The 288,358-nt window shown below is 45.1% G+C and overlaps 1 long non-coding RNA gene across 1 annotated transcript; it reads left to right on the top strand.

The window, feature by feature from the left end:
• The first annotated feature begins 68,980 nt into the window (after positions 1 to 68,980).
• On the top strand, positions 68,981 to 237,806 carry LOC138503353 (uncharacterized). Its single transcript, XR_011279625.1, has 2 exons — positions 68,981 to 69,096; positions 234,418 to 237,806. It is a non-coding gene; the product is annotated as an uncharacterized lncRNA (long non-coding RNA).
• Positions 237,807 to 288,358: the final 50,552 nt, after the last annotated feature.

A 288,358-nucleotide genomic window follows, 5' to 3' on the forward strand; every position in this document is an offset into this window, starting at 1 on the left:
TCTGGATTGCGTGGGCCATGCCCTAGCTACATCGACAGTGCTGGGCAGGTCAGCATACATGAGGAGCTCTAGGTTTTCCCCGAAAGTCCAGTCGAAGATGCTAGACCTGACCTTTGATGGGGAGCATCTGTTTGGCACCAAAGCCGATGAGTCCCTTGAAAAGTTTATAGACTCGAAATTGACAGCAATGTCATTGCAGCAGCAGCCTCCAAGGCAGAAATTCGCCTTTGGTTCGAGAGGACCAGGATATAGCTGGTACTCCACCTTACGAAGGAGGATGCAGCTCCCCCAGGCCAGCAGGGACAGCATAGATTGCCACTGCCAGGGGGAGGCAGAGGAAAATTAAGGCAGATTACTTCTGCTATGTCGATGGGACCCGTGCCTCAGAAACCTTTTTACAGTCTCCCCTATAGATCTCTGGTTTGTATTCCCATACAAGGATGATTGGCTGCTGGTCGGGGCTCCGAACCCTTGCTCGCTGCTGCACGACTAAGGTTTCTCCCTGAACTTAAGGAAATCACAGATCTCACCAATGTAGAGGCTCCAATTCATCGGAGCAGTCTTCGATACCCAGAAAAGTAAGGTTCCCACCCGTCCCTCTTCTTGTTATGCTCACCTGGTCTCTGCGGGGACATTAGGGCACGGTTGGAGCCCTCCCTCGACTTGACTCCCTTGGATAGACTCTCTCCCGCAGCTGCTGCTGAGCCTGCTGTTCTGGATGCTGGTATTGCCCCTGAGAGAAGATGAGAGGCAATGAGAATGGCGTGGTGGTGTCGTGAAATCCCTCGACCGTCTCGTGCCAAAATGAAGTGCGCAAGCGTTTTCCCATGCAAGCTCACCTTTGGTTTTGTAACGCTGAGCTCTCCGTCCTGCTTTGTGTAGCAGGGGCACGTAGAGTGGACCTAGTTGCTTCACTAGTCCGTGGACGTGGTGATCCAGACCGGCTGCGACCAATCCACTTAGAAGGTAAGTCTTTTGGTTATGATTAATGTTCGTTTTCTTTATAATGTCTTTTGCCTTGATTATTAATAGTAATTCTTGCAATGTCTTATCTCTTTCCCAATAGGTGTGAAGATGGCCAATCAGAGTCGTGGAGTGAGTCCGGGGATTCCCTTGAGGATGATGGAGCTCCTGAATTAGCTGGTAAATTGGCCTTTGTTATGGAACTCTAGAATCAGGTATGGCGCAGCCAAGCGTTCATTATTTATATGGTTTCTTACCTGTTGTGTTCTTTTTCCCTTGCAGGAGAAGACTGGCTACGTGGAGCAGAGTTTGGAGGCTCAAGAGCAGCTCTGTGGCTGCAGGATGAAGGTACCACAAGATGAAGAAAGCAAGTGGAGCTCCGCGCTGCTGGAAGCCCGTATCGGGTGAGGAAAGGCTCCAACTCCGATAGCGATGGGATGCAGGTAAGATGCAAGACGCCCAGCGATGGAGCGTCAGAAATCGGGTAACGAGTGCCTTCAGTGATGGAGTAGCTGGAATCCGGTAAGATACGCCTTCAGCAATGGTGTAGCTGGATTCAGATGCGCCTTCAGCGATGGAGCAGCTGTAATAAAGTGGATGCACGACAAGATGAAGGACAGGTAAGGACAGCGGTAAGCATTACGCTGCTGAAAGCAGAATAACGCGAAGCGGAGGCATGTGGGTGGGTTGGCCTTAAATAGGCTGGCCCTGGCCCCTCCTTTGGCCCAACCTTGTGGCTCCACCTTGCCACTCCCAGGGACTCTTGCAGTGACTTCCAATTATAGTCTATGGCCACGCCCGGCCCTGATGCACGTGCCCTAGGCACAGAGTGTGCAAAGCACATGTTTCCATGAGCCTGGCGCAAGAGGCGCCAGGACTGGGTCCATTTGGGCCCTGGGGGTGATGAAGGCCTGGACCCTTGTCCAATGGCCATGACACTTCTCCCTGATGAGAGTCACTAATGTGGGGAAGATGGTCAGTCTTTTCCAGAATTCCAGCCATCTACCTACTTCCACTTTCCTGCGCCTCATGGCATCCTGTATCTTCCTGGTGTTGCCACCCAGAATCCGGATGAGATCCTTGCAGTGGCTTCTCAGGAGCCAGTGGTAGCAGTATTTCAGGTGTCAAGGTCTGTTGCCAACAACCTAACTTGGTGGAGCGACAGAACAAACATGTTGGATGGATAACCTTTCTGGGCACCATGGCCTGAGGCACAGGTAGTCATGCATGCCTCTCTGAACCTGTAAACTCTCAGCCTGCATGCTTGGCTCTTGAGAGGCTGAGGTACAGGGACTGGGACTTTGGCCGGGAGGTGCTAGAAGTGTTGGCTGCACACAGACCTCCCACTAGGTCCCTGAACTCATGCAGATGGAGAACGTTTGTGGCATGGTGTAGGGCGAAGGGAGTGGACCCGATGTTGGTTCCCCCCGGATCAACCCACTTTTTCCCCACCCCTTTTTATTCCTTTCCACTTTGATTTCACCCACACACACACCGCGACTCATCCACCTTACTTCCTTTTTTTAACCACAAAAGACATCGAGAAAATATACAAAAATAATTGACTATAATGCAGGCCCTTTCCTTATGCCGAGTCCCTACTTTATTTTCCCAATGTATCCTTGTAATATCACCTTTCCAGCTTTTTTAATATGCTGAGGATCCCATTGCTTTTAGGTTCATAAAACAATAATGCGTGATACTACCTTCTCAACCTATTATGGCTGAGGACCCCTTTATATGCTGAGGCTCCCTTTCCTCTCAGTCTTTATACGCTGAGGCTCCCTTTTTCCATTATAAAAAGTAGAAAAACAGAACCTGAATGGATTAGTTAATTCTTCCCCACCTTTTCCTTTTGTGGTCCCGAATTGGGATTTGAAAGTAACATGGCCGCCAAGAAACCCCTTTACAGTACCCACTTGTAGGCCTGATAAAGCTAAGGTCAATAAACTCCATCGCTCCTTGAACATGGTTCTAATCTTTCAAATGGCGGCTCCGTTTGCTCCCTTACATTCTACTTCTATCAGACTTCTCACATTGAAGACTGCCTTTTTTGGTGGCTATCTCGTCCGCAAGATGTGTCCGTGAGTTGCAAGCACTATCTTGTAAGCCCCTTTTCCTGAGGTGGATCAAGGAGAAGGTATCCCTGAAGGTCTGCCCTAAGTGTTTACCACAGGTGGTGTCTGAAATCCACTTGGGCCAGAGTATAGATCTCCCATCTTTTTACCCTCCGCCCCATCCATCTATGGATGAGGAGATACTACACAGGTTGGATCCCAAGAGCGCATTGAGCGTTTATCTGGCCTGAACGGGTTCTTTAAGGAAGGATGACCAACTGTGTATTGCATTCTCACAAGCCTGTTTGGGGCGAGCTGTTACCAGACTTTCTCGCTGGATAGTGCTGTGCATTTTGGAGTCCTATTGGAACGCTGGTAAGGAGGTACCATCTGGGATTAGGGCCCACTCAACTAAAGGGGTCTCAGCTTCCTTGGCCCTCCAGAGGGGACTGTCATACAGGGAGATTTGTCAAGCTGTGACATGGTCGTCTTTACACACGCTTGCCAAACATTACGGCTTAGATGTTTCCCCGGGAGCCGATGCTTGTTTTGGTAGTGTGGTCCTCTAAAGTTTCCTGGTGTGACTTCTAACCCTCCACCAGAGTGCACACTGCTTTTGGAGTCTCTCAAGAATAGGGTATGTGGGAGAATGCAATCCATTGAAGGAGAAATTACTTACCAGTTATTTTCTTTCTATGAATCCTTCTCCCACAGATTCCTCAGTGCCCTCCCAACCTTCCCCACTTGGAAGTTTGTGGGGCTTATTTGCGTTCTTTCGACGCGCTTCTGTGTGCATATGACATGAGGAAGAGATTTATCTACTGGTAAAACAACAATTTGTTAGCCAAATTAACTTTTTTCCCTCTGGTTTTGTTAAAAAAAGAATAAAAGACCAAGCAACAAGTTGGTTGCTATTGTTGATTGTTTATGGTTAAATTGCCTTTCCCCATTGGTGCATGTTCCCTCTAGCAGTCTAGGCTGAGGGGAAAAAAGTGGGGAACTGAGGTGAGGGGGAGCAGTTAATTCCTTTAGTACTGTGATTGACGTCACGTCCATTGTCGAGGAGTGGCATGGTTGAATACGAGGGAGTTGAGAGACACTACATCCCCTGTCAAGAATATCATCTAGCAGCTAAAGCTGGATGAATATCTTTCAAGATGAGGAATCTGTGGAAGAAGAATCCATAGAAAGAACATTACTGGTAAGTAGTTATTCCATTTATGGGTTACTAAACGTGTGTCACATGAAGCTGCCAATGATCTGTGATGGAGCTGACCCCGAAGCCCCACACTGCCACCTGGTGGTGGTTGGAAACCTTTTCAGATCAACTCTATCGGAGGGAGATTTCAGAAAAGGAGGAATATGTGGAAGGAATTTATATATCCATCCGAAATAAGATTACTAAAGCTGAGTAATATGTGCTTCTCTTGCTACGTACTGTGACGGATCAGAATGAGGAGTCAGACACCGTAAGGACATCATGAATTCTATTAAATGAAATTGAAAGAAAATGCCTAACTTTCCTTATTGCTAAAGTGGTCACCCTTCCTATATGAAGAAGCTAAGGGTGCTTGTCTGTCATCAGGAAGTCCCAAAGTGAAAATGTCCTTGGTCCAAACCTAACTCTACCGCTAGTTTAACCAACTTAAATTCAGCCAAGAGAAGGACTTTCTTCTCTTGGGCTTCCAGTAGTTTCTGATAGTCTCTGTATGGAAATGTCTCTCTCTTAAACTTGTATTTCTTAATAAAATCTTCTTTGGTAAGCTCTGGATGTCTCCTTTATGAGCTCTTGTAAAACACATCTGGGCTTGGTGCTTACAGCTTGTTTTGAGATAGCCTCTCACGCTTTTGTTTTGACTTGTGACCCTTTCACAGTCTCTCAAGTCATCCTTGGCTACTTTGCATTGGACTTTATCCGCTCTTAGATTCCCCAGCTCCTGGGTTCTCTCTTTATTACTCTTCTATTATCTCGCTCTCTTGTTAGTCTTATACCATATTTCTCAGAAGCCGTGCTTGGGCTTTGTTTTATGCACTCTTTGTCCATAAGACCTTTTCCCTTCTTCCCAGGTTAATTGTCTTCAGTCCCTCTTTATTCTATTCACAGGGTTACTTCTTACTGGCTTTGAGCCTTTAACATTGGCAATCAAAAAACTGTATTCCTCATATCTCGTGTTTATGACTGGGATGAGTTGCACTCTTCATGTTTTCTTGCCCCGGTGGTCTACCGCTTTACCCACTCTCCCCATAGAGGAACATTGCAGGGCTTGGGTCTCACTCGGGTATTCTCTGTGTTCATTTTTCCTGTTCTGAATTCTCTGCAGCGTCTCGTTCTCGGCTTCCCCTCAGGCTGAAGCCCTAGATGGATATGGGTGACATTGAGCTTCTCGCACTCCCAGCTGTGATTGTTTAGGCAGCGTCCAGCAGATGTCTCACCCACCACAAGGCATTCGTAGACCTACCACGACCAGCTTGTGGATACTTCTCTCTTCTCGGGCAGCAGTTACCCCGTCGCTGTTCTCGTCGGCTTCCCTGCATCTCACTGTGCCGTTCTTCGCGAATTTGAAAGTCACAGGCTCTGCAGCCTGGCTCTGCTCTGCCCTTCCAATGTGCAATCCCATCAGGGGGCTTCCTCTGCGTACCATACTCTCCCTCCTCCTTCCTCCACTCATCTCAGTTAAATGCATGTCTCGTCTTAAAGAGACATCCTCTTTTACTTTTTCTGATGGATTAGCCAAATATTAAGATGTTATATTCTTCTTCCCGCAGATATTTCCATATATGCATATATGTTGGGCAGTCTAGGGATTTCCTCATAGGAACGGGGGTCCTTGTCCCCAAAGGGGTAGTCACACCCAGAGAGGTCCCACTTGCCCATACCCCTAGGGAGGGTATCGCAGAGCGAACTCACCTCCCTAGCTTCAAAGGGAGTGGCTCCATCTTGGTGAGAAGGGGTATATACCTCTGATTTGTCACAGCACCCTTTGATGATTCCAGTGAAATTATCACTAAAACCTTGGTATGGTCCTCCTCTCATGTGGCCAGGGGAAGGCAGCCGCTGCCTGACCCTGAGGGCGGTATTACATCACTAAAACTCAGGACATCCTGTCCACCTTCTCTTCCTCTTCTTCCCCCATCTTCACTCCTGGCCTATCTGTGGCCATCTCACCTCCTCCCACCTTCTCTTCCTTTTCCTTTGTTCATGTTACGCTCACCTGACTCCCACGGAGGCGCTGGCCTGGTTCGCGCTGCTGTGACCTCTTCTAAGGTGATGCGCAGGGTTCGGAAGACGGACTGGACCGGGCACCCAAATCTGGCTTGTCTGGCTCGCAGAAGTATCCTTCTGTAGGCGAAAATAGGGGATTAACTGTCTGCAGGGTAATGCAATCGGCCTCCCACTTTCCCCTCTCACCCTCCTTGAAACCCTTCTGTGATTTCTCGTAGCGTCTCACCTTAGGGTCTGGAAGGACGAGCTCTCCATCCTGCTTCTGATGCAGGGGCGCGTTGGTGTCCAGTTACTTCACTGGATTTTCGGATTGGTGAGAACCAAACTTGCTTGGCTTCCAGGTAAGTTTTTTGATAAGAGGTTCCCCTTGTGTCCATGCATTAATGTACTAATGCTAGTGTCTTTTTCCCCATAGGGGCCGGGGTACGGAATGCCGGGGAACAGGCACCGACCCGAGATGAGAGGTGAAATCCTTGTAGAAATCAGGTAAGTCTTTAATGAGCGTTTTTTGGTAATGTCTTTTCATTCGCTCATTAACACTGATGTCTCTTTTTCCCCTTAGGGGCTGGGGTCCGGAAATGCCAGGGTGCGGCGCGGACCCGAAATGAAGAGGGAATGAATCAACAGGTAAGTCTTAACATGGAGATTTAGCTTTCCTTATTCCCTTCCCTCTCTCACCTTTTGTTATGGTCTTTTTCTCCCTAGGCGCTGGGGCGTGACTGCGAATCCGGATGATCGCTGCTGAACATGGAGGCGCTCTGTAAAGGTGAGTGGAATGCGGCTCTGCAGCGATCGACGCGATGAGCTTTTAAATTAAAGTCTTCCCTTTCAGGATTGTCGGCGAGATGTCTCCGGGATGCAGATTTAGCAGGTAAGGACTTTTCCTTCTTCTGTTCTCTTCTTCTCTTCCTTTGCAGGTGATCCAGGATGCTGGCAGTCGTGGCAGAAGTCAGGATGCAGGAGCAGACACGGTGAGCGTCCAGCTGCTAGATGCAGAACAACGCGAAGCACGTGTGGCTGTTCGGGTGGGGTTTAAATAGCCTTGGAAGAAGTTCCAGGTATGTATCCTTCCCCGACCACGCCTGGATGGTAAATTAGTCCCACAGGTAAAGTAGATCCTTTCAGACCTCAAGGAGGCCGGGATCCTGCAGCATGGTCTGCATCAGGTAAGTGCACCCAGACATTCCCATAATGAGCCTGGCGCCTATGGCGCCAGGACTGATGTCTTTTATGAGCCTGACGCTATAGGCGCCAGGACACTGTCCAAAGGGCCCCTATATGGGGTTGCTGGGTCCTTCCTTGGGGACTGGATGTCCGCTTTCGGGGACGCCGGGCTTGAACCGGCTCCCCGGGAGCGGGCATCATGACAGCACGCCCCCCCCCCCCCCCAAAAGGCCCCTCCCAAGGTTGTTCCCGCCGGGGGTTTTGGTTTGTCTGGGAAGAGTCGGTGGAATTTCCTGACTAATCGAGGTGCATGCACATGGTCGCTGGGTTCCCACGACCTCTCCTGAGGTCCGTACCCCTTCCAATCAATTAGGTAGAACAGTTTTGACCTAAACATTTTTGAGTCTAAAATGTTCTTCACTTCGAATTCGGGCTCCCCATCTATTAGAATAGGTTCTGGAGGTTTGAGTAGTCGGGTTCCGGGTACCACTGGTTTCAGAAGTGACACATGAAAAACAGGGTGAATTTGCATACTAGCTGGTAAATCAAGTTTAACAGCCACTGGGTTAATTATTGCCGTAATAGAATAAGGTCCCAGATATTTTGGGTTAAAAGTTTGAGGCCCTTTGAGTGGTAAATGTCTGGTAGCTAACCACACTTGATCCCCAATCTGATACGGAGGTGCTTCACTCCGATGTAGATCAGCATTCTCCTTGTACTTTCTCTTGGCTTGTTGTAAATGCGTAGTTGCCTCTTTGAAGGCTTGGGTAATTGTAGAATGCAGATGTTCTACTGCAGGCATTCTGAGGTTCTGAGGGGAGTCAAGGTTTGAGGGTGATGCCCAAACAAAGTATAAAAAGTACTGTGGCCAGTTCCAGAGTGTACCGAATTATTATATGCGTATTCGGCTATCCAAAGAATGTCTTTCCAGTTGCTTTCCGATTGCTGTAACATACACCGTAAGTACTGTTCAAGGGTCTGATTTGTCTTCTCGGTCTGACCATCGGTCTGAGGGTGCTGACTGGTCGATAATCTTACGTCGATCTGCGCCATTTGACAACATTTGTGCCAGAAGTGGGAAATTAATTGGCTTCCCCGGTCAGAGATTAGTATAGATGGGAATCCATGTAGCCGAACAATATTTTCGAGGAATTCTTTGGCTAGGACAGAAGCTGAAGGTAAACCTTTCAAAGGAATAAAGTGGGCCATTTTGGAAAACAAATCCACAATTACCAGAATAGTATTGTACCCCGAACAAGGAGGCAGGTCCGTAATAAAATCCATTGATAGGGTGTGCCAGGGTGCTGGTGGTATGTCTAGAGGTTGAAGGAGACTGGCTGGTCTTTTCTTTTGACTTTTATTTTGGGCGCAAACACCACAGGGCATCACAAAAGATTTAACATCTTTTCGCCAAGAGGGCCACCAAAATTGTCGTTTCACCTTTTCCTCTGTCTTGGCAATACCGGGGTGTCCCTCTATTAATGTATCATGATAACCGGAAATAACTAGTTCGTGTAATTCTTTATGTGGCAGGAATAAGCGTCCTTGGAAATAAGGTAAACCTTTATCTATGGTAAAGTCTGATCCCTTTTTTATCCATTCCTGTAAGGTTGTAGGGTCCAGGAGTTGTTTCACTCTGGCTTGAATGTCTTCAAGCGTCTGTAACGAAGTCATGCCTAGAATCCTCTGTTCGGGAATTATTGGTACTGGTTCTGAGCTTGTATCAGATTCTCCCATTCCATTTCGGGATAAGGCGTCTGCTTTGCCATTCTTGCAGCCAGGTCGATAGGTAATCACGAAATCAAATTCAGCGAAAAACAAAGCCCATCGGAGCTGCCGTGATGACTGAGCCTTGGCGGTTTTCAAATACTGTAAATTCCGGTGATCAGTGATCACTGTGATGGTATGTCGAGCGCCAAGCAGATAATGCCGCCAGGCTTTAAAAGCAGACTTAATGGCTAACGGTTCTTTGTCCGTGATTGCATAATTAACCTCGGGTGCCGAGAATTTTCTGGACCAAAATGCTACGGGATGCAGTTGGTTGGTTTCGGGATCTCTTTGGGACAGGACAGCTCCCATGGCTAGGCTGGATGCGTCAGTCTCGACGACATAAGGGATATCTGGACGCGGGTGTTTCAATATAGGTGCAGAGGTAAACTTAGCTTTTAAATCCTAAAAGGCCTGCTCGGCTTCTTCAGACCATTCAAAACGTTTATTTTTCCTCAAGAGTGCAGTAATGGGTTGTACCACGCATGAAAACTCCGGGATAAACCTGCGATAGAAATTGGCAAAGCCGAGCATGCTTTGAACCCCTTTTACAGAGCTAGATGATGGCCATTTGAGGATGGCATCCACTTTTCTTGAGTCCATTCGGACTCCTTTGGTTGTCAGGATGAAACCTAGAAACTCGACTTCTGTGGTATGGAAAACACATTTGTCCAATTTAGCAAATAGTTTGTGTTGGCGCAGTTTTTCAAGTACTGCCCTGACGTGTTTTCTGTGATCAGATTCCGAAGAGGACTACACCAGAATGTCATTGATATATACGACAACACAAACATTGATGAGTTCCCGAAGGACATCATTCATGAAGTATTGGAAGGCAGCCGGCGCGTTACACAATCCGAAAGGCATCACCTGGTACTCGAATAATCCGTATTTAGTACGGAAGGCAGTTTTCCATTCGTCGCCTTCTTTAACTCGTACCAGATAAGCCCCCCGGAGATCTAACTTGGTGTATATGCAAGCGTCCTTCACCTGGTCAAGGAGTTCAGAGATCAGAGGCTAATGGTTTTTAACCGTTATCTGGTTCAATGCGCGGTAATCGATACAAGTTCTAAGGTCGCCTTCTTTTTTGGGCACGAAGAACAAAGCCGAGGATGCCGGGGACTTTGACGGGCGAATAAAACCATTAGCTAGGTATTGATCCAAATATTGTCTCAAATGCAGATTCTCAGGTTCGGTAAGGGCATAAATCCTGCTACAAGGGGGTTGTGCACCGGGCACCAGATCGATTTGGCAATCGTACGATCTGTGAGGAGGTAACGTGTTGGCCTGTTCCTTTTGAAAGACGTCCTGAAAGTCTTGGTATTCCGGAGGTAGTTGCATGGAGGCAGAGGTTACAGATGCTAGATTAATCTTCAGGTTTTCTGGGTAGCAGGTTTGTGTACAATCCGGGAAGTTTATTCTCTTAGCTCGCCAATCAATTCGAGGATTATGTGTCTCTAACCAAGAGATTCCAAGAATAACCTGAAACTGTGGAGCCTTGATTACATCAAATACAACACCCTCCCGATGGCCGTCGGGACCAATAAGAGTCACCTCAGTAGTGGAATGTGTTACCGGTCCAGAGGCAATTTCAGTTCCATCGACTGTGGTGATGACATCTTTGCTGGTTTTAGGACGGAGAGGGAGCTTAATCCTAGAGACCAATTCACGATCCACATAGTTTCCAATAGCCCCACTATCGATGTATGCCTTTATTGCATGCAACCGCTTAGGCTGTTCTGGATCTACGAGAACCATTGGCACAATGAAATGCGAGGTCTGAGAGTTAGTTTTCAAGCTCGGCAAGCGGACCCCTACACTTGTCGGGCGGAGTCGTTTCCCGAAACAGTCTTCATGGTTTTTATCAGCGGCTCCTACCGCCTTTCGGGGCGGTTTTGCCGGGCAATCTCGTAGAAAGTGTCCAGAATTCCCACAATAAAGACATAATTTTAACTGCCGCCTCCTTTCACGTTCCTTTTGAGTTAAGGGTCCTTTAACCCCTCCACTTTGCATAGGCTCAGAGACATCAACTCCCTTGGGACTAGCATGGGTCTTGACCAACACCCGAGTCTCAAACCTGGACCGATCTGCTTTTCTGTTTTGAAGTCTGTGATCCAATTGGACCACTAAGTCTATATACTCTGTGCATTCTTGGGGCGGATTTACAACTTGGGCCAAGACATCTTTAAGTTCTCCGCGAAGGCCTCGATAAAACAACGTGACTCTTTTATCCTCTGGCCATCCCGTTTCCACAATTAGTCTATTAAAGGTTGCAATATAGGAAAGGAGGTCCTGATTGCCCTGTCGCAGGGATAGAAGTTTGTCATCCATAGCCTGCCCCTGAGAGTGTCGAGCAAATAACCTTTCCATGCTTGCTTGAAACCTTTGAAAATCACAGAGAATCGGGTCATCTTGAGTAACCAGTGGAACTGACCAATCGGCAGCGCAGACGCTGAGATATGACAATACAAAGGCTACCTTGGTCTGATCATTAAGGATGGCCCCAGGTCTGCATAGGAAGTGCAAAAGACACTGATTCATGAATACGGCGAATCGTTTGGGGTCCCCAGCAAAGTGTTCCGGTGGGGCCAGCGGCAAGTTTCCAGGTAGATTAATCTGCACAGGGCTACTGGAAACCACAGGAGCGGGGTTCCCTTCGGAACCGGGTAGAGGAGTTTGCCCAGCTTGACCTTGCAAAAGCTGTCTGGCCAGGTCATCAGTTCTCTCCTTTGATATTATTAATTCCCTCCTGAGGGCATTAGTCTCTTGACGAGCGGCATGTACTTCGGCCCGTAATTTCCCCAGTAATTGGGCCAACTGATCAGTCTCAGAACTTTCCATAGCGCCTGGGTGAGAATTTGTAGGAAGGCTTCGCGTTCTGTTACGCTCACCTGACTCCCACGGAGGCGCTGGCCTGGTTCGCGCTGCTGTGACCTCTTCTAAGGTGATGCGCAGGGTTCGGAAGACGGACTGGACCGGGCACCCAAATCTGGCTTGTCTGGCTCGCAGAAGTATCCTTCTGTAGGCGAAAATAGGGGATTAACTGTCTGCAGGGTAATGCAATCGGCCTCCCACTTTCCCCTCTCACCCTCCTTGAAACCCTTCTGTGATTTCTCGTAGCGTCTCACCTTAGGGTCTGGAAGGACGAGCTCTCCATCCTGCTTCTGATGCAGGGCGCGTTGGTGTCCAGTTACTTCACTGGATTTTCAGAATGGTAAGAACCAAACTTGCTTGTCTTCCAGGTAAGTTTTTTGATAAGAGGTTCCCCTTGTGTCCATGCATTAATGTACTAATGCTAGTGTCTTTTTCCCCATAGGGGCCGGGGTACGGAATGCCGGGGAACAGGCACCGACCCGAGATGAGAGGTGAAATCCTTGTAGAAATCAGGTAAGTCTTTAAAGAGCGTTTTTTGGTAATGTCTTTTCATTCGCTCATTAACGCTGATGTCTCTTTTTCCCCTTAGGGGCCGGGGTCCGGAAATGCCAGGATGCGGCGCGGACCCGAAATGAAGAGGGAATGAATCAACAGGTAAGTCTTAACATGGAGATTTAGCTTTCCTTATTCCCTTCCCTCTCTCACCTTTTGTTATGGTCTTTTTCTCCCTGGGCGTTGGGGCGTGACTGCGAATCCGGATGATCGTTGCTGAACATGGAGGCGCTCTGTAAAGATGAGTGGAATGCGACGCTGCAGCGATCGACGCGATGAGCTTTTAAATTAAAGTCTTCCTTTTCAGGATTGTCGGCGAGATGTCTCCGAGATGTGGATTTAGCAGGTAAGGACTTTTCCTTCTTCTGTTCTCTTCTTCTCTTCCTTTGCAGGTGATCCAGGATGCTGGCAGGCGTGGCAGAAGTCAGGATGCAGGAGCAGACACGGTGAGCGTCCAGCTGCTAGATGCAGAACAACGCAAAGCACGTGTGGCTGTTCGGGTGGGGTTTAAATAGCCTTGGAAGAAGTTTCAGGTATGTATCCTTCCTCCAATCAGGTATGTATCCTTCCCCGACCACGCCCGGATGGTAAATTAGTCCCACAGGTAAAGTAGTTCCTTTCAGGCCTCAAGGAGCCCGGGATCCTGCAGCATGGTCTGCATCAGGTAAGTGCACCCAAGCATTCCCATAATGAGCCTGGCGCCTATGGCGCCAGGACTGATGTCTTTTATGAGCCTGACGCCATAGGCGCCAGGACACTGTCCAAAGGGCACCTATATGGGGTTGCTGGGTCCTTCCTTGGGGACTGGATGTCCGCTTTTGGGGACGCCGGGCTTGAACCGGCTCCCCGGGAGCAGGCATCATGACAGTTCACCCCTGACAACGGTTCTAGACAAGTCAGATCTATGAAAGTCTCGTCAAAACAGGTTCTTCCCTGTTCTTCCAGAACCATTAAGGACCACATTGACACTCTTGCTCCAGCCTTGGCTGATTTCTGCAACCACTCTTTTGCCACTGGAACCTTCTGCTCATCCCTGAAGCACTCCCTAGTAAGAAACCCTCTGCCGATCCTTCCTCTCCAGCTAACCATCACCCCATCTCTATCACTCCTTTCCTGGGCAAACGGTTGGAAAAGATGGCCATCTCCCAGCTTAACCTTCAAACTGAATCTGTGTTGTCTCTGTGACATCAGTCTGGCTTCAGAATGGCCAGAAGCATGGAAACTGCTCTCCTGAACATCCGTGACGACCTGCTCTCTAACCTTGATTCTAACCTTCCTTCTGTCTTCATTCTCCGCGATCTTTCCTCTGCTTTTGACAGGGTCAACCATGCCATCCTGCTCAAACGCCTTCATGATAACCTGAGTATCACCGATCAGGCCCTGGCCTGGCTGACCTCCTTTCTCACTGACCGGCCCTCTCATGTTCAACTGGGGTACTTCCTCTCTGCTATCTCTCTGACTTCCTGTGGTGTTCCCCAGGAGTCTAACCTCTCTCCCTGGCTGTTCAACCAATACCTGGAACCTCTTGCTCACAGCATCGCTGCTCTCTGCTCCAACTTTCAGTGTTATGTGGGTGACACCCAGCTCTCTTTCAGGCTCCCCTCTGCCGCCTCTTCACCTCCTCTCATTCTTGACCGTCAGTGTCTGCTATTCAGGAGTGGTGTGCTTCCAATGATCTCTGCCTTAATGCCAGTAAGACGGAGATCCTCATCGTAACACCAGCTCGCTCCTTTGCTCTCGCTCTCTGGCCGCCCACTCTGTGTCCTCTTCTTGCTCCTACCTGTGAGGCTAAGAGCCTTGGGGTCATCTTCGACTCCACCCTCTCCTTCACTTCTAACATCTCTGACGTCTCTAAGAATTCAAACTATCAGCTGCACCTCCTCAGAGGTATTCTTCCTTTCCTCACTTTCCCCCAGAAGCTCACTGTCTCCAGAGCTCTGGTCCTCTCAAGACTGCACTACTGCAACAGCCTCTTTCTAAATCTTCGTGCCTCTACTCTTTCCTCTACAACTAATCCAGAACAGGACTGCAAGACTTGTCCTCAAGCCTAGGGATCGGATCTCTCCAGCTCTGAAATCTCTTCATTGGCTCCCAGTGGCAGCAAGGATCAAGTTCAAGTATCTCCCATCTCGAGCTCTCCGCTCATCCACCTCCAACTCTCTGATGGTCAGTCGCTTTTCCAAGCAGAGAGTTGGGGCAGATCTCTTTCTTTGGCTGGGGCCTCCCTCTGGAACAGCCTCCCTGCTTCTCTCAAACTTTAGCAGAACCATCTCTGGTTCCTGAAGCAGCTCAAGACCTTCCTCTTTGCTTCTGCTTTCTCTCTTCCTCTCCCCTGCTGATGACCCGTCTGTTTCACGCACTGGTCACCTGACCACCCTCTGACCTTGAGCCCAGGTCCCTGCCTGTCCAGTTGCACCTCACACTTCCTTTTGCCTCCCCCAGCACCTGTGGTCTGTAGCTGTAACCCCACAGGCCCCTCTCTCTGCACTTATGAGCCACCCGCTGGCTGCACTTCCTGAATTCCTCCACTTAGCCACCAGCAGGCTGCACTTTTCATTTTCTGCACTTCTCCACCCCCACTTTTTTAAACCTCTCCCCTTACCGTCCCCTGTGCAATCTGAATGACACAAGGCCTAGTAAGATTGTTGTTTTGTCCTTGCTTTGTTCCCCCGTCTTGTCAGGCCTAGAAACACTTGTGTACAGGCGTGTTATAAATGCCATATCATATTATGAGGGAGGATTGCATGGAAGAAGACTCATATCAGGAGGAAATGGTAACTTCTTTGACTCATGATTCCTCCATTCTCCCTGAAACATTGATGGCATATTGTAAAGGAGAGCCAGGTAATGTAACTGCCATTGTGATTACTTGCAGTTCAAAAATGAATCCACAATTTAAAAAAACCCTATGGACTGCAAGATCCATAATACCTATGGTACTGGGACGAAGAAGAGGACAAAGAGTTAATGATGATCAATGGTGCCATTAAGAAGACTGTACAGCCTAGTTGTTTCGCTTCAAATAATCTATGCAGGACTTTTAAATGTGGAAAGCATCCACAGGTGATGGAAGGAGTGGCAGAGGCACAAGCAGTCCGGAGCAAGGCCAAAGCGGTTGGAGCTGAAGCAGCAGTAAGAGGCACCAGCAGAAGCCGACTTGGGAAGAGAAGGTTTGCAATTTTGCAGAATACGTCCAGCAGGAAGCAGAGTCGTGGAAGGCAGCGAGAAGAGAAGCCCAGCTGTTCGGGAAATGTGCTCTTAGCCTGAGTCGCTCAGGTGTGCTGGAGGACTTGGAGACCCGACGGAGCCTGTGTTGCTCCATAGAAAGAACGTGCAGACTGCAGCAGTCACAAGAGGGCTGGCAGCGAACATGCCGGACTGCAGATGGTCTAACAAAGCCTCCTGGAGTGAGGCAGAGACACTGAAGGAAGCCAGTGAGTTGGCCTAATAAGAGAGGTAACCCTGGGGTGCTCTCTGAGCAGAACAATTAACCCTAAAAGACCATTTTGAATACTGAATAAGTAGAATAAAAGGGAAATATGGGCTCAATTCTTCTTTTATGAGATATCAGCTTTGTGAAACGTGTAACCCACATTGTCAACAGTCAAGAGATTATAGAGACAGGCACATTGTGTAAACCTCCTCACAAGGGATACTGGTGCGGAAAACCTTGGAACAAATATTGCCACTAGGAGAAGAGACTATAGAGTTGTAAGAGTTTTTCCTCCTGCCAGTTGAGTAAACCAGGAAAGAGAGAAGTTTTATTTATTCCTGGCAGACGAGTGGACCAGGAAAGAAACAGTGGCTTTGGAGAAATGTGGTTGTGGTAAAAAGTATTGTGGAAAGAAACAATCAACTTTATTATCCTGACAAACTGCTGTACAACAAAAGACGTTTGTGATGCTGTCCTGACAGAAGTATTTAATCGGAAGAATAATTGTGATTGTGCAAGAAACCGATGATTGTTTTTTTTTTAACTAGTGTTTTGTGAAAGTGACATTTACTTTACCAAGTTGAAGGACGTATTGGGTGGAAAAAACATTGTTCATTGAACTGAATAGAAGTTTGCTAAACCAGAACTTTTTTCAAAGGTCTTCCTGAATTGATCCAGGGGAAGGGAACCAAACCCTGGTCACAAGAAGTACTTTGGGAGAATTATAAGTTTGAACTTTTTCACAGTTTTGTTTAGCTGATACTAGATACATATACCTTATGCATTTGGGATATATATATATATATATTAAAAATAAATATATATATATATATATATAATATATGTTTGTGTGAGGGTCAGATACATTTGGACACAAGGTCATCTTTCTTTAGTTTAGTTTGCTATGTAGGAACATTCTCATTAGGATGGGGGCAGATAGGTGCTTATCTCACCCCTCTTTACTTGTAATACATATGGCAAACATTAAGAAAGCTACAACTTTGTGTCCGTCTCTCATTTCGGACCCCTCACAACCAATAACATCATTCTAGTGCACATCAGGACGGCTCAATTTTTCCCTCTTGCATTTCAGGGGGGAAATAAAGATGATACTCTTCAAAGTACGTATTGACATCTGCTTATCACTGGAGTCTGGTAAAACCCTTTTTACCCCATTCCTGCTCTATTATACTCCCGCCCCACCACAACCACCTCTTCTTCCTTTGTACAGCACTCCATTGCTTCACATCTAGGTTTGTGCTGTAAGAATTCACTTTATTGGGTACATTTACATAGTAGTAACCTACTTACCATCAATGCAAATCCTCTCTGCAGAGATTTTGTAAGGTACCCAAACACTATGTGCACAGAACTAACAGCCATTTAAACTTTTCTTTGTTTATGTAGTGTAAGGGTGTCGAAGAAGGGAGCTGACACAAAGGTGGCATGGTTTTGGTTGTGGACATAACTTGCCTTAAAAAACTATTACTAAAGAGTCTGAGAGTGTCTGCTGCTGACTTTCTGATCCACGGATACTGATCCACGGATATTATTGTCATGGTGCCCGCTCCCGGGGAGCCGGTTCAAGCCCTGCGTCCCCGAAAGCGGACATCCAGTCCCCAAGGAAGGACCCAGCAACCCCATATATAGGGGCCCTTTGGACAGTGTCCTGGCGCCTATGGCGCCAGGCTCATAAAAGACATCAGTCCTGGCGCCATAGGCGCCAGGCTCATTATGGGAGTGCTTGGGTGCACTTACCTGATGCAGACCATGCTGCAGGATCCCGGCCTCCTTGAGGCCTGAAAGGAACTACTTTACCTGTGGGACTAATTTACCATTCGAGAGTGGTCGGGGAAGGATACATACCTGATTGGAGGAAGGATACATACCTGGAACTTCTTCCAAAGCTATTTAAACCCCACCCGAACAGCCACACGTGCTTCGCGTTGTTCTGCATCTAGCAGCTGGACGCTCACCGTGTCTGCACCTGCATCCTGACTTCTGCCACGCCTGCCAGCATCCTGGATCACTTGCAAAGGAAGAGAAGAAGAGAACAGAAGAAGGAAAAGTCCTTATCTGCTAAATCCGCATCCCGGAGACATCTCGCCAACAATCCTGAAAAGGAATACTTTAATTTAAAAGCTCATCACGTCGATCGCTGCAGCGCCGCATTCCACTGACCTTTACAGGGCGCCTCCATGTTCAGCAGCGATCATCCGGATTCGCAGTCACGCCCCAGCGCCTAGGGAGAAAAAGACCAGAACAAAAGGTGAGAGAGAGAAGGGAATAAGGACTTACCTGTTGATTCATTCCCTCTTCATTTCGGGTCCGCGCCGCATCCTGGCATTTCCGGACCCCGGCCCCTAAGGGGAAAAAAAGACATCAGCGTTAATGAGCGAATGGAAAGACATTACTGAAAAACGCTCATTAAAGACTTACCTGATTTCTACAAGGATTTCACCTCTCATCTCGGGTCGGTGCCTGTTCCCCGGCATTCCGTACCCCGGCCCCTATGGGGAAAAAGACACTAGCATTAGTACATTAATGCATGGACACAAAGGGAACCTCTTATCAAAAAACTTACCTGGAAGCCAAGCAAGTTTGGTTCTCACCAATCCGAAAATCCAGTGAAGTAACTGGATACCAACACGCCCCTGCATCAGAAGCAGGATGGAGAGCTCGTCCTTCCAGACCCTAAGGTGAGACGCTACGAGAAATCACAGAAGGGTTTTGAGGAGGGTGAGAGGGGAAAGTGGGAGGCCGATTGCATTACCCCGCAGACAGTTAATCCCCTATTTTCGCCCACAGAAGGATACTTCTGCGAGCCAGACAAGCCAGATTTGGGGGCCCAGTCCAGTCCGTCTTCCGAACCCTGTGCATCACCTTAGAAGAGGTCACAGCAGCGCGAACCAGGCCAGCGCCTCCGTGGGAGTCAGGTGAGCGTAACAATTATTTCATTCAACCGTTTCCATTCAGCAAAATCTGGACATTTCTGTGGTAACTTAGGCTCTGCCTACTTACCTGGACCTCATAAAAGCTGGTACCCTTGCGCAAGGCACGCATCCTGAGAGTGCACATGCGAGTGTTGGTTCGTGCTAAGACTCTCTGCTGCTGACTTTCTGATCCACGGATACTGATCCACGGTTATTATTTCATTCAACCGTTTCCATTCAGCAAAATCTGGACATTTCTGGTGGGCCTTTTACTTACTAACTGTGAAAGCAACCTTGTAGAGTTACACTAAAACACAGTTTCCAAGAATATCCTTTTTTGCAGCGGTAATTTAGGCTCTGCCTACTTTCCCCCGACCTCTTAAAAGCTGGTACCCGCGCGCAACGCGAGACTGCATGTGCGACGGCTGTTCGTGCTATTCAGATGCTCAGCTGACCAACCGACTCGCTCACCAGCGCTCTTGGACCTAACTCCTCTTTTCTACAGCTAACTTAGCTCTACTAAGCACTGATATAACCTCTCATGCCCATATATACGTTAAAATCTAACGCAATTTTGATTTTTACAAAACAAATCATCTCCCCAGGAAATCAGCGATCGAATTATGTAACTTGTCTCCAAAGAAAAATGGCAAAAAGCCTTTGGATAAAGCAAAGCATTCCAAATCAATTACTATAGACATACAGAACTTTTGCTTACCCAAAATAATTGATAGAAACATCTCAGCACCATGAGATCATACCAATGGTACATAAGGCGCTATATAAATGCAAAATAACATAACATAACAAATAGAACCCTCAAAGGTTCCGGTTTGTTGCCAGTCTGCGCCCCCCACGAGGCAAATAAATCAAATCCCGGACGTAGAGCTCTTAGCCCAGCCACCACAAATTGGTGCCCCAATAACAACGGAAATAATACTTCAACTCATGAAGCAGCCAGTTTTTCCACCTTACGATCATCTTCAATCTTGCAAAACACCAGTAAATAACTGTGCCAGTATGAATTTCCCTTTCCTCTACTCGCAGGTGGTCCAGAACTCGGCAAAATTAATCTTGGCTGTGGGACAATCCTCGCAGTTGGAAGCAGCAAACAAACCATTTAATGTACATTTGAAGCATTTTCAAAATCAGCAAAACATCGAAACAAGTCCAAATAGACTACATGAATTTGTCCCAGAAACCCAGCATGAAGAACAAAATGAACAAGGCTTGGCAAACCTGTCAAATTCCCCGATACTTTACCCAGACTCCCCAAATCCATCCTCAGCCTTATCGGCTACTTCTCGGGTCTCCTTTGCTAAACCAACCCCTAGACCTTCTTTTGGTTTTAACCAACATCCTTTTTAATCATTGGAATGCATGCTGACTGCCATTAATAACAGGCTATGTGCTCGAACAAAAGTCTACGAGTCGCTGAACTATAAAACCAACACCAATATAAAAATGCTTGGATCACTAACAAAAAAAACGGATTGGATTTCCGACGCAATTAAATTCTATAACTCTGCCGTCAAGCATAAAAAAAATCTATATGTTATCTCAGAGAATCCTATAAACTCTCATCAAAGTATCAAAGATCCAAATGTTATTATTGAAATAGACCTGACTCCAAAAGAAACTGGAACAACTGCCCAAATAGTGGAAGAGGAATTAGTAGACGCAGGTGGAACACAAGAGCAAGTTTTCAAGGTCTTTAAAACCACAAGACAAAAGAGAAAAAAAATCCAAACGGGCATTAAACCAAACCAATATGAAAAAAGCAAAAAAACCAAACAAGTAGAATGAACTACACCGTAAACGACCCTCCAAAAAACACTTGATGATCAACCGAGTACAAGTGCCCCAAACGGATCCAACATTATAATAATACAAGAACCCCAAGGCAGTCATATTCAAACTAATAAAGATCAGTACGATGACGATGAAATCCTTGCAAATCTCTCAACTTACTCAATCTCCTCATTATCAACGGACCAACCAGACCATGACCAACCACTCTCAAAACTATTTATTTATTCGGATTTATTTAAAGCGCACGTCAGCCCGGGGGCATCGTGGCGCTGTTCCATGAATACATACAAAGTCTGGTTACAATGGAAGGAAGATGGTTACAAAGCAATTTTCATTACAGGAGCAATTTTCATTACTACCAAAATGACGAGAATAATTTCTCAACAATGCAACAAAAAAGAGCGAATCAGGATTGCCGTGCCAAAATACAAGCTAAATCGTCTGACCTTAAAAAATCTAATGTGCATTTTGATGTAGACATGGAAAGAACCAACAAAAAAGAAGTAAGAACTTAAGCCCATCTCTTTAACTCCCAGCAACTCGAAAAACCTTGACTGATAAAGCTTACATCACGGTTAACCCGCCTGAAATGAATTGGCCAAAATCATGAAATTCAAGAAACTAAACCAAGAAAAAGATCGCCTCTGCTATGATGACATGATCATTATAACAATGCTTGAAAGGCAAAGATATTATCCTTACCCTTACCCTAACCGGAAGACGCTGTTCACTATCATGTTACAGATTCCATAACTAAAGCGAATCGACTCACAGGACATTCAATGTGTTCACCTTCAGAGAACCGCAACTGGTGAAAGAAATAATATGGCCAGAAAAAACAGTCTTCTCACATTCGGGCCTTATTCTTACAGTTACCAGAAATACAGCAATTCCAAGGAAAAAACAATGGTCTTCCGAGATAACTGATCAAGAACAACATCTTTCAAACCTCAATAAAAAAGGTAAACTTCAACAGGGAGTCTGGAGCCTTTAATTATAAACTGCAAGGGAGTAAGAGGATACTTAACAAGTGTGGTATACTTTGATAAGCCCACCTCTCAAACGTGTAAGACATCATAGAATTGGCTAACGGAAGCAATAAAACAAACCACCCATAATGTAGATTATTAACGCTTGATGAGCAGTATCCCATCTTCACTCAACATAGCGATATGGAATACCAGAGGGTTCTCCCATCTCTGTGACACCGTTACAAATTAACATCTGAGAGCCTACGATGTGAATATTTTCCAGGAGACATGGATAATCAGCAATCCAGTCCGGACTACCTTTAATATAATAACAATTCCTGCAATCAAACAATCCAAAGGACGGTCAATGGTAGGTCTATTAATCAGCGTCAAATTGAGTCTGAACATAAGATTAGTCCCACAGGAAACACCACATCCATGTATACAACTTGCTAAAACTGATCATGCTTGTCTCTTCGGACCTCGCAACCTCCCATATAGCTATACTAAACCTATACTGAACTGAAACGCCACCCTAATTGAAAATGATCAATTTTCCGATCATTTAACCAGTCTACTATATATGATTGCAACCACACTCTTACCTTATATAGTTCTATTAGTAGGTGATCTGAACAACTTGTGTTTTAAGAAAAAAGGAACCCCGATCCAACACAAAAGCCAATAGATGGCTAGACCTAATGAGCGAAAGAAACCGGAGCATCTTAAATGGAACGTTCGAGAAAGATTGTCCGCCAAACCCTACGTGGAAAAGAAATCACTCAACAGCAATTATTGATTATGCCTTCATCTCAACTAATGCGAAAAACACTGATAAATTGTCCCAACAACTTACAGTGATCACAACATTATAAACATTAATTGGCAATTTTTGACGTTAGTCTTGAAACAGTATTATACACCATTATGCAACTTTACGGAGAAACGGAATAAAATTAAGTGGTCAATATCGAAACTAAATAATCTACTGGATATCATAACGCATACAAATAACCAACGATCAGATGATCCTGACCAACCATATACACAAGCTCTCATGTTTTTCAAAGAGTCTACCCTCTGCGGCTCACGCCCTATCTTCAGACTTAAACACGTCTTCGATCCTACTGTAAAAAATGCCGGGGCAAAAATGATATTTGAGCTAAAATCAATAAAACATTCTAATGCGAGAAATATAAATGAGAAATCTTCAAATATCTGCACTAAGTACATACATTTCATAAAAAATCATAAAGCGCTGAAACAACAAAGAGATAATGAGCAAATTATATCAGCCCTATCATCAAAATCTAGCGCAAGTATATGGAAGCTACTAAATGAGGCTGCAAACACTGGAACATCAATAGCATTGTTAAATATAATACACATGGAGGACCCATATCTCAAACCCGATTGCAGACCTCTTCCCTGACAAACCCAACATCATAATGGAACAGGTTGCCCACAACTTACTTCAATTTGACTATTTGGACATTCTGATTCAAATAAAAAAAATTAAGTTCATCTTGTGCCCCAGGCCCTGATAGCCTCTCAAATGTAACTCTAAATAAACATCCTGAGGAATGGGCTGCTATCCTCTATGAAATTTTCAGTCAAGTACAAAAAACAGGTAAAATCCCAGCAACGTGGAAACATTCCATACTAATTCCAATTTTTAAAAAGGGCAATCGCAATCTACCAATCCACTATAGACCAATTGCATTACCAGCCGCACCCGGGAAAATCTACACAGGATTATTATTAAAACATCTAAATGCCTGGATAAACACCAAAAAACTGGCAGACCCCTATAAATCGGGCTTTGTAGCCGGGCTCGGCACAGCAATTAATGTCTTATTATATCAGCCCTAAAAAAAACAAGTATGGACTTCCAACCAACCATTGTGTATGGCATTCATTGACTTTCAGTTAGCATTCAATTCAATATCTAGAGAAGCATTATGGAAAAAAACTTGCTGACAAAGGATGCCCGAACTACATCCTCCAATAAATTCATCAATTATATACGAATACTACTCTTCAAGTGAAACTAACCCAAGATGGCCAACTAACAAAAAATATACCAACAGCAAGAGGATTAAAACAAGCATGTGTTTTGGCAGCAACCCTCTTCAATTATTAACAGAAGAGTCCTGGTTACCTTGCAATGAGAATAGGCTTAGTTGACCCTTTGAAGAAAGGATCTCACGCTTATTGCTGTGTTTTCAAAGTGTATACTTGGCGGTGGGTAAGTGTGTTCATACAGAGGCTAGGGCTGTGAGGCTAAGGTAAATGCACAGTGTCCCATTGGTCCTGCCATTGAGGTGAGAAGACGTTTAAGACCGTATATGGGCAAAACCGGATCTATATGCTTGGAGAAAAGTGAAGCATCGAAAACAGCCTCGTGTACGTTTGGGTATGTGTTAGTTTGAAACGTTAAGAGATGCGACCGCCATGCTGTAAGAAGTGAATTAGCGGCGTGTGGGGTGTAGCATTGAGAGTACCCCAGACTTGATATTATCTCATGGTGCTGGGGTCCGGTACAGTGATCGTAAGGGTAGCTGCAAAGTACAGCATGTCATAAGTTCCCACCGCGTTCTACTTTCATGAAGTAAGTATCCCTAAGTTACAGATATTAGAGTGGAAAGCCCAACTATGCGGGTGCTCTAAAGTTCAAGAGTGCCATGTCTGATTCTTACCTGCTGCTTTCTTTTCCGTGCTCTGCAATGACTAGGTAAAACCTCTAATGGCCATGGGTGATTCTATTGTTGTTGCGCATACTAATAATATATTTCGGCGCATGCTCGAGGTCAGGAAAGAAGTGTCACATCCGATACTGATTGTCGTGCATGCGCATGTTTCTGTGGTCCCTAGTCTCTGTTTCAACTATTATTCCCAAGCGCTAAATTAGCGCACTTTGTGTCATACGTAGAAAATGAGTTTGGGTGCAATTACCGATTATTGTAACGGTGTGAACTGAAGTAATCAAGGGTTACTATATGGAAATTGTTGATGCAGCGATCACAGCTAATGCGGTGTGAAGCAGTGCAGGGCAGTACACAAAGCTCACAAACAATTAAGGGGATGTTGCTGCATATGTGCGTGGGTCCTGCGGAATAAATGTCACTAATCTAACAATTACTGGACCTCCTTTCCAACTATCCCTGTGTTGAACATAGAATTGCCATAAAGACAATAAACCCACTTTTATAGCTGGATTTACTTTATAACTTACTTATAAAATTGTACAGGCTTCCTTTCCCAAGTGTGCATTCCTTATGCCCTAATATTAATTCCCTCGTATTTAGCACTTGCTAACCAACCAATCCCCCATGCTTGGTTGATTCCTCTTGGCTCTTATGTATTCTCCTTTGGGTATGTTGTAGATTACAGTGGAGATCAAAAACAACCAGATCACCACAAGAACCTTTTGTAAACCAACAGAAGTTAACTCAATCCTACACGCCAAGAGCTGTCACAAGAAGACTGGAATCAACAACATACCCAAAGGAGAATACATAAGAGCCAAGAGGCACTGCGATACAAAAGAAAGCGTTGAAGAAGAATGCACACTTATTGACGACTGTTTTGCATCAAGAGGCTACAAGGCACAGACCATCACCGAAGCTAAAACCAAAACACAAGCATTGCCCAAAGCAGCATTGCTAACCCCAAAGGTTAGAACCAGAAATACCAAAAATGATACGATCAGAGTCATAACAAGGTACAACACTGACAGCCATAAGATACAACGGATCCTGCAAAAACACTGGTCACTCTTACTTTTGGATCCAGACATCAACCCTATCTTGAAACGCTATCCAAGCATGTCATACAGTAGAGCACCGACTATACGAACCCTACTGAGCCCTTCCTATATGCCAGAGCAGAAGAGTTCTGAAACGAACTGGCTAACCAAAAGGACACCACTCGGTTTCACCAAATGCGGTACATGCTCGGTGTACATATGCAGAAAAAAGGCCAATCACTAAATTCCGTAACTGCCAAGAATACAAAATATTGGATCACATAAATTGCAGATCAAAGTTCTCAATATATGCCATTGTATGCGTATGCAATAAGATCTATATCGGTAGCACGATCAGGGAACTACGTGTCAGAATAAGAGAACACATATATAACATTGATTCACAAGACCCGAAACTGCCCTTGGTAAATCACTGGCAGAAACAGCACCAAATGGACGACAAAAGACAGATCCACCTCATTGGACTATGCACAGTCAAATGTGGACTAAGAGGCGGTGATAGAGAACGCAAACTACGCCACGAAGAGGCAAAACTGATCTGTCACTTCAGATGTACTAAAAATGGCATCAATTCTGACCATGATTTCAATGTCTTTTGATGAAAATATCTGTAATGCAATTCTGCCCTCTTCACCTTCGATTGATGTTGTGACACTTGCACTTGCAAAACACAAAAACAATGACTGTCACTAATCTAACAATTACTGTACCTCCTTTCCAACTATTCCTCCGTTGAACATAGCATTGCCATAAAGACAATAAAGACACTTTTATAGCTGGATTTACTTTATAACTTACTTGCAAAATTGTACAGGCTTCCGCCCCCAAGAGTGCATTCCTTATTCCCTAATCTTAATTCCCTTGTATTTAGCACTTGCTAACCAACTGTCATGATGCCTGCCACCGGAGCACCAGGCCAGGCCCAGCACCCCCGGAAGCAGGCATCATGCCCTCGGGTAAAAGTCCAGCGGCCCCTTATAGGGGCTCTTTGGACTCGCGCCAGGCTCATGTTGGACATCAGTCCTGGCACCATAGGCGCCAGGCTCATAAAGGGAGGTGTTTTGTGCACTTACCTGATGCAGACCATGCTGCACGCTTCAGGCCTCCCTGAGACCTAAAAGGGACTATTTTTTCATAGGGACTATTTTTTCACTCGGGCGTGGCCAGGGAAGGATACATACCTAGTTGGGGAAGGATACATACCTAGGACTTCTTTGGAGGCTATTTAAGCCACGCCCAGACAGCAGCTCATGCTTCGCGTTGTTCTGCTTCCTGCAGCTTAACGCTCACCGTGTCTGCTCCTGCTCCTGGACTCCAGCCACGCCCGCCTAGAACCTGGAAGACCTGCAAGGAAGGAAGAGAAGAGAAAGGTGAAAACCAAGGACTATTTCAAACTTCTTACCTGCATCCGGAATCTTCTCGCCAGCATCCCTGAAGAAAGACTTCCATTTAAAAGCATCGCGTTGCTCGCTGCAGCGCCACGCTTCACTCACCTGTCCTCGAGACATCTCCCGGCTCCATCGCGGCTGTCAGCATCGGACGCCACATCTCTGCACCTAGGGGAGAGAGGAAGAAACAAAAGGTGAGCAGAAGGAACACAGAAGGAAAGCTTGATTAACAGCCATAATACTTACCGGCTTTTCTTCCACATTTCGGGTCGGCGCCGCCCCGTTGCCAGGTACCGTACCCCGGCCTCTATGGGGAAAGGACAAGAGACATTTCTGGGGAATGATAAGGACATTTAGAGGGATCGCCCTCATCACTACTCAACTCGGCAGTTTAACCCCTTGATGCATCGCCTTCATTCTGCACCTGAAATAAAGGACAGATCACAGGTTAGAAAGACAACATAAAGGGGGCCTCACTTGAACTTTGAACTTTCATACTTACGGTGCATCACTCATGAAAGTCAAGTGGATTTTGCCAGCGCCATTCTGAAAACCAGTGAAGTAACTGGACGAACACGCGCCCCTGCACCAGAAGCAGGATGGAGAGTTCATCCTTCCAAAGCATAAGGTGAGCTTAAACCGGGGTTTGGAGGAAGTTAGAGAGGAACGAAGGGGGAAAGGGGGGAGCTAGCACACTATTCTGCAGACTGTTAATCCCCTTTCTCATCTGCAGAAGGATATTCCTACGGGCCAAGCAAGCACGATTTGGAGGTCCTGTCCAATCGGTGTTCCGGGTCCTGCGCATCACGCTAGAAGAGGCCACAGCAGTCCAGACTAGACCAGCGCCCCCGTGGGAACCAGGTGAGCATTACACCAACCAATCCCTCGTGCTTAGATTGGTTATTCCGCAGGACCCACCACATATGCAGCAACATTCCCTTAATTGTTTGTGATCTTTGTGTGCTCCCCTGCACTGCTTCCCACCCCATTAGCTGTGATCTCTGCATCAACAATTTCCATATAGTAACCCTTGATTACTTCGGTTTACACTGTTACAATAATTGGTAATTGCACCCAAACTCATTTTCTACGTATGACACAATGTGCGCTAATTTAGCACTCAGGAATAATGATTGAAACAGACAGACGAGGGACCACAGAAACATGCGCATGCACAACAATCAGTCGCTCGGGACGAGACACTTCTTTCCTGTCATTGCGCATGCTCCCAAATGTAGACGTGTTATTAGTACGCGCACGTGCAACAACAATAGAATCACCCACGGCCATTAGAGGTTTTACTGAGTCATTGCAGAGCACGGAAAAAGAAAGCAGCAGGTCAGAATCAGACACGGCACTCTTGAACTTTAGAGCACCTGCATAGTTGGGCTTTCCACTCTTAATATCTGTAATTTAGGGATACTTTCCTTCATTAAAGTAGAACGCTGTGGGAACATATGACATGCTGCATTTTGCAGCTACCCTTACAATCACTGCACCGGACCCGGACACCATGAGAGAATATTAAGTCTGGGGTACTCTCAACACTACAACCCACATGCCGCTAATTCACTTCTTACTGCACGGCAGTCGCATCTCTTAACGTTTCGAACTAACATAGACCCGAACGTACACAAGGCTGTTTTCATTTTCTATGCTACACTTTTCTCTAAGCATATAGATCCGGTTTTGCCCGTATACGGTCTTAAAATTCTTCTCACCTCAATGCCAGAACCCAATGGGACACTGTGCATTTACCTTAGCCTCACAGCCCTGGCCTCTGTATGAACACACTTACCCATCCGGCAACTGAGACTTACCAGGACATTATAATCCACATAACTCAACCGGTAAGAACTGTCAGAATCAGGCCACATTAGAGAATTCCTTCGATATTCCATTAGACACTCAAATAATTAGCCATTTTCTTTTCTTTTCTCCCTGCCTAATTTTTCCTCCCCCTCTTTCTCTCTCTCTTTTTCTCTCCAGCATCATGCTTAAGCTTCAACCATGTAAAACATTGTAAATGTAACACCAATGCTGTCTAATATTGTATCTTCCATCTTTACCTTCACTTATTCACATACACATGTCACCTTACCACTATTCCTCACAAATGTTCTGCAATATTATCAATATCCACATGTAACAAAACTGCATGAATGTGACCGCTATTGACTACAAATGGAAAACTAGCCTTGAGAAAGACCCTCCAGGATTGAAACAAGTGTCGGCTGACCACCCTCTCTAGACACTGTGTCTACACTATGACAAATAAAAACACACTTTGAAAACACAGCAATAAGCATGAGATTTCTTTCTTCAAAGGGTCAACTAAGCATATTCTCATTGCAAGGTAACCAGGACTCTTCTGCACATTTTCTACAAGAGGTATTGGGTTTACCTCTTCCTACCTGTGACCCTGCAGAGATCAACTTCATTCAACACAAAATCTTATACTGAGCTTAGCACTGGAGTGTTCAATTTCTAGAACCCACCCTCTACTCCTAATTCTCTTCAATTATTACATTAGAGAAATAAACGCATCCTTTCGATTAGAGCATTTCCACCAAAGCTCGGTCCACACCCAATTCCACATCTGGTATATGCTGATGATTTGGTACTCTTTGACCAAACTCCAATAGGACTTTAAAGGCAATTAGAAGGCTTAAGACAATATGCACAACATAACAACTTGTCTACCAACATAACCAAATAAAACATCCTAAGACTGCTACCTAATTGCCACCCAAATAAGTCCCTCCTATTCACTTAGTTCATCAGAGAAAAAAAAGTTGAAATAGTCAATGAGTATAAATATTTGGGCATTAATGTAAACAACAATAAAAGAGACCTTCCATACAAAAACACTGTAAAATATAAGATTCAGTCATTATGCTCACAAGTGTAACTTATTCATAAAAAGTATGGATCCTGTTCCTTCCTTCTGCTAATTAAATACTACAAAGAAAAAGGCATCCCACCTATGGTGCCCACACAAAATCACTAGAAAATCACCCGAATTGGAATTACATTGAAGGTCTCTTTTGGAAATCCATTTTACCAATCCAGCAAGCTTCCCGATCCAAATAGAATGTTACAAATTGGGCTTCCTATCAATGAAGGCGATTCTTGCATAGAATGCAATAATGCTTCTCAACAAATGTACTAACAAAGATACATTTCATGACACCATGATTCCATGTTTCGCCAACTGGTTAGAATCTAATCACCCATCACCGTTTTCAACATGGAAGGAATTCTGTTTACTACACATGGAAAAAGGAGATATCGATCAATCCCTAGTCTCCACAAATCCAGAACGAGCGAAGGAAAAAAGCTGGCTCGCGGAATGAAACTCAAACTGGGAAGAATGCAACACATTCAAAAGCTTCACCTCTGGCCGTTTCATTCTAAAAAGAGAAATCAAATGCCCACATATCTGACCAAATTCCCAGATCAAGAATACTGAGCAGAAATCATGCGGCTACGTTTCCATCTATGGGCTACACATGCAGTACTAGCGCTGAGATCCAAAGATAAAACCCAAAATATATGTTGCTTCTGCAAGCTGTCGAATGTACCTGAGACATTAAAACATGTTATTGTAGAATGTGAAAAGCTATCTGTCTTAAGGAAAGAATACTTTTTCAAGTTCTTCATGGACAAACGCCTTCTATCACCACAACGAATTCGGGCCCTGATTTCTACTGCAGAGAACATATCATTAAATCTTGCAATAATTAGATATCTAACCAGATTAAAGATCGACCCAAACAACAACCAATAAATTGAGCGACCTCTCTGTTGAACTAATGAACTTTTGCCATCGCACCATCAAAAACCCATAAGGAACCTGTGCTCTTCTGGTTTACTCTGTCCAACATCTGTACTGTGTATAAATTATCATGGACTCTGGTGTAGAACTCTACTGTTCATGTCCTTAAATCATCCGCAAAGTCATGTACTAGTCTTTTGTATTTTCGATGATTGTATATGGTTTGGCCTTTAGCGTTCTTGTCTTATTTTAAATATGTAAAGTATCCATCCTTTTCTCTTTCATTTCTTTTTTATTTTGTTTTTATCCTGATTAATTCTTACGTTGTCTCATTTTGTATAAAGTTGCAAATCAACTAAACAAAATCAAAATACTAAAGGGTCCTGTCAGAATGTTCGTCAAAGTAATTTCCACTGTCCTTTGTCACAACCTACTTCTATCCCGCACACTATAACTAAAAGGTAAAGTTCCTTCTTTATAGCTCCCTTCTTCTACTTGTTTGATAGTGTGCAAAAAGAATGTTCTCTTAGAACAAACAAATACCAAGGGTAATGACTCCGTTCCCCAGGCTTGCAGGTTTCAGTCAGTCGTTACAACATGTCACGCCCAGCAGAACGATTACCTTCTCCTAGTATGGATCTGTACAACCTCCAGTAAAACCAATAAAACCATTGTGTCTGTTTTCAGACCAAGAGAATGCCCCCCTTCTTTTGCTATTACTTTCCAGAGTTCACAACAAGGCCAGGGGGAATGGCTTCCTTCCCCTGGTGTCTCTATTTTTATCAAACATTCTGATTTGGTACCAAGAGAAGAACTCCCTTCTCCTTGTATTGCTGGATGCCGTTCTTTCTACTGCTTTCAGTTTTGATGCACACTTTGCCACTCAGATCTATTGTTGGAAAAGTCTCAAGTCTTGTTGGGGTTCCAGACCCTTCTCTGGTGTCAGTGGTTTTCTCTTTCCTAGTGCGACAAGGAAGATTTCCTCTGATGCCTTCAGTATCTACTCTTGGGTCCCAGACCCTTCTCTGGTTTGTGGTATGGTCCCTGGCCCTTCCCTGGTGGCCAGTGGGTCTCTGTCTGCCACTGACACAAAGAAGATGGTGCTGGAGGAACAGCTGACACTGGCTAGGCCCAATAACTGCTTCGGTCCCACTGGGCTGACTGAAAAATGCTGGAGCATTCTCCCACTGCTGTCCCTTCTGGGTCTCCCGTACCTCCAATTACCAACTCTGGGCTCTAGGTACATCACCGGGGCTTCCTGAGAATGTTAATAGGATATAGAAGTGCAACTTGTTGACAATCTCAAAGCGAGCTCATAGGTGGAATCCTGTTTGTAAAGTGAAATAACTGTGGCTGCATGGTAATACTGCATTGAGGTTGCCCAGTGCTGAAAGATGAGAGACAGTGTTGAGTGTATTACCTTGGAGTTGCGCCTATAGTTATCAAGAAATAGTATTGATTATTTGGTTAGTATTGTGATAATAAGGCAGAGACACAATAAAGTTAAGAATTCTTGTTTATTCAAATGTAGTTCCTGAGAATGGGATCGGCTTTGTCGGTTCTTCAGGCTTCTCTCCGTGTTGGGATCTGCAACGTGGCATCTCCCTCCCAGCCCCGCTTTCTTTCGTCCATCTGTTAGTGAGCTTGGGTCTGCACTGACAGACCCAACAGAGAATTCCTACAGCTGCTCACCAGCATTCTTCACATCCCTCTCCTGCTGGACTGCCAGCAGGATTAGATTCTCCTGCGCTGGAGATTGCCTGCACCTGCGTCCTCTCACCGCTGCGCTTGACTCTGTGGCCCGGCTTCTTCTCTGATCGTCCTTTTTTGCTCTTTCTACTTTGTATCTAGTTCCTCCCATGCGGTTTACAAGAGTCCTTTAACTCTGTTGATTGCATCTTCCTGCCTGGGCCAACTCGTATCAATATAAATACAGTCAATGATCTTTGTCTCCCGTGTTCTTCCTCATCCTAGTAACTTTGGTGTTATTTTCTAGGTCACAGTAATGGATAGGTTTGCCTTCAACATAGTGGCTCTGAACACTGGGGAGGGCTAGGGAATGGCGGGGAGTAACAATATTCAGTGGGCTGTACCCCAGGTGATCATCCTTGTCCCTAGTGGGGGTAGTCCCGCCTCATGAGGTCCTCCCACATTAAAGCACCCCTAAGGGACTATTGGAAAGAGAGCGCACCTCCCTAGCTGCATGGGAAAGGGCTCCCCCTTTGAGACTAGTGACGACACCTTGTGAATCTTCACAGTAGTGATCGCAGTGGCCAAGCAGTGTAGGTACACTATCGGGGGGGGGTGAGTGTGAAGGTGCGAATTTAGAGTAACAGTTTCTCCTTAAATACGCAAATGACCACACAGAAGTTATTATGAAAATAAAATAAGCTCTACAGCTCAAAAAACATAAGAACATTTCTTGATGCAAATTATATGTAATAAATGCATTACGGTAAGGTCTCTACAGGCAATACATAGTCCTTGACCCTACTTGTTGGGGTCAAACACGAAGTGTAAATTCAATCTGGACCTTCGGTTACATTGGGGTACCTGTGCACTTGTCTATTCTCCACTGATATTAAGTCTTCCCTATGAAACAATTGTGATGAGGAACCAGCTGCTGATTGACTGAGCGGGATGTTGGTCCTGATGAGAGGTGCCCAATTGAATACCCAATATTGGAACTAAGGCCCAGCATTAAAGATAGAAGGACTTCACGTTGGGATTACTATGCTGCTTTATTGAAGGCAAGCCAAATGTTTGCAATCGCATGTTCGGGATGCTTCATCTAATTCCTACTGCTGATATACAACATTCTGGTCCTCAATAGGTGTGAGCGCAGGGTGTTTCGTAATCTTATGAAGCAAGTGGAAGAACATTTTCTAGCAAGGAGAAATGCTTTTGTAGAGATCGGGTACAGTAAAGCTGTCCAGTTTGCTGAAGGCATACCTCTGGGGCCAGGTGAAGAAAAATATATCCTGCACAAGCATTTCAGGTAAGGGAAGTACCCATCAGAGTTCCAGTGTTACTTTTAGACCTCGCGTCTTTGTTGTACTGTTCTTTGTTCCTCTGTTTGGCTGAGAGCAGCGAGTCTTGAGAGCATTTTGCTCAGCTTTACCTACCGATTCAAGGTGACGGATCCTTGGTTCCTTCTGATGGCTTGAAGTCTGCTGTCTGCATATACCCAATGGAGCTTTTCCGTCAGAGCAGGCCTTGAAAGAGTGCAGGAAACAGCAGAGCTCCCTCATGACACCTCTTTAGGTTGACATCTTCATTGCATTGAGACCTGACCCTATGTTCGACAAAGAAGCTATGAATACCCCCCCAATTAAATCGGAAATTTGGGACTGTGCAGTTCTGTTTCGCAAACTTCCAACCACAGAGTTTTATGCCATAAGACATTTGACAACCACCCAAATAATGAGGGCTTCCACATTCACTATTACTGACTTGTAACTGGGCGTTTTCTCCTGTTGTGTATTCCATGCTTAAATCTAAACCCATTTTACATATTGGGTTCTGAGAACGGCAACCTTTGCTCTCTGATACAGTCCGTTGCTATGATCCTATTTGGCAATATATGTATACCACTAATGATCATTAAAACGTCCAGCACTTGTCACCAAAGACATTCCTTCTAATGGATTGTGTCCTCCCACGAATTGCTCATCCTTGATATATCCATATTCTGCTTTGTAGTCTCAGGAAATGTTTCAACAGCAGAGAGTGCTCTGCAGCATCAGGTCAATGTCCCTCGACTCTTATTCCGGTATCCGGATGTGACATTGATGACAGTGGAAATAGCATGCACTGCGCCCGTTGTCTCAGTTCTGTTTTTCTGCATATACAGCACACTCTTGTAATGGTTTGCCTCACCTCAGCGATTCTACATCGTAAGATGTCTATGCCGAAAACAGGCTTTAAGAGATGGAACTGTGACTTTGTCTCTGTTTCCTCAGCAAAGCACACTATGTAACCAAGAGCGCCACCTGTCAGTCGATGACCAGTAAGGTCTTACAAGAGAGAAAGTCGAAACTGACCCTAGGTCAGCCAGTTTCAAAATCTCTATCTTCGAAGGGATTGTGTCCTCCGACGTATTCCTTATCTTAGATATCTCTTTCCAGCTTTGCTGGCCTCGGAAATGTTTTCTCTCTAGAGGGCGCTGCGCGTCGACGTCCGCCGAGTCGATGTCCCTCGACAGCCGCCGTATCGACGTCAACGTCATCCTGACTATAAAGGCCGCGCGCAGCGTCCGTTGCTCAGTTCCATTTTTCCGCGCTTACTCAGTGCCTCAGAATATCGTTGCTCAGTTTCGTAGAGAATTATTCCATTTTCCTCGAGATATTCAATCCATACTCGATGGCTTCCTCGTCTGAACCGACAACCCCTCGGTCCGGCTTTAAAAAATGCCGAGACTGTGGAAAAAAGATGTCGCTGACGGACCCTCACAGGGTCTGTCTGTGGTGTTTGGGAGTTGAACACCATTGTTCGGAGTGCGAGGACTGTATGTCCATGACAGCTAAGGTCCTGAAGGAGCATAGGGGGAAGCTGGAAAAAAGTAAGACTTCTAAAGCTTCTTCTTCCTCGACGAAGTCGAGACATTCATCTCCTCGTCACCATTCGCGCTCCAGGTGTCGAAGCGGGTCCCATCACTCCTCGAGATCGAAGCACTCGAAAAGGAGACGCCGAAGATCCCCTTCTTCGTCCTCTTCATCTGTTTCACCTAAGAGAATCCCTTGCCCCACGAAACATAGTTCCTGGGCTGAATGGGAGGAATTCTGAAAAAATATGATGAGCGTCTTCGAGAAAGCGGCCCCGACCCCCTCGAAGACTGCCGAGAGCGATGCTCTGGTCGAAAGACCCGAAGGTCCAAAACGCAGCAAGTCGCAGCACCCGGCGAAGGAAGCTTCTCGAGCGTGTCATGAACCCTCGAGTAAAGCAAAGACCTCGAATCCTTCTTCGAAGGTTCCGTCGACGCCGTCGACGAGGGTTCCGTCGACGCCGAGGTCGGTGTCTTCGACGCCGTTGTCGAAGGGACCTTTGACACACGGGCCTGTCGACTCGACGGCATCCTCAACACCGGTGTTGACGCCTAAGAGAATCCCTTGCCCCACGAAACATAGTTCCTGGGCTGAATGGGAGGAATTCTGAAAAAATATGATGAGCGTCTTCGAGAAAGCGGCCCCGACCCCCTCGAAGACTGCCGAGAGCGATGCTCTGGTCGAAAGACCCGAAGGTCCAAAACGCAGCAAGTCGCAGCACCCGGCGAAGGAAGCTTCTCGAGCGTGTCACGAACCCTCGAGTAAAGCAAAGACCTCGAATCCTTCTTCGAAGGTTCCGTTGACGCCGTCGACGAGGGTTCTGTCGACGCCGAGGTCGGTGTCTTCGACGCCGTTGTCGAAGGGACCTTTGACACACGGGCCTGTCGACTCGACGGCATCCTCAACACCGGTGTCGACGCCAAGGAAAGTCATGGTAGCGGCGCACCCAGTGGCTATTCCCAGGTCTTCGATGACGATGTCGTCGAGATTGTCGACATCCTCAAGCAGAATTCCGATTCTATCGAGAACCTCGAGGTCTCCGCCTTTGTTTTCGACGCCACGTTCGAAGCCTTCGACGTCGGCGTCGACAACATCGACGTTTTCGAGGCCGATTACAACAAGTTTGGCACCCTCTGCCTTGGAGATGGGTTTCACACCCTTTGTGAGTTCAGACCAATTGAGAACAATGTCCTCAATCATGGAAGAGGGAGAACTGTCTGACCAAGAAGAGACATTTGAGTTGCAGGGATGTGCAACCCCAGTTCAAGGGGAGTTATCCTCAGAGGAACGCAGATTAAAGGAACTCCATGATTCCTTACATGAGGCAAGTGGTTTAGACACTTCCCCAGAGGTGGAGTTCGCTAGGCCAGACCCGGGGGAGCATGCTGAAACCCCTTATAGAGCCTTAATGGCCAGGATCACAGAATTTATGGGGTGGTCAACACCTTCACAGGCTTTCCAACAGGATGATCTCACGGATATTCTTGATAAAGGTCCACAGGAGGATCCTGTAGTACCTTTTCATAAAGCTCTTCAAAGAAAAATCATGACGAACTAAGAAAAACCCGGATGTCGTCCCGGCAGTAAATAAAAAACTGTCTACTAAATACAGGGTATCTTCTGCAGACCCAGAGTTTTTGTCCAAACACCCATCCCCAGAAAGTCTGGTGGTACAGGCAGCATCTTCTACTGACATCAAGACTGCTTACCCTACCGTCCCACAGGACAGGGACGATAAAAAATACGATGCTATGGCTAAGAAAGTCTTTTCGGCATGTAGCATGGCGTTAAAATCTATTAATGCTACTTGCACCCTTGCTAGATTCAGCCATACACTTTGGGAGTGTGCTTCTACAGCTGCTAACTGCATCCCGGAGGGAGAAGAAAGGGAGGCGTTCCTAAATATCATAAAGGACGGTAAAGACGTTATGTGCGAATCCCTCCAGACGGGCATTGATTCGGCTGACAGAATCAGCAGAGCAATGGCGGCAAGTACACCAACCAGGAGATTTGCTTGGTTGAGAAAGTCTGGTTTTGCCCCAGATGTGCAAGCCAGGCTCTTGAACATGCCATTTGATGGCTCTTCTTTGTTTGGGAAAAAGGCGGATGACAGTTTAGAAAAACTGCAAAATCAAAGGCAGCAGCAAAATCCCTAGGCGCTGCAATCCGTCAGACACCTTTTCGTCCCACAGGAACCTCTGCGAGAGGCAAGTCCTTTCGCTTGTACTCCACATTCGGAAGAGGCAGAGGACGACCGGCTCAAAGTGGACAAAGAAGAACTACCCGAGGTGGACGGGGTAGATATTCAAAAGCCTCAGCAACAGCAGGTGCCTCTTTACCATCGGCATCTGCATCAGCCGCCCCAAAATCACTCTGAGGACTTCCCTCACAAGACACCTGTAGGAGGCAGGTTAACTCAACATCTGGCGGAATGGCAGGCTATCACGTCAGATGCTTGGGCATTGGAGACAGTTGCACAAGGTTACTGCCTGCCTCTCCTACGCATACCTCAGAGTCATCCACTGGGGACCAGCTCTCAAAAAGCTCCAGATCCGCTCCTCTTGCAGGAAATTTTAGACCTGCTAGAGAAAGGTGCCATAGAACCGGTACCTGTAGCGGAGAGGAACAAGGGCTGGTACTCCCCTTACTTTCTCATACCAAAGAAAGACAGAGGACTGAGACCCATCTTGGACTTGCGAGAATTGAATACATTCCTCAGGAAAGACAAATTCAAGATGGTAACTCTTTCTCAGATCCTTCAGGCCCTTCAGTTCCAGGACTGGTTGGTATCTCTGGACCTTCAGGACGCTTATTTCCATGTGACAATCCATCTCAAACACAGGAAATACCTGAGGTTCGCAATTGGCAACTCTCATTATCAATTTCGAGTGCTGCCATTTGGGCTGACCTCCGCCCCGAGGGTCTTCACCAAGTTAATGTCGGTAGTGGCTGCAAGTCTAAGGAGGGAAGGGATTCACGTCTACCCCTACCTGGACGATTGGTTGATCAGAGCTGTATCTTCAGAACAAGCTCAGATCCAGCTAGATCATGTTTGCCACTCCCTTCACAGACTGGGCTTCTCCCTCAATTTAAAGAAGTCACAAATGATACCATCGCAGAGACTCCAGTTCATCGGAGCGATCCTCGAGACTTCCCTGGGAAAAGCCTCGCCACCAGAGGTGAGGGCTCAAGATATTCTACAGATGGTCACCAAGTTTCAAAATGCCCAACGTCTCCCAGCCTTCGACTTTTTGAGGTTGCTAGGCCTCATGGCATCCTGCATTTTCCCAGTGCCAGAGGCTCGCCTGAGAATGAGATCTCTCCAGTGGGCACTGAGAACTCAGTGGTCACAATTCTCAGGGAGAATGACAGATCTTCTTCAGGTTCCCGACAGCGTGGCTCGAGACCTTCAGTGGTGGGCCTGTCAGGAGAACATTCTGAAAGGAGAGCAGTTTTGGCAACCCTGGCCGGAGATAACAGTAGTCACAGATGCCTCACTCACGAGGTGGGGAGCCCACGCCAACGACTTGACCATCAGCGGTCGTTGGTCTCCATCGGAGTCCAGACTACATATCAACCTGTTAGAGCTGAGGGCCATCAGACTTGCGCTGAAGGCTTTTTTGCCATCTGTACAAGGAAAGAATGTCCTGATAATGACGGACAACACAGTGGCCATGCATTACCTCAACAAAAGAGGAGGCGTAGGATCACTACCTCTGTGCAGAGAGCCGATGCAGCTCTGGTTTTGGGCAATCCAAGAAGGAATCTCTCTATCGGCAGTTCACCTAGCCCGAGAGAAGAACTTGACAGCGGACGCTCTGAGCAGGCAGAGCACAGTCTCTCACGAGTGGGAACTAGCTCAGGAAGTCCTTCAAGAGATCTTCGCCCTTTGGGGAACCCCTCAGGTGGATCTGTTCGCCACCAGTGTCAACAGGAAGTGCGATCTGTTCTGTTCAAGGGAATTTTCCCCGAGAGGAACTCTGGGAGACGCGTTCATAGTGGACTGGGAGTTTCCACTCTTGTACGCGTTTCCACCGGTCCCTGTCATTCCTCAAATGATCAGGAGGTTGAGAAGATTCCGGAAAACCATGATCCTAATTGCCCCGGGTGGGCCAGGAGAACATGGTACCCGGACCTTCTAGATTTGTCCATCTGCCCTCCAATTCGACTTCCACTCAGAGAGAATCTGCTCTCACAGAAGGGAGGTCAGGTTCTCCATCCAGACATCAAAACCCTCAACCTTCACTCTTGGCTTCTGAAAGGCTGAGGTACAAGGATTGGGACCTCCCTGATGACGTTATGGAGGTGTTGCTTTCGGCAAGAAGGCCAGCAACAAAATCTTTATACCGCTGCCGTTGGAACAGATTTTGCAGCTGGTGTAGGGAAAAGAATATCGATCCCTTTTCATGTGGTACACCAATGGTTTTGTCCTTCCTACTTTATTTAGCTAATTCAGGCCTTCAAGTTGGCACCATCAAGGGCTATCTCGCAGCGCTATCCATCTTTAAGCGCACTGCGGAAGAACCATCCTATTTCAAGTTACCCTTGGCAATACAGTTTCTAAAGGGGTTAACTAACGTTTATCCCCCAAGACCATTCCAGGTTCCCCTATGGGATTTAAATTTAGTCCTAACTTTCCTGATGGGCACACCTTTTGAACCACTCTACTCTTGTTCTTTAAGATTTCTTACCCTTAAGACTGTTTTATTAGTAGCACTTACATCTGCTAGAAGGGTGAGCGAGTTACAAGCTCTTTCTTGTAAACCCCCTCATACAATCTTTCACAAAGACAAAGTTGTTCTGCAAGTGAAGCCTATTTTCCTCCCAAAGGTGGTTTCTGAATTTCATATCACACAGAAGATTACCCTTCCATCTTTCTATCCTCCTCCCCATCCGGGGAAATAGGAAGAGAGGTTACACAGGCTGGACCCAAGAAGGGCTTTAAGTTTTTACATTAGTAGACTGGCTAGGATAAGACAAGCAGACCAGCTGTTTGTAGGCTACGCAGGTCACAAGCTGGGGCTACCGATAACTAAGCAGACCATTTCCAGATGGATCATTTTAGCCATTTTGGAATGTTATAAACTGGCAGGAAAAGAGCCCCCTCAAAATCTTAGGGCTCATTCGACCAGAGGTATCGCAGCTTCATTGGCCCTCAAAAGAGGAGTGCCGGTTGGAGACATATGTGCGGCTGCCACATGGTCGTCCGTCCATACCTTTACACGGTTTTACAACTTGGATTCCTCCTCCAGTCAGGAAACTAGGTTTGGAAGGGCAGTATTGCACTCTATTCATCAATAAGAGGAAGCATGAAGTCAGTACTCCCACCTCCAATAACAGAATACTGCTATGGGAGCCTATCTAAGATAAGGAATACGTCGGAGGACACAATCCCTTCGAAGAACAAGTTACTTCTTACCTTGTTATGTTCTTTCGATGTGATGTTCCTCCGACGTATTCCTTATCGACCCTCCCATCCATCCGGCAGTACTACTTCCCTTGTTGTTGCAGTTTACGCTCCTTTAGGGTGATTAGTCTAGTCCAGAAAGAATTATTGTGGGCTACAAAACGGAACTGAGCAACGGACTCTGCGCGCGGCCTTTATAGGCAGGATGACGTTGACGTCGATACGGCGGCTGTCGAGGGACATCGACTCAGCTGACGTCGACGCGCAGCGCCCTCTAGAGAGAGAAAATTTCCAAGGCCAGCAAAGCTGGAAAGAGATATCTAAAATTAGGAATACGTCGGAGGAACATCCCATCGAAAGAACGTTACAAGGTAAGAAGAAACTTGTGCTTCTCCTTTGAAGAGAAAATCTTCTGAAGGGATTATTTCTACCGGAGAAAAGTCTCCAGAAAGGCCAAAAAAATGCTCTAATCATTCTAAAGGTTGGAGATCCAGGAGTGATTTCTGTCACTCTTCTTCATTGTTATGAAAGAAGTTAAAGTAATAATGCCATCGCTCCTTGTCTTCCGACTGCTCGGGCAGGTTTTCCTGATAGACCGCCTCAGCAGCCAAATGGGTACAGTTCAGTCAAAGAATGTATGCATTCTCGAAGGCAGCCCCTCCTGGTCCCTCAAAAGAGCCAAAGAAGATCCCACTGCATCTTCTAAGAACGTCACAGAATCGAGTAAGACTTTGACTCGTTTGCCCAAAAACCTGAGTTAGAAGGCCTCTGGGATGTAGTTTTGTGTAGCGTCGATAAGGTTTACCACAGAGCCAACATCGAGGCCAAAGGCTCCTGTGGTCTCCTTGTCAAAGTAGTCGAAATCAAAGGGCCCTTCGATGTTGACCGCAGATCCAACTTCAAGTTTCAAACCTCAGTCGAAGAAAGATTTCTTGAAATCTTTTGGGTCTATTTTTGAGGAAGACGAGGAGGAAGACGGCATTATACCTATCGAGTATGAACATTTTGGAACACCTAATTTTCCAGAAGAGTTTATCTCCAATCAATCTCATTTAGAGGACCTAGCAACTAGCCTGAAAGAAGCCAGTGGTCTTGATACCTCCCCTGAGATAGAATTCGACACTCCACATGTGAATGCACACCCTAATGCCCCCTATAGAATGGTCATGAACAGGTTAATTGAATATTTGGGTTAGGGGAATATTGCAAAGGACATAACTCAGGATGACCTTACAGATATTCTGGATAGAGTTCCCCCTACGGAGCCTGTTTTGCCCTTTCATTCAGCTTTAAAGAAAAAGCATTCTAGAGAACTGCCAAAAGCCTCAAACCACTCCTGCTGTAAACAAGGAGTTGGTGAAGAAATACAGACCTTTTTCTCTGGACCCTGACTTTCTTTCAAGGCACCCTACACCAGAGAGTTTGGTGGTGAAGGCAGCTACTTTCACTTCGAAGGCTGTGGCTCATCCGACTACCCCTGGATAGGGACGATAAAAAGTAACCCCCTGGCAAAAAGAGTATTCTCTGCTGGGAACATGGCTTTAAAAGCCATTAATAAATCTTGTGCTCTGGAAAACTAGTCATATACCTTGTGGAATACTATTGAACAGGCTGCAGATAACCTCCCTGAAGATGAGTTGAGAGATGGATTCTATAATCTCATCAACAATGGTAAAGAGGCCTCTTGCCAGTCCCTTCAGTCGTGCCTAGATGTATCAGAGAGCACAGGCAGAGGCGTTTTTATACATAGATTATAACATTTTTTCTTGGTCGTCTTCACTTATACTTTTATCATTCAGGTATTGTCTGAATCCCCCCCAGATGTCTTTCGGGCGGCTTGTCATAGGTAGTAGGCTAGAGTATACCTCCTCATTATCATTTGCCCAAGTCATATCACTCACTCATTTGTCCACTCCAGGAGGGTCCCTGCTCTTCCAGCGTAGTAGTATCACGCGCTTCACTAAAAGTAGGCCAATGTTTAAAAGTCTGCGCTGGACTGGGTTCATTTTGCTCACAAAGCCCAATGCACATGACCCTGGATCCCAGTATATAGATTGGTCCAACATTTCTTCCATGCTTGGCGAGCACTCTGCAAGACCATAACATGTGAAGTATGCCCGCCTCCTCGCTCCCACATCGGAGGCATTTCTCCGTCACTGTAGCATACATATTTTTGAGATCGGCTGGGGTGAAATGCACTCTGTTCATTATTTAGAAATGGATCTATCGGTATCTGGAGTTACATGAGCTATGTTTCGTTGATCTACCTAAATGTGTCCAGTGCGTGTCTGTGAGAGAAATGCCCAGGTCTTTTTCCCACTCCCCTTTAATGTCTGGCGACAGAATCTTCTTAGTGGACTGCTTGATTTTGTACAGCACTGAGGCCGACTTCTTCGCTGTGGTGGAAGGGAGTACATACCCCAAGCTCGGGTGCGAGGGAGGCTCATCGGCGAAACTATCCCACATGGTTGCTTTTGTAGATCGTAGTCTGAGATACTGTAGTTTCTGCAGCGAGGTATCGCCAATAATAATTTACGTCATCCCAGCTAATTAATTGGTTCTCGCAGTATAAATCTCTGAAGTTAAGCATGCCTCTGTCTCGCTAGTGCATGACCAAATTTGCATCTTGTGTTGGGGGTTGGTATGACGCGCCCCATATAGACATGCCTGGATTGTACACCAGTGTTACTGGGATGGTCAATTAACCTGTTCCATGCTCGGCACGCGACCAGGACAGGGTCCATTTGATTATCGCTCTTTGTCTTCCCTTCAGCTAGCTCATGCAGGAGACACACTGGATTTTTCCCTTGTGTTTCCAGTGCCACAGGGGATGCAGCGGTACCTCTCTCCAGCCAGTACACCGCGTAGTAGGCCTGCGCGTTTCGATAGTATAGTTTGAAGTCGGGGCCGCCAGGCCCCCTTGCTCATAAGGCATTGTTAGCCATTTCAGCTCGCTCGTGCCTGCCCCTTCCATATAAACGTTGAGCATGCCCCTTGTATCCTTGAAAGGAGAGATCTCTCCGGCCACACTGGGACTGTGCTAAACATGTAAAACAGTTTAGGGAGTATAATCATTTTAATTAATACTAGTCGGCCCATAAGTGAGATCGGGAGGTGATTCCAGCGTTCGAGTTTAGCACACAGTACCTCCACCAGTTCACCATAATTGAGGGTGCGCACTAGTTGTGCTGTGCACGCTATTTCTATACCCAGGTATTTTACCTGATGGGGTGCCCGTTTGAGTCCGTGCGGCTCTGCAGGTTTTTCGGTCGCATCTGTCAATGGGAATATCTCAGATTTAGTAGTGTTCAATCTGAGGGCTGAATAATCCCCATATTCTCGTACAGCTTTTAATACTCTTTGCAGGTGTTTCTCGGGTTCCCTCAAATACAGCATGATATAGTCCGCGAATAGGGTTATCCGCTCCACTCTCCCAGTTATTGTTATCCCCGCCTGGCTGTGCCCCGCTCTCAGGAGATCAGCCAGGGGCTCTATCACTAATGTGAATAGCAGTGGGGACAGCCGACCGTCTTGTCTCGTACCCTCTGCTAATTCCAGAATCGGCGATAGCATTCCGTGATCACTCACCCCACATATGGGTGTGTGTAAAGTGTACAGACCCATTTAATGAAATTTGGACCGAACCCATAGTTGCTTAGAACTCTAAATAAAAAGGGCCAGTACACAGTGTAAAAGCTTTTTGCATATCTAAGGTGATTGCGGCCCCTTTGGATTTTTTCGGGATCTTTGCTAATATGTTATTGCACCTCTGTATGTTTGACACCGTGGATCTGCCTTATACGAATCCCATTTGGTTCTCTTGCACCATATACAGCATCAGGGGGTTCAGTCGGGTAGCTAGTATCTTTGCGAATATCTTCGCATCAGTATTTATGAGGGACAACGGGCGATACGATCCACAGTCCTTGGGCAGTTTCCCTGGCTTCAATAGCAGGGTTATGGCCGCCTCGCCCGTTGTGTCCGGCAACATGCCGGTTTCGAGCGCTTTAGTCCACAGTGAGTGGAGACGGGGGCCAGCACATCCATAAACTCCCTATAAAATTCCGCACCCAGACCTTCTGCGCCAGGAGCTTTCCCTCCCAGAAGGGTCTTTATAGCTTCCTTTATCTCATGTAATGTTAAAGGTGTGTCTAAAGCATCTCGAATTACCCCTGAAAGGAGTGTAGTTCGTATCTTAGCTGGTTCCCAGTCAATTGGTCGAAAAAATTTGGTCGACAGGACAATTGGTCGACACCATTTGGTCGAATGCCAAATGGTCGAATTTTTTTTTTTTTTTTTTTACACTTTTTTTTTTTTTTTTTGGGGGGGGTCCCCCCCCAACCCCCTTTTTTTTCTATTTTTTTTTTTTTCGACACACGAAAACCCACAAAACACATATATATATAAAAAAAAAAAATTCGACCATTTGGCATTCGACCAAATGGTGTCGACCAAATGTCCTGTCGACCAGTTTGCTGTCGACCAATTGACTGGACACCATCTTAGCTCAGTAACTAACGATTTCACTGTCTGTGGCTGCACTTTGAGGGGAATATAGTTTAGCAAAAAGGTCGTAGAACACCTTGCTGATTTCCTCTTGTTTCATGACCACCACCCCGTCACTCCTGGTTCTGCACGGGATATTCGTACTTCCCTTCCGCGTAACATATGTGTCAACAGCTTACCTGGCCTTTCTTTCTCCCCGTATCTTTGTGCGGCAACTGGCCTATCGAAATAGTGCAGTACCCTGTGTGCCGCTGGCCGGAGTTCATCCAGCTGCCTTTTAATATCAGCGGTGACCTGCACTGTCGGAGTGGTCACGTATTGTAACTGTAGGTTAGTTATTGCCTCCTCCGTCCTCCCTAGTTCCCTTCGTATATCTCGCAGTACTCCCAGCTCTGTGGACATGAGGATACCCCTGATGTATGCTTTAAATGCTTGCCATAGTACTGCCTGTCTGGTGACAGACCCTTCATTATTCTCGAAAAATTCTGTGACATGTTGTAATAAGCTAGTTCTGAATACTGGGTCTGTCAACGCGGGAGCCTTGAACTGCCATGGTGTCTTCAGTGGGGCACCCTCAGGGATATCCATTAGCAGTGACACCGGTGAATGGTCTGATAGTGTCCTGGCCAGTATTATAGTCTGTCGTCCAGCTCAAGGCCCTCTGCGATACCAGCCATAGGTCTATCCTGGAGTGCATGTCATGGACCGATGAGTAAAAAGTGTAGGCCCTTTGTGACCCATGTAATGAGCGCCAAGCGTCCCTCAAACCCAGATCAGTGATATGTGTATGTATTGTGCGCGCTGCTCCAGTTAGGTATCTGGGGGTGGTCGATCCGTCTAGGTCTACATCTAATATGGTGTTGAAGTCCCCTCCACATATGTCTAGTCGGGTATTTAGCACATTTCTGAAAGACCTCTGTATAATACTCGGGGTCGTTGATGTTGGGACCATATATATTGATCAGTAGTACTTCGGCGCTGCCCAATTTACCATGCACAACTACATACCTAGCACCTGGGTCACTCTCACATAATGGTTGAATGAGAGCGATCTATGTGCCATGATCATAACTCCATGGGCTCTAGTGGAGTAGGAGGTGTAAAATCGGTGTTCTCCCCAATCTGGGGCGAGTTTGCTTGCTTGATCTTCCAGTAAATGTGTTTCCTGCAGTAATAGTATCCGTGCTCCTTGTCTGTTCACATATGCCATTACTTTCCTCATTTTCACAGGCATGCCAAGGCCCCTCACATTCCAGCTAAGTAGCTTTATCCCTGCCACCCCCTAATCAGCCATCATCTCTCGTACGTGCTCTTTCTGCCTTCACACTCCAAAATCTTCTGTCAAAATTACAATAACTTATTGCTATTCGTCTGTGCATTTTCTTAACTTTAACCCCCCCCCAACTGCCCCCTTCTATGCCCTACCCCTCCCTCATGGTTCCCCGAACTTCAACTATGCATAGCCCTTTACTCTCCCCCCACACCCCCTCCTCCCAGGCCCACTTCACTAAACTATGCACTTGCATGGGGGCGTCCACTGCAGTGGAGGCCAGGGTCCCGGGGCTAACATCAATGTCGTGCCATTAATAGTTTCTGTTCTTATAGTAACATTACAAATAAACATAATGAAGTACGTTGTCGGGGGGAAATTCTGCCGGGGTCGGCCGGGCCGTCCGCGGACCTCCAGGCAGGGAGGCCCCAACTCCTCCCGTATATCCCAGTTGAGACAGAGTACGAGACACACACAAGGAGCAAGGTGACTCTGCTGTTTATTAGACAAAAACGGCAGGGATGGGTCAAGGAGCGTACGCGTCCGTCCTGACACACACACAATCGTGGGGCTCGCAGGCCCTTTTTACTGCATTATGACGCGCTATTTGCGTCACTTCAGAAAGTTAACAAAAAACCTATCGCCACTCTTAATTGGTTGCTCGAGTGGTAGGGTTAGTATAGCACACATATAGAGGACAATGTTAGTGGACAAAGGGTAGTCAGGTGATATATCTGGGTTGTCCCTACAATTAGATACATGAAAATTGTTAAATGAAGACTCCTGAGGATTGGTTAATAATACTGACGTCAGAGATAAGAGCCCCATGTTCTGATTGGTGCACCCGTGAGCTTCCCAGCCTGGGACCACCGTTGTTCCCAGCTCTCGGTGTACCTGCGATAGCAACAATGTTTCACTATGGGTACGTGCAGACAATGTGAGGATTTATTCATAGTTGGAAGGCTGACCGCTCCCACTGTCGCAGATGTCCATTGAGCCTTTCAAGTGTATCTGCCTGTGTCTCGTAGCGAGGGATCCAGACGCCTTTTTTCTCTTGGGTTTGGCATCTCGTCAGGTTCGGCTTGGTCACATGGGGAGGGACCGTGTTTGAGGCAGAATTCTGCACAATTAATATTGCTTTTCCACTGTGTGTCTGGTTTAATTTGCAGGTGTGACCTTAACGTTGGTGCGCGGAGTGCGAGGTTGCAACATCGTGCCTTTGATGCTTTGTTCTTGGAATGTGGGTTTGCAACATCGCGACCTTGGCTGGTTGTTTCACCGGGCCCCTTCTGCAGGATCAGCAACCAGACTCTTGCTTTGTTAATGTCCACGGGAGCTCTTGTTAGAGGCCTACTTGGGCCTGGTGCATAAGTGGTCCGTTTGGTGCATAGGTGCTTTAAGTTATAGTAGCATATAGTTCCATGACCAGTATCGTGTCTTCATTATATTTCTTATGGTGGTAACTGGTTTCAGGAGAAGCGTGAGCAAGCTTTGTAGATGAGTTCATGACGCGTCTTGCGTTTCTGCATTCTGAAAGCCTATGTAAAAATAATAAAGATGCACGTCCGTGAATATGCCTGTCGCCTACGTCATAGCACTGAGTATATTCTTCGTGTAGATCGGTGTGGGAATGTCCAATGTGTATATTTGTACAGATGTGCTTCCCGTTGTCTAGGTCGTCATGGCATCTCTAACGACGTGTAGATTTTAGTCTAGTTGGTCCGTGCCGCAGGTGTCGGCATGGCCAGTGCGGGCTGTTGGGCAGGCAGATGGACACATCCGTATGTTCCTATACCAGGGTATTTGGTCATCTGGTAAATGGACAAACTCTTCTCGTGGCGGGTGTCTGGGTCGTGACCCTCTAGGCCAAGCGCGAGAGGTGAAGGACGGGAGCCTGGTCTTCCATTCTCCCACTTCAGTCGCCCCTCTGGTCGACTTGTCGACCACAAACATATCCTTCTCGTTATCTCCTCTTACTCGCCATATCTTAGTTATTCCTCCTAGATGTCCATAATGGTTCACATGATCTTCAAATGACCAATACATATATTCACAGGTTCCTCCAGGAGTACAGTATACCCATTTCCCTATGTAACTCCTGGGGTTTCTTGGGTTCTCGATCTTCACTGATGGTGGGTCTAGATGGTTGGTGATGATTTGGGTGCGCAGCTTCTCCCTCTCCTGTATTTTCACACCTGTATGTTGGCCGTCATCTGCTGGCATCAGGGGGTGCATTCCCACCATTTCGAGCAACTCGTCAGTGGTGCGTGCCTTCCGGGCCTTCCAAAATCTAATTATGATCAGCGTAGCTCCAGCCAAAATAGTACAACCCACTATTATTTTCAGTCCATCTGACAGCCAGGATGGCATCCATGACCATAATATTGAGAACCAGCTCTTATCCTTGTTTACACCGTTACTTTCATCCATCATTTTGGAGTGCATCTGGGCCAATTGTGAAACTGCTTCAGTCAGTGTACCATTATCAGCATCGTTGGCAGGTGTGAACGTGCAGCATGATTGTCCTATCTTTGCACAAACTCCTCCTTCCATTGCTGTGAGAAGGTCCAATACATATCTGTTCTGGAGTGCTACCATTCTTATAGCTCGCAGCTCCTCTTTTATTGCGTTAAACCCATTTACTGTAGAATTGATGGTCATCATTAGTTCCCATCTAGTTATTTGGAGCCATTTCGCGTTTGCGTAAGCCTGCAGTCCCGGGTGTATTATTGAGGAGAAGAACATTGCTGCTCTGCTGAATAGTCTGTGTTCTGGCGGTATGGAGGTTAGTTCCGTTTCCGACCTTCCCCACAGGTAATTTCCTGTCAGTGGCTCTCCTTGTCTTTTTCTTCTATTTAGGACAGTATCATTGTTGTTGGTCCTGTTCCCTTGCTCCTCCTGAAGTGGTGCAGATCTCTTTTTTCTCTTGTCCCCTTCATCCATTTTGGGAAAGTTCGCCACATTAACATGCTTCTTAGGTACCACTAGTGATGGTACATTGACGTGCACCATTGTGCACACACCATTCCACAGGGGGGGCATTGTATGGTATGCCTTTTCTCCACAGGCCCAATAATGGTCCATTATTACTGCTGTTCCTGCTCCCCCCTCAGGTAACTCCGTCACACTTGCACAATTGGTGTTATATCCTACGTCCACCTCTCCTTTATGCTGGTAGCATACCTTGGGCGCAGTCAGCGGTAGTATTGTTATTGGGTCTTCATCTGTTTCTACCCACATGAGCATTGGTACATACTTGATCCACGTCGTCCAACATCGGTGATTGTGGGCCTCGATAGTTGAGATAGTTTCTTTTGTTACCATGTTGCTGCCAATCACTCCTATCTCCCAGCTGTTGTCCAGATACACCTTTCCTGTTATCGTCACCAGCGGCCTCTCCCAACATCCTTGTTTACCCGGAACTTCGGTGGCGTACCAATCACATGGTAGATACTGCAGTGTTACTTTCTTTGTTTCTCCTTTTGCAGGGCCACTTGTTATGTATCTGAATGCTTCTGCATGTAAACTGCTCTTGTGGTAACTCAAATAGGTCTTGAGGAAGTTGTTTTCATATGGATATGAGTCTCGTGTTTTCCATGTCATGTGCACTACCGTCCCTTGAAATCTTCCTTTCGTTTGGAACAGTGCCAAGTATATTATGCATTGTGCTGTCTTTTCATCAATTTCTGTGGCAACAAATGTTCGTGAAGCACTCATGGCGTATGGTATTAATGAGCAAACGTAGCAGCTGTCCTCAGTTGTTTGTTTACCAATGCGGGTCATGTGTTGGTACCATATGTTGTTTGTGACGTGTGCTGAATCTTGTATAAAATTATCAATACCTTTATTGTCTGAGTATGTGCTGCGTTTAACTCTATTTTGTTTGGGTGCAAGGTTACTACTATCACCTGACGTAACACCTGTTGCAGCAGGGGACGGGGGTATATTAGGTTTAGGTGCAGCAATAAAATTAATAGCATAGCTGTACTGCCATACAGAAGCAGCCAAGAACCCGGTGATCATCAAAATCCCTATTACCTTTATTACATATGCTAGTCTCACCGGCATTTTGCTCTTACCTTGCTGCAGTCCTGGCAGCGTATTCTTGCGACGTTAAAGTTGCCCGCCTGAAAATTCTCAAAATGCTTGTTATTAAATGTTAGTGTTTTGTTTCCTTTAAGCTCTCCCTATCAAATAGTCATTCAGTGCCCAGGCGAAGAGCTGTTCCCACGCTACTCTAAGTGATCTGTCTCTTAGGATCGGCAAGTATGGGCGGAGGTGGGGCATGGAATATTCAATGGCCAAGAGGAATGCTGTGTAGTAGACACGCACCCTTCTCCTTTTTAGGTACGTTGGCCTTTTTATTTCGTATACAAATTGGTGTGACAATTCTTCTGGGTAGTTATCGTCTGGGAGTACCATCTACACCTGGGCAGTGAACTTGTTAGTAAGCTATTTTCTTAACAAAACAATAATACGCAGTTCCTGTATGTGCGAGAGAGAAAGAGAACATTCACGTGTTTACATGTGTATTTGTGAGGCAATGTCTTTCAGGTCAGTTATAACTATACTTGGGGGTCAATGGGCAGGGGGTTTGGGCTCAGATGGCGGAAGTATTTTTACTCCTTGAGCGTGTGACCATGGGGTGGGCAGTATGGGGATCACCCCTTTCTTCGTCAGTTATTGTCTCCGGGGAAGTTGGGTAGTGACACGGAAAGGGAACAATTGGGTCGTTGTCTGTGGTAGAACTTCCTTCCTCTGTCGGGGATGTTGTTGCTGCTCTTCCACTGGACCTGTCGTTGGCGCTGGGGCGGGTCTGTAGTTTGTAGATCTTTACATCATGTAAGTGGTTCCAGGCACGCTTGTCTTTTAGTTTTACTGCTCTTGTTGATATGTCCTCTACCAGATGGGGGCCAGTGAACCTCTTATCGTTCCACTTTCTATTGAAATTGCGAAGTAGCACGTGGTCACCTTTGGCAAGATGGCACAAGTTCTCCTTTTCCAATTCGGTACTGGCGCCTTCTTCTTGATTGCTCGTAGACCCGCCCCGTGTGCGCTCGAGCTGCTGAGACACAAACACAACACTAGTAATCAAAGAAGACACATATTGATACATTTCATCACCTAACACACTTGCTGAACTTTCGTGGTCAGTGAATGCCCTTGACGTTGGCGTTAGGGGGAAGGCGCATTTGACGTCCAGTAACCACCTCGTGAGGGGTGAGGTGGTGGTCGGACCCTGGCCTATTCCTCAATTCAAATAGGGCTAATGGAAGGCAATACAACCAGCTTTTCTTTGTTGTTTGTTGTATTTTTGCAATTGCCTCCTTCAATAGGCCATTCAGGCGTTCACATACACCGTTAGCCTGTGGGTGGTATGCACATGCAAATTTATGTTTTATGCTCAGCAAGGATGTGATATGCTGGAACATTTCGTTTGCGAAATGTGGGCCGTTGTCTGACTTTAACACCTCGCACACTCCCCACCTGGGGAAGACCTCCCTTACTAGGAATTTGGCTGCTCTAAATGCATCTGGGTGTGAACAGGGCCCTGCTTCAATCCATCTAGAGAATGGACACACTACTACAATCATATACCTATTACCTTGACATATGTTGATCATATCAACATAGTCAATGTGAAGGTGCCGAAAAGGTCCCTCTGGCCGGGGTATGGTACCTCTTATTACCTTTAGGGTATGACCGGCCGTAAACTGCTGACATGTGAGACAATTGCTGATAAAATTTGACACATGAGAATTTAACTCGGGACAGAACCAATCTTCTCTAATTCGTGCTGCAATTATTTCCTTGCCTGTATGGGCTGGGTGATGTAATTGGCTCAGGGCGGTGTTTAAAAGTGCCAACGGTATTACAACTTTCCCAGTGCCACCCTGGCGCCATAATGCGTCGGTTGGTGACATTGTACATCCTCTTTTTACCCATATTTCTTTTTCGGCCATTGGTGCAGCCGCTTGTAGCTCCATAATCTGTGTGGCTGGAAGATGGGTGCACCCTTCTCTTATCAACATCTCCCTAGCCATTCCCCTCCCTCTCCCTCTCTGTGAGTCTGTGGGGTTCCATATCTCACCAAAGTATGCAGCATATTTCGCATGTGCGTCTGCTGCTGCATTCCCTTTTGAGACGTGATCTTCACCATTGGTGTGTGCAGTGCATTTTACTAGGGCTAGTTCTTGGGGGTCGTTTATTACTTCAATTAGTTCAGCCAATAAGAGGGCATGTTGCACTGGAGTGCCATCAGCTCTCCTAAACCCTCTTCTTCTCCATTTTGATAGCCCTGAGTGGACAGTGGATGTAACATATGCACTGTCGGAATATATGGTTACTCGTTTGTCAAAACTTTCCTTCAATGCCAATATTAGTGCAACCAGTTCCGCGGCTTGAGCAGAATAATGCTGTGGTAATTGTACACATTTCATAGCCACACACACCGGCGCCTCCATCATTTTAACCACTGCTGCCCCAGTCCTCCTTATCCCATCTCCTTGATCAATAGTTGATGACCCATCAATAAACAAAAGCTCACCTCCCTCTAGTGCGTTTTCTTCAACTTTTCTAGTACCCGAGTACATTTCAGTTATTTGGGTGCAGTCATGGGCATAATCTCCCTCCTCAATTACTTCTGCTAGGAACCTTGCAGGGTTAACCGTGCTACATCTAACAATTGCTAGTTCAGCTCTAGACAAGATGATCTCATAACCTGATGCCCTTTGCGTTGTTAGTGTGGACTTAGGTTTATTCAATATTGCAAATAGTGCATGTTCCACAAACAGTGTAGTCGGACACCCCATGGTTATTGCTGATGCTTTTTCCACTGCAAAAGCAGCTGCAGCGAGACCTTGTTCGCAAGGGAAGTGGCCTAACATCACAGGGTCTAAGTGACCGCTGTAAAATGCTACTGGTTTATAGCCCATGCTCGTTTTTTGGGCCAATACTGCCTTCATCACTGCTGAGTCGCAATGTGAAAATATAAAGAATCGTCGCTCATAGTCTGGGGATGCCAGTACCGGAGCAGTTGAAATTGCGTCTTTCAATTCATCAAAGGCCTCCCTCATTTCCATAGTCCACCTCAACTTTTTCTCCCCTTTATTTGCTTCTCTCAAACCCTCAAGCAGGGGTCCTATGTATGAACTGTAATCAAATACCCATGCTCTACAGTAGTTGCACAGCCCCAGAAATTGCTGCAGTTCTCTCACAGTCTGTGGCATTGGAGTGCTTGAAATGGCCTGTGCTCTTTGTGGTGCAATCTTTCTTCCATGTTGGGATATCAGTTGGCCAATGTAAAGTACCTGTTCCTGACAGTATTGTATCTTATTCATGTCTACCTTGTACCCTTTTTCAGCCAATATCGTCAACATTTTTAAGGAGTCCTCTCTACATTTACTTTCGTTTGTACTGCAAATTATTATGTCATCCACATAATGTAACACTGTGCTTTCCATTTCAACGTTACTCAAATCCATCTGTATTACTCTATTGAAAATTGAGGGTGATTCACAATACCCCTGTGGCAATCTGGTATGTTTCCACTTTGTATTTCGGTAAGTGAAGCTTGTCAAATCTTGAGTCTGGGTGTAATGGTATTGAGAAAAAAGCATTTTTAAGGTCAATCACTGTAAACCGTGATGCTTCTGCTGGAATGCCACACAATATTGTGGCCGGGTTTGCTGTTACTGGATACTCTGCTTCTACTATGTTATTCAAGGGCCTGAGGTCCTGTATGAAGCGCCAAGACCCCCCTTTAGCCTTGCGCACTGGGTACACAGCCGTGTTACAGGGTGACTCTGAGGGGACCAATATGCCATTGTTTATAAGGGCCGTTATGGTTTCATATATGCCCTCATCTGCCTCTCTTGACAGTGGGTACTGTTTCACTCTTGGTAGTATTGCACCTTTTTTCAATTTTATCCTTACACCCCCTATGCTTTTTATGCATCCCACGTCATAAGGGCTAGTAGTCCATAATGATTTGGGCACCCTTGACATATCCTCCTCAAAGAAGGGGACTGGGGTGCATGCGGGTGCCTCAAGTGCCATTGCAATTTTCTGTGCTACTTGTTTGTGAGCCACTCTTAGCCATATTCCTACACTCATCATGAACACCATTTCACCTTCCTCCTTTTCTTCTGAGAACAGCTCCTCATCTGACACCTGGGTCAGCCTACATCCTTCTGCTAGTGCTATCACTGCCCTCCATGCTCTCCCTTCTTTATCTTGGGCATGTACAGCAATATAATCAGCTGTTGCAATAATGCTCTCAATATCCATTACAAACACCTTTCCTTCTGGTTCATTAACAGGTGTTTCTGGTCGGAACAGATAGGCTGCTGGCCTCCTCCATATCTTCCCTTCTATCCCTGGCATCCATGCAACCGCCATGTCTGTTCCATACTGGAATAGCTCGCCATCTACTGGCTCCGCCCTAATCGCTGTCTGTCCACAGTATGCTTGCATAATCTGTCGTGCTGCGAGCATGTTAATCCCTGGAGTAGAGCAAATTATGCCATCCTCTGTAAAGGAGATCGTCATATTCAACCTGTTCATTATGTCCCTCCCCAGTATATTCACTGGTGAGGCACTATAATATAAAAGTGGAACCGACAGATCATAATCTCCAATAGATAAGGGAACGTTATCAGTAAAGGGAACCAACCCTTTAGCCCCAGAAAATCCTTGGGTGTTCATGGCTTCGCCTCACATCTTAAATTTACCTTCCCTTATGCAAGACCGGGTTGCCCCGGTGTCAACAAGGAATGATAATTTTTTGTCACCTATCGTTACCTCCATGCGTGGCTCCTCCGCACTATTAGGTGTTACTGACAGGATGGGACACACCAAGGCCGTCTGTGGGCTGTCCTATTGTGGGTACAATGATTGTGTCCCTGTGTAAGGGTTGTGTCCCAAGACCGTTACCCTACCCAATTGCGTTTGTTGAGTTTGGGGTTGCTGTGTTAACGCTACTTGTTGTTGTGGTATTTGTTGTTGTTGTGGGTCACTTCCTTGTTGTAACGTCTGCTGTTGTTGTATGCCCTGCTGTTCTTGTGAGGTCCTAGGTTGTGCTTGTTCATTCCATGCTGGTGTTCCTGGCCTGACCCTACACGTATGTGACATGTGTCCTAATAACCCACAACTCCAACACACGGGTGGTTCCCTGCTTTGCCATGGGAAGCTCCCTGTGTTGTCCTGGTATACTGGTTGCCCTGTGGGGTAGGAATTTCTAAGTCCTCCCACCTCTGTTGGGCATTATATCCGTATCCTCTCCCTCTCATAAATCCTCCTCTCCCCCTATTATAACTATAATACCCAGCTCCTTGCATTGGGTACCCTCCTCCCATGTTTGGTGCGTGTAATTGCAGTGGCGGGACTTGTTGTGTTATAGTCTGTGGAGGTGCTATTTGAGCAGGATCTTGTGCAGCCACTACTTGTATGGGGCTTTGGGCCATTGGTGTGGGCGTAGTTATTAGTGCCCCTTCCATTGTGTATTTAGTAAGTTTTTTCTGTACTAGTTTAGCCTCTTCTGTTTTCCTGTCCTCTTCTTTTTGTTTCATTTTTCCTTGCCATGTCCTGCAGTGATGTACTATAGTCAGTTGTATTTCTGGCCATGGTTTTGCTTCCATTCCCACTACTTTCTTTAGTTGTTTCTGAACTCCTTCTGGGAGCCCTTGTACTAGTATATGATAAAATATGGCTGGTGTTTTGTCCCATTGTTCTCTAGTTTCCATGCGCCACTTCTCTTGGATATCCTGGATATAATCAACAGGATCCTCATTCTCACGCATCTTACGGGAAGTAATTGCTCCTATGTCTGATGTGTCTGGGTACTGTACTCTCAGTGCCTGCCATAGCGCATGTCTGCAGTTTGCAAATGGTGCCCCATCATGCGATGTGTTTGTTATTGTTACCCCATGGAATCCCGCTCTCTTCCAAATGTCATCCGCTCTATCCCCTAATATTGATATTAACAGGCCCTTTACATCTCCTACTGCTAGTTTCTGTCCTGCGGTGTGTTTTTCCATTTCATATATCCACTTACCTGCACCTCCACTTAGTGATGGGAGCCTACATTTTATATTTTCCTTATCCGTATGCTTCCAAGGGACGTACTGTGGTCTAACCCCTCCTCTCTCCAACAGTGGCATTAAGTTGTGTCTTGTGTCACCCTTTATGTTCCACAATATCGAGTCTTCACACCCCTCCTCTTCTTCCGGTTCCTTTACCTCTTCAATTCCGTCCTTATTACCCCTGCTCCTAACTCCTTCTCCATCCTTTCCCCTTTCGTCAATTCCTGTAGTTAATGTGGGCGTGTTTATTTGTCTGTCTTGCCTGCGACTAGGGAGGTCTCTAAGCCGACATGCATAGGGTGTCAGTTCGTCCATGAAGGGCGCAAGCTTTATTCTGTGCAGCGAGCGTGCGGTGGTTGAGCATGTAGGGTGCGATGGGGGAGGGCGTGATGGAGATGGGGATGGTGTGTTTTCATGGGTTTGTCTTTCCACTAGTCCTTTCACTCCCTCCTCACTTCTCTCCAAATCCTCCCTTCTCCTACTGATCCATGGCGAGTCTATGTTTGTTCGAGTGAGGTATAGCTTATCTAAGCTTTCCCTGTCACTCTTTCTTCCTTCTCTCTCCACTCCTTCTTCCTCCTCACTGCAAAAATCATTCATAAATGGCACCCCCCACTCTGCCTTTTTCCCTTTTATTGTTACTGTCTCTAAGTCTATTAGGTCTATTTCTCCTTTTCTTTTGCTATCAACCGCTTCCCCTAGTGCTGATGTTGTTGCTACTTCTCTACTTCTATATACATCCCCCCATCTTTCACTCTCCCTACTCCTCCCTTCTCTTTCTTCTTCACTTTTCTCCTCCATCTCCCTACTATTTTCCTCCCTCTTCCTTTTCAATTCCTCCATCACTTCGTTGCTCATCTGTTCCAATATTCTTTCATCCTCTTTCTTCCTTTCCCATTTCACTCTTTCTCTCTCTACTATACTTTCTATTATTTTCCCCTCTTCATATTTCTTAGCTGTCTCTGATAGTACCCTCCTCTTCCATATTGCCATTTCCTTTTCTCTTTCTTCTTCTTACTTCTTCTTCTCTCTCAACACTACTCTTGATACCCTGTCTGCTGCTGCTTTTACCCTTTCAGCTTCTCTCCTTTGCTCCTCATTTTGTTCCCTTAATTTTTCCAATTCGTTCTTACCTTCTTTCCTTTTCCTCACTCTCTCTTTTTCCTCCCTCTCAAGCTGTTTGATCAGTTCATTCTGCTCATCCCTTATCTTCGCTAATCTTTCCTCTAAAATCTCGTCCTTTTGTCGTAATAGCTCCTCCCCCCTCATTTCACTCTCTCTTGCACTATCCTCGTCTGTTCTCTTTACTACCTCCCTCTCTTCTCCAGTTAGTGAACCTCGTAATTTTAATAATATCTGTGCAGCTACCCACTCATCATGTCCTATCTCTACAGTCTGCTCCTCTCCCATCTTCCCCTCTCCCACTGCCATTTTCCTATGAGCCACATATGGTGGAGGGCTGTATGCCGGGTTCGAGTATCCTTCAGCCGCCCTTAACTGTCCTTCTATTTCTCCTAATTCTCTTAAAGGGTACAACCCTCCTCCCTCCGTTTTCACTCCCGGTGTTATGGGTATCTCGTTGTTCGGTTCCTTTTTTATGTCGTCTGATTTAACACTCTTTTCTCCTCCCTCTCCTCCGTTCCCCGTATTCTTTGTGCTTTCACGCCCCTGTTTCCCATCCTCTCCTTCTTTCTTAATCTCCTTTTCTTCCGGTGTTTCCCCCATAGTGAACATTCCATTTGGTCCCGGTCGGGACCCCTGGAACATCCTCCATAAGTTAAACACCTCCACATGGTTTGCCAACTTCTTCCCCTTGTACGTATTGTGCAGATGGTTTAGCAGTGAATGTTGGGCATATGGATCGAAGCTCCCATTAGGCGGCCATGGTGTTAACATTTTATTATCCGTCCCCTGGGTCCACTCTATACTGTACTTAATTAATTTCTCCGTATGGGGTGGCAGTGTGGTGCATATGTGTTGTAATGGTGTAGTGAGGGTGTTCCCCCACCCTCCCGACCCTGTCCCGTATGACATAGTGATGCTCCACTTGTTATCGTTCCCTTCACTAGTAGTTTACAATATACAACCTTATATTGTTTACCTGGCCCCGTAAGTATGGGGACTTACGACAATCCATTATGTATAGTTTTACATTTGTCGATTCCCTTCTGTTACTACACCCTTACGGCCCCCTGCGGCCGAAGCGCACCCAGCCCCCTGCGGCTGCGTACCCTTTACGACGCTCTTATACAGTCGTCCTGTTTCCCCGTTCTCCTCCCCCTGTTACACTTGCCGTGGCCGGCGTTCTCCGTGCGCAGCCACGCCCCTTTCCCCTTCTCCTTTTCCCGATCCACTCGTTTATCGTTTATCTCCGCGCCCGCTCCCTTATCACATTTCTCTTCCCCACCACTCCCAAAACCAAACTTCCTTGTGTTCGCGCTATCCTATTAAATCCCTACTGGTGACGTCACCGATCTCTTCGAGCTACTGGTACATTCTTATTATGTTCTTTTAAGTTCAAAATACACTTGCAACCTACCCCCGCTAGCCCTACAGCTGTCTTCCTGTCACTCCTGGAACAAGGTAATCAAATCAATAATAATATAATCGGACTGCGCACGCTGCGTCGCCTCGCGTGTGATACGCCCCTCAACAGGAGGGCTTAACCAGCCAATTATCTTCCGTATTGGGCAACTTAGTTAACTAGCCACCGCCTACAGGGAATCGCCATCTACCTATCGAGTTTCTTGCTCGAACAATACGGATCCTCGTCTACTCATTGATCAATAAATGCCAAATCGTAGGAAACCACACACACCCCCACCCTTACACGTAGTCACGACTTAGGCCAATCAGTGCCTTACGAGCGGCCGCACGTGATGTTTTCGTGCTCCGCCCTCCCTCTTCCGCGTAACGTAGCCGACTGCTCTCGCACTCGTTTCGCTACCATTCATTCCATTGGCAACACTAAGTTGTTAGACCTTCGCCGCGCATCTGTACAACATTCACTTCCTCCCCCCTCCCTCACAATTTCGCATTGCTTGTTGTGCGTGTCATGCTCACCAAGTTCTCTCGATGCAGGGCCGCTCGACTGCGTGCACCCCTCCAAGCGGCTCGCCACCTCCCCTCGTCTGGACCACGTCTGGACACTCACCAACCGCGGGCGGGATACTTCTCAACCGGCTCCCGAGGGCCAATATCCGGATTGCGCTGTCCGGTCTTCTCGCAGCTCCGCGATGGTCCTGTAGTCCTCAGAAAGGGGCAACGGCAGAGGGGGCCGCGCCGCCGGGCCTCCTCGCAACGGGAGTGCCTGGAAAAATTAAAAATAGAAGGTCGAAGTAAAAAATAAAAAGTTGATCTTAAATAGATCTCAGCAGTGCCTCCAACTTGTCGGGGGGAAATTCTGCCGGGGTCGGCCGGGCCGTCCGCGGACCTCCAGGCAGGGAGGCCCCCAACTCCTCCCGTATAACCCAGTTGAGACAGAGTACGAGACACACACAAGGAGCAAGGTGACTCTGCTGTTTATTAGACAAAAACGGCAGGGATGGGTCAAGGAGCGTACGCGTCCGTCCTGACACACACACAATCGTGGGGCTCGCAGGCCCTTTTTACTGCATTATGACGCGCTATTTGCGTCACTTCAGAAAGTTAACAAAAAACCTATCGCCACTCTTAATTGGTTGCTCGAGTGGTAGGGTTAGTATAGCACACATATAGAGGACAATGTTAGTGGACAAAGGGTAGTCAGGTGATATATCTGGGTTGTCCCTACAATTAGATACATGAAAATTGTTACATGAAGACTCCTGAAGATTGGTTAATAATACTGACGTCAGAGATAAGAGCCCCATGTTCTGATTGGTGCACCTGTGAGCTTCCCAGCCTGGGACCACCGTTGTTCCCAGCTCTCGGTGTACCTGCGATAGCAACAATGTTTCACTATGGGTACGTGCAGACAATGTGAGGATTTATTCATAGTTGGAAGGCTGACCGCTCCCACTGTCGCAGATGTCCATTGAGCCTTTCAAGTGTATCTGCCTGTGTCTCGTAGCGAGGGATCCAGACGCCTTTTCTCTCTTGGGTTTGGCATCTCGTCAGGTTCGGCTTGGTCACGTGGGGAGGGACCGTGTTTGAGGCAGAATTCTGCACAATTAATATTGCTTTTCCACTGTGTGTCTGGTTTAATTTGCAGGTGTGACCTTAACGTTGGTGCGCGGAGTGCGAGGTTGCAACATCGTGCCTTTGATGCTTTGTTCTTGGAATGTGGGTTTGCAACATCACGACCTTGGCTGGTTGTTTCACCGGGCCCCTTCTGCAGGATCAACAACCAGACTCTTGCTTTGTTAATGTCCACGGGAGCTCTTGTTTGAGGCCTACTTGGGCCTGGTGCATAAGTGGTCCGTTTGGTGCATAGGTGCTTTAAGTTATAGTAGCATATAGTTCCATGACCAGTATCGTGTCTTCATTATATTTCTTATGGTGGTAACTGGTTTCAGGAGAAGCGTGAGCAAGCTTTGTAGATGAGTTCATGACGCGTCTTGCGTTTCTGCATTCTGAAAGCCTATGTAAAAATAATAAAGATGCACGTCCGTGAATATGCCTGCCGCCTACGTCATAGCACTGAGTATATTCTTCGTGTAGATCGGTGTGGGAATGTCCAATGTGTATATTTGTACAGATGTGCTTCCCGTTGTCTAGGTCGTCATGGCATCTCTAACGACGTGTAGATTTTAGGCTAGTTGGTCCGTGCCGCAGGTGTCGGCATGGCCAGTGCGGGCTGTTGGGCAGGCAGATGGACACATCCGTATGTTCCTATACCAGGGTATTTGGTCATCTGGTAAATGGACAAACTCTTCTCGTGGCGGGTGTCTGGGTCGTGACCCTCTAGGCCAAGCGCGAGAGGTGAAGGACGGGAGCCTGGTCTTCCATTCTCCCACTTCAACGTCGATCCGCAAGGTGCTGGCAGTCCGACACAGGATCTTAAACCAGCTTGCGGCAGTGTCCGCTGAATGCCTCCTGTTTTCACAGGTCAGGATCCAGTCTCTAGTTTAGTTTAGAGCAGCCGGTTCCCCCTTCAAAATGGTATCCACTACTCATTCCAATCATCTACCCCTGGCGGTTGCTTATCGGGGAGTGGAATGTTCGCTTCTACAAAGGGAACTGCTTCTTCCAGAAATGTAAAAAATAGGTTTTATTTTTGTATTGCATACACAACCTGGCCGGATACAGCATCGCGTAGGGTATCATGCGCTCTCTCAACAACATCTTCACTCCAGTGAATGTTCGTCTTTCTTGCTGGACTGCCAGGGTGTAATCGGGGAATATACGGATCACACTGGACCCTACCTTCAGTTCTTGCTCATCCCTAGCGGCTCTTGATACCAGGTCTCTGTCCCTGTAGTCCATAAGCCTTGCTATTATCGGCCTCGGGTAGGCACCTGGCTTAGGCTGCGGGGCTAGTGATCTATCTGTGCGTTCCACCATGAACATCATCGACCATCCTGGGTCACCCAGCAGTTCTTTTAGTAGTTCTTCGACCGCCAGTTCCATCGGGCCCTTTAGTGTATCCTCGGGTGCCCCAACAATACGTACGTTATTGTCGTGGGACCTCGCCTCCAAGTCTTCGCACTTTTATTTAACAGTACCCAAATCCTTTGCCATGCTGGTCACAGTGTTCTGTAATGCTTCTAGCATATCTTCTGCGGTGCTGATTCGCGCTTCTGCCTCAGTGATACGTTGTGTGGCTTTCTCCAGCTGGTGGCTGTTAGGGAGCATTCTCATTCTATGGCTAATTTCCCTTACCTATAGAGTCCCCCAGCAGCTTTGCTGGATTTGAAGGGTTTGTTTTTTTCTCCTGCTAAGAGTGTGACCCTTTTTTCCCACTCTAAGGCATGTTTGCTATGTGTGTTTTAGGCTATTGTTTTGTGTTTAATGTCTATGGGGTTTATCTCACCCTCATAGGAACCATCTTTATACACATATTACACAGCACCCTCAGTGCAGTGACACAGGGGTGTGTGTCATAGCGACCCCCAAACATAGACTCCATAGCCTGGGACTGACTATTGTCTCCCAGGGCATATAAAGTCCCCATTGACTTTACTAGTCAATTTTTATGAACTAAACCAGTACAACCCATCTTACTATGGAGGTACTGGAAAGGGTTAATAGTTTTTCCCTGGTGTTCATTTTTCGAGAGGGTACCGTACAGTCCCTCTCCCAACAGTTTCTGGCTGGTGGCAGTGATTACTACCAAAAATAGTCAACCGCAAATATTTCTCTATGGGATTTTCCCATTGTTCGAGGTTACCACATTTCCTGACAGCCTCTAACATACCGCCGGTTTATTCTTATATTAACTTTACTCTGGTAGGTTTTATTTGCCAGAACTTTAATATAAATTCTGTCTTGTGTCTTTCTCTAAACTCCTAAAACAGGTCGGGGATCTTTTGTTCGTCCTTTTGGCAGGCTTCTGGCAAGAAGCCCTCCTTTCGGCGCCACTGAATCTGGGGTGGGTCTGTTGTGTGGGAGGGGGAATAGGTCTCCCGCCAAGATGACCACTCCACTGTGTGAGTGACAGCTAGGCTGTATGAATGGGGATCTTTTTGCATAAAAGCAGGGTCCTGAGGACTGGAAGAGCAAGATGTCGCCACTGGAACTAAGAAGCCGAAGAGCAGAGAAGCCAAAGACGCCTGCAACAACTAAACCACCGGTGAAGCCCTGCTGCAGCGTCTCACCACTTTTCTCCACACGACGAGAGGAGATCTTCATCTGCAAGAGCCTTCTTCCCTTGAGCTGGTGGGGCCAACCAGTTTGCCAATCGCCTTCAAGGACCTGCCTTCGTCGAATCGCCAGTGCCCTGCACTTGGAGGCTGGATAGCCAGGCAGCCATCCACCAGGACCGCGATTTAAAGGAGCGGCTGGTTTCATCCCTGGGTAGTGCAGTAACTCGAACCTTCCTCCACGACGAGAGCCTCTCTTCCTCTGCTGGATCCCCCGAACTGCAGGAACTACCAGGAACAACCGCCACCGGAGGAGCCTCTTCTTCATTTTAAGGTACTTTGTTCCGCCAGGCCTCCCTTTTCGCGTGGTGGTGCTAAAGGTGTTTTAAATCCTTTACCTACCTGTTGGGTTGGCCGCCCCTATCGTCTAACATTGTCTTTCACCTTCTGCATCCACCTTTTCGAATCGTTAATCAAAGACTTGACTGCAGCTACAAGAACATTTTGCTCCTGGGCTCTTTGCCCTGTACCACTGACTCTGGCACAGGCTATTGACTCTGGCTGAATTTGTTAGAACTGCCTTCTCTAGATTTCTTCTCAACTAGAACTGTGTTGGTGCACCTAATTCTTATAACCACCCTTTCCTTCCCACTTTTAAAACTTGTTAAGTGCCATTTTGGTTGGTTTTCATTTAAGTATTCAATATGCTAAAGTACTGCCTTGCCTAACTTAATCACAAACTTATTGGGAAGTGTTGCTAGGGTGCCTAAGAATCTATTCCTGTATAACTTGTGCTTTCCCTCCCTTGTGAGAAATGTCTAAATTGCCATTTGTGTTTGGTTTTCACTGTGCCGTTTTGCTCAGTTTTCACTCTTGCTCAAACTTGTCTACAGTTTAACTAGGGAGTTGTGTATACTTTTCTTGACTGATTTTAACTTGCTTTATTTACTGTGATTAATGTGTTGAACTAGAAGTGTGTAAAATAAATATATATATTCTTTTTAATACAAAGCTTTGGTCAGTGTTTCCTTGTGCCATAGTGCTGTAACCCTATTGTGTGAACCCTGAATACTGCTCATCTCCCTCTTGAGATAAGTGTGACTGCTTAGCCACAGCTACCAACTAAATCTTTGTGGTAGAGACTGATACCAAAAGGGATTTATTGCTCATACCTGTAGTCTTAATCTTCTTTAGTGCTCTCTGAGGGCACTGCACAGGATTCTGCCTAACAGTTGCGGATTGTTGTGATGTTAATATTAATGCCATCAAGTTTGTCATTAATAGCCACAAAGCCTTGTTGCATAGATGTAAAGACGCTCTGCAGATCCATGACAGCTGGTGTCATCGGTGGTGGGGATGGCACTGAGCAGCTTGAACCACTATCTTCCGTGGTATTCCCCTTGGGGGTATGTTTGGCGAACCTATCCATAGCTCCACGTTTCTTGAAGGCAGCACCTTTAGGCATTTTACTGGCTCTAGGCACACATTACGTATGTCACTGAAATTTCGCAATGATGCGTAATCTTCTGAGGTGACCATTGTTGGTGTATCTCTTCTGTGATAATCAGCGACCAGTGCTATTGCAGTTTTCGCGGGTTTCTCACGTGTCGAATGCCAATTGATCACCACAGTTTATTCCCAGCTTGTCCTACTCGATGTATCATGTTGGGTCAGTCTATATTGCTGTCTCTCTTCCTGTGGCTTTCCCTCAAAGCGTAACTAAAGCGCTGCTGCGCGTGGCTTAAATGCAGCGAGGTTCTGAGTGTTCACCTGAGCTTGTGTACCCTCCGCCTCCAATGTCTGGTAGCTTGCCACCAGCGTTCGCCGTGAAGTGTCACGTGAGCTGGGAATCTGTCAGTGCTCTCACTGGGGAGATCCAGTGCAGGTGATCGTTGGACAATATCAACGGGGGGAACGGAGGGGATACATGGTGCTATCCCCTCAGTCTGCTACAGTTCTTGTTATGCTCCTGCTCAACACCTAGGTTTGGAATATGTCTAATGATGCCCCCGGTTCGCTCTCGTGTCCCTATATATTTAAACCTGCACGCGTGGCGAGTGCACCTTGTGCGGATTATGTACCCTCCGTCTTCAATGTATGGTAGCTCGCCACATGCGCATGTTGTAAAGTGTCTCCTGAGCTGTGACTCTTGCAGCGCTCTCAATGGGGAGATCCAGTGCTTGTGATAGTTGTAGAATGTCCACGGGGGATGGGAGGGAAGTAGTGATGCTATCCGCTGAGCCTGCTACAGATCATGTTATGCTCCTGCTCAGCACAAGGGTTTGCAATATGTCTGATGGTGCGGGTGGTCGGCTCTTGTGTCCCTATATATTTAAGCCTGCACCATGGTGGGAGCTCAATGTGCTGATTGCCGCCAGTACCCCCGCTCAGTTAATGCTGAGATAAGGCTCGCTCATTGGGTATGGGGTTGGGGGTACCCTTTGTCCAGATGCCTCAAGAACAGAGAGTATTGCCGGTGCTCATACAACCACACACGGGAGGCGTGGATTGCCTCTGCCCACCGTCCCGGCTTACCATTTCTTCGGTTTCCGCCGACGCTACGAGGGGCGTTCGTCTATGAAGGAGGACCGGTGGTGCGACACAGCCCTCAGTGGCGTTACGGCCTCGCCGTTCTTGGATTTTGGACCAGTCCGACTCTGTCACATACAGCGATGTTCAATACGCCGGGAGAGCTCGGTGGGCCTCATAAGTGCTCCGTGACTCAGCTGCGGTTTGTGGCTGTTGTCTTTCGCCACGCGGGAGGCCGGGGTAGCTTTCTTGTCGCCACCGCCTGGCGTCAGCTATTGTAGCAGTCGCCTCGCCAGATCGGGGTGAATGGGTCGTCCAGTTGCTGGGTGTCAGGCTCAGGCCTTGGATATCTCAGACTCTGCCCGGGTGGTTACCTCGCTCCCCAGCAGGAGGAGTCTGCGAGGGCGCAGTGCTTCTCGCTCAGAAGGCCATCGGGGCCCACTCCAGAGGCCGGTCATATCTTCGGTTGTGCCAGAACAATCTTTTAGATTTTTTTTTTGGATGAGAGTGCATGGGTCCCTCATAAGCCTTCTTGTGTAGTATGATCAGAAACCGGGCCTAATTCAGCTAGTATTTCGCCCAGGACCCAGGCTCGCCACCGGAGCTCACACACAAGGCTGCTTCCAGCTACGTGCGCAATAGCGCCCCCTTCATGTGCCAGATTGACGGCAGTGGTGGCAGCGAATCTAATGAGGGTAGGAATTCACATAGACGATTGGATGATCAGAGCTTGTTCTGCTGAACAGGCTGTGGAACATCTCAACAGCACCTGCCACTGTCTCCACAAACTGTGCTTCTTCCTCAATTTCAAGAAGTCCAGGTGACGACACCTCAGAAGCTGCAATTCATGGGAGCGGTCCTGGACTCTTCCTCTGGGAAGGCTTCACCTCCTGAGTCGAGGGTTCAGCATATACTGCAGATGTTAACGAGATTTCAGAACGCCCAATATCTGCAGCCATTCGACATTATGAAGTTGCTGGGCATCATGGCATCCTGTATTTTCCTGGTGCCACAAACCTGACTAAGGATGAAGTCCCTCCAGTGGGTTCTCAGATTCCAGTGGTCACAATTCTGGATGACGGACCTTCTTCAGGTCCCGAGCAAGGCTGCACAGGATCTCCTGTGGTGTGCCTGCAAATAGAATGTGATGGGGAAACTTTCTCGCAAAGAGATAACTGTATCCCTAGCCAGAGATGACTGTAGTCACGGATACTTGCCCCACAGGATGGGGTGCTCACATGACCGATCTCACCATCAGCTGACTTTGGTTCCTATCAGAATCAAGACTATACATAAACCTATTCGAGCTGAGGGCGATCAGACTGACACTTGTGGCACTTTTGCCCTCCATCCAGGGGAAGAATGTCCTGATAATGAGGGACAACACAGTGGCCATGCATTACCTCACCAAAAGAGCAGGTGTAGGGTTAGTGCCACTTTGCAGGGATGCATTGGAGCTCTGATTTTGGGTACTACAAAACAGGATCTCTGTCAGCTCTGAGTAAGCAGAGCACGATCTCCCACGAGTGGAAGTTGGCTCAGGAAGTCCTTCTAGAGATCTTTGCCCTTTGGGGAACCCCTCAAGTAGATCGGTTATCGTCCAGTATCAACAGGGAATGTAACGACTTCTGCTCCAAGGAATTTCCTAAGAGAGGAGCTTGAGGGGGGGGGCATGTTCGTAGTGAACTGAGAAGTTCCACTGCTGTACGCATTCTCACCTGTCTCCATCATTCCTCTTGTAATCAGCAGGTTGAGGACGTCTGGTAAGTCCATGATCCTGATTGCTCCGGATGAGTCAGGAGGACGTGGTTCTAGACATGTCCATCTGCCCTCTGTTTCGTCTTCCCCATAAAGTGGACCTACTGTCATGCCTTGGGCTAGAGGATGGTCTGTTTTGGACAGATGGAAGCGCTTGGGTGTGCGCTTTTGCTTTTCCTTTAACTTGGCGGCGCAAACTCAGTGTACTGTTGAATTCTTCACTGCAAGGCCTGTGGATTCGGTTCCTCCCCCTGCGTGGGTGGAAGTTTATCAGCAGCCTCTGCTAGAGCCAAGTTGCGTTGCTACTCTTTATACAGATACACTGTGTAAATCTGTTTTAGGTTACTCTATCAGCGCGGCCCGATTTACTTACAACTATTGCTATTTATTATACTCCTTCACTCTCTCTCCAGATTCTCTTTCCTTGCCCTGCGACTCAGTCTGTGGTTTCCCAAAGACTGAGCCCCGTTATGGAACTTCGGAGACTCTGCCCCTGTTGGTACGAAAGTTGTCATCCCTTCCCGGTTCCCAGTTTCAGTCCATCCCTCATACCTAATTCTGTCACTCACTGTGTATCTCTATCCTTCTTTTAACAAAGAGCTGGTTTCTGCCCTTCCAGTGCTTCTCCACCCCTCCAGGTATTCTCGGACTCCCTGCGAGCCCTCATCCAGGCAACAACTGCCATGTGTCAGAGGTTTCCTTCATCCTTCCCCGGTGGGTGTAGATTCTCCCCTTTCATTCCATAGCTCTCTTTTGTGCTCTCTCTCACACCGTATCTTATTCCAGCAGAGAGACAAGACTACGATCTGGAACACTGCAAAAGACCTGGGCCTCTCTTATTGAATCTTTGAGCTCCAGGTACTCTCCCGCTCACCAGAGGGAAACAGACCTTTCCTTGACAGTCTCCTTAATATCTCTCCTTTATTTTTCGCAGCTCCTACAATCCACTTCTGAGCATTTCATCAAGTGCCACTTCCCTTCACCTCATCAGGAGACGTGAATCCATCCACAACACAGGGTTTTCTCCCCAGAGGGTTTCCCTGGAAACTCACCCCTCCCCTGGCTTTGTCACATCCTCTTCCACAAACCCAGCCTAGGAGCAGGAGCTCCAGGGCCAGGATCCGCCTCTGCTGGAGCAGCGGGCCCCCCTCCACAAAGTCCATGCCACCCATGCAGCATTTAGGTAAGCGCTGCCCTCGGATGCGCTTTCATGAAAAAAACGATATTTTTCACTGCATTATTATTATCTGCTCAGGTGCTGCGAGCTGAATGCAGAACTGCCTGTTCTGCTGAGATGTATACTGGGAAATACTGCCACAGCACCTTCAACGCCAGCAAGGTACATGAGGTACCCAGTTGCTCCAAGATGGCCGCCCGCTTTCCATTGTGTGCTTCTAGTGCCTAACCTGACCTAGGCACTGTGTCCTGATAGGCTTCTGTGCCTACTTACTACCTGATTGGGCGCCGGCAGGCGTAGCCAGCCCACCTCCTACAAGGCCAACAGAAACAAAGCTAGAGCTTGTTTATGCCTGTTATGTGCCTGTGTCTGCCATCTGCCAGACCCCCTGTTCGTCACGATCTGCCCTCATACAAGGTAACATACACACTGCCTTATCACCACTACTAAATGTGCTCTTGCACATATTTACAGAGACTATACGCGCATTTATAATTATGGAAAAACTCTCTTTACACATTGAATGCTGATTTCTAATACTACTGTACAGCGTATTACTGTTTGCACAGCGTAACTTACTGATGACAGCTAAACGCTTGTGCATAGCCATCCATTACTGTACACAGATTTACTCAAATGATCGCCTCTTTTTGCAGTATGATCTAACCTCTCGTGAGCACCTTACGTGCTACTACAGCCGTCGGATTACCTCGTGGGAAGGAAGCCTCCACCTTGCCTACGAGCGTTGGATCCATATTAATTCACCCTCCTTATTGCTGCACAGTCGGTTCACAGTGCATTTCACTTGTTGATAATCGCTCAGTTCCATTATTTACTGCTTGAACATTTGTCTGGTCATAATCGATAACAGCATTAATGTATCTACCTGAAGCTTGCCCAACCCTGTCCATATTTGTGAACAGTATCTAGACCTCATCTGTTCTGATGCATACTGCCTGATACCTGCCTCACGTTGCCATAACAGTATTAGCGTACTCAAATTGCCCAAAACTCGCCTGACTCGACTCCCCTAGTGACTTGCATCTAGACTGCCCAAAATCTGCCTTATTTTGACTATTACAGTGAACTGCATTTAGATTGCCTAAAATATGTTTTATTTTTGACTACTCTTGCAAATTGCATCTAAACTATATTTGCACTACTGTATGTATACTGCCTGATACTAGCCATATTTGTCCACAAGAGTACCAGCGCATTTAGATTGCTTGAAACTTGCTTTTGCCTGATACTAGCCATATTTGTCCACAAGAGTACCAGCGCATTTAGATTGCTTGAAACTTGCTTTTGCCTGATACCAGCCATATTTGTCCACAAGAGTACCAGCGCATTTAGATTGCTTGAAACTTGCTTTTGCCTGATACCAGCCATATTTGTCCACAAGAGTACCAGCGCATTTAGATTGCTTGAAACTTGCTTTTGCCTGATACCAGCCATATTTGTCCACAAGAGTACTATCCCATTTAGATTGCTTGAAACTTGCTTTTACTCGGACCATTCCAGTAATTGCATTTAGATTGCCGAAACCTGTTGTCACATCGGCTATAAAAGTACAGTCTCATTTAGTTTGCCTAAGACTCCCCCTTATCCATGACCACATCAGTAAACGATATTGATTGCCTGACTACTCTTGCAAATTGCATCTAGCCTGCCTGAAATCAGTTGATTACTGGCTACAATAGTAAAGTTACATTTAGTTTGCCTAAGAACCTGCTATACCTTAATAATATTAGCAATTGCTTCCAGATTGCCTGACTCCCTTGGTATACCGCACATAGATCGCCTGAAAACTTGCATGCTCCTCGCCTATATTAGCCAACCGCCTAAAAGTTTTGATATATCTCCATCGCTGTGCCTTCGCATAATGTTAAGACTAGGCAGCATCCTTTGCATAATAGCCATGTCTATACTCACCAACAACCAGGACAGCCACAGGAGAATCCCCCCATGCGAGTCAGTACCTATCCTACCTAACATGCTAGACTCAATCAACAATGTAGACCTCATCAGTCCGCATTACTATGCTGTACCAAGACCAGCAGCCTATGCCTCCTTGCCCAGCTCAACTAATGATAGAAAAAGTAAATTATGTGCTAGACTTAACAAACTTCATGAGTTGCCCAGAAGATTTCTCCCCGGCATTAAACGTGTCATGAAACACCAAAATAATAGGGATTGCAACACTACTAACCTCCCTCCTGCCCCATCAGCCACAACAAACTCCCAAACCTTCAACACCAAGCATAAGACCAGTACCAGAAGCTTACCTAATTCAGCACAAAATAAAGGGGAAGCTGAAGCTCTCTCCTACAAAGGAGCGCTCCTTAATGTTAGATCACTAGTTGCCCACGCCATTGATATAGCTGACCTAATCACTGAAGCCAACCTGGACTTCATCGCTATAACCGAGACCTGGCTACACAATCCGGCAGGGCCGTCACTCATGCTAGCCATCCCCGACGGATACACTATCTCCAGGCAAGACCGAGAGGGCTCCCGCGGAGGAGGTATTGCCATCATATCTAAAATAAACTTAGCACTAAGATTAGTCCCGACCCAAACTCTGCAATCTTGTGAAACCCTCACCGCTAAACTCCACATAAATAATACCCAATCATTAACCATTCACCTTATCTACAGACCACCGGGCCCACTTGGGACCTTTGAGGAGGATCTACACAGCCTACTAACCAATAATGTCAAAACCACTTCACAATTGCTGGTAGTAGGGGACTTTAACCTAGGATTTAATGACCAAGCTGACGCGCACGCCCTGACCATCACTAATACTCTCAACTCCCTAGGATTAACCCATAAAGTTAACAATCCTATCCCTCTGAAGGGTAGAATACTAGATTGGGTTGCCTATTCCAATTGCACAGCTGCCATCTCTTCCATCTCGCTTTTATCATGGACCGACCACTCTCTGGTATCCTTCGACCTCCTAACCACCCGCCCTTCTATCTCAGCCATACACACGGCACCACCTTGCCCAACCAGAAATAAAAAGAATATGACGGTGGACACTATCATTCCTGCCATCCTCCCAACTCTAAATGCACTGCCGGACAACCTATATCCTATTGAATACAATAAAATCATGCTAGACACAATGGACAAAATTGCCCCACTCAAAATGCGTTCGAGTAAACCTAAGGCCCACCTAAACAAATGATTCATGCCTGAACTCAAGGCCCTATGCTTAACAAAAGAGAATGTGAATCGACCTGGAAACTATGCCCAACCGATGAGAATAAGGCTAACCTCACCTCTATCTCTCGCCATTATAAAAACGAAGTCTGTTTGGCAAAACAAAACTCCTACAATGACCGCATTGCTAACTCTAACTCAAGTATGAAAGAACTTTTCTCCATACTAAAAGAACTTGAGTCACCAATTGCCACCCCAGACATCTGCATTAAGGATCAGACTTGGTGTGCAGATATCGAATACACTTTAGCAAATAAAATAAACACCCTCCAAAACAAAATCCAACTAAAAAAAGACTTGTTAAACTTGCCCAATCAGCCACAGCTACCGTCCAGTGCCATCCCCAACAGCCACAACAAATTCTCCTTCACTAAAACTTCCACCATAGAGGTAGAGAAAGTCATCCTCTCCCTTAAACCCTCTAATTGTAAAGGTCATATCTGCCCAGCTCAGCTAATAAAAGATGCGGCCAGAGAGTTATCACCCTTCATCTCCAAACTTATCAATGCTTCCTTCTCCACAGCCAATATCCCTGCCAACCTAAAACAATCCTGGGTGCTCCCGCTCCTCAAGAAACAGTCACTAGACCCCCTTATCCCCACGGATTACCGACCGATTACCATGGTACCATTTCTATTGAAGATACGGGAAAAGGTGGCTTACACACAAATTCAAAAATACCTTGAACTACATAAACTACTGGGAGCCAGACAATCTGGTTTCCGTCCATTACATGGTACCGAAACAGCCCTCATTGACTTAAAGACCCAAATAGATGAACTGAGAGATCAAGGAAAGACGGCACTCCTTCTCTTACTTGACCTCTCAGCTGCATTCGATCTCGTGGACCACAAGGTCCTCTGCAGACACTTGGACTCTGCTGCTCATTTCTCCACCCTGGCTATCAAATGGATAGAATCCTTTCTGAGTGAGAGTACCATGAGAGTTTATTCACCCTCAGCAGCAGCAGACCCCACACCTATCAAATGTTGAGTCCCCCAGGGCTCCTGTGTCTCCCCAACTCTATACAACATATTTACCAAACCCCTTTTCGATGATTTGGCCCGTCTAGGCATCACCTACACTAACTATGCAGATGATACACAGATTCTCCTCCCACTTTCCGGGGATCATAATAGAGGGATTTGGTAAATAGGGTGTATCTTATCATTCAGGCATGGATGGCATCCCACGGCCTCTGCCTGAATGATGATAAGACAGAGTTAATCATCTTGGGCTCACAGGCAAAAATCAACAAATTAGGCCCTGACTACTCAGCATTCAGCATCAACGGCAACGTCATTAAAGTCTCGAGGGAAGTAAAAACTCTCGGTTTCTACCTTGACTCTGCCATGACATTTACTAAACAGGTTAACTCCTTAGAATCAACTACAGCCTATACCTGTAAATTAATAAGAGCAGGTAAACCCTTCTTATCTAATGACAGCTGTATGATCCTGGTAAGAGCCCTAATACTCTCACGACTAGACTACTGTAATGCACTCTACAGCGGTACCAATAAATCCATCACCCAAAGGCTCCAAATCCTTCAAAATAATGCCCTTAGAGCATTACTTGGGATAAATAAAAGAGAACATATCTCCTCCCTCAGACGCCGGTACAAATGGCTCTCGACTGCTAATAAAATCCACCTAAAAATGATCTCTTTGACCCACAAAGCTCTAAATAATGCAGGACCCAGTTACCTGATGGAAAAAATTAAGAGAAACATTTCTAATAGACTGACAAGAACTGTCAATTAAAACTGTCTGTTAATAGCCAGATGTAAACTTGCCAAAATTGGCAGCATTAGCTTCCCAGTAACAGTGGCCCATCTATGGAATGCATTGCCACACAACTTGAGAGCTGACCAACCGTTCCTACACTTCAGAATAAATGTCATTAAACATATCAATTCTAATAACCTGTAGACACAACATTAGCCCACTGCGAGTGTGTATATATATATATATGTATGTATTTTTAGAAGTCTATCAACTAATGCCTAACTTGAATACAGCACGCTAACCTTGTATGTTAATTACCTGCAAACACCTGCCTATACTCTCACTTGCAAGTATATATACCGTACATCCCTGTACCATTGTAAATGTATGCACTATTGTAAATTTGATGTATCCTTGTAAAGTTTGTAACATTGTAATTTCGAGATTCCTGTAACTTTGTAAGGCTTGGATATTGGTCTTTGCTGAGCCCGGTTACCTCTGGGTCTGGTGCGCATTATAAGTCAATAAACAAACAAACAATCAGGTGAGGGGAGAGTGACTAGGTGGATTCTCACTGCAGCTTACCGGCAGCATCTGATTCAGGTTGGTGATTCTTATTGTATACCATGTGTATTTACCAGAGGCGTGTCACATTTGTCACAGTTAGCAACACACAGGTTTTACCAACATGGAGCAGATGCAGCAGCTGGGTGCAGCTGTGCAATCTTTAACAACAGAGGTTCAAAACCTCAAACATGAAAACGCTGTTTTACGGAAGCAAATGGGTCGCTCACCACAAAGCTCAGAAATGCCCCTTGGTCCTCTTCCCTGAGGTAGATACGATGGAAACCCCCACAGGCTAAAAGAGTTTCTAGAATCATGCACTGTGCAATTCGCCTTCAAAGCAGCATTTTTCCCTACCGATAGAGACAGAGTGGGGCATATGATTTCCAATTTGACCAGTGCAGCTTTAGCATGGGTAACTCCATTGGTTACCATGAATAACCCTATCCTAGACTCCTACCATGCCTTTTGTAACAGTTTGAAGGCTATGTTTGGGAGGCAGGAGATCACTGTTGCCTCTCAGGAGCACCTTCTGAACTTTAAACAAGGAAGTCAGGATTTACTTAATTTCATAACCCAGTTTCAACAGATGGCGGCTGATACCGCCTGGCCTGACTATGCACTCATAACTTTATTTCGTCAGGCTCTAACCGAAGAACTAAAGGACGAGGTTTCTTGGGTACCTAGATCAGGAAATCTGGCGTAAATGATATCCCTTACCATGCAGCTGGATTACAGGCTACAAGAAAGACATTCCGATAAGAGAAGGAACCACCCTTCTCGGACTCTACCTGATCTTCCTCCTCTACCCGGCAAAGCCGCAACATCCGAGGAAACTAGGCAATTAGGGATAGCACGAGGACCCCTGTCCCCGGAGGAACGCGGTCGTAGCAGGAACCTCAAGTCCTGCATGTATTGTGGTTCTAAGATTAAGAAGCATGTGGTGCAGGAATGTCCCATTGCTCCCCCTGGAAATCGGGAAACGCCCCCGTCCGACCGTAACAGGAACCATGGGTCGTAAAGAATACAATGGTTCCCCAACTTCATACATCGCCTCTCATAGTTCTGATCCTACGGACACTCCCATGATGTTCCTCCAACTGAGTTTTACCTTGAGAAACTCGCAGATCATCAACATCCCAGCTCTAGTCGATATTGGAGCTGCGGGCAATTTCATTGATGATACTTGGGCTGCTCAGCATAGCATTCCCCGTTCCTCTAAGACCGTATCCATCCCAGTTGAGAGTGTGGATGGGAGTCCTCTCACGTCAGGACCCATAGTGGAACAAACTGCTTCGCTCCCTATGAATATCTCTTCCCATCAAGAAGAGACTGTTTTTGACATTATAAAAACCGCCCACTATCCAGTAATCTTGGGGTTGCCGTGGTTGAGGGTCCACAATCCCTTTTTGAATTGGACTGCTGGAATCTTCTTTTTGGGTTCAGAATTCTGTCTTGCTCATTGTCTGTCACGAGGGGCTGTAGGACTGCATACGCCCTAGGCTTCCCACTCCGGCACATCCCATCCTGCTGTGCTCAACCATATCCAGGGGCTCCCAGAGTGTTACCATCAGTACCAGGAAGTCTTTACTAAGACGGAATACTCTGAATTACCAACCCATCGGAGAGATGACTGCGAGATCAATCTTATCCCTGGCCATCCGTTGCCCTTTGGGCGCATGTATATCTTGTCAGCACGAGAGAAGGAAGTATTGAAGGACTACCCCCAGATCAATCTCCAAAATGGTCTAATTGCTGAGTCAACTTCCCCCGCAGGGGCATCTCTATTCTTTATGCCTAAGAAAGATTCTCAAAGGTTACGGCCCTGTATAGATTTTTGCGGTCTGAATAAATAACCATACCAGATCGGTATCCCATGCCGCTCATACCGGAAATTCTGGAGGCGGTACAGGGGGCCACAATTTGCACCAAGCTACCATCTTATTAGAATAAAGCAAGGGGACAAATGGAAAACGGCCTTTCGAACACCATTTTGGCACTACGAGTACAGAGTGATGCTCTTTGGGTTGTCCAATGCCCCGGCTGTATTTCAGCGCTTTATGGATCATCTGTTTTCGGATATCCTTCTCCACTATATAACTGTCTATCTGGACGGTATTCTGGTGTTTTCCTCTTCTCCCTCAGTACATGAATGTCACTTTCAGGAAGTTCTACGACGACTACAAAAGAACCACCTTCTTTGTAAAATTGAAAAATGTGAATTCCATAGGTGTGAGGTGGCCTTTTGGGTTATATCCTTTCCTCGGGAGGAATCACTATGGATCCCCGGAAGGTAGCTGCAATGCTGAACTGGCCCCCCTCTTCCTCGGTCAAGGAGATCCAGCGTTTCATAGGATTTGCCAATTTTTACAGGCATTTCATCCCAACATTTTCGGCCTGTATCTGACCTTTGATGTCCCTTCTGAAGAAACACACACCTTTTCAATGGACGGCAGACGCTCAGCAAGCCTTTCACGATCTCAAAGCCCAATTCTCTTCCGCTCCAATATTAATGTTTCCAGACCAAAGCAAGAAATTCATACTGGAGTCGGACGCTTACCATCATGCCATTGGGCCAGTACTGCTACAGGTTGATGAGCAAGGAGATGAAAGACCTGTTGCTTATTTGTCCAAGACCCTGACACCTTCTGAGACAAACTACATTGTATTGGAAAAGGACCTTCCAGCGATCAAGCGATCAATCGTGGAATGGAGAGACCTGTTGCTTGGAGCTCAACACCCTATTGAAGTCTGTACTGACCATCATAACCTTCGGGACCTCCAATACGCCCAAACCCGCCACAGTAGGCAAACATCTTCCTTCTCGAGCTCTTCACTCATCCGCCTCCAACTACCTCGGGGTCAGTCGCTTCTCCAAGCAACGAGTTGGTGGTAGATCTTTCTTCGGCTGGGGCCTCCCTCTGGAACAGACTCCCTGTCTCTCTGAAATTTGTGGAGAACCATCTCTGGCTCCAGAAGCACCTCAAGACCTTCCTATTTGCTTCTGCTTTCTCTCCTCCTCTCCCTTGCTGAACTCCTGGCTGAATCTGAAACTGTACTGGTCACCTGCCTACTCTCTATTCTCACTTGGGTGTGTGCACTTGCTTTTCCTCTAACATGGCGGCGCAAACTTAGTGTACCGTTGCAGTCTTTGCCGCGAACCCTGTGTGTTCGACTCCTCCTCCTACGTGGGCGGAAGTTTATTAACAGCCTCCGCCAGAGCCAAGTCAAAATGCTACTCTTTATGCAGCTACGCTCTGTAAGTCTGTCGTAGGTTACTGCATCAGCGCGTCCCGATTTGCTTACAACTATTGCTACTTCTCATACTCATTCACTCTCTCTCCAGATTCTCTTTCCTTGCCCCGCCACTTACTCTGCAGTTCCCCAAAGACGAGCCCCGTTTTGGAACTTCTGAGACTCCACCCCTGTTGGTACGATAGTTGTCATCCCTTCCCAGTTTCAGTCCATCCCTCATTCCTAATACTGTTACTCATTGTGTCTCTCTTTCCTTCTTTTAACGAAGAGCAGGTTTCCGCTCTTCCAGTGCTTCTCAGACCCTCCAGGTATTCTCGGACTCCCGGCGAGCCCGCATCCAGCCAACAGCTGCCGCGTGTCAGCTGTGTCCTTCAACCTTCCCCGGTGGGTGTAGATTCTCCCCTTTCATTCCGTAGCTATCTTTTGTGCTCTCTCTCACACTTTACCGTATTCCGGCAGAGAGACAAGACTACGTTCTGGAACACTGCAAAAGACCCCGGCCTCTCTTATTGAATCTTTGAGCTCCATGTACCATCACGCTCACCATTGGGAAACATTAGACCTTTCCTTGACAGTCTCCCTGATATCTCTCCTTTATTTTTCTCAACTCCTACGATCCACTTCTAAGAATTTCATCAAGGGCCACTTCCCTTCGCTGCATCAGGGGACATGAATCCATCCACAGCACAACACAGGGTTATCTCCCCCAGAGGGTTTCCCTGGAAACTCACCCCTCCCCTGGCTTTGTCACAGGTGAGGGGAGAGTGACTAGGTGGATTCTCACTGTAGCTTACCGGCGGCATCTGATTCAGGTTGGTGATTCTTATTGTATACCACGTGTATTTACCAGAGGCTTGTCACATTTGTCACACATACTCTCACAAGAGGGAGGCCGTCGACTTCACCGAAAACTCTGAACCTTCAAGATGTTAAGATACAAAGATTGGGACCTGCAGGAAGACGTCATGGAGGTGTTGCTTTCGGCCAGAAGACCAGCAACAAAAGCAATATACCACTGTCATTGGAAAAAGTATTGCAGCTGGTGTAGAGCTAAAGATATTGATCCTTTCACTTGGAATATACCTGGAGTGCTTTCTTTTTTGCTGCACCTAGCCCATCAGGGACTGCAGGGTGGCTACTATCAAGGGTTACCTGGCTGCGTTATCCATTTTTAAATTCATGCCAGAGCAAGCCTCTTAGTTTAAGATGCCAATTGTCATTCAATTACTCTGGTTTTCATCCTGATATTTGAACCTGGTTTTAACCTTTTTTATGGGCACTCTATTTGAATTGCTCCATTCTTGTCCACGTATGTTATTAACATTGAAAAAAAAATGTTTGGTAGCCATCACTACATTATTTTCCAAGGAGAAGGACAGTTTGAGGATTTGTCTCTCCTTCCTTCCCAAGGTTGTGCCTGAATTCCATCTTAACACAGAAAATAACTTTACCAGCTTTTTATCTACCACCTCACCCTTCTAAGGATGAAGATAGGTTGCACTTGCTTGACTCAAAAAGGGTTCTTAGCTTCTACATTTCTAGGATAGCTAATGTGAGGCAAGATGACCAACTATTTATTCGTTATACCGGCTACAGCCGTGACCAAACATGGTTGTATCATGTTGGATCATCCTCTGCATTTCAGAGTGCTACTCCATTGCAGGAAAACATGCACCTGAAAACCTACGAGTCCATTCCACCAGAGGAGTGGCAACCAATTTGGCGCTCCAAAGAGGTGTACCAGTGCAGGAGATTTGCAATGCTGCAACTTGGTCCTCAGTACACACTTTCTGAAAGCATTACTGTTTGGACAATCTGTTTTTTCCAGGACACTCGCTTTCGAAGAGCAGTTCTGCACTATATTATGTGTTAATTAGAATTCTCCCAAAAACCCACTTCTCCCACCTCCATCTCCAAAACCGCTATGGGGGTCTATCAAAGATGAGGGATCTGATTGAGTACACAATCCAATAGAAGAACAAATTACTTACCCCTGGCAATGTTCTTTCTACTGGATGTTCCTCCCACAGATTCCTCATCGCCCTCCCAGCCTACCCCTCTGACTGTGGGTGCATTTTTTAAGATATTTTTCTCTTTCAACATCCATGCAGGTTATTTAATCCTCAAGTCTGCTGTGCAGAAAGAGGGAAAAACTAAGAACTGATGCCACGGGCGCAGTGCATGCTATTTATACTGTCATTGATGTAACGTTAGGATGCGGGAATGGTAACCGTCGAAGGACAATGACTCGATGCCGCACAGTGCCCTCTGCTGTTGAAAAATGTGTAGAGACTGCAAAGCAGAATATGACTATGTCAAGGATGAGGAATCCATGGGAGGAACATCCAGTAGAAAGAACATTACCAGGGGTAAGTCATTTGTTCTTTTTGCTTCTTGTTCAGCCTCATTCTGAGGTTGAAAGTATATCTGCTGACACTATGATTTTTCCAGAAAATATGTTTGGGTTTGTTAATTGTGGTACTTTAACCCCACTTGCCCTTTTTTCTTTTTATCGCTCATATTCTTGGGACAGTAATGGTAAGTCTTTAAGGCTAATAGTACAGCGCAACACTATCCTCCAACGTTCCCTTTTTGTGTAGCACTACTACACCTCTTCAAAGTAGTAGTTCAGGGAAACATGGTTTCCACCATTGTCTTTTACTGTAAGTGGCTTTCCCACTCATACAGAGTGCTACAAAAGAAAGCAGGTGGCAGTGTAACCTGATTTTGATATTTTTCATGGTGCTCTTGTGCATCATTATTTTTATTGTAAGGTTGCAATTTGGGCTTTTTGCATGGCTAAAATGACTTTCTCTTAGTTTATGCCCTGTCTCTGCAAACTACTGCGTTTTGGGGCCATCTTCCCACTCTTCAAGGTAGGAAATGGCCCTCTGCGGTCCTGCCTCTTTGCAGGCTCAGACCACAGTCCTAGAAAGGCAGCAGAGTGGTTGATACTGTTGAGGACTGATTAAGAGGGCAGAAACTCTAACCCACTTCACCTTGACTGACATCACGAATGTTTGATCCATCCGGGATTGGGTAACCCCTCAGAGTTTGATTCGTGGACAGACTTTGAGGTGACTTGGGGTCACTTTTGGAGCCATTCCTAAGTTGACCACTGGATCCTGGGGAACAAAGCACTATTGGCTACCGTAGGGACACAGGAAACTGCTGCTGAAGCACATACTGCCAACACCAACTCCAGCAAGACAAACTGCCTTCATTGAACCAGGGGAGGAATTCAACCATGTTTCCCCTACACCTTGTTGGACATCATCTATGAAGCTTGTGCAAGCAGTGGTTTCTACTGGTAGCTGGTCTGCATCATATGGACTAGGGTCTTCTCTGTGCCTGGACATCATACAGCCTTCTGTACTGTGCAACTTGCTTGGGGACTTCTTCAAGGAACACTGACTTTGTGACGCTACCACTGCTTTTCATCAGATAGATGGGCATTGCTGGGGATTAAGTCTTTTGTTTGTGTTCATTGTTACCTTTTAGGGTGTCGAATGCTGCTGCTTCTGGCTGCTACAAAGTCATGACCCTTCCTCATCTTGGGTGCTGAAGCAGAGGACCTTCATCCTTGGAAAACCTGAAGTCCATGTTATCCAGAACTGTGGGGTCATGAACAGAGACCGGAAACAGTGACTCGCCAGACCCAGCTGTCAATTTAAACCACAGCTGCACTCACCATCAATAGATCCAATACCACAAACAACTGTGAGGCCATGATCCACAATGCCATATGCCTAGCTCAAGTCATTCTCCCGGTTCTTGGTTTGAGGGTCTGAATTGCATATCTGTTTTGTGTCCCCGCAATGCCCATTCGCCCGTTAAATCCTATTGCACGTACTCCTCTTTAGGAGCCACTCTTTCCTTTGGTGGTAGCGCCTGGATATAGAAATCTCATCTGAGTTACCACTGGACTCTTGGGACTGTTGACTGTCCTCTTTACCTCGAGAAAACCTGTGAGTGCCAATTCGAGTGTGACACCTTAACTGTGTTCAGAATTGACTTTGCCCGTTATAGCCTATGGGAGAAAATGTGTAATCATGAACATCTTGTATAACTAAGTGATATTTACTACGTTACTTTGATATTTGTCTGTGACATTGATTGAGCTCTGGCCCAAGGACTAGGGATGAATTTCTGAACTCATTTATGGACTTGTTAGATTGTCTTGGGTCATCTAACACTTGTAATATTGTTACTAACTCCCATTTCCCTCCCCTTATTCCAATTAGAATCTATTGTGTAACAATTGTAATACTGTTTGAGATATAAAGTGCGTGTTGTGTTCATCTTGAACACTTATTTCCTTATGAATATATGCGTATAGTTCTTAAGTTTTAGTTCATCTTATTTTATGGTGGAGCATATATGTGAAATACCTATGACAACCTGCAGATGGCCAGTGGGGTGGACACCTCACCTGAGCTAGAGTTTGGAAGGCCAGAGGCAGGGGAGCATGCTCATGTGTCATGCAGATGTCCAAGGTAGTGGACCACATGGGGTAGAGTAGGCCTCCGTTACCATTCAGACAGGATCTGACAGATATCCTACATAAGGGTCCTCAGTCAGATCCTAGATTACCTTTTCATATTGCTCTGCAATAAAGAGTGGCAGTGAATTGGGAAACACCAGAAACCAATCCGGCTGTAAATAAAAACTTGACCAAAAAGTATCACCCTTCAAGTAGTGACCCTGACTACCTGTCAAAACATCCGCCTCCAGAGAGTCTGGTGGTACAGGCAGCCAGAGCAACTTCTAAGTTGCAGCTTACCCTACCATCCCTCCAGATAGGGACAACAAGAGAGCAGATGGATGGGCAATGAAAGTATTTTCTGCAAGGAGTATGATGATTAAATCAGCCAACTCATGTCCCCTTGCAAAATTTACATTCACTCTGAGACTGCATTTCCATGGTGGCAAAGCACATTCCTAAGGGGGATGAAAGAAACTGATTCTTAGCCATAATTAGAGACGGCAAATAAGCCATGTGTGAGTCTCTTCAGTCAGGTCTGGATTCTGCTGACAGCATCAGCAGACCCATGGCTACTAGCACCGTTATACACAGATTTACGTGGTTGAGGAAGTCGGCTGTGCACCAGATGTGCAATCCAGACTCCCAAACAGGCCCTTTGACGGGTTTCACCTTTTTGTCAACAAGGCTGACAAGAGCCTTGAGAAGTTGCAGACCTCAAAGATGGTAGCCAAATCTTTAGGTGCCCCTATTAGACAACCTTAGCCTTTTGGACCTAGAGCACAACCTTGGAGGGGTAGATCTTTTTGCTACTACTCTCAGCTGTAAGAGCGAGGGGAATGGCTGGTCAAAGAGGCCAAAGAAAGTTCCCTCATGATGGACCAGGGAGAGGTGCGAAGCCAGCTCAAGCAGGGGCATCTTTACCATCTGCTACTGCATCAGCCACCTCAAAACCTCTTTGAGGTCTTAGAGTCACAACTCACCAGTAGAGTGGCAGACTCAGCATCTAGAAGAATGGCTAGTCATTACTTCAGATGCTTGGTCATTGGAAACCATAACCCATAGGTACTGCCTTCCTTTCATACAGAGACCTCAGAGCAATCCACCAGGGAGCCTCTTTGATGATTGCAGATCCGCTCCTTGTGCAGGAAATGTTAACCCTGCTAGAGAAAGGCGGTATAGAACTAGTGCCTGTAGCCGAGGGGAACAAGGGATGGTATTCCCCTTATTTCCTAATACCCAAGAAAGAGGGAGAACTGAGACCCATCTTGTACTTGAGATACCTGAACAAGTTCCTCAGGAAGGACAAGTTCAAGATGGTTATACTTTCTCAGATCCTTCAGGCCCTCCAACCCCAAGACTGGTTGGTGTTATTGGACTTCAGGATTCAAATTTTCATGTGCCATTCCATCTCAAGCCCAGAAAATACCTGAGGTTCACAGTTGGCAGTTATGATCAATATCGAGTTCTGCCATTCATGCTGACCTCCGCCTGAGGGTTTTCACCAAACTGGTGGTGGTGGTGGCAGTGAGTCTCTGGAGGGGAGGGATTCACGTCTACAACTACCTGGATGATTGGCTGATCGGGGCGTGTTCTGCCAAACAAGTCCTGGATCATCTCAACGTCACCTGCCACTCTCTTCAAAGACTGGGCTTCTCCCTCAATTACAGGAAGTCCCATATGACACCTTCTCTAAAGCTCCAATTTATCAGAGCCGTACTGGGTACATCCTTGGGAAAGTGCTCGCCACTCAAGGTGAGGGCTCAAGACATTCTACAGATGGTCACCAAGTTTCGGAGTGCCCAGCGTCTCCCGGCCTTCAATTTTTTGAGGTTGCTCGGCCTCATAGCTTCCTGTATTTATTTGGTGCCAGAGGCCTGCCTGAGAATTAGATCCCTTCAATGGACTCTCAGAACTCAATGGTCCCAGTTCTCAGGAAAGGTGTCAGGCCTACTTCAGGTTCCAAACGGGGTCACACAGGAACTTCTGTGGTGGGCCTGCGAGGACATCATTCTGAAGGGAGAACCTTTATGGCAACCATGGCCAGAGATAACAGTAGTTGGGGATGCCTCACTCGGGGTGGGAAGTACACACCAACAATCTGACAGTCAGTGGTCATTGCTCTACATCGGAGTCCAAACTACATATCAATCTTTTGGAGCTGAGGGCAATCAACTAGCGCTGAAGGCCTTGCTGCCCTCTGTATAGGGAAAGAATGTCCTGATAATATGATATGATATGATAGGTTATTTATAACGTGCTTAATACCCAGAGGTTGCTAAGCGTGGACCCGGGGATCGAACCTGTGTTGCTCTGTGTCGTCTTGTTGCAAGCACTTTGCCACTGAGCTATCCTCCCGAGATATAATGACGGACAACACCGTGGCCATGTACCACCTCAACAAGAGAGGAGGCATAGGGTCACTACCACTGTGCAGAGAGGCAATGCAGCTCTAGTACTGGGCAATTCAAGAGGGTATCTCCTTATCGGTAGTTCACCTAGCTGGAGAGGAGAACACTGCGGAGAATGCTCTGAGCAGGAAGAGCACAGTCTCCCACAAGTGGGAACTAGCTCAGGAAGTCCTTCAAGAGATCTTCACCCTTTGGGGAACGCCTCAAGTGGATCTATTTACGACTGGTGTCAACCGGAAGTGCAAACTGTGCCCCGAGAGGAGGTCTTAGAGATGCGTTCGGGGTGGACTGGGAGTTTCCACTCCTGTATGCGTTTCCTCCATACCTCACGTGACCACAAGGTTGAGTTTGTTTGGGAAAAACATGATCTTACTTGCCCCGGATTGGGCCAGGGGGACGTGGTACCCGGACCTTCTAGACATGTCCTTCTTTCCTCCAATGCATCTTGCACAAAGAAATGACCTCTCGCGAGAGGAGGGTCGGGTTCTCCATCCTGAGGTCAAGGCACTCAACTTTCGTGCTTGGTTTCTGAAAGGCTGAGATACAAGGATTGGGACCTCCAGGATGACGTAATGGAGATTTTGCTTTCGGCCAGAAGACCAGCAACAAAGTCTTTGTACCGTTGCCGTTGGAACAAATTCTGTAACTGGTGCAAAGACAAGAATGTAGATCCTTTTCTGTGTAAAACACCGGATGGCTTATTTACTTTCTATTATCTTTAGCCAATCTGGGGCTCCAGATTGGTATTATAAAAGCTATTTGGCTGCGCTGTCCATCTTTAAACGCTTGTCAGAGGAATGTTCCTATTTCAAAATTCACTGGTGAAACAATTTCTAAAGGGGCTCACCAATGTGTTCCCCCCATCTCCGTTCCAGGTTCCAACTTGGGACCTTAATCTGACATTACAATTTCTTATATGTACACCCTTTGAAACTTTACACTCATGTTGTTTAAGGTTATTAACCTTTAAAACCATTCTCTCGGTAGCCCTAATTTCAGCCCGTAGAGTGAGTGAGTGAGTTGCAGGCACTTTCATCTAAGCCACCCTTTACTATTTTCCATAAGGATAGGGTTGTTCTGAGGGTTTAGCCTTCATTCTTACCCAAGATCATTTCTGACTTTCATGTTGGACAGAAAATTATTTTACCTTCTTTCTATCCCCCACCTAATCCTGGCACGGAGGTGTGGAGAGATTACACAGGTTGGACCCTTGCAGAGCTTTGAGCTTTTCTATATCTAGTCTGTCAAAAATTTACATTGATGATCAGCTTTTCGTTGGATATACGGGCCACAAACTGGGTCAGACTGTTACGAAACAGACCTTATGCAGGTGGCTCATTCTGGCTGTTTTGAAGTGTTACAGACTGGCAGGCAAGGATCCTCCTGAAGGGCTTAGAGCCCATTCCACCAGGGGCATGGCTACCTCTAGAGGCCTGCAAAGGGGTGTACAGATAAAGTATTTGTGAGGCAGCAACGTGGTCTATGATTCACACGTTCACAAAACATTACTGCCTAGAGTCTTTCGCCGGTCACGATGGGAGCTTTGGAAAAACCAATAAGAAACCGAAATTCTTACTCCCTCCACCAAATCCAACACTGCTTTGGGAGTCTATCAAAGATGAGGAATGGGTGGGAGGACACAATCCATAAGAAGAACAAGTTACTTACCCCTGGTAATGTTCTTTCGACTGGATGTTACTCCCACATATTCCTCATCGCCCCCCCAACTTACCGAACAGTAGAATTTCCTCTGCTATTACTGCTTTCGTTCCTTCAAGGCTGAGTATGGTCATTCCCGTGGTTATGCAGGCCTTTCTACTGTAGGAAAAAACAGAGCTGAAGCCAAAAGGTGCTGCGCATGCTATATATACCTTTGATGACATCAACCTCGAGACGGAGGCCCTTGAGAGACATTGAGTAGACGCCCTTAACGCACAGCGCTGTCTGCCTAAAATGTTTTTCCGAAGCAGCTACAACTGGATAGCGAATATCAAAGATGAGGAATACATGGGAGGAACATCCCGTCGAAAGAACGTTACCATGGGTAAGTAACTTGTTCTTTTGTGGGACAAGATTGACTATGAATCTGTCCGTGTATATACTTTTTCTAAAAAATTTGATTCACTCGGGCAACAGGTTAAAAACAACAGTACATTCACCATAACTTCAGTGGAAGGGACGTCAGCTTCAGAATCTGATGCTTCATCCAGCGATAATGAGGTACTTCCAACAAAGACAATTGTTTAGAGAAGAAGCTGCTCCTTTGCAAGGATGTGAATGCCCAAAAGGGAGCAGAGGGCTGCCCCAGAGGGAGAGGCAAAGGATGGAATCGGGCATCAAGAAATGGAAAACTTGGAGAGGGCGATGTGGCAGGAGGATCAGGAAACCGCAATATAGAAAGGCTTTTACGAGCTGGAAACTGGAGCAAAAAATAAATAGGGGAACATCTATGCGAGTGGTCAACTTGTCCAAACATATTTTGGCCCTGGAACATACTGAACTCTTACAGATGGGCCTGAATTTCTGTCCCACTACCAACTTTGATTATACCCAAACTAGATTGGATTTTGATCAATTCATTCGTAAATTGAAATTGACAAAATTCTTTCTCACTAATCCTAGAAAAGAGATGTCTAGACCCAGTCGTCAAGGGAGAACTGATTTAGCCATTACTGATTTGTCTGTCCTCATGAATATGGGTGAGTTGGCAGACATGACTGTGGATAATACCAATCCAGATCTGTCTGAATTCGGGATTAATACAGATTGGTTTAAGGGTAGCAAGATCTGACCTGAATCAAGATTTAATCCACCCATGCCTGCTGGATGTTTGGAAACATTTCAAGATCTAGTCGTGGCGGATTATAAGCAATTGAAACATACCAATTCCAACTTGTCGTATAATTTGACCCTCAAACAGAATACTATTTTGTTAGAACTACAGAATCTTTTGGACATAGTCATCAAGCCCTCAGATAAGGGCTCTAATATTGTCATCATGGATCGCAATGATTACATCCGTGAGGCCAAAAGACAACTCAGGGATCAGAGCTTTTAAATCAAATTTGGACCATGACCCCGTTCCTAAAGACTGCTAATGATCTTGCAATTTTGTTACAAAATGATTGGATCTTGGTATACTGGACATGGAGACAGCACAATTTCTGTTATTACCTAATGCCCCCGTCATTCCTACCATCTACTTTCTCCCAAAATGGCAGAAGTGACTTCACAGGCCACCCGGGAGACCAATTGTTTACACTCACTGGCTCCATCTTAGAAAATATGGCTGAGATTATTGATGAGACAGTAACATGATTGGTCTCCACTCTGCCTTCTGTCCCATGTGAATGGCATACTGTGGGAAGAGGGTATGCTTTTGGCTACCCTTGACGTGGTATCATTATACAGGTCCATTGACCATCACATTGGATTAGCAGCATTTAAATCTTTCAACACAAGGTCTCTCAATTATCTCAGGCATACTGAGATGATTATTGTAATGATGGATTTCTGCTTGAATCATAATGATTTTCTTTTCAATGCCTTCTGCTATCACCAGGCCAGGGGCACCACAATGGTGGCTATTTTTGCTCCCTCGTATGCCAAACTGACCATGGGGTGATAGAAACATAATATACATTGTGCAACCCAGCCAATGAGGTGTTCACTGAAAAGAGTTCTTGTTGGTTACGCTATATAGATGACCTGTTTATTTTGTGGAAGGGGAATGAGGCAGAAGGGTTGGACTATGTCAAGTTCCTCAATAGTAATGACCTTAACTTACATTTTACCGAAACACACAGTAACACAGAGTTGTTTTTTCTTGATGTGAAGGTAATGAAAAGGATTAATGGCCTGGGCACCACAATATTCTGTAAGCCTACCAGTTCCAATCTCCCCCTGTTGGCAGCGAGCAATCATTCCAGGTCCTGTATCAATAGCATTCCATGTGGTTAATTTGTTCGCTTTTGCAGTAATTGTTCAGAATTATTCCGATTTTGATACCTAGAGTGCCTATGTCGCTTTATGTTTTGTCTGCAGGGGTTACTCCAAGAAAATGGTGGAATGTGCTTCTCTTAAAGCACGTAGACTCAATCGAAACTCCCTGCTGACCACATCAAGAATATCAGACTCATTCCTACTTACAGTCCAGCTGCCAATAGGATTTGTGATCTTTAAACATTTTTATGTGATTCGGGCTGATAAGGATCTTGGCATGTTCCTCCCTGCCCACCCTTGTCTCACCTATCGCAGATCAGAGTCCTTGAAAGACAAACTAGTGCCTAGTTTTCTTGCTCCCCCCAAACCACCTACTTGGTTAGCACAAAACACATTTCAAACATCCTGTTTCAGGTACCCTCTTTGTACTTCATAGCAACATAAATTTCAATACTGATTTTGCTGTTTATGTTCTCAGCTGCTCCTGTTTAAAATTGTACATTCGTAGTACTACAAACAAGTGGAAACTCAGGATTTTACATGTCTGGCCAATTATGAACAAGGATTTTTCGTATACCATTGCCAAACACTTTCATGAGTTTCATAATGGATAGTTGAATGGCTTTCAGTTTTTTGGAATGGCACACATCAAGAAGCATCCCTGTGGAGGTGACGTGACTTTGAAACTTACACAGCTTGAAACAAAATTAATTATTGATGTTCAAACCAAATTTCCATCAAGACACAATGTGGATGAGGAATTCTACACATTCATTGGTGTTTAGGACAGCATGTAATTCTTTGTTTCCTTATTTCATTTGTGTATTTGCTTCTCTATCTGTTTTTGAAAGTCGATATTGATGTTCAATATAATACGTATACTAGTACTATAGGTACAGTAGTGATCACTCCCATTGGGATGGAATTCGTTTTTATGTTGGGGTTTTGGTGTTTGAATAATAGTTTTTTCCTCCAATGTCTTGTATTATTTTCAGTGTTTACTTGGTATCCTCGTGGTAAGTGCATGTCGCATGTTTCTGCCTACTGCCTTAATTTATAGCGCACTATGCACTTTACAAGTTTGCTCATTGCTCTGGGCCGTTTAAAGCTACATAGGAAATATATTCAGAGCAATTTTGTATTGATTTCTGTAAATTGTTACCATACTTATGCATCCGGCTTGCACTTTATGCATTTTGCACTTAAAGGATGCACCTTGAACTTTCAATTTGCTCAGTGTTTGCATTTAGAATGTGTTATTATTTTTTACTGTTGTTCCTTGTTGTGATGCACTATGCACCTATGAGTTTTGCCTGTATTTAGACCCTGCCATTCATGTAGGGCACTATACGTATTTATGCACTATATGGCATGTGCATGTTAATCGTGTTCCACAGTAATTATTATTTTAAATTCGTGGCACTGTGATTATATTGGTATTTGCATTAGGAGTTGCGTTTCAGATTATTTCTCATTGTGCAATTGCATTTGCAATGTATAGCACATTAGTGGGTGATATTTAAAATCCTAAGTATTGCTTATGTATTGTTCTTGTGATGGAAGGCCAGCATCTATTTACAGATGCAATCAAAGTCTTACATAATACAAAACAATTGAGTGTACTAATAACTGGTGAGTAACCTATTCTAACATGGCTGACCTGAGAGATCTATGTTACTCGTGGAGGTGACTACTATAGAGTTGCACTCAAGTGTTTTAAACTGTTGTGGGTATGTTGTATGCACTGTTGTATGCACAGTCTGAACAAGTGACTAGAGTGGCATGCAACGCATCATTGTGCTTGCTTTTTTCTCATGTGGACAACTGTCCAAATAAAATAATTTTATAACAGACACACTTTTCGTCTGTGCTGTGCTGCCATGTTGTTAGTGTGACCCAGGCACCTTCTGTTGTCAGTTCTCGATATATATATATATATATATATATATATATATATAATTACAGGGCCCGTGGTAGCGGCCGTGTAGTTATAGTTAAGTTGCTAAACCTATAGGAAGACCACTTTTTGGGCAGCTGATAACTCTGCTGTCCCTGGACGAATCCTCACCAAACTTTGCAAAAAAAAGTATATGGCCCACGCTGAATTGTTCTGCAATGTTTTAGGTGAGGATTCGTGCAGGGGGGGCAAAGTTATAGGGAGGGTCCAAATATTTTTTTTTCTCCATAGACTGAATGGAGAAAAACTTCGCTCACGCCTACAGCCCAAACCGCTAGACGGATTATCACCAAAATTGTGGCAGGAGCGGCGGCTTGGTCCCGAAAGCGTACTTTTGTAATTTTGGTGGAAATCCATCCAGTAGTTTTTTTAAAACGATCAAAAAGTAGGTGAAATAAAATTAGTGATATCTGGGTCCGGTCCGCGGACTCACTTCCCTGTTCACTCCGCATACAGGACTCCGATTGGCTAGGAAGGCATTGTCATGTCCGTGAACAGATAACGGGTTCGCTGATTGGCTGGAGTGAAGCATGAGGTGCGTCACATTTTCTTGATGCGGCCGCCATGTTGGATCCACGGATATCCGCAGACAGCGCGACGTGGAACATAGCAGGAATCTAATTTTGGGGAGTGTGTTGGTGTGGATGACTGGCTGGAGAGGGTTGGGGAGTGAAAGATGGGTCAAATGTTGTATTTGTTTAGGTGGAAGAAGGCCGTGATGTAATCGCGGTCCCCGTGGAAGAGTGCAGACATAATAAACATTGGCCAGACTGTTGGGTATTTTACTATGCTATGATGTATTGGTTTTGGGTAGTTAGTAGAGTATTGGGTGAACAGGGCATGTATTGAAGAGTTTGTGCATTGGCTGCAATAACTGTTTTAGTATGTTAAGTGAAGTAGATGGGTCTTGAGGTGGTTGTATTATGATTTTGGGTTGTGGTCAGTGGGTAGGTGTTTGCTTGCATGGGTGTGTTATGCTGCAGGGGTTGCGGCCAGGGCCTAGAGTCTTGGGTGTATGGCCGAAGGCAACATGCATGGCCGCAAGCATACATTTTGACAGTGGTATATGGGCTGCATAGGGGGTATGTTTTCAAAAGTTTGTCTACTGGTTGCCAGTAGTGTAATAGTATTTATAGGACTAGTGGGCATGGTGTGTGGTAGTTGGGTTGTTGGACTGTGTTCAGAATGTTGGGTGTATGGTAATGTATGTCTGGCTACAACTATTGTAGTATTATACAGGTATGCACTGAATGTTGTGACTCCAATCATTGTTTACTTACTGTTTGCATTGTTGAGGCTGTATGCAATTTTTTTAGCATGGTATGGGAAAATGTAGCAGACATTGTTTTTTTATTCTCTGTGATAAAAGAAAAGATCACATGTTAGGGTAGGTAGTTTGTAATGTGTTACTGCATTGCATAGCAGGCATTTCTGTACTTTGTGGACCCTCATAGTTAGTACTTTACAGGTACTATGCTTCAAACCAGTGTACTGTGCAATGTTCTCCGTTCCTGTGTTTGTTCTTATAATCATTGGGTCTGCGGGGAAAGAAAATCCATGCAGGATTAAATAAAAACTTGATTTTAGTAGGAGGAATTGAATAGTTGTATGGTTTTTGGTTTGGAAGTGGTGGTACTATTGTTGCTGTTAGATACCAGCTGGCGTATTCTAATTGTTTTTCTTGTTACATTTTAGCAGTATTCATTTATCTGTTTGGTTGTTGCAGAATTTTGGGGCTGTTAGAAACCTGTTGGCGTTTTGAAGTTGTTGAGGGTCTTTTTATACGTAATAAGTGTTGCAGGGTTTCCTCAGAAAAATATGTGTTGCAGTATTCTGGTTGTAGTTAGATACCAGTTGGCGTATTCTAACCGTTTACAGTTTTTCACTTCTGAAGCGTCTGTTTTCAGGTATGTTTTCTCTTGTTGATGGATGTATACTTTCACTATTAGATAGCTGTGGCATTATTCTATTAGTTTGTGGATTTAAAGGTTATTGAGGACATTTTGTAGATGCTCATACTCAGATTAGTGAATACATTTTGGTTTTAAGAATATTAAGTGAGCATTTACAAGATTTGCTGGTAATCTCTGTTTTAGAGTGATTGAAGTATCATTACATTCGAACCATCCACATTTCTTTTTGATGTATGCAGTATAGTGACCTGCCTGTTGTTGTTGCTCCTGCGCGGTATATTATGCCTACTGTTGCGAAGGTTTTCTTGCCAAGTGATACTTGTCCATGTTTGAATCCAGTCAGTTTGCAGTTGTTTTTGGTACCATCTGCATTGTAACGCAAAAGCATTACTATTACGTATTCACTATGTGACTGTATGTTTAAGGTGGAACGATTATCGGAATTGCAAGTAGCACATAATATGCCATGGTTTGCCTTTTGTACAAGCTGCTGAAATTGAATAGATTCACAGTTAGGTATGGATACATACTCAAAGCGTTCATTAGGGACTTGCTCCTGTGCCACATGGCTGTAGAGATTGCATGTATGTTTCTGGAAGATTTAACTTATAGTTATGTTTTTGTTTTCCAGTACTTGTAGTAAGTACATTAGAAATTCTTGTGGATCTTTGTGTGTTTATAGTGAATCTGACCATTCCAGCACAGTAGTCCAATTCCTGCCTTATTCCAGAAACACTGTAGGTGTTGTCAGGATTGTTTGTTGCATTTCTGTGAAGGACTAACATTTGCAAACATAATTGGTCTGTCCCGTTTAAGTAAATGTTTTCAACAATTGGTGGCAATTGGAATAGAATATTGATTGCTACATTTGCATAGACATTTACACCAGTTGTATTGGAAAATTTGAATGGACCAGACAGTTCTGCGCTGGGTCAATTGATGGAAGTGCACATTTTTTCTTTGAGGGGGGAATTGCTTTTGTTAGTGCAGTAGATCCTTCTTTGGTTGTGGTAATTGATGAAGTACCAGCTGCTTTTAATTTCTTTGGAGGTATTGTTGTGAGATCCCGTATAAATTGAGTCTGCACTAGTTTTCTTTTACAAAGTTTTACTTTTTTGAGAAACAGGGTAGGTTTTGAGATGGGGTGCGTAGAGTGCATGTAGTCTATTGTATTCTACAATGCAAGGACTATCAGCGTTTACTTCACTTGCATCAAAATTGGCTAGAAATAGTCCTTCAAGTGTACTTGGGCATGACAGTGCTACATAGCTCATGCCTTCTTTAAACACTGTGTTGCCAATATCTATCAATGCTTGATCTAGGGTAAGACCTTGTGATTTATGAATGGTGACTGCGTATGCTAGAGATAGAGAAAATTGTTCTCTGTGTACATACATGTCTTTGAAAAGAAGGAATCGGGCTGTTGAGCATCTTATCCTTTTAACTTCTGACAGTTTGTCAAAGTGAATATTGACAAACTGAATGTTGTTGTCACGTGGGTATGTTTGAAAACCAACAACTGTACCAATTGCTCCATTAACTAATCCTTGCTCCACATCAAGGTTACGTTTCAGCATTACTCTACAGTTTAAAGACAATGTTAATATTTTCTCTAAACCAGCTGTGTTAGACATATAGGGCTTCATTACAGGTCGGACGGTCCGGAATTAACAGTGTCGGTAAACCCGCCTCCACTGTTAATTCCAGACCGCCTGATCCCGAGTCCTGCAGGCGGGAGGTGGTCTTCCCGCCAGGTCTGACCTGGCGGGTTGAACACCTCCCGCCTGCAGGCGGACGTGGAAACACCAGCACCATCACGAGATGGTGCTGGTGTTTCCACTTCCCCATTCCCATTGAGTCCTATGGGACTCAATGGGAATGGGGATTTACACCATTCCGCCTCCGGGATTCCCAGGACACCAGGGTCGTAATGCCCTGGTATTTCCCGGAGTCAGGGAGGCGGAATGGTAATACGAGTCCGGCGGTAACCAGGCGGTTTTACCGCTGCGGTTACCGCCGGACCCGTAATGAGGCCCACAGTTTTCGAACGTATGTAGTCATGCTGTGGCTTGTTCACACATGGGTAGTGTCATACCGTGCATGTCCAGTTTGTCTGTGGAGTAAATTTGAACTATTGGTTGCATTTCTGTTTTCAACATTGTTTCATTGAATTGTGCACATTTCGCAAGAGTTGGCATCAAGGACATACAGTTTACATTTTTGTGTGCTAGTTGTTCCATGACATCAGTAGCACATGAGTTATGACCGTAGAGTGCATGGATGTGTCAGGTATTTAATATAGATTGTGCTTCTTTAGATAGTACACCAACTCTAATACTTTACAAAATGTTGGCGTAGGTGAGGTCTACAGACTGATGCATGTTTTCAGTTAATTCTTTGTATTGCAAATGTTGCTAAAGATTTACATTTCATATGCTTCCAAGAGTTTGACGGCATAGTTTTACAAATAGGTTCATCTTTCACTGGTGTTAATTGAAGAAGATCTGTTTTCCTCCAAAGAGTTCTTTGTAGACTGTTTTGAGGACCTTCTGTAATCTGAGGTGAATCAAAGCCAACATTATGTTGGAGACCATGCTCACCTCATCTATTAGGAGCATTTTAATTTGTTTCAAAACTCTGCATAGTTCCATTGCAGCTTCTGGTGAAAGTTTGTAGAAGTCTAATTTGTTTTGGTGTTCTGCTGGAAGGAGTAACAATCGGTGGAAAATGATACCGCCTATGTTGTAGGCAGCTAAACCTGTGGGGGCAGTTACAACAGCTGACAGTTTTTGTTTGTCAATTGTTGGAGGAACTTGCTGATGATTTTTATTAAGAATGTTTTCCCTGAACCAGCTGGATATATAGCAGTATAGGTTTGTACTCTTGACAGGTACAAGTTTTAGTTTTGTGCTGCATACCATGTTCAGTTTGTTTAGTTAGTTCTAGGAAAATGATTCGCTGTTCATTTTTTAATTGTAATTTGAGTATAGCAAAGTCTTCTGTAGACCCTTCATACGGTACATGGTGTTTTCTACTTCAGTCATGGCTAATTCTGCCTCACTTGCTATGGGTGACTGTCCAAATGGTTCTTGGCTTCCTGTTGGCGAAGGTTGACTGCTGTCAGGAGTGTCTATATTTAGTTGTGCCTGGAGTTATTCTTCTTCTTCTTCTTGGTGTTCATTGTCTAAAATGGTGTTGTACTGCGTAAAATGTATTTCTGTTGTAGTGCTTTCGTTTGCTTTGAAAGCATCTTCTTGGAGACATGGGTATCTAATAAATCTTCTTCTTTTCTCCAAGGTTTTAAAAGTTGTAGTTAGACCATCTATGATTAATTAGTCTGCGTTTGGTAAGTTTCACCAGGCTGCCTTCAAAGTTTTCGACTCTGTATCTACCTTTCTTCTCATCTGGTTTAATATTATTTTTGTATGTGACGTTTTGGGCTTTGTGGTATAGACACTTGGTTTCCAAAGCGGTACTCCTGTTTGGTTAGTATGTGTCTTGTAAATTGTTTTTCAAAATGTCTTGGCTGTTGGGATCATTTTTGGTTATTGTTTCTACGTCTTTATATGATTTGAGAACTCTTTTTCTGGATTTAGCAGGACCAAGGCTTAGCCATACTATGTTTTCAGATTTCCCATACAAGGCAGTGCCAGTTAAACGGTCTGCGGCTTCATAGTAGCCACATTCTCTATGGGAGAGCATTTTTATGCCAAAGCTGTACAATTTTTGTGACAGTGTTTTGTCCGATGATATGTCATCCCAGAGGTCTTTCCGCTCTGTTTTCTCTGTTTTGGTTAAGTAGGCTGTGAAATATCGTGCAACTGCAGTGGAATTGTCTGCAATGTACTGCACATCTATATTTGCATTCCATAGGAGGGCAATGATTGCATTGTAATCATTGATGTACTTTGATCCTTCTGTTCTTTTTATGCAGTATGTGTTCTTAGGTGATTTGCCTTTAACACTGTGGGCCTCATTATGACCCTGCCGGTCTCCGGACCAGCAGATTAAGAGTTCTGCAGGTGGGTGGTATCAATCCCGCCAGGTATGACCTGGCGGGAGTAACGCCACCTGCCTGCAGACAGAAATTCAAATACTGGCTCCCTCATAGACCATAGTCTTATGGGACTCCATGGGAATGGGATTTACGGAATTCCGCCTACGGAATTACCGGGTCACCGGGATTGTAATTCCCCAGTGATTCCAGCAATCACGGAGGTGGTAATTCATTCCAGGTCCAGCAGCAACCTGCCGGTTTTTCCGGCTCGGTTACCGCCGGACTTGGAATGAGGCCCTATATCTAACTGAAGACATGAAGTTGTTCACTTGTCTTGTTGTTGAAGCTGGTCTAGGGAAACCAAAGTGGCATTTGGTGTAGTATTTCACGCCGACAATACTTGCCACACTTGTGTCTTTGAAATTGTAAAATTTGTGCATGTACGACGCTAGTTTGTGAAGGGATTTCACAAGTGACATATTTCTGAATGAACTGAAAAATTGTGGCATCAGTGTCCTGACGAAATTTAGGAGCATCTTTAATCAAGCATGTGGATGTGTGGTGCTCCTCTGGCTAGGTATTCTTTTCTCCAAAAGAAGTGTTGCACTTCTCTGAGGGGAGAAACTGTTTTATTACAAATGAAGTGTAGCATGGCAATAAAGCGATGATGGAAGTATCTTGATACACCTACAGGATCAAGAGAGCAGAGTTCACCTAGTGTGTTTATGTCTATATTTGTTTTATTTTTGTTTGCTATGCGTCGGAAATCATGCAAATCTCCCCATGCATACTCTGCACAACTTAATGTCACAAACCATGTGGGTGGGCCAATGTTTCCTATCATACAGCGTACTTCTGCATGTCGTTGGAACCAGTATTCTTTTGTACCACGCATGTTTGCTAAAAGATTTGTAATACTCGACTGTAAAACTTCATCTTTTTCTTGCACGTTTTGTATAAATTGAATAGCAGACATATTTTGAAAATGGGTACTTGATTTCAATGTGTGTGCAACTCCGTATCATAGAGTTGGTAGATCATTTTCAAAGAGAAGGTTGAATATGTATTCAACGTTTTGTTTGAATCTGTGGTCTTCAGAATACATTCGTAAAGAGCAGTAGTCTGATGCTGTTATTTGTGTGGGTCTTTCATTGTACCTTCCTCCTTTTTCAGTAGGAAAGAGTAGAAAAAGGGCTTGTGCTTCTACACTTTTTTCCCATAAGCTGATTAGAGATCCTTTGGCTTGCCGCATTTGGTAAGTTTCCAGTGCATCATCTATGGTGTCTTTGGAGTGCAGTGGGTGAATTGTATAATGGTCTAAAATATTGGATGCTCTAGTAGGATCTAGAAGTTGAAATTGGCCAGTTCCTGATGAGTCTTGAATTATTTCTGTGGTTTCCCTCCGGTTTTCTTCAATGTTTATTTCTTTGTATTATTCATTGTTGTCTTTTAGATATTGCAGATTGATTTTTTTGTAATGATTACAGGCCAGGTGAGTGGAAGCTCTTGGGACCAGCTTTGGGCCCTTTTACATAACTATTTGGCCCCAGCTGCCCGCGAGCAGCGTTGTTCCCTCTCCCCCTCCCGACCAGCCTCCCGTATTGTTTCCCGCCTCCCAACCCGCCCCCAACCCCCGTGATTGGCTACTTCCCACGGAGCGAGTGCAGCCCAGCCACCGGCTGCCTCGCTACCTCGCCATCTGTAATGATTGCAGGCCAGGTGAGTGGAAGCTCTTGGGAACAGCTTTGGGCCCTTTTACATAACTATTTGGCCCCAGCTGCCCGCGAGCAGCGTTGTTCCCTCTCCCCCTCCCGACCAGCCTCCCGTGTTGTTTCCCGCCTCCCAACCCGCCCCCAACCCCCGTGATTGGCTACTGCCCACGGAGCGAGTGCAGCCCAGCCACCGGCTGCCTCGCTACCTCGCCATCTGTAATGATTGCAGGCCAGGTGAGTGTAAGCTCTTGGGACCAGCTTTGGGCCCTTTTACATAACTATTTGGCCCCAGCTGCCCGCGAGCAGCGTTGTTCCCTCTCCCCCTCCCGACCAGCCTCCCGTGTTGTTTCCCACCTCCTCCCGCCTCCCAACCCGTCCCCAACCCCTGTGATTGGCCACCTGACAGACAAGTCTGGAACCCCCAGGGCAGCCCTCTGCTCGGCAGCCCTTCGGCTAAGGGCCCCAAGGCCAAGGGCGGCTCCGACTTCAGCGGCTCCAAGATGTGTCTGTAGGTGTCCGCAGGGGACGCCAAGGAAGCCAGCAGCCAACAGACACCAACAAAACCGTGAGTGTGGTACGGGTGGGGAATAGAGCAATCACTCTACTCCAGAAAACCCCCGCCACTCTATCTTACCTACCAAGAACATAGACTGCCATAATACTTACATGTCCACTCTTTATAGAATTGTGATTGTTAACACATCCACTCTTTATAGAACTTTAAATGTTAGCATGTCCACTCTTAGATAGAAGCGCCAAAATGTGATTGTTAGCATGTGCCACACTTGCATGGAATCCTCAAGCTTAGCCTGCGTCACATCTAGATATAAATACGATGGTTAGCATATGCCACACTTAGATGGAATTTCTCAAGTTTGGTCTGTGCCAAATCTAGGCAGAAATATGACTGTTAGCATATGCCACACTTAGATGGAATTTCAGAAATGTGATTGGTAGCATATGCCACACTTAGATGGGATTTCAGAAATGTGACTGTTAGCATATACCACACCTAGATGGAATTCGCATGCTTAGTTTGCGCCAAATCTAGGCAGTAACATGATTGTTGGCATGTGCCACACTTAGACGGAATTCTCAAACTTAGCCCGCGTTGCATCTGAATAGAAATATGATTGTTAGCAAATACCACACGTAGATAGAATTTCAGAAATGTGACTATTAGCATATGTGACTCTTAGCATGCACCACACTTAGAACTATGAACCTAGCCTGCGCGGCATCTAGATAGAAATGTGACTGTTAGCATGTACCGGACCTAGATGGAATCCCACAATTGCAAGGACAGCAATGCCAACTAACCAACCAACTGACAATTCCATCCCTCTGCATACACCTCTCAAACTATAACCAAATACAACCACAAGCCTTAAACGCAGCAATCCGCACAAACTTCACAACAATGCAACAACAAAACAAACCACACATAGACCTGCACAACAGCACACGACTACTACGGACCATAAAACACCCCAAGCCCAGCCGACGGACCCACCGGGCTGAGACTGCCAACAGCACATCACTGCTCTCTTGCACTTTTCCAGCCTATTCCTACTAACCCACCCCCGCTCCTCCCGTTTTCAGAGCCGCCACAGCGCCAGGGGACCACTTTGGTGGTGATAGTGCGCGGTACAAATGACCTTTAACATTAACATTAATGTTAACATCTATTGGCCGTTGCATTCTCAGAGTGACTACATTTTCTTTGAGATCTAATGGCAAATAAACTATTTTGCCACAAATGCCTTTCAGTAATTCAGAGGGAGGTCGTTTTGCTTTTTTTGGTTGAAGGCATATTATTACTTGAAATGGGTGCACTGTTTGAATTATAATGCTCTCATACAAGTTAAGTTGTTGGAGTGATTTTGGCAGTGGGAATATTTCCAAGTTATTAGTTATAGTACGTGAAGGTATTTGGTTGTTGTCAAGTTTGTAATTTCGTATTTGTTTCTGCTATTAGATAGAGAGCTAATTTGAACCACTTGGATTCTTCACTGTCTTCTATTTTGTACATTATGTCTACAGTTGTGTGCTATTTTTATAAAAAGCTCTGTGGCAACACACACACACATGGTTCGGTACTTCAGCAGATGTGCTTTTAAACTTTAGTATTTCTTTTTTGTATGTGTGCAGTAGAAGGTTGCCATACGTAAAGTTGTTGCTACTCTGTTCTAAAGATATTGAATTTTGTAAGTGGGTTTCATTATTTTGAGTAGTTCTCTGGCTGTACCATGTAGAAGAAGGTTATTTAAATTGTCCAGTACTAAAGCAGGACGTTTTGCATAGTACAGTTTATGAACGGGATTTCCTACAGTTGAATGGTGTGTTGCTAACATTTTAATATGATGGAAGGTGCTTCTGCAAGTGGGTCCAGAAATGCAGGCTAATGAAAGTAGTCCTGTGTATTTGCGCACTGGACTGGAGTCCATAGTTTGTAATAGTTTTATTTTTAATTTGTCTTTGCCTTTCACATACTGATTGAGGAACTGGTGTAAAGATGTGAAAGATTTTTTGCGTACGTTACACATTGATGTGCACAGCCATTTGTAGACTGTACATATTGGTTCGGTGGAATGGAGAGTTGATGCTAAGTTTGCTGGGGATATTTTTGTGAGCAGCGTTTCTTCTCCCATGATGGTATTGTTAACCTTTTTATACCCTCGTCCACTGCTATGTATGGCAAATGGGTTTGTTTGCTTTTGTTTGTATGCTTCGTCATTGAAATATGGTTCTGTGCTAGTGGTATGACACCATTCACCTGCACAGCTGTTTGCAAAGCTATCTTTGTTGATATTCCTTTTGTTGAGAAGTCCTTGTTGTAGTTTAGTAATTAGTTTTGTTGGTGGTTTCATTCTGTTTACGACTAATATAAATAATTTCCTTTTGAAAAGGATTGCACTGTCTATGAGAGCTTCCAGGATTAGTTTTCTGCGGTATGTTTTAAGGGTTGAGCATGATTTGTCTCCTGTTTCTATAAGGTTCTGAAGGACTCTGTGGCGGAACATTCTTTGTAAAATAATTTTTTGGTATGCTTACTTGTGGCTACATCAAGATTTTATCATGATGCCTACCCCCGGGGACCCAGACCAAGTCCAGCAACCCCGGAAGCAGGCATCAAGTTATCCTAAGCAAGCCCAACAACCCCTGCTAAGGGGCTATTTGGGTCCAGTCCTGGCGCCAGGCTCATATGGAGAGTCAGTCCTGGCGCCATAGGCGCCAGTCTCATAGATTAAAACTTACCTGATGCAGACCATGCTGCAAACTTAACTGATGCAGACCATGCTGCAAGAGCTCCAAGCCAAAAGAGGCTTGGAAGGGACTACTTTACTTAGGGACTATTTTTTTACTCGGGCGGGGCTGGGTAGGAATACTTACCTGGGACTACTTTGGAGGCTATTTAAACCACGCCCGAAGAGCAGCACACGCTTTGCGTTATTCTGCATCCAGCAGCGTAACGCTCACCGTGCCTGCAAGTCTGCATCCAGCCTTCTGCCACGCCCGCCTCGAGTTTGGAGCTCCTAGAAAAAGGGAGAAAGAAGGAGAAAAGGTTAGAACAAGAGCAATACCTTTGATCCTTACCTGAATTCCTGATCCATCGCGCCTTTGAGCTGGAAGAAAGAAGTTATTTTATGCGCGTCGCCTCGCCTGCTGCAGCGTCACGCTAAACTCACCGGCCTTCGCAGCATCTTCACATTCCATCGCATCCTCCTGCACGCTCCCGCCACACTCCGGCACCTAAGGAGAAGACAAGAACAGCAAGGTGAGCCAAGGGAATACACAGAGGAATATTAGTTAACCCCCCATAGACTTACCTGATTTTACCACCGGGGGTACTATTCCACTTCACGGGTCGGCAGAGCTTCCACTGCATCTTCGCCGAACCCCGGCCCCTAAGGGGAAACAAAAGGACAGCAAGGTGAAACAAAGGGACTAACAAGGGGAACCCTCCTCACCACAATAGACTTACCTGATTTTACCGCCGGAGGTATTATTCCCCGAGACTTCATACTTTCTCTCAGCGCCTGAATAAGGGAGAAAGCAACAGGTTACATATTGACATTATTTTATGGAACTGTGTTGGAAAATACAAATCCTTACCAGAATACTACCGGTTGCCACGAGGAACTCTTCATTAGGGTCAAGCGGCAACCTGCAAGGAATCGGACAAGAGTGAAAGTCAGGCATTTGAACTCTTACGAACTTTATACTTACAGCGTCTTGCCGGGAATCTCAAAGTCAATATTGTTCTGGAACTCACCAATTCCTTCGAGCCAGTGAAGCAACTGGTTATCAACACGCCCCTGCGCTCAATGTAGGATGGAGAGCTCATCTTTTCAAACCATCAGGTGAGACTATAAGAGGGGACATCAAAGGTGATCTGTGGGGAGAACAGCGGGAGTGGGGGGATTTACGCTCAACTCCACGGGTGGTTAATTCCCTTTCTCCATTTGCAGAAGAATATTCCTACGGGCCAAGCAAACGAAGCTAGGTGGGCCAATCCAGTCCGTCATCTCGGCCCTACATGTCACATTGGTGGAGACCGCAGCTGTCCAGTTCCGATCGATGCCTCTGTGGGAGCCAGGTGAGCGTAACAGATTTATAGGTGCAGTGTTAGCACTAGTGGTAGCTGCAGTCTTCTTAATACCTTTCGGTTTAGGTTTACATTTTGAAAGAGGAGTTCGTTTCTTTCCTGCAAGCTGCTTTAGTTTCGGTTGGTGACAGTATTAGCTGTTTTGTTTGAACTTTTTGTATGAATTTTGCTAGAGGCGGATGCCTATTTATGAGATGTAGAGTTCTTGGATGTGATTGGTGGATGGTTGTGTGACTGCTTATGTGTAGCCAATGAGGGAGTGGTGCAGAGAGTGATGTGGAAAGGGAAAAAGGGCTGCCCCCATTTTACTGTGGACAGTGTGTGCCACATCAGGGGCTTCTCAGCATGTCTAGCATGGAAAGGGGACTGTGGGGATTAGCCAATCAGGTGCTAAAGTTATTCTTTGTAGGAAAAGAGGCTCTGTGTAGTGAAGATGGCAGAGGTGAAGACAGTGAGGCTGTTGGTAGTTGGAGATCTGTTTGTAAATGTTTTAGAGAGGTATGCTAAGTCTAAAGATATCGCTGTCAATTTTGGTTTGGTTTTGCGCCACAGCTTTGCAGACATACGGACAGGTTACGTTTTCTACGGACACCTCCATTTTGATTGTGGACAGTACGAACAGGTTAAGTGTCCGTAGGACACCCCCATTTTGGTTAATTGTGGACATTCCAGAAAGTCGCGATGTCCGCAAACTGGCTTTTTAAAAAAGAAAAGGTAGACACACACAGCAACAGTATACATTTCAATTTATATACACAAATATAGAAGTTATGAAAGATAGGGGGAAGCAGAAATGGAGACATATACTGGGGAATTAAGGTTTTCTAGAGGTAGGATGTTAGGGGAGGAAGCGATTGAGGTCTCATCATAACTTTTTTGGTGATGGGGAATTTTTGGTGATGGTTGACTGGGACAGGGCGAAGGGGTACAGGTTCACGTTGGGCAGTGATATTTAATTTTCTCCATGATATTCTCCATGATATGTCTCTGTACAAAGTCTTTCAAATCAAGGAAATTGGTCAATAATTGATCAAATATTTCTTCTAAGTGCACTAGATGATTTTCCACAGTGTCTGTCTGTTGATCCATATGTTGTTGGAGTACTACATGATGTACCGTTTTTGGAGGATTGTTGTTATTTTCTGTATGTACTGTTAAAGAAAAAAAATGTTAGGTACATGTGAAATAATATGTATTACTTGGCTTACTTTGGAACTTGCAGTGTGTACCAGTAGTATCACTGTCTTCACTCATTTCATCCCGGGGAAACTTTTCTTCAAGCCACTCCAGGGTGCTAGACATTTCTGTGTAAAAAAAGATGCATTATTTTTTAGTGTATCCTACTAAAGAAAGTGTATAACTATAGGAATTAATGTGGTGTACTTACCAGTTTGTTTTTCAGTTTTGCTGTTAGTGTTTTGTAGGCGTGCTGTTGATATTTGCTGTGCAGTTTCTGTATAAAGCAGCAGTGAGGTAATTCCGCTGGAGGCAGAGGTTATTTTTGTTTTTGGTATGATCCACTATAATGTACATCCTATATAACTGCATTGTTGGTTTCTTAAGTATACACTTTGTACTTCTAGTTTATTTCTGTTTGTAATTCATTTATGTGCGTGCTGCTCTTTGAACATGGTCAGTGTGTTTGTTGTATGCTACAAGAATGTAAGGTACCCCCTGAGCTTTTGGACAGTGTGATTGTTGCCCAGGTCTGCAGACAGTCGCAAAGTCTGCAGACCCTATGGCTATTAGCTTGGGCTAGGGGGTTCAGTATGTGGTATGGTATATGTACGTAAGGGTATACTGGTAAAAACCTATGAAATTCAGTGTAAAAACGTTGTTACAGGGACGTTCTGGTTAAGTTGCGCTACTAAAACCTATGAAATTCAGTGAAAAAACGTTGTTAAAGGGACATTATGGTTAAGTTGAACTACTAAATACCGATCAAATTCAGTGAAAAAACATTGTTAAAGGGATGTTATGGTTACAAGTAAAACCGAAAACCCCCTGAAATTTACCAGTTATGGTAAGCTAAGCAACCATAACTCGTGCCACCAACGTGCGCTGTTAAGACTAATACCCATGACATCAAAGATGACATCACAAATGTCATTCGTGACATCACTGATGACATCACCTGTGCATTTAGTTTTTATGCATAGCCTCTACAAGGTATTGTCATTATAATGTTGGCAGAAAAATGTCAGAAAATCATCGGAAGAACTATCATGTGCAACATAGTTCATTAGGTGATGCATTGCTATAAACACCATTGTGTTACTGACTTCATTCCAGTACATGAACAAACCCCTATACAAATGTAGGCGTTCTCTGCATCATGCGCCATAGAGCTGCAATATTCAAAACCTTACTATGTTTGTGTCAAGATTTTATGGTAGGATAAAGATAACTCTCTTTTAGATTTCAAACATTAACTTAATTTGAACAACTGCCTCAAAAGGATACGAGTTGTTGGTTTCCCTTCTGTCAAGCGGCTTAGTTTTCCTTGCTGGTGTTAACACAGGTTGCAGTTCAGTGATACTACTGTCTCGTGCTTTACTGTGAACAGGCACTGTTAAAGAACCACATCTCTCTACCTTGCATACTAACAAGGTTATCTTCAAGTTACTAGCAAGACCAGGCCATCTCTTTACTTCCCTGTAGTATCTTCTGGTAGTCTACGAGGCGAGCAGTTTCCTTATCCTGGTGGTGAATTATAAACCAATTACACTCTTGTTACCAGTGTTCTCCTCAAATAGGCTTAGTGTGTTTATTTCAAGTGCTACCGGTGCATCTCTTGACTTGTTTAAACTTGTATTCTCATTTCATACGTGCCTTTTTGTTACTTATAAAGGACTTTCTCCTCACAGTGAGGTGTATCCGAATCTCTCGCTCTCTTACTTTAACTTGCTGCCGATCACAGTCAGGGCTCTTCAGCTTCGCTCCTGGATCTCGACTTCAGACTGCGGCAGTAGGTGTCTGCTGATAGAGGCGGCGTATTGGGCTCAGTAGCCGGCTGTTGAGACACGCACCCTCCGCTGATCCGTTATGCGCCGCGGCCGCACAGCTAATCAGGTCGCGGCCTCTCAGAAAGAAGTCACTCCCCTACAGGGTGAATCATCAGCCGATGTGACACAGCCTTCTCAGCTACTCCGCTCCGGTGTCACAAAGCTGATCGGGCCACGGCCGCCCAGGAAGCAGTCAGGTTGTTCCCAGCGCATTGGGTTTTCCCACATCTTTAGCTGGCCAGACACTTTGGCACAGCAGCATACAGTCTTTTGGCAATATTAACAGCCCTCAACAACGCTATTCCAACATTAAAGAGCCCGTAGGCTAACTGCTAACTTCTTCTCCCTGGGCTTATTTCAATGCACCCATTCGTAACGGACATCATCCGCATCTCCAGCTGTTCCCTCTCAACAACGGAAGAAAAAAAACATCTGAGTATAGCACCCTTGCACCCAGTAACACATGTTCCATTGGATTGATGCCTTGTCCATCAGAACTCTAAGCTCCTCCCACTTATCGTCACCCCTTCAGCCTTTCACTGCCTGGAAGCCTGTTGTTGCTGGACACCTCCTTCTTGGGTTTCACCCCTTCACAGTTGGATAGTAAAATGATGAATCCTTTCGTTTCAGAGTTTTGTGCACTGTGACACATGTAATAAACACAAAGAGACCACAATGCATACAAATAAGAGCATATACAGGGAAAGTAAAGTAAGTAAAAAACCAGCAGCATTACCAGAAAGTGTTCACAACCTTACTACTTCAGTTCATGCACAGACATGTTTTCTGTGATTCAAGGCTGCTTCTTCCCTTATGTATATGTATTGTATGATGTGAATGGATTGCAAGAAAAGTAGTGTAAGTACATATGAGAAGAGTAAGGTCTACAAACATAGTACCTTTTGAATTTTGTCACTGAAGAAAACCACCTGGCCTAGATATGTTAGTGAACAACAACAAAGAAAGGGTAGCCAGACATGTGATGTCATCAGTGATGTCATCTTTGATGTCATGGGTATAAGCCTTAGCAGTGCACTGTGGTGGCGCGAGTTATGTTTGCTTAGCTTACCATAACTGGCGAATTTCAAGGGTTTTTCGGTTTTACTTGTAACCATAACGTCCCTTTAACAACGCTTTTTCACTGAATATATATAGCTTGTGCGGACTATCTTTTACGTTGTCTCCATTGTGAGCCATCTACACCATATACCAGTGTTTCCCCCATCCTAATAGTTGAAGCCCTGCGTGTCAGTCACCTATAGCAGTGATAGCTTTGTCAAACTTGGTCGAAATCTGCATGATCCACTATAGGTTGTTCTCCATACACCCCACACATTTGGTGGTATGTAAGAAGTCCTAGGTCCATTTCAGGATTTATTTACAGAGGGGTTCCATTTAGAGATACCCCAGTATACTGCAGCCTGTACTCCAATGTACTCATTCACAAAGGCTTCCACCAACCAGTAAAGCCCTCTCAGCTCTGGCACGGCTGGGATGCATTTGCATCCCAGATGAGGCCTAATAATGGAAAAGGTTCAGCAAACCAGTCAGGAAAAAGCAAAGAATGCATGATTTACACAGTTAAGGTCTCCCAACCTCATAGACATGAATGTAGATATGTCTACAGTAGTATACTACTAGACACTAGAGTAGCCGATCACACAGTCTATTAGTGTAATTCAAGTGCATGATAGTACACTATTTACAGACACAGCCCCATTATCCAGGCTATGACATGCAAGGGGATGTCTGAATACAGCAGTGAATATCATAGCCCAACCTACTGCAGTTGTATGCAGATGTTTGATCTTGTACACATCATTAAACTGAAAACCATCATTGGCACACATCCAGTGTGTTAAATTTGTATGCAGAGTACTGAACACCTTAGCAAACTTGTCACCACTATTGACCAATGACTGACTCTTGTGTTTGATTTTGTGCTTATTACAGGGTCAGACTGGTGCACAAGATTCTCGGGCACCAATGAAAAAGTGGGCCACAGTTGCAAATGGCAATTCATTCCCTTTGTGACAGACCGTTTGAGTAATACTCAAGCTGGAGTTTTTTAATATAAAATGTGATACAGATTATTAATTTTAAAGAATATTTATTCAGTAACAATGGTCAAAACTACTAGCCACATGGTGAAGTAACTTCTCAAACTGGCCCACATTGGCCAAAAAAGTGGCCCATTATGACTAATAAATCTGGCTCACCCTAACATTGTACATTTTTGGTTCGGGCATTGCCCTATTTCCCTATAGGCCATTCCAAGCCTGGTTTAAGAGTAAGCTACTTGCCATCTTTTGCCCAGCCCACTCCAGGCACATGTGGCACTCTATAGCGAGTTACTCAAAACCATTCACCCAGAGACCAACCCATTGCATAACCTATTTTAAACATAGTGAACTGATTGAAATGGTTTGGATATGCGGCAAAAATGGCAGACATGTATAGAATTCTGTATAAAACTTTTGACAAGTGAGTGCAGTGAATATGCACAGGCTCTTATTCTTCTGCTGGTTGCAGCTAGATGTTTCTTGCTCGGTGTACAGGACTGTGACAGAAGATGCATACAGACAGACCCAGGTGTGCTGTTATTTTCTCACAAGCTAGACTCAAGAAAAAGTTCTAAACCCTTGCTTCTCCTACGTACATTGCCTTTACTCCATAGTTGTGGATGGTTGTCCTCGTAAGACAACGACAAGGACATGGTGCATGGCAACATCTTTCGAGATAAAACATTGTGTGTGACCGCACACATATGTGTGAGTCATGTTCAAATCAATGTTGAATGAACGACGCTAATCCTCCACTTTCCTTCTGCAGTGCATATGGCCCAGAAATTAACCAAGGCCAGCCTTTTAGCTACACTGGGATAAGGGTTGATAATACTGGAGTGTTGTATCCCTGCTTCTTGCAGAAACACGTACTGATAAAACAGACTGCAATACTGGCACTCTATTTTGCTCAAGTGGATTGCTCAGTTCCTCAAACCCCTGGTTTGTCAGCTTACCCTGTGTAGAGTTGTTTGAGGCGTGGCTCCAACAGGTCCCATAAACTAGGGGCGCAGTGAGTGTCCTACGAAATGCTGCCAGAGGCCTTCAGCAGAAGGGGATACAGACGTTTACTATCTTGGAGAAAAATGTTACTTATATAAACCTGCAGGGTGCGGGAAGGGATGATCGAACAAAAGAAATTCCTAGGAGGGTCTTTGTTACCCAGAGGGAACAGTGTGCATGTGTGCACCTAGGTGAAGAACAGGACAGCATGGCTGAGGCTACAGAGAAAAGAGTTCAGAGTGTGCAGGGAGGTTTAGTAGACATGCAGCAGAAGGGAAATATCATAATTCTGGAACATGGCAAAGGTAGAGAACAGGAAGGAGTCAGAGTCCTGAGTAATGAAGAGGAGAAAGATTCAGAGAAAGCTTCGATAATGCTGGTACAAAGAAGATAGTTTCCAAGCATGATTCTGCTTTTCCTGCCGGCTTATGAATGTAAAATGGCTGCCGTGAACCAGAAGAACTTCCAACTTCCTGTGTCTAATTGTCACCAGTGGCCACTTTCTTGGAATGGAGGTACCCTCCATAGCTTACTTTAATTTATCAGTGTTTCCTTGTATCATTTCCTCATAGATTCTACAGGTTTTCCTAGATTGCTTTGTTAGACCAGAAAAGTAACCCTATAATTGAATGATATGTATAGTATGTTGGCCTGAAACCAATCACATCATGCGACAAACATTGCGACAAAAGAATTGTCAACGTAACCAAAGAGCATCCATTTTGTATAATGTCGGCCATTTGTTTTTTTCCTTTCTGTCAAAACGCTTTGCAAATATATTCTATACAATACTAACACAGACAGGACTGTCAAAATGTGCAGAAATACATAGTTTTTCTCTCTCACTAAGTCCTTGAAGGCGAGCAGAAGCCGCATCTAATCAGCAGACCAGGTGCCGGGTTGTCTTGCAAACGCTGTAATAAAAGGCAGTTAAAACATGAATGATATTCTTCTAGCGGTGCTCCTTCACAGAGAACGGTATTTTCTGCTTCAGAACTATCTGACCCTTAGCTCAAGACCCAAGTCATACAGATAACGTAGTAAGGAATGTTTCCCTGCTAAGAACACAATATCCTTGCTCAACCAGAGCTCCATGCTTCCCATAAGAGAAAGCTGTCTCTGCTGCCTTTGCTAGAATAACTATGTTTAAGCTGAATGAAGACTTGCCATAACGTGTCATAATTGTCATAATTGTCAATCACTGAACCCTAGCCTGTACGACATGTATGTGGACGGATCGAATTACCTTCACAAAGATTATGTCTAATGTATATATATATTGCTGCTTGAGCGCTGCTTGCTCTCTCTCGCATGTTTGGGAACACATGTTGTGAGATGGTGGGACCCGGTCGGCCGACTGAGAATGCTTTGAAATAAACCAGACTTGTTTGGAAAACAAACCTTGTGTCTGATGTGTCACTTTACTGTATGGTTATTGTGCCTTAGTTTCCATATGCAGTCTTTATGGCCTAGCAAATATGGCGCACGAACAGGGACCCTCCCACTAATGCTCCATCGTATACGTTAACATTGAAGAAGGCAAAACCGAGTCGAGGACGAAGCCGTCGAGTTGGATTGGAAGGTGTTCAGGGCGCCCCTGTAGAAGTGATGAGAGACTCCTCTGCAGATCTGTACACAGCCGATCCCTGATCGACGAGCAGTGCCCAGAGAGCATCAAGGAGAGGGTCCTGGAACGAGGCAGATTGAGCCAGACACGCAGTCACGACGATTCTTGGTTGCGTCTGTATATGGGCGAATTGCGTCCTGAGTGACGAATTGGTTGATCAGGTGAGTCGTGCCCCGATTCTTAAAAGTCCTGATATTGGTTGAGTGTTGCTCTTGCAAGATCAAATGCCCAGGGTCAGAAAAGGGTAAGAATTAACCATGCCTATGGAAATTGTCTTCCTGTTAGTGAGTTTTTTTCACTGTGGTAGACAATCTTTGGAAACTGGCCAGGTCGCGCCACCCGAAGGGTCGCCGGCACATGAAATGTACATAAAGTATGGTATAGGGGCAATAGTGTTTAATGTGATTTGGAATAGGCAGACCAGACGTGTATCAGACCTTCAGTGGCCTAATAATGGGAGCTTTGAATTAGCACGTATAGAACACCTAGAATCAGTATTGCTACGCAAGAAGGCCCGACCAGCAGCGTTCGACGTTGTTAGAGACTGGAGGAAGGAAGCTAATCTCTGATTGAGAAGTAGGGAGAAACACGTGTGCAGGGATAAAACAAATGTAGAGAAAGCGCTAGAGCATGACCAACATCAGCAGACAGACGCCATTAGGAACATGGACAGGGCTTTCCAATTAGATCTACAGAAAATATATCCTCAGCAAGACTGCATACATCAGACGAACTAATAAACAAAATATTAAATGAGCGAAGAAATGAACATCAAAGTACTGACCCAGTTGCACCTCCTCCTTATGTACCTCCCATTCTCGTTATTCCATCTGCACCTGCAGTAAGCAGTTACTCTCCTCCTGCGCATGTGGCATCATTTCCTCCACCGCCTTCAGAGCGTGAGTTAGCCGCATTAGCAGGCAGTTCTACAGAGCTGGGGCCTGCGCAAGGAAGCATTAGACAGACTCGTAGTACGATTAGCAAAGAAACGAAAGAAGAACTGAAAGAATGGGCCGAAACGTATATTGATGATGGCAATGAAGTGGCTGTGCAAAGTTCCATATCTGATCATAGAGGCCTTGGTGAACACCAGGTATTATTAGAATGCATAGGGAATTATCTTGTGAAAATGTGGAGTGATTTGACCGATACAGTGGTACCGCAAGAGTTGCACGGTTTGGTTGTTCTTTCAAATTTGCGAGATAATGCGACAAAAGTACGAGAACACGTAGGACGAATATTTGTGTTTAAGCAAGAACTTGACCGATTGCATAGAGAATTATTGAAAAAAGATAAACCGCATATGTCCAGTAACGATTTTTGCCACCGTTGAAACCTGTTGGTGAAGAAATGCGGATTTTTATTCGTGATGTGCTTTGGTGTATTACGCATGGCACCATTTCCCCAATTGAAGTGCATGATACGTTTAGTCAGTATACACCAGAGAAAGGTATTACAGGTTATGGTAGAGTACCTGCAAGATGAATGTATGAAGAATAAGATATGTTGTCCTGCTGATTTAATGACAATTTATAAAAGAGCGTTTTCGCCTGAAACTGGAACGACTGCTTTTTCACTCGATTTAGCTTTGCTGATTAATAGACAAACAAATGTAGAATCGCCTGGTTTGCAATTACCCATGAGAGAGGTGCCTCACACGTTTGTCCCAAAAGTAGAAGTTACTGCCTCTGGTGGAACTCCAGCGCAAACGATAGAAGCTCATTATATCGCCCAGTTTGTACATGTCACTTTTTCAAGGCAAGAGGTAAATACTATAAAGCAAACAATCCCTGAAATTAGGAAGAACCCGTCAGGATTCTATAAGGAAATTGAATCTGTTTTGAATTCATCTGTTTTTACATTGAGTGACAGTGATTTATTGTTTACCGTGATTCTTCCTGTAGACATATGGAAACCGGTTAGAATTATAAATGACGCCCCAATGTTAGGTGATACATGGGAGAATTTGACTAGAATTGATAGTGAGAGAAAGGCTGGAGAGAAGCCACCGCAGATAATGTTGGCATTACCATCGCGAATAGTAGAGAAATTGAAAACTTTGGTGCCTGTGAAAAGAAGAGGAAGGAGCGACAGATTATTTTTATCGATTTGAAGAAGTATTTGCCGACTTTAATGATCAAGATCTAAGTACTAAACCCGGAAAGAGATTGTTTGTTGATAAGTTTGTGCAAGGGTTATTACCGAACATCCAAAGTTTAATAATGACATCTGAAAGTGCATGGCAAGCAAAAACACAAAGTGATGTATTACACATGGCCGAGTATAATGAGTACAGAGTAAATTCGGAAAAGGATAAGGAACTGAGGGACAAAGGGAATTTGAAAACAAGAGTACTGTTACAGCAAGTAGCGAACAATAATAGAGGTGGTGGGAACGCACCGTCCACAGTCCAATTTGCAATAACGTCCAATATGGAAGGGGATCCAATAGGGATTAATCAATGTGCCTATTGTAGAGAAGAAGGCCATTGGCGAGCACAGTGCCCGCATATACAGAATAGAAATTGGACTTTTCCGAGAAGACAGAATAGAGGTCGTCCGGGAATACAAGGACAGAAACCAAAGAGCGCCACAATTTCAGGATAACCAGGGTAATCAGAATCAGAATCAACAACGAAACAATACAAATGGTGGGAATGTTTTTGACAATCAGTCCAATGCATATTACTCTGGCGACTTTGCATCTGATGATGTACTGTTCTACTAGGACGGCCCGAGACAGGAATTGGAACCAGTATTTATTCCCATAGACCAGAAAGGGCCCTACATAGAAATGAAGGTTGGGAATAGGGAGCACATTTCTTTAGTGGACACAGGTGCACAAAAACTTTCAATTGACCATCAGCGGGTTCCAGAAATACCACTATCAGGGCACAAGAATGTCTCAGTAGGGTTCTCGGGTACGCCAGTAATTAGTCCACTGTCACAACCAGTACCTATAACACTAGGTCCACTCACAGAGTCTTGCCCATTCCTTTTGACAAAAAATTACGGCGAAAATTTGTTGGGATTAAGTTTATTGAAGAAATTGAATGCGGTCATTTATTGTTCTACTGATGGAGTGTATTTGACAATCCCGCCACAAAAGACTCCTGTATCGCAATTTGTATCTAAGCCACTACCGAATGTATTGAGTAAAGTACCGGCTTGTATATGGGCAGTGAATGACAATGATGTTGGTTGTTTGAAAGTAGAGCCAGTAAAGATTGTTTTGAAAGAAGGAATTACATTCCCGCGTATACCGCAATATGACATTTCGGCTGAGAGAGAAAAAGCGTTGAAATGCATTGTATCAGATTTGATTAAAAGAAACGTTATTGAAGAAACTTCTGGTAGTACTTGCAATAGTCTGATTCTTCCGGTTTACAAGAAAGGAGGTAATGATATACCTTACCGTTTTATAATTCATTCACGCGGAGTAAATAAAGTAGTTGATCCTCAATTTCCATTAGTCCCGGATGTGACTACAATTTTGACTATTATTTTGACTATAATTCCAGCCTCTGCTTCATATTTTAGTTTGATTGATCTGAAAAATGCATTTTTTAGTATCCCAGTGCATCCGGATAGCAGATATTTGTTTGCTTTTACTCTACGAGGACGTTCATTTACATTCACACAAATTCCGCAGGGCTACTGAAAGTCCAATTATTTACAGTAGAGCTTTGAAGGAACAATTAGATATGCTTGAACTACCGACAGGCTGCATATTACTACAGTACATAGACAATTTGTTAATAGCAGCAGACACAGAAGAAATTTGTAAAGAAAGTACAGTTGCATTATTGACACATTTAGCAGCACATGGACACAAAGCATTGTTGAAAAAATTCCAGTATTGTTGAAAGGAAGTGTCCTACTTGGGCTACCTCCTTTCGAAGGAGGGAAGAAGATTGACAAAGAATTGAAAGCATCTCTGATATGCCTATTCCAAACACGCAGAAAGAGGTAAGGGCTTTAATTGGCATGGCTTCATATTGTAGGCAATGGATCGCTAACTTTTCGATGATCGTAAAACCAATAGTGGCATTGACAAGGAAAGAAGTTACCTTACCTTTGCCATGGAACGTGGAATGTCAAGAAGCATTTGACCTGCTTAAAGCTGCATTATGTTTGGCTCCAGTTTTGGGCACGCCAAATTACGATAAGAGTTTTATTTGTGCATGAAAATAATGGATGTGCTTTGGCTGTTTTGAGCTAGGAACACGCGGGAAAAATAGACCATGCGGTTACTTCTCTTCCACGTTGGATCCTGTTGCATGTGCTTTGCCTCGTTGCTTGCGAGCTGAAAACTTTCAGCCGCTTCGTCAGTAAATCAAACCAAGGGAAGGGTTTTAGGTCACGCTTTAACCGTAATGGTACCTCACTCAGTGGACGTTCTTTTAAATAGAACGCAGACGCAACACCTTACATCAGCCAGATTAACAAGGTATGAGATAGTTCTATTTGCACCGCATATCCAAATTAAAAGGTGTTGCGCTTTAAATCCACCTGAGTTAATGCCCCCTCCAAATGAGAAAGAGAGTGAAAAACAATTCCCCCATGATTGCTTAGTGGTTGCTGAACAAGAGACAAAAGGAAGAATAAACCTAACTGACACCCCACAGAAAGAGCCAGATGGAGAACTGTTTTGTGACGGTTCTTGTTTTAAATTACCAGATGGCACATCAACTGCCGCTTATGCCATCACTACACTGAAAAGTATTATAGAAAGCAAAAGAATCCCATATAACTCAGCACACCTGCAGAAATAATAGCGTTGACAAGAGCATGTGAAATCTCTGCAAATCTCAATGTAAACATATATACTGACAGTCAGTATGCCTTTGGGGTGGTACACAATTTTGGTCGATTATGGGCTGAAAGGTGTTTACTGACATCACACGGAACCAAAATCCAACATGGCACTTTGATAGTGAAACTATTGTCAGCACTTGCACTTCCCAAGCCATTTGCAATAATGAAATGTGAAGCACACAAAAAAGTAACATGTAATGTTGGAAAGGGAAACGCACTTGCAGACAGAATTGCGAAACAAACTGCCACTGATTTACACACAAAAATGTATGTCGAAAAATTAGAAGTACCCTGCATGATAGAGAATGGAATTGCAACAGTTAAGGAAATGCAAGCATAAGCTACTGTAGATGAAATAAAAAATTGGTCTGAGGGCCCAGCAGAATTAGATTCTGAAGGTTGTTGGGTGGACAAGAAAAATAACAGATGGATGTTACCAAATGCCTATGTGATGGCAATGGTCACTATGGCCCACAGTCCAACACACATATGTGCTAGGAAAATGATTCAACACCTGGATTCTGTATCACAGAATCCACACATTAGAAAAACTGCTGAAAGATTGGTTCAGAACTGCATGACTTGTTTACAACATAACATTGGAAAGGGAACAGTGACACCAGTAGGTAGTTTTGGCCCGCCGTCTATGCCATTTGAAGTCATCCATTTTGATTTCATAGAAATGAAGAGGAGCCAAAACTATAAGTATGTTCTCATGGTGGTTTGTGCCTTCAGTAAATGGCTAGAGGCCTTTCCCCTGACAGACTGTACAGCTATGTCCACAGCTAAAGCCATGCTAAATGAATACTTTGCCCGTTTCGGCCTACCCTGTGTCATATGGTCAGATAACGGCCCACACTTAATTGTGGCCGTGATATTGCCAATCTGTGCAGGTCTCCAGATTGATAAATGATTCCATTCGGCCAGACACCCGCTGAGGGCCGGTTTAGTAGAACGTCAGAACGGTATCCTGAATAACAAACCTAGTAAAGTATGTGCGGGGAGCAATTTGAAATGGCCCGATGCACTACCGCTAGCTTTATTGTGCATGCGAACAACTGTACAGGCGAGGACTGGTCTCTCCCCTTACGAAATCGTGATGGGGAGACCAGCGAATGTTTGGAATGGCCCTCAACCGAAACGGTTGAGAGACATAGAGTACCCATTACTTATTGATTACTGTAAACAGTTAACTCAAAACTTGCGTTTTATTGATCAGCAGGTGCAGGAGGCTCTTCCTGTCAGATATACCGGCCCATGACATTGTCTGCAGCCTGGGGACTGGATGCTTGTCAACATTTTTTAAAGGAAATCTTCACTTACACCGCATTGGGCGGGACCCTTCCAGATGCTACTGGCTACGTAGACTGCCGTCTGAGTGAATGGATGCAAGCATTGGATCGATGCAACACACACAAAAAGAGTTCAGTTTCCTTTGCCACATGAGAAAGAGCTCGATGATTCTGGCCTCGAAAGAAAGACAGCTGCACTTGATCACAAAGAGATCATCACCAGTCCTCTATCAGAAGTGATTCCTAAGCCCAAGAAAGGGCCTGGGGAGATTGCAACGAAGATCGAAAGGCCAAAGGTGCCTCAACTTTGTCCAACTGCTGTCTTATCATCATCACGCAGTGCATCTCAAACTGGCACTGATCTTGCACCTGGAAATGTGAGTGCATTGTTCATCGACCATACTGTACCTGGAGCTGTGAGGTACAATCTACGTTCGCAAAATCGGAAATGATCAGCTTTTGTTTCGCCTTTGTTCCTAGCTCATGGATGACGCTAGGAACGGAGGCCTAGGAAAAAGGAGCGTATGAGCTGTATCAAGCTGCATCAAATTGAAAGCTCTGACACGCGGTTTCCCAGTGCTACCATTGAAAAGTGAAGGACCAATGCAACCTAGCACGGACAAGCGAGCGGCATATGGTACCGACACTATCAAATTGATACTTGCTCCTGCCTTTTTGGAGTTCTGTGCAAATTCACATCAGCTTGCAATCATCAATAAGCAGGCTAGCCTGGACTGGCCTGAACATTTGTTGCTAACGTGTGTTGCTGTGGAGAACTTTCCCCGATGGACACTGAAAAAACTCTTCCTGAGATAAACATTACAGACAATGCCTATATTCGCCATTGCTCCCTCCTGCACCGATGCTGTTGATGATATAGAGATAGAGGTAAAGCCTACTCCAAGAAAGACTTGGTTCAGATGGAATAATATAATAATGATTATGATACTGCTTTGCATTTTTATTGCACTAGTCCCAATATTCTGGTATCTAGAAACTGTGCATCCTTTGAACTCTCTTTTGACTGCTACCAATGCTCCAACTATGAGCAGCCCAGTGCATGTGCTCTCTTATACTCTCCCCTCACAAGAAGTGAAACATAGACAAGGTTATGACAATAATACATTGCTACTGATTATGAATATGGCCCATGCTATCTTGAATAGGTCCAATTGTTGGGTCTGTTCCCATTTACCCTAGCACGGGGAAAGAGGAATGGGTTGTGGTTTGTACATCTGTTGCCACTTAATACAGCCTGTTATGCATCATTAAGAGCGCTATTTTTCGGAAAATGGAATGATAGTGTCACTGGTCTGTTCGATGGAACAAACATAAATGAATTTGAAAGATTGGTATTGGAACCGTTGGGTTGTTCCGTATTTACAAGCAGAAGCAAAATAAAGCCAGTAACAACAAGTCCAGTAGATAGGCTCTCTAGGCCTTACAAGTCCCTAATCACTATTAAAATGGCTCCAGGAGGAAGTAACGATGATGTGCCTCCCTCCCATACTATTAATCATAGCCCACGTTCTGTCCCATTTTGCTTACAGAAAAAGGGTTTCCACCCTGTGGGAACATTCACTAGATGCATGAACATTGCTGTGCTTGAGCAAGAAGAAAAACCATTATATATAGGAGGTTCTGTCTATTTTATATGTGGAGATCAGGCCTACCCATGGTTACCTAGAACTTGGGAAGGGACCTGTTATTTAGGTATACTTCTGCCTGGTGTATTTCTTTCCAAAACGTCTGAGATAGCAAAACTATCTAGATCTCGGCCACATGGAGATGATACCGCAGGGCAGATCGTAGGGGATATAGCAAAATCATTTATACCATTTTGGGGACAAGCAATAAATTCATGGAATATAAGGAAACTGTTAGAAAAAACAATAAATAGAACTACAGATATACTCTATAATATAACATTGGAACAAAAAGCAATCAGATTGAATGCACTTCAATATAGAATGGTCCCTGATGTGATTTTGGCTGAACGTGGCAGAGTATGCAAATTGGTGGGGTCAGCGTGCTTTGTATTTGTAAGTGACTCCTCCCCCACGATATTTGAAGCAATTCAAAAATTGTATGTCCTAAGTTCTGAAATTCATGTCCCACAGGTGGTTGGAATCTGAATATAAGGTTATGGTTCTGGGAGCTGTGATCATGGTGATGGAAACTAATTGCAATTCTGGTCATGATATTTGGAATCCTCATGTTCTGCTGTTGTTGCATACCATGCCTGCCAGTCCTTTGCTCCCAATTTACAAATGAGTGTGTACATGCAATTAGAACGAAACCTCCTTGCATATTAAGTGAAGGTGCACAACACGAAAATGAAATAATTAAAGAATTTATGGCAATTAATATTTCTGATGACGATTACAGCAGTATGGGTAGTTCGGAATCAGATACATGGACCGATGAAGACGCGATGTATGGATGATGCTATTGGCTTGCGGCCAAAAGGAGGGTTTGTTAGAGCAGAAAAGTAACATACTATACATATCGAATGATATGTGTAGTATGTTGGCCTGAAACCAATTGCATCATGTGACAAACATTGCGACAAAAGAATCATCAACGTAACCAAAGGGCATCCATTTTGTATAATGTCGGCCATTTGCTTTTTTCCTTTCTGTCAAAATGCTTTGCAAGTTTATTCTATGCTTCGAACTCACACACAGTGCGAGGCCACGGCCTGAATGCTGAAATACTAACACAGACAGGAATGTCAAACTGTGCAGAAATGCATTGTTTTTCTCTCTCACTAAGACCTTGAAGGCGAGCAGAAGCCGCATCTAATCAGCAGACCAGGTGCCGGGTAGTCTTGCAAACGCTGTAGTAAAAGGCAGTTAAAACATGAATTATATTCTTCTAGCGGTGCTCCTTCGCGGAGAATGGCATTTTCTGCTTCAGAACTATCTGACCCTTAGCTCATGACCCAAGTCATACAGAAAACGTAGTAAGGAATGTTTCCCTGCTAAGAACACGATATCCTTGCTCAACCAGAGCTCCATGTTCCCCATAACAGAAACCTGTCTCTGCTGCCTTTGCTAGAATAACTGTTTAGGCCGAATGAAGACTTGTCATAACGTGTCATAATTGTCATAATTGTCAATCATTGAACCCTAGCCTGTACGACATGTATGTGGGGGGATCGAATTGCCTTCACAAAGATTATGTCTAATGTATATATATTGCTGCTTGAGCGCTGTTCAGTCTCTCTCGCATCTCACAGTGTTTGGGAACACACGTTGTGAGGCGGTGAGACCCGGTCGGCCGACTGAGAATACTTTTAAATAAACCAGACTTGTTTGGAAAACGAACCTCGTGCCTGACGTGTCACTTTAGTGTATGGTTATTGTGCCTTAGTTTCCATATGCAGTCTTTATGGCCTAGCTTCTTGTGCTTATACCTGTCAGTGCATCCGCCCCTTTAGATACAGAACCCCTTGCTGTTGGGCTTTTTCGGGAATCATTTGCGGATCCTTCAGATTAGTCGGTGTGTGTGCACAAACCTTGCCTGATCCCATGAGGAACCCCATGACCCAATATAACTTCTGCACACTGAGCTTCTGCATCCGTCCCTTGCTACTTCTTATGATATGATAGGTTATTTATAGCGTGCTTAATACCCAGAGGTTTCTAAACGTGGACCTGGGGATCGAACCTGCATTGCTCTGTGTCGTCTTGCTTCCAAAACAAATCCGTTGCAGCTGAGCTATCCTCCCGAGACGCATGATTACATCAAAAAACTTTGAGAACAAATCAAACCCACTATGTTTAAAACAAAAAAATTAACAAATATTGGGTAATAGAACCTCCTGATGATCGACATTAGCAATTGTGGTGAAACACGTGTAGAGGGCTAATTGATCAAAAGAGACTTTTGGCTCTATATCAAATCAATGAAACTATAACTTCAAGAGAATTATATTTAGAGGAACCCACGATATACAAGGGATATGTGAACTGACTATTGTGATCAGAAATTTGAGAGAACTCTGTTTTGGAAATGATATATTTAACTATAAAAACACAAAATCAATTCAAGGGATATGTGAACTGACTATTGTGATCAGAAATTTGAGAGAACTTTGTTTTGGAAATGATATATTTAACTATAAAAACACAAAATCAATTCAACAACAAGGAGAACAAATTTTATTTCATCTGTCAGGTGCATTATCCAACCCTTAGAACCTCTACTACTAATAGTTTGTAGAACCCTTCTGACTCTGGTAATTTTACCACCTAATCCATATATATAATTTGCCATGGTATGCTAGGTGTGCCTAATGGAGGCAAATCGCCTACTGGTACAATTCTGCTATTTCTTCCCTATTGCTCACACTTCGTAAAACCATGCATGATTCGTTATAGGTCTTCTCATCTCTGGCCACCCGAAAGGAGCATGGCAAACGATCAAGCATTTTCTCATGCCCAGATGCCCATTGGTTATCATGACAGTACTGCTATGGCAGTGCTTTTGACCATGTGCCAGGTAAAGAAAAGTACTTGGCTCTGCATGAATATCCCTTCGATCACTCTCCTTTGTATAGGATGGCTCCAAGAATACTTCAATGCTGTGAGAAAGGTTAAGGGGTTTTATTAAGATTTCAATAGGGCCTATGACTGTCCCTCTTATCTAGAAAGCATCTCCTCACTAGCCCAGTATTCCCCTAACCCCAGGTTAGTGTACACTGATTTACCACTACTGTCTAGGTTTTGACTGATACTGGAAGAACTAATGCAGTGTGCCTTCTCGATCTAATCTCCCTCACAGCCTTCCTAAACTGCCCCTACTCTACCCAGAAGTTAATAATCCAAAGGGGTATTGGATTGTGCCTTAAATAGACACTGGCCATTTATATCTCCTTTCTATCTCGACGTGCATTCTTTTCCCTCGCTGCCTCGTGTTCTCCTCTCACTACTCTCCTCCACACACCACTACTGTCTCTCTACTCCCCTCATCCTCCCCTCTCCTTATGATTTCTTTGACTCTTTATAATCTTCCCCTCTACCATTTGATGTTCCTACTCTCTTCATCACACTTCAACTCCCTTCTTCACATTTCAACTCCCTCCTCCACACCACAATTATTACTTCACTCAAACTGCTACTCAGACACCCTGCTTTCATTCACAGCCACTTTACATACACTCCCTCTACTTTCTATTTTAGCCAGATCTGTTGCACACTCATGCAGACTCACAATGCAGTACCACTTGCACTCACTAACCAATACCTCACATGTTCCTGAAATCACCTTCCCGACTCTGCTTCTCCTTCCTTGCGCTAGTTGGGCTCATGGTCTGTCACCTCCTACTCTGACCTCACCTGAACAACCCAAAACGTCCTGCTTCCTGTTGCCCTTTTTATGCCCCCTCCTCCTGCCATTGGATCACTTACCCCGACCAATCTGGCCCTGTCTTCCCCCACCCAGGAGATGTTGCAAGGACAAAGATGTTAAATAGTGGGCTAAACCCAACCCTTTTCGCCACATGTTCCCTCTGTGGAATACTGATGGCAGCCCAGATAGTACAGTGTCCAAGTTTATGTTAAGAGGCCCTGGTTTAGGTCCCCCTAAGTTAAATACAGTCTCTGCGGGGGTCACACCCCTTTATTTATTTCCTTGTGAATTTACCACTTCCTGCGGGTGTTTGCTGCCACTGCTAGGAAGCACAGTGTGGTCTGTCCCTCTGCCGTGTTGGTATAGTTCCTTCCCCGCTGCCTCGCTCACATTTTGCTGGCTCTCAGCCTCTGGCATCAGGCTAAAGGTGGTCAGCAGGAGCCACCAGAGAGTTGCCCTCACTTGGCCGGGGTCTAGGTCTTCGGTGACTTAACACAAGCATTGTGTGGCTCTTGAGGGCTGTTTTCTCGATACCCATTCTTGCCACTCCAAAGGTATTATACGTTGGCTATAGGAAGAACAAAGACTCTGGCGAGCATCTTGCTTAGGGGGCATGGTACGAGACAAAGGTGTACTGAACATGAACAAGCTATGGCAGGATATGATTTGGGACCCTCTGTACTGCCTCTGTCATCCTATGGGGTACGACTGGCTCTGGATTTCTCCCTGGTAAACCTTCCCACCTCAAGCTGAGAGAGGTTCCTATCCCCTCTTGATAAGGCCAGGCTACTGGCCTTGTCTCACAAGCCATTGCTCCTTATTAGTTTGCAATTTCTCTTGGGATGGTCACAAATTGTTTAGGGTCTAGGTTCCCAGATGATCACAGAACCGCTTATGCTATCTGACAGTATATTAGTTTCGATTGCTGGTGTGTTAAATCCCATTTCCGGCAATTTGTGATCATATGTTTGCTTTCCAGTGCCTTTTATCATGCATATAGGGCACTTCTAGTTGAAATCTGGAACAAAACATCCATCTGGTGTGTCTCTAATTGGCAAACGCCATTGTCATAAGAAATCCCACGTTGTTATGGTCTGTTCATACCAACACCAGGCCCACTAATTCCTTCTAAGTAATTACGCCATTACCTAAAGGTTGCTTTAATTGCCTTCAATTTCCTATCATTAATAATTGTATTCTGGTCTTTGGTACTTGATGATAGCAAAACAAGAGGCTTGAAGGTTTAGAATAACTCTTGACCTCTGGCATGGCTCTGGGCAACCCTCCAAACCATTGTTCTTTGCCTACCAAGCCATTATAAAAGGGCAAAGACCATATGCAAATCAGGCTTGGTCCCACCACCAAAGGGGCAGTCCAGCCTGAACTGATAGATTACATCCCTTCTGCATGAGACCACAAACATCTCTCAACATGTTTTGGCTTTGGTACTTGATGCACTGGGAAAATAAGCTATCAGGTGAAACTCCTCTGTCATTTTTGGACAGTATGGTCCTGAGGTCTTATTAATAGGTTGCTCAATCGCCTAAAAGTTCTCAAAGGATCTTTGATAAAGGTTGGGAATTCCTACGATTCACTCGACTTCTTTCACTGTGTTGGGCATGGTCATTTTCATCAATGCTTCCACCCTGGTCTGAGCCATTGTAATACTGTCTATTGATATGTGAAATACCCAAAAATCCACTGCCTCGTTTTCAAAGAGACTTTTTCCAAGTTTTGCCAGTATCATGTGTACATGTTTTGAATGTGCTTCCAGAGATGGTAAAAAAATTAGATGATATCCATGTATACTATTACAAATGTGTCCCATAAGGTCAGAAAGATGTCATCAATTAGATGCTAGAAAGTATAGCCGCGGGGGTACTGCAAAAAGCTAATCTACATCCCTAGAAATTCAAAGTGCCTACATCTGGTGTTAAAGGCTGTTTACCAGTCAACAACCTCCCAGATTTCAACCAAATTATATTCCCCTCTCAAATCTAGTTTAGTGAATACTTCGACTGTTCGTACTTAATTCATCAATGGTGAGATGAGAGGTAATGGATGCCGGTTTTGTACAGTGACAGCATTTACTTCATAGTAGTCCGTCCACATATGGTGTTAATTGCCCATGTGCTTTGGCTACAACAATAATTGAGGCACCTGCTGGTGATGTAGAATGTCTCATCTCATGAATCCCTTCTTAATGTTCTCATCCAGATATTTTGGAACCTCTGTTTCCCCCTGTAATGTTAAATGTAATTTTGTCCATGAGGAATCACAGAATTAGGTAGCAACACTACATTGGCCTGGAGATTCCAACAATGTTCCTGGCACCATGAAGAGTTAAACACCCTTGTTTCTTCCTCCTGGTCTCCCTCAGAATTATGCTTCCTCAGCCATGAAGTTCCTCAAATGATGGGGGAAGTATGGTGAACGAATAATTTCAAACTGTGTTGTTTTAGCTTTCTGTTACCATTACTACGTTCTCAGTTGCCCACCTCCCATCACCTGATGTTTGGGGTGTACCACCTATAGATTTAATAGGTTCAGGCATTCTTTTTTTCTTGAGAGGTATTCTATGGATATGGGAACCTTCCTGATCTACACGTTCTCCAGAAGCTCCATAATCTAGCAATGCTACTACTGCTATTACTCCCAGCATTAAAGAAATATAAACTCAGTAAACAATGCCTCATCGTAAACTGTGTATTGCTTTTTTTACAAGTCCTCCTTATGACCCATACCTATTTTTTATGGTCGGACTCTGGAGTTAGCCACCAATTGTGGCAGTTTTCTAACATAGGGGGGCCATAGGTTTGCCGGTCTGGGCAAATTGCTGGTAAATCCGTGACCAGCAGTTTTTCTGGACCGGCAAACTACAAGTTGGCCAGTGGGGGCCAATGATTTATCTTCAGCAAAGAGCTGGAGGAAAATTGGGCCCCAACCGACAAAAAACAGCCAGTATATCTGGCACCGGTATTACCTGTGGGACTCCATGAAATGGGCATTTACTGCCCTTTCTGCCACCTGCAATATCCTGGAATTTCTGGGATATCAGGTGGTGGAAACAGTAGGGTCAGTTTGCCAGTATCCCGGCGGGATACCAGCAAACTTGTAATGACCCCTAAATATTTTGATTACAATACACACATTATATTTCCTTCATCTCTCAATCTCTTTACTACTTAAAGTCCTTCTCATATTCCCAAATTGCATAGGCTCACTTTCTTCTTTCACTGACTGACTGTTGCCCCTTAGTATTTTGACGTATGCCAAACTAATAGTTTTTCTCTGCCCTTTCGCTCTTCGTTGTCTGTAGTTGCTCTATGTGTAATGTCCATGTATACAATGCTGTAATGTTTGTGGGCCTGTCTACTACTAAAGTTAACAAATCTTTGACCCCTCTCTGAGCCCTGCATAGAAGGTTGTTCCAGCTCAGTCGTCTGTCCAATATGCTGTGGTTGACTAGTGCAAGAAATTGGACACATAGTTAATCAATTTCCCACTACAGTTTTGAAGTTCAGTAATTCCATATGGGCCCCCTGCATGTTCAATTCCTGTTAAAAAAGTAGCAGTGAATTTGTTATGGAACACATCACAATTCTTTAAGCATGGATCTTTGCTGATGAGTAAGGGCGTCGCCCAAATCAGGGACCAATAATCAGAAATGACAAAATAAAGTTTATTTTGGTATCATATGTGCAATGTAATTGTGGTTTTGCCATTAAATGCAGCTAGCATTGTGCTAGGAAACGTGCTTACTCCGGTATCAGCCAACATTTTAACAGGGATCTTGAATGCACTGTTAATCATCGGTGAAATGTAATAAGTTTGTTTGCAAAGAAACAATAATAAGGACTCATTTCTATAAATTGTCAAGGCATACAGAAACATTAACAAAATATATATTATCCTATAGGGGAAAATGTGGATTCCCCTGGTAACAACTGTAAAGAACTTTTAGACCATGTTGGTGTGTAAAGTGCTCGCACTGTAATTAATTGTAAAAGTATTAATAAAAAGAAAAGTGGCCAACACAGGTTTCGCCCTACTTGTGCTTGCTATGCATGCACAAGATAAGTGCTTCTTCAGGGCCTGTCTTCTTTATAGTTCAGGGGTATCAACAACAATGTTTTTTGAACAAGCAGCAGTTATGAAAGTGCTATTGTTTATAGAATTGCTTGTTACTGATGAGTTAGCACCTGCTCCCACATCCCCTGTTTCTGCTGTCTCCTGGTCCTGTCAATTAGTAATATCCCAATCCATATCATACGCCTTGTCCAGGCTCTAACCTCGTGTGGAGTTAATGGCGGTGGCTTCAGCGAATTTCGAAAGGTCACATGTCGCAGTGAGCATCTTGGGAACTCTTGCTAAAAAGAAAACTGAAAGGGAAAGCTGATCGAACCAACCAAAATCCTAGAAGGGAAGTACTGTAGTGCACAAAGGGAAGGCTCTGTAAACCTGCATTACTGTGAAGAACTTGGCAGTGCAGAAAAGTTTACAGAGAAAGGGGTTTACAGAGTGTGCAGGGAAGTTTTTGAGGTAAGCTGCAAAGGGAAATACAATAGTGTTGGGTGCATGGCAGAGGTAGGGAATGAGGAAGGGTCCTAATGTGGATTAATCAAGGGAAGAAGATTGGGAAAGCTTCAATACTGTTATGTTATGTTAGCGGAACTTAATAAAGGGCACGTACACCCAAAGGCTTCTTGGCGCTGACGAATGGTTGGAGGACAAAAACATAACCGCATCAAGGAAACCCATACTAAAAAAGAGTAGTTTTCAGAAGTCTGCGGAAGGTGAGGTGATCCGCAGTAGCACAAAGAGCAAGAGGAAGATCATTCCAAGTTCTTGCAGCCACCACAGAAAAGGCTCAGCCTCCCTTACGCGACAGATGATATTGAGGAACTGCTACAAGGAGCGCAGATTGAGATCTCAGCAGGCGGGTCGGGATGTAGTGAACAAATTTGGCCTCAAGGTACTCTGCGCCCATGCCATAGAAGGCACGGTGGACCAGTCACAAAGATTTAAACAGGATCCAGCTGGCAACAGGCAGCCAGTGCCATTTCCTAAGCAGAGGAGAAAGATGTGATCCAAAAGGAGGGCGTATTATAAACCAAGCGGCCGCATTCTGCAATAATTGAAGCCTATTAATCAGATGGTGTGGTTGGGCCAGGTAAAGGGAATTACAATAGTCAAGAGAGCTTAGAACCAGAGCTGTCACTACTGCTGCCTGGCATTCGGCGGGAATGAAGTGTAGGACTTTCCGCAAAATACAGAGTTTAAAGTGCCCGGCCCTGCATACACTAGTCACCTGGTCATCAAGGGCATGAGAGGCAGAGATTTTTACACCCAAGTTCCGGACCGATTGAACCGGGCGGGGGAGAGGGCCCAAACTTGACGGCCAGAATTGCGAGGTCCAGAATAGTTGGGGAGATGTGGTACCCACAACCAGGACTTCGGTCTTACTGCTGTTAAGCTTCAGCCAATTTCTCATCATCCATCGCCCCAGATCCTCCAGGCAGTTCCTGAGCCGAGACACTGTGTTGGCTTGAGTGAGATCGAGGCGAACAAGGATCTGTGTATCATCCGCATAGGAGTAATAGCGGAACCCATGCGCACAGATGAGAAAGAAAAGGTGTCGGATATAGACATTAAATAGAATAGGGGAAAGTGCAGAGCCCTGGGGAACACAGAGGAATGTGACCAAACCTGAGCGAAAGGGAGGAAGAGAGATAGACTGGGAACGGTCGACAAGAAAGAAGTGAACCGTTTGAGAACCCGGCTGGCTAGACCAGTGTCTGAGAGACGGGATAGCAAGATGGAATGATCGATGGTGTCGAAAGCGACCGACGTCTAACAGCAAGACCGCTCAGACACCACCCTTGTCTACCAGGCGTGCCAGATCGTCCAGTACCGAGTTCAGGATGGACTCAGTGCCCCACCCGGCTGAAACCCAGACTGAAATGAGTCAAAGAAGTGGGAGGACTCAAGAAAATTGGACAGAAGAGGGGATACCAGAGCTTCCATCAGCTTCATAAGGAAGGGAAGAAGAGAAATGGGATGGTAGTGGGACAGTACATCGGGATCAAGAGAGGGCTTCTTAAGAAGTGGAACTACCAGAGCGTGCTTAAGAGAAGGGGGAATTACTCCACTAGAGAATGAGATATTGACAGCAGTGGTAATATGCTCTATCAGATTGACAGAAGTATCATTTAAAAGGGCTAGAGGCATAGCATCATCAGGAGATGCAGATTTCAATTCTGAAATAGCCAGCAGTACATCAGAATTAGAAAACCGAGGGAAAGAGGACCAGGGAGTGTTCGCCGGGGGGCAGTCAGCGGCAATTGTAGTGGCAGTAAGCAGAGCCAAGCCATCCATCCTTGTACTGCTTGTACAAATATGTTTGTTGCCAAGCATAGTTCTGCTAGTGCAACCTGACCACCTAGTAGCCATCGCTGGAAGTTCACCTCCAGTTCTGAGGCATTGTGGGTATGCAAATTAGCCCAAATGCCAACCTTTTTCTCCAGGAAATTGTTTTTGTCTAGGAGAGCAGTGCTATTTTATACCAAGCTTGGTGCTACTTTATACATGCAATGCAAAGCAATGGTTACTAGGTGGCGTTGTGGAATGTGTAACTTGGTTCAAATGGACTTTCCTACTTTCACATTTCAGGTGAAAGGTTTTTTTTTCAAACCTTTTAAACCCACCATCACTTTCTTGGTGTTGTGAAGGCATGGCCAAATGCTCCAACCACAAGGCTGTCAGGACTATACTGCACTGATGATCCCTAATAAGGGTGAAACCAGGTATGTAGTTGTCCTGGCAGCCTTGTAAATGTGTGTCTTTTGTTGATTAAGCTATGTATAAAGCAGCAATGCTCTCCTAGACAAAGATAATTTCCTGGAGAAAAAGGTTGGACTTGCAAGGGAGGAGAAAACCTACCATCCCTTATCCTTTTGTTTGTTTAGAGGGTGTGATATTGTACCCACCTGCTGGGCACTAGGAGCCCCGGTTTGCTGGGTGTTCTGTGGAGCGGAAGCGGGGAGTGTCTAAGAATGCAGTGCATTGCTGGACGGTCACAGTTGGGGGGTGGGGGGGTTGTTTTAGGTTGGTAATTGGGGAAGGGGGAGGGGGGAAGGGTGGGAGGCCTGACACAATAAGTAAATGGCTACGCACTGTCTGGGTAAGAACAGAGAATATTCCCGCGACTGTAGGGGAAGGGAGGAAGTCAATACGAGATGGATGAAGGGTTAAGAATTATGCCATGGAATGTCCGAGGGCTAAATAGCTATGTTAAACGGCTGAGAGTATTTGCCTATTTGAGAAGACAAAATGTTGGTATAGCTCTTCTTCAAGAAACACATTTAACGCATATAAACTGGAAAGTTGTGGAGCTCATGGGGTGGGAGTAACGATTGGCTCAATTTATTAAAATTATGCAAGGGGTGTCTTAATATGGGAAAGAGGAGGGGCAAAGAAAGAACAGAGACCTCCAGAGCTGCAAGGATAATAGTAATTGTATGTTGAAAGGCTGCAGGTGATTTGTAGATCGTGGATGTATTGCCCTACACTCCACAGTTCAAATAAGATATCACACAGAGTTTTACAATTACACCGCGCCAAACAATAAAGTGTTTAATGCACGAATGTACATCCTTTAATTTTTTACCAGATCAGCCTGACACGTGTTTCGAGATTTGCCGAAAAGGCTGGTAAGCAAGAAGGATGTTACTTTAGCTACAGTCCCTGATGGGCAATTGAGGATGTCAATGACAACTGATTTAGTTTAATCACCAATAGGTTATCCATATGAAACTTTCTTTCTCCCTTTTTTTTGGTTCCTTTTGCTATAACTGGTCGCAATGGATGTAAACATAGGTATTTGGATTCTGCTCGGAATCGTATGAATAATGTTGGGATACAAACAATTGTTATTAAGATTCAATGCAACAGCCAGAGACTTTAAGGTCATTATTTATTGGTTGGAACCAACTTTTAGCAGCATGTAAAATGTGGTATTGGTGGAACGTAATAGTGATATTGGGATGCTCTTTCTGATTGACAGGCATTTGGGTGGATATATTACCTATGAATAGTCAAGTTGGCAAGTAAGCAAAATGATGATGAATTGAATAGAGTAAGGGGCTGCCGGGTCTGAGGACTTAATGTATGATTTATAGTTTTACTCACTTAATTATTTTTATCTAATTTTATTTACATGTATTGTGTAGCGACTCAAGCAAACCAGACAAGTGGAATTGGTAATTATATAAACAAATTGTTCTGGTTAAGAGATAGACGTGGTGTGACACGCCGCACTCTTGATCACTGACATATATAAATCAAATTCTTAAATTAATTCTTGTATTATTCAAATTGATTAACGGGTTTTCTTTAATTTTGTTTTTTCTCTCTCCTTTCCCCAACTATGTCATTTAATTGCATTGGTGAACTGCAATTTGTCCAATGGATGTTTGTATAATTTTGATTTGGATATTATTATACCTCTGTCTGGGAATGGAATGTGACATTGGGTTCAACAACACATGGGGCCTCATTACGACCCTGGCGGTCTGGGAACTACGGTACCGGTAAGCATGCCGGTACCGCAGTTCCCGGACCGCCATACTACGAGCAGAACACATCCGATGCACCGACACAACTCTGAATGTGCCGGTGCATCCAACGTCCCCATCCCCATTAAGCCCTGTGGGGCAGAATGGGGATGGGGGAGGCCCTTGAATCCGGCACCCGCAAATGGGCAATTACCGGGTCTGCCGAGCTCAGCATGACCCGATTCTTGCCCATTCTCGGGTGCCAGAAAAAATGCAACTCTGGCGGCAGCCGTGCCGTTTTTAACGGCACGGCTCCCGCCAGAGTTGTAATGAGGCCCATGATGTTTATATATATATTTATCGTGCTATGCCATCCATTGTGGAACTTAGTTTGTTGTGGCCTATGGTGGTTCTTTAACTATGATTTTGACAAATTATTATTAATTGTAACGAAAGGTTTCAATGCAATTCGATTGTATATCTCAGCCTCGTAAGAGATAAATCTCGAAACACTTGTCAGACTGATCTGGCCAAAAATTAAAGGATGTACAATTGTGCATTAAAAACTTTGTTTGCCGCAGTGTGATTGTACAAACCCTGTGTGGTGTCTTAATATGGGTTAATCCCGCAATCCCATTCAAGATACTGGATTCTAAGAAGGATGATGAAGAGAGGAAGGTTATTTTACATGGCTTGGTGGAAAATCGGGGAGTATGTATAGACAATACCTACACCCCCAATCATGACGCCACCGTATTTTTCAGGTCCTTGTATGCTCGGTTGGGCCCGTACAGGGTGGGAACCGTCATATGGGGAGGGGATTTTAATTGTACCTTGAACCCCACAATTGATCGTTCCGACAATAAGTATAAAAGGCCGGTCCCACCGGCCTAGGTCCTGAGTTCCCTCATGCATCATTTTCAGTTTGAGGACGTATGGAGGTCAATACATGGGAACAAAAGAGAATATTTGCATTATTTGGCCCCTCATAAGGTCTACACTAGACTAGATTACTTGTTCACGGTACAGGAATGCGTCAGAGAATTTGCTGAGGTGGAATATCAAGCTAGGGTGCTGTCCGACCATGCACCTCTGCTGGCTGTTTGTATGGTGGTACAATGTAGACCGCCTATACCCACTTAGAGACTGAGAAGTGAGTCACTACAGGATAAGGCGTTCCTAGAACATATTAGGAAAACTATGGTTGAATTTCTAGAAACTAATGAAGGCAGCGTGAAGCAGGTGGGCACAATTTGGGAGGCACATAAGGTGGTAATCAGAGGTGATATGATAGCCGCAGAAGGTAATATGGATGATCTGAAGAAAGCCAAAAGCAAGTTGCTAGAGGTGGAAAGGCAGGGGGACATCAAGGAAGATCAATTGGAAGAGGCAATCGGATTGAGGCAGGAGTGTATGTCACACTGGGATAGATTTGGGAAATTTAGTTAGGCAAGATATCTGGAGCGAAGTCACACACAGGGAGATAAACCAGGGAGAATGTTTGCATGCTTGAATAAGGATAGGAAAGTGAGATCGCCTATACACACCATTTGGGACTCTGAACGGGAGGAGGTCAACACGCAAGGCGGTATAAACCAAGTTTTCACAGAATATTACAGGGATTTATACACAAACCCACATAAGGCACGGGATGAGACAATACAGGATGTGCTGGATCTAATCACACTACCTAGATTGGACGAGCAGCAGAGGAGCATCCTGGAAGAGCCGGTTACCCCCGAGGAATTCCTACCTACCATCAGAACATTGCCTTTCGGGAAAACCCCTGTTATGGACTGGTTAACAGGGGAGATCTATAAGGCTTGTGTAAATATGCTGGCACCACTGCTGACGAGAGTGTACAATGAGGCATATGAGGTTGGCAGTCTCCTGGGCAGCTTGCGGGAGGCAGTGATAATTCCACTCCACAAACCTAACAAGGAGGAAATGGATCGTAGCTCATATAGACCACAGTCCCTATTAAATCAAGATAGCAAGATCATGACCACGCTACTGGCGAATAGGCTTAAGAGGGTGATACTGCGGCTAGTCCATCGAGAGTAAACAGGTTATGTCCCTGAGAGGAGCATAGCCGGGAATTTGGGAAGGTTGCACCATGCCATTTTCTGTTCCAACGACAGGATGGAAAAGTGCGCTGTTGCTTCATTGGACACCACCAAGGCGTTTGATTATGTCAATTGGAATTGGTTATATGCTACCATGGAGAAGATGGGAATCGATCCACATTACATGAAGTGGGTGAAGTTGATATATACTTGACCTATGGCCAGGGTTAGGACGGCCTTCAGGTTTTCCGATCTATGGAAACTGCAGAAAGGGACGAGGCAAGGGTTTCGCTATCCCCACTTTTCTACATACTGGCTGTGAAACCTATTGCAGCTTCCTGAGACAAGAATACAGTGATGCGGGCATAGAGATAGATGGGATGCAACATATAATATCAATGTATGCGGACAACATGCTACTATACCGAGACCCAGAGATAAATGTACCATATTTGTTGGAAGTGCTGGACAATTTTGGCGCACTAACAGGGATCTGCATAAAGAAAAACAAGTCTTGCCTATTCCCGATGCCAGAGATGGCTAAACCTAGAGGGACGCAATTGCCTATCCTACGTTTGCTGTAGAATACGGACTCCTTTAAATATCTGGGGATAAGCATATACTGCAACCCCAAGGAGAACATGAAGCTAATACAGTCAGGTTCAAAGAGGGACTGGTCAAATCAATGGAATTTTGGGGAAAGCTACCCCTGTAGATGGCTGGCTGGGCGGCATTTCTAAAAATGGTGGCATTGCCGAGGCTAATGCATTACTTTGGGAACGTCCCATACAATATCCCGAAAAAGTTCTTCATATAGCTAGACAAATTATGCAGGCGCTTCCTTTGGCAAGGGGGTGGGGCACAGAGTGGCATTGAATGTTTTACAGAGGCCATATGCTGAAGGGGAATCAAGAGCCCAAACTTTGAGCTATACTTCCTGGCATGCCAACTGTAGTACGTGATGCATTGGATGGCAGACGACCCCACTGGGGACACATTTCTCTTGCAGCCGGCGTTACATGGGCTTTTCCTCAGGGATCTGATTTGTATTTCACCGAAGGAGCGTGGTAGTCATCCTTATTAGGTGAAGGTTGGGATTCAGGTATGGTGCAGGCATGTAGATTCATGAGAATGGGAGATCCGATATCGCCACAGACGCCTCTGGCAGCGGTGGTGTCGGAAAAGCACAGATGTAGGCATAGAGTGAGGACTCTTTGGGAAACAAATGGGGTTGCGACTATAGAAGATTTGAGGAATGAAGAAGGATGGTTGGCAGTGCTGAGAGAGAACACTAATATTCAAGAGGGTCAATTCCTGTTACACAGGACAATATTGTGCACAATAAAAGCCAGGTGGCCAACCATTACAGATGAGATCCTTGGTAGTGCTGTTATGGAAACGCTCATAAACACCTCTGAAGGGGGGCACGCTGTCTCTAGAATCTATGAAGTGTTGATTGATTTCTCCTCAAGAATGCAACTGCAATGTAAGAGCAATGTAAGAGCCTTTATGTCCAAGGTCTGAACTTCTCCAAAAGCTAGATAAAAGACTTTGGATCACAGATACATAGTTCAACGTGTCTGTTAAATCACGGTCATCATGCAGCAATAAAGATGCCACTCCCTTATTAAATCTATAACTTTGGGGCGGTCTCCATGTTACACCTGCATCCCTCTTACACTTCCAAATGGTCACTATGAGAAGAGGTTGCTGCTGCAAAAACAAGAGCTAGTAAATTCTGATAACTAATATCACTGCGAACAACCAGCATTTCGGCACACAACTAGAATAACTCACGGGAGGTGAAAGTGTAATGCAGTGTCGAGGTCTGCTGCATAAATGTATGCATACATTTTGAAGGACACTCACCTGAAATGCACTGATTTAGAATCTGTAGGTCCCATATCTCAAATTCCTGTCGAATCAACGGGCTCTGCTTTCTAAATGTCGGCCCGGGTTCATGCGGGGGTCGGATGAGTATCCATGATACATCAAGGCACCCGCTATTTAAATTACCTAATACAATAAAAGAAAGATTAAGATTTGTTGACCACTGTGCAAATAGATCAGTTAACATTGTTATAAAAGCCTCTACACTGCACCTTGAAGGTTTAAAATATACATTAAATAGAATGCAATATTTGCAAGTGTCTACAAATGGCCACTTCCCATCAAGTTTCACCACCAATATGTCTGGAGACCTTGAGACCAATTGAGTCATTGTAAAGCCAGTGTTATTTTTGATTGCACATCAGACCACCAAGCGGCCTACCCTTCAGACCTCTTTCTGCCTCATGGAGCATATCCATCCATTAAAGACATAGACTCTAACCATGTTTCTTGAAAGCAGATGATTTCATACTCTGCGCCACAAAGCGTTTCAAACCAAGACGACAAAATATGGGAATGACCCCTACTATTCCATGAGACCAACCTCAAGGGCCACTTCACTCATCTGCTACATTAGAGACTTGGTGCAAGGACCTCACAATCGTGGACCAGTCAACCCTATTTGCTTTAGGTTGGACTGTGCTGATCCTAACCGGATAATGTATATAATACGCATGGCATTTCAATAATGGGCTAAACTGATCTTCAAAGGGAGCCTTGAAGGGGAATCCCCAGGTTTTACCCACCTGTTATTTAACACCACACTCCCTGTCCCCACAATAGGTCCTTGTCTTTCAAACAGGTCATAGCCCAAGAGGTGTAACCTAAGAGCTTCATCCAGCTATTCCATGAGACCAACCTCAAGGGCCACTTCACTCATCTGCTACATTAGAGACTTGGTGCAAGGACCTCACAATCGTGGACCAGTCAACCCTATTTGCTTTAGGTTGGACTGTGCTGATCCTAACCGGATTATGTATATAATACGCATGGCATTTCAATCATGGGCTAAACTGATCTTCAAAGGGAGCCTTGAAGGGGAATCCCCAGGTTTTACCCACCTGTTATTTAACACCACACTCCCTGTCCCCACAATAGGTCCTTGTCTTTCAAACAGGTCATAGCCCAAGAGGTGTAACATAAGAGCTTCATCCAGCACCACTATATGAACCAAATTTGAGGCAAGCGGCCGGCTAGTTACATCGAGCCGATGTCATCCTCAAACTCCACCTGCAAAATATCAGATGTCCTTATAAGTGTTTATCTTGGGACCTTGTTAAATATTGACAAAACTTGCTGACTGTTTAAAGGTTAACCCTCCTGGTTCCTAAATATCCTTTCAATGTACACTATATAATCCTACTTTGGCATAACAGCCTCTGCCATCTGGTCCAACCTACTCAAGTTATTTACAGAGGACATCTGCCAACTGAAAGATTGATTTGGGACCATCAAACTCAGTACCCTTGAATTTGACCCCCTCCACCTTGCATCTTGTTGTGACCCATTGATCCTCTGATCAGCCACCTGGACTTGTCTAAGGGGACTGTTTAGTGGTGGCCCCATAGGTTTGACACATCTGACTTCCAGAGTTGAGATGGGCAGCAAACTGCATCGTACCAATCTTTGACCCAACTGAGATGACACCCTAACCCCTGGTGGAATGGCTGGTTGATTTATCTTCCTCAAATTGTGGGCCATCAGGTTAGTCCACCCACCCTGCAATTGTTCTATTTCACCCTAGGACCTCCCTTCAACCACTTGACCATTTCTGAACTGACTGGTGGCTGATGGCCCTGTTAACTTAGCTCGTTTGTCTTCCACACTCAGCAGGGGGCAGAACTACACTGTACCACTTTTTTGACCAGACTGTAAGGCAAGCAAGGCTTCCTCATGGCAGAACCCAATGTTATGCTCCCCAGCAGTACTTATTAAATCATGATCCCAAGTGAACCCACAAAAGCACTAGGCAGGACTGACTGTGCAACCTCAATTCCCATATCAGTGATGACATGAGAAACAGATCTTAAGCACTTGTGGGGCCTTGTTATTAAATCAAAGGTGGGCATACCCTCCTCATCCACGTCCCCATCTGGATGATTCGTGATGATACTCAAATCTAGGTCTATCATACTTTCAGTTATTGGGGCGTGTAGCCCGGGCTGGGACTGTCTGTATAATTAATGGATGTGTAGCTGGAGGAGCATTTGTACAACTTTCTTTATTGGGATATAACTTGGAACTGGCGCGAACGGCACCAAACAACTTTTCTCTTCCCCTCACGTCACAGATCCCCGCCCTCTGCTGAGGCGGGCTTGTCTCTTAAAGGAACAGCAACAGCAACATCACCCCTGGACTAATGTTCGAATGTCCAGGTCAACACTCTTCGACCCAGCACAAGAGTTTCGTGATCATGCGGCCTCTCTTGTTGGATCGGGGATTCCTCCCCATTCGATGGGTCCTCGCAGGTTCGCTCAGGACTCCTCCCTCCTCCGGGCGGAACCCACAGGTCGTCTCGGGTCTCTCATGGTACCGGGTCTGGCTCCGGTGGGGGAGACTCACAGTCCTCTCTCTTAACATAGTGTTTGAACAGCGAACTGTTCCTTGTGATGCCGGATTCTCTGTTCTGGGCCGTTACCATAGTCCCTTTTACGGCGGTGACTCTCATCGGGCTCGGAGCAAATCGAGAGTCCGCTTTCCTGATCATGGCCTGTTGGACGAGGACTTTGTCTCCAACCTGGAAATCTTTGGGCACTGCTTTTCGCCTTGCATCCGAGTCTTGTTTTGTTCTCTCTTTTACTTCAGTGTCTCGTTGTCTCACCTCTTCATCGGCACCCCCAGGCTCCGAGGAGTTGTGTACAATGCGGGTGTGTACGTCGTAACGGACCATTAGCTCCGCCGGGGTCTTGTTCGTGGCTTTGTGAGGGGTGTTTCAATAGTTTCTTAGAAGCCGGCACAGGGCTTGATGAGGATTGGTGGCTTCGAGGAGGGCGCCATGAATCGCTCCCGGAATCGCTCCGCCATGCTGTTTGCCTGGGGCCAGCGAGGTGTTATCTTCAGATGTTTGAACCCTAGGTGTTTGGCCAGTGCCTCAAACTCGTGTCCATTGAATGGCAGACCGTTGTCTGACTTGATCACACAGGGGATTCCCCAGTCACTGAATACTTCGTCCAAAGTGGCGGCCAACTGGGGGAAAGCGGTGGTGGCTAACCTCTTGACAATGGGGAATCGGGAGTACTCGCCGATGAGAAGGAGGAAGTACTCTCCGGATTCCAGTGGCCCGTAGAAATCAACTGCCACTCTTTCCCAGGTTTGGTCCGGAATCTGTGTGGGTTGGAGTGGTGCTGGTGGCTCGGCCGGTCCTGTGCATTGACAAGCATGACAGTTCTTGATCCACTCGTCAACCAAAGAGTCCAGGAATGGGACCCAGACATGACACTGTAGTTGTCGCTTGGTGTTCTCGGCTCCTCTGTGTCCTTCATGTGCTGTACGGACTATGTCCGCTCTCAGTGCGGGAGGAATGACGATCCGACAGCCCCTTAGTAGTATGTTGTGGTCTTTTACGGCGAATTCTGCTGGCACACTCGCTAGTCTCTCCATTTCATCTTTGCTCGCCCCCGGATGTGCTAGCATTGCTCGTCGGTAGTCCCTCCATTTGTTGGCAGTTGTCAGACTGATGGCAAGTGAGGTCGTGGGGTCTGCAGCCGATGCAGCCGCAACTGCTTCTAGAGACAGGGCTGGAGGAAGCAAGTTGGCCACGACATAGTCAATGTATGCAATGTCACCAGCCCAAGTGATTGGGAGCCCTGCTGGATGGCAGGAGAGATAGTCTGCTGGATTCAGGTCTCCTCCAGGGCGGTGTACGATGTCGTAATTGTACTCTTGCAGTCTGATGCTCCATCGTTCGATTCTTGGGGGCATCTTGGTTCGCGGGTTCCAAAACAATGATAGCGCCTGGTGATCAGTGATTAAGGTGAACTTTTTTCCAAATATGAAGTTATGAAAATGTTTGCAGGGCCAGACGGCGGCCAGGCTCTCCTTCTTTCCCTGCGAGTAGGCGGCCTCTGGCGTGGAGAGAGCTCTGCTGGCGTATGCTACCACGTGTCTGGGGTTGACGTCAGCCCCGCTCGTCTGTGCCAAGATGGCTCCTAGGCCTACCGGCTGGCGTCTACTATTTCTTCTGTGTGCCAGGAGGGGTTGAAGTAGGCGAGGCAAGGGGCCTCCATCAGGGCTCGCTTTATTGTGTCAAAAGTCTGCTGGCACGCCGGGGACCATTCGAACGGTACGTCTTTTTGAAGATGTTTTCTGAGCGGCTCGCCTTTGCCGATGCTGATGAGCCGCGCTATGGAAGGAGGAGGGGCCCGGTGGGATCACCGGCTGCCTAGTACGTGGACTGCTCTGTGGGATCACCGGTGAGGAGAGCAGGAGAACTCCGGCACGCAAGGAGACATCCTCGTCGCCAGTTGTAGCCTGGGCTGGGCCTGTCTGTATAATTAAAGGATGCGTAGCCGGAGGAGCGTTTGTACAACTTTCTTTATTGGGATACAACTTGGAACTGGCGCGAACGGCACCGAACACCTTCCCTATTCCCCTCACGTCACAGATCCCCGCGCTCTGCTGAGGCGGGCTTGTCCCTTAAAGGAACAGCAACGGTAACAGGGCGGGTAATAGTTTCAAAATATGCAAAATTGTTTTTTTCCTATCGCCCCCCTTGGCTGTTTTTTACATGTGTTCTTGACAATGTTGTCCCTTGTGTTATTTTGTTGATAAACCACTCTACCCTCCTTCAGACTACTCCCCGGCATAGATTTAACTGGAGGGCTCACAATCAACTCTGCAACATTAGAGATTTCAACAACATAATTACGCAGTTGTGAGCTTTTGACGGTGCTTGAACAGCACTAGTTGTCCAACCCTGCGCCGGAGTGTCAAATACATCCACTTTGGCAGATACAGCTCCCCCGGCAGTACCCATAATTTATTACACAATCCCCATGTCTCAGGAGTGACTATGAGCCCCCAGTCTGGCATTTAAATGATTGAGAAATTTGCTAGAGCCCTTATTTTTTGCTTTCAGGATATTTTTGATGTTTTTTCACTTTTTTGTGAGAAAAACTCTATCCTTTATAAGGAACACTTGCACATTTATGTTTGTAATTTTTATGTGGATTTTAGGTGGGAGATCTGACATAGTTCCCGGCACAGGGGAATCGGTCTCAGTACTAGTACAGTCCAGCAACACAGCCACTTCCTGTACCTCGCACAACTTGGCCGGTAAACCACTTTGCAACAGGGTTTGGTGACTGACATGCACAAAACCTGTAGAATTATCAGATAAAACCTGTGAAGTATTAAGAACATGTTTATCATTGAACCCCAAGTGCTTAAATGCAGCAAACGCAAACCCTTCAATAAAGCTTAACTTGGTAATTAAGGAAGACAAAGTTGCTTTTAAGTCCTTGTTGTCCTCATGAAAGGTTTCATATGACCGAACCACATTAGTCAAGGTAAAATTAAGGCTGCACAACACTGGGGTATCTGCGTTGGCTGCATCATTAGGTAATGGAGACAAGAGCATAGCAGCTTCATTATGCATGGGCCTTTGATGAGCATACGCCGAAGGTTCAAAAGACTTAGTCATCTGAAGCACATAATAATGGTGAGTGGGAAATACTGGAGGGCCGGATTGCAGACTGGGCTGACACGCACTTCACCCCATCGGCCCCACAGCTGGATGCCACTTCCCCAGCTGTTGGTAAACCCTGGGTCTTCTTTGTGATGGCATGTCTGGATACCGCTCCCTGAGGTGTGCAGTCACCCACTGGAGTAGGTGTGCAGTCACCCACTGGAGTCAATAGATCTTCAGCCCTTGAAATAATTGGTATAGATAAAGCGTCTCTCTGAGCGGCCCCCAGGTGCGTGTCGGGAAAGCGACTTTGCTCTTTAGTGCATACATTGGATTGCACCAGTTTGTTAGGCAAGAGGCACTGAGTTACTGACAAGAAATAGGAGCATGGCTACAGTTAATAAAAACACTCACCGGTGTTATGGGCGGAAACTTACCACTGGCTTCTAATGTGGGACGCACTGTTGACATTACCAGCGTCTTGACAATGTCCACAGAGAAGGCTTAAGCCGCACCCCGCAACGCAAAACAAACCGCCTGCACACCGCGCATGTTCCACGCCGTGCATGTGATTTTCAAGGGAGTGCACACCTCAAGTAGCAGCAAGTGAAGACAGACTCCAACAGTCTAAACCCTCTGCCCGCACCCCGCTACATTTTAACTATTCAACAGTACGTTAAAACTCTATTATGGGTGCAAGATTTTGAGACCCATGAGGTTTCTTGTAGGAAGATTTTGCCATAAATCGCCGATGAAATATCATTATATGATGCAATTCCTATTTGTAAGAGTGAGAGGACTGAGGAACCGTTTTGAGGTTATTACTGTTTAGATTCCTCCCCCTCCTGCCTGGCTGTGCTTTCTGTGTTTGCTTTTGCTCAGAATTAGCAGGGTGGGGTTAGAGAGGAGCACCAGGTGTTGATTACACTGGCTTGCAGCGGACAACCTGTGACAAGTGGGGCTTAACTACAGCTGTCCAAAATCATGTAGTGGTTGAAGAGTGCTACCAGAGCAGTTGCTACAGTTTCTGAGGCTTCTCTGGTTAAGACAGCCATTCTATCTGGGGAGGGAAAGCTCATTATTTCTTTTACTTATAGCTGCCTTTGAGTTGCGTAGCAGGGTTAACACTCAAAAACCTACCCCCACCTCATTTATGCTACGAGGGTGGTTGAGACGAATAATTCAATCAGCACCCATTGAGTCTATCCATAAGTAAATCTCTGTCATCTCGGATGGAGGGCCTTCAAATCAAATAGCAAGTTACTTTTATAGGCCCCAAGAAGAGTCCCATAGTCTGCACGTGGCGCTGGAAAGATCGAAAAATGCGGGGGCTGAAGTAACCGCGGCTGATATCGCCTTATGGGATAATCTTCCTCCACCTGAGCTTTATTTGCTGCCCAGAAGCTCACTGTCTTCCAAGCTCTGGTTCTCTCTCGGTTGGACTATTGTAGCAGCCTCTTTCTAAATCTACCTTTCTCTACTCTCCGCCCTCTGCAACTAATCCAGAACAGAACTGCAAGACTTGTCCTTGGCCTCAAGCCCTGGGATCGTATCTCTCCAGCTCTGAAATCTCTCCATTGGTTCCCAGTGGATGCAAGGATTAAATTCAAAACCATCTGCATTATCCACAAGACATTCTGGGGCCTGGGTCCAAAATATCTTCAGCTATCCCTCTGCAAATACCTCCCCTCTCGAGCTCTTCGCTCCTCTACCTCTAACTCCCTCGCTTTTCAAAGAAACGAGCTGCGAGTAGATCTCTGTCTTCGCCTGGGGCCTCCCTCTGGAACAGCCTCCCTGCCACCCTAAAAGTTGAGGAGCACCATCTGCGGTTCTGGAAGCACCACAAGACCTTCCTCTTTGCCTCTGCCTTCGCTCCTCCTCTCCCCTGCTGATCTGTTCTCTTGGCAGTGCGCACCTGGCCACCCTCTGTCCTCCAGGCCCAGGTTTCTGCTCACCCTCCCACTTCCCCCCGCACTGCCTCTTGGTCACCCCTTGCACTGGGGTCCTTATCTGTACCCATACAGCCCCCCCTCTTTTTCTTCCTGCCCTTATCTGACCTTCCCTGTCTACTGCCTTAAATTCAGCAGTTGCTGGCTGCACTACCATTTTTGTTGCTTTTATTATTATATATCCTGTTCTCCTTTTGCTCTCCATTTCTCCCCATTCCTCGCACTTCCCCCTCCCCCATGCAGATGCACATTCTGAATGTCACTGGGCCTAGTAAGACCGTTGTTTTGTTCTCCCCTTTTCCCCTCCCTTGCCTTGTTGCGCTCTGAAACACCTGTGTATGAGCGCGATAGAAATAAAACATCAATATCACTATGGACTTGGTTTCTGATGTGTCTATCCTCAACCGTGTGGTTTCCCAAGAAATATCTAAGCGAGTTCGCTTATCATTGGAAATGTGTTCTGCCTCCCGCCCATTGGGAACTAGGAGAGAAGAGGTTTTACTGCCCTCAGCTAAAAGGAGCCTCCATTCTCTTAATAAGTACCCCGAACTGTCTGTTAAGAACCTGCAGTCTCAGGAACCTCTCAGCAGTTCCCTACTGCATAATGATGCTCAAGAGCGATCTGTTTCGCGAACAGCTCATGATCGAGGGTCCACACCTCTATTGATTCCTATATTCGGAGAGGCGATATTAACTACTCCTTGAATAAAATCTCTGATGAAAAAGATTCAAATTCAGCTAACCTGACAGCACATTTTGTTTGTACCTCCTTATTGAAAATTTATGAAAACATCAATTTGGACATGAGAGAGGTGAAAACAATGCAGAACTCTTATAGTTCTAAACTGAGCTTCCTGGAAGGTTACATTATGGCCAGGAACAATGGTCATCTACTGTTATCAAATCGATTGTCATATAATATTTCTAACGTCGTTATGCCAGACTTCTCTACTGTGGGTCAGCACACATTACCTGCTCCTTTAGAAAGGGAGCACAGTGCTGCCATATATTCTTGATAGAAGTCGAGAGTCCTCTTCTCCTGTGAGGTGCCTCTTGAAGAGAGAATTAATAGTCCTCTGCGAAGAGCTCCAGGCCAAAGGGAGAAACCTACATCCTTACATGATAAAGGGTCGCTCCACAGCAGTACACAAGTTGGGGAAGAAGTGAAAAAATATGAAAGCTCCTAAATGGAAAGGGATGTGTGGCTCCCGTAAGTTCCTGAGAAGGCTCAGATTTCAGTTATCGTTGTCACAGGGAGAGGCTGTTGATGGAGGCTTACAATGAAAGGATGGCCAAATGGATGAAAGCACTATAAAGTCCTGAGTGCAACGTAAAAAAAAAGACTCAGTCTAAATCTGAAACTCAGGTGAAAACGAGCTCTGAGGTGGGCATCATAATTCTGTTTCTTCACAAAAACAAGGCTCAGAGGACGGCGGAAGAAAGTGTAATCTGTGAGAGCGACTCTGATGTTCTGGAAGTCTTGGAGGACATACAGGAAATAGTCTCTGAGAATGAGGATACATCTTTTATTGCTGACAAAGGGGTTAAATATGTACTTCATGTCGGCAATGCAGGGGCCAAAACGGAGACCGTCGGAAGGGCAGTTACGGCCATTAAGAATCATTTAGGGTGGGACAGTAGGCGGCTTCATTTCCTTAGTTCTGGTATCCTGGCCTTAGTGCTAATGCTATATCAGGGAGGGAATGATATGAGGAGCATATTGTTGATCAATAGTTACTGGAATTAAATTGTTGATGAAATGGATCTATTAGTTGAGGTGGCTGAGCTGTTGCAAGAGTGCTATATTTTGGGAGGAGGAGATTCCGTGATTATAACAGGGGATCTGAACTGTTACTGTGCAAATGATCTAAGCAGTAGGGAACTAACAAAATCATGAATAATCGCAAAGTCAGAGCAAATGCTCAAAATTGGCTGCTGCTTATGAATGAAAGGAGATTACAATGTGCGAATGAGGTTTTTGCTGCCGGCAAAGCATTGGAGGAAACCTGGCAGTCAAGTAAGGACCCTTCTACTATTGATTTATATTTTTTATTTCCCAATCCATGTTGGATATTTGTTGTGGATTTGAGATTACCAAAACTGAAAAATAGTGATCACTCTTTACTGGAGTTCTCCAACTTCCATACAAAGATCCAGATTGAACTGATGCCATTAACATAAAGGTCAATAACTCAGCTTGATTTAGAACCCAAGGCTAATTGATGAATACAATATACACTTGGGAGATACCATGCATTTGGTTTCAGCATGATACTTCACATTCTTCATAAATTCTGAAATAAAGACCTTGTGGGTGCTTGTACTCAAGGCTTTCACGGTTCAAATTGGAGAAAACGACTGATGCCGAAGTACAGTCTAAGAAAAAACAATTGAGGAAGGATCTACATATTCTTAATAGAAATACTGGAATCCGTAATTATTGGATTAAAGTAAGAGAAGTAAAGGTTGTATTTAATAACTGCCTGAAAGGGTGTGAAAAACAAATATATCAGGCTGAAGGTGAAATAATGTTGTGCAAATCTGATGGAAAGGCCTTTTGGTCCCTTCTGAATGATGACCCTGGAACTCAAGTTACTAGACAGTTAAATCCCATTGCGGAATCAGTCTGGGTAGATCATTTGATACAACTGTATGCCTCTGTTATGAGGGTTGGGAATAAGGTTGATCATCAGCTGGGGCCATTTGTGGTATTTTTCATTTCATACGGGTCCGGCGGTAACCGCGGCAGTAAAAACGCCTGGTTACCACCGGACTGGTATTACCATTCCGCCTCCGTGATTCCCGGAATTACCGGAGCATTACAACCCCGGTTTTCCGGGAATCACGGAGGCGGAATGGTGTTAATCCCCATTCCCATCGAGTCCTATGGGACTCGATGGGAATGGGGATCATGGAAACATCTGCAGAATCTCGTAATGCTGCCGGTGTTTCCTCGGCCGCCTGCAGGCGGGCGGTGTTAAACCCGCCAGGTCAGACCTGGTGGGAACATCACCTCCCGCCTGCAGGAGTCGGGATCAGGCGGTCTGGAAACAACAGTGGCGGCGGGTTTACCACCACCGTTATTTCCGGACCGCCTGAGTTATGAGGCCCACTGTATTACTCATTTGTGCAGCTAATCCATCACTGGCTGCTAACCCTGACGGACTTCCAAACTATGCAATGAAGGCCCATCCAGAGTTGTGGGACGACATTTTGGATTTATTGTTCAGGGACACCATAGGACGCACAATGATTCCAGGGTCATGGAAATTTGCTAATCTCGATCTTCAAACAAGGCGATAGGTCATTGCCCAGTAAAAGTAAGTAGTAAGCGTTTTGCATGCTTAGTGTTGCATTCTCTGAATCAGTGGACCAGGAGTGCTGGTAGACTTAATGAAAATCAGGCTGGGTTTAGGAGAGCATTACGGACCCACTTGAATTGTTTTCTACTTTCCCTTTTGATTAGAGCAATTAGGCAAGAGAAGAAACCTCTCTAACTCTCATTTGTAGATCTTTCTTCTGCGTTTGATAGGGTGAATAGGGAACCACTTTGGTCTAAGCTCTTCTATAATGGCTCTGTATTCTAATACTTTGATGAGCGTGCAATTGGATTGTAAGGGCAAATTAACCAAACCAGTTTCTACTGATAGAGGGGTGTGCCACGGGTGTGTCTTGGTCCTTTCCCTTTTTAATCTTTATCTCTCAGATATAGGATTTAACTTAAAGCCTTTCCACCAAGGCTTGGGTCTCAGCGAATTCAATATTAAGCATATACAGATGACCTGGTGATACTTGACCAAACACCTATTAGATTTCAGTTGGAGGCTCATGTTTTGGCCATCAATATTCAAAAGACAAAAATAATGATCTGTGGCCCTGGTTGGAATAAACCCACCTTTGTATGGAAAATCAAGAGTGTCGGTAGATGTGGTAGACCAGTATCTATATTTCGTTTACACTAAATATAGCCACTCAAGAAAGAAACATCATTTTGAATACATGAAATGGAAGTGTGTGACTTTTTGCACACAACTAAAGAGGATTAATAGGAAATTTGGCAAGGTTATTTTTGTGCCATTAATTATCTATTATAGAACTAAGGTCTTACCAGCGCTTTTTATGATGTTGATTTTCTCTCCCTCACCAAAGCCCCAGACTGGCAGGTCTTAGAAGGCCTTATCTGGAGGAGTCGTTTATGTTTTCCAAATTGTGTTTGTGCCTCCATAATTCGGCAGGAGCTTGGTCTACCATTGTGGTTAGAGTGGAAAACTGTATCTCTCTATAGAAAGATCATCAGTTTACCTCCCCCAAACTCTTTATTTTTTAAATTAAAGATCATAGTGAATGATAATAACATCATGTGAATTGTTACATGTTTTGGGGTGCTCCAGTGAATCTTTCGATGTATTCCTTCATAAGAGACACACTTTGAGTGCGGGTTTGGATAAGGACTAGGGAGGCAAATATGAGCTATCCCTTTATCAAGACATGTCACCAACCCTGAGACCGATGACGGAATGCGAGGCATATATTAGACAATTTCATGATCCATTTTGGCGGAAAAAATTCATATGGTCCAATATGAATTTATTAGCCACTGAAGAAGTCAAGGCTTCCTGAAGGGTAGTTGAACGACTGAAAAGATCTTGTAGATTTTGTAATTTAAAAGGGTCTCTAGAAACATTGAAACATCTGTTAACGGTTTGTCCCTCGACTCTCACTACTAGGCGTACGCATTTTAAGAAATGTTTATCTGGCCTAAGGATTTATAGGGCTGATAAAATTTGGAGTCAGATTCTAGCAGGCAAACATGTCTCTCTGAGTCTGGCCACCATTTGATGTATTGAGGACATTCTTAATTAAGATTTATTTCTTTTTGTTTATACCGCCAGTTTGCCTGCGGGATTTATATAATTGCATTATATTATACTGTGTTTCATATTTCAATCTATAAGGACTTAGCTGTTTAGGGTTCTCGTTTTAATCAGTAATCAGGAATTTTAAAATTGCTATATATAATGTGTCAATTATGTTTTGTACGGATTGCTGTTTATTGTATTTTATATGTTTATGGTTTTTATGGAAAACCATGGACACAATTAAACAAAAAGAATTTGTAATATTGTCCATGTAAGAATTGATTTGATCATACAGTTTGCCAATAAGATTTTGTGTCCAAAAAGGTTTCGGGTTATAAGAAATTCCTACATTGCAGCCTGTAAATGACTGAGGAAATATTGTATAAATGACATTCACATTTGTATTATTGACCATGAGAAAATGTATTTAATTTCATGTGACAAACTCAGATATACGTCATGTTAGGTTGTAGGTATCATATTCATTTTATATTTATATCCCCTGGAAATGTGAATATTATTTAAACTTCTCTGAGTATTGTGTATATTTCTTATTAACGGTACCTTGAATTCAACTTTGATTGATCCCAGACTCTAAATGAACATCTATAAATTGGGATTATATTCAACCCATCTATTGAGCCTTTGAAAAAGATGCATTGTATTAAATAAGTATGTTATGTACGTATGCGCAATATCATCGTGGACACGTGATGACATCATGCTATGTTACATTAACGTAATCTCGTCTGTTTATATACATGCCATTTTGTGACACTTTTGATACAGCAAAACGCCATTACACACCATGTGTTAGAGTAGAAACATCTAGGTAAGTTAAAGTGTTTAAGCCATTAGATTTACCAAGAGAATAAGAATAGGGAACTTAATCTAGTTTTATCCAGCAGATAGATCTGTATTATTATTTCTATAGCTTTTCCTTGGATTATTCACACAACAGTGAAGGTCTTCTCACGCTAAGAGGTACATTATCTGTTCAACATTGGATTGTAGAATTGTTAATATTACAATCTAAGACTTCACATAGTTAAATTCCTCTACCTTTTATATCTTTACAGATACCTTAATAAAGCGCATTTTTCCAAGTGGATAAAGTATGTAAAGTTGATCTGAGAATTCCAACAGTTATCTATATATATGAGACGCTGATCTAGTATTCTACATCATACTTACTTGATGTAAAATCTAACTATTTGCATAATATGTATTTGTGACATACTCAACAAAATATTGACATCTAATTGTAAATATTATATCTTTCAAACAGAACAAGAATTGAGAAAATGATGGCTCCTGAGTAAGGGAATACAATCCCAACATGCATTGAGCACATTTATTAAAAAGGATGGAATTTATAAACAAAATTGTTCAAAAGTGATCACTGGACAGAATGTTACTGCAGCATGTTATGAAAAAGAGCATAGTATGTTTACTCTAGCTGTATTGAATATATAATCTATCAACCAGATTGAATTTATTTTGAATTGTTGACCGATTACAGTAGCATAGGTGTGCAGGGGACTGGGGTATTAGACTATTTAAGGATTCTATTGAATGCTTAGTTTTATGTTTGTATCCCATGTGTGAATGATGTGCTGACTTCCCCATGGACCCTGAAATATCATACATTTTACCTTGAGTTATCAGAAAGTAATCCAACACATAGGTGTGCATTATGTGAGGGGTCAGAAATGTGAGGAGGGCACCTTTGTGAAGGTTTTTCAAAAGATGCCATATTATTAACTCAAAAGGTTGCATAAACGCCTCACTATCTATACCCTGATTAGGATTTCCCTGCCTATCAAAAAAAACTAAAGGTAAACAACTCTAACAAAAGTTTTCTGTCCATCGCACTTGTACACACACCAACATAACAAGGTAATACATATGGCAATTCAAATAGAACACAAATAACAGTTATATTCACAACCTGATAACTGTCTCTCTTTATAATCTGGATGAATTCCCCTTCCCCAGATTCAAGCAGTATTCCAATCAATAGTTCAAAGGAACAAGGAAATCCTGTCTTGTAACAACAGATCTGATACAGTTGTTTTTGTTCCAACTTGAACTTTCACTAACAGTCCTCAATGTTGAACACGTTGTTTTCTCTTTCACTTGTGATCAAGAGTTCAAATCAACTTCTTCTCATAAATCAAGGCTCCTTCCATAGTGCAAGAAAAATATGTGTCAGGATAGTTCTGCAACAGTTCACAAAACAATTGTTAAACAATGTTAGATGATAATGCAGCAGTTCACACAACACTTGCTTCAGCAATATTAATTTGCCAGGATGCTTCTGTAACAGTTCACAAAACACTTTAGTGGTTCTGCCACTTCTTCTTCAAGACTTTTAACCACACCACACTACAGTACTTTAATAATTTCCACCTGGTCCACTCACTTGTCAGGTCTAATACTACAAGATCCTTTGACCTGGTGTACTCTCCTGCCAGGACAAACATTTAAACTACTAACTACTGCAAGTATTTCTGTGTTAAATGTGTGTTCCAACAGACTAGCAATGTCTTTTGTTCCACAACATCAAGTTTAAGTACTTCTTCTGGGAAGACAAGAAACACGTTGATGCTGTTTGTTAGACCGTCATGATTGCCACACGAAATACAGCCTATGTTCCACTCCTTCTGAATATCTTTGTTCAGAAGGACAGCCTTCCTGTCATTCTTTTTACCCCACTTCTGCATTAACCTAAAGCTGACAATGGTTTTCTCTCACTCTTAGACTTCTTTGGCTTTGGCAATGTGGGTTTAAGCCAGTTCCTCTTATAGCCTCTTTCGCACACTGGCAATATGATATACAAACACTTAGATTTTTAAATGTCCTCTCTTGGCTTTGGCAATAGTCCTCTGCGAAGAGCTCCAGGCCAAAGGGAGAAACCTACATCCTTACATGATAAAGGGTCGCTCCACAGCAGTACACAAGTTGGGGAAGAAGTGAAAAAATATGAAAGCTCCTAAATGGAAAGGGATGTGTGGCTCCCGTAAGTTCCTGAGAAGGCTCAGATTTCAGTTATCGTTGTCACAGGGAGAGGCTGTTGATGGAGGCTTACAATGAAAGGATGGCCAAATGGATGAAAGCACTATAAAGTCCTGAGTGCAACGTAAAATAAAAGACTCAGTCTAAATCTGAAACTCAGGTGAAAACGAGCTCTGAGGTGGGCATCATAATTCTGTTTCTTCACAAAAACAAGGCTCAGAGGACGGCGGAAGAAAGTGTAATCTGTGAGAGCGACTCTAATGTTCTGGAAGTCTTGGAGGACATACAGGAAATAGTCTCTGAGAATGAGGATACATCTTTTTTTGCTGACAAAGGGGTTAAATATGTACTTCATGTCGGCAATGCAGGGGCCAAAAGGGAGACCGTCGGAAGGGCTGGTTATGGCCATTAAGAATCATTTAGGGTGGGACAGTAGGCGGCTTCATTTCCTTAGTTCTGGTATCCTGGCCTTAGTGCTAATGCTATATCAGGGAGGGAATGATATGAGGAGCATATTGTTGATCAATAGTTACTGGAATTAAATTGTTGATGAAATGGATCTAATAGTTGAGGTGGGTGAGCTGTTGCAAGAGTGCTATACTTTGGGAGGAGGAGATTCCGTGATTATAACAGGGGATCTGAGCTGTTACTGTGCAAATGATCTAAGCAGTAGGGAACTAACAAAATCATGAATAATCGCAAAGTCAGAGCAAATGCTCAAAATTGGCTGCTGCTTATGAATGAAAGGAGATTACAATGTGCGAATGAGGTATTTGCTGCCGGCAAAGCATTGGAGGAAACCTGGCAGTCAAGTAAGGACCCTTCTACTATTGATTTATATTTTTTATTTCCCAATCCATGTTGGATATTTGTTGTGGATTTGAGATTACCAAAACTGAAAAATAGTGATCACTCTTTACTGGAGTTCTCCAACTTCCATACAAAGATCCAGATTGAACTGATGCCATTAACATAAAGGTCAATAACTCAGCTTGATTTAGAACCCAAGGCTAATTGATGAATACAATATACACTTGGGAGATACCATGCATTTGGTTTCAGCATGATACTTCACATTCTTCATGAATTCTGAAATAAAGACCTTGTGGGTGCTTGTACTCAAGGCTTTCACGATTCAAATTGGAGAAAACGACTGATGCCGAAGTACAGTCTAAGAAAAAACAATTGAGGAAGGATCTACATATTCTTAATAGAAATACTGGAATCCGTAATTATTGGATTAAAGTAAGAGAAGTAAAGGTTGTATTTAATAACTGCCTGAAAGGGTGTAAAAAACAAATATATCAGGCTGAAGGTGAAATAATGGTGTGCAAATCTGATGGAAAGGCCTTTTGGTCCCTTCTGAATGATGACCCTGGAACTCAAGTTACTAGACAGTTAAATCCCATTGCGGAATCAGTCTGGGTAGATCATTTGATACAACTGTATGCCTCTGTTATGAGGGTTGGGAATAAGGTTGATCATCAGCTGGGGCCATTTGTGGTATTTTTCATTTCATACGGGTCCGGCGGTAACCGCGGCAGTAAAAACGCCTGGTTACCACCGGACTGGTATTACCATTCCGCCTCCGTGATTCCCGGAATTACCGGAGCATTACAACCCCGGTTTTCCGGGAATCACGGAGGCGGAATGGTGTTAATCCCCATTCCCATTGAGTCCTATGGGACTCGATGGGAATGGGGATCATGGAAATATCTGCAGAATCTCGTAATGCTGCCGGTGTTTCCTCGGCCGCCTGCAGGCGGGCGGTGTTAAACCCGCCAGGTCAGACCTGGCGGGAACATCACCTCCCGCCTGCAGGAGTCGGGATCAGGCGGTCTGGAAACAACAGTGGCGGCGGGTTTACCGCCACCGTTATTTCCGGACCGCCTGAGTTATGAGGCCCACTGTATTACTCATTTGTGCAGCTAATCCATCACTGGCTGCTAACCCTGACGGACTTCCAAACTATGCAATGAAGGCCCATCCAGAGTTGTGGGACGACATTTTGGATTTATTGTTCAGGGACACCATAGGACGCACAATGATTCCAGGGTCATGGAAATTTGCTAATCTCGATCTTCAAACAAGGCGATAGGTCATTGCCCAGTAAAAGTAAGTAGTAAGCGTTTTGCATGCTTAGTGTTGCATTCTCTGAATCAGTGGACCAGGAGTGCTGGTAGACTTAATGAAAATCAGGCTGGGTTTAGGAGAGCATTACGGACCCACTTGAATTGTTTTCTACTTTCCCTTTTGATTAGAGCAATGAGGCAAGAGAAGAAACTTCTCTAACTCTCATTTGTAGATCTTTCTTCTGCGTTTGATAGGGTGAATAGGGAACCACTTTGGTCTAAGCTCTTCTATAATGGCTCTGTATTCTAATACTTTGATGAGCGTGCAATTGGATTGTAAGGGCAAATTAACCAAACCAGTTTCTACTGATAGAGGGGTGTGCCACGGGTGTGTCTTGGTCCTTTCCCTTTTTAATCTTTATCTCTCAGATATAGGAGTTAACTTAAAGCCTTTCTACCAAGGCTTGGGTCTCAGCGAATTCAATATTAAGCATATACAGATGACCTGGTGATACTTGACCAAACACCTATTAGATTTCAGTTGGAGGCTCATGTTTTGGCCATCAATATTCAAAAGACAAAAATAATGATCTGTGGCCCTGGTTGGAATAAACCCACCTTTGTATGGAAAATCAAGAGTGTCGGTAGATGTGGTAGACCAGTATCTATATTTCGTTTACACTAAATATAGCCACTCAAGAAAGAAACATCATTTTGAATACATGAAATGGAAGTGTGTGACTTTTTGCACACAACTAAAGAGGATTAATAGGAAATTTGGCAAGGTTATTTTTGTGCCATTAATTATCTATTATAGAACTAAGGTCTTACCAGCGCTTTTTATGATGTTGATTTTCTCTCCCTCACCAAAGCCCCAGACTGGCAGGTCTTAGAAGGCCTTATCTGGAGGAGTCGTTTATGTTTTCCAAATTGTGTTTGTGCCTCCATAATTCGGCAGGAGCTTGGTCTACCATTGTGGTTAGAGTGGAAAACTGTATCTCTCTATAGAAAGATCATCAGTTTACCTCCCCCAAACTCTTTATTTTTTAAATTAAAGATCATAGTGAATGATAATAACATCATGTGAATTGTTACATGTTTTGGGGCGCTCCAGTGAATCTTTCGATGTATTCCTTCATAAGAGACACACTTTGAGTGCGGGTTTGGATAAGGACTAGGGAGGCAAATATGAGCTATCCCTTTATCAAGACATGTCACCAACCCTGAGACCGATGACGGAATGCGAGGCATATATTAGACAATTTCATGATCCATTTTGGCGGAAAAAATTCATATGGTCCAATATGAATTTATTAGCCACTGAAGAAGTCAAGGCTTCCTGAAGGGTAGTTGAACGACTGAAAAGATCTTGTAGATTTTGTAATTTAAAAGGGTCTCTAGAAACATTGAAACATCTGTTAACGGTTTGTCCCTCGACTCTCACTACTAGGCGTACGCATTTTAAGAAATGTTTATCTGGCCTAAGGATTTATAGGGCTGATAAAATTTGGAGTCAGATTCTAGCAGGCAAACATGTCTCTCTGAGTCTGGCCACCATTTGATGTATTGAGGACATTCTTAATTAAGATTTATTTCTTTTTGTTTATACCGCCAGTTTGCCTGCGGGATTTATATAATTGCATTATATTATACTGTGTTTCATATTTCAATCTATAAGGACTTAGCTGTTTAGGGTTCTCGTTTTAATCAGTAATCAGGAATTTTAAAATTGCTATATATAATGTGTCAATTATGTTTTGTACGGATTGCTGTTTATTGTATTTTATATGTTTATGGTTTTTATGTAAAACCATGGACACAATTAAACAAAAAGAATTTGTAATATTGTCCATGTAAGAATTGATTTGATCATACAGTTTGCCAATAAGATTTTGTGTCCAAAAAGGTTTCGGGTTATAAGAAATTCCTACATTGCAGCCTGTAAATGACTGAGGAAATATTGTATAAATGACATTCACATTTGTATTATTGACCATGAGAAAATGTATTTAATTTCATGTGACAAACTCAGATATACGTCATGTTAGGTTGTAGGTATCATATTCATTTTATATTTATATCCCCTGGAAATGTGAATATTATTTAAACTTCTCTGAGTATTGTGTATATTTCTTATTAACGGTACCTTGAATTCAACTTTGATTGATCCCAGACTCTAAATGAACATCTATAAATTGGGATTATATTCAACCCATCTATTGAGCCTTTGAAAAAGATGCATTGTATTAAATAAGTATGTTATGTACGTATGCGCAATATCATCGTGGACACGTGATGACATCATGCTATGTTACATTAACGTAATCTCGTCTGTTTATATACATGCCATTTTGTGACACTTTTGATACAGCAAAACGCCATTACACACTATGTGTTAGAGTAGAAACATCTAGGTAAGTTAAAGTGTTTAAGCCATTAGATTTACCAAGAGAATAAGAATAGGGAACTTAATCTAGTTTTATCCAGCAGATAGATCTGTATTATTATTTCTATAGCTTTTCCTTGGATTATTCACACAACAGTGAAGGTCTTCTCACGCTAAGAGGTACATTATCTGTTCAACATTGGATTGTAGAATTGTTAATATTACAATCTAAGACTTCACATAGTTAAATTCCTCTACCTTTTATATCTTTACAGATACCTTAATAAAGCACATTTTTCCAAGTGGATAAAGTATGTAAAGTTGATCTGAGAATTCCAACAGTTATCTATATATATGAGACGCTGATCTAGTATTCTACATCATACTTACTTGATGTAAAATCTAACTATTTGCATAATATGTATTTGTGACATACTCAACAAAATATTGACATCTAATTGTAAATATTATATCTTTCAAACAGAACAAGAATTGAGAAAATGATGGCTCCTGAGTAAGGGAATACAATCCCAACATGCATTGATCACATTTATTAAAAAGGATGGAATTTATAAACAAAATTGTTCAAAAGTGATCACTGGACAGAATGTTACTGCAGCATGTTATGAAAAAGAGCATAGTATGTTTACTCTAGCTGTATTGAATATATAATCTATCAACCAGATTGAATTTATTTTGAATTGTTGACCGATTACAGTAGCATAGGTGTGCAGGGGACTGGGGTATTAGACTATTTAAGGATTCTATTGAATGCTTAGTTTTATGTTTGTATCCCATGTGTGAATGATGTGCTGACTTCCCCATGGACCCTGAAATATCATACATTTTACCTTGAGTTATCAGAAAGAAATCCAACACAGGTGTGCATTATGTGAGGGGTCAGAAATGTGAGGAGGACACCTTTGTGAAGGTTTTTCAAAAGATGCCATATTATTAACTCAAAAGGTTGCATAAACGCCTCACTATCTATACCCTGATTAGGATTTCCCTGCCTATCAAAAAAAACTAAAGGTAAGCAACTCTAACAAAAGTTTTCTGTCCATCGCACTTGTACACACACCAACATAACAAGGTAATACATATGGCAATTCAAATAGAACACAAATAACAGTTATATTCACAACCTGATAACTGTCTCTCTTTATAATCTGGATGAATTCCCCTTCCCCAGATTCAAGCAGTATTCCAATCAATAGTTCAAAGGAACAAGGAAATCCTGTCTTGCAACAACAGATCTGATACAGTTGTTTTTGTTCCAACTTGAACTTTCACTAACAGTCCTCAATGTTGAACACGTTGTTTTCTCTTTCACTTGTGATCAAGAGTTCAAATCAACTTCTTCTCATAAATCAAGGCTCCTTCCATAGTGCAAGAAAAATATGTGTCAGGATAGTTCTGCAACAGTTCACAAAACAATTGTTAAACAATGTTAGATGATAATGCAGCAGTTCACACAACACTTGCTTCAGCAATATTAATTTGCCAGGATGCTTCTGTAACAGTTCACAAAACACTTTAGTGGTTCTGCCACCACTTCTTCAAGACTTTTAACCACACCACACTACAGTACTTTAATAATTTCCACCTGGTCCACTCACTTGTCAGGTCTAATACTACAAGATCCTTTGACCTGGCGTACTCTCCTGCCAGGACAAACATTTAAACTACTAACTACTGCAAGTATTTCTGTGTTAAATGTGTGTTCCAACAGACTAGCAATGTCTTTTGTTCCACAACATCAAGTTTAAGTACTTCTTCTGGGAAGACAAGAAACACGTTGATGCTGTTTGTTAGACCGTCATGATTGCCACACGAAATACAGCCTATGTTCCACTCCTTCTGAATATCTTTGTTCAGAAGGACAGCCTTCCTGTCATTCTTTTTACCCCACTTCTGCATTAACCTAAAGCTGACAATGGTTTTCTCTCACTCTTAGACTTCTTTGGCTTTGGCAATGTGGGTTTAAGCCAGTTCCTCTTATAGCCTCTTTCGCACACTGGCAATATGATATACAAACACTTAGATTTTTAAATGTCCTCTCTTGGCTTTGGCAATGTTGGTTCTTTTTAATTTGCGTTGGTATTATATTCTTTTGGCTTTTGCAATTGCTGTTTGCTTAGGTTTCTTATAATATTGCCTGCCCTTGGTGCTGGAAATTGTTCTGACCCACATACATGCAACCCCACCTTTCTGGTCTGCTTGTCAAGTTCTTATTCTGCCACCTTCTCCTCTTTAAGTGAGCTTGATTTTCAAATGAATTTTACATCTGCTTTACATCAGTTCGGTATTCAAAATACAGTTTTGTTCGCCACTTAACTCTCTTTATTTTTTTATATTATTTCTATACTTAAAGCTCTCAGACTTGGCCAGCGGGCGATCACTGAGCGCTCCGGGGTCACAATAAAGTAGTGATCTCACTGGGTCTGGCATGCACATCAGCTTGCTCTGCTGCCTCCTGGTTTTCTGCTTCTGCTGCTGTGTGCGGCCCGGCAACCTGCTTCTCTTGGTCTTCCGCAGTCCGCGCCAGTCTGTAAACAAGTGTTATTTGCCCCATAGGCCTTCTGGTGCTCACCTGCCACCGGAGCCAGACTCACTTGGGAGGGAAGCTTTTAAAGAGTATGCTTCTCGCCGCGTGACCTCTGCAGCCTCAGTCTTCACAGGGAAACATTCCAAATCCCACGCTTTCCCCTGTGCGACTTCTGCAATCAAGGCCGCTGGAGGCAGAAACCCTCTCAGGACCGGCTTCTGCTCGACACACGACAGTGGTCCCGGCATCTCTGTTATCCTTCAGCTTTTGCTGTTGCTTCTGCTACGAGGTGGGGGTACCATGACTGCCCCACCTCCTGCTCTCTTTGACAGTGCCCTTTTATGCCTCCCAGTCACCCTCAGGCGTGGGCCATTAACACCATTAGGCTGCAACTTGCAGTCTTGTGCCCCTTCATGCCTCTTCTTTGTCAAAGTACATTGGGCATTGTGGGACTTGAGGTCCACAATTTCCAAATCATCTTTTCACATGGAAATGTCATTACCAAATAAATTTCTTTCCTTAATTATATTCCCTAAAGGAGCATTATAGGGACTGAATGAAAAGCTTGGCTGTACAGGGGAAATATGGTTTTCAGAATCTAAACTGTTAATATTTAAAGACTCATTTTTCATATTCCCCTGCAGGTCATAGGAGCTTTTACCTCAATGAATGGCAGTGACTTCAAAAGGGATCTTCTTACTCCGATTGCATAACTGGTTGGGATTGTTTTCACCCACATTCAGATAGTTAGCTTGGGGAATAAATCGCTCTTTCTGACAGCAAGCCATTACATATTCCAGTATCCCCGAAATGTCCTTCTTTAAGGAAGACAAATACTGTGTGCCACCTAACAGAGTTCTCCTGTTCCCCTGAGGCCCTTTTCCTTTCAGGTGATCCTCCTGTCTAATACCATCCCCATGGACAGGATCAGGAAGTGGTTGCATTCCCCTAGACACCCGGCAGGAGACTCTAGGTAGGGTCTTTATAAGGGCTCTGCAGGATTCATCACAATTAGGAGATATCTTTGATATCCGTAGTGTATTACCTTTAATGGTGTGACACAAGTATCCTGACAGAACCCAAGCATCTGGATGCTTCCTGTCCCTCCTCTGGACTCTTCCGCGACCTCTGCGACTCTCTCTCTCTTTCTTATCTCCCCTCTGGCCCAACTCACTCTTCTGGGCACACCCTGGATGCTATGATCTCTTCAGACCTCCCCCTCTGTATCCCTCTGACCACTCCTCTCTCCTGGAGTGATCACTCTCTACTTTCCTCCCATTTCTCCCTATCTACACCTCAGGCCAAGCCAACTCCAACAGTGCCACCTACCTTCTCGGTCATGCGACCCATGAAGCGTGTATCAGTTGAGGCTTTCGCTACCGCTTTCTCTCCCCCTCCTCCTACTCTGGCTGACTCACATCCTAAAGCAGCCCATTCCACGCTCTACTCTATCTCTGATACTCTTGATGTTCTTGCCCCTATCGTGAAGATCCGATGAAGCCCAAAGCCAAGTGAAACTCTTGGTATGACTCTGACCTAGTTACGCTGAAACGTAAGTCTAGGGTGGCTGAGAGGAAATGGCGGGCTTCTCGTGCATCCTCTGACAAACTGGCTTGCCGCCTACTCCAAAGGCAATACCGGCTACTTGTCCAAACTAAGAAGAGAGCCCATATCCAAGCCTGCGTCTTTGCGGCATCTAACAACTCAGCCAAACTCTTTAAAATCTGCAAGGAGTTGACCAACCCTGCTGCAGTCTCTACCTCTCCTGTCGCCTCCCAGGCCATCTGCATGACCCTTGCCTTTCATTTCATCTCAAATACCCAGCACCCTCTCGTTCTCTCCTCTTCCCTCTTCTCACTCTGCTACCTCTGGCCCCCCTGCAGCCACCACTCTTCCCTCTTTCTCATTTTTCCCTCTGTTCTCCCCTGATGAGATTTCCAGACAGTCCAATCTATGAAAGTCTTGTCAAAACAGGTTATTTTATGTTTGTCCAAAACCATCAAAGACCACATCGACACCATTGCTCCTGCTCTGGCCGACTTCTGCAACCACTCCTTCGCCTCTGGAACCTTCCCCTCCCCTCTGAAGCACTCTCTTGTGCACCCTCTTCTCAAGAAACGCATTGCCGGCTCCTCTTGCCCGGCTAACTACCGCCCGATCTCTATCACTCCTTTCCTGGACAAACTCCTGGAAAAGCTGCCCATCTCTCAGCTTAATCTTCACACCGATTCTGTTGGTTGTCTCCGTGACAGGGATGCCTGGCCCTAGATGCATGCATGTCTAAATAATTGATAGCGTTAAGGGACATTTCTCTTTGGCTATCCCTGTTAGATAGGCGGTGCACCATTCACAACCTAGGGCCAGGGTGTTCTTCTTCTGGGGACAGCTAGTTCATTGTTGCTCCATTTGTTGTTAGTTTCTCATATGACTAATATGCACACATTGATCCTTTTCTCCCAGAGTACCGTTTCCGTTGTGATACCAAACTGTTTTCTTTAACGGTTAGTGAGGGCAATTTACCTCCCTGTGTCTTCGAACTTACCCTGTTGTTTCTACATGGTTGTCTCCATGACCATCAGTCTGGCTTCAGAGCTGCCAGAAGCACGGAACGTGCTCTCCTGAACATCTGTGAAGACCTGCTCTCCAACCTTGATTCTAATATCCCATCTGTCCTCATCCAACTCGATCTTTCTTCTGCCTTTGACATTGGCAACCATGTCATCCTGCTCAATCGCATCTGTGATAACCTTGGTATCACTGATCAGGCCCTGGCCTGGCTGACCTCCTGCCTCTCCAACCGACCCTCTCAGGTCCAACTTGGGTTCTTCCATTCCTCTATCTCACTTTCTACCTGTGGTGTTCCCCAGGGGTCTAACCTCTCTCCTTGGCTTTTCAACCAATACAAGGCACAGCTCGCCCACTGCACTGCACTGCATTGCTGCTCTCCGCTCAAACTTTCAGTGCTATGCAGATCACACCCAACTTGTTTTCAGGCTCCCCTTTGCCACCTCTTCTCCCTCTCTGGCCTCTGACCGTCTGTCTGCAATCCAGGTGTGGTGTGACAACAATGACCTCTGCCTTAATGCCAGTAAGATGGCGATCCTCCTCATCGGCAAACCTGCACCTTCCTTTCCTGTCACTCTCTGGCTGGCCTCCCTTGGCCCTGCCCCTGCTCTCACTTGCGAGGCTAAGAACCTCTGGATCATCTTCGACTCCACGCTTTCCTTTTCTCCACACATCTCTGACGTCTCAAAAAAGTCTAACTACTTAGAGTTATTCTTCCTTTCCTCTCCTTCCCCCAGAAGCTCACTGTCTCCAGAGCTCTGGTTCTCTCTAGGCTGGACTGTTGCAACAGCCTCTTTCTAAATCTGCCTGCAACCACCCTCCCCTCTCTGCAGCTCATCCAGAACAGGACCACGAGACTTGTCCTTGGCCTCAAGCCCTGGGATCGTATCTCTCCAGCCCTGAAATCTCTTAATTGGCTCCCAGTGGCTGCAAGGATTAAATTCAAGACCCTTTGCATTGTCCACAAGGCTTTCTGGGGCCTGGATCCACAATACTTTGAACTCTTCCTCCGTAAATACCTTCCTACTTGAGCTTCTTCGCTCCTTCATCTCCATCTCCCTCAGGGTCAGTTGCTTCTCCAAGCAACGAGTTGGGGGTAGATCCCTTTCCTCGGCTGAGGCCACCATCTGGAACAGCCTCCCTGCCTCTCTGAAACTTGAGGAGAACCATCTTTGGTTCTGGAAGCACCTCAAGACCTTCCTCTTTGCGTCTGCCTTCGCTCTTCCTCTCCCCTGCTAATCTGTCTATCTGTCTACCGGCACCGGGTACCTGGTTACCCTCTGATATCGGTCCCAGATCCCTGCCCTCCCAGCCACACACCTGCACTGCCTCCTGGCAACCCTTGCACATGGGTCTGTATCTGCTACTCTACAGTCCCCTCCCAGCACGTACCATACACCTGTTTTCTACACCTTATTTTTGCACTTGCCACCTGCTGGCCTCACTACCTGTTGTTGTTCTATCACATGTTCATCAATTTCCACTCCTCCCCTCGCACTTCCCCCTTCCCTCTCCCCTGCACTCATACATTCTCAATGTCACTGGGCCTAGTAAGATCATTGTTTTGTCCTCCCTTGTTTCCCCTCCCTTGCCTCGTCGCGCTCTGAAACACTTGTGTATGGGCCCGATACAAATAAAATGTCATATCATATCATATCAATCTCAGAAGGAAGGTGAGTAACAGCAATATTCGATTGAATAGAAATGATTTTATCCATAAAACATGTGGACAAGGAATTACAGAGGGCCTGAGAGGAGGGAACAGGAACCGATAAGCTAGTAGAGAGATCACAAACCACTTTGAACAACTTGCTAGGGTGATTCACAGAAGTTTGCAGACAGAGAGATGCAACATAGACACGTTTGGCACATGAAATGGCAAGGTGATACTAGGATGTGACCAGAGACGAGGCAACCTTGTCCCTGGAGGTATAAGAGCTCCTCCACTTTCGCTCCATCTGCCTGCGTTGTGGCGAAGGGCATGCAGCTCATCCACGAACCACTGCTGAGAGGGGCGTGAAGATAGCCTAGATGTCTTGAGCAGAGTAAGGCTGTCTGCAACTGCGGTCAGAGTACTAGTTAAAGAATTAATGTCCACAGGGGACAACTCTGAAAGGCGGGCAAGTATAAAAGAGGTCATATCAGATTTAGATACCGAGCGCCGTCCATGCTGCTGGACTAATTTGGCTGGTGGAGCAGATGGCGGGCCCTTAATGCCCCAGGTGAAAGGAACAACAAAATGATCAGACCACAGGATTTGAAAGGCCGCAAAAAGAGTGATCTCAGCATCTGCTGAGAAAATCAGGTCCAAGGAATGGGTCTGTTCATGAACCTGCTGGGGGAGGGAGAGTTCTTTCATAGAGGACAGAAAGCTTTGAAGCTTAAAGTTCTCCACCTCATTGACCGTCACCCACAATTGTTATTGGTTATTTATAACGCGCTTAATACCCAGCGGTTTCTAAGCGCGGACCCGGGGATTGAACCGATGTTGCTCCACGTCGTCTTGCTACCAAGGCGAGCATGTTTCCCCAGAGCTATCCTCCCGACACAATGGCATATCATCCTGACAAATACAGTTGTTATTTGCTTGAAGGAGACAAATGTAAAACCTGTTCTTCCTCCAGGAGGAGTTGGAATCTATCACTTATTTTGGTACATTGTTGATACAACTGAACATTTTATTATCAAGTTTTGAATTTGCAAGAACTGTGTTGGAACTTTTTCGTATGAACTGTGGGGCAAAACCTTGCTCAAACCTGGGGAAGGGGAATTAACCCAGGTCATGAGAAGAGGCAGTGGACATATTGTGAATGTGGTTTTGTTATTTATAATTGTTGGATTGAACTGCCATACATTTCCTTATTGATTTATTGAATGTACAAGTGTGAGGGACAGATATCATTTTGTTAGAGTGTTTTCTTTAGTTTATTTTAGATGGGGAAATCCTTGTCCGGGTAGGGATAGTGACGCGTTTATACAACCTTTTTATTTAATAAAATAGCTAAAGTTGAAAACTCTTTACAAAGTTGTCTGCCTCACATTTCTTACCCCTCACAATAGGCTCTGAGTTGCTGGATGGTTGGGGAAATACAAGGTTCAGGACACGGGCAAGAGGGATAATGGTACTCAACGAGAGCACTAGTGCTAGGTTAAAATCTTGGAAGGCCTTCTCACTGGAGTTGGTAACAGATGGAAAGAGCACCTAAAGGAAGGGCCTGACTTTATTCAGATGAGGAGTTATTTAGTCCAGTGAGTTTCAGCAAAATTGGGTCGACTGATTGTGGAGGGTGACCAGAAAATGGTCACAGTATGAGGAGTCAAGGTGAAGACAGTGGCCGTAGTTATGTTCGGCAGGTTGAATTGCCAGGAGTTCAGTGGCAGAGATTTGATTAAGAGGTCTAAGTCATTGGAAAAGAGGGATTGAAGACTCAAGGAGGTCAATAGATGAGAATTATGCAAGAGGAGGTGGAGCAAGGAGCTGAATACAAACGTACTCAAAAGAAAATGAGATTAAGTAATTGGGGAGAGAGGTGGATGGCATGTCTTTACTGATCAGAAGACCTCACATCCTGCCATCCGTCTAGGATAATCAGTGAGAGTAGGGAAAGTTAGAGGAATCAGTGTGAAGGGCTTCTAATGAGGCTGCTGAAGATATGGTGTTTACCCCATTGATACAGGTTACTGGCTATCAGTACACAGAGGCCCATTTTAGTATATAGTGTGGAACTTGGGCCCAGTTCTGCTAGAGGTGTAAACACACCCATGGCCCTTAGGGCCATATTCTGCTAGATGTGTAATTCATGGGTGAATTCCCCATTCGGAATGTACATTTGCTTTTTACACCAGTTTTCTATCTTTATAATGGGCCCTATTCTGCTAGAGGTGGAACAACCCCATGGGGATATTACACCTCTAGCAGAATAGGCACCATTATAAAGATAGGAAACAGATGTAAGAAACAGGTGTACATTGAGATTGGGGAATTCCCCCATGAATTACAACTCTAGCATAATTACACCTCCATCAGAATAGGCCACTATGTCCAGACATGCTTCCTTTATCACTATGTCCCGACATCATCCCTTGTCACTGTGTCCATTCTTGAGTAACAAACCCACTGCCTGCGTATTTGTAATGATCTTAGGGTGTGAGGGAAACAGTGTTCATTTTGAATTTAATTCATATTTTTACTTTTTCCTCCAGAATGTGCAGCATAGTTTATATGAACAAACGCCGCTTTCACTACAAGAAGTATTCAACATTTTAAGGCATCAAGTAAAAGGCAATATTTCCACACTTCCAGTAACTAATCCAGAAAATGGGCAGGTGTTCCTATACAGTTATGAAGGACAAAAGCATAAAGATGATTGGAGATGTGATCAATATAAATGGATTAAAAAAAGGAAGGCATGCTCTGCCGAGGGCCAGTCCTCTAGTGTGGAAGACATACTTCCAAAGATGAATTGGTATAGAGGAAGTTACATTTTACAGATATGGCTATGAGGTTCTTGATGGAAGTGTTGAAAAAGTGATTGTACACTATCTAGGTGAAGACAAAACACCTGAGCCATGCATGCCTCATGGAAATATGAGAACATACCCCTTAAGAGCTCATGTTCGCACAATGCCATCTGTGCTGATAGAAATTGCTGAAAATAAAGATTTAGGCCAACTTCAATTTACCAGAAAAAATAGCAGAATGTGATGCTTCGCCTACCCACATGAGAGTTGCAGTGCTGAAAAATACAGAGCAAATAAAAAATAAACTCAAGTATGGGAAACAGAAATGTAGTATTAGTCATGAAGATTTATATAACATCTTCGAGCTTAACTATGCAAAGGAAGGGTTTGTATGCCATCACTCTCTGGTTCCCGAACGTATTGTAATTTTGGCTCTTCCAGGCATTATCAATATGTTTGAGGAAGTGATGAAGTTAAATTCAAGAATCCTAATTTCATATGACACAACATTTCAATTAGGTGATTTTTACCTCTATCCACTAATATTTCAATGTTCATTGTTTGAGGAAAATCCTGCAATCCCTGCCTTTGTACTGATTCATTATAAACACACAATGATTGCTTTTTCTTTTGTAGCAAAGGTGACTCCATTATCATGTGCCATCTTCCCCAAGAAACCAAATTTCAAGCCTGCGGCCCTTTGTGTTCCCACTCCCAAATATCTCCCATGTATTTGTATTTTATTTATTTGTAACACGCACCATCAGGCCCGGGGGCATCAGGGCGCAAGGAGCCAGGATGTGCTGACCCAGGAGCAACCCGCCGCTCCACCTCCCACCCGCATATGCCAAGCAATGTCAAACCAATGACCAACCTTTGAACAAAGAACAACCCTAACTCCCCACCCTGCACCTCTTCCTCAACTGAAGTACCTGTCCCCCAGGTCAGTGCGAAACCTCAGACGAACTGTGAAACATAACCATACGTGTGGTACCCGCTACTGCAGCCAAGTGAAAGACCCAAATCGGGCTTGTCCCCTAGCCTCCCGCAGTCCAGAGGCCAGTGTTTTACAGTTGCTTCTTCATAAAACTGAGATTTCGCGGTTGTGACTGTGCTCAGCATCCTTTCTCACCCGGGCTCAGCCTTCCTCCCCTGAGTGCAGGGTGCCATTGCTCACTTCTGGGGATCTTGGGTCCTGCGAAAATAGTGGGGCAAATGACGGCACCAATTTGGGTTCTGCCTCAGGGGGCTGCTTATCATTCTGCAGCGTAAAGGTCTTTGCCCGCTGGATATTAGTCTCATACCATTCCCACGCTTCCCGTGGTGTGGTAAAGAGAAGTGCCTTTCGGGCCATAATAGACTTTCAGCTGTGATGGGAAAGAGGGTGTATTTAATGCCGCTGGAGACCAACATTCGCTTGATGGACTCAAAAGATTGGCGTGCCCTCTGCACCTCTCTTGTCTAGACTGGGAAGTGCCTGATGCCGGAGCCATTGTAGGTGATAGCACCTGCAATCCCTAGCCATCTGCAGCAGGGTGTCCCTGTCTCTGAAGGTTGGCAATCTTGCAATAATGGTGCGTGAATGGGCACCCTGTGAGCCCGCTCCACTGAAAAGATGGAAAGTTTCCTAGGCGCCATTAAGTCTGTGAGCCATTTTTTTTAGGAAAGGTTCCATACTGGGACCCTTCACCCTTTCCAGGAGCCGCAGAATGCAACGGTTATTGCGCCTTGACTTCCCTTCACTGTCCTCTGCCCTATTTTCCAGGACTTTGAGCTTCTGCAACACCATCGCCAGTTGACTCTCCATCTTCTTTACTGCATCTTCCGTGTCTGATATCCACTGCTCTGCCTCTTCCATTCTTGAGGACAGTTTACGGATGTCCTGCCGCAGAAAGGATACCTCAGAGGCCAGTCCGTTGATCTTTTGCTCCACTGAGGTCCGGGACTCAGCTATTGCACCTCCAGCTGAGGTGCATGGCCCATCCAGCAGTCCACCTGCCACACCAGACTGGGGCCTCCGCTGCACCTATGGAACCCCCTGCCACCTGCAAAGCACGCTTTAATGCCCTGGTGCTCTTGATACCCCTGCACACCGACTGCAGACCGGCCTTCCCAAGCCTGGGAGCGTGATGCCCATTGTGTGATGAGGGAGTCCCGGGGTCCGCCTGATGCCAGCTCCGGCCTCTCCGGGCTGCCAATGATGTCTTTACCTCCTGCCGGTGGGGTCTTCAGTAATATGGTGTAGCCCGCTCCTCTGGCTCACACCTCACTGCAGCCGGTGTGCTGCATTCCGTGACGGCTGTCCCTCCTGACCTTGCCTTCTGTCTGGGGCTTGCCAGCCCACAGCTCCCACACCACTGCCAGACAGGTCCGCCCACAAAGGAGTAGTGGAGCGGCCGGCCGGCTCACAGCGACCTCCCGGCCCGCCGGCCTAATGGCGGCTGCACCTCCTTCACCCGGGCCCGCCAACAGGAATCGACTCAGCTCTCCGTCCCCGGCAACCAAAGTGCCCAGAACGCAGCGGGTGACTGCCGGCACCTTTTGATCTCCCCCCAGCAGCCTGGAGTCTGATTGTGCAATGTAAAAGAAAGGATTAGCCTCAGGATATATTCGGCTTTGCATAGTGCCCAAGACTCACAACTGCTTCATCTGCTGCGCGACTGTACCCCTCCTGATTACACTTGATGCAGACATTAAGATCTTCAAAGCTGGGCAGAGACGTATGGTGTTTTGGATAGATGTCAGATAGGATTCAGAAATGGAATGTCCTAAATGGACTAATTGTTATTATGCTTCGGGACAGCGCATGGGAAGCAGGTAAGTTCCCCCTGTACATGGCCATGCTAGACCTCTCCAAAGCATTTGACACTATAAACAGGTCCGCTTATGGGAGAAACTAAGCTCCTGGGGTATCCCTCCGGGCCTTATATCAGCAATTGTTTACCTTTATGAGAATAGCTCTATCCAGGTCAGGTTCGATGCCGAGGTTCATTTATCTTCCATGATAAGTACAGAAAGGGGTCTAAGGCAGGGTTGCATTTTGGCACTCTGCCTCTTTAATTTATATCTGACGGACCTGGATAGGTTTCTAAGGGAGCATGCTCTTGCAAGCCCGAAGATCAGTAGTAGACAGGTTACTTGGTAGGCATATGCCGACGATATCATTTTGCTGGACTTTACTCCCTGGGGAATCCAGCAATTGTTGTCTGCAATGTCTTCATATGCACAGGGTAATGAGCGCCTCATTAATCCAGGAAAGACCCAAATTGAGGCTTTCAAACCCAACAAGGAAAAAGGTGGATTTTAGCTGGTTTAAACAAACGCAGAGAATAACAATGACTAGGAATTTGTACCTACCTTGGTTTTCAATTGCTGTCAAGTCCAAATAAAAATGGGTTGAGGAAGGATTAGAGGCAAAGGTGGACCAAGCACTTTCGCAAATAAAGTGCATTAACATTTGTACTGTAAATATTCAATGTTTCCATTGATTAATTACTACAAGGGCAAAGTGATTCCGACTTTGCTATATGGAATGGACTTTGAGTCTCAGGCCTGGGGATTGAACTGGGAGCGGCTTGAGGGTGGAATGGCGAAGAGGCTGTTGAACCTCCCACCATCATTCCCGATTGCTGCCCTCCATTACGAACTGGGCTCGATCTTATTAAGGGCCAAACTGTATTGGAGATTGACTCTGTTGTATCGATGTAAGTGCCCGATTGAAAATACATTGTTTGAAGAGGTGTCTAAGGGCGAGCACAAGTACTCAAATATTTACTTGAGGAAACTGTAAAAGATCATCATTGACATTCTAGCGTTGAACAACAGAACGTTAAAAGACTTAATGGAAGATCCCGTTAAAATAAAGAATGGTCTAATGGAGCGGGGACTGGATTAAGACCATAGATGAAGTCCATCCATTAAAACTCCATAGGAGTCATTCTTTCTTAGATAAACCTAAAGGTGTTGTTCAAGTGTACCTGGTGAAGTTCTCTTATGCTCGAGGATGGGACACATTGATAAGGTTTCATCTAAATGTACTATTGACTGGAGAAATTACAACCAGCAGAATTGAGATGAAAGACTTGAACGACTCCTGTTCTATATGTGGGTGTCCTTTAAAGCAGACTTTGCTGCATCGCTTCATGGAATGTTCAGGGGTCAGAGACTCAATGATTTCCTCCTTTGCTCGTTTTGTACGCCATGAAAACTAGTTAGGCACAGAGAAATTCTGGCAGAGACTTTCCTTAGGTAATAAGACATCTCTATCGAGTGAACGCCTAAAAGTACTGAACATTCTTGACCTTAGTACCTAATGGACTGAAGAGTTAAGTTTGAATACCCGAGGATTGGTGGGCTGAATTTATGTAACAAATTATGTTTTAATTTCTATTATGATGAAATGTTTTCTTATTATGAATTTAAGGTATGGTATGTGAAAAGTCAACTTTGACTGTAACACATTAACAATAAAAAAAAATTACAAAAAATGCCAGGGGAAATGACCCCCCTTCCCTGGCTTGCGGTTTTCACAGTGCGCAAAAGAATGTTCTCTTGCAACAAAAATGCCAGGGGGAATGACTCCCTTTCCCTGGCTTCTCTAGCACAACTTTCAGTTTGGGACCGGTAGAATGGCTCCCTTCTCCTGGTATTGCTTGGCACAGTTTACAACAAGGCCGGGGGAATGACTACCTTCCCCTGGCATCTTTAGCACACAATTCCCAGTTCAGGACCAGGAGAATGACTCCCTTCTCCTGGTATTGTTTGGCACAGTTCACAACAAGGCCAGGGGAATGTCTCTCTTCCCCTGGCGTATATTTAGTGTATGTTCCAAGAGTTTTGCCTCTTCTCCTGGTGTCTCACAAGTCCTCTCTCACAGCTTGAACTACACTTTGCTACTCTGTTTTGGTTTTGGCAAAGTCCCAAACCTTTATTTGTTGGTTACTGGGCTTAGTGTCACCATTGCAACGATGAAGTTCTCCTCTGATCCTTGGTTTCCAGAAGTTGGGGTCTCCAACCCTTCTTTGGTGGTCAGTGGGCTTATTGTTGCCGCTGCAATGAGGAAGCTCTCCATGGGTGATGAGTTTGCGTTGGTTAACATCACCAACCCTTCCCTGGTGGTCAGTGGGCTTATTGTTGCCACTGCAACAACAAAACTCTCCTTGGATGTTTGGTTTGCACTGGTTAGGGTCTCTGACCTGTCTCTGTTGATCAGTGGGTTTATTGTTGCTACTCCAATGAGGACATTCTGCATGGATGGTGGGTTTACACTGGTTAGGGTCTCTGAACCATCTCTGATGGTCAGTGGGCTTATGGTCACCACTGCAATGAAGAAGCTCTCCTAGGATGCTGGGTTTGCAAGTGATAGGGTACCGACCCGTCTATCTTCCACCCCAATGTCCTCTTCGGGTCTTTTGCACCTCCCATTACGTTCTTAGGATTATGGCATGCCACTAGGATTGGGGTTCTTCTCTCTGCATCAGGCACATCTCTCCGGTCTCCACAGCCCCTCGCCAGCTCTGCGCTCTGGCAAACTGCTCAGCTCTTCTCTCTTGCTCCACGTTTGGGTCTGCTTCAACAGAACCCTTGGAGAACTGCTTCTGCGCTTCACCAGCGTCTTCTGCTCTTCTCTGACTCTGGTCTGCCCACAGCATTTGAAACTCCTGCTGATTTCTGCACCTGTTGCCTCCCCTGCTGGGTTTGACAGGTTTGTTAGTTCATCATCTATACTTATGCAATGTTGCCAGTCCCACCCTGGTGGATTGGTTCCATGTGATATAATCGCGGGAAAAATTGCTGTGATAACAAAATATCGCGGCAAAAATGCTGCCGTTTTTGCGCCGCAGTCAATGTAAAACATGCGGGGGACACCCCCGCAACTCCCGGACCCATTATACCATTTAAGGGAAGCGGGGGACACCCCCGCAACCCCCGCTCCCCTTAAATGGTATAATGGGGCACACTTTTACCGGGTCAAACAGCAGCATTTTTGTCACGATATTTTTTTACTGCAACATTTTTGCCGCAATTATATTACCTGATACCGGTAGATTGTAATAGTCCTTTGCCTCTATTGATGACAAAATCCTCATGTCTCACCAGCTATTCTTTGGGGACTTGTCATCCAGGTGGCCAAGACACGGCCATCGCTTTTGGATCCCGTTCCTGGGGGTGGACCAGTGCGGGAGGATCACCTGGGTGAGAAGTCTTTGGGAAGTGATGATGAGACAGCCGACGGTGAGACGCGGTATTCCCCCTTTTTTTGTTCACTTACCCCATTCTGTTTTATAGGATTTTCTAAAGTCCCAACCCCCCTTTTACACAAACACTTGGTCGAAAAAGAGAGTGACTGAAAGTAACCAGACTAACTCTCTCACATCGTACTGGACATGTCCCGTTAATCGGGTCAGGCAAAGTTAGCCACTTTACACAGTGCATACACCAAATACCAGTTAGCTCTACTCACACGAATAAAAGGCAACACCTAAAGACACACTCTGAGCAAGGCGGAACACGAATATGAGCAGAAATTCCGGAACGAAGGCACATGTACTGGAGCAGAGCAACGGACCAAGGGACGAGCGCAGCGGTTCGAAAACCCCAAGGATTCCCTGCTGGAGGTCGTTGCCTCTGACAGACGGTGAAAGCCACATGGAGAAGGCCAGATCCCACATGTGAAGATTGCATTATGTTTCAAGGATGCCATCAACCATCCCGGGTGAATGGCAGAGTTGGGGAGGCCAGGCCAGGCCTGTGGTACTAACCTTGACTCGCAAATTGAAAAGCGCAAAACAACAAAAAAAAGCGCACTCAGCCGATGAGTTGGCAAACGACCTGAGAGACTGGTGTGTATTAAAGCTAATGAAATAGCAACATTATATCACAAGTGAAGGCTGTGCATGCGTGCATGAGACTCATAGAAAGGCAGACCTGTGAATGAACTGTAAAAGTAAAATGCAGCTGTAAGCTCAGTGATACTAAGTAACAGAGTGCTCCAGTGAAAGGAAGTAGCCCATTCGAAAGTCTCTGTGAAAGGTACATTGTTTGAAGCTAAAAGGTGAACAAACAGCAAAGGTGAAAGTAAAACAGTGAACGTTGAGTCAAAGTGGTCCTGCGGTGGTCTGTAAAGAAAGCCACGCACATTCAAAGGACTTCAACATCCGAAAGTGGTCAGAGCCGGACCGAGGGAGACCCGAAGTATAATAAGCTTGGGGAAGGGAGCCCTCTTGTAACTTTGTGTTGAGCCTTATTGTGATAGGTCTGAGCCTGACAGAGGGGGTCCTACAAGAATTGTGTGTTGAAAGATCTGAGCCGACAGAGGGGGATCTTTGAGAACTGTGTGGTGAAAGGTCTGAGCCTGGCAAAGGGGGATCTTTGTGAATGTTTTGGTTGAAATATTATTGTGAAATCCGAGAAAGAGACTTTAACGTGGAAGGCCAGGCGGGACTCGATCCACGGTTTTTAGCTGTGTATTGTGTTAGAAACTGAGCCAGAGTGTGTCATCCTGCCTACAAAGATCCCCTTACTCCGTAAGGCCTAATGTGGGGATGAGAGCTGGTTCAGCCACATTATCATTTGTACACTGATATGTCCTTTTTCATATATTTCTCCTTTTTACACTTTTTGTAGAAGAGATAGGGCAGGCATTAGGTTTTGTTTAGCATAGGCCATTTTGATTTGACAGACTCCACTAGGACTGATTTATTTATCGTTTGATGGTTGAGACTACTTCCATCTTAGTTATAGGACAATTTAGGAGTTTCTCCATGCCCAACATTTTCAATAAAGGTTTTACAAATTGTATCCATTTTATTTATTTATTGTATTTGTTACATGCCCAGACCCTTAGGTATCACAGTGAGGTTACAAACAAATTAATAAAGCATACGTTCAATAGGCCATTATGGCGCAGTTACATTAACAGAAATTCGGAAATAAACAGTGTATGAAAGAGAAGAGCACAGTTATTTACAATGCAGAGAAGTATATACAAATACAGAACTATTTACATATGTTATGGTGGCTGATATTGTTAACATAGATTGCCACGTTTTTAGCAGTTTTTTGAAACCTGTGAATGTTTTCTCGTTTTTGATGTTGAGCGGTAGAGAAATCCAGTGTTTGGGGGCTAGGTATTGGAAGCTACTGCTCCCTGCTATGGTGTTTCTGTACCGGGGTATAGCTAATAGGGAGTGGTCGTTAGGGATCTGGTGATTTCTTTTTTGGCAATAGCATGGTTTAAGTAGATGGAAGCATTTTTGTGGAGGCATTTGAAAGTGATACACAGGGTTTTGAAGATTACTCTAGCTTTTGTGGGTAGCCAGTGTTGCTCTCTTCTGGTTTTGGAAATATGGTCAGTTTTTCCTATTCCAAGGGCTGCTTGAAGGGCTTTGTTTTGAATAAGTTGTTATTTATTGATGTAAGAGGTTGAGGTACCAAGTAATAATATGTTACAATAGTCAAGCCTTGATAGAATCAAGGCCCTGGCTAGTGTGATGCAATTGGTGGGGGTCAGGAATTGACGACAGAGAGATAGGTTTAGAGGTGTAGGAGGTGGAAGATGAGAGGGCGTTGATGTGTTTAGTCATGGAGAGGTTTGTGTCCAAATAGACTCCTAGCGTTATTACATGTTTCTGTACTGGTATTGTGGTGCCATCTATGTTGATGGCAGAGTAGCCTGGATGAAGAGCGCTTATTTTAGATTGGGGGCTACAATGAGAATCTCTGTCTTCCCATCGTTGAGGCAGAGGCTATTTAATGCCATCCAGTTTTCGATTATGGCATACATTTTGTTGATAGGGTATCCTGGGTGTAATTCCCTCAAAGTGGGATAAGGAACTGGGTGTCATCTGCAAAGTTGGTGTAGATGACACCCATGTCGTCCAGTGCAGAGAAGAGAAGTTTCGTATATGCGTTGTAGAGTGTGGGTGAAAGGCAGGACCCTTGAGGAATACCGATGGGGACTGATATGGGGTCTGCAGCTTCTTTGCCTATGGAAACTCTGGATGTCCGTTCTGCAAGGAAGGATTTGATCCACGTGGTTGCATCTGTGGAGAAGTTGAAGTCTCTAGCTAGGGTGGAGCAGAGTTTATTATGGTCCACCAGATCGAACGCTGCAGATAGGTCCAGAAGGATGAGGATGCGGAGTTTTCCTGATTCTCTGATGGAATCCATTTAGATTTTGAGATCACATAGGGCTGTTTCTGTACTGTGGTTAGGACGGAAACCAGATTGTCTAGTGCCAAGGAGTTGGTTCTGTTCCAGGTGTTCTTGGACTTGGTTGTATGCTATTTTGTCAAACATTTTGAGTAAAAACAGGAATGTTGTTATTGGCCTATAATTGGTGGGCACAGTGGGGTTTAGGATGTTTTTTAGGAGAGGTGTGACCCAGGCTTCCTTGATGCTTGGTGAAACCAGATTAGTATTAAAGGATGCGTTTATGAATTTAGTTATGATGGGTGTAAGTGTGTGGGCACATGATTTGACTATTTTAGCTGGGACAGAGTCTCCTCTGCAGTTGGATGCTTTGAGCTTGGAGATGGTATTGAACACTAATTCTTGTGAGACAGGAGTGAAATAGAATGTGGGGTTGGTGTTCTCATTAAGGGTGTGTAGGTGATTGTCCGTAACAGAGTTGTTTGCTAAAAGTTGTTTTTTGGTTGTAATTTTGTTTTGAAGTAAGTCAATCTTGGCAGCTAGAGCATTTTGGATAGTGGTACACCACTCTTTGCTGGTGTTGGTAGAGTTGAGAATAATACTTCTGAATCAGATACAGCATTACTGATCTGAGCATTGTAGCCATTTGCTTTATGGGTGTTACGCTCACCTGGTATCCACGGGGACGCCACCCAGCTGTGGGAACTCTGGTGCCCTTCTCAGCCACTCCCAGGTATAATCAGCGGAGAAGTTCTGCCTGGAAAACAGGTGGGCAATGTTCAAGACTGGGCAACTGGGGCAAGAGCCTCCCAACACCCTGTATGCCCGCAGCCCCTCCCCGGACCTTTCCTCACCTTGTTATGGGTTTTGGGGTGCTCTCCGTCCTGCCTTCTTGGCAGGGGCGCGTTGTCCTTTGTGGGTGAGTGCGATCTAGTTACTTCACTGATGCAGGCCCTTTAGAGTCTTACAGGTAGGTCTTATTACTGTTATAGTGTGGAACGTTGGCTGAATTAGGACTCACCGCCAGGTGATGGTGCTTAGAGAGCGCCTTGATGCGGTAAGTACGCGTTATGTGCAGCGCTATGATGCCTTTCCTTTGCTAACCTGTTGTCTTTTGTTCCCGTAGGTTGCGGTGCTCACCCGGAGCAAGAAGTCCCAAGGCGATGCTGGTCGATGGGCGACTCGTGAGGTAACCTGCCGGCACACTTGTAAAATGTCTAATGTCCTGTTTCTCTCCTTTTTGCAGATCCGACGGTCCAGGAGGCTCGCTGTTTCTTGGATGCTGTTTGCAGGAGCGGAGGGCAGCTAGCGGTGGAATCACGGGTAAGCTGCTGCTATTAACCATGTCCTTTTGTTCTTCCAAGGTTTGCAGATGCAGACCACATCCAAAACACTATACCGCATAGCTTGGTTCCAAGGAGCCAAGCTATGTGGATGCCTCCATGTTGACTGGCACTGAAATAAAGTAGTCCCCAAGCACAAGTCTTCATTAAGTATGAGCCTGGCCCCAAGAGGGCCTAGGCAAAGGATGTCTAAACTTGTTGGGGGCCCGAGCCGAGACCACTCCTGGCCCATGGACCTGCCGGGGGGGTTTCAGGAAGTGGATTGTGACAGCACTCCCTCCCCAAGGCCCCTCTCAAGGTGTTCCTTCTGTCAGGCCCTGGTTTAGTTGGAAAGTTGCGATGATATGTTCTGATCAGATGTGGTGCATGAATGTTTTCACAGGGTTCCCAGGATCTGTCTTGGGGTCAAAATCCTTTCCAATCAACTAGGTAGTATAGCCTTCCCCTCGAATACTTGGAATCCTAGATGCTTCTGACTTTGAATTCTGGTTCTCCGTCAATAAGTATGGGTTTTGGTGGTGTCCCAATCCGTGTACCGGGCTGCATTGGCTTTAATAGGGACACATGAAATACTGGGTGAATCTGTAGGTTAGGTGGTAAGTCTAGTTTGACGGCCGCTGGATTGATAATTGCTGTGATGGTGTAAGGTCCTAAGTACCTCGGTTGAAAAGTCTGGGTTCCCTTGATGGGTACAAACTTGGCAGCCAGCCAAACCTTGTCTCCTACCTGATAGTCTTGGGGCCTTTTTCCAGTGTTGGTCGGCAAATTGCTTTTGTTTTTCTTTGGCGAAAATAAGATGTTCTTTGGTCTTTTTGAAAGCGTGAGTGATGTTGGTGTGAAGAGTTTTTACTGCTGGCATTTCCAAACTTGTTGGGACATCTAGTTCTGAGGTACGTGGGTGTCTACCATAAAGGGTATAAAAGGGTGTTTGTCCGGTACCGGAGAGCAAGGAGTTGTTATATGGGTACTCAGCTATCCATAACAAATCTTTCCAGTCTCTTAGTTCATGGTGTAACATGCACCGTAGGTATTGTTCGAGGGTCTGGTTGGTCCTCTCGGTCTGACCGTCTGTTTGGGGGTGATGGCTAGTGGATAGCCGGACGTCAATTTGTGCGATTGCACAACAATTTTTCCAGAGGTTGGAGATGAACTGGCTACCTCGATCGGAGATCAGGGCTGATGGGAAGCCATGTAGTTTTACAATACCATCCAGGAACACTTTGGCTAGAGTGGGTGCGTCAGGGAGGCCTTTGAGTGGAATAAAGTGCACCATCTTTGAGAACAAGTCCATGACTACCAAGATGGTGTTAAACCCTTGACTGGGAGGTAGGTCAGTGATGAAGTCAAGGGAAAGAGTGTGCCAGGGAGTGGGAGGAATGTCCAAAGGTTGCAGAAGACCGGATGGTTTTTGTTTTTGCGATTTGTTTTGCGCACAGACTCCGCAGGACTGAACATATTGGATGACATCCTTACGCCAGGCAGGCCACCAGAAGTTCTGTTTTACCTTGGCTAGAGTCTTGGTGATTCCAAGGTGCCCTTCGATCAGGGAATCATGATAACCTGAAACAATTTGTTGTTGTAGGTCTTTGGTGGGTACATACAACCGATCCTTAAATAAGGGTAAGTGATCTTTGATGGAATATTGTTCTCCTTGCGCTTGCCATGCGAGGAAGGCATCTGGGTTCATGGTTCGTTGAATCTTATCTCTCAGTTCAACTTGGGTTAAGGCCGTAGTGAGGCCCAAGAGCTTGTCTTCCGGTATGATGGGGACTGGATCTGGGGGCGTATATACCAAGTCATAAGTGCCTGTACGAGAGAGTGCGTCAGCTTTTCCATTCTTGACCACTGGTCGGAAAGTGATGACATAGTCGTATTCGGTGAAGAAAAGGGCCCACCGCAATTGGCGTGAAGACTGGGCCTTAGTTGTCTTAAGGTATTGCAGGTTTCGGTGGTCTGTGATAACTGTAATGGTGTGTCTGGCCCCCAGGAGGTAGTGCCGCCAGGCCTTAAAGGTGGATTTGATCACCAAGAGTTCTTTGTCCGTGATGCATAATTCATCTCCGGGGGAGAGAATTTCTTCGACCAAAAGGCTACTGGATGTAGCTGGCCTGTTACTGGGTTTCTTTGTGAGAGGACAGCTCCCATCACTATGCTGGAAGAGTCTGTTTCCACGATATAAGGAAGATCTGGGTGAGGATGTCGCAGGATTGGCGCGGAGGTGAACCTTTTCTTGAGTTCCTGAAAAGCGTTCTCTGCTTCTTCGGTCCAGGCACATTTTTTGTTATTTTTTCTTAGCAATATGGTGATCGGGTGTACGACCTGAAAAAGTCTGGTATGAACCGGCGATAGAAGTTTGCAAAGCCCAACATGCTCTGAACCCCTTTTACTGATGTTGGTGATGGCCATTTCAAAATGGCGTCCACTTTATGCAGGTCCATTCTGATGCCTCCTGGAGTAAGAATAACACCCAGAAACTCCACATCGGTGACGTGAAAAAAGCACTTCTACAGCTTTGCATATAAACGATGTTCCCGGAGCTTGGAGAGATGACTCAACGGACGTGCTTGAGATGATCCTGTTTTGAAGTTGAGTACACTAAGATATCATCTATGTACACTAGGGCGCAGACATCAATTAACTCTCTCAAAACGTCATTCATGAAATACTGAAACGCTGCAGGAGCGCTGCATAACCCAAAGGGCATGACTTGATATTCGAACAAACCATACTTGGTGCGGAAAGCAGTTTTCCATTCGTCTCCGCTTTTGACTCGCACCAGGTGGTATGCTCCTCGAAGGTCCAGTTTGGTGTAAATTTGGGCATCTTTGACTTGGTCCAGCATTTCTGGGATGAGCGGCAAGGGTTAATGGTTCTTTACGGTGATCTGGTTTAATGCGCGGTAGTCAATACAGGTTCTTAAATCCCCTTCTTTTTTCGGTACGAAGAACAAAGGACTAGCTGCAGGGGACTTGGATGGACGAATGAATCCATTTGCGAGGTACTGGTCTTCTAAGCCTTCAGATGAAGGTTTTCGGGTTCCGTGAGAGCATAGATTCTGCTGCAAGGAACTTGAGCACCGGGAACAAGGTCAATCTGGCAGTCATAGGGCCTGTGCGGCGGCAGCGTGTTTGCTTGGTCTTCTGGAATACATCCTGGAAATTGTGGTATTCCTCAGGCAAGGTACTAGTCACTCCCAAGGTTGCCACTTCAGGAGTCGTAGAGATACTGAAAGCAGATTTCTGTTCTTGGTAATAACAGGCTGGAGAGCAGTCGCTGGGAAAGGTTAATTTTCTTGCCCGCCAGTCAATCAAAGGGTTGTGAGCAACTAACCATGGCATCCCTAGTATGAGCCAGAATTGAGGTGCCTTGATGAGATCGAACAAAATAAGTTCCCGATGTCCGTCCTGGCACAGCAAGGTTATCTCGGCTGTGCACTGGGTTACGGGTCCGGAAGTGATTTCTGTCCCATCCACCGTGGTTACCTTGTCTGCAGTTGGCTTGGAACACAGGGGAAGCCCCATCTCTGCAGCCAGGTCCTGATCTATATAATTCCCAACTGCTCCACTGTCGATGTATGCTTCAATGGCATGCATTCTTGACTACTGTTAGTTATTAATTAAGATCACCGGAATTGCAAAGTGTGAGGTTGGTGGCTCTTTTCCCTCACTCGACAAACTGACCTCTACGTTTGCCGAGCTGGGTAGTTTCCCGACTGACACTCCTTCTCTTCATCTTTCTCCGTGGCTCCAACGATCTTCCTCGGAGGTTTCACTGGGCAGTCCTTCAGGAAATGCCCTGACTTTCCACAGTACAGACATAGTTGTTGTTGTCTCCTTTTATCTCGCTCTTGTTTTGTTAGCGGGGGTGCACCCCTCCAATTTGCATGGGCTCCACAGTATTTTCTTGCACTCGAGTTACATTGTCTCTAGGCTGAACGTACACTGGCCAAGGGTCCATTTTAGAACGGTCTGCTTTTCGGTCTTGCAACCGGTGGTCCATTTGCACAACCAAGTCTATGAATTCAGAACAATCTCTGGGAGGATTAACCACTTGAGCTAGAACGTCTTTTAATTCGCCTCGTAAGCCCCGATGAAACAACGTGGTTCTTTTGTTTTCAGGCCACCTAGCTTCAGCAACCAATCGGTTGAAAGTAGCGATGTACGTTAACAAATCCTGATTCCCCTGTCGGAGGGAAAGGAGTTCATTGTCCACAGCTTGTTCTCGGGTATGGCGAGCAAAGAGTTTTTCCATTTCCCTCAAAGTCCCCAAAGTTATGTAATTAAGGATCACCATGGGACACCAATGGTACCGACCAATCTGCGGCGCTGCCACTTAGATATGATAAAACAAAGGCTACCCGGACTTGGTCATTTGGGAATGCTCCCGGCCTGCAAAGAAAATGAAGGCGACACTGATTCATGAAAGATGCGTATTTTCGTGGATCACCAGCAAACCTCTCCGGTGGTGCCAAAGGAACTGTACCTGGTAACACAACTTGTACCGGAGTAGAGACAGTGGATGACATGCTAGGATTTTGCATTGGTGGGTTGTTCCCAGGTAGAGGCGTTTGACCCGCTTGTGATTGCAAGACTTGCCTGCTGATATCTTCGGTACGCTCTTTAGTCACCAATAAGTCTCTCCGGAGAGCGTTAGTCTCCTGTCTGGCAGAGTGAACCTCGACATGAACTTCTCCCAACAATTGGGCCAATTGGTCTAATTCTGATGTTTCCATGGCGCCTAGGTGGATTGGTTTGGCAGGCTTCGCGTTCTGTTACGCTCACCTGGTATCCACGGGGACGCCACCCAGCTGTGGAGACTCTGGTGCCCTTCTCAGCCGCTCCCAGGGATAATCAGCGGAGAAGTTCTGCCTGGAAAACAGGTGGGCAATGTTCAAGACTGGGCAACTGGGGTAAGAGCCTCCCAACACCCCGTATGCCTGCAGCCCCTCCCCGAACCTTTCCTCACCTTGTTATGGGTTTTGGCGTGCTCTCCGTCCTGCCTTCTTGGCTTCTTTGTGGGCAAGTGCGATCTAGTTACTTCACTGATGCAGGCCCTTTAGAATCTTTCAGGTAGGTCTTATTACTATTATACTGTATGCCTTTCTTGGATTTAAATAATGTCTTCTCTCTCTCCTTAGGTGCGCAGAAGTTTGCTGTGGAACGTTGGCTGAATTAGGACTCGCCTGCAGGTGATGGTGCTTCGAGAGCGCCTTGATGCGGTAAATAGGCGCTATGCACAGCGCTATGATGCCTTTGCTTTGCTAACCTGTTTGTCTTTTGTTCCCGTAGGTTGCGGTGCTCACCCGAAGCAAGAAGTCCCAAGGCGATGCTGGTCGATGGGCGACTCATGAGGTAAGCTGCCGGCACACTTGTAAAATGTCTAATGTCCTGTTTCTCTCCTTTTTGCACGTTGCAGGATTGCAAAGTAACACGAAGCGTGCTATCCAAGTTGGGTGTGGTTTAAATAGCATCAAGAAAGTAGTCCAGGTAAAATAGTCCCTAGGCTACCACACCCAAAACACTATACCGCATAGCTTGGTTCCAAGGAGCCAAGCTATGTGGATGCCTCCATGTTGATTGGCACTGAAATAAAGTAGTCCCCAAGCACAAGTCTTCATTAAGTATGAGCCTGGCGCCAAAGGCGCCAGGACAGGCGCCAGGACTGGCCCCAAGAGGGCCTAGGCAAAGGATGCCTAAGCTTGTTGGGGCCCGAGCCGAGACCCCTCCTGGCCCATGGACCTGCGGGGGGGTTTCCGGAAGTGGATTGTGACAATGGGTGATAATAACTTTTTTGTAAGTTCTATTATCCTCTTCGTAGGATATTTCGGTCTCTGGTGGGGGATGTTTTCTGAAGGTGTGTTTGAGGGCGCGTTTAGTTCTCCTGAGTGCGACAAGATCATTGTTGAACCAGAAGCATGATCGTTTGTCGGTGCGTGTAGTTTTAGTGGTGAGGGGGGCTAAGGCGTTAATGGTGGACGTGAGGCAGTTGTGGTAGGCATCTGCTAATAGGCAGGGGTTATCATTGAGATAGACAATGTTTCTAACGCTTTGAAGAGCAAATGCTCTAAGTTCTCAGGGGTGAGTTTGCGAGGACTTCTGGTTTCATAAGAGTTGGAAGTTTTAGGATTGTTTGCAGGGGGTTCAGTGGCATTGATGGTGAACATGATATTGTGATGGTCTGTCCAATCTAGCAGAGAGATCGAGTTGATTGAAACGTTGGTGTTGAGCGAGAGAATCCATTCAAGGGTTCTTCCTTTGATGTGGGTAGGGGCATTCACTAATTGTATAAAGCTCATTTCCTTCAGAGAGGAGTGTAGTGCTTCTGCTTTATGGTCAAGGCTATCATTAAATCCTAGATTCAAATCTCCCAGGATGACGCATTTGGTGTTGGGCTTGATGAGGGGAGCTAATAGTAACGGAATGTCTGTTTCAGGATGGCTATTGGAATTAGGAGATCTGTAGACAACTACTATATTAATAGTTGTTTTTCCATTTATGGGTAGTTTGGCGAGCAGTATTTCGTAACCTGCCATGTTTTCAGTTGTGCATGATCTTAGTTGGAGTTTAGTTTTTGCGATGATGTCAACACCGCCTCCATGCGAGTGGGTCCTATCTGTTATGAGGATGGTATAGTCTGGAGGGATAGCCATGGTGAGGAGAGGGCCAGAGGCTTGGTGGAGCCATGATTCAGTGATAACTAGTATGTCAAGCTGTGATTCTGTGATTAGATCGTGTATTTCAATGGCATGAGCTCCTAGAGAGCAGGCCATGGAGGATGGACGGAGGTCTCAACATAGAGGTTTCTGCTAACATGGGAATCTTGGGTCTGGAAGTTGGACTTTGTTTGGTATTTGTTATGGGCATAAGGTGGTAGTCACTCAAAGGTGACTGAGTACATGGTGTGTCATTAGATAAGGGGCAGTTGACATGATACTGGGTTAGAGACCTTAGGTGAGAGCCTCTTGCTATGCCTGAGACAGGTAAAGAATGGTTTTCTTCAAAGTTACTGGGCTTCTGGGTGGGCTCCGGCAAGAATCTGGTGGTGGGATGATGGTTGGTGTCATGAGTGCTGGCATTAGGTTTGATGGTACGGGCAAAGTTGGTAGCAGGTGGGAACGGTGGTAGTGAGGGCAGGAATGGTTTGGGGAAAGGGATGGGTTGGTGCCTTGGGCAAGCTGGTTTAGAGAGGCCATTTTTGTATGTGATATAGTGACTCGCCACGCAAGGTATGTGATTTGGGATAAGACAGAACGGGATCATGATGATAGCTAGCCAGCCTGACATGGTTGAATGCGGCAGGAGTAGATGTAGGATGGGGGTTTATCTAGTCCAGTACTAGGTCTAGGCAAGTAGGCTAGTCTGACAATTAGGCAGATAGGCTAGTTTCACAGTTAGGAAAGAAATGCTAGTGTAACAATTTGGCACATACGCTAGTCTAATATTAAGACAAATGGGCTGGTCTGGCAATTGTGCAAATAGGCTGGTCCAACAGTTAGGCACATAAGTTAGTCAGGCAGTTTAGCAATGACAGACACTAGTTAGAGGATAATAGGCTAGACCGACATAGGTGGGGTCAACTAGAAGAACACAGGCTTCAAGTGTATAGCAATATAGTGAGCAGTACCCCTAGGTCTGGTTGATGCAGGGAATCACATTGCAGGCTAAGTCTTCTACCTGTTAATAATACATGTACAAATATTTTGTGGAAGTGTTACTCTGAGTTAGTCGGGGAGCTGAGTCTAGATAGCGGCAGGGTACATGGTGAAAATGCAGCATTTATGGTTGTAGTGGCTCATTACTTTAAAGTATGGATGGCATTTAACAGATATGTCAAACCAGCTGTTCTGGACCGCAGGTGCCACTGCAACGAGACCAGGGCACGGGAATAAAGTTAGTTTTGACTGAGCAGTGGATACAACGAAATTACAGCATTCTCGTGGCGACACTGGGGTACTCGCATATCATACGAACGCTGATATGGAGCGGTGTGGCTCGACGTTGTTATAGAGATCCAAAGTTAAGTAGGTTGCCCCCTGACACCCAGTGGCGAACAGGGGCAAACGGGGCCTTATTCTGGCCTTCGTCGGGCTGGCTGGAACCGCCTGCCGGCAGAAGTCTCTGTGGATATTGAAACGTGTTGCCCATCAACGGGGTGACGCTTAGCCTAATTTTGGCACCACGAACCGCCCGGCATTTTGTTTTAGCAAAAACAGGCAGAAATGGGGTGCTTTCGATCGCAGAGCAGACAATGGAGGGGTAGATGTGGCTGGCAGCCTCAAGGAGTGCATCAGGTGCACTATAATCAAGTTGAAAAGCTGGTGCAGGCCATGATCAGCGGGGCCTCACCACAGGGAAAGACGGTGCTCGGCAGAGGTCATCGGATCAGCATCAGATGTGCAGCTGTGGATCGTTGAGTGGGAAGGGCTCCTGCCCTCTCCACCTGCCCTCTCAATCTTCCATTCTGTCAATACTTGTGATACCATGCCTTTTCTACAGCGTCCACAGTCTTATGAGTCCACTGAAAAGATATCTTGGAATTCCGGGAAGACCTGTTTTAGGTTTTGTCTTTGCTCCTCAGTCTTATAGGCATCCGCAAAATTGATCCTTTCCTTGACCTGACCAGGGATTCGAGGTAGTGGTCCTCGACTCTGACCACTACCTTCTGCCTTCTTATGTTGCAGGTCACCTCTTCCACCTCATAGGAGCCGGAAGAGTACACTATGAAATTCCCCACATGCCTAGTAAAAAACCTTTTCTGGAGGAATACCGTTGCTGATGTTCCATGATTTCATTACCTAAATCAATACAATAATGTTGGGCATTAACCGCCATTCTAATAAAGGTGTCTGCACCAAAAGTGATACTTTGAAAGTCTCCGTTATCCACCAATAATCGAATGGTGTTGTGTTCTAGGTCTACTAAAGGTGTTGCATTTAAATACAAACCTTGTTGTTGGAGATGGGAATTTAAATTTATATAGGCATCCTGATGTTTGAGGTTCTGTCCTTCATTAATTTTGAGGGGAATAGTGAATTGACGCACCTGTCCTGGCATGGTATCCTCTTCTCGCACTTGATCTTGCTTTTTCAGTGTTGTCAAAGCCCATGGGGTTACCGCCCCAGGTGTGACCAGGCTTTGTTATTAATTAGGTCCAAATTGATTGCGAATCGGTTGAGAATGTCACTGCCCAAATAAAAGGTGGAATGGACATCTCACACGACCCAACAATTATGCTCTATTCTTTTGTTGCCAATGAAAATGTTTAGCATATGCCTGCTAGGCAGGAGAGTTTTGGATTTCCAGACCAATTTGCCATTTGTCAATCAATTTAAATGTGGGAATGGTCTGATCTTTTGGGAGTTTCCTGAATAATTCTTCGCTGATGAAGCTCCTTCCATTATTCAGGCATACTGTGGCAAGCAGCAGCTCCTCCCCCTCAGTTAACTGAATGGGGGAAAACAACTGTTCGACCTTTTTCTGAATGTCCATCAGACTTTGAGCAGGTTCTTCCTTATCTGGTTTCACAGGACTCAAGGTTTCTTCTGATTTTGGATTGGTGTAACATTTGAGGGTGTACCCTTCCAGTGTGGATTGCAACTTCAAACTGGGAGGAAAGTTGATTCTCAAGAATGGAGAAGGGTTCCCATCAATTTTGTTCTCCTAGAAAGATGACAGTGATGTCTGTGACTTGGTTATTCTTGAAATGGAATTCTATTTTCATAACGTTGATCAATTAAATGACAGGTACCATTCATGCTTACATAATTAGTACTCATTTTTAATTGTATGGGCCGTTTAGTCTGGGTCTGGGTCAAGAAGACCTTGTTTACACAGTTGACCAGAGGTCATAACATCCTCAGGAGATTGTTCCCCAGTAAACAAGGTGTGCCCTCTGGAATCACGACTATCGCCGGACATTTCAGGCGATGCCGCCCCATTTTTATTTCCAGATCCGCAATCCCTTTGACGGAAATATCATTCCCATCGAAATTTTGGAGTTGTCTGGGAAGAGGTGTGAGGAGAAATTGGTGGCCCTCTCTCTGTCCTGTGTTTAGTTGGTCAAAGGCCTTTTTGGACAGGAGGGTGGGTTCGGATCCATTGTCGGCCAGCGCTGATAATTCACACTGACCCTGCACCTTCACTGGTGCATAGAATCAGCCTTTCTTGCAAAGAAAGGGTGAGTTATTTGCCAGCCCGGTGGTCATTCTCTTAATATTGAACTCTGACACTATGATCTTGGGCAATTTTCGGTGTCTGAGTTCAGAAATCTGTAAAGAAAACTTTACAACTCGCAATGGGAGTTGGTGGGGAATCCTCCTTCTCCCCAGCTCCTTGCTGTCCACCTTTACCTGGCGACAGTTCTCAGAACCTGTTCGGAAAATAACATCCCCTCAGTTTCAATTGTGTCTGGCACACATATTGGGGGTTTAATTTCTTGCTCTGGGTCGGTCTCCATACTTACCCTGTCCCACTCAGGGTCTTTTGGGACCCATTTTTAATTGGGAGGGATCCCCCTGTTCCCGAAAGAGAAGATTTCCTTACCAGAATCCCCAGGGATTCTTCTCTTTCAAAGGGAATGATCTGGAGCTTCTTCACATAGTGGGGTCTCTTTTGACTTCTTCTACTTACCCTCTGTTGTTTAGGTTCTAGCTTTTTGGGGGAAGAGTATTCATATTCATATTTAGGGGTTTTGTTCCGATGGGAAAGGAAGCTTTCTCCATGGCATGGCATCTCCCGGCCATCTCCCTTCCACCAGGGCCCTCTCTTCAGGAACCTGTTGGTTGTCAAAATTTTCCTTTGGTCATCCCCCTTCCCCCGGGGCATCAGATCCGGGTGTTGGGTGTCTGGGCAGCAGGTGCCAGTTGAGGGTTCGACTGAGCCCGCAGAATGCTTCCCAGATCGTTGGTCAGTTGTTGGAACTGCTGCTCCATTTGGGAAACTTTTTCTCAGTTGTAAGGTGGTCTCTGGCCTTACCGCTGCTGCTCCCGGAAAGGGTAACTGTCCCTTCTCTCGGAGTAGTTTGGGTATTAGAAGTTTCCCCCATAATTTTCCATCCTGGATCTCCCTTCTCCCGGGTTCAGGGATCTATTGTCATGGAAGTGGGGAGACAGAGGAGGATTATTCTAGAAGTTCTGGTTAGGGTGGTACCTGGGGAAAAAGTTCAGGTTTGGGGGTGGAGCAATACTTCTTTCCTGAGGGAGGTTTCCCAGGGCAGTACTTATCTGGTTGGTCCCACCCCTCCTCTATGCCGGGGAAGTGTATACATACCCCAGGATTGACCTATTACCCTTGTATCTCAAGCGTACATAGATGGCAGTGTCAGATGGGTCACCATTCTAGTATCCCACTGACTTTTATTTTTTTTAAATGTATTTTAATTTTTGTAACGCGCCACATGCCCGTGGGCCTCAGGGCGCACACAAAGAACAGAGACAAACAAAAGGACAGGGCAGAAAGCAGCGTGGGACCAGGAGAAAGTTATTCTAGGTTAAAAAAGTGAGTTTTTATGTCCTGTTTGAACGCAATGTAGCTTTGGATCTGCCTTATCCGAGCTGGTAGTGCGTTCCAGAGAAGGGGTCCCTGTACATCAAGGGTGGTACCCCCAAACGTAGCTGTCCTAAATCTGGGGTGTTTGAGAATGACGGCTGTGGATGAGCGAAGGTTCCTCTCATTGGACTTAATGCTAATGCGATCAGACAAATATATGGGGTTGCTAAGGCTCAGGCATTTGTGCGTAGTGGTCAGCACCTTCTGTGTAATACAATGTTTTACTGGGTCAGTAGTGATGACTACCATTCAGTTGGGCTGGGTCAGAGGGTCTCATCTGCCTTTCATTCTGCTTGTTGGCAGAAGGAGTATTTTTAGGCCCCCATCTCCAGATCCAATGGAGGGGTAGTTTTTACCTCTGCCACCTTCACAGCAGAAGGTCTAGTATAGGTTTCAGGGCTGTTGGGGTTGTTTTTACTCTCTGTGGGCCTCTCGACCTCATAGATCCTGGTGGCCTGTTCAATCACCCAATCTAGGTGCCTGTTCTCATGAAAATCCTGCACCAGCTGAGTCATGATGTGCTTGGGGAGTGCATGGAAGTAGGTGGTCACAATCTCCCTACTATTGGTGTTCATGCATCGGGAAGTCTGCGCAAATGCTCGTTTAAAATCCTGCACAAACTCCCTAGGTGCCTGGTCTTCCCCACATTGCAATTCATATGCTGCCTTACGGGCCTCTTGTGGTTTCCGGTGGGTGGAATATTTTTTCAATATGGCCGCCTTATAGGTGGACCATTTGTAGTGATACTGATCCTCCATCTCTGCAAAGAAGCTGCAGTATTCAGGGGAGAATGTCCACTTGACAAACTCCACACAATTCACATAATTTATTATTCCAAATGACGCCATCTTTTGCTCATAAAGCTCTAAGTGCTCCCATACCGAATATTGTGAATTATTATGGTAGGGAGTAAAGAATCTCTTATGGGTTTTATCTGTCGAATCGGGTCTTTAACACAACTCTTCTTCTGCCTGGCAGCCTTCTTTTTCCTCTGCACCGGAGTCCACTCACCGTCTGATTCAGAGCTGCTACTGTTTGTAATCCATTCCCGGCCCTCTATGTGCTCCCGATCTCAGTGAGATTGGGAATGCTTCCCAGAGTCACAGGGTCTGGACTCCTCTCTCCTATGGCACTTCATCCCCCCTCCTAGGTAGGCCGGGGAAATCCCCCCATACCCCTGATTGTGCAGAGGTTTTCAGAATGGTCTTCTTAGGCTGAAGCTTTGGATCTTCTCTTTCTACCAAGCAGACTAAGTGGTCCCTCTGTAAATTCATTTTCTGCCAGTGCAACTCCCAGATTTTCTTATCATAGGAGGCTTCATGGCCAGACATACTCCCAGTGGTATTTTGGATTTTCCAGGACACACTGGTCTGGCCACCTTCTCTTCTGCTTGGTAAAGATGAATATTCATCAACATCTAATAAGGTTTGGCCTTCTGGCTCAGTTGGGCTAGACCTGGGTGAGTCCACCTGTCTCATGTTTTCCTGTTCTTGGTAAGTGGTGTGTATGAGGTCATATGATGTTGTGGCTAACTGGTATGAGGTCTCTGGTAGAGAGGGTATCACCCCTTTATCAGTGGGAGCTTTTCCATTCCCCGACTGGTCAGGGTGCCTCAATGCCTGTTTGTACTTTTCAATTTCATTTGTCAAACTCGCACACCTGCTTCTTATTTATTTATTTATTTATTTCAGTGTGTAATACCCTGAGGCATCAAGGTGCTAGTTACTGAAAGTGCATGGTACATTGGTAAAGTGCAAGAATACACATATGGTTACAGACATAAATTGTTGTGTGTACACAGACTGGCAAAGCCTCACCTCATGTTACAGGGGGCTACATCAGGCAGTATATGAGTCAAGTAGGTACGATTACACAGACTGGCAAAGGCTCACCTCACGTTAAAGGGGCCTACATCAGGCTGCATATGAGTCAAATAGGTACAATTACACAGACTGGCAAAGCCACACCTCATGGAGTGAGGAGCAACATCAATCAGGCTGCCACACAATAAGGACTCCTCAGTGAAATGAATAATAAGCAGTGAGCATAGAGGGAAGGTCGCACCCACATGAAGTACACTCTAAAGGCACTGTAAAGCACAAAAACGAAAATGGCTGCACAGATGTAAAAACACCTAAATTAGATTTTTTGGTAAAAGGCTCTTTAAGGCATGCATACCATGGTGGTGATGTTATTAGTGGCAGACAGGAACCTAACGATGGGCAGAGAGGAAAATGCATGCAGCAGTAAAAACAGGGTTAGTGAAAGTTCTTATGAGTCCATTAGTGTTGAATGTCCGGAAAAAAGTTTATACAGAGAGGTGTTCCTTCACACTCAGACAGGCTCAGACAGGGGCCCTAGCGTGGGCATTGGTGCTGGGGGCCCACTTTTGTGATTGGTGTTAAGTGGCCCAGGCTGGCCAGTCATATATGCAGCAGGCCGGACTGATGAGATACTTTCAATGTGCAGATGGTTGAAGTTGGTGGCCCAGGCACAGAAACTGAGGCCCAACTAGACAAATGCGGCAGAATGGGATTATGCATCAGCCCAAAGTGTATTAAAGAGAACCCAGCACAGATGAAATAGCAGCCGGGCCCTACTGGGCAAATTAGGGAAAAAAAATTCCCAAAAAAGTATAAAAAATGAACATTACACTTTCATTGATTGTCCCAAACCCATCTGGCCTTACCTGCTTTACGGCCTTACAGCAACTGTCTCAGAATGGAAAGGAGGCTCGTGGAGTGTAGGGTCACCAGTGCTGCTGCAGTGAAGAGGAAGAAAAGAATATCTCTGTCATGATTTCCTGATGGTATTCAGAGAGCTGGCTTTTTACCTCTGAGACCAAGGGCTTTGTAGTTTCGAGCACCCTGCTCTTAGCTATGACTCAATTTTACATTTGCTGTAATTCTTCCTGAAATGCTTCATTTTCTTTCTGGGACTCCTGTATGATGCATGCATATTACAGACACTTATCATTCAAGAGACTGATCTCTTCCTCCAATGCGCTCCTACAATTTGCTGCCTGTGATGCATTTCATCAAACTCCTGTTCAGAGTCCATCTGTTTGATGATAAACTTACTATTTTCCTGCTCTCATTGCCTGATTTGTTGTTTGAGGGCCATATTGTCATCTAACATCCCTCTATTATAAATAGTCTGATCATTTACCTTATGTTGCAATGTGCTTCCATTTTCCACACACTCTTTATGTGCATCTTGCAGTGCAGAAAAATGCATTTCATGCTCTGCGCTCTCTTGTTGGTGCTTTTTGAGCTCATTGTTTAGTTGCTCAGGGAGACTTTCTTGTTTTAATTCTAAGATGTGGCTCTGTTGTGATTTAACTTCTAATTGTTTAAGTTCTTGCTGGGTCTCTTACAAAATCACTGCCTGATTCAGCACACAGGTCTCACTCCTTTGGAATTGTAAATTAAAGTACAAATACGCTGTGAACTGAGCCATTTTAATCTGCTCATCACAAGTCATTTGTGTCATGTAAAAGTCTGTTAGAACTTGATGTAACAGACCATAATTCTGTCAAATGTCAGCGCTGACAGAAGTAACCCCCTGCATCATTATTTTTTGCCAAATTTCATGTTCTTCCTCCTTCCCTTCCCCTCTAAGGAATAATTTGGATAGGAGGTGCTTCCTGCCATCTTTAACTTTAATGGTGCTCATTTAAAAAAATTGCCTTTTTACAATTTTTGTAGAAGTTCCTTTGCGCAGGGGCAAAATCACCCTGTTCCTGCTCAATTTCCACTCACAATGCCAAATCAAAATCAATTCCTACTCGGTCTTAATGTATAATCTATACTCCTCCCTGAAACTCAGGGTTCAAGTCCTCACGGCACTCTGACAAAACAAAGATGACTTTCCCTCTACCCTAATGCCCTTACATCAAAATTATTGGTCTGTCCCCATTCACTTGTCATGAGTCAGAAATAGCCAGTCAAATCCTGGCCACGAGCCCCCAATTTGTAACGGTTTATTGAGAAGCCAACCTGAACACAGGGAGTTCCTTCCCTCCCCAATCTAGGCATCACCCAATAAACAGTTTAATGTTAGTTATTTTTTATCCCTATCTCATCCTCATATCATGCCCATTGGATTGCTCCTCATGAGCTACCAGGCTGGTGTACAGGAAATGTATTTATTTGAATTATAAGTAATAGAAATCACGCAAAACTACACACACCACCTTCTTTGTGGCTCACAATTAACTTCTTGTTACACAAATAAATCACACCAATGGGTTGAGAAAACTCAGTGTTTGCTTTATACAAATTTCTATTCAAGGACTACTGTGCACTAGACAATTAACCAAATCAGTTATGGATGCAATGCTGTGAAATTTCAATTTTCCTGCGTGCTTATAAAGCTTACCAGTAAATAAACCCAGGGTTATTTAGCAGTGGGTTTTTCAGACCCCTCTACCCCGCTACTTTGGTCTGTGTTGGGGAAGTCAGACAGAACAATTGGGATCATTTGAGAATTTTGGATTTCAGACCTCCCTCCACTTAAAGTCCTGTTTTGGGGAAGCTGGATGGTAAACATTGGGATCATTTGAGGAATTTGGATATCAGACCCCCTTCACTTAAAGGCCTGGGTTGGGGAAGCTGGATCCTGTTATGCTCACCTGGTCTCTGCGGAGGCATTGGGGCACGGTCCCTGGTGTTAGATCTCCCCCTTCTGGTTGCATGCCCTGCGGATCAGCTATGGGCGGCGACAATTGGTGGCAATGCTCCTGCGTGGATATGGGAAAATGTGAATGCGCTGGTAGATGACTGTGGTATCTCCCAACCCCTTCGACCCAAGGTGCGATTTCTGTGGGCACGTACCGGCCCAAAAAGCTCAACTGATTAATGTGAAGGATGAGCTCTCTGTCCTGCTACTTCTGGTAGGGGCGCTTGTTGGTGGAATCTAGTTCCTTCACTGATTCCTGAGCACTAGTCCAGTCCGGCTGTGACTAAGTTCCTCTTTCTGCTTTCTCTCAATGTCTTTTGTCTTTTCCCCTCTTTCTGCTTTCTTTCAATGTCTTGATGTTATTGCTCTCAATGTGGTTGTTTTGCACTGAATAACGTTTCTCTCTGTTTTCTACCAAATAGGTGGACATGCGGCCTAACAATGGCTGTGGAGGCGCGGAATGCGGCTGAGCATAAGATGGATGCGACCGCAATGTTCAGCAGCAGGTGAGGAATGGCTTTAGAGAAGGCGCAAGGTTTTAATGGCAGCGAGCCCTCAACGTAATGTCTGTTAAGTGTCTAACCTTGTCTTTTGCCTTTTCTTTGCAGGTGCTGCGAGTTCGGATGGAGAGGGCCGTGCCGCTGTGCCTGGATGATGCTGTCTGCATTCCAGGGTGTTTCCTGGTGAGCCACTTTGTCAGGAAGAAGATGCCTGCACTCCGAGATGTTTGCAGGGGAGCCGGGTGCCCGGAGGAAGATGTTTGCACTCTGAGATGTTTGCAGGTGAGCCGCGGTGCCAGGAGGATGATGTCTGTGCTCCGAGATGTTTGCAGGTGAGCCGCGGTGGCAGGAGGAAGCGTTCAGGTAAGAGCAGGATTCTCCAGTGACAAGCATGGATGCAGATGGCAGGATAACTCCAGGTAAGATGAATCCCAGGCTCCTTAGCAAAGTTCTGCATGCCACACCCTGCCACTCCTAGAAGTTAGAAGATGCACGTGCAGATGTAGATGAAGATGGAGACCACACCCGGGCTAGTTACCCAAATGAGAGTTCCTAAGAGTATTCTTGCTCATGATAAGAGTTTCTGTTCATTTTAAGCACTTCTGCCCATAATGGAAATGTCCTGTTTAAATCCTTCCATGACCTGGCACCAGAGGCGCCAGGACTGTGTCCAACCAGGCCCCATGTATAAATGTCCGAAAGGGACATGCGTGACTCATGATGCCCCTTGCTCCCTCCACTTGATGGTACTACTCTTGTGATCCTGGGCAAGTGGCCATGACAGCTCCATAGGATTACCAAATTAAATTAGTCTATAGTTTTCAGCATACAGTGGGAATGAGCGTTGTTCACCCTATGGTGTTCTGCCAATGGAAATTAATTAAATTAATATTTTGTTAGTTAAATAGGCTAAGGATCTACCCAGTCCCGCCCTTACCACCCTGTCATGATCTCTGCTTCCGAAAGGTCAGGGTTTTCCCAACTCCCTTGGAAGCAGATCCATAACCCAGGTTCCGAGTGCCAACCAGTCCCAATTGGGACCTTTTGGACCCAGTCCTGGCGCCAGTGGCACCAGGCTCATAAATATGCCCAGTCCCAGCGCTGGAAGCGCTGGGCTCATAATGCTTGGGTGGACTTACCTGCAGCAGACCATGCTGCTTACTTGCCTGCCAGTTGAGCCTCTGATCCCCTTCTGTTTGGAACTACTTTTCCTGTTGGGTGGGGCTGGAGCCACTCCCTAGATTCAGAACACTGGAACTCTTCTGGAAAGCAGGACCTCTTTTCTTACCTAGGCGTGGCTGTGGAAGGAGACACCGAAGCACTACAGGAGGCTATTTAAACCACACCCGGTGGATGAATCTTGCTTTGCGTTATTCTGCAACCTCTGCAGCAGAACGCTCATCGTGTCTTCTGCATCCGGTCCTGGGCCTAAGGAAAAAGGCTTACCATCCTGAATCCAGTCTTCAGCAACACCTATAAAGACAAGAAAGAACAGGTTAGCATTCCGGCATCTGAAAGGCAAAGGCTTACCATCCTGAATCCAGTCTTCAGCAACACCTATAAAGACAAGGAAGAACAGGTTAGCATTCCGGCATCTGAAAGGCAAAGGCTTACCTACTCTTTGTGCGCTCCGGAGGTCTTCACACTGCATTCCGGCATTTGAAAGACAAAAGCTTACCAACTCTTCGCACGCTCCGGAGGCCTTCGGCGCTGCATCCCGCATCTGAAAGACAAAACCAGGTGCGTTTAAGACATTGGGGAACTTTAATACTCACGTGCCATTACTCCTTTCCACATCTAATCCAGTGGGTATTCCGGCACCCTGCAGCCGCTCCGAACTCGTACCTGCAAAATAAAAAGACAGTTAGAGCGCATCGTGAAGCAGGCAACCAGCGCTTACTTACGTGCTTCCAGGCGCTTCTGTTCATCACACGGGCTCCATCTTCAACTCACTTCAGCCCGTCATCCGCCATCGCCGGAACCCTGCAAAACAAGAGACATCATTACTAAAGACTTTACAGACATTTGAATGACTCGAAACTTACCGTTCGTGCAGTAAACGACGGACAGCAGTCCTCTGAAGTCAAGAGGCCTGCGCTACCTATCCAGTGAAGAAACTGGTTACAGCACCCTGCCCCGAGGCAGATGGAGAGCTCGGCAATCACTTACCTAAGGTGAGAGCGTTAACCTTTGGGGGTCTACAGGAGAGGAGAAGAGGAAAGAGATAGGGACACCCCAATAACCCCAGTTCATTAACCCCTTATTTTCTATCTGCAGACATCTTACTCTACACGTCAGGCATACAGTGCACAGAGGTCCAGCCCAAAGAGCCAACCGGGTGCTACACATCACCTTTGAAGATACGGTAGTCGCCCAGTGAAGACCGGCGCCTCTGCGAGAATCAGGTGAGCGTTACACACCCTCTATAAAGGGAATGGATGTGAGACCAGCAGATCCCCTCCAACATTTGGTTGCAAAAGGTTCAATTCTACTTACATAGAAAAACCTCTGTTGAAAGTCCAGGAAAGCCAGCTGTGTGTCAGGACCCTCTGGAAGGACAGGGCAGGGGTCTGGTCACTCCACTCGCAAGGATAGTCTCCAGCTCTTCACCATAGAGTCCAGTCAGCTTGTTTAGGCCTCAATAGAAAGCTCCACCCAGATGCAATCTCCTTTGGTGATTCCTTCTGGCTGTTAGATGGTGCATTTCAGAAGCTCTTCCCCTTCCTCATAGTGTATCCACTTTATATAGCAGCAATGACACCATCAAGTTTACAATCTTGGGGAGTACCCTGCCAGAGTTCTTGCAAATAGGATTGGACAGTTACCCTTCTCTCTTCTCCAAAATCCATCCCATCTCTAAAGATTGGCCTAGGAGTCTAGAGCAGACATATGGCAGCTTTCATTTGCAATCCCAATTTGTTCTCATGTCAAATTTCTGGCAAAAACTAGTTGTGTCAAAAATGTTGTGATTTACTATTAGCTGCCATAATATATATATTTTCTGATTCAGCTAATCAGGGGGCAATTAATAAAACAGCCGGGTACGCACCATTTTTTCCAAAAGCATAATCGTTAGGAACATGGAATTTATTATCGATATTCCTAATTTTACCCTCAACCCGTTCCCCCACTCTCAAATTTTGTAAAATTTCAGATCAAAAACAAAACCCATTTTAGATGGCCATTTCAGATCCCTGAGATAAAGGTGGGTGTATTTTATATCACCAAAATCGCAAGAAATTATCTAAAAATTGAAACCTATATCAAGGCCGTATGACTTATGGTTGCTGGGAAAAATGCCTAAATTATAATAGTCCTTTTAAATTAATAGTAAATCTTCATTTTGGGCATATGGAAGCTCTGCTTCCTCCAGGCCATTTGTCTCTTTGTTGTTTGAAATTGGTTGTTTGTAGATCATATATACCTGGGATGCACCAGCTGGAGTCATTTGCTCTGCATAGAACTGCCTTCAGAGAAACAAAATCTGGCCAACACTTTTTGACACCCTTAGCAGGACACACTGTATTGCAGTTGTAAATAGCTGGGGATGTAAAAGCCAGGCTTGGAATGGGGGAGTTCTTTGTGGAGTTTGCCCACCAACAAGCCAAAAGGCTCTGCCTTGGGCCTAAATGAATTCACCATGTGCCCACTGGCGTAATGGGGGCCCCCGAATCCCCACTGTGCGGGGGGCCCATGCCACCACATATCCTGGGAGGGGGTCCCAGTTGGTGTAAAAAGAAATCCAACGTTTCCTTTCTCCCCACAATTTTTTTTTTATAATTGTTTTTGAATTCACTCTGCATTAAAAAAGAAACTGGGCCTCATTACGACTTTGGAGGTAGACTCCAAAATCGTGTCCGGGATCCCTGAATAGGCAAATACGGGCCCATTCCGACTTTGGCGGGCCTGGTATTTCCTCCTTCAGGGAACCCGGACCCGGTCCTTCCCCATTCCCATTCGAGCCCCCATAGGGCTCAATGGGAATGGGGAGGGAGCTATAACGGGCCTGTTAATAACAGGCCCCTTGTGAGCTCCCTCGTCCCCTTGCGGGACCCGCTCTGGACGTCTGGTAAAGCCAGACGTCCAGAGTGGGTCCCGCGAGGGAACCTCGTAATAGGGCAGAATGGGTTTAACGGCGCCGGCACCTTTACCGGCGCTGTTAAACCCATTCCGCCCTTCTTGTAATGAGGCCCATTGTCCTTTATGAAGGCAGAGTGACTACAAAAAGAAACAATTTCTTTTTGAAGTAATAGGGCTCCACTCAACCCTATGATGTGTGCGTATGTGAATGCATGGTGAAAGGGAGCACACTTAAATGTATAGGTGGCTGCCTGTGTGAGTGTATGGTGAAAGGGTGCACACAAATGTATGGGTGGCTGCCTGTGTGAGTGTATGGTAAAAGGGTGTACGCTTAAATGTATGGGTGGGTGCCTGGGTGTGTGTGCCTGAATGGTGAAAGGATGCACACTTAAATGTATGGGTGGCTGGGTGTGCATGTATGTATATGGTGAATGGTGTGTTTGCTTGTGTTCAGGGGTGCAAAAAACCTACATTTCGGATGGCTAAACCTTCAAAGATTGGGAGAGGCGCTAACTTCACAGGCGAGGGGGAAGGGAAAACTATTTGTGCGGGGGCATCTAACTTCTTTACGCATTTTAATGAGACTATTCTAGAACAGCTTCAATGTTAAAAGTGGTTAACTCTCTCCTTTCAGTCTGAGAGCACCCACTTCTGGTCTCCTGTTCCCTCTCGACCCTTTCAATCACTGCCCTAGCCTGCAAGTACTAAACCCACATCACGATTTCAATTGCCTAAAACAATTGGCATTTGACTGCAGGTACTAACAGTGAAATGTTTACTTTAGTAATTGCTGGGCCCTTGTTAACAGCAAAACCCAGGTGCTGTTTAACATCCGTGTCCTGTTCTGTCCGGCAACTGCTCTGTAGTACAGCCAGGTCGGGTCAGCATAGCTCAAAATTTCAGGGGAGGAATTGCTGAAGCCCAGTCAGCTCAATGGTGTTGCACCACTACTTGTGTTTAATGCCTTGATTACTTATTGGTAATCTTCATTACTCCTAGCCCTATTCTTCCTTGTCCCAGTTCTTGTGTATGGGGCAGTACTTGTGTATGAGGCACCGTTCCTCATAAACAAGTACTGGGATGAGGTAGAGGTACATGGAGGTAATGCCTGACTTAGCTACCTGTAATCTTCATTACTTCTAGTCCCACTCATCATCATCCTAGTATTTACCTATGAGGCAAGGAGCCTCATACATAAGCACTGGGACAAAGAAGAGGGACATGGAGGTAATTCTGGGCCAAGGAGCTGATTTTGGAGGTTGGCAGGGTTTTGCAATAAATCATAATGGTTGTCCATGCCCAGGCTAAACAGGCATGATATGTGGTATTAGTGGCTAGAGAGGCATTTTGGTGCAGCCAGTCTAGTCATTCCTCATTTTGGTATGACTTTGTTTGACTCAGCATTTCTGATAAAGCAGTCCTGCTAAGTGTAATTACCTGGCTCGCCTGGTATTTGGGTGCTGCCAGTCTAGCAGTTTCTTACTGCAGCATTGTATATTTTTCTGGGGATCTGTGATAAAATTATATGATATAAGTAATTTATAACACGCCTGTATACAAGTGTTCCTAGGCGCGACAAGACAGGGGAGGGAAGAAGACAGGGGAAGGACAAAACAAACAATCTTACTAGGTCTTGTGCCATTCAGATCATACAAGTGCGAGAACGAGAAGTGCAAGAGGAGGGGGGAAGTGCAAGGGAGATGAGAGGGGAAAACAGGGCAGCAATGCTCTGAGTAAGTGCAGCCAGGGATGGTGGCTCTGGGTAGTGCAAGGAGAACAAGGGACTGTAGGGTTACAGTTACAGCCGCTAAGTATGTGGTAAGCCCAGGGGCAGTGCAGTGGTGACTGATCAAGAAAGAGCCTGGACTCAGTGAGACTCTGAATGTAGCCAAGCAACCATTTGGTACAGCAGACAGGTAGGTCAGCAGGGGAGGGAGAGAGAGAAAGCAGAGGAGAAGAGGAAAGTTTTGAGCTGGTTCCGGAACTTCAGGCGGTCTGGCTCAATTTGAGAGGGGTAGGGAGGCCATTCCTGATGGAGGCACCTGCAGAGGAGAGAGATCTACCCCCCACTCTTTGCCTGGAGAAGTGTCTAATCCTTAGAGAGATGGAGGTAGCTGAGCAAAGGGCTCAAGAAGGAAGGTATTTTGGAAGAGAACGTTGGATGCAGTGCGGGCCCTGGCCCCAGACAGCCTTGTGGACAATGAAAAGGTTCTTGAACTTGATCCTTGCAGCCACCGGGACCCAGTGGAGAGATTTCAGGCTGGAGAGATACGGTTCCTGGGCTTGAGGCCAAGGAGAAGTCATGCAGTCCTGTTCTGGATTAGTTGCAGAGGGCAGAGAGTAACAGAAGACAGATTGAGAAAGAGGCTGTTGCAGTAGTCCAGCCTAGAGAGAACCAGGGCTCTGGAGACAGTGAGTTTCTGGGGGAAAGTGAGAAAGGGAAGTGTCCCTTTGAGGAGGTGCAGCTGGAAGTGGGACTTCTTGGCGATGTCCGAGATGTGAGGAGAGAAGAAAGGGTATCACTACATTTTATTCCCACCAAAAATATCGCCATATATGGTCGTCTGGAACGGCCATAGACAATATTTTTGGGGATTTTTGGGTGTGGGGGTTGCAGGGATGTCCCCCTGCTCCCTTAAAAATAATGCAGGGGTTGCAGGGGTGTCCGCCGCAGGTTGCATGCCTTAATATCGCTGCAAACATATGGCGATATGACACCAAGGTTTTTTTGCCGCAAAGGAAGAGGGCCCAGGGCGGGCAGCCAGAGTGAGAGAGGGAAAGCAGGGGCAGGGATCCCAATGAGAAGGATCTCTGTCTTACTGGCATTAAGGCAGAGATTGTTGGAGGCGCATCAATCCTGAATCGCAGATAGACAGTAATGAGTGAGAGAGAAGTCTGAGGGGAGCCCGTAGCAATGCTGAGTGTCATCTGCATTAAACTAAAAGTTAGAGGAGAAGGTAGAGATCAGGTGGGGCAAAGGGGCCAAACAGAGATTAAAAAACCAGAGTCAGGGGCTAGAGCCCTGGGGAATGCCACAGGTAGAGAGAGGGGTGGTGGATAGAAAGGGACTAAGTTGGACCTGGGAGGGGCGGTCCAAGACGAAGGAGGTCAGCCACTGCAGGGCCTGATCTGTGATACCCAGGTTCTCACAAAGTCGAATGATCAGGATGATGTGGTTGACCATGTCGAAAGCAGAGGAAAGATCAAGGAGGATGAGGACAGAAGGAAATCTGCAATCACGGTTAGAGAGCAGATCTTCATGGGTGTTCAGGAGATCAGTTTCCGTGCTCTGGCAGCTCTAAAGCCAGACTGATGGTCATGGAGACAACCAACATATTCACTGTGTTGAGTAAGCTGGGAGATGGCCAGCTTTTCCAAGAGTTTGCCCAGATAAGGGGTGATGGAAATTGGGCGATAGTTTGCCAGGCAGGTAGGATCGGCAGACGGTTTCTTGAGGAGTGGGTGCAGAAGGAAGTGCTTAAAAGGGGAAAGTTCCAGTGGCAAAATAGTGATTACAGAAATCGGCCAAGGCTGGAGCGAGGGTGTCAATATGGTCCTTAATGGTTCTGGAGGAGCAGGGGAGCACCTGTTTGGACAGCACTTTTATAGTTCGGACTTGTCTAGAAACCTTGTTGGGTGTTGTCAGAGAGAAAGAGGGCCAAATGGGGGCCATGAGAGAAAGAGGAGATAGAGGACAGTATGTCCTCAGTTTTAGCGGAGGAGTGAGAGGCCAGAGCCGTACAGAGCTCTTGGGAGGGAACAGGGGAGGTAGAGACTGCAACAGGATTGGCCAGTTCCTTGCAGATGTTAGAGTTTGGCCATGTTGTTAGAGGCCGCATAGTGTGGGTTTGACTGTGTGCTCTCTTCTTGATGAGTGTTATTTCTTCGACTGCCATTTTGGTGCAACCAGTCCAGGTAAGCTAAATGTGGCCTGGCATGCTTTACTGTAATGCTATTACGTGTTTACACTGGTCTACATTGTGCAGCCAGTTGGACATGTTTTCATTGTGGCATGGCATTTTTAATAGCAAAGCATTAATGTTCCTGTGCACTGTTGGTGACTTGCATGTAATGGATTGGTATTAACCTACAAACCAATTGCAAACACTCTGGCTTTTTAGCCAATTTTTCTCAGAAATTGTGCTGTATATTGCATTAAAACACATATTTATATCTTTCTCCTAGTGCAGTGTGCACATATCCTTTCAGCAGCACGTTTGTGTGTATTGCGCAAGTGTGGTAATCTAGGCTGGCCCAGAGTGTGGTGCAACCTGTGTTTTGTTGCCGAGTTGGGGGGGCTCTCAGCATGGCTCTCAGGGGGGGGGGCAAATTCTGTGTTATGCCACTGCATGTGACCAATGGAACAAAGTATTCCTTTCCCTTGTTGCTGGTATTTTGCTTGTGAAGCATAGTATATGTTACATCTTGTTTTCATGCACCATGTCTTTTCCCTCACATCTTTATGTTGGGTGGGGAACATTTTTCTTCTGTGTTTATTTAAACTGCAGACACACATGTAAAGCCGTTTTGGTGTGTTTAAAAATCAATCATATTTTTCATGTGAAAGGGACCTTTGGATTTCCTCTACCTTTTTGGATTAAAATGCTGCTTTTCCTTTGGTAAGGACAGGTAGGCCTTTTTTTACATGGCCCTTCAGTTCCGTTACTACTAGCAGATACTTGCCTTCTTTGATGGGTCCAAAGAAATCTACTGCGACACTATCCCACATCTTTTCAGCTAGCTCAGACATTTGGAGCAGTTCCAGTTGTTCCGGTTTCCCGGTGTTTGACACAGGTGACACACATGGTCTCCCTAATTTGACATTGGTTTCATCCACACCTTCATGCGCTAGGTCAACAATTTGTTGTTATAGTTTGGATGGTATTATTATATGAGCACCTCTCATTATAAAACCTTCCACCACAGGTCAGTCGCCGAAAGGTTGCTTCCCTGCTGACCATCCAAGATGACATCTCTGATAAGAGACACCCCTTATCTTGATGCAATGAGTTCCTGCACCTGCAGTAGTTCTCCATCATGTTGAGTATGTCCAACAATGAGGCGTATTCGACGCAGGTCCATTCGGTAAAGTTACGGTGAGAACATTGATTTATTCCTCTGCAATGGGCAGCATCAGGGAGAGGATGTTGAGACATAAAATCTGCGGGTTGTACTCCTTACCAGGCTTTGTGAATAATGCAGAAGTCATTCTCCTGCAGGTGAAGACCCTATCATTCTTTTCTAGGTGGCATTTTGCAGCATTGGTTTCCATATATCGTTAGCAGTGCATGGTAATCAGTCACTATTGTGAATGGCTTACCAACCAGGAACATGTGGAAGTGCTCACACATCTGTACCACAGCCAATCCTTCTTTTTCTGTCTACGAGTAACGCCTCTCTGTTACGCTGTGTTGTGCAAGTATAGCATGTAGACCAACTGGGTTGGCATCTACAATTACCTCAGTGTAGCGATCCGGGTTAAAGTATGCCATGTGACCTGGCGATACAATGTCCGGGTTTATTTGTTGAACCGCCCTTTCACATGGGGAGGACCACTGAAAGGTCACACCTTGCTTGGTAAGTTCCCGTAGTGGTGTGCTTGTGGTGGTGAAATCTTTGATATACCTGCTGCAGTAACTGGCCATTCCTAGAAATGAACATACGTCACTGACATCCTTTGGGGCTGAGATTTTAGCAATGGCTTTCACCTTTCTCGGATCAGGTCTCATCCCCTTTTGGAGAAAATGTGCCTGAAGAACTTCAAATGTGATTTATGAAACTCACACATCTCTGTATTAATGGTCAGGCCTGCTTCCAGCAAAGCAATGCATACATGTGAGAGTACTCAGCCATGCTGTTCCAACGATGACCAAAATATTAAAATGTCATCACTGTAGTTAAAGCAGTTTCATGTTGTATCACCTTGAAGATGCTTTCCTGGAATAACCCTGCAGCCGATGATATTCCAACGGTTATCCCCTTATAGCGAAATAGCACCATATGTTTGGAGATTGTAGTAATGTACCTTGATTGTTGTTCCAATTCTATTTGATATTAACCTTTGTTTAGGTCTTACTTCGATAAGAAGCGCTCCCTATTGAGTTGGTTCATCATGTCGTATCTTGTTAACTGTATTTTCTTTGGAATGGCTACAATGTGGATGACCCATGGAGTAGGACCTGATGCTGGCATGATGATGTCATAAACCAGTAAGCAATTGATCTCTTTATTCACCACTTTCTGGAGGTGAATGGGTATTCTCCGGGGATGTTGCGTTGATGGTGTAACTGAGTCATCCACATACAGCACTACCTTTGAGGCATCCAACACTCTAGAAAAAAGAAGGAAACTAGTGCAGTATAGAGGGCAATAGCTGCATAGCATTCATCACAGCAGCGATGTTCATTACTATGGCTGTTGCTCCCTACTATATTGCTCCCAGGAACTTCTCCTTGCAGGACATGAACTTCAGATGACAGCTTTCGTATCTTGAATTGGAGTGTGGCTCTAAACTTGACATGATTTATCACTGGGCTCTTCTCCACCCATTGAAATACTCTCAGTTCAGATGGCACCAAGACTGGTGGCTTGATCATTGTATTGAATTCAGAGTCACGCATGATGTTCAATGTCACTCATGTATCAATGACCGTTTTTCTAGCATGATCGCCCGCTAATACATCTACATCACTTCCTTGTGACTTCGCCATATCAGACATCATGTATGCGTAGTCGTCTCCTTTCCTTGCCTGGATGCCACCTGTGATGGAGGACGACCGGTCATGTAGCAAACGTGATTCACCAAATTTCTTTGGGCACTTGCTTCCTGTTTGGCGGGTGCAGAGTTGTAGGTAGTCATATCCTGTCTTACTGGTATTGAATTACATACGTTTGCTAGGTGATGTTCTCGCAAATGCGATGATCGCAAATGCAGCATTTCTGCCCTATTGCAGGGCACTTAACGTTCTTTTCATGTAGAAATGACAGACAACATCTATAGCATCATCCCTGTGGCAAATATTTCCTTGCTGTTAAATAGATTCCTGTCCTGTTCTTCTATAAATGCAAGACGTGGTAGAGCTATTCACTTTTGGGATTTATTCCCGTTTCTATTTGGGTGGCTTGTGCTTCCACTCTTGCTTAGGTGCAGGGCAGCATGAGAATATGCGCTTGCAGCAATGTCTCCAACAGTAGGTTTTTCTGAATCGCAGATGACAAACACCCACCTATGAGCCGAAGTCGAATGGCTTCCCCATTTGTGAATCACAGGTCACAGTGAGCTACCAGTTTGCAGAGCCGTGTTGTAAAAGTATCTATTAACTCTCCTGCAGGCTGACACGCTGTGGGGAGAGTGAGGATGACATCTTCAACTTCATCACATGAAATCGCTGTAACCAATGCACCCAGCTGCATTTCGCCACCCACACCTTTTGACATGTTTGACTCACAGGTGCTGGGCACGCACTGGGTGCATTGGTTACAGCGATGCCGGTTCTGTTAACACGTCTCCAAGATTGAATGAGCTGAGCATCTGTGAACCATGTGTCCTGGAGTAAAATCACAGAGAACAATATACCTACGAACCACGTAGGTGAAATACCATGCCTAGGTATCAGCAAAAGTTCCCTAGCCGATACCATCGTAACCAGATTTCGCGCCTAAGGTTGAACTTGTATATTACTAAAGCGATTATGTTCAGAAGGAAGCAAAAGAACTGCTCTGATAATCGATGCCAGTTCTGTAAACACATCTGTTAACCGTGTGTCCTGGAGTAAAATCGCAGAGAACAATATACCCGGGAAATACATTACTGATGAAAGTTCACTATCTGCAGACAAATGGTGGCGTCTATTTCTGCTTGGAGAAAAAATCATCCTGTGTCTGTGCTGGAAGAAACTTTCTTGATAAAATATTAGCAACCCCCTACGTGGCCGACGTACTTTATGTGCGGTGAGCTGAACTAAAATGAGAACTTTGAAGTAATGTAGTTTGCGAGGTTAACAAACTATGGAACGAGAGATTACGAAACACAAGAAATACTGTGAATGAATTTGAAAGGTTTAAAAAAACAAGCAAAGTTTGGACAATGTATTTTTATTCTTTTTATGTGTGTACTTTTGTAATAAACTACAACACAATAAATAAACATTTTTTTTAATTAAAAAAAACAGTGCAGCATTTGTGTGCTTGTTATTGACGCCCTTGAGGAATTGCGCCATTTTGCTGGATGTCAATTTGACTTCATTGTCAGTGCCCAATTCTGTCTATGAGGACTTAAAGAGGTGTATCTGTTATGTCCTGTTCAAAGTGAAGTTCTGTGTATTTGGATATGTCATCTACTAGAACTATTCAATATCTGCTTTCCAAAAGCATGTTTTGCAGTGGGCCAATAAAACCCCAACCTAGTTTCTTCCAAAGTCTCTTGTCACTTTTCAAAGATTCACACTGTCTACGTCAGCATCGATCCCTGGCCACGAGTGGATCTCTCTTACATTATCCTTGGTGGGCGTGGTCCTGAGTTGGCCCTTGTGTGTAGCTGAAATGACAAATGGCCTGTAAACACTGGTTGGAATGATTTTGTCATTTCTAATAGGACATCTCCTGGTACAAAGCTGGCATCGGCTATATTCTTGTGCGGTTGGGTTGCGGGATGTAAAAACACGTTTTTTCAAGCCAGCCGTTGGTTTCCAGTTCCCATACGCAATCTATCGCTTCATCTGTTTCCATGTTCTTTTTACATGTCACCTACTGGAGTCTGTTCTCTGTTCAATTCTGCTGATAGGAAGCCTTCATTTTTTCAACTGTGACTACTGCTCAATCATATTAAAGGGGGGTGGTGTCAGTGCTGGACTATGTAGGCAAAGTGGATAAGCAATCAGCCTGTGTATTTGATTTCCTGGTACATGTTGCACCTTGTAGGAAATCTCTTGACGTTTGGCAGCATGCCTGGCTAGGCAAGGAGTGTATGCTCTTGTGCCCCCTGGAATTAACATATGGACCAATTGTTTGTGATCCATGTGAAGCACCTGCCCCAGACATAGGACCGGGAATGGGATTCAGCCCATGCATAGGTGAGCATTTGCTTTTTGATTACTGAGTAGGGCGTTTATTCAGGACCTCGGCGGATTTTGACCCAGCTCTTGGCTGGGGGGAAATCCGCCAAAACTTCACGCTATTACCACTGGCGGGAAATCCGCCAGCGGTAAGAGCGTGAATTTTCCCCATTGGCCGATTTCTGCAATCACTATTTCGCCACTGGAACTTTCCACTTTTAAGCACTCTCTTATGCATCCACTCCTCAAGAAACCGTCTGCCGATCCTACCTGCCCGGCAAACTATCGCCCAATTTCCATCACCCCATATCTGGGCAAACTCTTGGAAAAACTGGGGAATGTGGCATTCCCGAATGGGCTCAATGGGGAATTACATTACCGCCGAACTCGTGATCCGGCGCTATTAGCGCCGGGGAGTTCGGCGGTGGGGGTAATACCGCCAGCGTTACCGCCAAAGTCGTGATCAGGCCCAAAGGCTGGCAATCCCACTCTTGGTGATTGCATGGAAGTAAGTCACTGAGGACATTCTTAGAAAAGTGATTCATGGTGGGAAAATACAGAAAGTGTTTTCACAATGTCCGATAATGAAGTCACCACTACCATAGCTCTCAAACATTTGTTGGTCCATTTGTTGGTTTAAATTGAATATGGTAAGGAGTAGCCGAGTCTTTCATTGAAATTTTCCTAAACAATGAAAGGCTTTTACATGGTATCATTGAATTTAGGGATTGCATACCTAGTTTGTTTATAATAAAACTCCTCAAAATGCATTTGGGTAGATGTAGTACAGCTTTCCAAAAGGATCCTTCAAGCAAATTCTAGATCGTCCACATGAAGCTCAGGGCGTATTCTCCGCCATATGTCATTGTTGGTATCACTTTCTGTTTATAGAACATTAGCAAAGGGAGCATTGTGAATTTTCCATAGCGGGCATGAAGTATCGCATGAAGTATCACTCCCGATTGAATTAACTTGTTCTAGAGCTTCCTTCCCTACTTTCCAACTAAATGAATAATTTTTCTACTGCCCATGGCAAATAATTATGATTTTCGATTTCTTTCTATTGATCGTTTGCTCATTCTTGGCCATATAGTTTTCAAGATGGTTCAATTTGTGCTGGAGACCTATTTTTGTGCAATCGATTAGCAAGTCATCTGCATATTAGGACTATTGATTTTCGGTGTAAAGTCGGCCACGTTTTTTGAGGGCTATCGGCAAATCTGCAAGATATAAATTAAATAGTGAGGATGCTAAGGGGCATCCTTGTTTCACCCCCTTATCTGTTTTTATTTCTGTGGATAAGTTGCCTTGATTCTTAACCCATATGCGTACAGAGGTATTAGTATTGAAGACCTCGATGATCTCCAACAATTCATCGGGACAATTCCAAGCATCCAATTTGTTCCATAGTTTTAATCTATTCACACTATCAAATGCTTTGCTGGAGATCAATGAATGCTGGGTATAGATTGTTTTTTGTTGTTGAATGTTTACAATTTGAAAGCATTTAAAATAAAAAGATTTTGTTTTGTTCCAGTTCCTTTTGTGAAACCGGTTTGCCTTGTGTCCATAATGTTTGATTTGCTAGCCCAGGTTACAAGTTGTTTCTGAATGTTTGCTGCAAGTAGTTTTCCAATTACGTCTATTAAGGCGATGGCTCTGTAATTTCTTGGTTCCATTCTGTCACCTTGTTTGTAAATCGGGACAATGATGGCAGTTGCCCAGGATGGAGGTAATTTATGAGCTTTTGGTATCGTCTCAAATATTTGATGTATAAGTTTGGCCCACTCTTCTGTTTTTTTTTTTATAGAATATTATTAGTTAGCCCATCTGGCTGCATTTGAAGATTTTAGTTTAATGCTCTACAAAGAGGTGTTTAAACCCTCTGGTGTTCCACGACAGCAACGTTCCTAATTTTGGTATCCAATTTTCTTGTGGCTACTCAGACGACTTATTTGCCAAGACTCTCGGTAACCAGTTCCAGGACGTGATGACGTCTTCTGAGTTACTCAATTTTATTCGCAGGACCTGTTTGTTCTGAACGAATCTATTGTCAAAAGTGACCGTCAGGTGTTTTTTCCTTGTCTCGAAGTTTAGAGGACCTCTTATCTCTAGATCTGTTGATTCACAATTAAAATGTGAACATGGTTTTATCGTTTCGAGTAGTCTCCTTTTTTTCTGAGATAGCATTATGAAACGCATCCAAGCGCATCCAAGTTGTTCTGTATAGGATATTGAGTCTTGTAACCTCTACTTGGTGTTTTTTACTTTAACTCTGGATGCTGGTGTTGGGCTATTTGAAATTTCTTGTGCATCAAAGGTACTGGTAATCTCTTGGCAGCTTATCAGAGAGTCTTTATTTTCATCCAGATATTCATCCAGATATTCATACAAATCTTCTAATAAATCGTGCTCCTCTAGACTAATCGCTTCTTGACCCCTTATGAGAGACGATTCTGTCATGTTTCATTTACATTGGTTAACACTGCCATAGACTCAACGTTGGTAAGGACCTCAGTGTTTCACCACAGAGACTTGTGGTCTCTTGTGATGACCTTCTCTTCTGGAGTCTTTGTCTACGTTGTTGTTACTTGGCAGTAGGGGGTGAAGATGTCTTAAGAAGGTCCAAGACCTGTTTTATTTTGCCTCTGACATTTTTAGATTTCACTTCTTTAGATTGAAGTCCTTTATATTTTGTGTGGGAACGAGGGACCATCAGGCCCCTCACATCCTCTACTTCTCAGTACAAAACTCGGACCAAGTGCCTCCAGTAGTGGGTTCGCCCCTTGCCCTTATGCGATGTTAACATTGGTTGACTTTTCGCGTAGATGGGACCACTGAGCAGGACACGGGGCATCCATTTTTGTACCCCCTTTTGACTCCATCTTGGTGACTAGGCCTCACTGCGATAGTACAAAAGCGCTTCTCTTCCCTTTTCTCACAGCAGCCCGGCCAGGCGCGCAGGGCCCTCACTCCCGTTCTCACTCTGACTGGAAAACTTTGCAGGGCCATTCTCACGCTGAAGCCGGAGATGCTTGCAACACAATAATAAATGTAACACATCACTCTTCCTCTGAGATCACTGTCCTGCATGTGAACCAGTATGAGCTAAGCACATAGCTTGTCCATCTCCACAAATGTGTTGTTGCCCCTCCCGCACCCTCGCCAGTGGAAACTTACTGCCATTGTGACCCTGTGTCCCTGCAGGATATTTCTTTCATGTGCCAGACCACTGACCATGTCATGATGCCCACCCAGCAGATCCCCAACTAACATTAGACCCTTGCTGCAATATATCGTTGCCTACCACTAACAAATGCCACATACCCGAGGTTCTTAAGTGTACGTACCTTAACCTCAACCAGTGTATTATAGCGGTCAAGACCTTTAACTTAAGACTTGTATAAACCTATGTATTGATAGCATAGATATATGTGTGACTTTTATAGAGACATGGTAAACTACTGAAGGTCTTTTGAACAATTATTATTTAGTGCATGCATTTTTTGAGAATATATTATGTTAGCTTAGATAGTGACCATCCTGCCTCCCAGCGACCTGACCTTCACCCCTGCGGAGCACAGAGGACTGATGTCAATCCTCCCGCCAACCAAGCGACCAACCCGGATGAAGAGATGCCACCCCACCTGAGACATCAAGTGAACTGACTAATCCGGGACCAACGTAGTATCCTATGTTAGTTGCGTCATTTATCCTATAAAATGTAATGTAATGATAATTTGTGCAGAGTGCTCTCAGATATCTCTTGAATACTATTCATCAGATAAAACCTTGCGGCGAGATCTGGGATGCCCCCCAGCAAAACCATTGCCTCCGCAGCCGACCAGCCTGTGCGCACTACAAGAAAGGATCAAGGGTTCCCGGTTGACGAATACCCGACTGAAAAGCTGCTTGCCAAGGTGGGCCACGGCTTGGTTGGGGTGCGGACCTGACTGGGCTCAGACCGAGAACGGTGACCCTCTGATTACCTGACCGAATGAGTGACGGTTGCGAAGGTTTCCAAGGAAAGGTAAGGGGGAAAGTATGGGACCAAGGGAACAGGTGATAGTGGGTTAAAACCGAAAGTAATGGCTGTGTGAGTGAGGTTGAGGCTTTCCTGATCTGTCCTTTATATGGCCATTAGGTTTTGTGGAAAAGTGAGAAGAGGAGGAGAAGGGGTGATTAGAAGGGAGGATCAGGTGCAAGTGCACATACAAGTGAAGGGAGAAATATTGTCATGGGAGGAATAACACCACTAGCTCATATTTGCCAACACCTCCCGCTATATAGTCATAGGATACAAAATGACCACGATCAGTGGGTGACCGAGATAAAAGGGGACAGCGTGACACCAATTTGGCCAGAGGGCGGGTCGTTCGACAAACAGGTGTTAGATTTAGTGTCCACGCACTTATTGGTGAGGTATAAGGGAAAACAGTTGCAGAACAGAAGGGAAGTGCTAGATCTGTGGCGAATGTTTGAAGAAATAGCCCCCCACAGTAGAGGTAAGTACAGGGAAGGCAATTGAAAAGGAGAAAACGCAGGAAGAGGTAAGTGGAACACCAAAGGGTGAGTGCACAACGACCACAGCTGGGAACGATACAACCAAAATATACCCCTTAATGACAAGGCCAGCAGTAGGATATAGCGAGCCTCTGTACATACCGCCATTCCCCACCCCCACTCCCTGTAACGGAGCAATAGCCACCACACCACTGCCATATGACAAAGGAGGCCTGTATGGCCCTACGAGCGCGCCTCATGTAAATTTAGCGTGATTAACTGGAGATATAGACCGCCTGCTAGTGCATGCACAGATGGAAATAAAACGGCTGAGAGCATTGTGTGATAGGGGCCAAATGCTACCGGGAGGAGGGGAAGTACCACTCATGACCATGGCAGATCTCACACCCCCACTAAGTGCAACAGGGGAGTTAGCCCCAACCACACCAGAACCAGCGCAGTCGGTATTGTACCAGGGAACACCCACATCACAAGGGTGAGAAAAAGAATGGCGATCAGGAGAGTTCCTGTTCCATCTGAATGATAAACCAGTGAGAATTATACGCCCAGCCACCCCAGAAAGCCAGCACGAAGAAGGACAAGAGAAGGATGGTGAGCAAGAAGAGGAAGTAGAGGAGGTGTGGAGTGACCTAGACGAATACGAGGAAGGAGTGGCAGCTGTAGGATCCCCACTGCCACATCATTTCGATGACATGGATACACAATCACCCCCACGATGGCAGGGTAGATTAAGGCAGCGAGTAGGGAACATGTTGGTGAGTAAGATAAAGAAAGGGACGGTAAGTAAGACAGGAAAGAAACATAAGTTGCAGATGCCGCTGATTTATAAGGGAGCAGGTAGGCCACACTACATTCCGTGGGCCCAAATGGACAAAAACAACCTTTTGAAGCTCCTCCCCCCACTTGCTGGAAGGGCAGAGAAATGGATACATGCATTTGAGAAAAACACAGCAGGAGTACCATTAGTGATGGGTGATGTAAAGAGTTTGCTAGTGTCCGCCGTTGGTGATGAGGCAGACGCTGTGTGGGAAAAAGTAGGGATCCCGGGAGTGACAATGAGTTGTGACCGCCACGTTGGATCGCCATTCAACAATGTTCGAGCGTAAGTATGGGACGCATTGCGGCGCACGTTTCCAGATATTCCAGATTTACATTTAGCGATGTAATGTACAATGGAGGAGAATGAGGATCCTACGCAATTCATACTGCGAGTGCAAGATTTGTGGCGAAACGAAACTGGCACGCCGTGGAATCAATCCACTGCCTGTTCTACTTTATTATCACAAAAATGGCTCCCGAAGGAGGTACAGAAGGCCTTGGATAAAATAGCTGGGATAGAAGCCAAGGTTTGGCCAGAAATTCAAAGTATAATTGTACACCACTGTAGGAGGATCAAAGAGAGAGAAAAGGAGATAGCACAAAAAAGGTTGGCAGACAAAGCGAAACTAGTGCATGACAAATTGGTGAAGGTCGCCGCAATAAACGCCAGCATAACTGCTGATAGAGAGAACGAGGGGGACGAAAGTGTGGGAAACAGACCAGTTGGAATAGCAGCGCTGTGGGCCGCAGGAGAACAAGGACAGTGGAACAGAGAAGAACCACAGAGAGGACCGCAGTGGTAAGAACGACCAAGCAGAGGAAAAGATGGGTACCGCAGCCAGAGAGGGGGGTTCAGAGGTATGGGAAACAGAGGTTTTGGTGGGCAAGGGATGAGAGGGGGATAGCAAGGGTCATGTTGGAATTGTGGAAGATGGGGACACTATTCAAGAGATTGCAGAATGCGGCCGTCAGGGTACTTTCAAGGGCAACCACTGTGATGCTGGAAATGCATCGGACTGACAGGGCCTCCGTATTCTTGTCCTTTACTGCTTTTTATCGTGTGTTCTGTCGTGTTTTCCGCGCAGGAGTTCAGGTGGGACTCCTGGCGGTGCAGCTCTCTTTTTTTTGGTTTGGTGAACGGACCCATTGGATACCCTTATGGCACCCATGGGTGGGGGTACAACCCTGTGCACCTAGTGTATGTTTTTGGGCACCTGTGGGTGGCCCGCAAAGCAGGGTATGGGCTGGTGGCAGCTCCATGCTGAATTTGACAGGTGCGCGGAGTATCCTCCATTTTGGGATACCCCGGCCCTGCCATTGGGATCAGTTGATTCCTGATGGAAAACAAGATGGTCCCTGTGGCCTCTTGCTTTTTATTGCCAATTACCTTGTTTTCCCGAAGTCCTAGGAAGCCCTGACTCTGTCCCTTCCCCCTGACTGACTGTTGGGTGGAAATGCCATATATGGTGTTGTTGCGAAGGCCCGGCCAGACTAGCTGGAGCCTTCCCGGTGATGTATGTTGTGGGTACCTCCTCTGGGTGGGACCTGGGTGAATAGAGTGTGTGACGAATATGCATTCTGTTTTGTGGGTGTCTAGTATCTCGTGGTTGACACAATGACTGAGACAACCCTGCCCGAAACCGGTATATATGCGGCTTGGAGTGTTGAATGGCTCGGTACTTGTCCCAATACACATAACTTGTTGTGAGTGTCTGGAGAGAAGTAAATGGCCTGAATACCTTGTGTCCCTGATTGGCTGCCTGCCTGCATGAATGCCCGTAGTCATGATTGGATGCTTGAGTGTGACCCAGCGGAATGAATGGGAGATCAACAGTATATCTGGGGACCTCTCACTGCTAGGAATCGTGTTCAGAAGCTGAAGTCCACTACGACGAGTAACTGATGCTTGACCTTGAAGCCCCGCTGGACAAGAAGAAGTGCTGTTGCTCTCCTTCGCAATCTGAAAGCTGCTGTGTTTCCAAGGACTGACCCAGAGAGGACCTGGTAAGGCGCCCTCTTCCCGAGCTACGAGGGACCATCGTGCACAGGTGATCTTTGCCAACGCTCCCTGGTAGACAGACCTTCGACAGGCTGCCGACCCGATAGGGGGACTGCTGCGGAACTCCAAGGAGAAGCACTCGGACTGTTGTCCGCCACTGTCGACGACTGCCGTCGCCGACGGGAGCCGCCGTGCTCCTGTTTGCCTAAGACCTTCAATTGATCATCGAATGCTCTCGTCTGCATCGTCACCCGCTTGTCTCCTGCTGGAGAAGGCCCGACCGTCGACGTGCAGAGGAGCATCCACCGGTGGGTTTCCCGCCACCTAAAGACCACAGAGACGCCGACGACTCGACGCCCTTGCTGGGCCACAGTTCTTCATCATCTCTTTGCGGTCCAGAACTATCATCACCGAGGTGCCCCGCACGCCTCTTCCTTGCAGGACGCCAACGCTCGGTCGTCGACGAGCACCGCTATGAACAAAGCTGTCACTTCCCTGCGGTAGTTCGACCTGTTCACCGTCGGACGTTCGACGACCTGTGACTCCTGCCTTAAAGGGAGGGCACTCAAGAAGGGCCGTCGATTCCCCGACACCGAACGCCAAGTTCCCCGACACCTCTTGACGATCCGTGGCTCCTGCCTGAAAGGGAGTCACTCAAGAAGGATTGGTCGATGCATCGTCGGAGAACTCTACTCCACCAGGTACATTGGGGGGATAAAACCTTAATAGGAAGAAGTAAGGCTATTGAACATTTGGACTGGGCTTGTGCTATATATCTTTATTTACAGGTTGCCCAGGTGGGGGGGATCTCCATTCAGAACTGTGCCTCGTGGTAGGGGTCAGTATTCTGCCTACTGTTTCAACCATCTTGCGTTCCTTCCTATCTCTATGGCTGGTTTCCTCGTTATTAATCTGTGTGACATTTTAACCGTACAGTTGATGCACTTTAATGAGATTCAATAACATTAGTGGTACCACTTTAGAATTGTACATATTTATCATTATTGACTCCCGAGTACAAAGTGCGTTATTGTGATTGTGTACATGCCCTTGAATATTAATTATATATAGAGTGTGTTTTCAGTAATACAGTGTGTGGACATTCCTTTGTGGGGGTTCGGGAACTACACTGTACTTAAGAACCAGCCCGCATCACCTCCTGAGAAGCTATGCCTTGATTGCTCGTCCATTGCTACCATATAGAGAATCTTGGCTGGGGTCTTCTGTGCCTCTCCTCTACCATATAGAGAGCAGAAGTACAGACACCCCCTACCAGTCTTTACACTAACCACCCATGGACAATGAACAGGTATGGGGTTGCCCACACCCAGGTAGGCTCTATGGACTACCAATGGGGAGTGGAAGACCGCAGGACCAGTGTTATAATGAACCCCAAATGCAACAAAGCCACAGCCACATCACAGTGCATCACAGCCCATGGCACGACAAATCAAAACGGTTAGAGAGCCGTCCAAGATGGCAGCCTCCCTGTGAGCTCTGTGAAGCTCCCACGAAATCCTGAGGAATCGTTGCTATCGTGTTGGTGAAACTAAGCTCTGACGCCGGCATTATCTAGGCGAGGCGCTTTTGAACCCAGATCCACAATTATTTTGCCTGCTGCCTGACGCTTCGCCTTGAGACTCTCGGTGGAGAGGAACCCCCCCCCTCTTCCCCGTGCGGGCCTGGAGTCGCGGCCTCTGCTCGGGCACGGAGGACTGGGGGCGTGGAAAATCGTTCAGCGGTGAAGAGTCTGTCGCCCAACTGCAACATCCGGGAGGCGGTGGACTCCGAGAGAGCCGGGTGAGCCCTGTGGTCTCGCGGCCGCGGCACCTGGGAGCGGCCTGAGAGGAGCGATCCAAACAGCGCCGGTGCGGGGAAGAAAGTCGAGGCAGCTGCCCTTGACCAACAGCAACCCAGGTACGTGCGCCCGACGCTTCCCCTCGCCGCATTCACACGCGTGGCGGAATGGCAGCAAATCCCCAAGCTCCCCCGTACGACAGGCAAGTCAACGGAACCGCCAGGGCCTTAACAGGTCACGGACAGCGAGCCGGGAGTGAGCGGGGCTGACCCTCGACCACGAGGCATAACTCCGGAGGCTACGTCGGACTACAATCCCGCTGCCCCCAGTCCAGAAAGCAGCAGAAAGCGACGGGAGGCGCGGCCCGGGCACGCATGTCAGAGAGTCCGGGGAGAAGAATCCGGCAGTGAGCGGCACACCAGGGCCCCAGCACTGAAACACACTGAGACGCCTCGCTGGCCCTGGACCCCTTGACACCATACAGAGGCACCCCACATGGACCCGAGCCCTGAGAATTGCTATAGATTTCCCGTGGCGCCGGGCCCCCGGTGCTAACCCAGAAGCGTACTTCCCAACAGCATTGCCACCTCCCCCCAACCCAGCAGCAAATATCCGGCGCATAACGAAGACGCCATATCATAGGAGGTGACACAAGGCCCTGTCTCCAGGCCGGCTCGCTTAGCACCTGGCCCGGCAAGTCATAAATACAATCGCCCTGCCCGATCGCACGGACCAGCACCACACAGCTTCCAGAGTTGCGGACGCGCCTGTCCACAACAAGAATGAGAAAACCAGACAGATCGCAGAGAAAGCTGCCTTTTGAAAGTTGCTCCTCTACCAAAACGCCCCCCCCTAACAGTAGGTCTCAGTCCCACACCCAGGCTCCACCTCATGACGGAGAAGAATCACAGGACTTCGATATCAGGGGAATACTACTTGACCTCAAAGCCGGCATAGGAGGCCTGAGTAGCAAACTAGACACACTTTCCGCCAAAGTGGACCAGCTCCAACACCGGCTGGACGGGCATGCGAACTGACTAGACGCAGTCTAGCAGAGGGTTTCAGACCTTGACGAAGGGGCGTCAGCCATGGCTACCAGAGTGTCCTCACTCAAAGCGCAGATGAAAATAGTAACGGCCAAAAATGAGGACTTAGAAGGTCGCTCCCGGCGCAATAATATAAGGATCGTCGGAGTCAGAGAGCACTAATTGACCACCAAGATGAAGGACCACGTAGAGAAGATCTGCACTGACTTGTTCGGCCCTAATATCCTGTCCAAGCTTTTTGTAGTTGAACAAACTCACAGAATACCTAACTCAAGACCGATCCCCGGGACGAACCCACGTCCCATTATAGCTAAGCTGCTGAACTATAAAGATCGTGACGCAATCCTCAGGGCCGCAAGAGACAAAGGAGATCGGCAATACGATGGAGATAAGTTACAATTCTTCCCAGACTTTTCACAAGCAGTTCAGACACAAAGACGGTCGTTCACAGCTGTGAAGCGCAGACTGCAGGAAAACCAAATTCAGTATTCAACGATATTCCCGGCGAAACTCTGCATTCAATTCGAAGGGAAGACCCAATTTTTCAACACTCCCGAAGAGACAAGTGACTGTCTGGATCGTAACGGCTGTAGGCCTGCCCATAACAATGGTCTCCCACAGAGAGGGAACCGCCCGAGGAGAGACTCGCCATAAAGCTATCGCCGGGAGCTAATACAAATCAAATTCACCCGCTCTCTGCTGACGCAATACATTCATCTCCACGAAATAGAAATGCAACTGTGGAGGGAGCAACCTTGTCTTGGAAGGCTACTAGTGCCCTTTGCACAGCAATGTTGACAGTTTGGTTTATAAAGGTTTGTTTGTCGTGGGCCTGTTGGGGGTTGCCCACCCAAGGGAGGGATTCGAGTTCAACACAGCCGCCTTTCACCCCGCACCTCCACCCCGCAATGAGCACGCAGCTCAAAGCTGCCTAAACAGAAACCAAGCTCTCCAGAATCTCGCACGAATCTATTCATCAGTCACATCATCCAAACCCATCAAATATAAATTCACCAGACCTCCCTGATGGCAGCGACAACACTTAAGGTCGCCACCTGGAACATTCGTGGTGGTAACCAGCCGGCGAAAACAAGGAAAGTCTTACAATATCTCAGAAAACATAAAATCAACATTGCCATACTGCAGGAAACACATCTCCTGCCATCGTCGGAACTGCACTGGGCCAGATCCTGGGGCTGCTATAGGTATTTCTCATCATACTCATCCTATGCCAGAGGAGTCGCAATTTTGATAGATAGGAGAACGAACTTCAGTGTAATAGACTCACAGAAAGACTCTGAGGGAAGAGCCCTATTGGTGAGGGGGATAATTGCAGGAAAGGAAGTAGTAATTGTGAACTCTTACGCACCGAATACCGATGGTCCAAACAACTTTAACTGGGTGATGTCCCAACTAGGAATATCCAATGCGGCAACCATTATATGGGGAGCCGATCTCAACACACCAATTGATCCCAGACTAGACAAATCCCACAACACAGCGGGGAACCCGTCCAAAGCCAGCGCTCAAGTTCAAGAGATCTGCCAGACATTTGGCCTAACTGACACATGGAGGCAGCATAATCGTGACGCGAAGGACTATACATTCCACTCTGCCGTCCACAACACCAGTTCCCGGATTGATTATATCTCTCTATCCTCCCACAGCCCATTCGTCTGGGGGACGAGTCAAATCTTGCCACGCACCCTATCCGACCACTCAATGGTCACACTCGACGTATCCCTAGCGAGCGCAACAGTTCCTGGACTCAACTGGAGATTCAAGCATGGCTCTTTTGCCGACACAGTCTTTGCAGATAAACTACGCAAGGAAATAATGGCCTTTATCGAGACAAACGCTGGTTCTGTTGAGTCCCCCGGCACCATTTGGGAAGCTCTAAAATGCTTTGTACGTGGCATATGCCTGGCCAAAGAAAACGCCATACTAAGACTGATCCGGAAAGAGCTCTCAAGTAGTGAGAAGCGTTTGAAAGCTCTAGAGCGTCAAGTTCTCATTGCTCCAAATTCTCACACTCTAGTCGACCTAAAGGAGGAACTTCTGAAGTGCAGGGAAACGGCCAAACGGGAGATAAAATTCCTGGGTCATGGTCACCAGATCTGGCAATATGGGGAGGGACAGAAACCAGGCACCTTGTTGGCCCGCCTACTGTCAATGGACAAAACCCCGACACGAGTTGAATGTGTCAAAGACGCTCAAGGACAGCGGGTATATACTGAGGAGGAAATCGCTTTCACGTTCCGGAATTTCTATCAGAACCTGTACAGTTCCAAAGGTAACTCAGACCCGAACTCTATACAGGAGTATCTTAACGACACTGAGCTATACTGGGTGGAGGCAGACCTGCGAGAACCACTAAACGCTCCGATAACAGAGGATGAAATTCTGGAGGCAATAAAATCCCTTCCGAACTCCAAGGCGCCAGGACCTGACGGGCTCATTGGAGAGTTTTACAAAGCCCACGCATCCATCCTCGTCCCACTCCTGCTCCGCGTCTACAAAGAAGCAGTCGAGCACGGAAGCCTTCCCCCCACACTGCGCGAAGCCAATGTTATGGTACTACATAAAGCCGGCAAACCCGCAGATGAATGCGCATCTTACAGGCTGATCTCCTTAATCCACCTGGACAACAAAATTCTTGCCAAAATACTTGCAACACAGCTACTCCCTCTCATGCTGGCCGTGGTGATTGGTGACCAAGCCGGATTCATTCCAGGACGCAGTACCACATACGGCATCAGAAGACTGTTCGGAGTCATCGAGGCCATAGATCCAACACAACAGGCGATCACGGTACTTCTTGACGCCGAGAAGGCGTTCGCCTCTGTTGAATGGCCATTTATGATGGCAACGCTTAGACAGATGGGCTTTGGTAATTTCTTTATCAAGTTACTGTCTCTGTTATATAACGACCCGTGGTCATATGCCACTCTGGGTAACACTAAATCCACAAGCATATCATTAGAGCGTGGAACAAGACAAGGCTGCCCGCTTTCAGCACTGATATTCGCCCTCATCAAGGAGCCTTTGGCTTCGAGATTACGAGAAAACCAACTGCACCGAGGGCTTAAACTAGGTCCTCACAGATTGATTGTTTCTCTTTACGCTGATGACGTCATATTGTTTGTCAAGGACCCACAAGAGAATCTTAACCCTGTAATGCGCGAAGTGATAAGATTCGGCCAAATGTCAGGGCTAAAAATTAATAATTCCAAATCGGTAGTGTTTCCCTTGACCCCCAATACAACTGAATTTATTGACGATCACGGCTTTAAATGGGAGCACTCAAAGGTGTGCCATCTGGGCATTTACATGTCACGTAACCATGAGATTTACAAAGATAATTATGTCACCACGCTAAACTCAATGCAAGAACGTATCCATAGGTGGAAATAATTACCGTTAACGATATGGAGCAGAGTATCCTTGATCAAGATGGTCATTCTTCCTAAACTTCTGTATTTATTTATAAACATCCCACTACTCCTTCCCAAATCCTTTCTCCAAAAAATCAGGACGGCAGTTCTAGAGCTCATATGGGCAGGTAAACCAGCTTGTGTCGCGTACAGCACTCTGGTGTTGCCAACATCCAAGGGGGGTCTGGCGCTCCCAGATATAGAAAAATACTATTGGGCGGCCCAGGCTCACTTCCTGAGCTATTGGTATGCAGATCATTTTGTTCGCCCACACGTGCAAGTGGAACGAGCCCTGGCCTCACCCGCCCTGCTAAGCGCTGTCATTATAAGTGAAATCCCAGTCCCATATAACACGCTTAACACAGTCTTGTCTACATACGCAATCTGGAAAAAGATGGCGATCAAATACGTAGTAGACGTGAGATTCTCCCCTCTACTTCCAATCAGATCTATTCCCGGCATTCCCCTCACAAACGAAAAAATGTTTCTAATATGGGCTGACAAGGTCAATGTCCACTCACTCGGAGACCTGCTCCCTGAGGGCACCTTTCTAACCCCACAAATCGCCAAAGATAGGGGGGGTAATACTTCCCTTGATGTTTTCCTTTATTTTAGATTACGCCATACCTTACACAAGTTATTTTCCTCATTTCCTAAACAACCCCCACCTGGGAGTTACTACATAACACAATTCAGGCACAGGGGGAAGGGAGATTGGTCTCGCTGTTATATAAATCCATGGTGGCCGATATTGGGAAACCCAACACTAAAACCCAGCAAAATTGGGAAACTGCCATTCAGGAGACGATATCAAGATTGTTCCTATATCCTAAACCAAACCGAAAAGGCCGCACAGAATACTCGTTACAAATTAATACATTTTAACTTTGTACACCAAATATACTATACCCCAGTCAAGAAGCACAAGCATCATCCAGACACGTCGCCCCAATGCGAAAGATGCGCAGCGGCTCATGCGGACTTCCTCCACTTGGCCTGGGACTGCCCCGGAATACGACGTTTGTGGAACTCAGTCTTACAAATAACGGCTGACATCATAGGCGAACAGGTGACCCCGCAACCGCTAGGGCCACTTCTGGGTCTAACTAAATACCTTCAAGCTGCATCACGTAAATTAGCAGCCCTTCTTCTGGTGCTGGCCCGGAGGAGGATCGCCATGTCATGGGGCAGAGGCCCACTACCCAAACCTGATGACTGGAAAAGAGACATAACATACTGCCAGAATGTGGAAAGCGAATTTATAAGAACCCTACCATTGCATGCACGCCCCCCAGACATCTGGGGACCGTATGTAACATATCTGCTAAACAGTAATGAATCTGTAGGCTCTGATTCATCTGGCACCTGAAAGGAGACTATGGAACTGAGATCCTCCACATCCCTCTGCACCTTAAATTTTGGACACTGATGAAGACTTAAATTGGGCTCTAATTTCATACGGGGCGGGAGGGGAAAGGGTGGCTTCGGGGGGGGAACAGTTAATGGGTAATGTTATGAAGTTTTTTTTTCCTTTCTTTCTTCCCTTCCTTTTCTACCAACCCTCCACCTTTTTCCTCTCCCCGTTTCCTTTTCCTCAAGTTTTGATCGTGCACCTTTTTGGTGCGATTGTATTTCGAGGGTATGTAAAATTTAAAAATGGCACGACAAAACACTTTAGGGAACGCCAGCAATAACAGCTTTACAACGGCTGCAAACGGTGCACCTGCCCCATTCCGTGGTGTAACAGTAATAGGAGATAATGTCTTTTCAGCGCCAGGACAAGAAAGGTACGCAGATTAGGACAGCCCACAGGGAGCACTTGCGTGTCCAGTCCTATCTGCCACCCTACGTGCAGAAGCGGAACCACTAGTGGGGGCAGAGATAGGAAATAAGCAGTTTATCTTTATGGTAGACTCAGGAGCAGAAAAATCATGTCTTATGGAAGGGCGGTTTCTGCTCTCAGGCAGGAATTTGGAAACGCAGGGGTTCTCTGGGGCTATTTTAAAAGTTCCTTACAAGAAAGATCTTGATATAACGGTGGGGGGAAAAACAGTGCACACACCCTTACTGTACCACAAAGATGCGCCAATCAACTTGCTGGGAAGAGATTTGCTAAGCAAATTGAACATGACCATTTCATTTACAGAGCGGGGAATAGTGTGTTCCACCCCAGGAGTGTGCCCAGTACGAGCAATGTTGATGATCAGTACAATGATGAATGAAGTTGTAGTGTGAGGGATACTCATTGATATAGACATGTTTATCTATGGCATCAAGGTGTTAGCCCGAGTAGTGCCTGAAATAACAAGAAAAGAGTGGAGGACACCATCAGACTTTATATTTCACCCAATCACAAGTGTAGATGTCGTGCCAGGCACGATAATGTCCATAGACATTGAGGCAATTCAGGTATCGAGTAAACGTATTGTAGTCATAGGCTTGAAAACGCATGGGTGTGAGTGGAGAACTGTGCTATGTATAGATCCCAACATAATGCTCAGAGACATAACTGATGAAGAATTATTCACTGATAACGAAGACGAAGGAGAAATAATAATGGAAATAAGTATACCATGTGACATTATGATCCAATACAGAGAGGTACACAACCCGCTTATGGCCAGTGTTAGTGCCCCACCAACAATATTTGAGGAAGACATGGCAAAGGTGGCGCCAGAAATTTGGACTACAGGCCCCCATGATGTAGGGTTACTGCATGAAGTGACACCCATAAAGATGAAACTCAAACCAGGTGCTATACCGCTGAGAGTGAAACAATACCCAATATCCAGGGAAGCAGAGGACGGAATTAGGGAAACAATAAATGCACTCCTGAGCCAAGGTATCATAGTGCCATAAAACTCCCTGCGTAATACGGCAATCTTCCCGATCAAAAAAGCAAAAGGAGGGGCGTGGAGGATGATCCAAGATTCCTAACCCGTCATCAATACTCTGCAGTATACCCAAAGATCGACATGTTTTACTGTGGTTGACTTGAAGAATGCTTTCTTCTCTATACCACTTGATCCAGGATCACAGTACCTCACAGCATTCACACTGGGAAACAACAGATATGAGCATCGCAGACTCCCACAGGAGTACTGCGAAAGCCCCAGCATTTTTAACAGGGTACTACGTGAAGATATTGGGAACATAAATGTAGAGAGCACCATTATACAATACGTAGACAATCTACTTGTCTGCAGCAAAACAGAGGAAAAGTGCAGGGAAGACTCCATAACACTATTAAACGTGTTAGCTGCAAAGGGGTACAAGGTGGATAAAGGGAAATTACAATACTGCCTTGCCGAAGTTGTATACCTCGGACAGTTGATATCAAAAGACGGTAAACAAATACTCCCAGACAGAGCAGCTGCAATACGCAACATAATCATACCAAAAACAGTGAAGGACATGCAAAGATTTCTTGGCATATGTAACTATTGCTGAGCATGGATCCTTGATTACGCAGCATACACACGTCCATTACTGCAAGCACTAAAAGAAGCGCAGAAGAATAGAGCCCCAATAAAATGGACACATGACATGATGAGTCAGTACTTTAGACTAAAAGACCTCATTGCAGACGCTCCAGTCCTCGCGAACCCAGATTATGAGAGGGAATTTTTCTTGTTTTCACACTGCAATGGAACACTGATGACAGCAGTACTGACACAAAAAAACATCATTAGGCCACAAACCATTGGCCTACTACAGTGGAACATTAGACGCGGTGATGCAAGGTCACTTCGCGTGCAAACAGGTCCTCGCAGTTGCGGCCTTCGCCATTGAAAAGAGTGCTACAATTGTGATGGGATGTTCAGTAACATTATATGCCGAACATTCATTATTTGCAATTCTCGAGTGGTCAAAATCGACACTGACGACACAAAGAGGAACAGCATATGAAATAATAATTTCAAGCCCCAATGTACATGTAGTTAGGTGTAAAACAGTAAACCCAGCAACGTTCATAACGGAGCCATGCACAATGGAGGACATGCAGGAACATGACTGTGCAACGTATGAGGGTGAGGGTGATGATATTCCCAAAGCAAGTGAAAACGCCCTGAAGGAAGGAGAAATATACTTCATCGATGGCTCAGCATCAATAAATCAGGAATAGGGGAAAAACATGTAGGGATGGCAGTAGTACGAATGGAAGAGGACAGCTATGAAACAATCGTCCAAAAGCGCCTCCCGTCGCATTATACTCCGCACAAGCAGCGGAACTAACTGCATTAATTGAAGCATTACGCACAGCCAAAGGATGCACAGTGACAATATATTCAGATTCAGCATATGCAACTATCACTGTTCATTCAGGACTAATGCGATGGCGTAGGAGGGGGTTCAGACGAGCAGATGGCTCGCCAGTACAGCACGCTGCATTATTGAATGAATTGCTAGATGCATTAGCAGAGCCATCGGTAGTGGCAGTAGTGAAATGCCAGGCCCATACCAACAACACAGATGCGATCTCATTGGGGAACGCGGCAGCCGACGCAGCAGCGAAGGAGGCCTTGTATTTCAATACGCCAGCAACAGAAGGCCTTGTAAAAACAGCTACTACAGAAGCACTAGACGAAGCTTAGAGTAACACACCCATAGCACAGCTAATAGAGCTACAGAGGAGAGCATCACCGCAGGAGCAAGAGTTGTGGAGCAAGCGGGGGTGCAAAGGATCAGCCACAGACCTCATATGGAGACAGGAGATAACGGGAAAAGTAGTGATGCCGGTAGAATTACTAGAAGTAGCATTCCAACAGCTGCACTTTCCAGCCCATGTGGCGAAACAACACATCCCAGCAGACATTCAGGAACATTGCTTTGTTCCTAATCTACAGGAGCATTTGTCAAAGTTTGTCATAGAGTGTACGACATGTCAAACATACAATTCAGGGATGACACTGAGGACATTGCGAGGTACTTTGCCACGACAAGTAGGGCCATTTAGAGAACTCCATATTGACTATGTCGACATGGGGGAGAGATGTAATGGAGAAAGATATCTAATTGCGGTGGTGTGTCCCTTCTCAAGGTGGGTGGAGGCGGGTCCGTGTCCCCACCCAGACGCAAAGTGTGTGGCGAAATTTCTAGTATGAGAAGTGTGGGAATATGTGATGTGATACGGTCAGACAATGGCACACACTTTGTGAATGACCTCTTCAAGGATGTGACAACACTCTTGGGGGTAAAGCACAAACTGTGTTACATTTATCATCCAATGGCCAATGGGATGGTGGAGAAGATCAACAGCCTGCTCAAGAGCAAATTATCAAAGTTGTGCAACACACTAAAAAAGAACTGGGTATATTGCCTGCCCCTAGCACTGTTCCAACTCAGAAGGCAACCATGCAAGGACCACCATCTGAGCCCCCATGAAATTGTGACTGGGCGGCGAATACACACACCACTCTCCCCGATTAGGGCTGCCATAGTGCTGCCACAGTGCTGGGGGAAGAATCTAGGGAATATTTAACTCAGCTGACGCGCGCAATTTACAGCATAATGCGCCAAATAGCACCACCATTCACTGAGAATGTGGCAACTGATACTACCACACCAGCTACAGACAGCCCCAGCGGGCCACTGATGCTAGGGTCACAGGTTTACGTCCGAAGCTTTGTGAGGAGTTGGAATTCACCCAGGTTTCATGGCCCCTACGAAGTCATATATAGTACACCCACTGCAGTCAAAGTTAAGGGACTGAAATATTGGGTGCACCTCTCAGATGGGAGGAGGGCACGCGATAGTACACTCCCTCAAATCGAACAGGAATGTGCAACTGGTACTACAAACGATGTCGAGAAACAATGACAATGTGATTTAATGAAGAAGGAGCATGAAAGGATGTTATGCCCTCTGGTTTGCTCTGCCATATGTTTGTATCAATTTCCTTTCACTGTCCTTTATATATATCTCTCTCTCTCTCGATAGAAATGCTTAGAACAGAGGACGTAATTGAAACACAGGATGCATATGCAAATGCATATAAAAATGAAATCACAAAATGGAAATAATGAGTAAATATGAAATGTAAATGTATAAATAAATGTACGTATTATGGTGACTTAACAACTTTGTATCGCCCCTCCGGGTGACAAATGGCCCAACGAAGTACAATTGTGGCAAATGCAATTATGTTAGATAGTGATAGGGATGCCATCAGGGCAAAAAGGTTTAGCAATATTGAATGTGTTTTGAAATGTGCTGAAATATTGTTTTCAGTGATGCTGTTTTTTATGGCCTGGTACTATACTCTCTTATCTCTGGTTAATGATTTGCACAAAGGGGGAGCGGGGCTAATATGATATGAGAAAGTTCCACCCTCATATGGACTGGAGTAAAGACAATGTGGGGAGAAACTTATAACATTTGTATTAACGGTACAAATGTAACGTAACCTTCGGGACCCGCCACTGCAGGTCCAACAATTGTCTCATTATTACATCCTGGCATAAATACGAGTAATGACTATGAATCAAATGAATATGATGGCGACCATTATTGGCCGAAAGACTTAGCTAATACAAGTACATATACACAGGCAGCTATAGAACCTACCTCATATTACGCTGCTAGCACTAGTGAATATGCACATGCCATGTTTAACAGCAATGACACAACCTGGGCTGGAATGTTTCCAATACATTACCAAAGAGTGAGACGCCACAAGGAGGGAAGGAGAAGGAAAAGGGGGGCGGGAGGGAAAAGATACGACATTTATCATGACCTGGGGTTAGATGAAATAGAAGACCCCCGCCACCCTGACCAATCTAACAAATGGTACTCGGACATGAGTGCTACGGCAAAGCAAGGAACACATGAAAGCTGCTATTTTTGCTCACTCATTCCTCATGCATCAGGGACACCAAAAATGTTGATACCGCAGGAAGTGCCCTTGTCGGAGGCTCAGTGTTCAATTCATTTAGCTCTGTGTAGGATAAAAAGCACCTTCCAGGCACACACCGGCAGCCTGGAAAGGATGGAGAGTGAGAGAACATACACAAGCCGGCGTCAAGGAGTGATATGCCTCAAAGAGCCATTTCTTGTCCTAAAGGGGACGAGGTGTGCTGAGAACAAATGGCACGATGAAACTATTGAGTGCAGAGCAGAAGCACTCCGGGGGCTGGCCGAAGACGCATTCCAATGGATAAAAGGAGTGTGCACGCCTATCTGGTCACAGCATGTTGCTACGCTAACATGGATTACAGCGCTGGAAAAGCCCATAAAAACGCAAAAATAAATACCGCACGAACTATGCTTCCGTGGAGAAGGGAAAGTGAACATGGGGGAAGCAAGAAAATGCAACAAGACAGTAATAATACCAGACATGAAAAAAGGCACTGCAGCCCTCATGGACATGTACTGGGTTTGCGGCAAGCAAGCATACATGCATCTACCCACATCCTGCAATGGTACAACGAGGTATGGGTAGACTTGGATGGGGATGGTGGGATATACCTAACATTCACTCCAGATGAATATGCAAGAAGAGGGAATAGTTTGAGAAGTGTATGCAGAGCATGGATGCCAATAAAGGGTACCCAAGCCTGGGAAGAAGCAGTCGCTGAAGCTGAGTACTACTGAAGGGAGAATGAAAAGAATAAAGTGTCATAATTTGTTACTTTAGATGTAACGAAAGGGGGGAATGTGTGGGAGCGAGGGGCCTATCAGTCTGAACCAAGCATTTAGGCACACCTCGTTCATCAGTCGGCACCACCGAAGCCACATTTTGTTTGTCAACCGGGCTATTTTAATCTGTTTCCCACTTCCCTCTAGTGCTATGAGAGAACGTTTGAGTGATCAGACATGTCTTATACAGCCTGGATAACAGCCTTCTGTGGTCCCTGCCGGACACCACCATCCCCAGTGGTTCACAGTCGTTGGGTTCTACAGGGAGCGAGGGCCATTGTCTCCAGACCGCCGCTCTCATTCTGAAGTATTGCAATGACTTTATTGGGTTGTTACCCAGTTTTTCAGAAAAGTCCTCGTGGGTGACAAAAGTCCCATCTTTGAAAAGGTTGTGTAGTGTCAGCGTTTCCCTTGGATCTCACGCTCTCTGAATGTATGTCTGGGGAAGGCCAGGGAACAATAATTACAATTGAATAGGTTCAAGAAAAAAGGTGCTCTCAGAATACTCCTGTTTTTTTGTCACCCTGCATAAAGAAAGAATACATTTATTCAAGCTCTGTTGTAGAATCAATCTCATTCTTTATCTAAGGTTATACAGTTCAATATAAAATGGACGCTCCAGAGTTAACATCAAAGAAAGGGGGAGGTCATTGACCGGAAGTACAGAAAATATTTACAACACACAGGACCAAAAGCTTCTCGGTAAAACAACTTTGTGGGTGCAAGACAAAATCAAATTCAAGTATCATTTGTCATGAAGTTCACATGAGAATAGCAAACATATAAACATTTGGACATTTATAACATCACTTCAACATTTCAACAAAAACAAGTAATTTTCTCTGTGCAAAGCAGCATAAATATACTGCAGTTGGGGATAGTACGTCTACACCACAGTGTTTCAGCCGTTTCTAGGTGTGCTTAATATTCCACATCTGGTGTACGGCCTTCATCAGGATGGGGGTCTGTACTGTATGATGTCTGCGCTGCAGGGGGAATGGAGACAGTTTTCAGGGGAGTATTCATGCACCGATTATTTAAAGAAGAATAAATCATGCGCTGTGCAGTATTGAAAACACACACAGCTTACCTATGGGTGTATTAATTCCAAAGGTTCTGTTATTTGGAAGTTGTATACGCCACAAGGGCTAATCTCTGTCTGATCCTATTGTGAAAAAACAGAAAGAATGGAGTTTCTTATTGGTATGAAGATCACGTTCGTAGGGGTTAGAAACAACTCGGTCAAGGCGGGTGCTATTTTCATAAAACAGATTCTTAACTCTCACCCGGAGATGAAATTTCACTTTTAAATGTGCTTAATTTCTTTTTTCTTTAAGGTAGCCCCGCGGGCAAAAACCTAAATGGAGCAGGAATATCTAGTCAATATTTTGTGGCACTGAAGACACCTCAATGGTTCTAAATGTCTGCCGAGTGCGTGCAAAATGGCCTTACCTGTCAGGGTGCAGGACCTGCTTGCAGTCTGCCGCTGTAGCGTTCGAACTGCTGAGTCATTCTACGATTCACGGAGACCTGGCTGAGGCATTAGTAACGCTGTTGCTAGGACTCCATGATCATTTATACGGCGGCCATCTTAGATAGGGTTGGGTCGCCGCCGATGGTAAAAAACGAGCGATAATGTTCCATTAATCGCTTGGATTGTAAAAAGAACGTATTTACATGTGTCCCCATGTCTCCGGGGTCCAAATGTGTGATTTAGACACTGAGTTAGTAACGGTTGCCATGGCAACCGACACTAAGCAACAAGAGGCGTACATGTTGTATCAATCACTCGAATTGTACACCGCAAGTATTTATATGGGTCCCCATGTCTATTGAGATCCAAATGGGTAATTAAGACCCTATGTTAGTATGGTTGTCATGGCAACTGACACTGATATGCTGTACGTGTATGCTTAACCAGTAGCAGTGAAGTTCTTAAAGCAGCATCACAGCAAAACGCAACTAAATAATGCAGAAGGGTCCCATATGGAGTCTAATACAACAAATACACATGTGTGCAATTTACATTTTTTTTGTTTTTTAAACATGTTTATTTTTGATCGACACACCAGAGAAAAGTACATTACAACATATTCTTTCATGACACTCTTTGCAGCTCATTGATCATCTCCTCCCCCATCAACCCCATTCCCATCCCGCCTTAGTTAACGTCCAAATCTTGCTCTTCTGTCCGTTGTATCATCTCCGTGCTCCTTGCCGTTAGAGCGTTTGCTACCGCTCGTGGCTTAAAAGTTAGTGCTGGATAGCTCTGGTCAGTCTATTACAGGGGACCAGATGTTCGTGAAGCGGTGAAGGAGGCCTCTGTTTGCCGCCGTGATCTTTTCTGCGACAAAGATGTCCCAAAGTTTCAGCCACCATAGGCTTATCAGGGGTCCCTCCGGCGATTTCCAGGTTCGTGCCACTGTGATTTTAGCAGCCAGGAGGAGGTGAGTAAGGAGGGTGGCACTTCTACCCGACCTTGGGTATATGCCTGGAAGCGGGGCTCCTAGTAGGATTGATTCTGGCTCCAAGGGCAGCTTTATCCCAGTTATGTCTGCTATGGTGGCGATGCATTGGGCCCAGAAGTTTGCCACCACTGGGCAGGACCACCGCATATGGATGAACGATCCCTGTAGGCCGCATCGACGACAGCATCGAGGGTCCAAGGCTGGGTTGATACGGTATAGTCTAAGTGGCGGGTAGTACCATCTTAGAAGTAGTTTATGGGCACACTCCCAATTAATGATGCAGAAGGAGGAGGCCCGCGTGCGAGACCAAATGTCTGACCAGACCTGGTCTTCTATTGGGTGTCCTAGGTCTGTTTCTCATTGGTTCATGTAGGTTGCTCTAGCGACCAGGAGATTTGTCTGCAACAGCTTGTACATCGTTGAGATTCGCCCTCGGTGTGGGGGATCTGCGATTGTCAGCTCTGTAGGGTCTAGATCTCGGGTCGCTGCCTCGCGTGTTGTTGGATGGGAACACCAATGCCGCAGTTGCACGTATGTGAATCTGTCTGTTTCCGCCAGGTCAAAGGTGTTTTTGCATTGTTCACTGGTGAGTGGCTGTTTCCTCTCAAAGAGCTGGTTTAGGGAGCTGAGGCCGCCGGCGATCCAATTCTTAAAGTTCACTAGGTGGGTTCCTGGGGAGAACGCTGGGTTATGAAATACCGGGGAAGCTGGGCCTAGGCCTCTAGGGATTCCCCTCTGTTTACGAGTCCATTCCCAAACTTTTACAGTCTGCCTAGTGGAAGAGAGGATGTTCGGCCACGTTCTTTGGAGGACGGGGGGAAGGTGCAGGAGGAAGCGGAGAGGGAGGGGTAAGCGGGATTGTTCAATCTCGACCCATCTAGGTCTGTTCAAAGTTATCGTCCAGCCCACAGTGTGAGCCAGCTGGGCTGCGATCTGGTATTTCTGGAGGTCTGGGACTCCTAGGCCTCCCAAGTTCGGATTGCTCAGCATCGTCTTGAGCGGGATCCTTGACTTTTTACCTTTCCAGATGAAGCGTAGTACCTTCCTTTGGAGGCGCAATAGTGGGGGCCGGGGGATCAAAACTGGAATGGCCGAACAGGTGTAAAACAGGCGTGGAAGGAGGTTCATTTTACATGCCGCTATACGGCCCAGTAGTGAGATCTCCTGCGAGAGCCAGCGAGTGAGGTCCTCCTCCAAGGTCTTGAACAGTGGTTGAAAGTTCGCTTGGTAGGTATCCTCCGGTCAGGCTGTGATCTGTACTCCTAGGTAGGGGATGGACTTTTCGCTGAGCTGGATCGGGCAGAGGGCTCTGAAAGAATCCTTATCTTCCTGCTCCAGTCTCACCCCCAGGGCCGATGATTTCGCGAAGTTTATCGCGAATCCTGAAACTTTACCAAAGCGATGAATTTCTGCCAGGGAGGACCTCAGCGATTGGGTGGTGTCCGATATGGTTAATAACACATCATCCGCATATAGTGCTATTTTATGTTGAGTGGGGCATACTTGGAGGCCTTTGATTCTGGGGTTCAGTCGGATCCTTTGGGCCAGTGGCTCCATAACCAGGGCGAAGAGCAGGGGAGAAAGGGGCATCCTTGTCTGGTGCCGCATGATAAGGGGATCGGGTTAGATAGGAAGCTGTTAACGCGGAGCAAGGTCTTCGGTGATTGGTAGTTCGCTAAGACGAGTTTCTGAAATGTGGGTCCAAAGTGAAAGGGTGAATCGGAGGAATGACAAATCTATTTTGTCAAAGGCTTTAGTCGCATCTAAAGCTAGCACAGCCAATTTACGTGCATCTCGTTGAGTGACTTCGACCAGGTTTAGGACCCTGCGGACGTTGTCTGCAGCGGATCTATTCAGTACGAATCCCGTCTGGTCTGGGTCGATGATGTCCGGGAGCACTCTCGCTAATCGGTTGGCCAAGACCTTTGAGTAAATGTTAGCGTCCAGGTTTAGTAGAGAGATAGGTCTACACGCTGTGATGTCTCTGTGATGTCTCTGGGGTCTTTTCCCAGCTTCAGGGCAAGAACTATGATCGATTCCTGCATGGATGAGGTGATGGACCCTGAGGTAGCGAAGAAATTAAAGAGCGATGTAAGGGGGGTCACCAGCTGCGAGCGAAAGACTTTGTAAAAGCGGGTCAAGAATCCGTCTGGACCCGGGCCCCTTGGTTTGAGACTTTTGATGACTTTGTCGACACCTCTTCGCTCGTGATCGGGGTCTCCAGCTCGTCTCGCACCGTAGGGGCGATCCGGGGAAGCGCTGCATCTCGCAGGTATGAGAGCTGCTCTTCAGGTGATCTCGGGGAGGCTGTCATCATGTCTGTGAGGTGAGTGACTGCGATGTGTTGCTTGTCTCCCTCTGCGAACTGGACTCTGCCCTGGGAATCGCGGAGGCCTAGGATGGAATTTCTCTTTCTGGCCTTCGCCAGTTTTTCCACCAGAAATTTGTTGGCCTTGTTCCCTTCAGCGTAGTAGCTCTGCTTAGTTCTGGCAAGAATCTGAGCTGTGTCTTCAGCGTAATGTGCTTCTAGCTTCTTTCGAGCTATCTACAGGGCTCGATGGGTTCTCGGCATCCAGGTTTTTGCTTTACATATAGCTTCTGCTCTCTCTACGTCCTCCTGTAAGATTTGGTGAGTCTGGCGCTTCTTTTTGTGGTAGGCCGCTCCCTGGGAGATTAGGACCCCTCTCATAACCGCTTTCATTGCGTCCCACGTGTTGGCCGGTGAGGTGCTGTAGTGATACACAAAATTGCAACCTTGCCAATCAGGGCTTTAGATGACAGCATTAGCCGCTGAAAGCCAATAGTGTATTCAAAGTATGTGCCAAAATGCTGACAGTAGTCTGTTGTAGCACTTCCATTATGCAGTAGTGAGCTACAAGGAATATGCAGGCCTAGTATGAGTGATAGGTCACATTATGCATTGTTGATAGACAGGCAGGGTGAAGGCCCCAGCTCTGTAAGCTAATAGACAATATTGGAGTGTTTGGAACATTATGGCACCTATATAGCGCTTAGATAGCCAGTCTTAAGCGCTATGAACACTAAGCTATGAGTGCATGCCTTTTAGAGCTTGCAGATGGGGTTAATACATCCCTGCTTCCCTTAGAATATTCTGCCTCACTAACGGTAGCCTTGCATGGCCCCAAGCTAATCTCCTTTTCTCTGGGAAGGCACTGATAAGACATTCCTGAGCTTTCGCGCAGATGAGCCAGGGAGGGGCTCAGAAGAAGGAGCAGTGGAAATTAACAGAGTTGGGTTTTTTCCATGAGCCAGCCTATATTTAGCACATGGAAAGTTCTGGAACTGTGCGTCACGGACGGGCAGCACGAGATTATAAAATATACATGCTCACATGACTCGGGTGGGAGATCGTCCTGTGGACTTGGTTCGAGCAAGATCAAGTGCCCGGAATTTGGAGCTCTGACGGCACTCCTTCAGCGCTGTCCTCTGAGCGGGGCTTGTTACAGCTAGCTTATGAGGGCCAGGGTCTCCCAGTGCTGATTGAAGGGGCGTAAGACTGTGTTTCTCTATGTTTCTCTATGTTTATCTAAGTTCCATGTTTCTCTATATTTTGCATTTCTCTAAGTTTTATGCTTTGTAATCTTCTCTAACTTGAATCCCAAATGTATATGAAATTCACTATTTAGAATAAATACTAAAACTTATTGAAGGTGTCATTTGTCACTAGAATGAGATCACTGCTCAGCACAATAGAACCTGTATTTTGGGCTGAATTGGGTAATTATTGCTCCCGAGGGCTGGTCCCGAGGACGATTTGACCCATATCAAGACATTTGGTGGCAGCTTTGTGGGATTTGTGAAGAGCAGTGCCTTGCTGTGAAATGACAAATTGTGTGAGAGAACACAGTGTAGAGTGGGGAGCAGGCTGTCGCATTTCCTTGGTGGTCTCACTGCAGCTCTGAGACTTCAAAAGACAGCAGCGTTGTGTCGGCTTGCCGTGGCCGATAGCTTGTGTGGTTAAGACTCCCTTCAGTAAATCAGTCGTGACTGACTTATTGCTTGGGAATGGAGCCAGGGAGTACAAGGCGATAAACAAGCGGGAAATGGCTTTGTTTAAAGCGCTCCGATGAATGGTCAAGAAAGATATATGTTCAATTAGGAAAGAATTTTATCATGCGGTTTCCCCAGTTTAAAGTTGTAATTTGAAATGCAAAGTGAGACGGAGTTCTCATCTCTATTCTGTCATGAGGGCAGGGAAAAATAGTTGCAAGGATTTGACATGCAAATTGTGAATACTAATTTAACCATTGACTCAGCCCCAGTGTGCTAGCGAGTGGGGGGCTGTAATGTTCGGAGGCGAAGGTTCGCTTTTTAATGTATGCTTTTGAAGTGTTGACATTCCTGAAAAAATAACGTGGGGAATGAGCCGTGCTTAGGGGAAAGAGTAACATCTGTGCTGAGAGCCTAAAGGGTTTGTTTTTCTTTTGGCAACTGTAAATTCCATGTGCTGGTGGCGAATTCTGTTTAAAGGAAACACACTAAAATGGTTATATTGCATTTTAAGCTGTGCCATGCTTATAATGGGTGAGAGACTCACTTAAAAAAGAAAGTGAGTGATGTTATTTGGATTTTCGATTTTTGTGTATTGATTTGAAATTGCAGAATCAGTTTGCAATGGTTTGGGGGGAAAAACAATTTATACTTTTCTAAATTGCCTCTAAATTGCCCCTGGAGTATTTTTGACTGTTCCCACGCTATGCCATGGATTTGTACTGTTGCCTTATAAGTGATGCATGTTTGGAAATAGTGACCTGTTGACTGTGATACATGGTGAAAAATGTTGTTGACACAATAACAGCCCACAAGCAATATAGAGTGTGGGTTGCTCTTGCAGGAAAACTGTGCAGGGAGCTGCACTAAATATGGCATTTTTTAAATGCACTGAAATAAGTGATTATATTCTGGCAATGGTACAACAGAATGAAAAATCTGTGTGTGATAAAAGATTTAGTGGGTTGCGGGTTCTTTTGAAAGATCGCACATTGCATTGGAGTGAGCTTGTGAAGCCAAACTACAAGGTTACGAGGAAGAAGAGAAAAAAAAAACGTATGCTTTTAAATGAGACATTAATCAGTTCAAAACGGGCTAAAAGACGCTTTGACATTTTGCTAAATTACATGGAGTAGAATCTGATGAGAAGAGAAAGTGCCTCTTTTGAAAATAAGAGTCTTGCTGTGTGTGCAGAGCTTGTGCCTTGAAGCTGTCTTGGGCGAGGTGCAGGAAGGCAAACAAAAGCAGAATACTGCACTCCTGTTTAATGAAATGGTGTTTCAGATATGGGAGCTTTTCTGAGTTGCTGGAACAGTGCAAGAAAGCGTTAATCTGGATGAACTGTCTGAAACGAGTGCCTTCCATTGAAGCCGCCACAGTTTAAGAGTTATAGGCAAAGAGATAAGCTTGCTGCGCGAAAGATAAACATTGACATTCCTGCATTCCATCCCCTGTGAGAGACACCGTCATTGTGAAAAAAAAAAAAAACTGAGGAGAGGGGGTGCAAAGACAGAAATGCTGATGTACGCATGCTTTCTAACGGCATGCAATAACTGAGCTGATCAGAAGTAAAGAATTTGCCCAGTAACACTGGAAGGAAAACAAAGGCTGCATGCAGGATGGCAGATGGGCACATCACATCTGAACATTGGGGAACCTGTGCATCTGTTAATGGGCTAAGAAAAGACAGCTGCCCATTCCAACAGACATTGCCATGCAAACCGCATTCCCATGCACCATGTGATGTGATGTGAAGTGAAACGCTATTACTGTGCAAGCTGCATCCCAGTGCTCCATGTGATGTGAACTGAAGTAAAGCGCTGTGCACTGGAGAAGAAACCTCTAGGCGCTTTGAGAAGAGAAATACACAGCTGGCAAAATGCAAGCTACATTGCCAGGGCTGGAGTAACTGACAAAGACATTATGGCATTCCAGATGGAAGCAAAACTGACATAAAGCGCTTAGCCGTTTTGCAAGAGACAACATGCAGAGCGGGGCTTTGGAGTACAACATGAACACTGCACATTAGCCATGATCCAGAAGCCTCACGGCTTAGTGCAAGAATGAATGATTTGTTGAAGCAACAAAAGAAACTGACTTAGACTATCGCGCTCAAAGGGGTGGGCCAAGAAATCAGCAAACACCCTTTGAGAAAATGATAAGTGAAAAAACCAGAGGCTTGAAAGACACTAGCTGTATGGAGAAAAATAAACAAAGCTGCTTGTGCAACTGCAGGCGATATTGGACTGAAAGACTTTACCTTTGAAATATGGAGTGATGCCAGCAGGGCAAACTAAATCAAGATCATGAGACACTGGAAGCAAGTTGGCGCCTGGCATTCGTGATCGCTTTGGTGAAAAAGAAAAGCATTGTGCGACCTAGGTACTTATTATATGGCTTTTGTAAAAGCACAGATCAGTCTGAGGTACCATTGACCAACTATGATCGCATTGCACAAATGAGTTTGTGATTAGGCAATTACACCCCGTATGGTTGAGTGTAAATAAGCCCCCAGAAACATGCAGAAGGGTGATAAATAATTGCAGTAGCGATGATAAAGTGTGTAGTTACCTGAAGAGACTTCTGAAGATGGGGGTGGTGTTATGGGAAGGGGTAGATAATGCTGATATTGATGAATAATGACATTGTACTTTTAATGGCATCCTAACATTTCTGTTTGTATTTTGCCTAGGCAAAAAAGCAAGACAATAGCGTGCCATTATTGGCGTAGATGTGTTCAATTTGCGGGTGACACTGATCAGTCAAGCAAACAGTGCTCAGAGAAAGCGAGTCAACTTTAAACGTGTCCTGCACCGCACTCAATGCTGCTAACATGCATGACGTATGAGGACATTTGTTCTGCAACCTGCGAAAGGTGTCCAACAGAGTAATAACTTTTGCTGAACTGGCACGGTGCAGATTTGGCTAATTATCAAATATTTGATGCTACCCATTCAAATGATTCAGTTGCTGGAAATAACTTAATTGACATGTCTTGCCTTTCTTGTTTAAAGGACTGTGGACAATGAGTTGTGGACTGTAAGATCATGCACCACAAACAGCTGTGTGACACAGCACTTGAATGCTAACACATTGAAAAATGGTTTTTAAATGCACTTTTTGAGATGAATCTGAAAAAACGAAATGGTTTTGCTCTTCCAACTGAATTGCTTTAACCAGAGATGCTTTGCTTTTTGAAAAAAAAAAACTTCTACGTTGCACGTAGGCAGGAAAATGATTTATGAATTGTTGGGGCAGCAGAATTATGCAAGCAGGAGCGTAATTTATTTTGAGATAAAATGAGTGCGCACATCAAAGTCACCTGTGCGTAGGTTAAGATCCTTAATTGAAGTAATGCTGCCAAGTGTGTGAGCTCTAATTTGAAATGGTAACCTTTGAAACACTGGATACTTTTACAGCCAGCTTAAGGCAGGTAAATGAAACCATGACTGACTTGATGTTTGATTTTATGACACATAGTGTGACACGGTTTTTGTTAAACCAACCAGTTTCATGTTTTTGTGGGGACAGCTGTCTCCAGCACACTAATGCAAAGAGTCACCTTTTGATTGTAGACATTTGGAATAATTCTTTGGAAAAGCGCTACAAATGAGTATCCACATGGAATTGCTAGCATACTGGCCTGGCACATTGTCAGACATCTTTTGTCACTGACTCATATGACTGGTGTCTATGAAGTCATAGGCCCAAATGTTTCAGTGAATGGATACAACGATTTGTTTAATTTGTTTAATGTGATGTTTTTTCTGACCAAGAACTGCAGCGAGTGTTCTCGCCAAGATTTTATGGACTATAACTTGACTAAATGCATTTTACACAATGGTGTGATGAAACAGCCACTGCCGGAGGGTAGTATGGTGTTTGTGGCTAAAACTAATATTGTATATGGTAGATATCCCACTTGAAGAAGGGTATTCTCCAAGTCACAATAGGTAGACACTGTGAACATGTTAGATTTTCCAGTAGTAAGGCAACATGTAAATTTTAGGCTGGTAATGCACACCTCCATTATTACAGTGATACACTTAGACATAGATTTATCATGAGGAAATGTTTCCTTAGTACTACCAAGCTGCTACAAATGGAGTCCATTTCTATGGCCCATCACTAGAGTGCGCGTAGCTAGGGAGCTAGATTCATTAATTGCAGGAGCTTTATATGCTTGTGACATAGAAACTGTGCACAATAAGCTAGCCACTATGGGTTCTGATGCCAGCTCTGCTATAGAACTTCTGGCCTAGTGGGGCCCATTGATACGCCCAACACTGCTACAAGTATTGGCAACCACTGAAGATGGCAGAATTTTAGGTATGAAGACATTTTTTCTGCCATAGAGCAGGTCAACAAGACTGCTAAATACACACGATGCACTGTATGACAAACATTGTTTAATCAGCAGGTGTTGGCTTTTTATTGAGTGGGGGCGACCATCCTCCACACACTGGCACGCAGAGCTACAGTTACCAGCATACAAATGGATCAAATTGCTTGCTTTTGATTGCATGAATAACACATGCCATGCTTGATGCAAATTAGTAGAATTGTTTTTATTTAGATAACCTGGTGCCCATGGGTTCACCTTGTTCACGAAATTAGATGGTTTCTGGTTGGGTTCCACAAACATGGGGGAAGTGTCTAATCACACAGCCCATAGTCACGTCTGAATGCCCTGGGATCAGGGGGAGGGTAGGCCCTGAGAGTGAAAGGCTGCCAGGTTTTAGAATTGGTAACCATACATAAATGCAATAGTGCATTGTAGATTAGACTACACTGGATTGCCTTGACATTCTAACTGCATGCTGCTTTTTAACTGACAATCAGTTATACAATAATTATTTAGGTATTGTTGTGTAGGCCAGGTTTTGGCTAGGGTAAATGCCCATGTTCACTTTGTGTAGGTATTTTTGTGTAGGCCAGGTTTTGGCAAGGGTATATGTCACTGTTCACTTTGTGTACATTTTTGTTAGGTAGTGTTTTTTACTAACCTTGCATGCCACGCTGACTAACCGCTAGAAGATAGTTTGCTTAAACCTCTTGCAAAGCCCCAAGGTCTTTATCACTGCACTAAATACTATATTGATGTGTATTAGTCAGCATTTGTCGCACACACGTTGAATAGGGGTGGAATGTAGTGATACACAAAATTGCAACCTTGCCAATCAGGGCTTTAGATGACAGCATTAGCCGCTGAAAGCCAATAGTGTATTCAAAGTATGTGCCAAAATGCTGACAGTAGTCTGTTGTAGCACTTCCATTATGCAGTAGTGAGCTACAAGGAATATGCAGGCCTAGTATGAGTGATAGGTCACATTATGCATTGTTGATAGACAGGCAGGGCGAAGGCCCCAGCTCTGTAAGCTAATAGACAATATTGGAGTGTTTGGAACATTATGGCACCTATATAGCGCTTAGATAGCCAGTCTTAAGCGCTATGAACACTAAGCTATGAGTGCATGCCTTTTAGAGCTTGCAGATGGGGTTAATACATCCCTGCTTCCCTTAGAATATTCTGCCTCACTAACGGTAGCCCTGCATGGCCCCAAGCTAATCTCCTTTTCTCTGGGAAGGCACTGATAAGACATTCCTGAGCTTTCGGGCAGATGAGCCAGGGAGGGGCTCAGAAGAAGGAGCAGTGGAAATTAACAGAGTTGGGTTTTTTCCATGAGCCAGCCTATATTTTGCACAGGGAAAGTTCTGGAACTGTGCGTCACGGACGGGCAGCACGAGATTATAAAATATACATGCTCACATGACTCGGGTGGGAGATCGTCCTGTGGACTTGGTTCGAGCAAGATCAAGTGCCCGGAATTTGGAGCTCTGACGGCACTCCTTCAGCGCTGTCCTCTGAGCGGGGCTTGTTACAGCTAGCTTATGAGGGCCAGGGTCTCCCAGTGCTGATTGAAGGGGCGTAAGACTGTGTTTCTCTGTTTCTCTATGTTTATCTAAGTTCCATGTTTCTCTATATTTTGCATTTCTCTAAGTTTTATGCTTTGTAATCTTCTCTAACTTGAATCCCACATGTATATGAAATTCACTGTTTAGAATAAATACTAAAACTTATTGAAGGTGTCATTTGTCACTAGCATGAGATCACTGCTCAGCACAATAGAACCTGTATTTTGGGCTGAATTGGGTAATTATTGCTCCCGAGGGCTGGTCCCGAGGACGATTTGGCCCATATCAAGACAGGTGCCCTCGCTCTTATTTTCTTTGAAGTAGTCTTTGATGGCTTTCTCTACCACATCCCTTAATGATATGTCATTCAAGATCGGGTCGTATTTGCGTTTTGGGAGCGGATCAGGGTCATGGGCTCTCAATGTTAGCATGACCGGGGCATGATCCGATAAGATTCTGGGACCTATGGTCACCTCATCTTGTAAGCCAGGACTTGGGGGGAAGCCAGCAGCAGTTCGATGCGAGAGTAAGTTCTGTGTACATAAGAATAGAATGAGTAGTCGCGGACCTCTGGGTGTAAGACTCTGCATGTGTCGACCACATCTAAGGTGCGGAAAAGTTTAAGTAGAGATGTTGCCACACTGAAGTCTTTATTAGCAGGAGGGTGAGATTTATCTTTGATTGGGTCAGGGGCTCCGTTGAAGTCTCCCCCTATTATCATTTGACCCTCGATAAATGGCAGGATGGCATCTTTTAGAGCTGAGTAAAACTCTTCCTGTTTATCATTCAGGGCGTAGATCGAGATAAGGGAGTATAGCTGGCCGTAGATCCGGCGTTTAATTGCTACGAAGCGGCCATCTGGGCAAAGCAAAGTGTCTAAAATTTGTGGTCTAAGTGTCTTAGCGATGAGTAAAGCTGCTCCACCTTTTTTGGTGCCGTTCTATGCCAGGAATTGTAACAGGAATTGTCTGTCGCGGAGCCTAGTGAAATCTACTGGAATCAGGTGAGTTTCTTGAAGGAATATGACTGAGGCCTCTTCGTTCTGTAGACGCCGTAGCATAGATTTCCTCTTCTGCGGCCCGTTTAAGCCTCTGACGTTGAAGGTTAGTAACTTCACTTTCAGGTGTGGTTGAGGGTTATCGTGGGCTTTCCTCGACGGCTGGGGTGGGCTCTGTGGGGGAGAGCCATGAGTTTCAGGCATCATCCAAGAGCTTGGTGACGATGCAGTCCTCTGGTGGTCTTGTTTTATCACCTCTCCAACGGGAGGGCAAACTGAACCGGGAGGGTGAACATGGATGTGTGTGGGGGGCTGGGGTTTTCCGTGCGGCCTTCTCCACGGCCAACAGGGCAAAACATGTTTTCCTCGGCAATAGGGCCGGGGTAGAACCATTGGACTTGGTTCGCCTCCAAGGGTGAGTTGGTGACATACTCCTCGGAGTGGGGTGTGGGCCGCTCGGGACCCGTGGCATAGTTATGTTCCGCTTTAGTTTCGGGATCGGCTAGATCACGATAGAGGGATATGACTGGATCATCGTATTCTCCGGCGTCTCTGTGCTTTAGACCAGGATTGTTGTTGCTGTCTTTGGGGTGATTGGTCCGGTTCTTCTGGTGGGAGATGAGGAGTGGAGGAGAGCGAGGCCTCCGGGGAGTTTGAATGCAAGATGGATTTCGCGTCCTCAAGATGGCTGATTTTGCGCAGGGTTCCCTGGTATGTGAATTGGAGAGTGGAAGGGAACAGCCATCGGTAGCGGATCTGCTGGGTTTGGAGGAACAGGGTCAAGGGCTTGAGGGCTCTTCTTTTCTGAAGGGTCATCAGGGAGGGATCCTGGAATATCTGAAGTGGGGTACCCATGAATGAGAGCTCGTCCTTGATGCGGCTTATCGCCGAGATGGCCTCTTTGGTGGCGTAGAAATGGACTCTAGTGATTACATCCAGGGGGCCATCTGAGTCTACTCCTCGCCTCGGGCGCAATCTGTGAGTTCGGTCCAGGACGAGTTGAGCTTTGTCCGTGTGCAGGAGAAGGGCCTGGAAAAAATTGCTTATATATTCTGGTAGTTCTCTGTCTTGGACAGACGACGGGACCCCTCGGATGCGCAGGTTTTTTTCCTTCGTGCCCTATTCTCCAGGTCCTCCTGCTTAAATTCGAGCACTTCGCTTCTAGTCTGGAGCGCTTGAATCTCGCGTCGCATTTCTATTAGCGTTGCGTCATGGCTCTGGGTTAAGTCCTCGACTTCTCCTAGCCTCTGTTCGGCTTCTGTGAGTCGTTGGTCTGTCTGTTCTAGACGTGTGGTGAGCTCGGTCATGCAGGACCTAAACTCAGCTTTGATGTCCCGCATGAAGGCCACAATGTCATCTTTGGTGGCCAGCTTAGCTTGTTCTTCCGGGGCCTTCTGTGGGGTGAGCCTAGGGGGAAGGTCCGGCTTCTTTGCCTTATTCGGCGCTAGGAGCATGGTGGAAATGTCCGAGGAATTGGGTGTTTTAGCGGGCTTTGACATCTTGCCAGTACAATGACCCTGGGGTTTCTTTTCCGGATGGGTCGCAAAGGGTAGGGGACTGCCCGCCAGGGAGCTGATGTTTCAGGCTCTACACAGGGCTGAGATCCGGGATATCAGGGTGACGGTGGGCAGGGGCGCCCTAGGAATTTGCCAGGTGGCTGGGTCAGCGGAGGATCGAAGTTCAGGCTACTATGGCCGCGTGTCTGGGTTCCTCTGTTGTAGCTGGAATGGAGTTGGGGGAGCCGGAGTTCAGCTACTCATCAGGGACTCAAGTGATTCACCCCCGTTGGGCCAAGTTTAGAGCAAGGCCTCATGGCCCTCAATTAGTGAGTGCCTCGCGGGCCGAGCGCTTCGCTCACTCCGCAGGGCCGATGCTTATGGGGGATGGGCTCACCTCTCTTTTGTCGCCGCTCTCGGATGCTGCAGTTCTTCCAGTCCTCGGTTCGGATCTGGCTCCGACGCTACTCGCTAGTCAGCCACGGAGAGGGAAGCCCTTCGTTTTCACGGCTCTGTCTGCGTCAGTACCCTGGAAATCTTCGGAGCGAGCGCCGGTGACGGGGCGAGGAATCTCTCCTCTCAGCTCCACCTCCACCTCCTCAGCAGGTCCCGTCCGCCATCTTGAAAACATTGCTGCCGGACTGAGAGCGTGGGGGAGTTCGATCCATTTCAGTGCTTAATCGGGGAATAATGAAGCCTTACTGCACATCGACGAGTGCCCCAGCATATCAGCTTGTCATAGCTCCATCAGTCGATTCGATCCGTTCGCTAGGAGTTGATTAAATGCTAAATGCCGCAGGTCTCGGGCGGAGGCCCTCAGGGAAGCAGCCGCATTGCTGGCGCTCCAGGCCACGCACCCCTGCAATTTACATTTTGCATTGTCTTTGATAACTTTGTGTACAGATGCATGGTCAGACGACATTAGGACACGTTGTTTTGTAAAGATAGTAGTGGTACATCAGGTGACTATTGTTCTTAATTGCCACAGCATACATTATTTCATGTTCATTTTTAGATTTCTGTAGATGGACAGACAAAATTTGTTATGCTCTTATATATAGGATCTGTTCTATCACCAAGAAATGGGATTTCATAGGAAATATTTCCACTCCACTGAGATGTTCAGCCCGGCCTGTACGGTATTGAGTTTGTGAACCCAGCGTTGTTCTAGTTGTGTTAAGTGTTTTATTCAGGTCTCCACCACGTTTTGCTGGTTTAACCTTTTGAAGGACGAACCATCTCAAATCAGTATCCTTATGGTTCTTATGGATGAAAGGTTCAACTAAGGGCTTGTCCGCTACCTTATTCCTAATGCAGGAGCGATGTTCTGAAATGCGCATTTTTATGGCGCGTATTGTTTTCCCTACATAAAGGAGGCTGCAGGGGCATTGTATGATATATATAACCCCCTTCGTGTTGCAGTTGGTGAAGTCTTTCATTTTCCATTTCACTTTGTCATGTTTGAACGATCTTCTTTGTAAGGTCAGAGGGCAGGCCACACAGTGTCCACACTTGTGGTGTCCAACTAACTGGGGTAGATCCCAGAGCGTGTTAGGTGCTTGCAGAGGTGGTTCTATGAAAGTGTGCACCAATGTGTCTTTGAGATTCCTGTTCTTTTTGAAAGCAAAACACGGCACATTGTTTAGTGTGCCGGGATGTTTCACCAGGTGCCAATTCTTCTTCATGGTCCTCTGGGTCAATTGGCTCAGTGGTCCGAAGGTGGTGACGCAGACTATCCTGTCTAGATCCTTTTTGGTTTTGTTCTCTAGACAGATTTCTCTTGGTGTATGTCTGGCCCTTTTCTTTGCTTGGCTGATAGATTTTTTAGGGTAGCATCTATCTGTAAGTCGTTCAGTCAATCCCTCTGCGTGTTGTTGGAATTTGTCTAGATCTGTGCAGTTTCTCTGTATATGTAGAAATTGTCCATATGGTAAGTTGTACTTTAAACCCATTGGGTGGTAACTTTGAAAATGTAATAGACTGTTGCGGTCAGTGGGTTTTCGAAATAGTTCAGTTTTTAGCAGGTCACCAGTTCTGTAGATGTGGAGGTCGAAGAAATCTATTTGGTGGTGATCCCAATGCATCGTGAATTTTATATGTGGATTCCTCGCGTTGATCCAGCTGTGGAAACTTTGTAGTTTGTGGGATGTGCCCTTCCAGACGATGATGATGTCATCAATGAATCGGTTCCATAAGGAAATGTTTTCCAAAAAAGGGTTCTCTGTTGCAAATACATTGTTTTTTTCATAACTCGACATGTACAAATTAGCAATATCCGGGGCAAAAGTGGCCCCCATACCCACTCCCTTTGTTTGCTTATAGATTTGGTTCTGTTTTCAGACATGGCCAATCTTGTACACTCAAGAATGAAATCGGTCGGAGTGGAGTTTAAGTCTTCTCTGGTGTTTAGGATGTCTCGTATGGCCTCTAGCCCTTCTTGTTGTGGTATTGATGTATATGACGCCTCTACATCCATAGTAGCAAGGAGGCTGTCCGTTAAAATGATGTTATTAAGTAGATTTATGGTGCTGGTGGTGTCCTTCAGGTATGAGGGCATCTGAATTACAAAGGGTTTTAAAAAATGATCGGTGTATAGGGATAGTGGTCCCAGGAGGGATTCACATGCCGATACTATTGGTCTTCCCAGTGGTTTTTCTGAGTTTTTGTGCATCTTCAGCAGAATATAAAAGGCCGGTGTGCGTGGGTTAGTCTTCTTCAGGAACATCTTCTCATCCTTGCATATCCACCCTTCATTGAGGGCATGTTGCGTGAGGCTAGCAATTTCTTCTTGGAGATCCTTTGTGGGGTTGTGGTCGAGGGGTAGGTATGCTTCGTGATCGCTCAATAATCACAGGCTTTCTGTGTTGTAATCAGATGTGTCCCAAAAGACTATCCCTCCTCCTTTATCTGCGAGTTTTATTGTTATTGATCTGTTATTAATCTGTTTCCAGGTTCCTCATGGCAATCCTCTCTTCTCGATCCAAGTTATCCCTATAGAAGTTGTCTTTCTTGAAACCAGCCATGACGGTTTTAGTCACCACTTTTTCAAAGGTAAGGATCTCCCCTGGGGTGGATCCAAGAGGGGGATAGAAGTTGTATTTCTCTTTTAGACCTGTGATATTATCCAATTTCTTACGCTGTTGTTCTTGATCGGTCTCATTCCGAGAAGGTAAGTATACTTCAAAGAAATGTTTCAATCAGACATTTCGGTAGAATTTTCGTAATTCTAACTCGAGTTCAAAGGGTCGTGCCCTTTGTGCAGGGACGAAAGAGAGGCCCTTGCCAAGGAGTCTCAATTCTGGAGGAGTCATTACACGGGTGGAAAGGACGAAGACAGGTATCCCTGGTTCTGCTCTTGATTCTGATACCATTGGCGCGTTCTCATCCGCTGTCCTGGTGTTGAGGGTCGTCTCCTGGTTCTTCCTCTTTGACCGCCTCTGGGAAAAAAAGGTTGTGGTAATTGTAGCCCAGCTGCACCTGGAAGACTAGATGAGCTCCCACTTCCACCTGATGAGGATCCTGTGAAGTTCACTGATCTGTTTCTGCGATTGTAGTTCTGACTTGCTTGCAAATCTGCGTAATAAGTTGGTCTCAAGTAGGGATAAGTTTTCTCCTCTGAAAAGTTAGCCAGATCCTTTTGAACTTATCGACCACGAACTACAAAGCTTCCACAGCTGGATCAACGCGAGGAATCCACATATAAAATTCACGATGCATTGGGACCATCACCAAATAGATTTCTTGGACCTCCACATCTACAGAACTGGTGACCTGCTAAAAACTGAACTATTTCGAAAACCCACTGACCGCAACAGTCTATTACATTTTCAAAGTTACCACCCGATGGGTTTAAAGTACAACTTACCATATGGACAATTTCTACGTATACGGAGAAACTGCACAGATCTAGACAAATTCCAACAACACGCAGAGGGATTGACTGAACGACTTACAGAAAGAGGCTACCCTAAAAAATCTATCAGCCAAGAAAAGAAAAGGGCCAGACATACACCAAGAGAAATCTGTCTAGAGAACAAAACCAAAAAGGATCTAGGCAGGATAGTCTGCGTCACCACCTTCGGACCACTGAGCCAATTGATCCAGAGGACCATCAAAAAGAATTGGCACCTTGTGAAACATCCTGGAACACTAAACAATGTGCCGTGTTTTGCTTTCAAAAGAACAGGAATCTCAAGGACACATTGGTGCACACTTTCATAGAACCACCTCCGCAAGCACCCAACACGCTCTAGTTGGACACCACAAGTGTGGACACTGTGTGGCCTGCCCTCTGACCTTACAAAGAAGATCGTTCGAACATGACAAAGTGAAATGGAAAATGCAAGATTTCACCAACTGCAACACAAAGGGGGTTATATATATCATACAATGTCCCTGCGGCCTCCTTTATGTAGGGAAAACAATACGCGCCATAAAATGCGCATTTCAGAACATCGCGCCTGCATTAGGAATAAGGTAGTGGGCAAGCCCTTAGTTGAACATGTCATCCATAAGAACCATAAGGATACTGATTTGAGATGGTTCGTCCTTCAAAAGGTTAAACCAGCAAAACGCGGTGGAGACCTGAATAAAACACTAACACAACTAGAACAACGCTGGGTTCACAAACTCAATACTGTACAGGCCGGGCTGAACATCTCAGTGGAGTGGAAATCTTTCCTATGAAATCCCATTCCTTGGTGATAGAACAGAACTGTGATCCTATATATATGAGCATAACAAATTCTGTCTGTCCATCTACAGAAATCTAAAAATGAACATGAAAGAATGTATACTGTGGCAATTAAGAACAATAGTCACCTGATGTACCACTACTATCTTTACAAAACAACGTGTCCTAATGTCGTCTGACCATGCACCTGTACACAAAGTTATCAAAGACAATGCAAAATGTAAATTGCACACGTGTATTTGTTGTATTAGACTCCATATGGGACCCTTCTGCATTATTTAGTTGTGTTTTGCTGTGAAGCTGTTTTAAGAACTTGACGGGTACTGGTTAAGCATACACATACAGCATATCAGTGTCGTTTGCCATGACAACCCATACTAACATAGGGTCTTAATTACCCATTTGGATCTCAATAGACATGGGGACCCATATAAATACTTGAGGTGTACAATTCGAGTGATTGATACAACATTTACGCCTCTTGTTGCTTAGTGTCGGTTGCCATGGCAACCGTTACTAACTCAGTGTCTAAATCACACATTTGGACCCCGGAGACATGGGGATCCATGTAAATACGTTCTTTTTACAATCTGAGCGATTAATGGAACATTATTGCTCGTTTTTTACCATCGGCGGCGACCCAACCCTATCTAAGATGGCCGCCGTATAAATGATCATGGAGTCCTAGCAAGAGCGTTACTAACGCCTCAGCCAGGTCTCCGTGAATCATAGAATGACTCAGCAGTTCAAACGCTACAGCAGCAGACTGCGAGCAGGTCCTGCACCCTGACAGGTAAGGCCATTTTGCGTGCACTCGGCAGACATTTAGAACCATTGAGGTATCTTCAGTGCCACAAAATATTGACTAGATATTCCCGCTCCATTTAGGTTTTTGCCCGCGGGGCTACCTGAAAGAAAAAAGAAATTAAGCACATTTAAAAGTGAAATTTCAACTCCGGCTGAGAGGTAAGAGTCTGTTTTATGAAAATAGCACCCGCCTTGACCGAGTTGTTTCCAATCCCTACGAAGGTGATCTTCATACCAATAAGAAACTCCATTCATTCTGTTTTTTCACAATAGGATCAGACCAAGATTAGCCCTTGTGGCTTATACAACTTCCAAATAACAGAACCTGTGGAATTAATACACCCATAGGTAAGCTGTGTGTGTTTTCAATACTGCACAGCGCATGATTTATTCTTCTTTAAATAATCGGTGCATGAATACTCCCCTGAAAACTGTCTCCATTCCCCCTGCAGCGCAGACATCATACAATACAGACCCCCGTCCTGATGAAGGCCGTACACCAGATGTGGCATATTAAGCACACCTAGAAACGGCTGAAACACTGTGGTGTAGACGCACTATCCCCAACTGCAGTATATTTATGCTGCTTTGCACAGAGAAAATGACTTGTTTTTGTTGAAATGTTGAAGTGATGTTATAAATGTCCAAATGTTTATATGTTTACTATTCTCATGTGAACTTCATGACAAATGATACTTGAATTTGATTTTGTCTTGCACACACAAAGTTGTTTTACCGAGAAACTTTTGGTCCCGTGTGTTGTAAATATTTTCTGTACTTCCGGTCAATGACCTCCCCCTTTCTTTGATGTTAACTCTGGAGCGTCCATTTTATATTGAACTGTATAACCTTAGATAAAGAATGAGATTGATTCTACAACAGAGCTTGAATAAATGTATTCTTTCTTTATGCAGGGTGACAAAAAAACAGGAGTATTCTGAGAGCACCTTTTTTCTTGAACCTATTCAATTGTAATTATTGTTCTCTACTAACCCTCCTGGGTAGAATAGGCTCCCAACCAGGAGCCCCAATTTTTGAATCTGGGGAAGGCCAGGACAGTTCCACAATGGTAGCACTCCACAATATGGCACCGACACTTTGAGTTTTTTAAACAATCTTGCCCACGCGTTCCCAGTTGTGCGAACCGGATCGAATGTGCAAGTATCTTCATGCTGGTTTGCTAGGACAATGGATTTCAGGCCCGAGGGGGAGGCACTTTACCTCTCCAAGTCTGTATGAATCAGACACGCCTGGGGGAATAACAGTAGCTGGCAAACTGTGACTGCGAAACAATGTAGTATATTTCAAAGTGTGGGGCTCATAGGCCGCCTTGTTCAAATGGTCTGGTCAATCCCTCCCACTTCATCCGCGGGGCTCCAGATACCCACACATAACCAATTGCCAAGGATTGTAATTTATCAAAGAACGCTCGCCTCGGCCAGACGGGAATGTTGTTAAAATATTACAGTAATTTAGGGACCACGATCATCTTCAGAATAGAGAGTCTGCCATATAGCGAGATGGGGAATCTGGCCCAGTGACCCAGTTTATCCGCCAGTGTCAGTAAGTATACTTCGTGGTTGTCTTTCAGCAAAGAGTTATGTGTACGAGAAACCACTATGCCCAAATATTTAAACTTGTGCAGGACCCATCTGAATCCCATCAGATCAGTTGGTGGTGCAAGGGGCATCGGTAAGTGTCATGATCTTTTAAACTGGAATGAATGTCTTCATAGAGCTTTTAGAACGGGGCAAGCAAGATTGTGAGTGGTGCCATTGCATTGTTGTGAATCTGTGTCACCACCGCACTAGATATTTGTGATCTTTGTATGTTTGACTCGTTTTCCAACGAGTGATTTTCTAGAGGTAAGCCGGCAAACACTGCGTACTAGAGGAATCAGAAATTGTTGCTTGAGCTTTATCCTTGTGCATGTTGCTGACATCTGTAGGCATCTGGCCGTCAGCATTTGCAGTTTCTGCCTCTTGATCTAGACCAATTTCGTTGTCACCATTCAGGTCACCCCATGATTTATGGGACGTTATATTTTGATGGTTACGTTTGGGCACATTTGCAGGTGTAGAAATGTATTTATTGCGGTCTTTGAGTAGGTGCCTTTCCTCAAAAGAAAACCGCAAAGACTGTTCAAATGTGCGTTCTCTCATTTCTGCTGCATCCTGTTCCAGTCTGGCCACGAGGCGATGATCACCCTCGTCATCATAACTTTGATTCAGTTTCTGTCGGTAGCATTTTTCATTGGCGATTTCCTTCTCAACTACTCGCTCCAGACTATTTGTTTTGTGTTCATTTCCTTTAACATTGGTGCTGTTAATGTGTCTTTCAGTCTCACAGAATGATAGTGTGCTTGAATCTGTGCCACAAGGGCTTGGTCGCTTCCCGGAACACGCTACCGGCATATAGGTGAGTTGCACTAGCGGGTTGATAGAAACATTTTGCCTGGGAATTGTAGCCTAAGTAATCGCTCTAATTAATTTGGCAGAGTCATCCACCGGTTTATGCTCCAGCACCATACCTGCATTGAGTCCGTGGACTTTTCCGACAGCCTGCTCAAATTCGTTCAGACTAGCTTTTGAACGCTCAAACGCGTTATCTGCTTGTAAAAGTTATGCATCTGTTACATCCTGGCTATTTGTTTTGGGTTCAGTTACAATTTCAGATATCAGATATAAGTGCATTTACTGCCTATTTAGGCATGTTGCTATAGCTGCGTGTGTCACTGTGTGTGGAATAAGCCAAGATTCGGATGTAGATGCTGTTCTGCATAAGTTTGGAGCCGCGTGTTCACCCACCTTGATAATCATGTCGGTTTCACTTAATATCTCGACCGGCAAGGCTATTCGCAGCCGTTGTTGTTTCTGCCTGGTTCGTGGATTCACTTGGTCCATTAATTCGGTGAATTTGTGTCAAGGATAACAGTTTGTGATGGTGTAAAGCTGTTCAGTCCGCTGCAAGCACCAAACACTTCCTCCTCACTTTGCCTCTGCTTCGCTGGGGGGAAGGGTGCTTATACCCGACTGCTTAAAGCTACAGACACTGGTTTTCACAGCAGGAGGAAAACAACGTCTTGCAGTAATGTAGTCCAGTAGCAAGTAAGGCTCACCAAACACTTCCTCCTCACTTTGCCTTCACTTCGCTGGGGAGCGGGTACTTATACCCGGGTGCTTAAAAGAGACAGACACTCGTTTTCACAGCAGGAGGAAAACAACGTCTTGCAGCCGCGTAGTCCAGCAGCAAGTAAGGCACACCAAACACTTACTCCTGCACTGTATCTAGTTGAATATCAAAATATTGTATACACTGCACACCAATGTTATAGATACGTCTTAAATCTAATAAGAGGTCAATGTATGTATGGCTATTAAATTGAGTATAGTGTAGCTTACTTCATTAGTTCAATGCTCACTTTTGTTAACTAAAAACATGTATCCGAACAAAAATTAGTCAACAGTCGTTTTTAGTATGAAATGATATGCTCCACTGTCATATGTGAAATCTGAGCACATGAATATATCCAGGAGATATACTGTACCTTAAAAAATGCTAATCAGCTTTACATTTGCCACCATGGGAGGTTTCAATACAGCAATTGATTGAAGAGTTAGATTTCTTTCTGAATGAATGAATGAAATTGAGAATAACATTATATCAATGGATTGATGATATATTTATTATGAATATCATTATTTTGTATATATTCAGAAGTTATGGATTTTTTAAAACAATGTTATCTGTATTGTTTTATAGAAATGATCTTAAAATTTGCCCCTGATGAAGAGAAAGATTTTCTCGAAACGCGTTCGGCCTGATGAATAAATATGTATTGTACAGAAAATGTACTGACTCAAGCCACATTTTTGATACCATAAGGTAGATTGGTTCATGAATTCACCATTCCTAACTTACCTTGAAAACCCTATTAAACGTTATAACATTTCGAGAAATTTGATAATCTCATTTGTTGAAAAGTTTGGCTTTCGTTTTGGGCCTATGATAGTGTGGGGGGGGGACGGGAGTTTCCGATATGGTAACTTTTTTTCTCTTCTGTATCTAGCCGAACACATGCCAATGGACACATGTGAAGGGCAACCCATTTTATCAAAAGGGGGCCCTTTGGTTAGATGCAGCATACAAACAAGGCAGTACAGATACAGCTTTTGCTGCTGTTGGGGCAAACCGATTAATTCACAACTGTGCTGAACACCGTCTGCCCTTTCGAACTGATGTGGAATCGCGGCGGGTGCTCTACACTAGCACTGCCTTGGCTTTCTAAAGTAGCTGAATTTGAGACAAAAGGCATCATGTAAAATGTCATCCAGTTAAGCAAAGAAAAACCTGATATGACAAGCAGAAATCCACAAGACCATCATCCTTACAAATCAGGGATTCGACCAGAATAAAAAAGCCACGCAAAGACATTACTTCCAGGTACTATCATACTGGGTGAATCATCTGCCTAGGGCAGTGGTCTTCAAGCTTTTTAGGCCTGGGTCCCCCGTGAGCACAATGTGGGCAGGCCGGGCCCCTACAAAAATGCCAAATGGACAGTAAGTCCAAATGGCTATGAACTATTGCACGCCGTCACTGCACCTTACTCCCAGTATAGTCCCTGGGTTCCCCCACCTGCTCCCATCAGAATCTCTGGGCTCCATAATCCCACTCCCACTCCTACCCAGTCCCTGGGCTCCCCCCACTCCATCACAGACCCTGGGCTCTCCCCACCCTGCTCCCACCACTATCCCATGCTCCTGCACATCCTGCTCCCACCACAGTCCCCACGCTCCCCCACCCTGCTCCCAGCACCGACTCTGGGCTCCTTCATCCCACTCCTACCCAGTCCCTGGGCTCTCCCCACCCCACCACACACCCTGGGATCTCCCCACCCTGCTCCCACCACTATCCCATGCTCCTGCACATCCTGCTCCTAGCACAGTCCCCACGCTCCCCCACCCTGCTCCCAGCACCGACTCTGGGCTCCTTCATCCCACTCCTACCCAGTCCCTGGGCGCCCCCCACTCCACCACAGACCCTGGGCTCTCCCCACCCTGCTCCCACCACTATCCCATGCTCCTGCACATCCTGCTCCCACCACAGTCCCCACGTTCCCCCACCCTGCTCCCAGCACCGACTCTGGGCTCCTTCATCCCACTCCTACCCAGTCCCTGGGCTCTCCCCACCCCATCACAGACCCTGGGATCTCCCCACCCTGCTCCCACCACTATCCCATGCTCCTGCACATCCTGCTCCTAGCACAGTCCCCACGCTCCCCCACCCTGCTCCCAGCACCGACTCTGGGCTCCTTCATCCCACTCCTACCCAGTCCCTGGGCTCTCCCCACCCCACCACAGACCCTGGGATCTCCCCACCCTGCTCCCACCACTATCCCATGCTCCTGCACATCCTGCTCCTAGCACAGTCCCCACGCTCCCCCACCCTGCTCCCAGCACCGACTCTGGGCTCCTTCATCCCACTCCTACCCAGTCCCTGGGCTCTCCCCACCCCACCACAGACCCTGGGATCTCCCCACCCTGCTCCCACTACTATCCCATGCTCCTGCACATCCTGCTCCTTGCACAGTCCCCACGCTCCTCCACCCTGCTCCCAGCACCGACTCTGGGCTCCTTCATCCCACTCCTACCCAGTCCCTGGGCTCTCCCCACCCACCACAGACCCTGGGATCTCCCCACCCTGCTCCCACCACTATCCCATGCTCCTGAACATCCTGCTCCTAGCACAGTCCCCACGCTCCCCCACCCTGCTCCCAGCACCGACTCTGGGCTCCTTCATCCCACTCCTACCCAGTCCCTGGGCTCTCCCCACCCCACCACAGACCCTGGGATCTCCCCACCCTGCTCCCACCACTATCCCATGCTCCTGCACATCCTGCTCCCAGCACAGTCCCTAGGCTCCCCCACCCTGATCCCAGCACAGTCCCAGGGCCAGTGGCGGCTGGTGATTTTTTTAATTGAAGGGGCATTCATATTTCCCCCAGATATGCCATAGAGACCAAGTGTAACAAGGTATCCCGAAGCAATCAAAAGGGGTTTGGGGGATTTCCCCCCGCCTGTGAATTTTTGGAAAATTTTAGGTTAAAATGTAGTCTTTTAGAGCATACGTTAAAAAAAATTAGGGGAAAAAGCCAAACAGTTTGTAACTGAGTCTGGGGTCCTAGAGGGCAGGCATATTTTTTAATGGACATCTATAGATGTCCAGTAAAAAGATACCACCCCTGTACCCTGGGCCCCACAGTGCCTAACACAATCAACATGATTATGTGTGTATGCAAGACGCTGGGAGTCCAAGGGGAAAGCATGGTATTTTTGACTGGCCATCTATGAGAGATCTCCAGTAAAACAATATCATCCCTGTTCCCTGGGCTCCATAGTGCTTCAGAAGGAGAGCTGATATTGGCAGGTGAGTAGGGGGATTGTGCAACAAAGGCATTTTTAAAATGCCTTTGTTGTAAAACCCTCCTCCCCCCACTCGCCGAAATCAGCTCCACGGACCAACACAAACACACACATTCACACAGCAAGCACTTTATCATTCACAGGAGCACCCATCATCATACACTCACTCATAACACAAGCATACACGCATCCATACCCATATTTAAATAAATAATAAATGAATATAAACTTACCTTCTGCCTCAGTTTTGAGGTTTCCTCCCCAGCGCTCCAGCTCCTGCATCATGGACAGGAATCGGGAAGCAAGAGCTTCCTGGTTCCTGCACATGTTGGCAGGGGCCTGCGTGTGGGTGCTGAAATGCCCCACTCCAGGCTGCTCTGTCCATATGTGCAAGGAGGTGCAGGAGCTCCCCCTCGCACATAAGGACATGCAGTCCCCCAGCCAGCATTTCCAATGAGCTATGCAAGGCTTGTGAATCAAAACGCCACCAGCCTTGCATGGCTCAGTGAGCATGTGTGGCTGGGGAACTGAACTGTCAAGGGGCAAAAAGTGTTTCTCTTTGACGGTTCAGCCAGCCCAGAAGCACTACCTCAGCTGGAAAAAGTAGCTGAGGGAGTGCTCAGTGTTTCACAGGGCTGGCTCCTCGGCTCCTCCATAATGGGCGAGGGGGCCACTGGGCCGACGCCCACCTCCCCCATTATGGATGAGCCACCTGGCTCGGACTGGCCTATAGGGCAACTGGGCAATGCCCGAACCAAAAATGCAAAATGCTAGTGTGGGCCTGTGTTTTTGGTCAAAATTGGCCGCTTTTTTGGCCAATGGGGCCAGTTTGATTAGTTACTTCACTATGCAGCTAGTAGTTTTGACCATTGTTATTGAATAAATAATCTTTAAATATCTCATTGTGTTTACATTTTAACAAAAAACACCCCCTTGGGTACTATTCAAACAGTCTGTCACTAAAGGAATGAATTGCCATTTGCAACTGTGGGCCACTTTTTCACTGGTGCCCGAGACAGTTTTATGCTCCAGTCTGACCCTTTGGGCCACCCCTGCCGATTTCCTCCATTTTAAAAAATAATTAAAATATATATACATATATATTTGTTTAATTCAGGCTCGGGTCTTGGAAGTAATCTAGTAATAAATGGAGCACATGGACATTAATTATAGCAGTGAAAAATACCAGCGTTCCTCCTTTTATGTGCAAACAAATGTCAAAACAGGCACACCAGACACATTTTGTTGGAGAAATCTGACTGCACCATTGATGAGGGAAACAGTGCTCTGCGCTGCTGACCTCTCCTCAGATGTGTATTTCTTGACTTGTAATCCTGTCACTGGACTCCAATGTATTAATGTCATGGATTGACATGAAGTCCCTCTTCGCAATGATTAAGACATCATGAAGAAAGGTTGAGTTTGCTTTATTCATCTCGTCTGAACAAGTAAGTATATATACTACCAGAGGTGTTGCTAGAGGGGTTTCCGTATAGCCCTGGGTCTTTTGGTTGTAGCCTTGGATAGAAGCTCAGGGGCTACAACCAATAGGCTATCTAGCCCTGAGTCCCGACAGTCCTGACATTAGCGTAACCCTGGATCTTTTCCTGACCTAGCAACATCCCAGTATACTACAACTAATAGGTATTAGTACTAGGTGAGGGACAGATTGTTACAATTTATCTGATTGGCCCTCACTGGGTTGTTACCAACCCCATAAAGATTTACCTGCTGTATACCCAGTGCTTTGCAGATCGTCTCCGATTTGCGACTGACCACCATGGAAAGGGAGAAGGGACCTGTTTAGTCCCTTTGCTCTTTTCCATGTCGGCCATTTTCATTGTTTCCTTTTTTTAAAATCTTTTTCAGGGCCGCCAAGGAAAGGGAGAAGGGACTACTCGAAGTCCCTTTGCTCTGTTCCATGGCGGCCATTTTCTTTCTTTACTTTAAAAAATATATTTGTCATTGCCCCCATGGAAAGGGAGAAAGGACTACGTATAGTCCCTTCACTCCATTCCATTGTGGCCATATTCTTTCTTTACTTTTTTTAATATCTTTTCATGGTCGCCTGCATGTTGTTCCTTCTCCCTTATCCGTGGTGGCCATTTTTTTCTTGAATGCAAAACGGTGTCCACACCGTTTCCCAACCCGAGAACAAATACTATTAGTACTCCCAGTACAACATGCCCGGGTACGATTAGTAACAGAAGCCTCAGAGGGGGGCATTACTGGTGGGGTAATGCCCACTGGGCTATGTTAAAGCCCACGCATCACTCTGTCTTGTAGCTCTCACCCTGGGGGCATTACCCCCTCCTCTGGTTCTATTGCTTTAGTAAGTCACCCATATGAGGCAGAATATTATGTTAACCTTTAGAAGCCAAGCAGTGACATATTTTTCTATAATGACTGTCCTCAAGTTGAGTGCCATGTGGGCGCCTGTCTGGAGAAGTACTTCAGTACAGGGCCTCAAAAATTAGACAAACATGGGAAACCGATCTCTAATCAGTGGAACAATCTCCTAAAATACTTGTAGCGTGGAGACTAGAAGGACAGTAATTATAGAAAATGTTCTTAAAAGTTGAAAGTTCTAAGAAGAGGCACACAACGACAATAATAAAAGGGAGCGGCAGTTATGCAGAATGAAAGCAGGTTTCAAGCTGTGACCCACATCTTTAAATAAGCAATGTATGTTCTAAGGCCCTGAAGAATCTGTTCACACACACAGCAGTAAGTTGCAGAAACCAGTCGACCATATACTTGCGATATCTGTGCTCTCCGAGGTGCTCATTAACAATAAGTCCTTTTAGACAAGATAAAGAAGAAGCATAGATATGCGGTTCAGGGAAGAATAAAGTCCCCCTCTGTATGTCGAGGTTCTTAAATATCCAAGTGTGTACTCTAGTGCCCGGGTCAGACAGGAGCTTACTTTGCAAGTCAGCTTGCTATCCCGTTTTGATAGGCGGCACTTGAACCCTTTCTAAGGTCAGACCCTTGTAAATAGCCAAAGCGTACCCTTTCTGAGTGGAAGCAAGCAGTGATACATACACCCCTGGGGGTTCGCATGCGTTCCCCCTTCTTTTGTGTAATAGGCAGGGGTTCGAGATAGGGTGTGTACTCAGCACTCGAGAGGGTCCTTTCTTTATGGACAGTTTGTCATATTGTTTCAAAACTGCCCTGTGACTGTCGGACAGCACGGCGACGAGTCTCTGGGCTTTTCTGCTCCTTCGTCCTCTTCACTGACATGGATCTGCGGTGGCTGAAAGCAGAATGCAGCACTCGACACGTCACTGAACGATGAAATACGGTATATACATCTTTTTCTGTCCCTTCCCCACCCTGGCAGCCTCGTCCTCTCTCTCCCTGCCCCTCGGTGCCGTGGTCGAGGCACCCCTTGGCAGCCAGGTACTTCATCTCAGCAGGGCTCTGGGACACGCCGAAAGGTTGCTGTTGTTTGGCGCACTATACGGAGCTTCAAACACGGACCTTCAAAGCAGGCCTTCAAAGGTTTCCCGCGCATGGCCTCGACATAAGTCAAGCTCGCCTCCTCGACCCCCGCCCCACACACACTCTTCTCACCCACATCACAGCTGATGGCCCTCAACCAGCACCCCTGAGTTGCATCCACTGCGTTCCCACTACTGAGACCCAGGGCCATTTTAAGCACTTTTGGGGTCCTGGGCATGGACATCTTTGCCCCCCCCTAAACCAAACCAAAGGAATTAAGTGATCAAGAATATCTGCCCCGCTGCGATCACAACCCATAGGTTGATATGCTGCCTCACAGCATTAAAAATATGCATATTTACTCCCTTTAAGTCCCTTTACCCTCTTCATTCTTGTTCTAATTGGAAGGCCAACATTATCAGTCTACGAAGAGGTTACTTCTGCTCTGGCATAGATACAGGAGACTTTTCGTCAGGAGCATCGAGGAAGGCATGCAGCCTGTAGTAATAATGCAGGACTGTATGTAGAAGATACATGTAACCCATAATAGACAGAGAACTCACAGTTGCTGCCTCACAGAACGCAAACGTGCTCAAGCATGGATAGAGGAGACCAATTGGGAGGAAGGAGAAAGCTACACATACCATAGCATGGATAGTGGATGCAGATTAGAAGCTACCAAGAAGGTGTCTGTATCCCAACAAACTGAGATTAGAAATGGTACATGGTTTTCAAATAGTGTTGCCATTAGAGATCAAAGGTGCAAGAGCCTGTGGTGTGCAATATATCAATGCTCACTATCATAATGGAAGCAACACTATAGCCAGTGAAACCATGAGTGGGGCTGTTTTGAATATCATACCCTGAGTAGGAAATCACTCTGAAGGGCTGTCAATTTTGAAAGGTTTATGGACTGGCAGTTTCGAGAGGCTAGGCAATACAAGATTAAATTGGGTGCCCAAGATTACACACACAGATTAAGGGGGGAATCTGAGATTTGTGCCACTGCAATTTCTGCATTTGAACAGTTTCATTACCAGTACTTACCATGAACTAAAATAATCTCATTTTATAAAACTGACTTGGAAAATACACCAATCACATGACCAAACATGACCATTTTTAAAAACAAAATATTATAGAAGGGTGCACAGAATGATTCTAGCTTCATTCTCTCCATCCTCAAGGGAAGTACATAAGTACCAGCATACCAAGCAGTGTGATTTAACAGATTTAATCTGGGTTTGTCTTTTGTATTTTAAAGCTTTACATACTTCCAAAAAACTGGCTTGTGAAATTGTCATTTATAAACATGCAGAAAAACCTTTGACTCAAACGAACAGACTTTAAAATATGCTTGCCCAAGTCCTGCACCATCTGGTTCGCTCCGTTCTGTCTACCACCCCTTTCACTCAAATGGCCTACATAAGAAGAAAGATCAAGTAATGGGCTAAACGGTGCCACCAGCATGCGAAAAGGCAAACTTCACAGAAGACAGTACAGTAATAAAGCCAGGATACAAGCGCTTTGGTTCCAAATTTGGATATTTATTCATCTCATCTCTTGGACTAACAGTTTATGCTCATCGAACAAACCAATTTCTAGATCTTCGCCATAAGGATGACATGTTCGTTTTTATTGTAACTCCTATCTGGTGCAGGTACATTGCTTATAATAGCACCTGTTGTGCTGAAAGACCAAATACCTATGCAGACAGATTTATAAACTTCAGATATAGGAAAGTCTCAGACAGCCTTACAGGAACATTCTATTCTAATCTTGCATAGGAACACATATCTCTGCAATGAGTGCTTAACACACTGAACTAACTTCTGAACCATTGTGGCACTCAATTTACCAATATGCATTTCAAATTTAGCTATTGCACATGATCAACATAATTCCCACAGGAAGGAAAGAATGCTACAGGAGTTATCCACAAGGAACATACAAACTATGTATACCACAGTGAACACAGAAAGTATTACATGATGAATTGATCGAGGCAGAATGTACTTGACAAAACAGGCAGGCAATAGGTTTAGAGCATCAGCACCATGCCATAAAATATCATGATGTGTGCCATTTAAGTCTGGATGAACAAAGGAGTCTTACTTCTTTTGATCAGACAGCCTTGTCGGCTCGCCTCCCAGGTGGGGGCCCTGGGCAAGCCCCATTTTGCCTTCCCATAAAACGTCTCTGCTGAGACCCCCACACAGCTCCTCCAACGCACCTCAATCCTGACCAGCAAACCACCGAGCCCTAAGCATGGCTGCACTTCTGCCATGACTGGTGTGTACTGGTCCACCCTCTGACCTCCAGACATGCTGCATGCGCGGCTCATCCAGAAATGCGACCAACAGACAGCCCTAGACACGCCGGTGCAATCCAGGGATGCACTGGCAAGCAGAAGAAGCGCTAGAACATTCTGCCAAAACAGACCGTACCACAATCAAGGCGTGGCGAGTACTGCAAGTGAGCACTACCACCTAAGAGGGGTTGCAGAGAGATGGCTGCTTCCTGAGAAAAATGTTTGAGCAAAATATGTCATAATGGTGCATTCTAAACCCAACTTTTTCCAGCCTCCTTTCCGGAGAGTTGAGATTGATGGACAATGTCAATTTCCAGGGCTTTATATGGGGTCTGCCAATAGCATTCCCTCTTTAGCAATTCTAGTTGGGGTCAGATGTGTATATGATATGGGAAGCATCCAGACAAATTCCACCAAAGTTGCTCTGAGGAATCACGTCTTTAGCAGGCGATGGACACAGATATCAAAAAGTGGAGCATGGAGGCAGAGGATTAATGGAGCCCTGGGCAGAACCATGGAGAGATTGAAGGAAACATCTCTGAATGGAAGGTGGTAATAGAAAAAGAAGGAGGGGGTACGGATGGAGAGGAGTGCAAGAATAGTGAGATGAGTGCAGACAAGAATGAAGAGGAGAGTAAGCAATAATGGCGAGGAGAAAGAGGGTGCGGGAATGAAGAGGAGAAGGAAGATGCAAAGATAGAAAGAAGTGCTAAAATGGAGAGACGGAGAGCATGCACGAATGAAGAGAAGGAGAGTGAACAAGAATGGAGAGGAGAAAGAGGGTGCAAGAATGGAGAGGAGAAGGAAGATGCAAAGATGGAAAGGAGTGCTAGAATGGAGGGATGGAGAGCATGCAATAACGAAGAGGAGAGTATGCAAGAATGGGGAGGAGGGTGCACAGATGAAGAAGACGAAGGAGAAATCATGGATGCAGAGGTTTGCAAGAATGAAGAGGAGATCATGCAAGAATGAAGAGGAGAGTATGCAAGAATGGACAGGAGAAAGAGGGTGCAAGATTGGAGAGGAGAAGGAAGATGCAAAGATGGAAAGGAGTGCTAGAATGTAGAGATGGAGAGCATGCAAGAATGAAGAGGAGAGGAGGGTGCACAGATGAAGGAGAGAATGAGGACGCATGGATGGAGAGGTGTGCAAGAATGAAGAGGAGAGTATGCAAGAATGGAAAAGAGGAGGAGTGCGCACAAATGAAGGAGAGAAAGACAATGCCTAGATGGAGAGGAGTGCAAGAATGAAGAGGACATCAATGAAGATAGAAGAGGAGAGTATGCAAGTATGGAAAGGAGAGGAGGGTGCACAGATGAAGAGAAGGAGGAAGCATGGATGAGAGGAGTGCAAGAATAAAGAGGAGAGAATGCAAGAATGGAAATGAGGAGGAGGGTGCACAAATGAAGAAGAGAAGGAGAAAGCATGGATGGAGAGGGGTGCACGAATGAAGAGGAGATCGTGCAAAAATGAGGAGGAGAGCATGCAAGAATGGAAAGGAGAAAGAGGGTGCACAAATGAAGAGGAGAAGGAAGATGCATGGATGGAAAGGAGTGCTCGAAGGAGAGATGGAGAGCATGCAAGAATGAAGAGGATAGCATGCAAGGATGGAAAAGAGAAGGAGGGTACACAAATGAAGAGGAGAAAGAGGATGCATGGACAGAGACGAGTGCAATAATGAATAGATCAACGAAGAGGAGAGTATGCAATTATGGAAAGGAGTGAAGGGTGTATGTGCTGTGGTTCTTCCCCGATAATTGAAGCTTTGTCGCAGAGGGGTGTAGGCAGAGGAGTTTCTCCCACTTTTTCCTTGTGTGGTTACGCACTAGGACTGCATCTCCAGGGTGAAGTTGGGGAAGAGGAAATTCCGGAGGTTGGATTGTTGAAGCATCTCCTTCTGTGTTCTGTACTGCCCCACAACCTCGTCTCTGCAACTGTCCTGAAATGACAATACTGGAAGTCATACAGTTCAAATAGTTTCGCAGTTCCAATCCCAGCACTCTGCTGTTGGCTGAGCATCACTTCTAACTCAGGATGGAGGCATTAGTGGTGTTCTCATTTGCCTTCTTGTCATGATTTTGTGAGGCATAAGATGGTGGTCAGAACCTGGTTGGTTCCTCAATGCATATAATGCCAGTGGTAGGCAATGCAACCACCCTTTCTTCAGAGTAAGCTTCAACTTGGCTATCCTTTCCTTAAGCAAGCCGTTGAGCCTCTCACAGATCCATTTCCTTGCGGATGATAAGCCAAAGAAAACTTGTGCTTTATACCAAGCAACAAGCTGATCTGTTCAAACACTGTGTTAACAAAATGAGGACCATTATCTGACCTCATGACTTCACCTACTCCCCATCTAGGAAATACTTCCCGTACTAGACATTTGGCCACACAAGTGGAGTCTGGGTGTGTACATGGTCCTGCCTCTATCCATCTTGAGAAAGGACACACCACAACAATTAAATATCTGTATCCTTTACATACTTGTATCATGTCGACATAGCCGATATGTAAGTGATGAAAAGGGCCATTAGGTCCCGGAATTACTCCCCTAACTGTGTGCAGTGTATGCCCAGCCGTGAACTGTTGACAAACTATACAGTTTACTATAAAAAAAGCAACATGCTCCATCAAATTCGGAACAAACCACTCCTCAGCAATAGTTGCAGCTAGATTCTCCCTAGTTGTGTACGCGGGGTAGTGTAGCTGTTCCAGCACCACCCTTAATAAGGCTATAGGCATCACTGGTTTACCAGTGCTGTCTTGTCACCAAAGAACACCCTCTTCGCGTCCATAAATTATTTTCCTCTTGAGGTGCCTCCCTTTGGAGTTCCATTATCTGTGCTTTGGACATATGATTATATCCTTCAACCATAATCATCATTACAGTCATTCTTCCATTCACATTACATGTTTCAACGTTCATCATTCCTATATCTGTATTTGCTATGCGCTTGGCTTCATCGACTGCTGCTTGATTTCCGCGTGAGATCAAATCTGTCCCTTTAGTGTGAGTTGCGCATTTAACAACTGCTATTCCCACTGGGAGTTGTAGTGCCTTAGTAAGCCTGTCCAATAAGGTTGTGTGCTGCACTGGCGTGCCGTCCACTCGGAGGTAGCCCCTCCTTTTTTAACGTGTTAATCCTGTGTGCACCGTTGACTTCACATAGGCAGCATCACTGTACACTGTTACTTCATCGTCTGCGTGATTCTCAAGCGTGAGTATCAACGCCAATAATTCTGCAGCTTGTGCTGAATAATGAGAGGGTAATCGAGTACTAACAAGCACCGGACACTCCCCATTTGCCAGGTGCTTTACCACAGCAGAGCCTGTGTATCTTTGTCCATCATTTTGATCGATTCTCGAAGACCCGTCAATAAACACAATCTCTCCCCCTGCTAGTGCATTCTCTTTATTCTAGGGATTTCATCATAAAACTGTTCATAGTTTGCGCAATCGTGTATGGGCTCTCCTTCCTTGATTGGCTCAGCAATAAACATTGCTGGATTCTGTCAGGTTTCCCACGTAGTCTAGCCGAAGAGTTCTTCTCCCTGATGTACCCCTCTGGCTTAAGTATGAACAAGAAACCAGAGCGGTCAATCAGATAAAAGAAAGGATGCCAAAGGAGTCCCAGGTGCTGCGGAGAATGCCAGATGCCAGTTGAGAAGATACGGGCGAGCCGGATGATGACACCAACGGTGTAGGCGCTGGACCTGCAAGTGAAGTGATCTTATTAACACAACACACGTAGCAGGGTAACCAATGTGAGAACAGCGCCAATTGCCCAGACCAAGATAAAGACAATCACATAGGGTTTTCCTTGAATGCGGGTATACTGTATAATAATCCCCAGTCCCCCCTCCCCTTCTTGTACACTCAATGAAAGTCACAATGGCTTACCGTAGTTTTCCTGTTTCTTTCCCCCAGGACAGAATCCCTGCAGTGGGAAACAGGAAGGTCCAAAGTAGCAATCCAAAGGAGAAGAGGTCCAACCTATTCCGACGGCACGAGGACGCCTAAGCAGCCACCTGACCCGACGGCACAAGGACGCCTTAGTACACACTGGAAGTCTCTAGTTCGTGTACTGCACAAACCGGAAGTCCCAAGTTCCAGTAGTTCAACAAGAATGACACACAATTCCAAAGCCCAGAAGCGATCCCACGATGTGAAGAAACAGGCAGACGGAGTCCAAAAGCAGCCAAGGTAATGTAGTTCAAAGGGAAAAGCACAAAGAAATTCGATAGCGGTCCGAGGTCAAAGCATGAGTCAAGGCAAAACCAAAGTACAAAGTGTTCCAAAAAGCAGTTCCAAGGAGTCTAGAAGTTCAAAGGGGAAGGGGAAAGGAAGGGAAAAAGGGCAACAGGGAACAAGGTACAGGTATAACAAGATGCAAGGTACAAAGTGCCACTAATTACGATCAGAAGTGAGGGAGGTGCTTATGAAGGGCAGGTCATCTGACAACGCCGTGTATTGCTCGGCGTCGAGCACGATACGAAAAGAGAGGACGCCAGCGTTGCCATGCCAACTTCCAGGCACCTGGCTGCAGAGTCCTTAAAGAGCTACGACCCCGTGTTTTGATCGTGCCGGTACGGCCACACATGACAGATTCACTATTTTACATCAAACTATTTTAATTTGCCAGATTTGATATAACTACCTCATAGGCAGAAGCCCTTTGAGAAGTCAAAGTGCCTTTTGGTTTTTCTAAAATGGCAAATAATGCGTGTTCAACAAATAACGTCATAGGGCATCTTATCACTATGCTTGTGGCCTTCTCTATGGTGAACGCGGCGGCTGCCAAAATTTGTTTGCACGGAAAATGACCTCTCATCGCTGGCTCTAAAATTCCACTGTAATATGCAAGTGGCTTGTACCCCAACGTGGTTCTCTGCATTTGCACTGCTGTCATAACAGTACCATCTGTATGCGAGAATAAAAATAATTCCCCTGCATAATTAGGGATCCCTACAACTGGGGCCGTGCAGATTGCTTTTTTCAATTCATCAAACCCTTCTTCCATTGCCTCAGTCCACACCATTTTTTCTTGCGTTGCCTGTGCTTTCTTCAAGGCTTGTATGAGAGGCCTTGTATACGAGCTGTATTCAAAGACCGATGGTCTGACGTAATCACATAGTCCCAAAAAACTCTGCATCTTTTTTATTGTGTGTGGCTTAGCCGTTTTTAAAATGGCCTCAGCTCTTTCAGGAGTGACTTTCTTTCCTTCATGGGAAATCCATTGGCCTATGTGCAGCACTTTAACAATATTGTAACTTTTCCTTGTCAACCTTATATCCTTTGTCAGCAAGTATAATCCTCAGCTGACCGGAATCGTGTCTGCACTCTTCCTCTGTGGTGCTGCAAACTAAAATGTCATCTACGTATTCCAGCACAACGCTTTCCATGGCAATATTGCTCAAGTCCATCTGGAGGACTCTATTGAAAATCGATCGGGACTCACAGTACCCCTGGGGCAGTCGTGTGTTTTTCAGGCGAACTTGTCTGAAGGTAAACAAAGTTAAAACTTGTGAGTCTTTGTGCAACGGGATTGAGGAAAATGCATTTTTCATGTCAATCACCATGAAATATCTTGCATTAACAGGTATATTACATATCATTGTAGATGGGTTCGGGAGTCGAGGGAACTCGACCTCTACAATTTGGTTTATTGGCCTCAAATCTTGTATTAAACGCCACAACCCCGCTTAGATTTCTTGTTAGGATAAACTGACTTATTACATGGTGACTCTGACATCACTAAGATACCCTGCTCCATTGTGGTGGAAATTGTCTTGAAAATTCCTTCATCTGCCTCTCGATACATGGGATACTGCCGTGCTCATGGTAAAATTGCTCCTGGTTTTAATTTAATCTTCACTTCCCCAAGCCCCTTTAGTAGGGCTGCGTCATAGGGGCCAGTAGTCCATAATGAGACTGGCACTTTCGCCATGTCTTTGTCAAAATATTCAGGACGTTTCTGTGCTAACAACATTCTCTGAGGCAATTCTCTTTTAATTGCTTTTACCCAGTAAGTGATTTTCCTTTAAAATATTACTTCGTCATCAGATGGGTGATCTTCAAACAGATCCTCATCCGTGACGTCAGTCAATCTGTATCCTTCTCCAATGGCAATTACTGCACCCCATTGCTTGCCCTCATCATCACAGCCATAAAGCAATGCTATTTCTCCTCGCACTATGGCTTCTTGTATCATTAAGGGAAATACTTGTCCCTTTTCTTCAAACATGGGTATCCTTGGTCTAAACAAAAACTCATCAGGAGTTCTCATTGTTTTGCCTGCTATTCCTGGCAGCCAGGACAACAATATGCGCACCCCATATTGAAAAATCTCTGGTTCTCTGGTTCTAATGGGATTGCTCTCATAGCCATTCGTCCTGCGTAAGCCATAATTATTTTGCACATGTTTAAATAATGCATTCCTGGTGTTGAGCATATTATGCCTTCATCAGTGAACGAGATTGTAATATTTAACTTAGTCACATCTCGTCCTAATATATTGACAGGCGTTTGGTTTGCCCAAATAAGTAGTAATAAAGCACATTCATGTCACATTTTCCTATAGCAACTGTAGTTCTTTGGTGAAAGGAACGCGACTTGTAGCTCCTGTGAATCCCTGAGTATTCATGGCATTGCCAGACATTGAAAATGTGCCCTCTCGCATACATGAGCGTGTTGCACCCATGTCCACTAAGAACGAAAAATGTTTGCCTCCTATACTGACATCAACCCTTGGCACCTCATGAGGGTTTGGTGTCACGGATAGTATGGAACACATCAGGTCTCCCAGTGAACTGTCCTATTCCATGTGCAGCCTTGTCCCATTATTTGTAAAAGGATTTCCTCCATCAACAGCGACGCTCTCTACTCTAGGATTCGATACCTGTCCTGTAACTGTGTTCTGTTGGAGCGGCATAGGGGACTGTTGTGATTGTTCCTGTGGTGGGTTACATGTCATTTGCTGTGATTGCAAGCCTTGCTGCACTCTCAGCGCTTGCTGCTGCACTGTTTGATTTTGCGCAAACCCATCTCCATTCTGCTGCAAATACGCAGGTGGATTTGACATCCCCCCACTTGAAAACTGATCATTCTGTACCATGCCTTGACTTCTACATGTACGAGCAAAATGTCCTGTCATTCCATACGCCCAACATATAGGCGGTGGCCGTCCCATCTGCCTATTTTGCATATTTTGAAACCCACCTTGATTGCTCTGAAAACCTCCCCTATTATTCTGCCAATTTTCTTGATTACCTTGCCAACCTCTTCCTCGAAAACCCCTTCCTCATGGAGCCATATCCATTGTTGCTTTGATCGAACTGCCTTTGGTTATTCACATGTGGCATGTTTGTTATCTGTTGTGAATTGGATCCTTCTGTACTAGCATTGCCCCTTCAATGGCATACTTGGACAGTTTTTTCTGAACCTATTTTGCCTCCTCGCATTTTCGAGTATCATCGTTTTTGCGATTCTTTTCCTGCAGAAGTCTGCAATAATGTGCAATGGTCAACTGAATTTCCGACCACGGTTTAGCTCCTATAGCCACTAATTTCTTTAGCTGCTTCTGTACTTGCTCTGGCAGCCCTTGGCATAATATATGATAGAACACAGGTGTAGATTTTCTACAAGATTACCCAGTTTCCAACCCCAGGCGTCTTGGAAATTTTGAATGTAAAGCAAAGGATCCTCTCCTTCTTTCATCATTTTGTCATCATAGCTTCCATATCGGACATGGCCGGATGTAGTACTTGAAGTGCTTTCCAAACGGCTGCTCTGCAATTGTTAAACGGCGCTCCATAAGCACGGTGTTGACTGTAGTCACAACAAGGTAGCCTGCCTGTGTCCATACATCGTCATCTCTCTCACCAAGTATGGCGATCAGAAGACCTGTAATGTCCCCTATAGCCAAAGGTTAATTCTTTAAACCCATCTGAGGCATATGTGGGTGTGGGGTAAGGGGTTCAATCTGGTGGGGAGGAGGTTAGAGTGGGGTAATAAACATGGGGAAACAGGGGGTTTGTGGGGGACCCCCCAAAAAGACAAAAAGAAAAAATTATAAATCTGTCTTTATTTCGGCATTTTGGGTACGTTAGCAATTCATTATCTATTTTTTCGTTTGGTTAAAATCACACATATCCATTCCATTGACAATGAACTGCTCTAACTCCAGAGTTAGTGTATGTAAGGGCAGGTACATGAAATATGTTCTGCAATCGTGACTTTATACCGTCAGTGTTTTTGTTATCATAGATTCCCCAGATAGGTGTACTGTGAAATTGTACCAAGACAGTCATTGCTATCTCAGGAGAATAACACAACTTTTCTTTAAGATGAAGCTGTCCATTCTTATGTAGACTGTTTGGGTCTGGTAGGAGTTTGAATGGTTCTCTGTGAGGACTGCTGCTATGAGTTAACAACCTGGCAATAGGACTTTCAATATTAAGCTTCTCTAGTGGACTGATTTACTGGGAAGGATCAAGGCCCTCGGGACTGGTATGGACTGAGGCAATGTGACTGGCCTCTGCCAATCGACTGGGCCCACAAGAGAGGGACCCAGAGGATCCTTCCCTTTCTGCTCAGGGACCCATCCAGCATCCACCTGCGTTGGAAGGTGCACAGACCCCTGAATCACTCTCTATGCAACCTGCAAAGACCACTAGGGACTTTGTCATAGTTCTCACATTACATTACAATAATGTGTTTCTCGTCAACACACACTCATGACCCCCCCCCCCACCTCTACATCTCTGTAGCCTGTCATACATATTCTGTCAATGATAAAATAACTTAAATATGGTTATATTCAATTATTATTAACCAACCAAAATGAGTGCTAATTTGATGATCTCGGAAGGATGAAAGGCTGAGTTGACCTTGCCAAGATTCGAACCGGTGGATCACACACAGATCTCAGCAGTGAATGCTTAACTCGCTGAACTATCTTACCAGTGATCACTGTGGCAGAGATGCATTTACTGTGTCCTGCAATGGCACAGCATTCCCGCCAATGTTGAGGTATGATTGAGTGGACCCAGCGCTTGGCACTGTCCCAGCATATTTTAACATCCTTGGTGGTGCTTGTGGGTGGAGACTGCCACCACCTTGTTGCACACCCTGTCCCACCCAGGGCGTGCCTCACTTTGAGTGGAGGTTGTAACCATCTGGTGACCCAGCACTGTAGGGGCCTCTTTTGCCACCCCGTCAGCAAGCACAGGGACCTCCTTCAAAGGAATGTGAATTTTGTTTGGTGGCTGTTTAACTGATCTTGTACCGCGCACTCGTGCCACTTGTGTGGACTCTTGGCACTCTGGTGTATCTGCAATGGAAGAGGTATTAGGGTCGGGGGTTTATTAGTGGGATTGAGAGGAAGAAGAACAAGAGAGCTTTGATGTGCTGTTGGCAGCTTCAGTTTGGAGAAGCCGGTCACTGAGCATAGGTGCGATTTCGGTTGGTAGCCGTCATGTGGTGTTGAGGTACGGATGTGCATGGTTTGGTTTAATGTTGGGTGTTGTGAAGTGCATGTGGTTTGTGGTGAGGTAGAGGTATGGTTGTGTTTAGTTCAGAGTTTAAGGGTGAGTATGCAGAATGATGAGTTTTTAGTACGGTTAGTTAGGAGCAACACATTACCCACCCCAACAATCCAAAAGTTCAATACATTTCCTACCTCCAACATTCCAGTTAAGTAATGGTTGCTGTACTCTTTTTCTCTGCTTATGTGCTTTTTTCCGGCATCCGGCAACAATATTTCTGCATGCTATAATGCCATTACCACATAAATGGCATTCAAACTGTAACTGTGCAGTAAACCTCAGATTACTGCATGCAATAATTCCAGGTCCATTAGTGCCCAATATGCCGTGATGAGGCCTACCGTCTAGTGGCTAAGGTGTTAGGCGGGAGAACCAGGCGACCTACGTTTTCTTGTTATCTGCTCCCCTTCACCAGCAAACTGTTTGATTCTTGGCACACCAACTCATCTCCCTTTAACTAATTTCCCCTGTCTGTCTAAATTAGAATCGTTTTGAAACAGCTGGGGGCAGCTATCAACACTGTAGAGAAATAGATATTTACTTTTGATCTGGAACGATTCCCGACTACTTCTGACCTTTTGGTCACTGGAGACTCTCTTCCCACCTTTAGGACCTGGACTTAGTGTCCCGTTGCTCTCCACCAGAAGCTGAACTATCGCGATAACCCCCCCACAGCCTATACAGCTTGCTTGTTAAATATCATGGAGAGGTTCCTTTGCAGCGCTAGTTTTTCATCTGCAGGGCTGTGTATTCACCACAAAGGGCTGCCAAGATTCTCTGAGCCTTCATGATCTGGCAAATGCCAAGTGCATATGAATTGTGGCATTACGTCCGTGGTGGGTGAGAAGGCAGTTACAGGCGTTTTCGGTCCACATCCGTGTTTATGGTCCTGAGGCAAAGCCGAGGGTACATAACGAGGGTAAGGGACGATAACAGCCCCATTTCAAAGGTATAAAGCCAATATATGGTAAAATCAAAAAGACACCAATTGGAGTGGGTGCATAGAACTTTGAAGTGACCATTGTTAAAGTGAAATGTTGGCTAAAGAAGACACTGTGCATTAGCACCCTGCTTAGAGGAGCCAGCCAATCATGTGGCTAGGAACGCGGGCTGAAACCTGGATCTCAGCCCGTGTTCCATGCCACCTGATGGCCGGTTCCCCTGGCAGACATCTTCCTTCCACTCTCGGGTCCCTTAAAAAAAAGAACATTCCCACCCTTCCCAGTTACATCTTCGCCGCAGCCGCTCCTTGCACACTGCCCCTGATGGCCTCCATCGAAAGGTTATCTTAGAATAGGTTTTTTTTCTGTGAATTAACTTGGGCCGCCAGGCCGTAACCACCCTTCCAGCCCTTGGAACTCGTGCTTAATGCCACATTGATGTATGGAAATCAGCAAGCTTTCCAACAGTGGCTGAGGCCCTCTGCTGACCAATTGTTTATAATAGTCTGTCAACATTCCAATTTTATAATTACGCATTAATTATCAAACCCTTTTAATGCCCCACCCAGAGGGGCTTATTGCTATTAGCACCCCATCATGTTTTTCCAGGATGCTGATAGTTCTTTCTTTAATTTGGGAATCTGAGTGTTTGCCGATTCTCAACTTAAAAAAACCCGCAAAACAAAATGGCCACCATGGATACGGGAGAAGGGAACTACATGTAGCCCCTTCTGCCAAGGTGGCAATTACCACAATGGAGAAGCGCTGGGAAAACACAAAGTGTTCTCGGCAATTGCGAGGGACAAAGAAGCTTGAGGTAAGTGGGGCAGGGGTGGGGTGGGCAGGGGCTGTGTTAATTGGGGGTGTTGTGGGGGATCGGGGTGCAGCGGTGCAAGGGGGAGAACATACCTGCTGTCCCAGCAGGGAAGATGGCGGCCCCTCACTTCTGAGAAGACTGGGAACCTGGGCTTTCTGATTGGCTGGCCTGACCCTCCCCCCGCCTCTCTCTGGCCGGGTGCTAATATTGTAATAATAACCACTCCATGCAGGCCACATTATAGGCCAGATTAAAGCGAGGACCTTAATACCAGGCCCCCATGCTGTTACCATCCAGTGAATTCTGTAGGGGGACTTATTATTGCTGTTAGCACCCTGGATTTCTAACATGGGAGCAATGACATTTTGTGCAAAACAAGAGAGCGCAGAAGTATGTGACCCGTTTCATACAATAGAAGTCCTCAACAAACATGACCATCATAGAAAAGGGGGGCAAAGCTCCATGAGGAACCCTTCTTCCATTTCTTTTGTGGCTAGGGTAAGCAAGGCAGGCGGTGAGGTGTGGCATGGTGCAGGGTCACAGCAAGATGGAAAGATGAATGTGGGCCAGGAAGAGATAGTGTGAGGGTGAGCAGAGCAGATGGGGAAGCGGCGGTTAGAGAAAGAGAAGATGGAGGGTGGTTGTGAGTAACATGTGGCTTGCTCCGAACCTGGACTTGGATGGTTGGATTCAGCCTGAGTTTGGAACAACCTATTTTTCTGGGTGCACCTGCACATGATACTAATGGGTGTTTCAGCTGCTTTAGTCACGTGGTCCGGATGAGACACCAAAGCTTGCACAGGAAGGAGTCATGTGTGTAACGGGTTATTGAAAAGCCACCCTCAACACAGGGAGTTCCTTCCCTCCCCACTCAAGTGGTGACCAACAAACTGTTTAACAGATTTTTTTTTAGCCCTATCTCAGACACATATCATGCCCCTTGGATCCCTCCCCCTGAGCTAACAATGAGCCAAGAACCAGGCCAATGTACGGGAAATATATTGGTATTTATTTAAATTAAAAGTAATAGAAATTAGCACGAACATTTCAACAACCACTTTATCCATGGCACAACACAATCAACTTCTCTCAGCAAAAATAAATCACAAAGTGAGGTAAAAAGAACACAATCACAATTATTACTTTTTGCTAATTTCACTTCATGAAATAATTACACTGATCAATAACACGAAAGTACCGCTTGGCCGCGAATCCCTGTTGCTGTCCATTGAACTTTGGAACTTGGATTGTGGAGATTTGCAGCACTTGGATTATCCTTAAGGACTTTATTTACCAGAAGGCTGCTGGAGCCTGTCTGCGTTGTTCTGACACGTTTCAGTGGGAGAGTCTACATAAACGGACTCGCGCGTGCACCCAAGCAAAGTACCGAAAGTACCGCTTGGCCGCGAATCCCTGTTGCTGTCCATTGAACTTTGGAACTTGGATTGTGGAGATTTGCAGCACTTGGATTATCCTTAAGGACTTTATTTACCAGAAGGTGATGACTCTACAGACTTGCAGAATAACAGCTTAACAGTGAACTTTGTGTTTTCTGATGTGGTTTTGCTTGTTTGTTTGCCTAGGCTGCTGGAGTCTGTCTACGTAGTTCTGACACGTTGCAGTGGGAGTGTCTACATAAAAGTTCTTGCGCGCACCCAAGCAAAGTACCGAAAGGACCGCTTGGCCGCTTTGCCGCGCTTGTCGTGCCGTTGGGGCGGTAAGCAGTGCGAACGGTGCTTTCTTTGTTGGGTAATTACCCTATGTGGAAGTTTGTATTTAATTCACGATGGCCACGTTGACTACGGGGAAGCCGGCTATGAGCTCAATGGCGACGGTATTTATCTTGGCAGGAGGCTCACGGACACCAGAACAAGGGAGAAAACGAGCATGGTCGGAGCCAACCACAACCTTTATAACAGGCACATCATGATCAAAGCAATCAGCATTTGCAGAAAAGCAAGTAGATATTCGTTCTTTCTACCGAGAAATATTTCAAACTTCTACGCCGATGACGGCGAATAGGAAGCCTTTCTCATTGCCCGCTCTGCGGACTGTGATTCCCTCCTCTAAGGTTTACTCTGATGAAGAACAAACAGTACCAGGACTCACTGGTGCACTTAGTGGCGCCGGGAGCACTGGCCCTGCTTTTTCATTCATTGCATCCACCGCACATATAACTGAAAAGTTGTTGTCCGATCAAAACTGTGCTTCTGAACCGAATGTATCTTTGTCTGACAGTGTGCTTCTATGTAATGTAATGACTGCTCATAATGTTGATAGTTTACAAGACTTGTCCGGTAAGAGGATGGAAGATCCTGCCGTTATTAACATTAATTTAAATGACTCTGATTTTTCCTCTAATACGTTGCATAATAATTTGTCAGAGTCACCTAATTTGTATTTAAGTACCTCTAATTCTTCTGAGGAAATCTCCTTTGCGGTTCCTACTCCGCGAAAACCTTCTCAAACAACACTTATGATAGATAAAGCACAAAGTGAACCCAATAATGGTTTAATAGAAATAACTCTAGAGGCAATGAATTTAGCAATGCATTCTATGGTGAAGTTGTATGAATCACTAGAGCTAAAACTGCCTAAACAAAATGAACAGACAGAACAAATTCTAATGTGGCAACAAGTATTGATACTAATTTAATCTTGAAGGAGCCAATGGAGGCTAAGAAAACCCTGCCTCTACAAATGAAAAATGTAGCCTCCCAAGTGTCGAGGAACTTTTGGGAAGACGGCAAAAATAGTAAATTAAGTTTGGTGTTGCCCCATTTTTACCGAATTATTACGAATTTAACTAATGGTAGAACAGAAGGACAATTGTGAGAATGCTGTCTCTGTCTTTGTGTTGCCTCCTAAAGTTAAACCTCTGTATTCACTTTTTACGAGTGTTCATTCACAAGTTGATTGCACTAAAGTTAAAAAAAAAGTAACATTTGCTTTAGAGCAAAAGACTAAAAATGTAAAAAATAAGAAATCTATGGCTGCATCGAAAACGAAACAATTCATTAAAGCTATTCAATTACCATGCCCCATAGTGATAAAGAAATCACAAGACATTATTAGAAAATACCAACAACAAGCGAATATAAGAAAGTCTATGATTAAGCCCTCTAAGGCAGTGGCGAGCTCAGTGCATGAACCACTTGATGATCTAATAGAAGCGGCGTCGGTACTTAACATACCTGCTGAACGAGGTAAAAAGACATTTGAGAAGGCAAACAGCTTAACAAAGCGGGTGGAACCGCTAAGTGACGTCGCCTACATTAACTCTGATCAACATCGGAGGGACATTTGTCGCGCAGTTGATGATTACATGAATAATCAAAACTTTCAGGTACAACCGCTGAAACGTGATAAAAAAGCCTGTGCCATGCAATACAAATGTGAGTCTATATAAACATAACTGGACAGAAGGGGAAAAAGATAAATCTAGCAAAGAACGAGGAGCACAAAATGGTCTCCCCGTTAATGGTCTCTTAAATGGAAGTAAATCGAATGAAGTAAATGTCATTGACACATGTAATCCCTCCTCCTTTTCAAGGCAGGAAATTCAACAGCTGATAATGACAACAATACAACAGGCTTTAAATAACAATGCTGTGCCTTCTGCAGCTGTGGTACCACAGTTGCAATTAGCTTTGGAAATAAATAAAGCAAAAAACAAAACAACCAAGCATGCATACTTTATTAATAAAATGTTGTCCTGTAGCAGCTGTCCAAGATACATTGAACAGGAAATCAATTATGGAAATTCTCTCAGAAATCCCGGTGCTAGATGACATAAATTCCACAGATATTGATCAAGTGGAATTTCTGACAGATGGCAGTAGAACTCATGTTATGTTGTGGATTAAACCGAGAGTAATTTTGAACATGATTTTGGCAGCTAAGGAACAAATACAAGATCTAGGCTTTGTTTTAATGGAAGAGTCAGTGGTGCCAAATGACTTAGAAAAGTTGTTAGTACTAAAACGGAATACCACTTTAAACTCACTCCCAAATCAGATTATTGTTCCAAATAATATATGCTCTTGTAAGCGAAGAGTGGAACAGAAGTAGCTATCCCAACAAGGGCCTGAATTGTTTTCACTTATTAGTTGGAACTCACGAGACTTTAGACACCTACTAAATAATCCAAATGAATTAAGCATGCATGATAGAATCATGCGTCAAGAAACCTGGCTTACAGCATTACAAGTATGGAGTAACTTTGATCAATATACCTGCATTGAGGGCAATTCGAGGGAGACCAAAGTCAGGATTACTGCTTGCAATAAACCAAAGCGCATTTTCAAAATCTGAACATTGGGTCTCCCCGAAGCCGTACATGCAAATGATCAAGTTATATCATAATGATAAAAATATCGCTTTAATAAACATCTATTGGAACCCGGATGGGATTTCCGATGACCAATTTTTTAGTGATCTTATAGATTTACTGGATACTGTTGAAAAAGAGCATGAAAGTCATCATATTATCATAGCAGGTGATCTTAATGTATATTGTTTTGATAAAAATCAACAGCCTCTGCAAAGGCGAGTCTTAAAGTGGCTGGACTTGGTCAAGGTGAGAAATTTGTTTGTAGTAAATGGTTCCCTTCCCTCTGATACTCCACCAAGACCTACCTAGCAAAGGGGAACCAGTGCTGGAATCATTGACTACATATATGTGGACATTGCATTTATGGCTCAAATTAACTCTTTTAGGATCATTTCAATGACGTTGAGTGACCATAACATGCTTTCAATGAGTTGGAAAAATCAGAGGTGTGTGAGAGCCCGTTTTTGTCTTGATTCTATTTAATCTGTAATTAGAGTTAATACTGCTCGTAATAGATTGTGGTGGACAGACTCCTCCTTAAAGGAATTCAGTGAACAGTATCTCTTACAAACATCCAAAGCAATAACTCAGGGGAATACAAGCTTGATAACCTATGCTGATACCATGCAATTATTTCAACCAAACTCTAGATGGCACAAAACACAACAGAAACCCACGTTCCATATCTATGATAGTGAAGTTAAAGCAATGAAAACACAAATACGATCAGAAAAGCGTCAGGCAGTAAAACTTTCTCCTGATCAGCGACTTTTTGTCTTAAGAAATATGAAGACTAAGTACAAAAATTTGCTGAGAGCAAGAAAAGCAAAAATGTATCAAAATGAGGGAGTGAAGATGTTGCTTACCGTTGCACGAAAGAACATGTATCAGACTTCGGCAATTATTAATCATTCTGTGGCGGGCAATCAGATAGCTATTCAGTCCACTTGTATCAATGAGAAAACATGGGTAGATTATTTTACAGCAATGTATCTGCAACCCAAAGATCATGTTGAAACACATAGTCCCATTGAGCTGGAGAGATTTGATCTGAATTTTGATAAAGATGATATTCTTTACTTTATAAATAGGTGCTGTTGTTCCCGTGCCCCAGGTCCAGATGGACTTACAAATTCAGCCTTGAAACAACATCCAGAACAGTGGGTGGAAATACTGAATGCAATGTTTCAAAATGTAATTAAGTCACAAACCATACCTGAGACGTCGAAAGGTTCAATTACTATCCCTATCTACAAAAAGGAGGATCGTACAAACCCAGTAAACTATCGTCCAATCTCTTTACTAGATGCCCCTAGTAAGATCTTTGCTCGTATTATTCTTCGAGACTTTAACAAGTGGTCAGCAAGTTGCTTTAGGCAAGATCCTTTTCAGTCAGGATTTGTAGTGGGGATGGGTACAGCACCGAATATGCTGGCGTTAAACTTGTTAAAGTCATAAAGTTTTAAAGATAACCAACCCTTGTATATTGCTTATGTGGATTTCAAAATGGCTTTTGATTCTGTAGACCGAAAATTACTAGTCTCGAAACTTGTTCAATATGGTTGCCCTGCTTCGTTGGTTGCCTTAATTCAGCACCTGAACTTAGATACCTACATGCAAGCACGACTAAACACTGCAGGACTTCGAACGGACGCGATCAAAACACATAGGGGATTGAAACAAGGCTGTATTTTGGCTTCCACACTGTTTATTTTTTTCATCCTAGATATGGGTCAATCATTTCTAGCTGTGTCTGCAGATGCCCCAAAAATTAGCATACAACCCATACCTTGGTAATTGTATGCGGATGATTTAGTTCTAATGTCACAGACTCTGATTGGACTGCAGAACCTAATCTTTGCGCTAGACACCTATACTGACTTGAATAATTTAACAATTAACCAAGAGAAAACACAGATTATGATTTGTAGATCACAAAACAAAAGCTGTGTGAAAAAGTACAATTGGTACTTACAAAAATCTCAACTGCAAATTGTATCAGAATATAAATATTTGGGGTTGTGGGTAGAGAACACTGTAAAATACGCAAAACATCTAAATTATCTTGATTATAAACTATCAGCACTTATCTCACAGGTATAAATGTTGATCTACAAATATGGCAAATTTTCATACAGACATATAATGATTTTTTATGAGCAAAAGGTCATTCCTGTATCGATATATGGAATGGAAATTCTGGTAGATAAACAACAACCAGCATGGCAGATATTAGAAGCACGCTTTTGGAAAAGAATTTTACACTTACCAATGTCAACGCCTATGCCGATTTTACGATTTGAACTGGGGCTAATTCCACTCACAGTGTTTGTGCTTTGGAAGAAATGTGTTTTTTTACGAAAATGCTTATTGGGGGTTCACCAGAACAATATTTTGGGTGTAGTGGTGCAATATATGGTTGGATCTTTGCATATATTTCCCGTGAACTGGCGACAAGAAATTCTAAATGCTTTGTCTGATGCAGGAGTAACCATACAGGTGCTATTGGAAAATCCAACAAGAGCAAAAATGAAGCTATATGAATATAGCTGGATTTTAAATAGAGAAAAATGTCTAACATTTAAGGATTATTCGGCTTTAAGAAATTCCGTTAAATGGCAGACTATCTAGCAAAATGTCCCTCACCATACATAAGAGGGAAATATTTAAGATTTCGATTGAATTTGTGGTTAACAAATGATATTTTGGCTAGGAGGGGTAAGATTCCTGCTGAGTCAAATTACTGTCGCTTTTGTAAAAACATGGCTCAAAAAGAGAATTTGGAATATATCATAGTTTTGTGTCCAGAACTAACTGTCCAAAGAAATATATTCTTTAAGAGACAGCTGTGTATATTGAAACCAACCAGTCTGGACGAAATTTGGTACCAAATCTTTTCTAGTACAAAATTTGCTATGAGAAAAGCAATAGTGCACTTTTTAAATTGTGTCTTATCAGAAAAGGAAGATGTGACTATCCAATGATTTAAAGGCATGAAAGTCTGGTAAAATGTGTTTAAAAATATCCGACAGAATGAAATTTGAATTATTCATGTATGTATATATTTTTTAAAGGTTTTTATGTTTGTAAATATTTGATGAGAAGCTTACGTTTTTTAAATAATGGTGTAAATAATGTTGAATAGTAAATTTGAAAGGTTGATGAAATTAACCAAACAAATAAAAATAAAAAAATAAAAATAAAAAAAAATAACAAAGGCACTTATGTAATGTTGTACGATTTTGATTTTCCTGCAGGCTTAAAAGGGTAGCAGTAGGATTTCAAGATTGATAATTACAATTTCTCCCACGCTTTAAGTTTAAAATAAACACAGTGATTTCTCAGTTTGTTTTTCGCCTCCCCCCCTTTGCTTTGGTCTATATTTGGAAGTCAGACAGAAAAATCGGAATGCTTTGGGGAATTCTGGATTTCAGACCCCCCTTACTGAAAGGCCTGTGTTGGGGAAGCTGTATCAAAAGGTTGGACTGATTTAAGAACAAAGATACCCCTCTTCCTCAAAAAAATCTGGGTCAGCTGGACAACAAGGATTACCCAATTAAATTATAGGCTATAGTTTTCAGCGCCCACTGGTAATTGAGCTTTGTTAATTTTGAATTCTAAAAAAATTCACCCCGTAGTGTTCTGCCAAATGGGGAATTAATTAAATCAATATTTTTGGTTAAATAGTCTAAGGATCTACACAGTTTTGCCCCCTGCCCACTATAAAGGGAAGGGATTCAATGCAAGCAGACCCCCACCTTTTGGTTTCCAAGGACCCAGTTCTGCTTACATAGCAAGCCTCTGTGTAAAGTTCAGGAAAGCCAGCTGCATCTCAAGAAACTATGGAAAGATAGGGCAGGGGTCTGGTCACTCCACTCTCAAACATGGTCTCCCGCTCTCCACGATAGGACCCAGTCAGCTTTGAGGTATTCCTGGAAATAGACCACTCCACGCATATGCACTCTCAGCAATCTCTTTACATCTGTCAGATGGTAAGTTTCAGCAGCCTTCCTGATAGTCTGTCTCTTCTCCCTATCATCCTGTATTTCTCCTTTTTCTGTCTCTCTGTCCTAGTGCCGTCCCTCTTATATAGCAGCAATGACACCATCAATTTTACAATCTTAGGGAAGTACCCTGCAATAATCCCTGCCACTAGGATTTGACAGTTACCCTTCTCTCTCCTCCAAACCCAGCCTCCAAGTCAGGATTGGTTTAGGGGTCTAGAGCAACATATGGCAATTCCCATTTATAATCACCCCCTTTGTTCTCATTTCATCTTTTTGCCAAAAACTAGTTATCTATCACAACTTCATAAATTTACTGGCAACTGCCTGACTGAACATATTTTCTGTTTCTGCTAATCACAGGGAATTAGATAAGCCAACCACCAAATCTGTATCATGTAGCACGACCATGTGGCACCTTTCTGCTCTTTCCATAAAAAGCACAACAGTTATGAATATGTAAGTTGTTAAGCATATCCCTAATTTCAATCTCCAACCCCTTACCAACTCTCACATTTGGAACATGTTCAGATCAGCCAGAAACCTAGTTTAACTGGCCATTACAGTTCCCAGAGTCACAGAAAGGTGAATTTTATATCCCCAAAATCGACCTGGAAATTACATAAAAAATGGCACATAGAGGAAATCCATCTGCTTTATGATGGCTGAGAAAAAGGCCTAAATGATAATAGTCATTTAAATAAATTGTGATTGCTTATGTGGGACAAATGGTCCTGCCTCCTGCCTTCCGGCCATTTGTTTTCCCTGGGTCAGCCTGTGCCTGTATCAGTCTCCTTTATGTTGGAAGCTTGTTCTTTGAAGTGGGTGCCCCCATTTTTGACAAATATTAGTCGTGCTCCAGCCAAGGGTGATTTTTCTTGAAGTCCATGCTTTCAAAGACAGCAGGTCTGGAGAACACTGAATTTCAACGCTGTTAGCAGGACCTTTTTTATTGCAGTTGGCCATTAATGGGAGATGTGACATCCAGGCTGAGAGTGGGAGTTTTCCTTTGTGAAGCTTTGCCCACAGTCAGCAAAAGGGTCTGCCTTGGGCTGACATTTTGTTTATGAAGACAAAGTGGCTCTTCAAATGTCACTGGAGTTTGGTGGGTGAAACATAATATACATTGCTCTTTGTAAACCCACACATCATGTTTTGTTGACTGACCTTTTCTGTGAGCAGTGATATATTTTTCACTTTTACTTTTAAAACTGTTTTTATTTGCACACACATGTGCAGGCCGTTTTTGTTTTCAATGTTTAAAAATACTGTTTTCCATGTGACAGGGTTCTTTGATTCCTCCTTCTTTTGTAAATTAAAATGCTGCGTGTCCATTGGTAATAACACTTAGACCCCTTTACACATGGCTCTTTAACTTTACTTGGCAGCAAAAGAAAATTCCAGGGCGTTTTTGTTTCAGTTTTTAAAATCTTGCTATTCATGTGAAAGGGACTTCTGTTTGGGGCCATGCACCCCACACGTGAACTGTTTGCACTGGCACAGGGTAACACCATGTATGAAAAAATGAGGAAACTTTAAATCCGACAACTAAGAAAGCACACACATGCTTTTTCCAAACTGACTTGGGGGACGGTAGAGAGCCCAGCCTGATTACATTCTGCTGATTAGCTTCAAAAGAACAGTCCCCTCTGCACACTTTGACAAGCGATAATCATTTTTTGAGGGAATAATTATTGGCTTCCGAGGTTGCTTGCAGAGGTCTCACTGGGGGCAAACCAATTTTGAGTGAGATTTTATGTGATTCCTCTCCTGTTTAATAACGGTTTATTGCTTTATCTATGGATCCATCCCCCCCAGAATCTTGCAAATGAGCATGGGGGACATCTGGCGCAGTGGTGGCAGTGCGCTTCATGGCCGCATATTGTGCGGAGGGTACAGGCCGTGCAATGCTCTCATTTGTATGCACCTGTCATAAAGTGCTCTGCTTCATCCTCTTGCTGCTGTCCCAAGTTGTTCTTTAACTCTACCTGTGATTTGTACAGCATTATTATGATTAATATTACTATTATGGAATTTCTTGAGCGCTGACCGAGCTTCTAGAAACAACCGAGGGCTTTACATAGCTATACACCAATACAGATACATAACAGAGCACTTTACATAGGTATACAACAGTACAGGTGCATAACAGAGTGCGTTTCAGAGGGAACAACAGAACAGATATACAGCCGGGTAGGCTACAGAGGGGCACAGAGGAGGTGGGGAGGAGAGAGGCGGAGAGCCTCTTGCGAGCCAGGTGGCGTGTGGGGCAACGTGAATGCCTAGGTGTTGAGGAGGAGAGCCTCCTGGAAGATGTGGGTCCTGAGTTCTTTAGATCCTCTTGGTGTGGGATTTACCCACTGCAGGTCTTTGGTCCTATACAGTGGCAAAGATGGCAGATATCAAAGTAGTACTCCTGGCTCTGCTTAGGACCAGTTGGTTAAAAAAGCAGAAGAGTCAGGTTTTGGGACTTCCGATTATTGTATAGTATGACCTATAACAAGGGTCGTCATATCCGATTCTTGCGAGCTCCAGCCACACCCGATTTTCAGCATAACCACTGACAATGTAAATAACATCCCCTTCAGATTCACTGCAGTCTCATTATTTTTTTTGTTTGGATACAAAGAAAACAAGGAGTAGATTTTACTCTCGAGGTCAAGAATTCAAGACCCTGCATTTATAATGCACAAATAATGGCATCCATAGGATGCATGTGAGAAGTGAGGTAAGATAAGTGCAGTTTGTTTTTGAGAGCAGAGTATGATGGGGCTCAGGGCCGTTTCTAGGGGCCGGACAGGGGGGAAGTTGCCTGGGGCATAGAAGGTGGGAGGGGCACAAAAGAGGCAGGTGTCAATTGGTACCCTGGCACCACGGAAACGGGCGCCCCATAAACACATGCACCATTGGTGCAGTGATTATGGAAAGGGGGCAGCATTCTGGCTGAAATGTCTGGTGGGAAGTCGGGGCCTGGCTGGGTTTAAAGAGGGGCTCATGTACAAAAAAAGAAACAAAGCTACCCACTGTGAGGGCCAGGCTCACCAGCTCACAGGAACAAAAAGGTTTCATTGTCTGCACACGCTGCTGAAAATGTGCACCTAATCCGCTCCCTCTCCATTTACTGTTCCTTCAATCTCTCCTATTTAGGCAGCATGGCGCACCTCTGGGATTTCAAAAATGCAGACAAGACACACACGGATTGATAAAGTTGCGTCCCCTCGTGTTCAGGAGGTGGAATAAAGTAGCTGATTAATGGCATTCTTAATGAATTGTCTTGGCTGCTGTAATGGGAAGTATTTTGCTCAACTCGTTGCTACAGTGACATCATAAAAATAGTTGGACTTTTCTGATGGGTTTAATTACTGTAGATCTTGTGGGCTTCCAGTGGGGTCCTTGCATTGGCCAATGTTAGCAGACATGTGCTTCTAGAGAGCGTGACGAGTGCTAGCAGAAGAGCCCTGATGATCCACGGTGAAGCAATATATATCTTTAGAAGAGGTCTTGTGCTTTACTAGAGACTGGGTAGTACGCAGCCTTAATGTTCAACCACTGGAGCAGAGTGGCACTGCTGCGACAACCACTGGAGCAGAGTGGCAGTGCTGGCGAGGTCATGACACACCGTGTTGGAGTGTTGTTGAGATCATACAAATCCTGTGCCAATAATCAAAAAATGAAAGCAATGTTTCTAATTCAGGGTTCTGCAACCTTTGGCTCTCCAGATATCTTTGAATACAAAATCACATCAGCTCTGGACTTCAAATCCCATCAGCTCTAACCAGCATAGTGAATGGTGAAGGCTCATGGGAGGTGCAGTGAAAAGCATCTGGATAGCCACAGCCTGAAGACCCCTGTTCAATTACAAGTAGTTACATGGTATGTTGCCCCTGTTTGGGCTGCATAGTTGACACCCCATTTAAAACCAAACATGACCCTGCTTTATGGACGTTTGGCTACTGGAACCGTGCACAGCATTAACAAACAAGCTATTGCAAAGTCAGTAGGCTTTGTTGGACATGGGTCAAGTGCAGCCTTAAACTCCTAATTAGTGCCACGATAGCCTATGGTATAACCCCACCAGGGCCATCACACTGCACCGTATATATTTTGTATCTTTGCAGAATTTGCCATGATGGGCCAAAGCCAGCCTCTAATGCCCTAATGTACGCGCAAGGTTTGCATGGACACCATATCAAAGGCATAACCCCACATGTCCAGGTGCTACCCACATATGCCATGTCAACCCTCAAATGTGCTGCTAAAGATGTAATTTTTCCTGGTACAGACACCCATGTGAAAGATGGACTTCATCATTAACATTTTAATTTATTGAGTGCTTTCTGTTCACTAAAGCACTTATTACTAATAAAATACTTCCATCAACAGGAATTACACTCTGAACCGAGTTCACAGGTGACCATAGCAGAGCCTGCTCAGCTAAACTGCCAGTGATGCATCAGGAGTGCATTACTAGATATCATTCCGATAAACAAAACAAAAAATAGCAATCAACTTTGAGCCATTACTAAAGGACAGCAATAGGGTTTACACTATTACAAAGTGATACCACACATTTATCATATTTAACACAAAACATGTACAATCCTCAAACCAAATAAGTGGATCTAAACAAACCCTATTCTGCCGTGTCTTGGAAATCTAGCACTCTTCATTAGACTGCCAACACAGGCAACCAATTGCAACGAATGTACACACAGACTATCCATGTGTCCAGTAGCATACAAAAGGAGACAATAATGGCAGATGTGTATTGATGCACATTTGTCACTCAGCACCTTCCAAATAAATGTTTTCCTTGCTTGTGTTAAGGGGTGAGCCGCAAACGCATGAGGTTGTGCAATATTTGTTGTTTGCCCTGGGCACCACATTGTCTACAAACTGCCCCGATAGGACGTGTGTGCCGCTTCCTGACACTGCCTTGGCGCCTTCTGCCATGCCGCTTCGCCATGGCCCAGCGGTCATCCATTCTGGGGCATCTGCCGCCCTCTTGCTCTGAGGCTTCCCTCTGGCTGGATTGGGCTGTGAGGACTGAGGATGCCGGTTGCGGCAGCTTGCCTTGGGATGCCACCTGTTTCTGACACCCGGTGTTGGCATGGGATTTTGGTTTCTATGTGAGTGATGCCTTCTGCTGGCCCATATGGTTTCTTCCATCTGGGCCCCTGGGGCAGCTTCTGCGTGTCCGGCTAGGAGTGCCGTGAGGGCTGGGTGTCTACCCATGTGCTCTTTTTTGCGGCCTGGATAGCTTTGTGAGTGACGCTGCACTGGGGTGCAGTTTGAGCTCTGAGTTGTCCACGTCATGAGGGTGCTCAGTATGCCCAAGGTCACCTTTGTGCTCTAAAGTCAGTGGTCGAAGTGGGCGGCAGCGGTTGGGAGTGGTGCTCCTCTACTTTTTACTGTTCCTATAATTTTATTTTAAAAATAAACTGTTGTGGAATGTTTTAGTTTTAAAATAAAAGTGTAGGAAGAAGTTGAAACTTGCGTTTCAGTGCATTGCAGTGAACATTACCTTGAACTTCAGATGTGATTGTTTGGGGGTTTGGATTGCGCGTGACTGGGGGGCGTGGCGATAGGATTTGGGGGGAGCGGGGCAGGCCCGCACAGAACATAGTTCCACTACTTCTTTTCGTACACTTCGACCACTGTGAGTTTGGAGCTTATAGTTCATGGTTAAAGATCTTAGTTTTGATCTGGAGCTCAGGGCTGGCCCTAGGCATGGGCCTGCTGTGCGGTCGCTAAGGGCCCCGCAGTGATGGGGCCACACAGGCAGGCATCATCTGCCACTTGTAAATCAAGGTACACTTTATTTTCAAGAGGGGCTGCACTGTATCCAGGAATGATGCTTTCTGGTTTGTCCCAGCGAGGCCGCCGTGCTGCTCGTCACTTTACACCCCCATGTGAATCTGTAAACAAAAACTCCTGCCTCCCACATGTCCAGGTGCATCAGATGCTGCATGGCAGCTAGGCCTGAGGCCTCACAAACACAACTTTTCGCTCTCTGTGTTTTGCAGAGCATCTAAAGTGGAAGTTATTTGTAAGTGATGGTTCATTTAAGTAGCCATTGTTTTGGACAAGAGGTTCTTAACCTTTTGATTGAAAGAACTCAAAAGGGTGCATTTATATTCTTAAAACATTCACAAAGCACCAGTTAGCCACCTTACTCAGTATTTAGGCCATGACAATTAAAGTATGCCATGCTTTCTTTTCAAATATCTCCCTAATCTTCATGTGTTCTTATTTCACACAATGAAACATTTTTTTTTGTAAAGTCACATTTTCCTCTCATTCTTTATGAAGCAAGCCTGTGTCAAACATCAAAAACACACAGGATACCTTTTGATACATATATTTGTTCTGACTATAAGTCTGAAAGTACATTTACAAAACCTAGAGGCATTTTGTTTTAGCCTTCTGCTGAACTGAATTCTGGTATTAGTAGTCTCCCTTTCAAGATGGGGGAAACTAAGTCCATAATCATACTTTGTTTGCTTCACATGTTTATTTAAATGTGTATATATGTGTCAGAGTACTTTGTGATAATGTGTGTACTTTTCAAGTCACCTTTATAAGATGGAGTATTGTTAAAAGCCAAACACGGGGATGGGGAGGGAAAAGAAGGAGAGGGCATGCTAGTCGCCATCGTGAGCTGGGGAAGAGAGATTGCTTGCCTGGTGGCTGGAGAGGTTGGGTTCCCTGGTCCCGGCCCCGTCGTGATTGTCAAGGCTCAAGCTGAGGGTACACGTGGCTGGACAGTTTCCACCCAGCTTTTTCCAGAGGTCATATGCCACCACCCTATTTTGAGGTCAGCATTATAAAATAGATGTGTTTACTCATGTCTGAGTCCAGGTCGTCACATTCCATGGGCAGACACGCACAAGACCACATGAAAGTACCATCGAAGCATGTCCTATAGTTTGGATTTAGCTTTGCACAGAATATTTCAGTATAGATTATTGGGTTTAAAAAGTGCAAACGTTTATACTTTCCTGGCAAAGTTCTAGGAGAATCTTCTCTCTTGGGTTATATTTCTGGTAGTGATGATTACGTTTTTGAAAGGCCATTGCTTATTTGTCCGGTGGACCTTCATCTTTTAAGAAGGGCCCAATGAATTAACTGTGCAGATTTCACTTTAAGATGTGTTTACCTCCTGTATGTATATCCATGAGGGCTCCCACGTTTTTGTTTTGGTCTTGAGCCACACTGAATTTCTTCACATGTGAAGACCTTAGAACCGTATTACTCCCAATGCCTAACAGCTGTTCCGGTAAATAGGGTCTGCTTCAATCACTCTATACTTCGCCCTGTCTTCCCCAGATCCAGTGCCTCCCCTGGCATTCTTGAAACCTGCTTTCACATTAGGAGACACTATGTATGTATGTAACTGAAAATAATAAAAGCATTGCTTGGGGAGTCATTCAGAATAATCCTCATCTGTAGTTCTGAACGAAAAACATATTGCTACTTAGACAATATGGGCAAAATATACACAGCACACAAAAACAGGCCATTGAGAAACAGTTTACTTCAGTTAGCAGAACACAATCACATTTTATTTGTACTGTTTTCCAAAGTCAGCTGGAGTTTTCAAAGCACAATTTCGACCAACTAGAGTTGTGTGTGCAAGGGCCTGAGTTCCAGTCTCACATCTGGCTTTTCCACTTAACCAAAGTATGTGTTCCTGGCCAAATCCTTTTCTCACTTGTCCTTGTCTGTCTAAAGTAGAAGTCCTTAGAACATGTTAGGCTCACTCTGTCTGCTGCTCCAAAAAAACCTTACTCCTGGTATTGCCAGACATGTAAAAGCCAGCCAGGACAATTCATACGCTGGGCATCATAGTGTATTTGTCTTGTGGCTTACTCCTGGCATCTTCTTTTTATGAAGCTTTACATGAGCAAATCGGGTATTACAGATTCTGTGATGTCATTTGATATTCAAATAAGGGGGCACAACCCGCAAATCCTAGGGACGGCCCTGCTCGAGCTGTTTGACTCATATCTATGATCTAGAGCTAATCCCTGGATTTGTGCCTGCTGTTCCTTAGTCATGCAGGATTTCTTTTAATTATATATGTTTTATTAAAGTGTTTGCATAGTCTAAAAGTAAACTTGTTAAAACTGTATTATTAATTTCATGTATTGTTTATACAATGTTCATATATACTATTCTTGGGAGGATAGCTCAGGGCCAACGTGCTCGCCTTGGAAGCAAGACGATACGGAGCACGTCCACGCGAAACCTCTGGGTGTTAAGCGCATTATGAATAACCTATCATATCATATATCATAAAAATAGGTTAATATAAATTAATTTTACTTCATATAATAGTTTTCTAAAGCTAAAATATTTTACATATATTCCAAATTCATGCACATTAAAACTAATACAAACGTATAATATCTCATGTTAATTCATCTTTTTTTTTAATTTCCCCATATTTATCCATTTAGTTGTGCCAGAACTGTAGAGTTGCATCCGTTGGAAATGGCTATTGTCCTAGCATTAATCATTTCCAGAAATCCTTTGATTCAACAAATTTAGGATTAGGACATGCAAATCGTTATTGACCTCCTCTTAGCAAATCAGGATCTTCAGAGTACAGTCAATAACTACTGGTATTGACTACATTCTAAATATTCTGTTTTCAAAAGCAGACAGAGAACCAACAATGCAATTTCCAGGCAAGATTTTGTTTTAGCAAGACAATTCCTCACTGGAAGGAACTTTTTTTTTCTTGTTTTGCTATAATATGCTATTTAACAAACGAAAGAAAAAGATACAACATTGAAAAATGCTTTCACTTTTATAGAGAAACTGGTTACTATTACACGACACCTAATGCATGGTCACGTAAACCTGTTCCAGTTTAACCAAGTTGCAATTAAAATGCTTAGTTTATGAAGACAACCATGTTATTTAAATATTAAGAACTAAAACCCAATTTAATTTACTAACTCAGTTTGTCTATTTACTTCACTCACTCTTAAAGCACCATTTTTAACTTCCCCACGAAAACTCCAAAACATGTGTTGCTACTATCAACATGTGCTTATAGCCTTTTACACTTTGCGAAGGGTCATTATCGTTTGGGATAATGACCTTTCCCAACTTACTGCCGAGGCGAAACAATCCCTCTCTCAGTCTATAAGGGAATATTATTGGCATAACACAAAAAGATTTCTAATCTATGATCTCCGATTGCATCCACTGTTCCCTTCTTTATTTTTAAGAACTGGCTCCCTCTAAAGCTGAATTCTTTGGTTTGGCGGTGGCTTGTTTTTGTCTGGCAATTATCATTATATTCCTAGAGTTGCAATGTCACTGTTTTCAATGACTATCAATTTGTGTTCTTCTCTTTTTGGTATTGCTTTCTTCTTTGGTTGTATTGTGTTGTTGTTTGCTATCATATCATGTTACTTTACCAATTAATTATTTTTTCTAAATTGCCTTGGTGTAAGGTGCCATGGAAGATAATAAAGCAATAAAACAAAAAACAAGAATACTCTCCCAATGGAGATTCATGTTCATAGCTGGGGTGTTTATAAATCTGACAGAGGACTTTAAAGGAGGAGTCTTGATTGTCAGTTGATGTTGGGCTTTCATGCTCTCATTATGGTTTAGGACTATTTGACCTAAAACATTTCACCTAATCACATTTGATCGAATATATTTGACCTTTTTTCGGTCTAGAATGTAGGGGGAGACCCCCTGCAACCCCACTCACTTCCCCTCAACCTAATCTATACCCTTATCCACCGCCATATATATATATTTAATTAAATTTAACAGAAAAAAAGGTCAAAAAAATGTGATCAAATGTTTTAGGTCAAATGCCTACTTAATAAATGGAAACATAATTGCAATTAATGGATGAAGACTTTGAATACCAGTACAGAAATGTTGAAAAACAACCCGCTGGTAGTCAAAAAGAAAATACAGGCTCAAGATTGGATCGAAACACAGGAGTCGAAAGGCAATATAAACTTTCTATTAACTGCCTTCTATGATGCACGAAAAGTAAACCAACTCCCAGGTTATCTTAAATTGGTCCCATGTTCGAAACTACGTAATTTGTTCCTACGTTTCAGACTGAATGTTTACCTACACGAGAAGTCCAAACAATTAGGAGATATTCCTAATACTTGCCGATTTTGCAAAAAGAGTGATCAGCATGAGTCCTTGCACCATCTGATAATGGACTGTGAAGCATTGACAGAAACTCAAAGCAAATATCGAGATTACATATGGCGACCTACAACACCACTAACCCAAGAGGAAAGATGGTCTACAATCTTACTCGGAGAAGACAAGTCAACCATTTTTGCAGTTCTGTCCTTCTGGAACGACATATCAACCTCGAAAGTGTGCAACTGATTTTCTGAATCTGGGAACAATATTCTATACTGAGACATTATATATTTTGAAGTCTATTAAATAATTCAGATACACAGGATTAAAATTGCAAAAAAATTAAATGTGATCAAATAATGCCACTGTTTGTTCCCACGGCTCGAAAGTTTCAAGTTGCCATTTCTCCTAAATGTAAGCAATAGGGTCTCCATCTTCCTTCATCTTATGTGTCATAATTGCAACCATATCTGATTTATCAGGGTACTGTATCCTGAGAACACTCCAAACGCCTGTTCGCAATTATTAAACAGCGCTCTGTCATGCACTGTGTTTTGTGCTGTCACACTTGAATACCCTGCTCTCCTCCATATGTCATCAGCTCTTTCCCCAAGAATAGCTGCCAGGGGTTCTTTTATGTCCACTGTGGCCAACGTGATTCCTCCTGTCATTTTCCTAATTCATATATCCATTTCCCAGCGCCCAAAGTCAAACTCGGGAGCTTACAGCTTAAATTATCCTTGTCCATCTGCGGCCACTGAATATA

Source organism: Ambystoma mexicanum, chromosome 11 (genome assembly GCF_040938575.1).
Source record: "Ambystoma mexicanum isolate Mex_15411 chromosome 11, UKY_AmexF1_1, whole genome shotgun sequence".
NCBI lineage: Eukaryota > Metazoa > Chordata > Amphibia > Caudata > Ambystomatidae > Ambystoma > Ambystoma mexicanum.